The 288,358-nt window shown below is 40.6% G+C and overlaps 1 protein-coding gene across 1 annotated transcript; it reads left to right on the top strand.

Annotated features, from left to right (window-relative positions):
• The first annotated feature begins 68,615 nt into the window (after positions 1-68,615).
• On the top strand, positions 68,616-281,404 carry LOC136863775 (uncharacterized). The gene is made up of 4 exons (XM_067140128.2): positions 68,616-68,638; positions 68,950-69,076; positions 176,446-176,640; positions 280,100-281,404. The coding sequence occupies exons 1-4, from the start codon at positions 68,616-68,618 to the stop codon at positions 281,402-281,404; spliced, it is 1,650 nt and encodes a 549-aa protein (XP_066996229.2).
• Positions 281,405-288,358: the final 6,954 nt, after the last annotated feature.

The following is a 288,358-nucleotide window of genomic DNA, read 5'->3' as shown; positions in this document are numbered from 1 at the left end:
CAGGATAATCGCATCGGGATTCTACGGACCTAGCAACCATTCTTACAGGGTTCAGTTTAGCGACTTCACGAGCCCAGATGCGGTGATTGTCCATTGTCGAAGTGGTAAACAGAAACCTAGGTTACCGAGCTAGTTGGCTACACTGTTTGGATCACGTAGCTGAGAGTTTGCATTCGGGAGATGGTGGGTTCGAACGCCACGGTCGCTAGCCCTCAAGACGATGATATCTAGCTTCCCATTTGCGCACCATGCCACAGTCGCTTCTTTCTCAGTTGTATCCCATCCTCGCAGTAAGACCTGTCTGCTTCGGTGCGACGTAAATCCAATAGCAGTAGAAAGGAACTTTGATGAACTTTTGCCCCCATTTATCATGGACGGTAAACAAGAACGTATCGAGTTCCTGCAAATCCCTCGTTCATTCTGTATGCGTGAAATTTAAGCCAGTGGCACTTGCTTATAACCATGGAAAATTTAATAAGCATACACCACTTATCATGAATACTCCTCTATCCAAGGTGGGTGGTAATGTCTTGCCACAGCTGACAGGATGAATATTGCATGGAATGCCCCAACAGTTAAGTACCAGCACATGCCGTTCAAACACATCGACGTGCTTTGAGTAATCAAGTTGGTGTTCAACCTGGCTCTCGAAACTCCGTAACTTATTCTGATCTGAGCTTTTACAAATTATCAAGGGAAGGTTGCCTTATTTATCTTTCATACCAAAACACTATAACATTTTGCACAGAGCACGTTGATAGACTGATACTTCATTATCTGTATTTGAATGTGACACTTCTCATACATTTGATGAAAGTAAATCTCCTCGTTGAGAAATTCCTGCAGGTGCAAAAGCCATCAATACGTAATAAAATCCATCGTCGCCGTAAGGCCTATCTGTGTCGGTGCGACGTAAAGCCCCTAGCAAAAAAAAATATAAAAAATCCAAATACGCTAAACCAAACCAAACCCCATGGCGCAACAGCCCGGAAGGGCCATGGCCTACCAAGCGACCGCTGCTCAGCCCGAAGGCCTGCAGATTTTGAAAAGTCATGTGGTGGGCACAACGAATTTTCTCGGCCGTTATTCTTGTCTCTTTAGGCCGGCCAAATACGATAAGAAATGCCACAACAGTGTATTCAAGAACGCCTTGGTAGAAAACAGACCACACCGTTTTACATTTCAGCAAGTTTCCATGTAAATAGCAGCAGGTTGGAATAACGGAAAATGGTATCCAAAACCCCTTCAATAATTCACATAACCCACCCCTTCCGATCTAAAGCGTACATCAACAGCGCATGGTATCGGACTTAACATTATAAAAGTGCTGTTGGATTCCAATTTGCAAGTATAAAAGGTCTGATCTCGTACAAAGAGGGCCATTTAAACTCAATATTATATTAGCGATCAATACCCGCCCGTTTTATATTTTATGGCTTTTCTGTTTAATACAATCTAAAATACAGCAGGAACAGTTAGCTACCCATTTTACTAAAATAACGCATAATAACCAATAGCAATTCGGTTATCGAGACCACTATAAATTATGCATATCAATCAATCAATCAATCAATCAATCAATCAATCAATCAATCAATCAATCAATCAATCAATCAATCAATCAATCAATCAATCAATCAATCAATCAATCAATCAATCGTCATTTATCTGCATTTAGGGCTATCTTCAGGAGACAGATTCCCTATTCATTGTTAACCAAGCATTTTCTTAAATATTTTCGAAGAACTTGGAAATTTATTGAACATTTCCATTGATACATTATTCCTATCCCTTACTACCCGTCCTATAAATGAATATTTACCCCAATTAGTGCAACTTTATCTTCATAGTATGATGTTTCCTACCTTTAAAAATTCTACTCAAATTCTACTAATTTCACTCCACGCCTTCACTCCACTGACAGCACGGCACATGCCACTTAGTCGAGCATCTCGTCTCCTTGCTCCCAAGTCTCCCCAGCCCAATATTTCCAGCATATTCGTAACACTACCCACCAAGAACAAATCGCGCTGTTTTCATTTGGATATTTTCCCAGTTCTCGCCTCATGTAATCTTGGTGTGAGTCCCATACACTGGAATCATACTCGAATTGGGGTCTTACCAGATACGCATACGCCATCTCCTTTACGTCCTTACCACAACCCCCAAACATCCTCATATCCATGGATAGTGCTTCATTTAATATAATGCAGAGTGCTGTGTTGGTAATAATACACAATCAGTTGCCCTAGAAAAGAATACAACTTAACTCTAATAATATATTTTTAAACGTCTGCCTAGGTTTCAGTTATTTAGAAGATCACATTTCACAGTTTGGAAATGTACCTATAATAATATTTCCATCAATTTTCGATCTTATATCCATACGTATCAAATTTCATGTATGGATATTCAATTATGATATCGTTATAGTCGGGAAACCCGCGAGCGCACTCTGAAAAATTGTTTACTTACATAAGGGTATCCGGCCAAATCTGTTTATTTTCAGTCCTTTCTAGTGGTGGGAACGGAGCGAGTAGAAGAACTATAGAGTAATTCGATTCTTGTGATTGCGTTATGTCATAGCAGAGCTCCGAGCTCGATAGCTGCAGTCGCTTAAGTGCTGCCTGTATCCAGTAATCGGGAGATAGTGGGTTCGAGCCCCACTGTCGGCAGCCCTGAAGATGGTTTTCTGTGGTTTCCCATTTTCACACCAGGCAAATGCCGGGGCTATACCTTAATTAAGGCCACGGCCGCTTCCTTCATATTCCTAGACCTTTCCTAACCCATCGTCGCCATAAGACCTATCTGTGTCGGTGTGACGTAAAGCAGATAGCAAAAAAAAGCATAGCAGAGCACCGATTCAACTCGAGTACTTCCCTATAGTGCTGCGTATATTCAGTCAACTTCCAGCTAGGTTAGGCAACAGAACTGCTGCTGTTCCGACTTCAGACTGAGACGATTGTTCTATTTGTCTGTTTTCTTACAGATACTGTATATCTTTGTTTAAAGTTGTTATGCTGTATTTTCTATCGATATTTGTAAAAAGAAGGAAGCACTAATGCAACGAAAATCTTCCCAACCATGGCAGTATATTACTTTTGAGTCTCAAGCCCTGAAAGGGCAAATCATGAAGATAGTATCATGGACTCTGCACCCTTTGAAAAGTATGACTGTTACTCTGTCAGCAGCTCGGTTCGAAACTTCCTTCCAAGTCATTCCGTTAGCTCACGAACTATTTCTTGAGGTTCCGGTGAGTAAGTCACACACCGAAGTGGCGCTCGTTCCAAAGACAAAGACAAAGACAAATTTTGGATGTTATTTCTAAGAGGCTATTCCCATATGAAACCTGCTCGGTTCGAAGACCCACGCTACAAAGAAGTAGATTTACGAATTTGCTTAAAAGGCTGAGAAGCTCACGAATAGGTGGAGAACGAGTTAAGAAGTGTCCTGAAGCAGCGTGCGACAAAATCGTAAAACGACGGTGTAAGTACACCCACGCTGCCTTCAAATTTGGAAGGGGCTGCAGATAACCTCCTAGGGTTCATGACAGCAAATGTGGCACAAGTGAAGCAAAAGTCAGCGTTGCAATCAGATGCTGCAATCATAATGAGACAATTTCTGGCCGAGGCGGTAAAGGCGTGCTCGGTTCGCCCGGAAGGACGTGGGCTCGAATCCCCGTCAGGAAGTCGTAAAATTTAAGAATTGAGATTTCCACTTCCGGAGGTGCACATGGCCCTGATGTTCACTCAGCCTACACCAAAAATGAGTACCAGGTAAATTCCTGGGGGAAAAGGCATCCGGGAGTCGATCTAACCACTCTACCCCATCAAGTGCCGAGGTTACGGATAGTGGAACCCTTTACCTTCCACCCCTCCAAGGGCCTCCATGGCCTGTACGGAGATGACTTTGCTTCTTTGCTTTGCTTTCTTTCTAGAAATACATTCGTTGCCAGGTGCCGCGGATCTGGTTGGCCATTGGTCCAGCAATCACTTAGATGCCTTAAGTGAACTTTTCCTTGATTACCTCAGCATACTTGCTACATCTGCTCCCGCGGAGGAGGTGATTTCTTGTGCTGGACAAATTATTTCCGAACGAAGGTCGCCCCTTTCTGAAAGATGACCCGAAACTCTGATATTTCTGAAGAGAAATGCATCCTATGTAACAACTGCCCCATGCAATGCAGAGCAGAGCACCAACGGTACGTACTCTCCATACCATGTATATATCTTGTTCTAATGTTAATGTTTGTCACAAGATGAAGATACGAGTTCACGTTTATATACTTTATTTATTTCTGTTACTGATGTTATATTGAGAAAGTCGTGTCGCTTACTTACGTTTTACTGCTTAGTTATAAGTGAAATGTTTGACATTATGTGTCTCTAGAACGAAATTTCATTTTGTCAATTATCACATGCTTTATGAAATACTTTTCTCCACATTAATTAATATTTCATTTCTTTATTTGTTTATATACATATATTCAATATGCTTAATATCAAACACACAATTGTAAGTACAGTGTTTGATGTGTTACAGATGTATATTGTATTATAAGAATTATGTAAAAAACAATAACATAATGTACCGAGTATTGTACTACTGATAATAACTGATAATCTTCTTTATTTGGGTGCAACAGCTTCTAAGGTCATTTCAAAGTTTAAATTTACCGCTAGGTTCTGTTCTGGGTTTAATAATGTTATTTTTTACGTCCACTAACTACTTTTGCGGTTTTCGGAGACGCCGAGGTGCCGGAATTTAGTCCCGCAAGAGTTCTTTTACGTGCCAGTAAATCTACCGACACGAGGGTGACGTATTTGAGCACCTTCAAATACGACCGGATTGAGCCAGGATCGAACCTGCCAAGTTGGGGCCCGAAGGCCAGCGCCTCAACTGTCTGAGACACTCAGCCCGGCTGTGCTAGGTTTAACCGAGTAATGACGCCATAGTACTTGCTCCGAACTGAAACGCTCCGTCCCCATCACTAGTCCTTTCTGTCTATGTCAAATCAGCCCCTTGAGGTAATTAATAACTTTGTTCGTCTCATAATCGTACCACCACCATTAACAACAACAACAACAACAACAACAACAACACAGTCATACGATATGGTGTTTCTTCTGTTTGAATTCCCAATATGAGTAAGAAAGTAATTTTGCTACACACTAGTCATTCATTTATATAATTATTTTTATTAACACAGTGAGAAGACAAGAAGTGTATTACTGCAATCATTTAGAACAAGAAGAGATACCCCCGGTTACAACATCTGTCTTAGAGTAACGAATTAGGAATGGGAAGTTACATCCGACAAATTTGATATCATCACTTAAGACCAGTACCACGTAAGGACGTCCGCCTCTGTGGTGTAGTGGTTAGCGTGATTAGCTGCCACCCCCGGAGGCCCGGGTTCGATTCCCGGCTCTGCCACGAAATTTGAAAAGTGGTATGAGGGCTGGAACGGGGTCCACTCAGCCTCGGGAGGTCAACTGAGTAGAGGTGGGTTCGATTCCCACCTCAGCCATCCTGGAAGTGGTTTTCCGTGGTTTCCCACTTCTCCTCCAGGCGAATGCCGGGATGGTACCTAACATAAGGCCACGGCCGCTTCCTTCCCTCTTCCTTGCCTATCCCTTCCAATCTTCCCATCCCTCCACAAGGCCCCTGTTCAGCATAGCAGGTGAGGCCGCCTGGGCGAGGTACTGGTCATTCTCCCCAGTTGTATCCCGACCAAGAGTCTGAAGCTCCAGGACACTGCCCTTGAGGCGGTAGAGGTGGGATCCCTCGCTGTGTCCGAGGGAAAAGCCGACCCTGGAGGGTAAACAGATGATGATGATGATGACCACGTAAGGACAAGTTTTTAAATTTTATACCAGAAAGAGAAACATATCAAAGTGTAAAACAGCTCCAGAAATATTAAGAATTGATCACCTATAATGAAATAGTTGAACTAATTTCTACGTAAGAGAAAGGTCATAATTTCTATATTATTTGTACGCGTTAGTTAAGTACTGGGGAGGCAGAAATCACGAAGTATCAGAAAATGGTTAACCGAAGGAATAATAGAAAAGATAGAAAAGGAGGAGCCTCAAACTGGACATATCTGAAGGTGAAAGAACACATTACAAAGCACCTAGGGATGGGATTTATCGAGAATCAAACAGAGCCAGAAACAAATACCTAAATGATTAGTTTAAAGAAATAGATTACCTAATCAGGGAAGGGACATGGAAACAGCCTAAAAGGAAGTCAAGACGTTCTTCGGAAGTCGCAAAATGGAGTGCAATGGGATAGAGAACGAGGATGATATGGTACTGTATGAACAAAAGGATGTGCTAGAGAGGTGGATCAACTACTCTGAGGAACTGAATGGTAGAAGGTGGAACAGCAATCAAGTGTGGGAGTTGGAGAACGGGGAGGAGGTGGACGACGAAGAGAGAAGTGATTGCATACTTCGAGATGAATTAGAGATGGCTATGAGATTTTTAAGCAATGGAAAGGCTCCAGGCATTGATTAGTTTCCAGCAGAATTCAGAAAGTTCACTGTTGACGGTCCATGAAGAGTTGTTCAACCTAGTAAAGAATATGTATGAAACAGGACACCTTCCGTCGTAGTACACAAATGTGTTATTGTCCCACTTCTCAAAAATTCGACAGCAAAGAAATGTGATAAGTACAGGACAAAAATCCTTGTGATCCATGAATGCAAACTGTTCTACCACAGCACTTCTGAGAAGGGTTGAAAAGAAGATCGATGGGTACTTAGGGAAAATCGGTATGGATTCAGGAGAGGAAGGGTAACTCGGGAAGCAATTCTAGATCTAATAATGATTCTTGAAATGCGACTGAGGAAAGATCAAGATACGTACATTGCCTTTATTGATCTGGAAAAACCATGTGATAAATTTGACTTGAAGGAGTTGTGTGCGATGTTAAAGGAGGTGGGTGTGAAATAAAAGGACAGGAGAACAACACAGGAGCTGTAATGGAATGAGGTAGCTATGGTGATTTGTGGTATTAGGCAGAAGCCTTAATAAATCAAAGGGTGCACAAAGATGCTCGCTCTCCCCATTTTTATTCAATGCCTACATTCGAAAGGCCATGGATGATGTGAGGGAGAAACTAGGGGAAACGATTGTAAATATCCATGGAGAGAAAGTAACCTGGATGAGATTCGCAGATGACATCGCTGTGCTAGTTGAAAGTGAGCAGGAACAGATAGTAACCCTGGAGGAGTAGGAGACTTCTTTCAAAGTCTTTAGCATGAAAATAAACAACAGAAAGACCAAACTCCTAATAGGATGCAGACACGGCACACATACGCGTGCTGCACGCTGGACTTTAGGTGGCGGGAGAACGTTATCACGGAACCAGGATAACATCAGATGGAATGCCAAAGAGTGAGATTTTAAGACGAATAAACCAGGTTTAGAACGCCTTTAATGAGAGGTGTGACCTCTTCATCTCAAACAGCATAGACAAGCGCCTCAAAATAAAATCTGTTGAAAACCTCCGTATGAAGTGTGCTGTTGTATGCAAACGATTCCTGCAGACTCGGGAAGGATAAAAGGAAAAGCGTAATTAGTCGTTGAAATGCGGTGTTATCGGAGGATATTCAGAATTTGTAGGGTGGAAAAAATGACGCACGAAAGGGTTATGCGGAAGACTGAATAGCTAAAGCCGATCTTGTGGAACCTTATTTACAAGAGAAGGGATGTGTGAAGTGGGCATGTACTAAGGCACGAAAGAATGCAGAAGACAATTTTCTTGGAGGATCTGTGGAAGGAATTCCAGATTTAGATCGCTGTTGTAACAGTACATCGACCAGGTCATGACGGATACCAGTTGTCACTTCTATACAACTGTGAAGAGATTAGACCAAGACAGCGAGCAATGGAGAGATGTTTGCGCAGTCTCAAACCAACCTTAGGATTGATGACAGAAGAAGTTAAGTGATACTGAACTGCTGCATTTGGCTGTATTTTGTTAGCTACGCGGTGTTATTTCTTAAGCGATCATGTACTCGGGGCCAAGATCGGTCCGCTGTGAAATGTTTGGCCGAGTACAGCCGTCACACTGTTCGCTGACCGGTGGAAGCGGAACCGAGTCTAAACCAGTTTATGCAGGCCCCTACTCTGAAAGTCGCATCGTGGATTGGTGTCTCCGCTAGCGAGCATTTCGCTCAACGCCGCATCTTCAGCTGAAAGGGGTCAAACGAGTTTGACAGGTTTAGGGACTTTCGGCTGAGCTGCACATTTTCTGCTGTATAAATGTAGCGTAAATGTAATAATGTTTCTCCGTACAGAATTAGCAATAAGAAATCGATATACCGAGCTCGATAGCTGCAGTCGCTTAAGTGCGGCCAGCAGCCAGTACTCGGAAGATAGTGGGTTCGAACCCCACTGTCGGCAGCCCTGAAGATGGTTTTCCGTGGTTTCCCATTTTCACACAAGGCAAATGCTGGGGCTGTACTTTCATTAAGGCCACGACCGCTTCCTTCCCACTCCTAGGCCTTTCCTCTCCCACCGTCGCCGTAAGACCTATCTGTGTCGGAGCGACGTAAAACAACTTGTAAAAAATAACTCGACATAAGAATAAGCACGTTTAACCATAGCAAATATGGAAACAATAATTGATTAAAGTCGATTAAATTTGATTTGATTAAAATACTTTTATTGTTTTATCAACAGTGCCTGGATCCTATTTCTACTTAGGTTATATATAATCATATATCAATATTTTGCTTTTTTTTATTAGAGCTAATTGTGTTGCTCTATGATATGGAGAGTGCCTCTTTCCCTGTCTCCATTGTACGTGGAAAATTACAGAGAACGTTGTTTCACGGTATTATACTGTAAGTTACAACCTTTTATCGTACACTTACGCTCCTCCACAACAGATACGTGCGAAGGAAAATTTTAAGCCGCTTTTAGTGTTTGGGTAGGATGCGAATATCGCCGAGAGTATGTAACATACGATTATGTTTATTATCTCAATTGACAGATACAAGAGGAGACTACCTGTTGCAAACCAAATTGAAAACCTGAAACGTAGTTTTCATGAAATTACACTTCAAAATGAGGCAAAATTTGTGCTAAATATGTGACGTCACACGCATACTCTGTTACAAGATGGCGCTGTGTTGACTCGTGCGCTCAGTTGGAGGTTAGTTGTCTCTCGTAATATTACTCCTGAACTCTTAAATTATTTCTCTTATTTCTCATACCACATACCCATACTACACGGAGTTATTACGCACATTCCAAGTGTACCTCGTGCTATTGAATAAAATGTATTATCCACATAATATTTGCCTTTTATTTCTAATAAGAAAGTTTGCGAAAGCCTCAAAACCCTACGTTAGTTACAACAGTGAGCGCCTACCGCCAATCATTTTACTCATTTTTTGAGGTTCATTGATTGAGTTTAAATACCTTTCCTTTCCGTTCTACGATAAGAGCTTTCTTTGCGATAGTTTTCTTTCTTGCAATATCACATGTGCCACACAAACATGACCCCGTTTAAGATATCACGGAACACTGTGAAGACACGCCTAAACAAAAAGCAGAACGTGAACATCATGTTAGACCAACAAATTGATTGTAAAGGAGCTTCAATGTTCTGTTTCAACTATGAAATAAATTATTTACCCTGCTATGTGCAGGCTGCGAACAGCAATGTATAGCGCCCGTCGTAAACGTTATTCTTGTTCTTGCGAAATGTTTGGGAGAGAGAGAGAGTACACTGATTTGTTTAAAGGAAGAAATCTGCTATTTTTTTTTTTGCTATTTGCTTTACGTCGCACCGACACGGATAGGTCTTATGGCGACGATGGGTCACGGAAGGGCTGGGAGTGGGAAGGAAGCGGCCATGGCCTTAATTAAGGTACAGCCCCAGCATTTGCCTGGTGTGAAAATGGGAAACCACGGAAAACCATCTTCAGGGCTGCCGACAGTGGGGTTCGAACCTTCTATCTCCCGAATACTGGATACTGGCCGCACTTAAGCGACTGCAGCTATCAAGCTCGGTAAAATCGGTAAAAGTATTATGAAATTAAAGCTTATATTACTGTATTTAGACAGTTGAAGGAGATATTGTCATTCTTACAAGCTATGTTAGCCTCAATCGTTTCAGTAAGAACCTTGATGTGTTTGGCGATGGCATATTTTCATACGCTCGTAACCATTTCGTTCTTTTTCATGTTATAATTAAGGCCCGGAGGTTCGTGCCCTAAAGGTATCAAATATACATGCAAATAAACTTTTAAAACGTCAAAATATGCCCGTAAGAATGCACTGTTAAACTGGAAGAATTAATGTCCCTTAGGAGTAGAAAAGACTATTTAGTGATAAATTAATAAACTCACGTTATTCCTTAGAGTTTGAAGCGGAAGTGGTCGCGTTGCTTAATTACACTGATGAATACAGTTCACAACAATTACTTTACACAATTTTCCAACTGAAAAGCTTCGTCTGTTGTTCCAAAAAGCACCTTGTGCTCTTCTCTCTGCGTCACAGGAAGTTACTGGGATGTCAACTGCTACACGGAGAGAGGCGAGCCTCTTGGCGCGACAGAAGGTTCTCCTTCAAGAATATCTCGAATATCGCAGTTCTGCTTAAAACCAGGATTTTTGTAAATATTACGTTGTTCACTTTTCCTTTTTGTATTACACTATGAGAAACACAACTTAGATTGCATATTGCATATTGTTTCTTCCGAGACAGTTAGTAACTCATTTAAGTGGAATTTCAGTGACTTTATGGTTGTTGTATATTTGTAAAAATGATCTTTTTTTCTTTCTGAGCTGTTTCATCGTGTTAGAAATGCAGTGCTAAAGGTTATTTTGTGTACTGATAGACTGAAATGAACTGCGTAAACTTTGGCATAAAACACGAGAGCATTTATAGAAGTGAGTGTGTGGCTGAGAGGTTGTAGTGTAATTGTGTGGAAATAATATTGATACATTTCTTCTATTACGCCATCAACGGAATGTGTTCACATTCCGTTTCCGGAAGAGAAATTCAGTCCCAATCATTCATTTTATAATCACTGTTTGTAATGAGGTGTTTTATAGCTGGTAAATTGTGATGACCGTTTTATCATTACGAGCAATATATGTTGGTTTACCATAATGTGACCGGGATTGCTTTATTCAATCAGGAATTAATAGAACCCATTTACACTTTATTTACTTCGAAGTAGTGCCCTTATATTCAAATAGAGTCCTCTAATGTAAGTTTGGAGGAATATCTGGAAAACATTCTGGAAGCGTTCATAATCTGTTTGCTTTTAACACCGACTTCTTGGACGCGTCTTGCAGAGAGTAAACTGAAATTAAAGAGGATTGAAATGGAACGGAACTATAAAATATACGAAGACATAAAGGTTAACAGTGATAGTTACACTCCTAAAGTGACGGACTCACATTACTCGCTTTGGTTTCCAGGGTTCAGTTAAGTTTACCCCCGCTGCATAGTTGCACAGGAGAACCACCATATGACATTAACCAAAGATAGAAAGAGGCATGTATATGTTCTAACACTCGTAGACAAAAGGTATAAATAAGTAATATTATGCGCAGTGAAAGACAACGATGAAATACACTGACTGACAGAGCAAATGCAACACCAAGGAGGAGTGGTTCGAAAGGGATGAAAGTTGGGGAAAAAACAGAGTCGGCACGGAAGAATAATTGATGTTTATTTCAAACCGATATGCAGGTTACACAATGCGCACGGCATCGACTCAGTAGGATGTAGGACCACCGCGAGCGGCGATGCACGCAGAAACACGTCGAGGTACAGAGTCAATAAGAGTGCGGATGGTGTCCTGAGGGATGGTTCTCCATTCTCTGTCAACCATTTGCCACAGTTGGTCGTCCGTACGAGGCTGGGGCAGAGTTTGCAAACGGCGTCCAATGAGATCCCACACGTGTTCGATTGGTGAGAGATCCGGAGAGTACGCTGGCCACGGAAGCATCTGTACACCTCGTAGAGCCTGTTGGGAGATGCGAGCAGTGTGTGGGCGGGCATCATCCTGCTGAAACAGAGCATTGGGCAGCCCCTGAAGGTACGGGAGTGCCACCGGCCGCAGGACATGCTGCACGTAGCGGTGGGCATTCAACGTGCCTTGAATACGCACTAGAGGTGACGTGGAATCATACGCAATAGCGCCCCAAACCATGATGCCGCGTTGTCTAGCGGTAGGGCGCTCCACAGTTACTGCCGGATTTGACCTTTCTCCACGCCGACGCCACACTCGTCTGCGGTGACTATCACTGACAGAACAGAAGCGTGACGCATCGGAGAACACGACGTTCCGCCATTCCCTCATCCAAGTCGCTCTAGCCCGGCACCATGCCAGGCGTGCACGTCTATGCTGTGGAGTCAATGGTAGTCTTCTGAGCGGACGACGGGAGTGCAGGCCTCCTTCAACCAATCGACGGGAAATTGTTCTGGTCGATATTGGAACAGCCAGGGTGTCTTGCACATGCTGAAGAATGGCGGTTGACGTGGCGTGCGGGGCTGCCAGCGCTTGGCGGCGGATGCGCCGATCCTCGCGTGCTGACGTCACTCGGGCTGCGCCTGGACCCCTCGCACGTGCCACATGTCCCTGCGCCAACCATCTTCGCCACAGGCGCTGCACCGTGGACACATCCCTATGGGTATCGGCTGCGATTTGACGAAGCGACCAACCTGCCCTTCTCAGCCCGATCACCATACCCCTCGTAAAGGCGTCTGTCTGCTGGAAATGCCTCCGTTGACGGCGGCCTGGCATTCTTAGCTATACACGTGTCCTGTGGCACACGACAACACGTTCTACAATGACTGTCGGCTGAGAAATCACGGTACGAAGTGGGCCATTCGCCAACGCCGTGTCCCATTTATCGTTCGCTACGTGCGCAGCACAGCGGCGCATTTCACATCATGAGCATACCTCAGTGACGTCAGTCTACCCTGCAATTGGCATAAAGTTCTGACCACTCCTTCTTGGTGTTGCATTTGCTCTGTCAGTCAGTGTATATTAATAAATCTAATAATGGGCTACAAAAGCAATGCTTATTTTCCTATAGGTTTTCTATTCTTGAAAAACAAAACCGTGAATATGTATTGCAAAATGTGGGCAACTCTTAAGGATCTGTGTTTAAAAAAACGGACCTTAAGCTACCTATATCGATTTTTTTGTGATTTTGAGAAAGTAAGTGGAATTACACAGAATATCCACAGTGTCGGATGACATGTTGAACGTTTCACCTGGGACAGTGTTGGATTAAACATATTCAAAGAAACAATACACTAACGAGTGAATATATCAGAGGTAATTACAAAGCTGGCGACTGGTTGAATAAGACAGTCTCCCTTCATTGCTAGCTAGTGAAGTTCCGGCTGCTTACGTAGCTATTATATGTAATGGACCACTTTTGATTGAAGCCATGATCTCCGTCGAATATACTTACGCTGTATAGTATATATTTCTTCCCACTGGTTTTATCCGGGAGATAGTGTCTTCGAACCCCACTGTCGGCAGCCCTGAAGATGATTTTCTGTGGTTTCCCATTTTCACACCAGGCAAATGCTGGGGCTATACCTCAATTAAAGCCACGGCCGCTTCCTTCCCACTCCTGGGCCTTTCGTATCCCATCATCACCATAAGACCTATCTGTGTCGGGGCGACGTAAAGCGAATTATAAGAAAAAGAAATAAGTTTCCCATTAGCGTTATGGGGTTTCGAACCATTGGGATTCCAGCTTAGAACTACCAGTGGAATTGTGTCTTAGCTTTAACAGCACAATGCCCAATTTGATTAACCACACCTACATGTACATCATTTACTCGATGCGCTGTTCCAAAAAAGTAGTAGATACTATGCTAAAAGTGAATTCCATTAAGAAATTTGCATTCAGTATTCAATCTAAAACATGCAGAATTGCTACTTCTGTCTCTCATGTTTCATATATAGATTTCAGAAGTGAAAAATGGACAGACTACAATACTTTGCAAATGTAAAACTTGAGGCACAGATTCCTAATTGTACTGCACAGGGACTGTCGGACATGTGTAAAACACATATACGAATATACTAGGATTTCATTTTGATTTTGCTAGCGTTCTTTATGTTTCGTGACTGTACCTTCAAGTCTGGAGAAAGGAGTTAACGGAGGGATGGAAACAAACACGTTAGCATGTGCACTTCAGGTTCTCCCCTGCCGCGTAAGTTAGTGTTCATCTTATGTGCGCTTAAACGTTTCACCTTCATTGAAACAACGCTTCGCTGATCCACTCGTTATAGTTTGTAGACCTCAATGGCGTTGTAAATTAGTCGCTGTCCACCAATTTTTATTTCGTTGGCCTCCGGTAGGTTAAAAAAACTCCTGTATAACCAAATTTTTGCACCAAGTCTATTGCCCTAGAAGAGACGTTAAGCAAATGATATTATTATTATTATTATTATTATTATTATTATTATTATTATTATTATTATTATTATTATTATTATTATTATTATTATTGTTGTTATTGTCGTAATCATCATCATTACACTACTGGAAATGGAAAGTTTTACACCATGAATACCTCAACATAATGAAGCGAAATTTATTGTATGTGATTCTTATGCCAAGTAGCTGATATGATTACAATTACATTTTCATGCAAGCATATTTACTGTAACACTACGGTGTTCGCACAAGCTAAAATGGTATAAATAAATTCCGCTGCTGCTGATGATGATAATGCTAATGATAATGATTATGATGATGATGCTGATGATGATGATGTGATGGCGATGATGATGATGATGATGATGATGATGATGATGATGATGATGATGATGATGATGATGATGATGATGATGATGATGTTTGTAGTATTACTGCGATGTTTCAAGTAGGCTGAAGATTATAGCATCCCCTGACGACGTGCAGAGCCAAATTATAGCCACCTCTCTGATTTTCAGAAGGGTCGCAAACAAACTGATAGCCCGGAGCGTTGGTTATATTGCAATGACTGCAGAAAGAAAGGTGAGGAGATGGACACGGGAGAATACCGCAGCAAGAAGACCAGGCACAAGTCCTTCCAGATAGACCACAACAAGTTGAGGTCGTAGGATTGTGCGAATGGTTGTAGCGAAGAGGCCAATGACAATAGCTGAAATGTGAGCAGCAATTGCTGGCACAGTATCACCGAAGCCATGGGAAACAGATCGCTTGAAGCTGGGCTGAGATCACGATTTCCCATGCGGTGTGTACCTTTTGCGCCACACTACAAATGTGACGTACCCACTTGGCCTACAGATGAATGACAAAATTATAACGTGGCGGGTCACTTTAATATTAAAATAAATAAATGATATGTCATTGTTTCTCCATAAACAGTATCCCAAGGGCGCCAGTCTTCAAGCTTATGGCTTGAAAACAAAAGTAGATAATTCATAATAATAATAATAATAATAATAATAATAATAATAATAATAATAATAATAATAATAATAATAATAATAATAATGCGTAATGAGACTCAAAAAACTCCCAGGGGTGAGGTGAACGGAACACAAATCATTAAGTACACTAACTTGGAATTTAAGGATCATTAATAATCATTTCATAAAATACAAATTAGAACAGCTATTTATTAAGATGAAAAACGTGACGTAACGGCGTTTTAACGACATCTGAACTTACGGAAGCAAAAGAAAAATTGAATGAAATTAATTTTAAAATGAACTGTTGCGCGAAGACTTGCAGTAACTTATGCCATAAACTCACCATATGTAGACTCTGTTGTCTTGAAGCTGATGATATGTGGATCTCGTACCGGCTGCCTTCTCTGTTGTTGGATTCCAGTCCTACTTCTACATTTCCTGTCCTTAACACTTCCTACAGTACTCCTTACATAAAGTCGTAATGAGTCCTAATTTTAAGTGCAAAACCACCATGGGTTATGTTCATGGAGAGAATACATTCGTATTCTTCCGTATTACGGAACAGTGGCGTAGCTAAATTCATAATAAGAGCTCTCCTGCCCTATACTAGTCAAAAGCGGTCTCCCGTTGACTACGTCTCGTCATTCAGATAACAAGTCCCAATGAGAGTAACTTTTGAGTAGAATATACTCAGATGCGAAGTGAACTAAGTTAAAATCTTCTCCGATGTGTAGACGTAGAATCGTAGTAAGAGTATGAATAAGAATATAAATGAGAAAGTCCGAATGTCTTCTCCAGCTCTTGTCGGTGGTATATATCGGTTCAAAAGTCTCCTTCCATCATCCATATCACATGGTCCAGTAAGATTAGAGGTCTCATCCCTTCTCCGATGTATAGCTGTGCATCCATCACGTTGCTTCATTACGTTCATTCACATAGGCTGAACTTTCCCGCTGAAATAAAGCGTCCCGAAGCTGAGTTTGAAAAGTGGGTGTTAATAATGTATCAACTGTCTCTTCATGAGGTGGAGAGGGTAATATCTTTCGTAACCTCGATGACGTACTTTTCCTGGAACTGGGCTGAAATTAGCCTGCTGACTCTGGTCACCTCACAACGGCTATTGGAAAATTTACTGCAAGTTATTAATATGCATGATGTTGAAATACTTTACCCAATAATTTGTTCGTTCAGAATACGTTATAGCCGCGATACAAAGAAATGAAATGATGATTGAAATGGATGATAAAAACCCTATATATATATATTAAAAATGACCTATCAGTGATTAAATATATACATCTTATCAATTAAATATATAGTTCAATAATTAAAAACATTCAGTGATGTCCCAAATATCACACAAACAGCAGAAATTATCATGGTGTAGAACTAAAGAAGACTGGGCTGATATGTGGCATTTTGTGGTGTTTAGTTTTCCTTTTTTTTTTTTTTTTGCTATTTGCTTTACGTCGCACCGACACAGATAGGTCTTATGGCGACGATGGGATAGGAAAGGCCTAGGAGTTGGAAGGAAGCGGCCGTGGCTTTAATTAAGGTACAGCCCGGGCATTTGCCTGATGTTAAAATGGGAAACCACGGAAAACCATCTTCAAACCATCTTCAGGGCTGCCGACAGTGGGATTCGAACCCACTATCTCCTGGATGCAAGCTCACAGCCGCACGCCTATAACCCCACGGCCAACTCGCCCAGTGTGATGTTTTGTAATGAGTCTCAATTCTGTCTTGGGTTATCAGATTGACGACAGAATTTCCGTAGAAACACCTATTCGAGGGCGAATTCATCTCTGATTGTTGAGAGGTATAATTATCTAACCCCTGGAATTACTGTGTGGTAAGCTATTGCATTCGACACCAGGACTGGTTTCTTTTGCTGTTCTGAGATATGATGATGACGTAAGAGCACACACTGTAAATCAGAACAGAGAAGCCTTACTGTAAATGATATACAAATCCCAGACTGGCCTGCTTGTTTCCCTGACTTGTCTCCCATAGAGCATGACTGGAACGTCACAGAAAGGCATTTGTTTCATACCAGCCCTCCCGCCACAGATCTTCAAGAACTGACACAACATGTGCTTCAGACATGGAGGGAATTTTTCTAAGATAACATTGTAAGAATTCTTAATTCAATGCCATTACGAGTACGAGAGTGTATTCGTGCTCGATGTGGTCACAACTTTTAATCTTTTTTTTTTCTTTACGTCTTTACGTCTTTACGTCTTATGGCGACGATGGGATGGGAAAGGCCTAGGAGTTAGAAGGAAGCGGCCGTGGCCTTAATTATGGTACAGCCCCGGCATTTGCCTGGTGTGAAAATGGGAAACCACGGAAAACCATCTTCAAGGCTGCCGACAGTGGGACTCGAACCCACTATCTCCCGATTACTGGATACTGGCCGCACATAAGCGACTGCAGCTATCGAGCTCGGTTTAATAAAATTAGTCGTTAACTTGGATGGATCAGTTCCGAAACGAGGGACTTTCAGTCGTTTAATACGTGTTACTTTAATACATTCTATTTTCGCTAGTGTATTAGTAAATGCAGGCAAGCTGAGAGTTTAACGTGACTGTTCATATTTTGAAAATGGTCATGGGACCTCTAGTTTTATGTTGGATTAGAATTCACTCGGTTATCATGCACCAGGCAATATTCTTATTCTTCTGTTGTTACTATTATTACTGCATTATTATTATTATTATTATTATTATTATTATTATTATTATTATTATTATTATTATTATTATTATTATTATTATTATTATTATTATTTTGCTAGTTGCTTTACATCGCACCGACACGGATAGGTCTTATGGCGACGATGGAACAGGAAATGGCTAGGAGTGGGAAGCAAGCGGCCGTGGCCTTAATTAAGGTACAGCCCCAGCATATTCCTGGTGTGAAAATGGGAAACCACGGAAAACCATTTTCAGGGCTGCCGACAGTGGGGTTCGAACCTACTATCTCCCGAATACTGGATACTGGCCGCACTTAAGCGACTGCAGCTATCGAGCTCGGTTATATTATTATTATTATTATTGTTATTATTATTATTATTATTATTATTATTATTATTATTATTATTATTATTATTATTATTATTATTATTATTATTATTATTATTATTATTATTATTATTATTATTATTTACGCTTTACAATATAGAAAAATCTTGCACTGAAACCTTCAAGTCTTCTCAAGCAATAAGCCGATGAAATTTTTTAAACTGAAAACAACCAAATGTGCATCCCCCATAATTTGATATAGTCATTATCGCTTAATCCTTCACTCATGCCATTGTTATAGACATCTGCAGAATTATATTTTGGAATAATATCTTAGTGTAATAATGTGTTCTTTACATGTATGGTATAATATAATATTTATATTGAAATGTTATGTACGGCAGACTGGAAAGCCTTTACTTTTACATTTAAACTGAGTCGAAACTGAAAAGTATGGCTTCCTTCTTAAATAATAACGATGCCATAACGTCAACAAGAACACCTCCCCTCGTGTACAACGCTTGAAACCCCATCCGGTAAGTCGTAGAAAGACGCATTTGCTTCTAGCATGAACCTGCAGTATTCGTCTTTAGAGTAGGCTGTCCCGCTAAACAGGTAAAGCAGGGAGGTTGCCGACAGATCGGGAGTTTGGATTCAGAATCTTCTTCTCTGAAGCAACTTACTTACGTACTTACTTACTTACGTACTTACTTACTTACTTACCTACTTACTTACTTACTTACTTACTTACTTACTTACTTACTTACTTACTTACTTACTTATATGCAGTGTTCGTGAGATAAGTACAATTAACCTTACGTTTGCACACTCGAAAGCCCTAAGTCGTGCATCACTAAACACTACCTGAGCTACAAATGTCAAATTTACTGGGTGAGTTGGCCGTGTGGTTAGGGTCGCGCAGCTGTGAGCTTGCACCCGGGAGATGGCGGGTTCGTGCCCCACTGTCGGCAGCCCTGAAGATATTTTCCGTGGTTTCCCATTTTCACACCAGGCATATGCTGGGCATGTACCTTAATTAAGGCCACGGCCCCTTCCTTCCCACTCCTAGCCCTTTTGTATCCCATCGTCGCCGTAAGACCTACCTGTATCGGTGTGACGTAAAGCAAATATACATATATATATATATATATATATATATGTATATATATATATATATATATATCTCAAATTTTCAACTCATTTTTTTAATGTTTGAAATGCGACATTTTTGACGTCATATGTATTCATGACCCTACCAATAACAAGCAGAGAATGTATTTGTACTTATCTCCAAACACGCTGTATATCTGAAGGGCGTGGGACTGGGAGTTAATCATTAGATCAATAGCGCTAACATATTTTTGTTCCCTGGGAAGTTCATGTAACCATTAGCCCCGTTCATTACCTCCACCCTGTCACTTTGAACAATGAGTAAGGTAAATCTGAGAATAATTGATTATGTAATGGGATATAGTTTTTGGTTGAATTATTAGAATCATGAATACTCTCTTGTGTATTAGTCCGTAAAAATACCGGGAGCTGTTCCAGTTTTCGTGCGGAAACCGTCAATAATGTCTTAACGTTTTTCAATCTGAACGAAAATTTTAAAGTGAAATATATGGATAGAGCCAGCTAGAATTATTATTATTAATAATAATGTTATTCATTTTACGTCCCACTAACTACTTCTACGGTTTTCGGAGACGCCGAGATGCCGGAATTTTGCCCCGCAGGAGCTTTTTTCACGTGCCAGTAAATCTACCAACACGAGGTTGACGTATTTGAGCACCTTCAAGTACCACCGGACTGAACGAGGATCGAAACTGCCAAGTTGGGCTCAGAAGGCCAGCGCGTAAGTCGATTGAGTCATTCAGCTCGGCAGAATTATTATTAATAATATTAAAAAAGAAATTATTAGAGGTGGAACAAGAATAATGATTTTCGATTAATAAATTCAATTTCAAGAAATTCCAGAGAGCCCTCTCTTGCATTTTCGTGCAGAAAATTAGATGTTTCAGCAACAAGATGAGATTGATGAAAGGGGGGCGTGGCTATCTGACATTAAACGCTCAACCAGCACATCAGTCAATATACCTTGAAAGCTGGCACCTACATTAAATATTCTGGTATTTTCGAAATTTTGTAGGCACTTCGGTTTAAGGCAGTTGCTTCCATTTCCACCACAGAATAAACACAGTTAATGTCACTAGTAATTCTGCTTACATTATCACTCTGCAGTAGTTTCATTTATGGTATCCTACAGCATACATTCAGTTTCCTAGTCCATGGTATAATGTTAATAATTATTTTTTCTAAAGTACATATCTAAGAACTAAAGCAACCATGAAGAAAGATTGCGTTTCTTCTAACAATGGAGTGAGCAACGATTGAAACCCTTTGTTGGCGCATTGTTCACTTTTAACGGTTATGATTTCTGTTCTAATAAAGTTAGAGACAATATTCTCCTTTCGTTTTACTCACAGATTCCAATTCAGGGCATCATATAAGGGAAATACAAATTTAATTGTATGAGCTATGAAAATTACTATTCATCCTCCGTTTATCTAAGAGAAGTTTGCATGTAAGGAATACAAAATATTTTATACACTTTTTCAGGAAAAATCTTCTCTTATTGTTAGATAATGCTTTGGCCAATGTAGTAACATACAATGCAACAAAAGAAGCATGGTAATATGTTGAAATGCAGCTAAGTTATCACTGTCCATAATTCTTGATATATACAATACTAGCAAGATACACGTGCTTCGTTACGGTATTATAATGAAATCTATAAATGAATGCTTAACGTTTTATATAGAACTCGCCAATATTCCTGATCTGACTCGTTTTCTGAGAGATTACGGCAAAGTTCCTGTCATTTTTTAATCTTTCTTTCCAGCAATCGATTTCGTACTTCCCGGGCTAAGTCCAGGTATTCCATTCGGTCAGTTGGATCCCTAAATCATTGCCATCTTTTCCTATAAGCATTTTTAATATGGATCAAATCCTTGAGGAGATCGGGCGTGGTGTCGTCTTGGGTGCCTTGGCGGTACTGAACCCGTAGCCGGACTGCAATCGTAGTCATTACCCGGTCAGGACCCGTTTCCAGCGCGGTCCGCACATTTTGACGACGGTCCAGAACATTATTATTATTAGGGTGGGTGATATTAGTTGAATTATTATTATTATTATTATTATTATTATTATTATTATTATTATTATTATTATTATTATTGATTTTCTGGACCCCACAGCAAGATGCAAGACCGCTACTTGGCAGTAAATTACATCTGCTGCCATTGTCATTGCGTAGGCAAGTGCGCGGGATTTCTGGCGATACGAATGATATACTTCCGTGCATTATTGACCTTATTATAGAGGTGAGCAATTGCACGGTCAAGTCATTCCTATCGTTCATTTCAAATATGTTTACATTTTTATTTATATGCCACAAGAATCTACTTAAATCTAAGTTCTACAAAGGAAAATATGGTTCTTGAAAACGAACCTAGGAAAGATTAAGATTGATCTGTTTATGATCAGAATAAGTACATTATAAACAGTAAAACCATTTGGTCTCAAATCTTTTTTCGCCCCACAGCCGTTAAGTTCATTTACTCCCTCACCCACCCACCCACCCACCCACCCACCCACCCACCCCCACCCCCAACAAATGAAAGCGTGTTCCTTTATGTTTAAAGGAGATTCCAAATACCAATGTTCACGTCTGTTATCTTCAGTTCTGAGATATAAGTATCCCCATAAAACTAATTCACATTTTTCACTTCCTTTCACACTCCCCCCCCCCCCCCCGTCTTAAGTGAATTTTCCGACAAAGAATGCCTGTTTCTTTAATAGTAAAAGATCCTTCTTCTAAATACCAATTATCACGACTCTTCAGTTTTCATCTTCAGTTTTTGAGACATGTGTCCTGATAAAATGAATTCAACTCCCTTTCTCCCCCGCCCCCCAAGATGATTCCCCCCAAAACGCGTTTTTCCTTGTTTTTTAAAGAAGATCAAAATGCCAATTTTCTCCTCTGTAACAACTATAGTTTTTATTAGATGTAATTACCCTCATACAATTAATTCAATTAATTTTTCAATTCTTCACCTTCCCCCCCCCTTTCATTGGATTTTCCGGGAATACGTGTTTCTTTACTTTTTAAAGCAGATTCCAAATACCAATTTACACGTGTGAAAAATCTTTCGTTTTTCAGATAATAGTATCTTCATACAAATAATTCAACCAATTTTTAATTCCCTCGCCCCCCTTTTTAAGTGGATTTCAGAAAGCAAAAAATACGTATTTATTTATTTTTAAACGAGATTCCAGACACCAAATTTCACGTCTGTAACATCTTCAGTTTTTGAGATATCAGTATGCTAATTAAAAGATTCAACCCCATTTTCATTCACTTTTACCCACCACCCAAGTGGTTCTTCAGAAAACAAAAAAATGCATGTCTCTTTATTTTCAATAGAGATAACAAATACTATTTTTCACTTCGGTAACATGTTAAGTTTTTGAGATATACTGTAGAAATGCTCTTTTTAAAATTTCGTCCCCTTTTTAGTTCCCCTTAATTGGAGTTCCCCAAAACAAATCACCTACGTTTCTTTACTTTTACAGGAGATTCCAAATACCATATTTTACGTCTGTAACATTTTACTATTCTGAGATATACTGTAGATATGGTCTTTCTAAAAATTCAACCCAACATGTCACTCCTGTTTAACCCCCATTAATTGGATTTTCCAAAAACAAAAAAGATACATTTCACTTAATTTTTAAAGGAGATCCCAAATACCAATTTTCAGGTCTGTAACATCTTCAGTTTCTGAGATATAAGTAACCTCATTAAAGGCATTCAACCCACTTTTCACCCTTTTTCACCCTCCCGATGGGATTTTCCGAAAAATACGTGTTTCTTTATTGTAAAAGGAGATTCTAAATACCAGTGTTTACATTTGTCAACTTTAAAAGTTTTGAGTTATAGATACACTCATTGTAAAAATTCATCCCCTTTTCACCCCTCATTAATTATATTTTCCTAAAACAAAGAAATAGGTGTTTCTTTAATTTTAAAGGAGAACCAAAAAAAAAATTTTCAGGTCTGTAATTTCTTCATTTGCTGAGATATAAATATCCTCATTAAAGGCATTCAACCTTTTTTCACCCCTTCTCACCCCTCCTATTGGGATTTTCTGAAAACAAAAAATACGTGTTTCTTTATTTTTAAAGGAGATTCTCAATACCAATTTTCACACCTGTAAACTTTTAAAGTTTTGAGATATAGATACACTCATTTTAAAAATTCACCCCCCTTTTTTCACCCTCTCATTATTTGTATTTTCCAAAAACAAAAAAGAGTGTTTCTTTATTTTTGAAGTAGATCCCAAATACCAATTTTCCGGTCCGTAATATCTTCAGTTTCTGAGATATAAGTATCCTCATTAAAGGCATTCAACCCGTTTTTCACCTTTTTTCACCCCTCCTCTTGGGATTTTCTGAAAACAAATAAATACGTGTTTCCTAATTTTTAAAGGAGATTCTAAATACCAATTTTTACACGTGTAAACTTTAAACCTCTTCAGATATAGATACTCTCATTTTGAAATTTCATCCCCCTTTTTACTCCCTTAGCGACGGAATATCCAAAAATCCTCCCTTAGCGAGCACCTACATTGTACTATAAATGTAACCTCAAAATTTCATTTCTTTATGTCCAGTAGTTTTGGCTGGGCGGTGATGAATCAGTCAGTCAGTCAGTCAGTCAGTCTGTACATGTTATTTTATATATATATATATATATATATATATATATATATATATATAGATAGATAGATAGATAGATAGATAGATAATTTCCAGAATATGCAAAGGAAAATACTCACTTAATTTCACCTCAGTAGCTTACTGCATTTTATGTTGTTCATTTTCCTCCAATACGTTTATATTTTTCTTTTTTCTACTTTTCTACTTTCTCCCAAGAAACGAGCAGAAATTGAACCGCAGTTCTTTCAAACTCCGGGAATGAGGTTCGGGCGAATTCCTTTCTTTTTAAAAATAATACTTACAATTCTACGTGACTAATTATCTAAGGCAGCGTGCAGTGACTTCAATGGTTGTTCTCTTAAAACAATAATCATCATCATTATCAGTCACAGGCCACAGGATTTTACGTAACGTCCAAAACGCCAGGTCGTGACTTTCCATTTCGAAAAATGTATTTCTATTGACCGGTATTCAAAACACCGAATTTCTTTTCGAAAAGCTCATGATGGAGGACATTAACCTCACGTTCTATTATAAAATAGAGAACCAATACGCAAGCAGTCTCAAAACTTAAAAGTGGGTTGCCAGTGTTTAGGAATCGGGATTAAAGCCTATTGTCATCTCTAAGTGTTTCTGGACAACCTTGTACAATAACTGTAAAAATATAAATAAATTATTCCCAACCTTGCTGTTATCTAAGAGTTCTTATTCCATTGTACGGATAGCGTAAGTACCAATTTTGTGGTGTTAAAATATTGTTTTGAAGAACTTCTTTGGGATGCCACACAATGATGAGCTGGCAAATCTTACAATACTTACACTTCCCTGGATGCATTAATAAAAATCCCCAAAACTGTTTAATTCTGCATTCTTTAGAGTTATAATAATACTAACTATCCAACATCAACGATGCTTTTTTTTTGGCAATTGATACTTTGGTTCGTATATTGGACAGTGGACTCAGCGGTCTTACACGAAATGGATAAAATTCCACACTCCAGTATAAGTAGATGATGTGACATTATTACGAACCATTGAAGAATGGTCCTTAGGAGCTATGGCTTTCTTCGATATGGATTTCCAAACTTCAGTACACAGACAAAACTTTCGAGGTCTTCGTTAATGAACATTTCTTCTACTTCTGCCTTAAACTATTCAAATAAGTTGTGAATAAAAATGATTTATAACTGGCAGCCAACCACCTACGAGTGAATCACTGAAACTATTCCTACGGCAAAAGAGCTGGAATACATGAATACATTACAAATGACATATTACAAACATGAGGTGATTAAACATTACATCGCAACATCGCAATGCCGAAATGATAAAAAGATGGATTCCAAATGCAGTCAGCACCATAACTCCCAATACAGTAAGCAATTAATACAGATATTGACTAAAATATTTTACCGTTAAACAAGAGAAAATAATTTGGAAGAGAGTTGGTGATGGTATTTAAGCTGGCCTGCTATCACTTGCCACGCACATTATTTAGCTCGATGTAGGTTTCACATATCTATTGCTGTGAACTAGGTTGACAATGTACTGATTGAGGTGAAAAGGTCACGAGTATATTACAGCTCGTGGGTGGTATATAGCTAGAAAGAATTATGCGATATGAATGACGCATTCAACACCAAGAAAACTGGAGATGAGAGAGACACATGGAAGGACTCAGCAATAACATGTTAGACAGCTAACCAACACGTCACAGGGATTACGCCGCAGCTCCTCGGGAATCAAACACACTCTCTCTCTCTCTCTCTCTCTCTCTCTCTCTCTCTCTCTAAATCTCAATCTCCCTCATATTTTACACCTCGTCACTGCTTTGAACATTTACCTCATATTATGAATCTTGATATCTCCGTGACGCAGGAAATGCTCTCACATTCCGCTTCTCAGATATGAATGAATGCGCATCGTGGATTACTGAATAATTGTCAGTGGATATTCTCCAGATTATAGAAATATATTTTAGATATGTTGTCATGGAAATCCTGTCGTTTTCTGTCAGATACATCCAAAGACAAACAATAAAAAGTCAAAGAGCACTGTGTCCTTCTCGTGCGCTGGCGTCGAAGCAGAACTGGTTGACCTACTCGTCCAGAGAGCAGCTAATTCGGGGTTGAATCGCTAAAGCGCTCATATTTTCAGTTATTTTTATCTTAGAATCACGATATTTTTATGAGAATATATCTTCTAAAGCTATGTCTAGGGTTTTAAAAACTTGATGGACTATGGCATTAGTCGTCACCGGGACTTTGGGTATGGTCGTGTTGTTTTAGAATAGTCCAGTCATTGCCCTTAGATATATCTAAACACAACTAAATCATAATTAAAGAATATTAATTATTAGGGCCCGGATGTTTATGCAGTAATAGGTTAGAATGCAAACTCACTGAAGAGAGTAATAAGTAGAGTCTACCCGCACGACGGTAATGCTATGAGGTTTGCATAAACATCAGGGTTTCAGCCCATTAGAACCCCTAGAATTTATGTTACTCCCATTACACTACGTTAGAGCGGGCTAGTCGACATTTCCTACTAAGTAATATTGTTACTAAATAATTTTGTTAGTAGGAAATGTCTTCTAGCCCGCTCTAACCTAATGTAGTGGGAGTAACATAAATTCTAGGGGTTCTAATGGGTCGAAACCCTAATATTTATGCAAACCTCATAGCATTACCGTCGTGTGGGTAGACTCTACTTATTACTCGCTTCAGTAAGTTTGGATTCTAACCTATTACTGCATAAACATCCGGGCCCTATTAATTATGTTACTAGTTTTACGTGGATAATTGGAAAAGAAGAAAAAATGAGGTTAATTTCTTTTGAACAATTGTGTTATAGAAGAATGCTAAAGATCAGCTGGACAGAAAATATAACGAATGCTGAAGTGTTTAAAAAGGTGGAGGAAAATTATACCTTATGCAAAAGTATAAAGTGGAGGAGGACTAGACTGATAGGACATCTTTTGTGACACGATAGCCTGTTGAAAACGGTACTGGAGGGAATGGTTGAAGGCAAAAGATGTCGAAGAAGACCACGCCTACAAGATGTACAACAAATCATGTCTGGTGTAGAATGCAGAAGCTATGAAGAGATGAAGAGGAAAGCTATGAATAGAGCTGACTGGAGAAGTGCCACAAACCAGTCCATGGATTGAACACTCAAGAAGAAAAAGACTAGTTTTACGCCCCCTCAACTACTTTCTCTGTTTTCGAAGACACCAAAGTGCCGGAGTTTTATCGCAGAAGTTACTTTACATGCCTATAAATCTACCGACACGAGGCAGATTTATTTGAGCACCTGCTAATACCGTTGGATTGACCTGGGATCAAACCACCAACTTGATCTCAGAAGGCCAGTTCTACCGCACGAGCTACTGAACCTAGCCAACATTGCGTTGGCTGTCCTAGTGGAACTGGTTAACTCTCTCGTCCGGAGAGCAGGGAACTGAAATGGGAATCCAGAAGGTGGTAATTTTAAATCTTTCGTCTTAGAAAACTGGTTTGAGTCAGCCTTCACAGAAAAGAAACAATAAATACAAATTATTTTACCTTTCACATTTTGTGTGTATATTTCTTTCTTCTTCTGGATGATTCAACACCACATAGATTGCCGTCATGCAGACCACCGGTATTTTCATTACAGGAATAACCCATAGGATATTCCTTCCATCATCCTCATCATAGGCATTGATTCACTGACAGGTGTAATGGTTGTCTTCCGAGTGCATTAATGTTGCTGATTATAGATTGTTGTTTGTACATGAAACCTAATCACTATGCAACAACCTTTTACTTTTTTAATATGATCTTCTCATTCTTCTTCTATTAACCATTGTGCATCAGCACGCTTTCAAATTTCTACATTAAGTCTACCTATAGGGACCACATTTTTGTTTCTACGGCTGAGAATATGAGATGTGTTAAGTCCTTTTGAATTATGCCGTTTCAGTTTAAAAATTCTATTATACGAGATTGATTTCAGTCACATAATGCCTGGAAGGCAACTTCTGAATATATATACTTCCTGAACATTTTAAAAATAATTGTTGATAGTTACCATTTGTTTTCTTTTATATTACATGCAAATTTTGTGGGACTTCGCAACAAAACTGAAAATCTAGACGGTCCGCAGAGAACCTGTATCGTCTTCGCAACGGATAAAAATGTTGATGCTATCCCAAATTTTTGTTCTGATCCTCTCTAGATGATTACAAAATGTGCAATCGAACGTTTAAGATATATCGAGAGAGAACTTCCAATTGTCACTTAAAATGTATAATATCTACCTGAGACTTGTTATTAATTATATGCCTCTCAGATCCCTATATGCCTTTATGGACTATATATTTAACCGAGCGGGTTGGCCGTGCGGTTAGGGGCGCGCAGCTGTGAGCTTGCATCGGCAGCCCTCAAGATGTTTTCCTGTGATTTCCCATTTTTACCCCAGGCAACTGCTGAGGCTATACGTTAATTAAGGCCACGGCCACTTCCTTTCCCCTCCTAGCTCGTTCCTATCCCATCGTCGTCATAAAACCTACCTGCGTCGGTACGACGTAAAGCAACTAATAATAAATAAATTATATATATATATATATATATATATATATATATATATATATATTCATGTTTGTGTATACAAACGGAGACTCTATTGCTTAATGTAAAATTATTTTATGATAGCAGCAAAAAATTTAAACCTAACTTACGTACGTATTAATGATAAAAAAGAATCATGTTTAAACACGATGTACTAGCCATAATTCAAACATGTTATTATGAGCACAACTGTGTAAATATTACCTGCATTGACGTATGGACTCTTGGTTTTTATTTTCCTCAGGAGAGTTGTCTGCACCAAAAAATAAGATAAAGAACAGTCTAATATATGTGGCCGATGATCGATATATTCGGTCCCTTGAAAGAACAATCAACACAATGATCTAATATATTTGGTTTGTCATGTTGCAGGCTTCACGGATATGGAGACGGTGGTCCTCGCCTGCATCACCACCTTGGTCACTCTCGTGTTCGCCCTCATCGCCGGCTTCTGTGTCAGGTAAGCACAGTACGTGTATGTTGGGTATTCAGCCCGACGGCTGGATGGATCCTCAACAGGTTCACCATTAGTTGTCACAGATGGCCTAGGTGTCACTGAAAAGGGGTACTAAGGAAATGAGGAGTGAGGTAGTTTCCCGTTGCTTTCCTCACTGATCCAGAAGTTGCTATTGCACATCAGTCTCTCAAGCCCACTGAAATGCATGCACCAACCGACCCTATGAGCGACATTTTTTCACCATTCATAGCAGGGACTGGCTGCATAAGGAATGGCATAACTAGCGTCACTCATACCTCAGCCACTTTCATATTGTCAAAGCCAAGTATAAGACTGAGACAGGTCAATGAAAGTAACAATTTTATTCTAGCCCATACCAGCAGACATGGTGCACTGTAAACACTACATCTTGCCAGCAAAGGCAAGCACAGTATCTCTCAATAACTGATCTAGTTGATCCCTATATTTGAAAAAATGCTTATAAGGAGCTCTTTCAATCTTATTACGAAGAAATTCACTGTATAAGTCAACCAGGTCACTTTAATGACATATGACCTGCTGTACCGCGTCCTTCTGGTAGACATTTCAGTGCAAAAACTGAGAAAAGCAGAGAGACTGTTTAAATAAGTCACGGTGGGCTAACAGTCGAAAACTTTGGATATCTTCTAACATTTGTCGTTGCGCGAGTCCTTGGTCCTTCCTAAGACAAATAGGTTAATACTAAATAGGATCATGTCTTTTTCTTTTCTGGTTGAACTTGTGCAGTTGTTCTAGCATTTCAATTAGGACCAAAATATCGCTGATATTTGAGCTCGAAAGAGTTCACTCAAACAGTAAAATAACAATACCACATACTGAACAAATTCCAGAAGAAAGTATTATCAATATGTACACGATGGGTGGAGAAACATCATCACCAAAACACTTCCGGCAGGGCACAACAACCACATACAACTTACTGAAGAAGATCTATTTGCGGTCTAATGTTTCATTACGTACTTAGTTATGCAGGCATTTCCACTTTTCGTCATTTGCCTATTCTCAGATGCCGCATATTCCTATCCTCCCAGTCTTCTTCGCATAGACTTCTCCTTTCCATGGCTTTAATTATCGCACTCCCCCCCTCCACGCTGCCATTGATCGCCCTCGACATCTTCTGCCTAATGGAGACCATTTCAACAAACAGTAAGGTCATCGCTACTCCTCCATCCTTCGGACATGTCCATACCAACTCAGCACTCGAACATCAATCCTATCCGTAACCGGTTCTTCCGCAGCCATCTCGATACTTACATATTCATTCTTGAGCCGATCCAAGCCGGTAGCTCTCATGCTCCGCCGTAACACGTCCGTTTTCACAGCATTTCCTTTCCCCTTGTCTGTCGTTCGGTGTCGAATACTTCGATCCATACGTCAGAATATTTTCAACCACAGCACGCAGCACCACTTTCTTTGTTCGTCTGGATATATGCCGATTTCAGAAGATCCCATTTAAAAATTTGATAGCTACTCTTGCGTCACTTATCCTGTGGAATATATCCACATCACATTGGCCAGTCTTACCCAATTACTTGAACAAATCCACATTTATCACCCGACCGAACTCAAAATTCAAATACTCTCCTCGCTCACTTTTGTACACACGGATTGCTAAGCTCCAGTATCTATATGCATCCATTAACTTTCTTATTTGATACATGGCATCGTCTCTAACGGAACCAGAAATACTTGATCTCACATCTTGAACTACAGCTCTTCTACCTTGCCTTATGACTACTAAACCAATAATTTACTTTAAATTCCTAGCCGGTTGGATCCATATATACTTATGTTGAAAACCCCTTCGTAATTTGACGTTGTGTCTGATCACATACTTCAATATAAATCAGCATCCGTTGTTGTTCAGTGTTCTTCACTAGATTTCTTAACCACATTATTAATCGATCGAGACCCAGCCTACTGCTCAAGTTCTTGTTGTGAAGAAGTTGCCACGATAATATCCCTAAGAAAGTCGAAATATTCCTTTTTATCATCCACTGCAGCGTCCTTACAAGGAGCATACTATCAAACATTTCAATCACCAATTTCAAGAACCTCTCATTAATCTCCTCCCAGTTCATTATTCTTCTCTTCCATCTATTCCTGACCAAAATGAACACTTTAGCCCGTGTACTCTTATCAGCACCAATCCATATATGCTGGTATTTGCCAAGATTTTTTCTTCCTCAACATTTTTTACTTCGTCTCTGCCAAAACTGGAATAAACATCTGCTCGCTGTTCCTCAACCTCTGATACCACTTCTTGGAATTTATTGCTCAGGTCCTGTTTGTTCCACATTGCAATTCCAATTGCCCTTTTTCGAAGCCATCGCCGTTTTTCATGAGATCCACCGGTTTCTTTCTTTCTGACATATGTAGCAGTTCCGTTTTACCTATACAGGGTGCTGGCATGTAGCAGAACCCCCAGCCTGGAGGAACAGGAGACTTCCTTCTTGGGCATAGATTCGCCCAAGAGGCACTCCCTTCACTGCGGCTGTGAGATCCAGGTTACTACTTGAGTAGGTTCTTAATCTGGTCCCTCACCGGCAACCTTTGCGCAAGCTATGGTACCGCCGGTAGAGTTTGGTGGGTCCATGAAACATGCAGGCCCCACCACCGCGTCAAGAACATGCAACTCCTAAGTGTGGAATTCTCAGATATGATCACCTGCTGTGAAAAATGTCATGGACAGAATCAAATAAACTTCAGTCAGCTAGTATACCATTACTACAGGTCATGAATTGAAAAGTAGGAAACATAGCCTTAACATTCAGAACCGTCAAACGAGTATTAGAAAGTAATGACTTACTAATGGGAAGGTGTCAGTCAAATGGAGATTTTAAAGGACCAGAAACACCTGGTAGCATGAAGTTTTAGGTGAAATGGAGCTTTCCTCATTTGCAAATTCTGCACACAAAAAAGGACATTAAATAATTTGAGTACTGTGTTAAGAACCCTCCATGGTTCAAATGGTTCAACGTCGCCTTTCTAACGTTACATCTTGGACTCAAATTGTGTTAAATAACTGATAAATGTATGCTGGATGAAGTAGACGAGTAACTGGTTTGTAACTACCTACATCATAGATTAAATCTGTCTCTTCAGTTTCATTAGTGAAGCACAGTCGTGGTTCCTGCCATCACTGCAGAAGTTTACAAAGAACCTCATCAGCTGACAAGGCCCTACAATAGACCTTAGTCGTAGGTGTAACAACATCACAGATAAATAAATGAAGATTGCTTCACTGTCGTTTTATTATTTCTTTGGCTATTTCTGAATCACAAATACCTTTCAGAAACGATTTTCATTCAGTATTTTTACATTTCCAAAGTGATGTATTTCAGTATTATTCATTTTGGAATGACAGACTTCTGAAGGCTTGGAAAGTTGTCATACAAATGATACTAACAAAATGAAACTATTATGTTTGAAGGTATTTTTACGTGAATTAAAAAGGGAGAGATTTGTGTCAGTCAGTGGATTTAGAAGATAATAGTTTCCTATCTTCAGAGTAAGGCGCACCGAATTTTGTTTTTAATAAAACTAGGCACTTTATGACGACTTGGAAATATCCAGATGTGGGTCAATTAGGAGATGATACCGCTTTAAACACCGGCCTCTTGCAGAGAGACGTGAATTTAAAGGTGTTTCAAAATTGCATAAAAGTGGGTACCAGACAGCTGGGAAATTTCGTTAACCAAGTTCTGCGGACATACTGTATCTCTTGATCCGCAAAATCGCGTCCGGAGCGAAAATTCTTCTAGAGCATATCAGCATTCACTGGCGATAGTGGCAAGAGGCGTCGGGCTGGAATTACCCGCGGTAAGAGCAAAACATTATATCCACATTTAGTACAGGAGGTGCCAAATACAAGTTCGGCAGTTTAGAGCACCGTTCCTTAGTTCCTTGGAAAATGGGAGTAAAAGGTCGCCCGAGTAATTATTAACACCACAAATTTGAAGTGAGCATCTCACCTGGTTTCGTGACGTCGCTAACTGAAGTGTAGACGACTGGTCTATAGCTTTGCCTGAATAGACATGACACCAGTCGTGGACTGATGGTTGTACCCAAGTCTGGCACGGAAATTGAAAGGTCATGGACCCGAGTTGTCAACAAGATATCGTAGTGATCGAGCGAGGTGACAAAGCGGGTCATGTAGCTGCGAGCTTGTATCCGGGACATAGTGTGTTCGAACCCCCTCAAGAATAATGAAGAAAGAACACTCACGTAAGTTTCAAAAGAACGATAACTCATGACATCGTTAAATTCACGTGAGAAGACATTGTAGTGCATCACATCATGACTCAGTTTATTTCGAATGCCTACGAACGGAATCCATAACTTCGCAAAGTGCTCCAATAAATTATGCGTGAGGGTAAATAACACACCGTCGAATATCTATAAATTATTCTGTATCAGGTAGCATTACCGTCAACTTCATCACGTTACAACATGACAGCACACTCCAAGTCGTCGACACGAAGAATGAAATATATCATAAATGACCTTAACCACAATAAAGCACAACACTTTTCAACTCCACACAGCAAAACAACGCGAAACGCAAACATTATAAATTCAGCACTCGTTTAATATTATTATGAGTATCATAAGTGATACATGGTTTATTATTATTATTATTAATGTTATTATTAATATTGTTATTGTTATTATTATTATTATTATTATTATCATCATCATTAGAAAATCTCCTCATACCAAAATAAGGGATGTTTAACTTAGGATGAGTCACTCATCTTCGATACCACGAGGTAACATGATTGTGATGAAATTATGCGATACAATTATATCATTACAATAAAAAATACAGTGCGCTATGTCTTCTGGTATGGGCCATAATAAATTTGTTACTTTCATTGACTTGTCTCAGTCTTGTCCCTGGCTTTGACAATACGAAAGTGGCCGAGCTATGAGCAATGCTAGTAATACCATTTCTTAGGAAATAGTGTTCGCTACTGAGTGTATGATTCGAAGCAGTGCAACGATTCATTCAAGAGTCCGAGTGAATCTGTTCACAGGAACGCCGAGCTCACGGCACACGACTCAGTTGACTCGCAGCAGACAGTGCTGAGTGGCTCACTCACGGATCATTGAGACAACACACACACGGTTCATTATCGGCATACTGGACATAGGCGGGGAGCCGAACCTTCGCTGCAGCGAGACGTACAGAGCCTGAAAGAATACACTGAAAGAATCGTATGCAATCATCTGCCTTAAAGAATGCAGAGTATGTGCCTCAGCAGCACCTTTCTGTCCTGTAAAGTTAGCGAAATGTCACTTACGATAGTTTACCTCCATCGTCCTGAATTGGACCCTGGAGGACTGGTGATATGCAGCTTGGTACTGTGAGTCACGGTTCCAGTTGTTTCGAGCTGATGAAGCCATGGAACCCAGAGTGGTGGTAGCTCTATAATGGTGTGATTCGGTAGGAAGAGTTGTTGTACAATGATCATAGTTCTTTTTTCTGTTAAGGCAATCCAATTTTATCGCTCGGTATTCCATTTTGTGGTGTGATAGAAAGTTGTAGGTAATGGGTAGCTATTTTGAAAAGAAATTTCACTACGAAGATGATCAGATCTCTGGAAGTATCGTCGTGTTACCCAAGAGAAGTTGGCACCAATTGCCGGTTTCGGATGATGCTGTCCAGGGGATGTGTCAATCGTTTAATTCTTTCGGAAGACTGTCTTTATGTGGTAGCACTGATTGGTCATTCCAGTGAAATATTTTAAATTTAGAATCTTCCACTGCCGAAGGTCGATGCCGAGGGCGAGGTATAAGGGTAGGACTGCTGTCGTTGAGCATAACAAGGTGGTGGCGGTCCATCATATCCTGAAGGGCTGCCCCAGCACGGTCGGTAAGAGCACATCCCCAAGCTTCACTATGCGGATTAAGATCTCTACATATCATGCAGGATGGTCGGAAACAACGTGAATCGGGTATATGAACGTTAGAGGGTTGGTCATGCTGATAAATAATTTGTAAGAAATAATTCACAGCTGCTCAAGTTAGCCAATCAGATCGCTTCGTGGGCGAATTCAAATGAGCTTTGCGCGGCGGTGTTGCTATACGTGTACGTGACTTAAGAATGGCACATGAACCATGTCGAGAAACCAGCATCAAACACAAACACACTGTTGGTTTCAGCATGTGTCACCATAGCGTGCTCGCTATGGCGCGATTCTGTCAGCTAGAAGGTCTGTATTCAAACCCCTCCCATGGCGAAGTCTCATTCTTCGACTAGTGCTCCCATGCTGGTTTTAGTCACGTACAGATTTTGCAACACCCACACGCAGAGCCCATTTAACACTCCAGTGGTCGCGCGGATCACATTAGTGATCCAGCAGTTTAGTTTTTTCCGCTCTTGCTTTTTGGTATGACTGTTGACCTTGAGCATCTGTGAACTTTCCTCGCGCCTCCTCCCCTTTCTGATAACGCAGTAGCCTGCTAACCTTGACTGATGGTTGTTGCGTTATAAAGCAATTTATTCTTGTGGATCACAACTGTGATCCGTGCGACCACTAGCGTGACTTCTTTTGACTTCGTTTGTTTTCTTATTACGATGTCTAATCTCAGTTCATGTGCATATATCTACTCTGTTTTATGAGTTTATATTAATTATTGGTATATAAGCACAAAATGGATGACTATGAGAATATAAATCGATGGCTGAATGAACCAGACAGTTGAGATACCTCAAAAACCTTATGTAGGGAGTAAGTGAGACAAATCACAATGTCCCGTAATTTTTCAGGTATTTCTTATAAATGCATGCATAATTATATTATATTATATTGTACAGAAAATAAAGTTCTTTTCACAATGCATAATCATATTCATTGAAGAAATATCATAGAATAGCCTTATATCACAAAGAAAGTACGGATCACAATTGTGATCCGCGCGACCACTAACGTGACATTTCTTCGCACGACCACTGGAGGGTTAAATTCACCATGCGAAGCAATCTGCTTGGAAAATTTCAACAGCTGATAAAATAACAATGGTGCGAGATATCGGAATTATTTCTTTCAAATTATTTATCAGCGTTACCAGCCCTCTTACACTCATGTACCCGGTTCACGTTATTTCCGACCATCCTGTACATGGTGGTCCCAATTGGTGAAATAAAATGTCACATTCAGCTGAGTGAGTTATAATACGTGATAACCAATAGATATATATTAATATAAATCCAATCACAGGGAAAAAAATCCGAGCAGTAACTACTTAAAATCAAACAACTCCAGGAAAATTAAGGAATATTTCGCTGTGGCGAATATTGTTGTGTGTTAGCGGACCACTGCTTCCATATCCATAATCTCTGTCCGATCGCGGGTGTTATCCTGGTAAGGGAGGAAAAGCCTGCTCATCTTGGAGAGATTTTTCATAACAGCTTCCTTAACTTTCTTAAAGAGCAAGTATTACATGGCTGAAATCTCGTTTATCTCTAATCATTTATTATAAGCTCACCGGACAAAAAATTAGACACCCCTGGTGAAATCAGTACAAGCATCATTTAACACCGTGCAACTCCGCCTCTGGACTTGAAAACCTCCTGGATACCGTTAGAAAGTGAGTCCACAAGGTTGTGCTGGTACGTCGCATCCATGTTAAGCCACTTGCTGAGGATTTGATCGTGCAGTTTCACCCAGTTGCGTGAATGCTGATGTCAGCGTTTTACCCACCGTTCTAACATGTACCACATATTTTCAATGATGTTCAACACAGGTGATTTTGCAGGGCAGTCGATATGTAAAAGGGTGGGGGAGTGTTCATAAAACCAGCCACACATGCGTCGAGCCCCGTGAACTTTGCTGTTGTCATCTTAAAAATTCGGGGTATCGATAACATACTCATCATGCAGATGTTGACTGTATGGCAACACCTGATCATCCAGAATGTCCAAATAAACATGTTAGTACATGTTAGTGGTGACCTCAGTGAGTGGACCAAATCCAAGATACAAAAAACGCACCCAAAACATCACAAACCCACCTCCTATTTGAAGCTGACCTTGTACACATCCAGGATGAAGTGCTTCATTTGGCTTTCGATGCAGTCGACGACGTGCGTCATTGGAATAGCAGGCTAAAACGTGATTCGTCAGACCACATTATGTTCCGCCAGTCAGCTACAGTACTCGTTAAATTATTTCTAGCCCATTGAAGAAGTGCAGTTCTATGTGCCTTTGTGATCAGTGGCCTCTTGCGAGGTGACCGACTCCAAAGGTTCATTGCATGCAGTTCCCGTCGCAATGTCCTCTCGCTAACAGGTTGGGGTGCACCTTCCTTCACTGACTGCTGCAATTCCTGTTGGGTTTGGAAGTGATTTTGATACACAAGCCGTGAAACCCGTCTCCGTTCCCTTTCTGTCAGGATCTCTATCCGACCACGATTCTGACGTCGTATTTCATGGCTATGTGTAGTACACCACTACCTGTAGACACGTTGGACAGTCCGCTGAAAACGACCAACAAATCCAGAAACATCACGCACCGTATGGCCATGGGCACGGCCAAAAATATTGCCCATTTTGCCACTCTGCCCCATCCTTACATCTACCCATATTGACGTACACTGTCCGTTTGAAACATCAATGTCTTACTGATCGCTACTGCCTTGTGCTCACGTAGAAGCCGTGCGCGTGCGGTTGAGCAGGGGACTTGTTCGCTGCGCCATCTGTACAGGCTTAACTAATTTTTGTCCGGTGATCTTACTCAGGGCACTGTTTACTTAGTGAGATACGTTGACCCTAACAGTTTACTTACGTAGGCTGCAGTTGAGAGCAAGGCTTTGGAACACGCAACACGCCACATTTTTTTGCATTTAGCCTGAAATCGGCAGTTTTTACTAATATGTCCGAAGCGTAAACAAGTATAGCAAATACGCACTGGCGCCACATAAGCCTGTGGAGAAAACTCACAACGTGCCCCGTTTACCGACACATTGTCTGGAAGAGTCTGGGAGTCAGAGGTGATCACACAGGTCCGTATTGGAACATTGTCCTTGAGTTTGCGCCTGTATGTACGTCATACTAGTCTAATTTGAACAGAGGTATCAATCACTTATAATAGTCCTTCTTCCTCGATAGCTGAGTGTACATCCCTAATGACACACTGTCGATTGATCTCGTGGGAAGAAACACAACTTTCAAGTTGATATAAACAAAGAAAAGAACTAACAAATCAGTATGCTGTTTGTGCAGAATGAAATTCCATTTTAATACGATTTTTTCCCTATAGAAGAAATATATTTGATATTTTGACCTTGGGATGGAAACTTTTGTTTAACCATTGTACCATGTACTGTAGTTTACCTGTGTTTATTTCCTTCTTTCCCTTCTACGTAGATGTTTTAAATGTTCTCTTTTTCTTTACGTCGCAACGACAGACGGCGGCGATGGGATAGGAAAGGGCTAGGAGTAGGAAGAAAACGACCGTGGCCTTCATTATGGTACACCGGCATTTGCCTGGTGAGAAAATGGGATACCGCAGAATAATCTTCTTCAGGGCTGCTGACAGTGGGGTTCAAACCCACCTTCTCCCGAATTCAAACTGATAGTGCGTAGTTGTAACAAGGTTCGTAAGAATCAAGGTGATACCGGGTAGCTTTATAATAATCGTACGCACTAAGCCGAAACGGTGCTCTGTTATTCATAGAAAGAAGCGAAGCTGGTACCTCAGTTCGAATAAGAAACACTATCACCTTGACTAGAAGATGGCATGGCATCACCGTGTGAATACGTTTGCTCTTATCAGTGTTACCTGAAGGATTATCTAAAACACGCTCGTTTGCCGGCAGTGTAGGCAAACAACTCGACCGCATATTACACAAATAGGTAGAAGGTGAATTTACGACTGACGTAGCACTAACAACACTATTATACACCTGTTGTATACTGTTCAGCGTAGGGAAATTATAAAGTAATATGAAGGGAGGACCACCCTCCCCAAATAAGCCACCGTCCATCATGCTAATTATGTAGCAAGATAAGTAATCAAACTACACTCTAAACAGTCTCGGCCACTGAAAGAATAGGAATCATGAACAATTTCAACTTACAAACACCAAGTCCGTACTGCTGTACACAAAGTGAGAGTGAGTCACACGGAGCGGACACACAGCAGGGCTGAGTAGCTCAGGCGGTAGGGCTCTGGTCATCAGAGCTCAACTTGGCAGGTTCGATTATTGTATTTGATGGTGCTCAAATACGCCTCGTGTCGGTAGGCTTACTGACACGTAAAATAATTACTGCGGAACCTAATTCCGGCACCTCGGCGTCTCCGAAAACCATAATGTACTTAGTGGGATGTAAAATAAATACAATTACTAAAAATCACTCAAGCAATGCGCATATAAAATGGTGTGGGGTGTGTTCACGTGGCATGTGCTGGATCAGTTGATCCACTTTAACAGTTCATTGACCAGTGACTGCTATATTGAACTGCTTGATGACCACTTGCAGCCATTTTTAACTACACGAACCCCAACAACGACGAGATATTCCAGCAGGATAATGCACCATGTCATAGGGTCCGAGTTGCCCAGAATTGGTTCGAGGAGCGTTCTGGAGAGTTTCGACTGCTGTAGCCACTTCGTTCTCCTGATATGAAACCTGTCGAGAATATATGAGACGTGGTGGCGAGGTTCATTCAAACCTAAGATGCTGCACACGGAAATAGCAGGAGACTGTGAGTAGGTATCTAAACGGGATGGATTAGAATCTCTTCACAGGTGTTTCTTCCAGTTGTGAAATCGATACCACGATGAGTTGCTGCTCGTGGCCGAGATAGAGAAGGGCCTGCACGATACTAGACCCTTATCCCATGACTTTCGGCAGACCAGTATATACACTGAGTGGCCAAAAGTCATAGGAAGACACTGAATGTAATGTTAATAACGAGTTGCTCCGCGACGAGCCCTAAAATCGCCAGCAATACGGCGAGGCATCGACTCTACAAGGTGTTGGAATCGTTCTGGATGGATATGGACCCACGAATCTTGCACTGCTACCCACAATTTGTCTTGTGTAGTTGCTGCGGGATTCATGGAGCGTACGCCAGCATCGACAGCATCCCATAAATGACCGATTGGATTAAGATCGGGGGATCTGGTGGCCCAATCTACGGTCGTAACTTCACTGGAGTGCTCCTCCAACCACCTGCGTGTCACCACAGGATGGCATTATCCTGTTGAAACATGGCATTTCGATCAGGGTATTCTAGGGCCACAAAGGGATGCAAATCGTATGAAATAATGTCCACATAACGTGCACCTGTCAGCGTTCCCTGAAGCCGGAAAATGGGGCCTAATATCGAACATGAGAACGCCTCCCAGACCAGAACTGAACCACCTCCCGCCTGGACACAACCTTGTTGACACGCAGGATACATAGCTTCATGGGGCATCTGTGCCACGAAGAATTGCTGCACTTTGCCGTGATAGAGCAGAGCCTGCACGATACTATCCTATGGCTTTTGGCATGCCAGTACATATAATATTTGTCTAGTGTACACTTACCACAGTTCCTAAGAGTCAACATGAGCGATAATTAATTTTATCTTAATCTTATGCTAAATAACCAATGTCTACTTCGATTACCAATGACTTGAAAACTAATGCTAACTCTGAAGGACGAAGTGACAGTTACATAATAATGAATCGAAACATTAGCGTAGCTTTCCTTGCTGCCGACAACAGAGTGCATTCGCCTCCAGGACAATCTTTCGTCGTCCTCACCACGCTGCCACAACACCGTAGGCGACTGATATACAGAGCTTCAGTTATCGTGTTTAAACAATTGTCTTTATTTATTCATTGCCAACACCCTTTTTCCGCAATCCCTAAAGGTTAGTATTAGCTCCTTATCTTCTGCCAAATTACCATTGCTGAATTTCATTGCTTCAGGAAAATAAAAATAAAAATCCGAATACTGAACGACGAAGTGGCAGTTTAATACGTTACTTAATATTGTTCTTGCAGAATGCAGTGGATCGTAACCAAGATTTTACGACACAGCTTACACATACCTCCTTCACTGCTGACTGAAGTAAATACGTGGTCACAGAACTTTAAACTGCCAAGCTATTCCAATGTGATCCTTCTACTTGGTTCGTGAATAGAATCTTCTAGTGGGCATCGAGTGCTCTAACTTCTACACCCTATGACGGTTCAGATCCCGACAAATGCATGTGAATTTCTTGAAATTGCAGGTCACATTCTAATGCTTCGTAAAACTAGTTGTCAACGGCTATGTAAAACTTCCTTGCTTTTCTATTCTATGGCCCAACACTTCGTCGTTGAAGCGAAGATTCTCTTAAGAAATGATACTTTCTGTTTAGCTTCTGATATAATGGAGAGAAAGAATTGCGCTGTATCTGACCTTCCAAGCAGATTTTCCCTAATTATTTACACGTCTTTCACATTATTATTATTATTATTATTATTATTATTATTATTATTATTATTATTATTATTATTATTATTATTATTATTATTATTATTATTGGCAAGATTTTGTCAAGGGGGTATCAGTTAGTTGGAAGTGAAGATGTATGACTCGTAGTGCTTGCAAATTTACTTGGTGAGACCATGAACATTCATTAGTCAACTTCTGTAGGTTTGAACAAAAGAATTTGTTTTAAATGTTCGATTTCACGCTGTTATTGCGCGTTTCGAATAGCTTTTGAATTGGTAGTTTAATTTCAACCAAACTCGGTATAGTACAAATAGTACCCTGCTTGTCAATAACACAGTATTACTGAATGTTGAACACTATTATTCGAAGTCTCGAAGATTTACTCGTATAATAATGTCAAGCCTAGCATGTTAACCCTTTCAGACCTGAAAGAAAACTGGAGGCGTGGATTTTTGTTTGTATGTCAAAAACTGACTAAAATGCTCCTCAATACACATATTGATAGTTTATTTTACAAAATAAAAATTAACATCCGAAAAAAAGGACCCACACAATTGTGCGTATCAAAATTCAAAACCTTGTTGTATCACATACGATGATGTATCTTCAAAATTTACGTTCACTAACCAATGTACACACTTCATTGAATATATTCCGGTATTCAGTAAAGCTTCTAGATTAATATAAACGCAATAAATAAATCCTTCTTTTGGCACTACTGCTTCTCGCCATCTCGCCGAGCAACTGTGCTTTTTAAACTCTTCTTCCTTCGCCCTGGCGGTCAAGCGCATACTAAAAACAATTGAAATAGACGCCACGTGTCCCGCACAATCACTGCAGTCCGGTCTAGGGCCGAAAAAACATCAAATACGGTCAGGGATAAACAAAATACGAACCCGCACAATTGTGCGTACTTGGTCTGAAAGGGCTAAAGGAGTAAATTATTATAAAACTAAAGATAGTTTATTGAAGGTCTCCATTTTAGTGCTCTTCTCTCCCAGTATATCCACATTTAGCATCATATAAAAGTAAAATTACTCATGTCTAACCACTAAATTCATTGCATGTAGTGAGAAACTTGAAGAGTTGTCAGTCTCTAAGTACTGTGTTTCACAGTGGCGACCCCAGACTCGTAACTTTGTCTGGCAATGTTTCCACATACTCGTGTTGAAGCTTCTTTGTTTGAAACTTCTTATCCGATTTTTCCATGTTTGTTCTTTATTTCTTTATTAAGTACTTTCGATTCTGCCAACTGACGGATATAATATGACATGAAAACTAATATCCTTCTTTTTAAATTTATCAAGGTACAAACTTTGAACGAACTTGGAAACTGGATTTCTGTGGTTCGCTCACAGGTCTCAGAGATCTTCGGTGAGTGAGAAATTGTCTCCACATTCACTCCAAGAATATGCTAAACAGTATATTTTATGAACTCATGAGACTAGGCCCAGTTCATCACACGTAATACATCAGTATAAACATCATTATTACACGTTAACTCACTCACCAACTATACTGGCCAAAACACTGTGACCCTATCCCCGCAAGTCTGATATTAAATAATAGCTGAATTATCAAATTGAAAAATGTCGACCATTAGTTCCTTCAACCGACGTTTCTTCTGAACACACGTACACATAACCACTGGCTGGGATTGGAGGCAGGTGGGCTCAGATTCCACTACTAGCCACCTTTAAACGTTTTTCCGTGGTTCCGATTTCAAAAGTTGGGACGAGCCCTTGTCATAGACATAGTAGACGGCCGCTATTGTTTCACTCTGTCTAAAATACCAAGATACCACAGAGACGTTACATAAAAATTCTCGGACTCACATGCAGGATTATCAACCACACTGTCCCAAGATTTTTAATGAAATATGAAATAGCGACAACCAACATGACGTAAAACTCGTGAATGAAGTCATTTATATTCATTCCAGTGTTTCCTGTGGACACTTACAAACAGAAATAACTGCTTACTACAGTGAACTTGCCCTCAAAATTAAGCCACAACAGTAATACGGTACCTATTTTAATAAATTGTCTTTTACTAATGCAGGTTTTCCCAACATTCTTAGTTTAAGACCACATTTTCAGGGCACCTGGCCGAGGTGGTAAAGGCGTGCTCGGTTCACCCGGAAAGTCGTGGGTTCGATTACCTGTCAGGAAGTCGAAAAATGTTTTCCACTTCCGGAGGTGCACATGGCCCTGAGGTTCACTCGGCCTACACCAACAATGAGTACCAGGCTAATTCCCGGGGGCAAAGGCGACCGGGTGTAGAGCTAACCTATTTACCCTACCAAGTGCCGATGTTACAGCTAGTGGAAGCCTTTACCTTCCACCACTCCCAGGTCCTTCATGGCCTGTATGGAGATGACTTTGCTTTAACCTGTGTACAGGCTGTTATATTGGGCCAATAATTCGCTACGATGGAATTTCGTTGCAAAGATTTTTATGAATTTCAGTTAGAATTTTTTTTTTTTTTTTGCTACTTGCTTTACGTCGCACCGACACAGATAGGTCTTATGGCGACGATGGGACAGGAAAGGTCTAGGAGTGGGAAGGAAGCGGCCGTCGCCTTAATTAAGATACAGCCCCTGCATTTGCCTGGTGTGAAAATGGGAAACCACGGAAAACCATCTTCAGGGCTGCCGACAGTGAGGTTCGAACCTACTATCTCCCGAATACTGGATACTGGCCGCACTTAAGCGACTGCAGCTATCGAGCTCGGTTCAGTTAGAATTAAAATAGTTAGTGCGCAGATTCAGTTAAAAGAAAATGCATTTATTACTTTATTACAAACATTCTTCATATTGCAAAAGCAAAGATATTTCAGGACCGAACGTGTGGCTGCGCGACTTGGATCGCACAGCTGTCAACTTACATTCGGCAGATAGTGGGTTCGAACTCCACTGTCAGCAACCCTAAAGATGGCTTTTCGTGGTTTCACATTTTCATGCCAGACAAATGCTGGGCCTGTACTTTAATTAAGGCCATGGCCTCTTCCTTCCCACTCCTAGCCGTTTCCTATCCCATCGTCGCCACAAGACCTGTCTGTGCCGGTGCGACGTAAAACAAATTGTAAGAAGAATCAGGAATCTGTCTTGTTCAAATAATTCTGATAATATGAGAAGAGGGGCAGAAACAGAAGGTGACTATCAAGAAATAAGTGGATTCCAAAACAAATTAAGTCAACATTTTACTTCTTCAGTAGAGAAAAACTGAAATAATTGCTTTGTAGTCGATAGTAACAATATTTGTTTTATTGCATTCACTATAACACCCATACTCACTTACAAAATTTTTATGCAGTTATACCTACATCCTCCGATGTTTAGGTTTGTGATGTTTTTCAAACTTGCACGAAGCAACATTGTGACGTACCCACTTGGCCCACAGATGTATGACAAAATTTATAACGTGGCGGGTCACTTTAATATTAAAATAAATAAATGATATGTCATTGTTTCTCCAGAAACAGTATCCCAAGGGCGCCAGTCTTCAAGCTTATAGCTTGAAAACAAAAGTAGATAATTAATAATAATAATAATAATAATAATAATAATAATAATAATAATAATAATGCGTAATGAGACTCAAAAAACTCCCAGCGGTGAGGTGAACGGAACACAAATCATTAAGTACACTAACTTGGAATCTAAGAATCATTAATATTCATTTCATAAAATACAAATTAGAACAGCTATTTATTAAGATGAAAAACGTGACGTAACGGCGTTTTAACGACATCTGAACTTACGGAAGCAAAAGAAAAATTGAATGAAATTAATTTTAAAAATGAACTGTTGCGCGAAGACTTGCAGTAACTTATGCCATAAGCTCACCATATGTAGACTCTGTTGTCTTGAAGCTGAAGATATGTGGATCTCGTACCGGCTGCCTTCTCTGTTGTTGGATTCCAGTCCTACTTCTACATTTCCTGTCCTTAACACTTCCTACTGTACTCCTTACATAAAATCGTAACGAGTCCTAATTTTAAGTGCAAAACCACCATGGGTTATGTTCATGGAGAGAATACATTCGTATTCTTCCGTATTACGGAACAGTAGCGTAGCTAAATTCATAATAAGAGCTCTCCTGCCCTATACTAGTCAAAGCCGGTCTCCCGTTGACTACGTCTCGTCATTGAGATAACAAGTCCCAATGAGAGTAACTTTTGAGTAGAATATACTCAGATGCGAAGTGAACTAAGTTAAAATCTTCTCCGATGTGTAGACGTAGAATCGTAGTAAGAGTATGAATAAGAATATAAATGAGAAAGTCCGAATGTCCTCTCCAGCCCTTGTCGGTGGTATTTATCGGTTCAAAAGTCTCCTTCCATCAGCCATATCACATGGTCCAGTAAGATTCGAGGTCTCATCCCTTCTCCGATGTATTGCTATGAATCCATCACGTTGCTTCATTACGTTCATTCACATAGGCTGAACTTTCCCGCTGAAATAAAGCGTCTCGAAGGCGAGTTTGAAAAGTGGGTGTTAATAATGTATCAACTGTCTCTTCATGAGGTGGAGAGGGTAATATCTCTCGTAACCTCGATGACGTACTTTTCCTGGAACTGGGCTGAAATTAGCCTGCTGACTCTGGTCACCTCACAACGGCTATTGGAAAATTTACTGCAAGTTATAAATATGCGTGATGTTGAAATACTTTACCCAATAATTTGTTCGTTCAGAATACGTTATAGCCGCGATACAAAGAAATGAAATGATGATTGAAATGGATGATAAAAACCCTATATATATACATATTAATTTAAAAATGACCTATCAGTGATTAAATATATACATCTTATCAATTAAATATATAGTTCAATAATTAAAAATATACAGTGATGTCCCAAACATCACAATATGATTTAGTTGGATCTGGTGAACATATTGAAATATCTCACAGTACTGGTTGACTGAAATATGCTGCATTAACTGAAAAAATAATTTATTTATTCATTGCTAAAATTGTTATATCTGATTTCTAACAAAAAAATTATGCATTTTCATGTACCAACAATATTATCGTTGTCCCCTTCAAGTTCCGTAAGTGTTCGTTTATAAAACTTTTAGGCTTTAATGTAGAACGGGAATAAAACGCACAAACACTACTAAGTCAGCTCTTTTCATAATTACTCTGCTACTAAGTTGGATTTGGAATATGACTGTTGACTTCGTTTGATTTTGAAAATTTCTCAGTTTTGATATTTAATCCCGAGACGACTAAACTGGATTTGAAGTACATTATCCTATTCAGGGTTGTGTATCATGTATACGTAGAGTGTAACACGCAGAAATGCATAACTAAAAACCGCCATAAATTAATGAAATCGTTACTGATTATTTGAGTATCACTCCTTTCAATCTGGATGGCGAAATTTAATGGCAAATCTCCAAAATTTCGTGGCGCACTGGTCGCATGTCTAATATGTTACAGTGAGCTCCTTTCTGCTTCGCGGCTCCGACTATTTTAGATTGAGGTTGTTCACTTCATACTTGTAAGTTGCAATATCCGCTACAAACCGCTCTGTTATGAGCCCTCAACGATGCGTTCTCCAGTATCCCTCATCACATGAACTCTCTGCCACTACCTAGGTCACAGAAGCTCCATGGTACTTGATAACGGGCGTCACCTCAGAAATACCTTGCTACTCAAGTTGGGCCACCCTTTTACTAAACAGTTAATCTATACCTCAGAGGTCAAGAGTCGTAACTCACAATTGTCATTTTGTTTTCAGGAGAGGAGTAAAGGATTTTATAGCACTCTTATTACCGGCGCATAGCTGGGACTGCTTACATTTAGCGATTCCTTTACTATTTTACTAACTTTATTCACTTTTAACCTTTTATAAGTTAGAAAACTGGCACTTTGTTTAAATAATCGAATTTTGTTATTGATTCTTCTCCGGGGCTGGGTGTTTGTTGTGCCGTCTTCAGTATTAGAATGTAACGTTTGTGATTTTACGACAAGAGACGGTATACAATTGCTGGGTGTTTTAAGGGGCCTAACATCGAAGGTCATCGGCCCAGGTATACAATTGAGCTTATGTTAGCCAAGTAATGTTACCCAAATTTGGCAGAGGATGTTCTGATATTTTAGGTTAGCTACAACTATCGTGTGACGTCATAGATTCTTCATGACACTAAGGCATACATTACCATCCTCACAGAAGCGCAGGTCGACTAATGGAGTCAACTATAAAGACCTGCACTAGGCCTCTTCGGATGCAATATGCCATTATTATTATTATTATTATTATTATTATTATTATTATTATTATTATTATTATTATTATTATTATTATTATCTTCCATTTCACAACTTTATAGTTTGTAATATAGCTCGTATGTCGCTACATTAAGTAAAAGAAATAGAACTTATCAGAATTTACAACATACGACTTCATTATTCTCTTCGCTAAATAAGTTGCAGCCTCTTTTATTTATGATCCGTATTGAACATTCAGGAATGTTCTGACGATGTTGAAAGTCTTTAAAATTGCAGCCTTTTATGCCACATTGTGAGTGTAGAGGAGTAGCTTTAGTATCTGTAAGTTTACCGGGCGAGTTGGCCGTGCGCGTAGAGGCGCGCGGCTGTGAGCTTGCATCCGGGAGATAGTAGGTTCGAATCCCACTATCGGCAGCCTTGAAAATGGTTTTCCGTGGTTTCCCATTTTCACACCAGGAAAATGCTGGGGCTGTACCTTAATTAAGGCCACGGCTGCTTCCTTCCAACTCCTAGGCCTTTCCTATCCCATCGTCGCCATAAGACCTATCTGTGTCGGTGCGACGTAAAACCCCTAGTATCTGTAAGTTTTCCGGAAATTATTTTGGTGTAAGGTGAATGGAAGGTAGGAGAAAAGGGAGAATTGTCACATTCTCCTTTTTTCAGATTCTTAAAACTTCCAAAGCCAGAGGAGTATTTTGTCAATCTTCTCCCTGTATTTCTGTTGTAAATTATGGTCATTCAGGATAGTGATGCCATTTGTATGTGTTTGGTGGCTCTGTATCTATTAATGTTATGACTGGTCTATTGTGCGGAGTTGTTTTGTTTGTTAGAATTATGCGATCACAGTAGAGTTTAAAATTGTCATTCTCCAGTACACTTTGTGGGGAGTATTTATAGTACGGTACCCTGTTGTGGAGCAAAGATAGGGCCAGGGCAATTTTTTGGTGTATAACTTCGGCTACATCATTATGTCTGTCAGTGTGTAATGTTGGCGCTAGGAATATGCAGTTGCTGATGATGTGCTCAATGGTTTCTGGGCTGCAGTTGCATTTCCTGCATTCTTCATTTTTAATAGTGGGTTATTTAATATGTTTCCTATAACTCTATGTTGAGATCACTTTACCTTGGTTCGCCTCGTTGATTCCCTCGGTTTCTGGTAATAATTCTCCCCTAGACAGCCATGAGTATGAACGGTTTTCGTCAATTACCTCATCATTGCTCTGGTTGGACATAAATTTCTTTACTAGTCCATCTCTCTATCTTCTCCCTGTGCAGGATGTTTGTGTCCTTTATATTTATATGGCCTGTATGTAAATTCGAAGGGGTATATTTTAGATCTGCTTAAACTATAGCTCTATGTAGAATGCTGTCGTCAGTCCGACAACTAAAGTATTTTCTCAGGTTTATTACTTGTTGACTGTATAGAGCTATAACATCAAGAATTCCTCTGCCCCCTTCTCTCCTCAGCATTGTAACTCTATTTCTCTCTCTATTTCTCTCTCTCTCTCTCTCCCTCTATGCATGAATTAGGATGCAACATTCTGTACTTAGTAAGCATTGTCTTTATTGTGCGATTGATGTTTTCTAGATCTGTTTGAAACCAATTTAGAATACCAAATGAATGTTTCAGTGCTGGTACAGCATAGATAATTCACTTATTACACTCATCAATATTGACACTTTTCAGAGTTCCTTCTATTACACTGGTCAACAGCATTTTTGTCACAAAGAATGTGATTGGTATTCTCAGCTAAACTATGGCTGCAATGGCCTCGAAAACAAAGAAAACTCTGCAATATCCTAATATGCGATCTGCTGTGAGGCCTTTATGTCACGGTGATGAATAACCGGTAGCAGTGACAGTGAGTGAAAACAGTGAAACAGTGTGACAATGAAAAACACGCAGAATGCAGAGAAGGAGATATGCATACGGACCCAACATTTCAAACCCCCTGAGAATCAAATGAGCCACTCTTTTTGTCTCAAGGGGATCTCAACGATCTTGTTCGTGATTCAAATTTGTCGAAGCAACAGGCTGAGATTTTGGCTTCGCGATTGAAAGGATGGAATCTTTTTTACGCGATACGCAAGTGAGTGTTATTCGCGACCGATATGCTGTTTTTTCGAATATTTCTCTAAGGAAGGTGACATGGCCTTTTGTAGTGATAGCGAATCCGTTATGGAGACTCTTGGCCCTGATTTCAGGGTATGTGAGTAAAGCTTGTTCATAGATTCTACCAAAGTTAGTCTGAAAGCAGTACTTCTCCACAATGGGAACAAATGTCCTTTCCCGATTGTTCATGCAATTAACCTGAAGAAGACGTATGAGAGCTATAAACTGCTACTCGCACTTATCGAATATGAGAAATACAAATGGTGTAACTTATATGCGGAGATCTCTCAAGGTAACTGCAATTCTGCTCGGCATGCAGCTCGGATACACAAAGCGCGACTGCTTTCTACGAGAGTGGAACAACAGTGACACAAAGAAACACTACTGTGGGGGAAATGGCCTACTTGGAATGATCAAGGTGGAAAACACTCCTCTTTTTACCCCAAAAATGTGTACCTACCATCGCTGCACATTAAATTGGGTCTTGTCAAAAACTTTGTGAAAGCCATTGACAAACTTCACATGGGTTCATGTATTTGAGAGAAGTTCCCAAGGATCAGTGAAGTAAAAATAAAGGAAGGAATATTTGCAGGACAGCAAATTAGGGAATTAATGGCTGATTAACATTTCCTTGATTTTTTTGAGTGGTGTTTATTAATGGCATGGCTGCCTTTCACAAGTGTGTGCAAGAACTTTCTAGGCAACCATCAGGCAGGAATCTATCACACTACTGTACATGAACTCCTGAGATCATCCCAGCATATGGGATATAACATGTCACTTAAACTACATTTCTTCAACGATCATTTGAACTTCTTCCCGGATAACCTTAGCGCCGTTAGTGACGAACATGGCGAAAGGTTCATCAGGACATGTCTCTAATGGAAAAGCATTATCAAGGCAATTCGAATGCCACAATGTTGTCCGATTACATATGAACCTAACGAGGAGACTTCCTAAGGCAAAGTATCGCAAAAAATCAGGAAGGACACTTTCTTACGTATGTTTCTTCACTGTTCTTTACTCTTATGTGTATATTTTTTGCTGTTTAGCCTACATTTAGAACTCTTGTTGGGAGAAAGTGTCATTTTGCCAGGTTCATATAATACATAGGCTTACGTGAGCATTTAATAACACGATTATCACATGAAAAGTGAAGCCGATACAGAAATTCTGAAATTAAATCTGGATATTCTACCTATTTTTCCCACACGTATCGGTCGCGGGTGCGACGTGTGTAGCACATGAGGATTTGGCCCTGTTTAACGACCGGATGCCCTTCCTGACGCAACCATATATTGGAGAGATGTAATCACTATTGCGTGTTTCTGTGTTGGATGGTGGTGTGGTATGATGTCTGAATATGAAGAGGGCAGTATTGGTACAAACACAAAGAAACAGTCCCGGAGCCAGAAGAATTTATCAGACGCGATTAAAATGCCCGACCCGGCCAGGAATCGAACCCGGGGCCCTCTGAACTGAAGGCCTCAATGCTGACCATTCAGCCAAGGAATCGGAATGTATAGACCAGAGCTGTCTGTTGTCTGTTAGGTCATCAGCCCAGAGGCTGGTTGGATCCTCAGGTAGCACCACCAAAGTCTATGCAGTTATAGGGAAAACGCAAAAACCAATAGCAGAGCCCAAATGAAGCGTACTACGCAAGATGAGGAGTGAGGTAGTTTGGCTTTGCTTTCCTCACTGGACCAGAAGGTTTTACTGCAGCAGAACTGATCCTATGAGCAATACCTTTCATAACACTCAGACACTAGTTGTGCTCCAAATGTCATTACTCAGCACTACCCATACCCCAGCAGCTTCAATTGTCACAGCCATGGATGAGACTGGGACTTCGGTGGAAGCTACGCTTTGCTCTGGCCTATGCCAAGAGACGAATGCAAAAGTACTGCATCCATCACGGAATGGCAACAGGCAGAAACCAGTGCTGTCTATCTAAAATTATAAAACACATTATCCATGCACCGTTAGAACTTTCGGGAATGAATTCCAGATAAACACTTTACGAATCATATTTCAGTAATACGGTGAAGATCGAAAACTACGGAAAACCGTGTTCAGGACTCCCGACAGTGAGGTTTGAACTCACTATCTCCCGAATGCAAGCTCACAGATGCGCGCCCATGACCGCACGGCCAACTCGCTCCGTTTTCAAGTACTGAGGATGTTTATTGTCCCATATGATAGTATGGTAATGAGACTGAATCAAGGAACAGCAAAGCGAATGCAGCGAGCTAGCCGTTGCGTTCAGCAGTATTCTGTAAGAAGGAAATTAGACGCTGGACGAAATTATCATTACATCGGTCTGTTTTTAGACCAACTTGGCTGTATGTGAGTGATGCTGGGTTGACCCAGGACATCTTATTCATAAGTCAGAAACAACAGAAATCAAAGTAGCGAGAGTGATCCCTGGTACAAACAGGTGGGAGCAACGGCAGGAGGATACTCGGAATGAGAAGATAAAGGCTAAGTTAGAAGTGAACTCGATGGATGAAGCGGTAGGCACCGGCCTCGGTGGTGGGGTCATGTGAAGCGAGTGGGGGACGATAGGTTACTCAAGAGAATAACAGACTCTGTCGTGGAGAGTAAGAGAAGTAGAGGGAGACCAGGTTGACGATGGTTATATCCAGTTTCTATGTAGTTATTTAAAGATAAGGGGTACGGAACTAAACGAGGCTACAGAGTTAGTTACAAATAAAGGATTGTGGAGGCGTTTACTAAATTTCACAGAGGCTTGAAGACTAAACACTGAAAAGGGTAACCGTCTATAATGAAGATGTATGTATGTATGTATGTATGTATGTATGTATGTATGTATGTATGTATGTATGTATGTATGTATGTTGGTATGTATGTATGTATGTATGCATGTATGTATTGTGGCTACTCTGACCACTACTCTTATACTTTCATCTCTTCCACACAATATAAATAACATTTGTTTGAGCGCCAGTTGCTTTTTTAAGAAAAACAACAAAATTCGGTAGAGCATACGTCTTATATCAATTATCTCAAGGCGTGAGGTGATAAACTCACATATTTGGCAATATACAGGGATATGGATCAGGAAAATATTAAGTTACTGTTGCATTTCCACAATTGAGGATTGTACATGGAACTGGAATCACTTATTATAATTAAAAATAAAACTGAGTTTATGACTAAATTTACGTCACAATGAACAATCATTGACGTCTTTTAATTTAACTAAAGAAATATATTGTGAGATTTGCGGTACTAAGAAAAGGAAAATTTAATCTAAACAAAAAAAGCTATTGGCATGAACTTGAAGTGAGATGTGATATCGCCGCTGATTACACTCTTCTTCATGTTATGAATGCATAACATGTCTGATGCTTTAATTACCTGTTGTCTGCATACACCGCTGTTGAACTTGAAAATTCTTGGGAAAACCTGTGAGCTGAAGTCGGGAGCCGTCTGCTGTAATCTTCTTATGTCACAAGGAGTTGGCCTACATACCATGTACGCGTGTAGGGAGCTCCAATGTAATTACGTCCACTCAATATCTTTTAAATAATTGGAAAATATTATTGGAACATCTTGTGAAGTCCATCCTCACAAGAAAATGATGTTTCTTTATCAGCATAGTACCCGTCTCTGCTCGGATACAAGCACCACTTGTAGACCTCCTCGATTATTACCGGACCTCTTGAAAACACAACTCTTAGCTCTGACCATCACTCGAAGACCACTTCTTCCATTTGATACATCTGACTGTTACATATGATCTCTACACGATATCAACTGCTTATGAACTGAGTAAGAACAGAATACCTCTCCCCACCGTCGCCTTGACTTTATATCACCTCGCGATGACGACTCATCTCCCCACTCACTGTTCATCCCTTCCACTTCCACATACAGTAGCTGGCGAATACTGACACATGGTCGCAATCACGTGTCCACGCACTGATGTCATCAGTCATGTGTCGTCTAAGCGTACCCAAGCGGTTCGGGAATGACTATGCCGAATGCGTCACCGGGAAATCTCCTTGCACAGCTAAACATAGCCTCGATTGCAACATACTATGCCAGCTCATCTAGCCAAAGTTACAAGCCACAGCATGACAATATGAAACCAACAAATCTCACTTACTACAATACAGCATACTTACAAACAAATTTCACTTAACCTATGATTAAATCCAATAATATACGTGATACCTAATTATTACAGTCTAAATGATGAAAAACAGAATATATAAAATCTAATGAATCGGGTTAATAATAATAATAATAATAATAATAATAATAATAATAATGATGATAATAATAATAATAATAATAATAATAATAATAATAATAAATACTGAATGGAATCTGTAACCCTGTTGTACGGTTACAGAACGCCTCCCTCATGAAATAATCGATTAAATGAATCGATTGATTCATGAAATATATACATAATCACTTGAAATCGAGTACACCATATATACATGTATAAAAATGCCCTTTACAAATTCGGTACATGTTATCATCCATCTGGATGTTCGTTGTTACACATATAAAACATTGATCAATTATCATTTTCACTTTGATTATACAGTATTATTTACATACAGAGATTACATTTCTTTCTCACTTCTGTCGTTTCAAACGTTCATTGAGTGTTCAATAGTAATTCTCGAAGACCTTTCATTATATACACTGTCTCCAAGCACTGGAGTTTATTGCACTGCCGTGCCTCACTTAATATCACAACACACGCTAATTTCACTGAAGTCCTGTTCGCAATGCCAGCTTCATAAAATATGGTGAATTAACATAATAATGAAAATTAATCAACAAACTCACATGATATATTTCTTAAGATTTCTTATATTGTATGTGCCTACGATATTTCCTTCCTTGTCTTCTAATGAATAAGCACATTTCCCAATCCGTTTCACTACGGTGAAGTATCCCTGATATAACAAGAAAAACTTAGAAAATTGACCAGCTTCTGCTGATGACGGGAGTGGCACTCTGAGTAAAACCTTGTCACCAAGCTCAAATTCATCCAATGTAGTCTTTTTCTGCTGGCGAATACGTTTATCTCCTGCTTTCTTTAAATTCTCCATAGCCAGCTGGATATAAAAATCCTTAGTTTTCTCCTCTCCCAAGTCCAAACCTAACATACTCGCAATTTCATCAGTAGGCTTCCTGCCGTGATGAATTTCATAGGGCGTAAATCCAGTGGACTCGTGCAACGTGATGTTACACCAACGTTCGACATTACCCAACTGTGAAAACCACGAGTTGTGTTTGTCATGCACATATGCCCTAAATATACGTCCTATTTCACGCATCGTTCTTTCAACCATATTGCTTTGCGGGCAACGTACCGATGAAAATATAGTTTTGATCCCCAGTTCATTTAGTTTGGTATTCCAGATCTTCGAAATAAACTGGCTGCCATGATCAGATAATATTCTGAGGGGACATACGAACTCAGGAATATATCTGTCCACGACCTGTTTGAGACAACCCCTCCCTGTAGCTTTCCTCAATGGGTACATCTTGACATATTTGCTGAAGGCATCAATCAAGACAAAAACAAATTGGTAACCATATCTGGATTTAACTAACGGTCCAAACAGATCAACACTAATAAGCTTCCCGGGTCTGTCAACAATAACAGCCTGCCTGGGCCCCTCTAGAAGTCTAGTCGGGTGCTTAGAGCGTTGGCAGAGATCACACGTAGCGAGTATTTTCCTCACGTGCCTTCCCATATTCCTCCACACAAAGTTACCCTGAATAGCATATAAGACCTTATTTGCTCCAAAATGACCCAGCTCATTATGATAAAACCAAATCATATCCTCTTGCAGGGCTTTAGGTACACATACATTGAACTTCCCAGAATAACATTTCCGAGTGAGAAAACCATTACATAACTTATACGTAAATTCACCGTTCACTAGAACAGTACCTGGTTCCTTATCTCTAAGCGAGGTCAACAGTCCCGCCAACTCTTCTTCTCTTTCCTGCTCGGACAACAGATAACGAAGTCTATCTCTTTCTGCAGTATTATCAGTCATCGAGCCAACACAAATCAAAATACCTTCTTTCACCTCTAAAGAGACAGTATTTTCCTCCTTAGGGAGATACCTGCTGAGAAAGTCAGCCATAACATTATCTTTCCCTTTAATATGACGTATCTTAAAATCATATTCACTTATGGCTAAAATCCAACGAGTCATACGATTACTAGTTAATTTATAAGTATTTAAGAATACCAAAGCCTGATGGTCAGTCCATATCTCGAATTTATTACCTAAAACATACATTCTAAACTTACTTAATGAATACATGATTGCAAGAAATTCAATCTCAGTGATCGTATATCTCTTTTCTGCCATACTGAGCCCACGACTTGCCAAGGAAACTATGCCTAAATTGCCGTTATCATCTCTCTGACATAAACATCCAGCAACTCCCTTCTCTGAACCATCAGTCATGAGAATAAATTCACGATCTGGCATAGGATATCTCAACATAACTGCTTCATTAAATCCATCCTTCAACTTCTGGAAAGCCTCATCATGTTCTTTCCTCCACTTCCACTTCGCACCTCCTTTCAATAGCTCACGAAACGGCTCTAACAGCGCAGAATATTTACCCACAAAACGTCGAAAGTAATTACACATTCCCAGAAAAGATTTCAATTGCTTAACATTACGTGGAGTAGGAGTGTTGTTTATCTTGTCTAATCTCGTCTGTTCCGGTTTAACCCCCTGTTCAGATACAGTGTGTCCCAAAAATGTGATCTGTTGTGAACACAATGTCGATTTACTCAGTTTTAATGTAAATCCCCCTTCCCTGATTTTATGTAGAACAATCTGTAAGTGTTTCATGTGTTCCTCAAACGTGTGGGATGCTATAACAATGTCATCGATGTACATGGTCACAAAACTATCCGTATCTCTCCCTAATACTTTATTCATGGCCCTAACTAATGCTGCAGAAGAAGTACGGGTCCCGAAGGGCACCCTGGCGAACTGATACAAGCAATTCTTGTATGCAAAGGCCGTAAGTGGACGGTCACTTTCTCTAAGTGGAATCTGCCAGAAAGATGACGACAAATCAAAAGTAGAAAACCATTTTCTACCTTCAAAACGTTGAATAAGTTCCTCTACCGTCTCCGCCCTTTGCTGATCGGCTTCTATCCTCATATTCATTAATCTGCCATCAATGCACAGTCTTACCGTGTTATCCTTCTTAGGTATAATAACAAGTGGATTTAAATTAGGACTACATGATGGTTCAATTATATTATAATCTAGCATAATGTCAATCTGCTCTTCAACCGCGCTAGCGTATTTTAACGGAATGGGATATTTCGGTCCTACAAAAGTTGAGTTATCAATAACATTAAATTTGTGTTCGTAAAGATGTGTTCTACCAGGCCGATCGCTAAAAACATCGCTATGTGATATCAATAATTCACACAATTCGTCCTTCTGACTTTCCGCTAAATTACATTTCTCCACTGTCTCATACAATTCATCTCTAGAATCTCTCTGTATAGACACATGGCAGACATCAATATTTTTCCTCATATTAGGAATTTCACAAGATCCTTCCGTACTAGAACACACTTTATTCGCACTAATTTCTGACAAAACATCATATGGTAAACTGACTTCCCTGCTACTCTTTCCCCAAATAAGATTGACATTACACAGATCAAAATTTAATTTAGCCTTGTGACACGTTAACCAGTCGGTACCTAAAATAACGGCATAAACTAAATTAGGCACAACTAAGCATGGTTGGAAAATACATTCTCCACTTATGCTAATGGGGACAGCTATTTGTTTATTCACTCTTTGAGACTTGTTTCCAACAGCTGTTACGATGAACGTATTCCTCACTGGAATTTCCGCTACCTCATACTTCTCTCTTAAAACTTCCTCATACAGCTTGGAATTTACACATGACTTCTCACTACCAGAGTCCAACAAAATCTTAACTTTTCTGCCCCATATCAGCAGTTCAATCGTCGGTGTAACAGTAACACTACTTAAATTATCCTCATTACATAATATAAGATCACTTAACAAATCTTGCCTTATATCTAAATTTAAATTACACTTATAAAATTTATTGTCTACGATTAAGTCGTCACTTAAAATATTTGAATTATTGCTACTTAGGTCACAATCATGTTCACTTACAACTATAGGCTGGTCGACATTAACATACTTATCTACCTTATACGTGAACTCACCATTTACGGACTGTCTCAGTGACCTGTTTATACAGTCCGTTGCGCGTTTAAAGTACTTGGTTCGGTTACGACTTGTTGGTTACACACCTCAGTCGGCCTCCCCTGTTGCCTATTTCCTCTAGCGTCATTATTATTATTATTATTATTATTATGGCCTGTATTCTCCCGCCTCCCAGCTTCTGGTTGATTACCATAATCACGCCTCCCAGTCCTGAAATTTTCCGAACTATTTTGATAATTTCTCTCCCTGTGGAAATTATTATTAGGTCTCTCCTGATATTCTCTTCTGTAGTTACGATTATTCATAGTCCTGTCCTGATTATTAGATTGGTTACCCCTTCCTTCTACATTCCTATTTAGTGTCCTACTATTATTCAAGCTACTACCTAAAGCATCAAAACTTTCCAACAAAATCTCCATTTCCTTAATAGTCTCCACTCTTTGCATACAAACAGCTTCTCTTATTCTATCGGGATAGTGCTTAGCCATAAGTCTAACTATATCAGCCTCAGGTCCAATACATTCTAAATTTCTCCACACCAACACATGAGCCAAAAAGTATTCAGTCATTCTAACACCCTCGTTAGAATTATACCTGCCAAACATTACTCTCTCTCTCTCTCTCTCTACTCTGAACACCTTCACTCCAAAATTTAGCCATGAATTTCTCCTTAAATTCAGTTAGACTAGACATCGAGCTTTTATATACTTGAAACCAAGACTTAGTCTCTCCTACGAAAGCATTAGATAAGATCTCCAATACAGTTTCCCAGCTAATAATATTGTCTCTTAATTGAACAGCAAATTTCTTCTCTACTACTCTCATAAATTCCATCGGGTTAAATTCTTTCCCAGAAAACTTAGGTAAATCATGATCTCTAGTGATTAAACCATTATTTACAATTATCTCACGTACATTCTTACTATCACGCACTTCTTGCTGGAGTACTCTCTGGCAACTCAGAAATTTTTCTTCCACTGTTTCCTCAGTCTTTTCTTGAATTTTTCTTAATTCCTCCAACTTTTTTTCCGATTCTCTCACCTTCTGTGATAATGATTTCTGCTCACTCCCTAGATCACCTACTTCTCCAAGTTTTCTTTCCACCAATTCTACCCTACTAATACATTTCCTAGTTTCTTGCCCCACTGTATTGGTTATCTTTTCAAACCTTTCTTCTACTAACTCATTGATTTCTCCTTTATTGGACTCGATCTTGGCGCCTAATTCATCAATCTGTTTGATGCATGTCTCACTAATTTGCTCTATTTCAGTATGGAGATTGCTCCGACCCAATTCCATCTCAGCTCTGATGTCACTACACTCCCTATTTACCTTACTTTCTAAATTATTAATTTGCTTACTTATTTCTAACACCTTATGATCTATCTTATTACTAACATCATCAATCTTCTTATTAATACTATTTATAACCTTAATCTGAGCTTCAATTTTCCCACTCATAATATTATTCTGAGATTCAATTTTCTCACTAATGACCGCTTCAATTTTCTCACTCATAATATTATTCTGAGATTCAATTTTCTCACTAATAACCGTTTCAATTTTCTCACTCATGGCATTATTCTGCTCAGTCATTTTGGACATCAGCAAATTAAATAAACCCAGGTCAATCACCCCTTTACTTTGATCTTGCGTGACAGCGTTTTCCTCAGTTTCTACTATTTTCTGACTTTCAGCAGGTCCCACCTTAGTCACCAACTTCCTATTTATGTTACCACCTTGGATTTCCTTGGACACAATAACCTCAGCCTCATCACCTGACTGCATATTGCTATCCTTGTCCATCTTCGGTTTCCTACTTATTTTTCGCGATCTCAAAGCTATTTCCCCTTGCAATTCCTCTGACATTACCCCTTAAATACAAACTTCAACAAAATGACCTTCCTAACATTACTCGGTGAATTTAACATGTGCGTACTCATTAAAAGAACTGATCCATGTATATTGCCATTCAGAAACACTTTTTCTGAACCTTTCGAGTCCCACGTTGCTGGCGACACGTTGTGGCTACTCTGACCACTACTCTTATACTTTCATCTCTTCCACACAATATAAATAACATTTGTTTGAGCGCCAGTTGCTTTTTTAAGAAAAACAACAAAATTCGGTAGAGCATACCTCTTATATCAATTATCTCAAGGCGTGAGGTGATAAACTCACATATTTGGCAATATACAGGGATATGGATCAGGAAAATATTAAGTTACTGTTGCATTTCCACAATTGAGGATTGTACATGGAACTGGAATCACTTATTATAATTAAAAATAAAACTGAGTTTATGACTAAATTTACGTCACAATGAACAATCATTGACGTCTTTTAATTTAACTAAAGAAATATATTGTGAGATTTGCGGTACTAAGAAAAGGAAAATTTAATCTAAACAAAAAAAGCTATTGGCATGAACTTGAAGTGAGATGTGATATCGCCGCTGATTACACTCTTCTTCATGTTATGAATGCATAACATGTCTGATGCTTTAATTACCTGTTGTCTGCATACACCGCTGTTGAACTTGAAAATTCTTGGGAAAACCTGTGAGCTGAAGTCGGGAGCCGTCTGCTGTAATCTTCTTATGTCACAAGGAGTTGGCCTACATACCATGTACGCGTGTAGGGAGCTCCAATGTAATTACGTCCACTCAATATCTTTTAAATAATTGGAAAATATTATTGGAACATCTTGTGAAGTCCATCCTCACAAGAAAATGATGTTTCTTTATCAGCATAGTACCCGTCTCTGCTCGGATACAAGCACCACTTGTAGACCTCCTCGATTATTACCGGACCTCTTGAAAACACAACTCTTAGCTCTGACCATCACTCGAAGACCACTTCTTCCATTTGATACATCTGACTGTTACATATGATCTCTACACGATATCAACTGCTTATGAACTGAGTAAGAACAGAATACCTCTCCCCACCGTCGCCTTGACTTTATATCACCTCGCGATGACGACTCATCTCCCCACTCACTGTTCATCCCTTCCACTTCCACATACAGTAGCTGGCGAATACTGACACATGGTCGCAATCACGTGTCCACGCACTGATGTCATCAGTCATGTGTCGTCTAAGCGTACCCAAGCGGTTCGGGAATGACTATGCCGAATGCGTCACCGGGAAATCTCCTTGCACAGCTAAACATAGCCTCGATTGCAACATACTATGCCAGCTCATCTAGCCAAAGTTACAAGCCACAGCATGACAATATGAAACCAACAAATCTCACTTACTACAATACAGCATACTTACAAACAAATTTCACTTAACCTATGATTAAATCCAATAATATACGTGATACCTAATTATTACAGTCTAAATGATGAAAAACAGAATATATAAAATCTAATGAATCGGGTTAATAATAATAATAATAATAATAATAATAATAATAATAATAATAATAATAAATACTGAATGGAATCTGTAACCCTGTTGTACGGTTACAGTATGTATGTATGATGTTATTATTTGCTAACGTAGACACTTCGTAAAATCACAGAAAATATAAGAAGAGTTATAGATGTTCTAAATATCGAGAAGTTTACAGTTTGCTTCATTAAATCCTGCTATTGATGCTCACTGATATCTACATGTCCAACAATATTGTATAGTGAATATATCATGCCTTAGGATTGAGCGTGTCTGAGTTATTCTGGAATAACATCAGGTTTGGGGTGTTTGTCATCGTTATAGTAATTCATCTTCGTCTTCATGAACAGCGTTCCCCTGCCCTTTCTCTCTTTCTCTCTCTCTCGTCACTGTTACCTTGAGATGTATGAATTACCTGCTTTCTTTCTTTCTTATGTAACACCCACAGACATATAGTAAATAGATTGGCAGCGCTGTATCTCGTAGCATTGGTGTTAGTGAAGCCAGAAACTTGCGGCCGCCGCCATCTTACGTCACGACAGATCCACCGTAAACATATACAGTATGTTACTGTGTTACGTGCAGTTTTGGTTCATGTTGTTTATGTGCACATTTCACTTTTATTTTCAGCAAACTACTGTGTGGTGGAATGTAGAATACCTGCGTAGCGCTTGGTATGGTTTTTTGTGTTCACGTAGAAGGAAGAACGAAGGAACAGGAGTTTCAATACACCGGCAAGTGGCTCACATGTGCTCATGTACACTTGTTGTCTAGTTATAATTGCTATTAAATTTACTGTTAAAGATGCTTAATTATGTAGGATACAGAGATAACTTCCTTCCTATGTATATTTGTTAGCGTTAGCCCCTTTGTGATGGAGTGCGGAATAATAATAATAATAATAATAATAATAATAATAATAATAATAATAATAATAATAATAATAATAATAATAATAATGTTACTGCAACACTTGATTATAGGTTGAGTTTTTGTTATGGTTATGTTAGTAATTAAATAATAGTGGTCTTATTCTCTTCTGTTATTTAACGATATGTTGTAAGGATGTCAAAATTACTGTTAAAATTAAAGTGGAAGGATTACTAAGCTTGCATAAATCGATAGGTATTAGGTTTATTATCACAGAATGAAAAATGAAAATAAAAATGAAAATCCAGAGCCTGTTTCCAGTCATTCGACCGGGTCAGGAAAAGAATGAATGAAGTCTCTATCTAGCGGCCAGGAAGGGAATTGTGCCGGCTGCCGAAGCCTGTCACACTCCTCTGGGGCAATGATTAATGAATGACAGATTAAATGAAATGATATTGGAGAGTGTTGCTGGAATGAAATATGACAGGGAAACCCGGAGTACCCGGAGAAAAACCTGTCCTGCCTCCGCTTTGTCCAGCACAAATCTCACATGGAGTGACCGGGATTTGAACCACGGAACCCAGTGGTGAGAGGCTGGACCACTGCCGCCTGAGCCACGGAGAATCACAGAATATTATTTAATATTTCTCACGACTTGTGGTAAAGATGTTAGTCAATCCTCTACAATGTGATAATTGTAAGGAAGCAGCTGTACAAAAAAGAAATTTCTTATCCATTCATTCCTTTGAAGAATGGGAGTAATACCTATGTTTCTTCTAAAGATGCTGTTCATGTGTGAAATCTTACTGAGATGTATTTTAGATATAATACATGTAATGGTTTAAGCTCAGTCATAAAAGGGAACATACCTAATGAAGCCACAGTTCATTTGTTGACCTAATGAAGCCACAGTTTATTTGTTGGAAAGAACTTTCTTTTCCAGGTTAAGCTCGCATGATTTAGATCTAAATCCAAAGGACACGCATGTGCATCGCCTCATTAATATAATTTCATCACTGTTCTTGAAAATACGTGTGAATCATGCTGTAAGAGAGTCGAATGGAAAAAAATCTGACCATAGATCGGTTTTAAGAGAATGGCGATTTTTAAGCATTTGTTAGCTGATATACCAATAATTCCTTTCTTTAACAGTAAAATGAAGGAGCTAATAGGTCTAATTAATCAGTATCATTGTTATTATTTTGATGTGCTTTTATTTCTTTTTTTGTTTCTCCTCTCCATTATTCCCGTTTCGGCTACTATTTTGCATTAATGAATCGGGATAGTGTAGTAACGTAAGATGGCGGCGGCCGCACGCTTCCGGCTTCAGAAACCTGCTACTCAGTGCCGGTCTAAATCAATATGTCTGTGGTAACACCTCAGAAACCGTCCGGCTCAGTGGCTAAATGGTGAGCGTGCTGGCCTTCGGTCATAGGGGTCTCGGGTTCGATTCCCGGCAGGGTAGGTAATTTTAACCTTAATTGGTTAATTAAGCTGGCACGGGACCTGTATGTGTCGTCTCCTTCATCATTTCCTCCTCATCACGACGCGCAGGTCGCCTACGGGGTCAAATCAAAAGACCTGCATCTGGCGAGCCGAACTTGTCCTCGGACAGTCCCGGCACTAAAAGCCATACGCCATTTCATTTCACCTCAGAAACCATACCCAAACAAATGTCTATACATTCATCGGTTTAGAAACGAGCCATACGAGTGGACTTAAATCGCCTCGGAGAAGATGCAGAATTCCGTTATTCCTGCAGGGTGCAAGAAAACCATAGGAATGAAGATTTTTGTTTCAAAAAGTTTCACGGTCCAACTTCTGCTCGTTATGGAAGTTCGAAGTGCCTTTAGGGGATAGCTTCTCATAAAACAATCGTTTGTAAACAAGAATGTCCAGTAAACGTTCCAGTTGCCTCCTGCATGAGTTAAGAAACTGAATTTAGAACAGTGGCCATTGTAGAAAAGTAAGCAGGAATGGGATGATGTAATGGCTTTCAACTTTTCCTAAACTCACCGTTAAGTCTGACGAGTAACACTATTTTGATCAGACATGCATATATACAATGTCCTTTCAGTCGAATAATGTTATGAGTATCCACAGGGGTAGACCGTTCGCAAGTCATAACTCATCCTGATGTTCAAGAGATAATGAAATCATTTAACTACGCAGATTAAAAATCACTGAATCAAAAATACAACTCATATCTCTGATTACATTAAACATTCTTACTTACTTACTTTTCCAACTCGTTGGCTGAATGGTCAGCGTACTGGCCTTCGGTTTAGAGGGCTCCGGGCTCGATTCCCGGCCGGATCGGTGATTTTAACATTCATTGGTTAATTCGAATGGCTCGGGGGCTGGGTGTTTGTGCTGTCCCCAACATCCCCGCAAATCACACACCACACATAACACTATCCTCCACCACAAAAACACGCAATTACCTACAAATGGCAGATGTCACCCACCCTCATCGGAGGGTCTGCCTTACAAGGGCTGCACAAGGGTAGAAATAGCCAGACGAAATTATTATTATTATTATTATTATTATTATTATTATTATTATTATTATTATTATTATACTTACTTGACTTATTTTCTGTTGTTCCCTCTGGACCGGGCGAGTTGGCCGTGCGGTTAGGGCCGCGTGGCTGTGAGCTTGCATCCGGGAGATAGTGGGTTTGAATCCCACTGTCGGCAGCCCTGAAGATAGTTTTCCGTGGTTTCCCATTTTCACACCAGGCGAATGCCGGGGCTGCATCTTAAATAAGGCCACGGCCGCTTTCTTCCACTCCTAGCTCTGTCCTGTCTCAATGTCGCCATAAGACCTATCTGTTTCAGAGCGACGTAAGATACTTTTAAAGGAAAACACACACACAATGGTTACATGTTACTTAAATAAATTACATTAAATGTTATTATTATTATTATTATTATTATTATTATTATTATTATTATTATTATTATTATTATTATTATTATTATTATTATTAATATTGGCCTCCCTTGTCCATATTATTAAGGGAAGGTATAATTTCGGATAACCTGGCCAATGGCAATTGACACGAGATAACCTGGCAATGATAATGAGAATTTCCATACTCAAGTCCACTCCTAGCTATTCTTAAATGTAAAAAATAACACTCAAAGTTTATTTAATTCCATTAATTTAAGCGGTTGCATTCACGATTGTTAAATTACTAATATAACCTTCCACGACGTAGCATATCAGAATAATGTCGGAGGATATAATTCACCTCAGCCATTACTACAAATCATTCAAGAAAGGAAGGAATATGACCTAAAAGATGTGAACATCAACTACTAAAGCAATTGGGTAATTCGAAAGGGTTAAACAGTGAAATAATGGCCAAAATCAACTCTACTAAACCTACTTTACACTACCAGATTATTCTAATTAGGAGGATCGTAACATTTAAGTTAAAAGTTTGAAAGTACAAGACTCCCAATCTAATTGAAAATTTTTATGTGAAATTTATACTCATTTTGTAGTGGTTTCCAATTAGAATGACTTCGTGGTGCATGTGGTTTTAACGGTGAGCTCCATCTTGAGATCAGGGCACTGCACCCATTTATTCTATAGGCTACTTACATATTAAGAGTAAGAAGACTCAGTCATGCATATCCTCACTCATACCCCTGTATACACACTCTTCAGAGCTCATAATCATTCATTACCACTCACACACCCGCACGTATACACATTCGCCCACATTCAACTGTACTTGAACACATCATTCTTGAAAATCTAATTTGTACAAACGATATACATCACGTGTGGATTTCTATTTACCTGTACAGTACATATAGACTACATTGGCATACTGAAGGGCATCCGGTCGTAAAACTGAACCAAATCTACATCTAGTGCCTACCCCTACAAAATGGAAAAGTCAGGAGGAAGAAGAAGAAGAATACTGCAATGGAAAATATAGGATATACACGAACACAATAAATGGGGAAAATTATTATTACTGCATTTTTCTGCAGGATCGAAGTGTAATTTAACGAAAAGAATATCTTGAATGGACGTACACACAACGCTCAAGAGAGAGGACTACTTTAAACTTAGAGATTTTGAGTGTTGGTCGAGTGGAGTTTTTACGTAATAGAGATCGGCAGTAAGACATGAACGTCCATCGTTCGCTGTCTGCCAAGCGCATCACAGCAAAAATCTTGGGCATGATTTTCCAGATTTACATTCCTTATGTCGTTCAGTGCAGTACATAGAGGTGGTAACATGTGGGTGATGATAATTTGAGTGATAAGATGTTCTTGTAAAAGGTCCGAGACCCATTGTCATTTGTGTTCTATGACAAATTATTATAGGCCTATTGTTTAAAATTGTCTTCTTTTCCTAGGTGTTGTGCAGCCCGCTGGTTCAAGGAATTTATTTTAGTTGAGACTTAAAAATGAAATTACTGAAATAAGTAGCGAAAAATGTAGGAGCTGCCTATTCCAGATGGTAAAGGCATGTTCCGTTTACTTGAACGAACGTGAGTGGGTTCTATTCCTAATCAAGAAGACGAAACATGTAAGAAACAAAATGTCCGCTTCAGGAAAGACATATCGCCCCGAGCCTACACCGAAAATGAATACCAGGTTAGAGCTAACCGCTCTATCCCTCTTAGTGCCGAGGTTACGGATGGTGAAAGCATTCATCTTCAAATCCATATGGTCCATGATTTATTTTAGCCAAACATTTAGGAAGATGAGGTGTATTCAATAACTGACGGTTGTTGATGATGACGATTATTATTATTATTATTATTATTATTATTATTATTATTATTATTATTATTATTATTATTATTATTATTATTATTATTATTATTATTAAACTGCCTTTCCTCGAACTTAGCCTTACACCCTTTTCTTTACATTCCCGCCAGAGGTTTTTCAACCTTATGGTTGGTTTCTGGAACGTGAGCTATCGATCCTATAGCGGTATCGAATGGTTGTTTTGCGTTGCACGATTATAAAATAGTTGTATCGTTCGACAAAGCGCTCCAGGTCCACTTTAACGAATGTGATTTGAAAGACTTGAAAACATTTTTTGTTGTGCGACAAAGAATGACGCTCCTTCGAAAAAAATTGCAATTCTGTTGGTAGATCTTACCACACCCCTACCTGAAAGTTTAAAAAAGTGGCGAGACACGATAGCCAAGTGTCACTCTTACTGACTTTTGACCCAGACGGTCTCAGTTCGAGATTTGGCCAATGCATGTGGGTTTTTTGAAAGGCAATATCACGTCCCTGTGGTCTGTATAGAACGTATAATTGGAGATCACGTGACTATGATCACGATGCCAACAGTCACGCAAAAGCTATAAGCATTCTATGCTTTTCTCCAACTTGAAAGTACGCTAATAGGGATGAGACAGACTAGTCTCTTACCTAATAAATACGGCTTAAATATGTACAGAAGAAAGAGGTGTGCACTGGGATACTGGTCAAGCCACTCAACCTCCAATTCGTATGTCGTAGGTCGAATCCCAGAGATTGCATGTGGGGATTTTCAACAGAACCTGTAGCGGTTTATCACTGCTCTTATTACATCTCTCTTTTTTCTACTAGTACATACTAATACAGTTTTTAATTTTCTTATGGTTTTCTGTTATCATTACTGTTATGATCCCATTGTCGCCATAAGATCTATCCCTGTCGGGGCGACATAAAGACTCCGATAAAGAACCCATATCGCCAAACATCCCTGAATTTTCCGTAAATTTCTGTAAGAATATTCATTATATAAAGCACAAGGCTTGCCTTTATTCGTCTCGATTATCTCAAAAACCCTTCAGGAGGGAGGTTGTGTGGAGCAGACCCTTTGCTGCATGGACAATGGGAAAAACTGATAGGCTGCTGATAATTTCACAGTGGTCGCAAATGGGACACGAACTGGTCTTTCTTCATATTCTTGTTTTCCATTTTAATGAGAGTGATCGCAAATGGGACACAACCTATGGAACAAGTAAGAATTTTATATTTTTAAGCGAAAAATTTTAAATCTTTCAAGATATGAAAATGTTACCAACATATTATGAAATATGAAATGTATTTTTGCCCTATTTGAATTACACACGCCCCAAATTTAGAAAGAAATATTGTTCTCACAACGCTAACAGTCATGATTCATAACATGAAATTTCGTATTGTGCTTGTCATTAGTTATAATATTTGTTGTGGTGTATCCTTATTTTTAAACATTTCGTATTTGAGGACATACAACAAAATTTTACTATATTTATGAAATCTGAGCGTCAATTGTCTTACTTGTTGCAGATTTCTCTGGCGCAAGCTACGAGAGCGAGCCTCGGAAGGCTACGAGGGTGTGCTTCAGCGGGAGGAGAGTTCTGATCCTTTGGCGGTGAAGTCACTCACGGCCAGCGGCAACCTTCTCACAGATGAGGTAAAGTCCGCTTGAATACCAACTAGTTACCACACAGATACGCTGCACCAAATTAATTAGAATTACACTACATTCAGAAACATATCTTACAAGAAAAATTAGAGATCATTCAACTGTGCACCCCGTGAGATTAATAAAGCATGCAATCATCAAAACAAATACTTGACAAATCCCGAGGTGGCTACATTTCTACTCTTGTTCCGTCAATTTTTAAAGCAGAGCAACTCGACTGACATATTTAAGAGATTTTGTTATAATGCACGCCATTTTTCTTCAGTTTCGACTCAGGGAATTCTTCAGTCTGTCGAATCCAATAAAGAAAACATTTACGTATTAACAGATTATACCTTAATAACTTATGATTAGTTAAAAACAGAATGATATGCTTCGTTCTTAAGAGAACACCATCAGGTTATATCAGATTACACGTTTCATTATTTTTTACGAAACTGAAGTTACGAAAAAACTAGCCAGCTGGCCTCACGTCACTGACAGAGCATTGTACCACCTTGCACTCTTTGGTGGACTAGCAAATAAGAGGAGAAGCCCTGCTGGAGCACTTCATTAAGATATGTTCTAACTTTCAATTATTAGAAGGGTATAAACAGAAATTAATGTTTTTATATTTATTAATAATATTCAATTCATAATATGTTAAAAAAATTTAAACTGTGATTTTATTGAATCTCGTTATATTCCTTCAAGAACGAAATATTTCATTCGTATTTCAATGAATGATACCTTTTTCGGGCATAATCTGTTAATAAATGTTTTCTTTTTTCAAGCATTTCTAAATTTATGTTAGATTGCATTACTTTCGGCAGACTAAAGAACTTTAATGTTATAAATATTGGAGAGAAGTCCATTATAACTCGCATTTGAGTGTAATCCTTACACTTCTGCCTGGGAAAATTATATTTACCACTTGCGTTTAATTAATATAATACAGTATATACATTTAGTGGCAGCTGCGCCGAAAGTGCCATTGCAAACCCTCAAGCAATATCATTTTATTTATCAGACTATCTATTGTAAAGCTACGAGGTTGTAGACAAACCGCTGCCTAACTCAGGAAGGTCAGTTCTGAACACAATTCAAGTAGGGAAATTCCATAAAAACCTTCATTCTTCACCTAGTATTTACAAATTTACACGCATTTTGAATTATTAAAAGTCCTTTGTTATTTAGGTAGAATATAATAAACAAGTCTTAACAACGCAATTCCTTTGTTCTTATCTATCAGAAGGATTAACAAATCATCTCCATCCAACCAACCAGGCCTATATACTTTACGGTTCGTTCACTTGTGTTGTGTTTGAATGGCCAGTCGTACAGATTTCACAAAGCATTTTCATACTGGCTTCCACTTCGATACATTTGTCCGCACGCTTATAAACCGAGAATGTCTGTGCAAAACTGTAGAGGAATTCACAACACACTGTGTCAGTTTAAGAAACGATTAATTCTTTCTAATTCCTACATACACTCTCCGATCAAAAGTATCCTGACACCACTACGTAATACGGAATTGAACCGTAGATGTCACGGACGTTGGCCACACCGGGATGCGGTAACTATTGTGTTGTCATTAGAGAAGTGGTAACAGCAGACTAGGTCGGTCAGGAAAGGTGACTTCGAACGTGGACTAGTCATTGGATGTCACCTGAGTAACAAATCCATCAGAGATATTTCAATCCTTCTAAATCTGCCCAAGTCGACTCTTGTCGATGTGATTGTGAAGTAGAAACGCGAAGGAACAGCCACAGCTAAACCAAGACCAGGCAGACCTCATTTAATGACGGACAGGGTGATTGCAAAAAAAAATCACAAGAAATCGGCGGAAGGACTCACTCATGAACTCAAAAGTACCTCCTGCAGTCCAGTCAGCACAATGCTTGTGCATTGGGAGTTAAAAAGAATGGGGTACATTGGTCGAGCTGCTGCTCATAAGCCCAACATTTCTATAGTCAATACAAAGCGACGCTTGAGGTGGTGTAAAGAGTGACGCCACTGAATAATGGATGACTGTTATGAAAATTTGGTTATGTTTATTTGCTCTTGGCCTCAAAAATAGTGGACACCCGCAGGATATCAATGTTTTACTTGGACTCTGTGGTGTGTGATGCCTGATGGGACAGTGGAGATAAAGGAGTGATGTATAATGGCGGTAGTCATGTGTATGTATGTTTGTGTCGTGTGCAATAAATAGTATTTCCTATCATTGTGGTTAATACTAGTTCGGTGAATTAGTCCCTTAACGAAACAATGTGCTGACCCCGACGTGATAATAACGCGTAAAGTAAGAAACGTTGCGATAGAATACGGTACGTAAGATTTCTTTTGTCAGTGAAAAATACCGGCACACGACTATGGAAAGGTTATTAAAACAACGTAAACCAATTCGAGCGTCGTTTACAAAGGTGTATAACGAAACGACTAATGGGAAGTTGAACTAGTGAAGTGGTTGAGCTGGAATCGGCACAGAAGATGCTGATGAAATTGGAGAGGTTAAGTGCTGACCTTTCCCCACTAGATGAAAAAATATTAGAACTATCATTGGAACAAGAGGACGATGTTTATAACCATGAGTACGAGGCAATTGAAACATATAGAGACAATTTGGACGAAGTTAAGTTAAAGATGACGAATTTATGTACTGAAAATATAGAAATATAGAATCACGGATGGGATATTTCATCTACAGCTAAAAAGAATTTAAAACTACCTAAGTTGGAACTAGCGAAGTTTGAGGGGGGGGGGGGGGAATAAAGGATTGGCTCGGATTCTCGAGCATGTTTAAAAGAATCCATGACGATTGTGATATAGAATCTGAAGATAAATTTCAGTATCTGATTCAGTGCACCAAACCTGACAGTCGAGCCAGAGAACTGGTAAATAGCTTCCCTGCCACTGCCGAAAACTATCCAAAGGTTATAGAGTGTATGAAGGAACGGTTTGTACGTGAAGATATTTTGACTGAGTATTACGTTAGGGAGCTTATTGGGTTAGTCATACAGAATGTGTCCCACAAGAAAGATAAATCAGGGATAGCCGCCTTGTATGATACATTAGAGAGCAAGTTAAGAGCTTTAGAATCCATAGGTGTAACCAGGGTTAATATGGGTCAATGTTGTTCCCCCTTCTGGAATCGTGCTTACCTGAAGATGTTTTAAGGGTATGGCTCAGAAATCGATCATCATGGAATGAAGATTTTATCAGTCCACATAAAGATAAACTGGAGACCCTTCTTAATTTCCTCCAAACGTGAAGTAGAGGGAGAAGAAAGGATTACCTGTGCGCAGGCAGGTTTCGGTTTAGCCGATAGGAAAAAACAAGAGAAGGGAAGACGAAAAATTTCTAAAGACACATCGCTACCAACTGCGAGTTCATTGTTCTCTGAAAAATTTGATAGCAAGAAGCGAAAGTGTGTGTTTTGCAGTAAACTACATGAGAGTAAGGAATGTCATCTTGCTCAACAAAAGAGCTTGGAAGAAAAGCATAACAAGCTAGCCAAAGAAAACTGTTGTTTTGCATGTCTAAAGTTAGGGCACAGAGCCAAGGATTGCAAGGCACACATTCGATGCCCCTTGTGCACTAACTCTCATGTTGTTATTATGTGCCATAAACTAAATGTGAAAGGGGCTGAAGAGAAACTTGTACCTAAAACTCGGGAAGGTGGGGAAAACCAGAGCAATATCACCATGAACATTCAGAGTGCCACAAAAGAGGTGTTTCTTCAAACATTGTGTATCAAGCTGACACATAAGGAGAAACAGAAGAAGGTCCGAGCATTGATAGACAGTGAATCCCTCACTGTTCATTCAATCTGCCTCGATAGCTGACTTATGGAACTTGGGTACCATAGGCATATGTGATCCAGTGGAAAACAAATCAAGAGAAGAAATGGAAGAAGCCGCACGTAACTACTTTCAAAATACAGTAAAATTTAATGGCGATGGCCGATATGAAGGTGCGTTACCCTGTCTGGAGAGCCGTCAGTATCTACGGAACAACAAGGAGATAGCGGAAAAGAGATTGATCTATGTTTCGAACAGGCTGATCAAGGAAGGAAAGATTGAGGAATTCGGTAAGGTGTTTCAGGAGTGGATAAATGAGGACATCATTGAAGAGATTCCAGAGGAAGGAAACAAAGATCGATGTTATTATTTACCATACCGAGGAATATTTAAAGACAACTCTACCACTAAGGTGAGACCAGGTTTTGATGGTTCCTGCAAGTCAAAGGATACGCCTTCATTGAATGAGTGCCTCGAGAAAGGAACTAATTTGCTACTACAAATCCCTACACTTCTTTTGATGTTTCGGAAGAATAGGATAGGGGTGATTTCGGATATTAGAAAGGCTTTTCTTCAGATATATGTCCAAGAAACTGACCGTGATTGGTTACGCTTCTCATGGTGGAAGGATTCAGAGAGAAGAGAATTAAAGGCATTTCGTCACTGCCGAGTAGTATTTGGACTGAACTGCAGCCTATTTCTGCAAGAAGCAGTATTAGATCTACACTTAAAACACAGTACAGACTACCGAGAGACAGCTGAAAAGTTGAGAAACTTCTTTTATGATGGTAATTGTATCGCTTCTGTGGACAATGAGGAAGAATTGTGTATGTTTATGGAATAATCTACTGTATTGTTGGGCAGAGCGCGGTTCGATCTTTGTAACTGGGAGTACACATGGCTAAATTCTTCTGAAAGAGATTCATCCACTTCTGAAGTAACTTAAGTGCTAGGTCTTCGATGGAATAAAGCGAGAGATGTTCTTTCTTGTGAACAAACTGACATATCGAAGATTGGGGAGAGGATCACTAGAATAAATGTACTGGCTGCTGTCCAGAGCATCTTTGACCCCATAGGTTTCACCTGTCCTGTCCCTCTCGTACCCAAGTTGCTGTTACAGGAAAGTTGGCGGAAGAAAATGAGCTGGAATGAAGAAATGGAGGACGAAATGAGGAAAAAGTTTGAAAATTGGCTTGAAGAACTGAACGTATTGTCTGAAAATAAATTTCCTAGACAAATAGCACCTTGTGAAACACAGGAATCTTGGAGCCTTCACAAATTTTGCGATGCGAGCGGCGTAGCATATGCCGCAGTTGTATTCGTTCGATCACAAGATGGTCAAAACTCAAATGTAAGACTCTTACAGGCAAAATGCCGTGTAACACCTCCGAAGGAAACTACCATTTATTGGTTGGAACTCTTAGCTTGTTCAATTGGAGCTCGTCTTGCTTCTTCTGTGAAGGCAAGTTTAGGAACTGGAGATCTTGGACGGATTCGACAACAGCGCTCTGCTGGATCAAGAGGAAAGGAGTATGGGGAACCTTCGGGGCCAACCGGGTGAAGGACATTAAACAGTTGTAGAGCCCTGATATTTGGAATCATGTGCGTGGAGTGAAAAATCCGGCTGACCTACCCTCCAGGGGCTGCTCCGCTGCCAAATTCCTGATGTCGAAATGGTTGGAGGGCCCTCAGTGGCTGAGATGCCCCAGTTCTGAGTGGCCTGTGAACGATGTCATGCCTGATGAAGAAAAGGTCAATGAAGAGAAAAAGAAAGGTATTTCTACTGTTTTAGTTTCGGCGAGGACAGAAGAAAAATGGTATCTTCAATATTTTTCGAAGTATACGACAGTTGTCAGGATGACAGCTTGGATTTTGCGATTCATCCACAACACAGCAGGAAAGACACACTTCCAAGGATCTTGAAGTGGAAAAATTGGAAATGGCTGAAAGGAGGCTACGGAAGATTGTGACGCAAGAGATGCTTGGAAAAAGGAGCAGATGTCCCTCAAATCTCTCAATGTGTTTGAAGATGAAAGTGGGTTACTTCGAGTCAAGACGAGGTTAATAAGGAGAGAGGATGAAGAATTATTCCTAACTCCCATTCTGATACCTGCAAATCATAAGCTAGTTCACATGATGATTATGGAGAAACATCTGGAATTATCTCATGCTGGAGTACAAGTTCTGCTCTCTACTTTGCGAGAACAGTTTTGGATCGTCATTGTTAGAAGAACCATAAGAAAGGTGATTTCTGGCTGTGTCAAGTGTAGAAGATACCAAGTGAAAGGAATTACCACAGAGGTCGCACCTTTGCCTGAGGATCGAATTCGAGATGCTTCTGTTTTTGAAATTGTAGGGGTGGATTTGGCTGGCCCATTACATCTCCAAGGGGTGAACAGGCGTGGATAGTGATATTCACGTGTGCTGTTTTCAGAGCTGTACACTTTGAGCTCATTAGGACTTTGTCTAATGCAGGGTTCCTTCAAACATTACGAAGATTCATTGCTCGGAGAGGGAGACCAAAAGTTATTTACACTGATAATGGAAGGAATTTTGTGGGAGCTAAAAATGCGTTCCGTGATCTTGACTGGACGAAAGTGACTGTAGAGGCTAGTTGTCTGAGCATCGCGTAGAAATTCAATCCTCCCACGGCTGCATGGTGGGGAGGCTTTTGGGAACGTATTGTTCAGATGTCAATGAAGTTCTTGCGATGAATCTTAGGTCGCTCCTCTTTGGATTACGAGGAACTGTTGACAGTACTATTGGACACTGAAGCAGTTATTACTTCCCGACCGTTGACTTACCTATCTGAAAACAGTGATGATTTACTAGCATTAACTCCAGCAATGTTTCTTCAGGATATTCCTAGTGTGAGAGTGCCTGATATTGATCACGTTGATCAGATAAGCCATGGAAAGAGATTCAGATATATGCAGCATCTGAGGACGGAATTACGCAAAAGATTCAGGATAGAGTTCTTAGGACAGCTTAAACCGGGGAAAGGTCAGGCGAGCCCTCATCGAGAGTTAAAGGTTGGGGAAGTAGTGATCCATGGAAGTGACGGAGCACGTAGAATGGACTGGCCTTTAGGAATAGTTGCTGTATATCCTGGGAAAGACAATGTCGTCAGGGTGGTCAAGGTGAAGACTGCTGGTGGCGAATTTGACCGGCCTGTGCAGAACATCTATCCACTGGAAGCAACTCCCATTACTGAGTGGCAGAATGTAGAGGAGGTTCAGGAGAAGAGCCCTGCTGTGTCTGACTCTAGCAGAACTGTTCCACGATTGGTTACTACAACATGTGGGAGGAAGATACGAATCCCCTCTCGTCTCAATTTGTAGATTTTTCTTTGCTTTCGTTTTGTTTGTAAATTTAGTGGTTTTAATCATAATATGATTGAAAGGTGGGAGGATGTTATGAAAATTTGGTTATATTTATTTGCTCTTGGCCTCAAAAATAGTGGACACCGGCAGGATATCAATGTTTTACTTGGACTCTGTGATGTGTGATGCCTGATGGGACAGTGGAGACAAAGGAGTGATGTATAATGGTGGTAGCCATGAGTATGTTTGTATCATGTGCAATAAATAGTATTTCCTATCTTTGTGGTTAATATTAGTTCGGTGAATTAGTCCCTTAACGAAACAGATGACTGTAAACGAGTGATTTTCAGTGATGAATTACGATTTACCCTGCGGCAATCCCATGGAAGGGTTTGGGTCTGGTGAATGCCTGGAGAACGTTACCTGCAGTCATGTGTAGTGCTAACAGTGAAGTACGGGTGAGGCGTTATGTTCTTCATGGTTAGAATGTAGTTCCCTTATTGCGCTTAAGAAAACTCTAAATGTGGAAAGATATGAACACATTTTAAAGCATTGTGTACTGTGTACAGTAGAGGACCATTTCGGAGACGGTGATTGTTTGCATCAGCATGACAATGCACCCTGTCATAAAGCTGCATCTGTGAGGCAATGGCTTGTGGACAACAACATTCCTGGAATGGGCGGGCCTGCCCAGAGTCCCAACCTGAACCCAATGGGGTACCTTTGGGAAGAGTTAGAACGCCGATTTCGCCCCAGACCCCATCATCCAACATCACTACCTTCTATAGTTTCGGCTCTTGAGTAAGAATGGACTCCCATCCCTCCACAGACATTCAGACACCTCATTAGAAATGTCCCCAGCATAGTTAAATCGTCATAAAGGCGGAGGGTGGACAACCCCATATTAATGTCCAATTATAGGGAACGTGCTACGGGTAAAGTCCAAGTCCAATTTCAGATAGGTGTCCAGATACTTTTAATCGCGAAGTGCCTGACTGACAATAAATTGTATAAACTCAAATATGACGGAAAGTTCAGCTGCAATAATACTTATTATATCAATTTTCGTCCCCTAGCGGTGATTTTACATGTTTCTGATTCTAGATAGATATTGATACTGTACCGTATCCTGTCCTAACTTCATCTCCTTCATCTTCTCCCGTGCTTCAACTTATATTTCTCGCATCTCACTCTCTATTTTCTCTTCCGTCTTCTGTTGAGTGCTAGCTATGCGGTAGCTTACATCGCTCGACATGGTATTTTTTTTGCTACTTGCTTTACGACACAGATAGGTCTTATGGCGACGATGGGACAGGAAGGGCTAGGAGTGGAAAGGAAGCGGCCGTGGCCTTAATTCAGGTACAGCCCCAGCATTTGCCTGGTGTGAAAATGGGAAACCAAGGAAAAACATTTTCAGGGCTGCCGACAGTGGGGTTCGAACCTACTATCTCCCGAATACTGGATTCTGGCCGCACTTAAGCGACTGCAGCTATCGAGCTCGGTGATAAATATGAATTAATCCAAGCCTAGATATTATACACATTGATAAATGTTATGAATATCTGGTCATTATACGTTTGTGTTCACGAGCCTAGACACAGTCAGTTCTAATATTCGTAGTAGAGCTGGGAATCGAATCTGAACCAACAAGGAAAATTACCGTGCTAAATCTTAGTTCACAGTGGCGTTAACATTTAACTGTAGAACCGTTACCTGACCATAAATCGACACTTGTGCACCTGTTTCATCCGCCGCTGTCGAGATAACGACATGTCTCATTCTCCGCTTGCACAGTATAACTGATAGAAAAAATGTACATGTGTTATCTGTGGCACAACTGAAGTTCGTAATTTGTCGTTGCTTTGAAATACAACGGCCAGTCTTTCGGAGCCACTGTATGAATATATTGACAGGAGACTCAGTGGCGAGTCTGATTCAGATGACAATTCAATTGTTTTGGTACGAGTGAAGACCTAACTTAAGTAGGCTTAGCTGACATAAACCTAAATTTTGACACTAATTGTGATTTTACATAGGTATTTTACGGTAAATTATGATAAAACACATAACCTAATCTCATCATTTCAGGTTAGAATTTTGTTTCAAGTTACGCTAAGGTGAATAGAACTTCACTACTGTAGGTTACAAAGAGCAAATCTACTAGCCCTGCTATTTTACCACTGTTTCGTGGAAAATAAATAAGTGTTGGCGGCATACACTGAAAATCTGCATTAAGCCTTAAATGCACAACTTATATCTTTTGTAAAACCTGTGTTTCGTTCCAAACGTAATACATAATCTTCAGAAAGATATATTTTTAAGTATTTGTCCATTCTGAGTTAAAATCAGGATGATTTTTGGATATTTTGCATATATGAATAGTTTTATTCAGAAAAAACATAAGAGTAACATTGCAGTAATTCCAAAAACTTCTTACAAGGATATTGTTATCATAAACATACCGACTACTTTGTTAGGAGTTCTGTGTCATATTTAAGACAGGTTTTGTCTTTTTGTTTAATAAAAAGAGAGTTCTAAATCACTCCTTTACATTTGCAAAAACCCTTGACTCATGTTGTTTCTGAAATAAACACATGGTTCAACTAAAACTTTATGAGTTTTAAAATGTTTTGGAATAAATATAACATAGAAAACCTACAAATTAGTAACTTAGATTAAAAATACAGTGCATACGAAACTAACATATTACACTCTAAAAATTGATTGTTCCAGTCCCAGGAAAGATGCTGAAAATTAAGTTACTTACTCACCGCTCAGTTGTTTAATATTTCGTCATATAGTGTTGTAGTTCCTTCTTCTTGAGGGTTATTCTTCATTAGCTAGAGAACATCATCTAGTATTTTCTCTTTTCTCCTCTTCAGGTAGGTAAAATGAATTGATCAATAATTCTTATATGGAACATATGCCACTGTAAGCCAGCTATAATAGGTACACCTCATTACTTACAACGTGGTTGAAATGTTCATACTGGCTGATTTTGAATTGGGAGTCGTCTTGCTGATGCTCGAGAGATATCACAGTTTCCTTATAATATCTTCGCCACCAGCACTTAAAGTTTATTATATCAGAATAATCGTTGATCAGCACGTCAAGTAAGTTTTTACTAGAGCAGCAGATCGATTAAAATTTTGATCGGTTAACCGAATGCCTTTAATCGGTCAATCGGTCGATTAATCGAATTTTAATCGAGTTCATACAATATCCTTGAAAGCGTTATTTAAACTTAATTGTAGAGTGTGGGCTGCACACCGAAAATTGTCGTACTTTGCTTTCTCAGCTCCTAGAACGATATTCTTGCATTGTCAGTGGAAACAGTGACAACTTTGTCTTGCAACTCCCATTCACGAACTACATCTTCAAACCCTTCTGTGCAGTTAGCGGCGTTGTGGTTTTCTCTGTGGTGTTTAACTTGTAATGTTGAATGATGATACTACACATTTGAATCAATCCAGTGAGCTGTGACCCCCAGGTAGCTATGGTTAGCAGTAGTATGAGCTGTGACAGAAACAATGGGAGCATCGTCAGCATTTTCCCACGAGGTCATTGACCCCGGCCAAAGTCAACGACTCCATGACGTCATGACCACGTGACCGTGACGTAATGACAACGTACTATTGTTTGTGAACAAAGCCACCTGTTTTTGACAGCTGTCATGGTGACGGATCCTATCCTCACTTTTTCGGACAAGTGAGCATTGTTAACCTCGCTGCTGCCATCTTAACAGACCCTAACCTCACTCCTGCCAACTTAACTACGTGGAGCGCGGAATTTAAAATCCACGTACGTTTGACAGCTGTCAACTTGACAGGTCCAAACGACGTGGGCGCGGATTTTGAACAAGTCAACGTTGCTAACCTCAATGCTACAATCTTCACAGCACCTAACCTCACTGTTGCCACCTTAAGCACGTAGGGGCGCGGAATTTAAAATCCACGTGCTTTTGACAGCTGCCATCTTGACAGGACCTCACCACCTGGGCGCGGAATTTCAAATCCACGTGCTTTTTGACAGTTGCCATCTTGACAGCTACCGCCTTGACAGGTCCCAACCACGTGGGCGCGGAATTTAAACAAGTGAACGTAGCTAACCTCACTGCTTTACGGCATGTTACCATTCCCGACGTGATTTTACATAAGTGGGCATGCCTAACCGCACAGTCGCTATCTTTGAGGGGTCTAACCTCAGTTTTACGGGCAGATGCCCCTTCCCGACGTACCTTGAAGGAGATAACCTCTCTCCTCCTCAACAGGCTGCCCTTCTCGAAGTGCTGCAGAATTTTTGAAAGATTGAACGGGACATAGCCAGGGGGGCCTAACTTTAGTTTTAAAGCCAGCTGCCCTTCTCGACATCGTCCCTTCTCGACACCATTTTGGAGAGAGGATTCTAGTTTTAAATCAAGATGCCCTTCTCGACATAGTTCTTTCCCAACACCGTTTTGGAGAGAGGATTATAGATTTAAAGCAAGATGCCCTTCTCGACATAGTCCCTTCGTGACACTATTTTTGGAGAAAGGATTATAGTTTTAAAGCAAGCTGCCCTTCTCGATATTAGAAATTATAATTTTGTTAATAATACAATTAAAGAGCTAACTCACAACGATCTCCTAGTCTAGTTTACAAAGAATAACGGATAAGAGTATTATTCAAATATTTATCGTTAATATTACCTTTTACCAGATATACTTACGTTATGGTATTAATCTAGAAAGCATGGTGTAGGTTTGTCCTCTTGTTCTTTTTTACCTCCTAATATGATGTGACGCATACATTTTACTTATCCCTTTTTTACCCTTTTCGACTGATAAAAAGAGAGGAGGGAGCAGTAGGAGGAGGTGGAAAACGAAGATGCGGTAAAGAGAATGTAATACATTTTTACCCTCTTCAATTTTTTTTATGTATTCATATTTTTCCTTTTCTATTGCAATCAGCACACACGCAAAAATATAGAATTGAATGTAGGACAAGCAAATGCTGTATGTATGTTCCATCCGACAAGACAAAACATGTTAACCATCTGTACAGGTTTAATACTGTTACAGAGGACATAGAACATACTGTTGTTATCTAACAGTAAAGAATGGGATTCGAACTCTGTTCCATTTCTATTCAGCATTAAAAAAACCTCTAATACATGCATTATGGGATTCTAACACGAATCGCTTTATTTAAAACAAGCTATACATGAAAACAAATGCACTTCTTTCATTTATATATGCAATCAGCACACACGCAAAAATATGGAAATGAATGAAGGACAAGCAAATGCTCTATGTCTCCATCTTACAAGTCAAAACACGATGACCATCTTTACAGGTCAATCATGTTACAGAAGACATAGAACATACTGTTGTTATCTTACAGTAAAGATATGAATAGAGAGAAAACATTTCCTATTGTGTTCTGAACAGAAACTTTCCTTGATTATAACGCAAACACAATAGTTACCGTAACAGAATAAAAAATCGTGGGATTCGAACTCTGTTCCCTTTCTATTTGTACCCCTGCGTAGGTTTACAAACATACCCACAGGGGAAGGAATGAAGGAAAAAGCGCACGGGCCTGGGCCTGTTTCAAACTAACATTCCTTTTAGCGAATAACCACATTTATTTTCAATACAAATCCCCTTAGTGGGTTTTCCTTTAAACTTGTTAATACGTACAATATCGTTTAAATCTCAAGACAGCCTCAGGCTGTGAACTAAGTACATAAATACTGGGCATTGAGCCAGAACATTAAAAACAAAATTCAACCATTCAAACTGCCCTCCGTTCAAAAGCACTCAGTACATACAATAGTAGAGACTCTATTATCCTTAACCAATGACGATGGAGGTGGCAGCTAATTTTCAAGGTGCCTGCCCATATACAATAACATTAAAAGGCACTGGGTTACACTCATGTCGTAGGACTGAATATTTCGGAATCCCAATAGTGGGATCCTCCCTTCGTTCTACTCCGCGCTAGTACATCAGTTTTATCTAGTAGAAGAGCTTACCTCCACACCGAGGACAAGACAGGGTTCTAAACCCAAAATGAATAGCCGCCGCAACTCAACGCACCGAGAACATCTGCCGCTGCTGGCTATCAGGCAAGTCAAGTCCCTCACCTCCGTCCGTAGCTCGACAAGCGAGCGGCGGACCGGAGGGAGGGGAGGAAGGCCAGCCCAATTGGCTGGAAGAGGCGGGAGGCATGTTGCCATAGTAGCGCGGCGGCAGGACGAAGGGAGAAAATCAACGCCGAAAGAAGGTGCTAGTTAGTGACTTTTTAAATCATAACCCGTAAAAGGCCGTACACAGCTAATAATAATAATTGTTACGGAGTTGTCCGTGGTAGGTAGAGGTGAAAAATGGTGCTGAGGGGAACAGGTCTCAAAATGCGAAATTAAAATTAAGATAAAATTTAACAAGGTTATATTTTCTTTTCAAGATCAATTTAAAAGGTAAACTCGTGTCCTCATCCTGAGGTAGTGCAGCTCTTTTCAGGCACACCCCCAATGGAGGTGAGCTGCATGTACCATTTCTACCACACACCAGCCCTCCTGCCATTCTTAAATTTCTGGCAGTACCGGGAATCGAACCCGGGCCCCCGAGGACGGCAGCTAATCACACTAACCGTTACGCTACAGAGGCGGACTTCAAGATCAATAAATAACTATTATAACAGGTACTCAGTAGCCTAGCAACAATTCGAGAATGTACAATTACAGTGTTACAGGATTTGGGCTCCGAGAGCCAGACACATAATTCTTGAGCAATAAGCCCAACTTTAGCCAGATACCAGGTTTGACAAAGGGGCAGAAACTCCAATCATGGTCAGGAGCTCTTGCTCCCTATTACTCAGTAAAGCCTGCTCGAGGCACACAGAAATCAAAATTTTAAGAAAGAGCAACCCGCTCTTAAATTTCAAGCCTATCAAAGGCCACACCAAACTCCACTTTCAAGTTGACCTCGAAACACAAACAACACAGGGGTAAAAATACCCAACCTACTGAGGCCTATTCAGTGAAGAAACAGGACAATTACATGGCCTCCAAAATACCAACTTGAGAGGAGGCGAAAATGCACTCCTAATATACTTTACTAAAACCTACTTGGCACTAGGCCGCTAATGCAAGGGCTAATCACATACTAAAGAGGTGACTTATATAAGAAAACGATTTACATTACATTAGAAGGTAAGAAACGGTTGTGAAAATAAGTTCACCTCAAAGCAATATGAGTGGGAGCTCGAGAGGGTTAAGCACTCTCTATCCCAATTTGTAGTTTAAAAAGATAGAATTGATACCAAGTGTCTTTACATTTTAGAGGAAAGTTACATGGTAAAAGGCTTCGGACCTGCCCCGAGAGTTAAACTGCTGAGCTAGCAAGAAAAGAAGTTATTAAAAGGCCATTACCTGGTGGTTGAACTGCTGCCCGAAGAAAGAGACGCTTCCCGCCCCCTGCTACATAATTTACACAATGATAGATGTTAGTGAAGTGGCCCGGAGACCCGAAAATCAGCAGTTTATATACCCTCGTGGAAAGTTCGAGGCGTTTCGTGAATGATAACACCCGCCCACAAGCATTTTATTGGATAATGGCAAAAACTACTACACTAGACGAAGAAGAAACACCTTATTGGTGGAAAATTAATTACAGAAATTCCTTATTGGTCAAATTCAAAACTGGCGGAAAGAAAGGGTTAATATTGCCAACTTAAACAATGACTGAAAGAAATTTAAGAAGGAACAAACTTATGAACCCAAAATTTCTCCAAAAACACAGTTCTTTCACTTCGCACTAGGGTGCATAATTGTAGTCCTTCAGTAGTGCCATCTAGAAGATAATGTTCACACTTCTTACTACAGGCAAAACAAAAATACATCGAAAACGACACAGTTCAGAAAACTTCAAAATTTACAAGTAGGGACATCTTCTGAGAAACTTGAGAATTAACACTGTAGTTAAAGTTCAGGCTTCCTCCGGTAGAGGAGTTTCAACTGGCGCAATGTTTGAATTAGCGGAGCGGAGGTGTACCGCCCGGTACAATAATAATAAATAATAAATGGAAAAAACAAACGTTAATGTTAAAGGCGCAACCAGGCAGCCAACAAAGCCCAAAGGGGGCAAAGGAATTGCCTAAAACATACGGCACAGATCTACCCTCCCAAGACCCTTACCAGGGGAGGGGGTGTAGTTTGGGAATCCCTTCTCAAGAAGGGGCATCTTTTTTCTTTTTATTTAAGAAACATGCAAGAGTTTTACAGAAATACACATCTTGATATACAATTTTCATCATTTGTTTTCGACGAGTTCTTCCTTGTAGAGACGAGAGATGAAATATGAAGAAATATGTCTTCCCGCGATGACACGATGACAAATGACAGAGCTGATGAGTCCCAAAACACACAATTGGACCAGACTGGCCAGCATTGGCAACAGGTCCGCAAGATGGTAAGGCCTAGGAGTAGGCGGCCCAGCACATCACCCAACAATGGTGATGGTTGAGAAGGTTCCAACCCCGTAAGTTAGGGCGAGGTGACACATGCTGCAGTTTGCAAGATTTTGCCGCTGACACACGGCCTCAGGAGAGTAAGATGCCCAGGGGCCAGCTCCAGCGGGGGGCCCTCCCTCGAAGCTTGGGGGCACAGGCGACGATCTTCCCGACACTGCAAACACAAATCAGAAAGCCAGCGGCACGTCGAAGCAAGTAGATAGTCAGGTGATGAGGCGGAACGTTAGTCGAGGCGCCGTGGCGGCACAACCAACGGTGTGGAGGTCAGGAAAAGGAACTCCAGGTGGATTTACAAACATGCTCAGATAAAACAACAATTAAGAAGGCAAAATTACCAAGATAATTAAATTACCCATTAAGAATAGGAAAACCCACCGAGGTGGAAGAAAATCAAAAGTAATAAACAAAGGAAACATGAAAAGCGCGAAGGCCAACTCTCAAGCGGGCTTAACCTGAGACAGGTGCACTCTCAAAACTCTCTCGGTCTCCGGGTCACTGACCAGCAAGGTGACGGCGGTGAGGAAATCGAGAATAGTACAGGGGCCTCTGAAACGTGGACCTAATTTCCCAGATGGCACAAAGTTTTTAATAAACACCTTGTCACCGACAACCAAATCGGTAGGTCGGCGGCCTTGATCCTAGCGGGCACGCTTCTGCTCGTACGACACCTTAAGGTTATGTTTCGCCTTCTTCCAAATTTCCCTAATGTTAGGAGGATCAATCTTCTCGGGAAGCAACTTATTAATATTCCATAAGTTGGAAATAGGAGAATTTGGCACGAAAGAAAACATCAGGGAAATTGGAGAAAATTTGTGAGCTTCATGGACAGCTGAGTTGAAGGCGAAGGCGAGCCAAGGAAGGGAGGTATCCCATCTCGACACATCCTGATGGTGGAAAGCAATGAGGGCCGAACGAAGGTTGCGATTGACCCTTTCAGCATACGAAGGCTGAGGGTAATACGGGGAAGTCGTGACATGGGAAATCGAAAGATTGAAACAAAATCTTCTAAACAAATTGGAAGTAAATGCCCTAGCATTGTCGGACACCAAAAATTGACACGGCCCAAAGGATGAAAAGATGGACTTAAGGCATCTAATAGTAGTTTCAGCGGTAGCAAGTATGGTGGGAAAAACCAAGAAAAACGGGTAAACCCGTCCACACAAACCAAAATAAACCTATTCCCATCGCCCTTTGACCGGGGAGGGGTCCCACGTAATCAATATACAGTACATCCGCTCCATGGGGCGAGTAGCTTGGTGGGACGACAAGAGACCCATTCTCGAGTTCACAGTAGGCTTGCTAAGGCCACAGACCTTACAGGCCTTACCCATCTCGCGAACTTCCCCATCTAGGCCTTTCCAGATGAAGTTCTCCCGAATCTTCTCCCTAGTTTTGAACACTCCTAGATGACCACTTAAAGGAGTTTCGTGATAATATTTAAAAATCACCGGAACCAGGACCGAGGGGATAACCACTTTCATTTTCTTATCGGCCTGGGAAGGGCAGCAGAGAACATTGTTTCTCAGGACGTAGGGGGCAATATTCTGCCCGGATTTAAGATCCTGAATAATAGGGCCCAACACCGGATCCTCACCCTGAATTTTAGCAATCTGGTGGAACAGCAAGGGGGTATCCAATAGGATACCACCAGAAAGAGGTAACGAGAGCACGGGTTTCGACCCTGTTGAATCAGAAGAACCAACGTAGTGGTCAGAGAACATTCGACTTAAGGAATCGACGACGACATTTTCCGTCCCTCGGATATGGTGGACATCGAACTGGAAAGCGGAAATGCGAATAGCCCATCTGGCTAAGCGACCGGTCCTTCTGGGCTTACCAAGGACCCAGCTAAGCGCCTGATTATCGGTTTCGAGCAGAAACTTAACATGCTCCAAATACATCCTAAACTTCTCTAGGGCGAACAAAACCGCTAAACCTTCAAGCTCATAAACCGAATACTTCGACTCGAGCGGGGATAGCGTCCTAGAGGCGTACGCGATGGGGCGCCTACCCAATTCCGAATCCTGTAACAAAACCGCCGCGACAGCGGACGAGGAGGCGTCGGTTTGAACTACAAAGGTTTTACTAAAATCTGGCATAGCCAGCACCGGGGCATTAGCTATAGCCATTTTCAAGTCCTCAAAGGCTGCCTGCTGCGAAGACCCCCATTCAAACTTAACCCCCTTACGACGAAGCGAGTTAAGCGGGGCAGCACGATTAGCGAAGTTTGGGATGAACTTGCGAAAGAAATTTATCATCCCCACAAACCGAGCGACGCCTTTAACATCCATCGGGGGCCGGAACTGGTGAATAGCCTGGGTGCGGGATTGGTCAACCGAGACCCCGCTAGGGGAAACGATATGACCAAGAAAGGACATCTGAGGCCTAGCTAAAGAGACCTTAGAGAGCTTAACCGTCAACCCGGCTTGACGCAACCGTGTCAAGACTTCCTTGAGATGCTGAAGATGATCTGCAAAGGTTTCTGAGTACACGACTACATCATCCAAATAATGGTACAAAAAGCTGAATTTGATGTCCGAAAACAAGTCAACACGGCAGCCCCCGTAGAAATGCCAAAAGGCACCCGGCAAAATTCGTATAGGTTCCAGTCAGTCGCGAATGCAGTTAAGTGACGAGATTCTTCGGCCAAGGGAATTTGATAGTAAGCTTGGTTCAAATCCAAGACAGTAAAATACTTGGCGCGTTTGAACCACGAAAAACACGAGTGCAGATCAGGGAGAGGAACCGATTGCAATACTATCTTCTTATTTAACACCCTGTAGTCAAGAACCGGGCGAAAGCCACCTTGCGGTTTGGGAACAAGAAAAATGGGAGAGGAGTATGACGAAGTAGAAGGACGTATGATACCGTCATCCAGCATTTTGTTAATAATTTGCTTCAACGCCTCCATTTTGGGAGGCGAAAGGCGATAAGGAGGAATCCTCACAGGGACGGAATCAGTGACTTCGATCTTATACTCGAGTATGTTAGTAACACCCAATTTTCCTGTAAAAACAACAGGAAACGCACTACATATCTCCCTAATGCACTGCGCCTTATCCTCCGACAAATGGCTAAGGTCGGAGACCATTTCGTTTTGAGGGGGCGCGACACATGAAGCTAAAACAAAATTACGCAAAGACAAACTTAGTTTTTCCCGTTCAGCAAACTTAAACCAGCAATGGCTATTTTGCATGTCTAACACAAGTCCAGCATAAGCAAAAAAATTAGCCCCAAGAACCACAGGACACGATAAATCCTTGGCCACATGAAAGCAATACTTCCACGTAAAATTGGAGATGCGAATCTTACATCTGATTAAACCAATTACTTCAAGAAACCAATTACTTCAAGTTTAGACAGGTTAGCCGAAATACACAAAAAGGATACAGGCTGAATATTAGAAATTTTACAAATGGCCTTGTGTGAAATAACCCAAGATTCACTCACAAGGGAAAGGACACTTCCCGAGTCCAAGAGTGCATGAGAAGGTTCATTATTTAACTCGATCGAAATAAAGGGAGCGAAACCCTTAACATCACCCGATATTTTCAAGCAGTCCGGTGGGCAATCAACCCCAGACTGAAAAGGAAAATGGGAATCACGTCTCTCAACAACAAGGGAAGAAGGGTCGGCTGGAATGGAAACCGACTCCCGGCCTAGTCAGAGCTCTGCGGAACGATTAGGACACCGCTTCGCCATGTGTCCCGCTAATCCACATCGAAAGCAGACGACTCCCGATAACCCCGTGTTATTCCTCTCACTACCACCGGCATTAGGCGAGGAATTGTTGGAAGTACGAGAAGGACATCGATCACGCAAATGATCTATTGCCCCACAGGCGTAACACTTCCTAACAAGAGCAGGTTTCCCAGACGAGGGCGGCTGAGTACGTTGGTCTGACAAAGGTACATTCGAATCGCGGAGAGAGTCGGCGTGCCGAACTCCCTCGGCAGATACCACCACAGCCTCGAGTTCGCTAAATGTATGAGTGCGAGTAGCAAAACACACGTAAGACCGACAATTAGGGGAGATGCCCTCCACGATCGTAGACACCATTTGCTCTTCAGAGTAACCAAGTGCGAACACCCAAGCATAAAATTTAATATCCGAAATAAAATCAGGCAAGCTCTCCTCTAAACGCTGCACTCTAAAATAATGTTTCTGAATTAAGGAATTAAGCGCACGTGCAGGAATAAAATAGGTCAACAAGTTCGCATGGAACTCGTGCAAGGAAGTTTGGGCCGCTATGGCATGAACGATTTTATCAGCTAACACACCGGTGGCATAGGGGTAAATAATATGGAGGACCTGTACGTTCGACATTCCAAAGACCAAGGCATGGTCCTGGAATTCGACCAAAAATCGAAGGAACGATACAACCTCACTTGCCGAACTGACCGAATAGCAAGAAGCCTTTTTAACACCAGACTCAAGGGGTGAGGAAGACTAGAAAACCCTGCGTTATAGAGCACCGAAGTAGACTGCTGATCCTTGCCTGAAAGGCCGTCACGATCTCTTAATGGTGGCATAGACAAAGGGGCCGACTGCCCATTTAACTCAACTCCGTCAACTGCCTTATTCGACTCACCTTCAGCCGCAGTAACGGAAAGGCATGTGTTCTTAGGTTTAGTTGACAACCTCATCAACCATGAATCAACCTTCTCTAATAATGTGGAGGTTTCCGATTGCAATACCTCAACCTGACCCTTAAGGTCATCTTTAAGTTCTAAGGAGAGCAAATCTTCGATCCTATGTAAATAGTGGCTCAGGCGACCTTGAACCCACTTTAACTGATGAACCGAAGCAATATCAGTTTCCAAAAAATCCATGACTGAGATGATCTCAGTTAAGTTTGCCCGGATTAAGGACGTCGCCTCACCGACCTCGCTATCAGTATAAACAGGCACAGTAATAGGTTTATCAAGGTTCGACCTTAACAAATTCTCATCGCTTTTCACCGTTCCTTTTGACTCCAAATTCCTAATGAGCAGTTCATACAATAACTCTTCCTTTCGCAAGGCCACCGGATAAGAGACATCTCGAGCCGCCATAATGCTCGAACACTATTGACCCACAGGTCGAAAGAATTCGAAGAGTACACTCACAACTAAACGGAATAATACTCGAATTGAAACCAGGCCCATTCAACCACGCTCTGCTACCAGTCTGTACCCCTGCGTAGGTTTACAAACATACCCACAGGGGAAGGAATGAAGGAAAAAGCGCACGGGCCTGGGCCTGTTTCAAACTAACATTCCTTTTAGCGAATAACCACACTTATTTTCAATACAAATCCCCTTAGTGGGTTTTCCTTTAAACTTGTTAACACGTACAATATCGTTTAAATCTCAAGACAACCTCAGGCTGTGAACTAAGTACATTAATACTGGGCATTGAGCCAGAACATTAAAAACAAAATTCAACCATTCAAACTGCCCTCCGTTCAAAAGCACTCAGTACATACAATAGTAGAGACTCTATTATCCTTAACCAATGACGATGGAGGTGACAGCTAATTTTCAAGGTGCCTGCCCATATACAATAACATTAAAAGGCTCTGGGTTACACTCATGTCGTAGGACTGAATATTTCGGAATCCCAATAGTGGGATCCTCCCTTCGTTCTACCCCGCGCTAGTACATCAGTTTTATCTAGTAGAAGAGCTTACCTCACACTGAGGACAAGACAGGGTTCGAAACCCAAACGGACTAGCCGCCGCAACTCAAGGCACCGAGAACATCTGCCGCTGCTGGCTATCAGGCAAGTCAAGTCCCTCACCTCCGTCCGTAGCTCGACAAGCGAGCGGCGGACCGGAGGGAGGGGAGGAAGGCCAGCCCAATAGGCTGGGAGAGGGGGGAGGCATGTTGCCATAGTAGCGCGGCGGCAGGACGAAGGGAGAAAATCAACGTCGAAAGAAGTTGCTAGTTAGTGAGTTTTATAAATCATAACCCGTAAAAGGCCGTACACAGCTAATAATAATAATAATAAATAATAAATGGAAAAAACAAACGTCAATGTTAAAGGCGCAACCAGGCAGCCAACAAAGCCCAAAGGGGCAAGGGAATTGCCTAAAACATACGGCACACTATTCATCATGAAAAAGATCTCTAATACATGCATTATGGGGTTGGAACACTAATCTCTTTTCTTAAAACAGGCTATACATGATAACAAACGCATGTCCTTAAGTTATATATGTCAAATTGACAGATGTCAAAACGCACGTGGCTTTGTTTACAAACAATAGCACGTGGTCGTGACGTCATGGGGTCAATGACCTTGGCCGGGGTCAAAGACCTCACGGGGAAGTGCTGACGCAGCTCCCATTGTTTCTGAACCGTCACAGCTCATACTACTGTTAGATATGGAAGATCGAATATCCCATGCGAGATTAACAAATTCTGCTTGTTTCAGTTCATGTAATAATTTGACCTTTCTACGTCATACAACTTGTCTGGTTTTGTTTTTTTGTTACCGTGTCTCTAGAAAGATAATATTAAGTGAGAATTGAGAGCTTCCCGCGAAATATTTTGTATAGTCTACTTCACTAGTTTATTCGTATTTTCAGTTTATACTGTGCATTAGAAGACACAGGTGCTGCAGCGTTGACTGAGAAGATGAACTGGTAGAGACATCGATAGATGCAGGTACACTTTGAAAGAGATGAATATTTTAAAGGTGATATTGAAGACTACTTGTACTACCCACATAACATTTTTCCGCATTTCTTACAAAACACTTTTTTTTCTTTTTTCTTTTTTCTTTTTTTGCTGTCTGTTACCTTACAACATTCGTTTAGTTTAAGTCCGGAAAATTCACCACGTTTTCCTCGCAACGGTTCATAAGCCGTATTTTCAACTGAACTTCACAACACTGAATGTGAATATACACTGTTTGCTGTATAACAACCGCACACGAACTGGGGTTTAAGTTGTTACACTTTCTACTGTGTCTTTCTAGCAATTGGTATCAGCCCTTTCCCACATTACTTGGAAATTCGTGGAAATTTCTTAATGACAGTCGCTTCAAGTACCTTCCCCATATCTTTCCATTATGCCGCCTGAATTTATTTTGTAAATGTCCGCAAATACACTACAATAATATAGGAGAAAGATATGAACATTAGCTTACTTTATGGACCAGCCCATCATACAATACCTGAGGCTAGCACACGAAATGGCAAATAACAATACAATACACAGGTTTTGTGCCACAAAAACAGTTATTTTTCCTTCGATATACTACAATTTTAATCGGTTCGATAAATAGATTGAAGCACATTGATCGGTTAATCGTATTTTTAGATTAATAGGTTAATCGGTTCGATCAATCGATTAAATCGACAGCTCTAGATTTTACATTTTTAAGTACAGGAACAATGACTTATGCGGTACCTGCATTAAAAGCCATTTTCCATGGCCATCTGAAACTCTCAATAATAACCTGACTTATGGTTTTTATGTTTAAAATTATAAATATACTGCACACTTTGTTAAAGATCTTCTCTCAGGACCTCGGCATCGTAAGTAAATATTTACGGATTCTTATTTACCTCAGGGGGGTGGTTTTGTCCTTTTTAGTCACTTCATTGAATGATCCATACGGTACGAAGGAATTCCTAACTACTTAAATAAAATAAAGGGGCTTGTATTCATTTAAAAAGGCATCGAAACTTCTAGGAAATTAAACAAAACACTTTAGAAAGTGAACTTCATGAAATTTATATTAAATGGAAACAGGAAAAATGGCAAGGGAACAAATTAATCATTACCTAAAATGACTTATTAAATACATTGGTGTCCGCCTCTGTGGTGTAGTGGTTAGCGTGATTAGCTGCCACCCGCGGAGGTCTGGGTTAGATTTCCGGGTCTGCAACGAAATTTGGAAAGTGGTACGAGGGCTGGAACGGGGTCCACTCAGCCTCGGGGGGTCAACTGAGTAGAAGTGGGTTCGATTCCCACCTCAGCCATCCTGGATGTGGTTTTCCGTGGTTTCCCACTTCTCCTCCAAGCAAATGCCGGGATGGTACCTAACTTAAGGCCACGGCCTCTTTCTTCCCTCTTCCTTGCCTGTCCCGTCCAATCTTCCCATCCCTCCACCAGGCCCCTGCTCAGCATAGCAGGTGAGGCCGCCTGGGCGAGGTACTGGTCATTCTCCCCAGTTGTATCTCCCGACCCAAAGTCTGAAGTTCCACAACACTGCCCTTGAGGCGGTAGAGGTGGGATCTCTCGCTGAGTGCGAGGGAAAAACCGGCCCTGGAGGGTAAACAGATTAAGAAGAAGAAGAAATACATTGGTTCCCTGGCACTTTTGCTTTCAAGGCTTTTCTAATGGTGATATCGTCTATAAAAATGACTACATGAAATATAACCTGAAAACGGAAGTCATGTTTCAAGCGAAAATGTAGGCCAAATTATTTTAAATCAGGAAAGCCTAATCTTTCACGAACGATTTCCAAACATTATTTTCCGTATAAGGTTGTTTACTGATTAAATATCACAGTATGGTACCGAACAAGCACCGAATGGACCCTTAATTTGAGACACAATGACCTTTAGTCCAACTTGAACAAGTCGTGAAACTATTAGCCATCATGTTATGAAGTCAAATGTGCTTCTTTACCAAACATAGCGCTCGAATTTCAGTCTAAAGAATTGAGACATAAAATGTGACTGCATCACATTAATCTCCGACTCCTTGGCTGAATAGTGAGCGTACTCCCTTTCAGTTCATAGGGCCCCGGGCTCGATTACCGGCCAGGTCGAATATTTTTAACCTTAAATGGTTATTTCCTCTGGCTCGGGGTCTGGGTGTTTGTATTGTCCCCAACATCTCTGCAACTCACACTCCACACAGAACACTATCCTCCACTACAATAACACGCAGTTTCCCATACACGGCAGATAGCGCCCACCTTCGCCGGAGGGTCTTCCTTACAAGGGCTGCACCAGGCTAGCAATAACCACACGAAAATAAATTATCACTTGAATGAAATTCTTCTTCTTCTTCCGCCTTTCCTACAACTGTGGGTTCGCAGGCGCGAACTGCGTAGCGCATGTGGATTTGCCTCTGTTTACGGCCGGATGCCCTTCTTGGCGCCAACCCTATATGGAAGAGAGAGCTGGGACAAACACAAGCACCCAGTCTCAGAGCCATGAGCATTAATCACACGTGATTAAAATCCCCTACACGGCCGGGTATCGAACCCAGGACCCTCTGAAACGGAGGCCTCAACGCTGACCATTCTGCCAAGGAGTGTCACAGGAAGTCGCCTTCATCTTATTTTCTCAGGCATAGGATCTAGAGGGTATTTTACGTGGGGAGATTCTTTCATAATTACCAAATCCCATCTTTACAATCCTTCCAGATTCCTACAAAAATAGTGTCTGATGAACGACAATTAACGAAAGATTTGACGTCGTCGTAGGCTTGGAGAATAAATTTCCAAAGCTGCCCATCCGTCCAAGAAGATGAGAATCACTCTGTCCGTCTCGCACAGAACAGCAGATACCCGAGAGTCAGAAAATTCTTGCTCGCCTACGGAAGAAGCACATAGAGAAAGTTATCACGACTACAAATTTTACAGTGGTGACGCAAATTGACGAGCTGACTTCAGCTACTAAAGGCAGTGGGTTCAATACATGTATAGATGGTAAATTAACTGTTAACTCCGAATGGCCAAATAAGTTATTTAAGTTGTTTCTGAAATTAATGATTCATATGCAAGGCTGTGCCATTAGCTACATAAGCTATTAAGCTACTACCAGTCTTCAGTCTTAAGTAATGTCCATGCTCATGAATGCTCTGGCCGGATGTAGAACTAATCACTAATCACTCCACCAAGTGCCGAGTTTACAGATAGTTGGCCGTCATGGCCTGTACGGAGATGACTGTGGGTATCCATTAGGTTTGCATCTACATGGGAGATGAATTATATTTTGAAATACCATGCGCACAAAATGAAAATATTCTGGGAAGATACAAATCACTTATCAAAAATGTAATTTCATTTTGAACCTTCTGGTGTATTTTATTCTACATGCATATCTCATGACTAGAGACATGACTTTTTCGCATTAACGATAAACGCGACAAAAAAAATTTGAAGCCGTTTTTGAGATGTCTTAACGGATCATAAGATTCTGGTTAAGAAAATAGTGATTTTGTTTGGGAAATCCGGCAAATTAAAGCGATAAGACCAGTTTAAAGCGTAATTTGCTTGTTTTGGATAAGTGCAAAACTGTAGCGAAATTCATGGAAAATGACGAGCTTGAAATTGTATTTCAGTATTACGTGTGTGAAAAGAAGCGGAAGACAGATTAAGGATTTCTCAATTCGACAATAAAACCTGTTAGTTTTAATTTTTACAATTCGCTTTACGACGCACCCACGCAAATAGCTCTTATGGCTACGATATGATAGGAAAGGGCTAAGAATGGGAAGAAAGGGGCTTCAGAATCTGCCATGTGTGAAAATAGGAAATCATGGAAATCCGTCTTCAGGGCTGGCGACAGTAGGGTTCGAACCCACTATCTCCCGAATGCAAGCTGATAGCAACGTAACCCAAACCGCACCCACTTGCTTGTTCGTTTTAATATTCTAGGAAATCCTTTAATGGTATAACCATATAGGATGGAAGTAATGGCCATGTAGGGTGAAAGGGTAATTTATTATGTAATCTTTATTAGTGCTAATAGTACAGTCCTAATCAAAATTACGCAAGGAATAATGAATGATTACTCTATCAATATTATTTCTATGTATGTATCTATACCCACATAAATAATTCACAATTCGCACGAATGAAACTTTTTATGAATAATTTTGGAAAATGATTAACGCGAAATTCAAGCGATGGTGGAAGTCCTGTTTCGCGAAATAACGCGAAAAATTGTTTCCTTTTCGCAGAATCGCACATAAAGTAATGCGAAAAAACAATATATCTACCCATGGCTAACATATTTGTCAGTGATATGTACAACAGATACTGCAAATGCATAATATCAAGTGGTTAAAGATTAAACCAACTACGAGCTCGAAAGTTAAGGAAATACTTCTGAATAAAAGGCAGATTACAGACAATACAGAGATGAAAATAAATGCTCGCTATGTTCTGATGAAATAGGGTTGGCAAACCTTATAAAATATTGTTTAGAGACAAGGGAAATAAGAGAGAAATGTATAGATGAGGAGGAAATGAGAAAAATTGATAAAGAAAATCAGCTGTAGGCCTATACGAATGTACAGTTATTGAACAGAGAGAGGATGCACCTGGAAAGAATTGCAAAATTATCATCATTATTAGGGGAATGTGGAGTAGTAAATTGGTGGAAGAAAAAGAAGTGATACATGTTACTTAGTGGCGGCCTAGATAATATAACTCCTTTTTAGGTTAGAACAATTTTGTTTTTCTTTCGGCAGTCAATATTAATATTAATTTCAGGAGTCGGACATGATATGGAGGGACTGAGGATGACTACTGTGGTGACCTTTTTAATGGGGGGGGGTCATATTTCCAGGGTATATGATGAACCTCGATAGCATGTCCAAGAAGTTTCATTTCTTACAATAATGTAACACTTTTCAGACCATTAGTTGTGTGTTCAAATCCTAAATCACTTAAAAATGTTAAACTTTGATTCACGATATATTCCGGAATATGGCGTCGTGGCTCAGGCGGCAGCGCGCCGGCCTCTCACCGCTGGGATCCGTGGTTCAAATCCCGGTCACTCCATGTGAGATTTGTGCTGGACAAAACGGAGGCGGGACAGGTTTTTCTCCGGGTACTCCGGTTTTCCCTGTCACATTTCATTCCAGCAACACTCTCCAATATCATTTCATTTCATATATCATTCATTAATCATTGCCCCAGAGGAGTGAGACAGGCTTCGGTAGCCGGCACAATTCCTATCCTCGCCGCTAGATGGGGCTTCATTCATTCCTTTCCTGACCCGGTCATTGACTAGAAAACAGGTTGTAGGTCTTCATTTTTTCATATATTCTTGACACCTTGTTCTTTATTTGTGTTTTACTGCACGTTTTTCATTTTTTGTTGTTGCTGCTGCTGTTTGAGTCATCGGCCCATATACTGGTTTGATGCAACTCTCCATGCCACCTTATCCTGTGCTAACATTTCCATTTCTACGTAACTACTACGTCCTGCATCTGCTCTAATCTGCTTCTCATATTCATACCTTGGTCTACTCCGACCGTTCTTACCACCTACACTTCCCTCAAAAACCAACTGAACAAGTCCTGGGTGTCGTAAGATGTGTCCTATCTTTCTTTCTTTCTTTCTTTCTTTCTTAATCTCTTTACCCTCCAGTATTGGATTTTCCCTCAGACCCTGCGAGAGAACCCACCCCTTCCGCCTCAAGGGCAGTTTCCTGGAGCGTGAGACATTGGGTCGGGGGATACAACTGGGGAGAATGACCAGTACCTCGCCCAGGCGGCCTCACCTGCTATGTTGAACAGGAGCCTTGTGGGAGGATGGGTGATTGGAAGGGGTAGACAAGGAAGCGGGAAGGATGCGGTCGTGGCCTTAACTTAGGTACCATCCCGGCATTTGCCTGGAGGAAAAGTTGGAAACCACAGAAAACCGCTTCCAGGATGGCTGAGGTGGGAATCGAACCCGCTTCTACTCGTTTGACCTCCCGACGCTGAGTGGACGCCGTTTTAGCCCTCTTACCACTTTTCAAGTTTCGTGGCAGAGCCGGGAACCGGGGTAGCAGCTAATCACGCTAACCACTACACCACAGAAGCGATCTCTATCGCTTCTTCTTATCAAATTTAGCCAAAATGATCTTCTCTCACAAATTCAATTCAGTATCTCTTCATTCGTGATTCGATCTAACCATCTCACCTTCAGCATTCTTCTGTAACACCACATTTCAAAAGCTTCTATTCTCTTTCTTTCTGAGCTAGTTATCGCGCATATTTCACTTCCATACAATGCCACGCTCCAGGAGAAAGTCTTCAGAAACATCCTTCCAATTCCTACACCAATGTTCGAAGTGAGCAAATTTCTTTTCTTAAGAAAGCTCTTCCTTGCTTGTGTTAGTCTGCATTTTATGTCCTCCTTACTTCTGCCATCGTTAGTAATTTTACTACCCAAGTAACAATATTCATCTACTTCCTTTAAGACTTCATTTCCTAATCTAATATTACCTGCATCACCTGCCTTCGTTCGATTGCACTCCATTAATTTTGTTTTGTACTTATTTATTTTCATGTTGTAGTCCTTACTTAAGACTCCTTCCATACCATTCAGCAACTTCTCGAGATCTTCTGCAATCTCAGATAAAATAACAATATAATTGCCAAATCTCAGGGTTATTCATTCCTCTCCTTGGATTGTGATTCCCGTTCCAAATTCCTCTTTGATTTCCTTTACTGTCTGTTCTTTATAAACAATGAAAAGGAGGGGGACAATATTATGCTATAGAATATTCAGTTGTTTAAAGTGCATGTATCGCCGAGCTGAGTGGCTCAGACGGTTAAGGCGCTGGCCTTCTAACCCCAACTTGGCAGGTTCGATCCTGGCTCAGTCCGGTGGTATTTGAAGGTGCTCAAATACGACAGCCCCGTGTCGGTAGATTTACTGGCACGTAAAAGAACTCCTGCGGGACTAAATTTCGGCACCTCGGCGTCTCAGAAGACCTTAAAAAGTAGTTAGTGGGACGTAAAGCAAATAACATTATTATTATTATTAAAGTGCATGTATCCAAAATTAAGATTACTATGGTTCCGAGATTATGGGAGATGTGTATTGCCGTATCATAAAAGGCAGATTTTCAATAAACAATAAACAGTAAACAAATCAATGGTCTGCTTTTGAAAATACAAGGTTTCTCATCTGATTAGATGACAAAATGCGTAAGCCGAGCTGAATGGACAGCGCGCGCTAATCGTGACCCGGGTGGACACACTCTACGTCCTTTTGCACGACACCGCCTCAAGTGAGCGAGGATTAAGGTGTGAGGTGGGTGGGTGTGCAAGGAGTGAGGTCAATGTGGCAACAGTGCGACGTCGATCGATTGTGCAGTGTGGCTGTGGAGCAGGATGGAGGCTGCAGAAACGGGCTCCCCTTTCATCCCCCGTCCCCCTCTTCGCAAGCCACATGTCCACTCTTGGGGAATATCACATCCCGTCATTTGTGAATGAGGAATTAGGGAACTTCTATGCACTTAACATCCTTGTAACAACTGTGCACGTCCTATCGACCTGAGATGGCGTGGCGCCTATGAGAAAGTTAGTAAAAGTCTTGTCTTTTATCTCTGTAATGCCCAGGCGGAATACATTGTATTATTAAAAGTGATTTTCATTAGAATTACGCCGTATAATCACAACCTACCGATTTGATTCAATCAATACTCGTACAGTTGTTTAAAACGTTTCATTTTATGTGAAAAATTACCTATTTGTAACAATGGGTAGTAAAAGGCAAAATAGTAGATTAGAAGCTACAGTGTGCCCAATGGATGACTTCTTTTATTATTCACTGAGATCTATTTGACACAATAGCATAAACGGCATCTTGTGGGGAATTTGCTTTGCTACACTAGGGTATTTCCTGAAAATTTCTTGTCTCTGTCGTTTACTATGGAAAATGTCAGTATACTCCCATCCCCTAGTTCCGCATCGCCTGAAAATGGAGAGAGAGCATTCTCTTATTGCATCTCATTGCATTGCATTTTCCTCGTACAGTTATTTGACTAATACTAAACTAAATATAATTTATTTTGCTCCAGACGTTAACAATATTTTATAGTCTAGGACAGCATGTATCTTCCTCTTCCTTAGCGTATTTAGTGCTTACTTTTTTGTCACATTATGGAAATGTTAATATTTCCGTTCCGAACTGAAAACTGAAGTTAATTCAGTATGTCATGCTCGAAGGCCAGCGTCGATAATAATTGAAACATCTTAACATAGACAATTGAACTTTAAGATCAACTGATAAAATACCTGATATAGTAAATCATTTTCAGTAGTTTTTTCATATATAGTACTTCGATATTTCTAACTTAAGTGCTTCTTGTTTAAATATACACCTTCAAAGTTTTCATTTACTACAGATCTGCATCTAGGGCTGTTGCTTATTCCCTGTCAGTTGTTAACCAAATTTTCCCTTAAATGATTTTAAAGAAGTCGGAAGTTTCTCGAACTTCCCCCTTGCTAAATTATTGCAGTCCCTAATTCCTCTTAATACAAACGAATATTTACCCCAGTTTGTTCTCTTAAATTTCAATAGACCTTCATATTACGATCTTTCATTTTCTTTTTCTTATTACGTCGCATCCACACAGATAGGTCTTACAGCGACGAAGGGACTGGAAAGGGCTAAGTGTGGGAAAGAAGCAGCCGTGGCCTTAATTAAGGTACATCCCCATCATTTGCCTGGTGTGAAAATGGGAAATCACGGAAAACCATCTTCAGGGCTGCCGACAGTGGGGTTCGAACCCGCTATCTCCCGAATACTGGATAATGGGCACACTTAAGAGACTGCAGGTATCGAGCTCGGTTTTTCCTATTTTTAAATACTCCCTTCCAGCTCTGCATAAGCTTTACCCTTTACATACTTGCATATTGTGCGTTTTCCAATCCACAGAGGCTGGGGGTGGCTAGAATCCTTCCTTGCATTACTGTAGTTGGGAGCGTTGATGATCTTCGAAATTTTGTTCTCGTTTTCTAAATTTTATCCGAACTTTGTGTCCCTTCCTTGAAATTTCACCTTCCAATCGGAGAGGGTTTGTGTAAGATCGATGCCTTTATTTTTTATTAATTACATATCCGGCCCCGGGTTCGATTTCCGGCCAGGTCAGGGGTTTTTAATTGTAAATGATTAATATCCCTGGCCTGAGGACTGGGTGTTTGTGTCGTCCTTAACGTTCCTTTCCTCACATTCAACAATCTACACTCCCAAAATTCCACTTACACGCAGGTTCCTCTCACTTGGTGAAAGTGCTAGTTGCTTTACGTCGCACCGACACAGATAGGTCTTATGCCGACGAAGGGATAGGAAAGGCCTAGGAGTTGGAAGGAAGCGGCCGTGGCCTTAATTAAGGTACAGCCCCAGCATTTGCCTGGTCTGAAAATGGGAAACCACGGAATACCATCTTCAGGGCTGCCGACAGTGGGGCTCGAACCCACGATCTCCCGGATGCAAGCTCACAGCCACATGGTGAAAGTAGTGGCAAAAGATCTACAGAGGTCGACGCCACAAACAAATATCATTTAAAAAATATATATATTAATTACATTTATTAATTAATTAACAACTAATTTGATAACTCGTAATTATTATTATACAGTTATATATTAATTGTAATCTGTAATTTCGAAAATGGTCTTACCATTCAACCATATGGTAAAACATTCGAAAAATACAATTTTGTAGATTTCATTTTATTGTAACAATAATCAAATGCTTAAGAGAAGTTGTGATAAGCAAATAAATTGTCCTTTGCACGTATGCAATACTGCGCACTTAAGAGTTAAAGTAGTAACAATGATAAGAAGAAGAAAAAGGATCTAAGCACATAAAATTATCCTTCTGTCTCAACATATTGAATTCTCGGTTAATTCTTTATTTTTGTCTTGGAAAAGGTCAAAGGTCAATTCCACGTTCTCCGAAAGTCGTAAAAGTAGCTAGTGGAACGTAAAGCAAACAGGTAGACAGAAAATAGAAAGTTGACGAGGAAAAGCATTTCACTATGTATTGACATATTCTTCCTGGTTCAACAATTTCTTGATAACGCCTAACAAGTTCAAATTTTTATAATTTTTTTATAACAATACGCTCCCTGCAAAACAAGAATCGTTGCTATAAGACATATCTGAGTCGGTGCGACGTAAAGCAAATAGCAAAAAAGAAACAAGAAAAACACGTCCACATGATGTCGGAAAGGTTTAATTTTGAAATGTTCGATCTCTTGAAGAAAACGAGAGAAAGGCCACACGCCTTCGAATTTCTACGTCTCATTTCTTATCGCTTAACTGAACGTTGTGAAGGCAAGTTGTAATTTCTTCCCTAAATGACGTAATATTCAAAGACACAATTCACAGTTTACTATGTCTTTTGTGGAACGAACAAAGCGTGTACTTCTCTTGAGAAGAAAGAGATTAAATGACTAAGTAATAGGGATAATTTTAGAGTGGAAATTATAAATTGTTTAAGTGCCTTAATTGAAAGGAAAGGTTTGGTCATCGTTCTGATTTGTGTGCCATGACCAATGATGCTGTAAATGCGCTTTGTGCGACAACAATATAAAGGATTTCTAACGGGTATACTGGTCGTGTTTTGATTCTCCAAAGTGATTAAGTGTGAGAGTGTGCTGTCGGCTAGTATATCTCCATTGCTGCTATGTATTCCTTTTCTCGTGTGTACAAGTTTATGAAGATGGACACAGCTTCTCAGTTTCAGCTTCATTACTGAAAAAGTGTTGATCTCAAAATGGTAAGTTCCTGATGATGTCCTCAGGTGCCGTAACCACAAAGAAACTAAGTATTTTAGATGTGGTATGGATGCGAATTCTTTTTATGGGTATACTTATGTACAAAGGGGTTGTATATCTCAAAAACTGAATATGTTACAGATGTGGGAATAGGTATTTGGAATTTCCTTTAAAAATATAGAAACATGTATTTCTTTTTTGACTTGAGAGAAGACTGTTTCTCGCATGTACAGTTCTATGTCGCATGGTCGTCTTAGCCCCAAAAGTTAATACCACAAACATGATTTACAAAGAATTAAACTCAATTTTTGGGTGAGTTTTTATACTTTAGGAATTTTCAGATTGTCTCTTAGTACAGTGCCGAGGAACGATTACTCTGATCAAATTACGAAATACACGCGAGCGAAGCCGCGGGTAATTGCTGGTATTGTATATCTCGAGGTCTGCCTGTGACGTTATTCTGAGTAATCTCGCTTTGGCATACACAGTACAATCTTCTTTGTTCTTGGTGATGATCGGTAGGTCATCTACGAAATCTAAACACCTCACCTTGATTTTGTATCCCGACTTCCCGATTTTTAAAACTTTGATGTCAATTTCTCATTCTCTGTTGACTTTGTCTAGAACTCAGTTAACGGAAGTTCGGAGAGGCAGTCTCCTTGGGAGTCGCCCGTGCGTGCTTCGAAAATCTCAGCGATTTCTCCTAGGAAGTTCACTTTAGATGTGTTCGGATCAGTTCTCCCGTCTTCCTATCCATTCTGAGTTCTTCTAGCGTGTCAAACAAGGTCTGTTTGTTCAGAGTCGTATGCATTCCCACAATCCAGGAAGGTGACGATCGTTTTGACGCATCTGTGGATCTTTAATATCTTCTCCAAGTTCCAACTCTCTTCGACACACTATTGACCTTTCCTGAAATCCGCTTGATACTCGCTGATCCAGTTGTTGGTCTTTTATTCTGTTAAGCTCAGAATGGATTTACAGAGATTTCTTTAAGTGACTGGTATTAGGGACAGGCCTCTGCAGTGGTTTGAATCTGCCTTGTCACCATCATGTGTGCGTCCGACTCCGTGGCTAAATGATTAGCGTGCTGGCCTTTGGTCACACGGGTCGTGGGTTTGATTCCCGGCAGGGTCGGGAATTTTAAACATAATTGGTTAATTCTTCTGGCACGGGGACTGGATGTATGTGTCGTCTTCATCATCATTTCATCCTCATCACGATGCGCAGGTCGCCTATGGATATCAAATCAAATGACCTGCACCTGGCGAGCCGAAGGCCTCGGACATATCCCTGCACTAAAAGCCATACGCTATTTCATTTACCTTCATATGTAGTGGATGTATCAATCCGCACTTCTAGACCAGTGGGATCGTTTCGGTTTCTCATACTTGTGTTGAGAGAGTGCGCATTCTTCTGGAGAGGGATGGCCATCTCTTTTGCTTATAACGCCCTCCCATTTACCTCCACGTCAATGCTTAACAGCAAACAGATCGTAGTTGACGTTTATCTCAGAGGAGCGCTAGTAGGATGTCACTCCTTACAGCGTTCTTAGTTCCACTAGGCAAGCATTTCTCTTGTTATTACACTAGTTTTTGGTGTTTAATGAAGTGTTTGTGATTGTGAATGGCTTATCATTAGCTACGACTGAGTACGTACCACGCTTTGAGAACCTACGTCTACTGTATGGGTTTCCAGAATCAAATGTGTTAACAGGATTTCAACTTTTTGACTACCAGTCTTCTTATTGTTCTGTCCGTACACATGTATGTACTGAACCCTATGGTCGTCATCTGTCATTTACTTCGGCGTCATCGTCAGCCTTCACTGTCGAATTGACGGCCCTTAAGGTCCTTTTTGCCTAACGGGTACAGAAAAGGTCACACGGGGTCAGGTCAGAGCTGTAAGGCGAATGATATACCGTGCAGGTACCTGTTCTTGTCAGGAACTTAGTAACTGCAGTAGCGACTTGAGGTTTGCCATTGTCCTGATGGATCTTCCACCCCCCAACAAGGTTTATCCTATTCAGAGGGACACGATCCTTCATCAGTTGGTGCAGGACTTTCTTGTAGTACACTGCGGTGACTGTAGTGTGTCTTGGAACAGTTTGAATGTACACCATTTCCTGGTATTCGAAGAAAGTGACTGACTTTGCTGACTACTGTACACGTGCTATTTTAGGGGCTGGTTGACCACGTTCGATACACACGCTGCTACCCCGCTTGTCACAGAATCGTAACAATACACTCACGATCCATCTGCAGTGATGATATCTGCCACCAAGCATCACCTTCTTTAACACATTGTTTCAACTAGAGGCTTGCATCACCACGAACCTGCTTCTGCACAGGAGTGAGCAGTCGCAGTATCCATCACGCACAAACACGTGACATGTGCAAATGCTGAGTTAGAAGTTTGTGAGCTCTCCCGACTGATATTCCAAGGATGTGTGCAAGCTGCCTAATAGTGAGACTACAGTCAGTATGAATAACGAAAGGCCCAGTGTTGATCGTTGCCTCTGTAAAGGCTGCGACAGGTGCTCCTTCCCCACCCAACAGTTCAGCACTTTCTCGGTCATCTTTGAATGCGCCTAGAGGTATGATTTTTTTCGCATTAACAATAAACGCGACAAAAATATTTTGAAGCGATTTTGCGATATCTTTACGAATCATATGTTTCTGGTTAAGAAAATATGAATATTATGTTCGCGAATTAAAGCGAATTAAAGCTATAAGGCCATTTTAAAGCGAAATTCAATTATTTCGCGATAAGCGCGATATTACAGCGAAATCTGTAGTGAACAACGAACTTAACATTTTGTTCCAAGATTAAGTATGAAAAGAATAGGAAGAGCGAACAAAGATTCATCAACATGAAAGAAATATGTTATCATTAAGAAAAGGGGTTGTCTCCCGACTTCTTGCCAAACGAAATGTTTAGAATGTTGCTCTTGTGGCTGGTAATCCCACCCCAGCCTTTTTCCTCACGGCATTGTGCAATTCTAGAATTCCTAATGACGTCTACAAGCAGCACAATTGACTGGTATCGGCTTCGTGGTCAGGTAAAATTAAGAAAGTGATCACAGACAGTAACGAAGATGGGTCGCTCGACAAGTGTTACGGTGCACAGCAGAGCTAAATAGGTTGCGAGTGAATGCTTATACGTTTCGGAAAGCAATATTTTAATGTGTAAATTCTGTAATGTTCGTATCGAGTGGGAGAAAAATGATACTGTCTCAAAACATTGTTTTAAAAATAAGGAATATTCAGAACGTAAATTTAGCACTCCAACAGTGAAACGGCAGGCAACAACAGAACTCTCATTAGATATGCAAAAGAAAGCTAAGAGTGACAAAATGGAATTTATTCACGAAACAACAGCGATGCTACTCAAAGCCAACATCCCGCTGGAGAAGGTAGACGACCCTGCAGTCCGGAAATGGCTTCAAAAGTATGTACCAGGTATGTACAGTCTATCAATTAAACCTCCACAATCAACGATCAGTGATAGTAAGACTAGGTTTTCTAAGACCTCATTCTGATAAAGTTTTTTCTTTTTTCTATTGGTTAGGATCTGGAGACCTTCCCACAGCCAACCAACTAAGGAAACAATACGTCTCCCGTTGCTCAATCGAAGTACTAGCAAGCATCAAACAGTCTTTGGAAGGGAAAACGGACTTAGCTCTTATCTGCGACGAAACTACCGACTTTTCAGGCCGCTGTGTGTTCGCAGTTTTGATCAAAACTCAAGATACAGTATCTGAACCGGAAATATTTTTGTTAGAATGTGCGTTTCCAGATGCTGCGAACAGCAGAACGTGTTCTCAAGCAATCCTGCATGTTTTTCATAATTTTGAAATTAACCATGAGAATGTAAAGTATGTGATAACTGATTCCGGCCCGTATATGTTAAAATGTTGTGAACTGCTTAAGGGAATTATGGGCGAACATTTAATTCACACCACTTGCTGGGCTCATAAATTCAGTTTGTTCGGTGATGTCCTGCAAAAGAATTTGAAAGAACTTAATTCCATTGTGTCAAAAACAAAGAACGGTTTTCATATGTCAAGGAAAATCAAACACATGTTTCGGTCATACCTAGACGAAAACTTCCCAGTGCCCCCTTTATTCCCGGTCGGTTCAGCCGGAGAGCGAGAGTCCCAGACGTGGACCGTTCGCTGTCAGTCTTTGCTAATTTTATAAGGGCAGGTAAGACTAAAGGACTGATGACAAATAAAAAAACATTTAAAACAATAGGTTTGACATTTATTACAACTAGCACTTCATATAACACAAAATAACAAAATTTAACAAATTAATCTTCTTCGAAATTTGTCTGATACACTACACCTTAATTCTCCAATCATACCGAAGCTTGAATTTTACTGTAATATAAAATAAATAACCATTAGCCCACATCTGGTTTGAATAAAAATGAAAATTATTGTAGGAGAACCTCCTCCTAACACTGGTCGGATTATCAGCAAATAAAAAAAATAACAACAGTAAGTTATTCTAGGTTTCATAAACTATCCTAGGCTATCGCGATAGCGTCTACCTTTACACAGAATATTTAAAATTTTTCATTTAATGAAGAAAATTAATTAACAATGGCGTCATTAAACTTTGCAAATATTATCATAAATATTGCATCATTATCATTCTTATCGTGGATAAATTCCATTAATAGTATTTCGTCTTTCTGGTGTGAATTCAACTGAACAATACTCTTGAAAATGTTTCCATTACGTAATTTTACCGAATCATGTCTCTTCAAGACCTTAACAAAATTAATTACATTCACAAGAATTATTATTTCCACGAAAATTCATTTAAACTGCTTTGAATAATACATAACATTAATTAATTCATGTTACTCGAGGCCTTGGAAATGAATTTTACAATATTTACAATTTTTATACTTTGCTCATACGATTTTGAAATAACACGCACTTATTCATTTTTGGCTGGTACCTTAACGTCAACTTTACGTAAAATTCAAATGAAATTTTCTAAAGGTGTTAATCATCTCAAAATAAGTCATCACAAACAACAATGAAATAACCTGGGCCCAACATGATGAACACGTGGCCAGGTCAGAACCACATTTCAATAAATCACAGAAAAATGTTACTAACTACTGCACTCATTTTGCAATCACACAAATGATACACGATTATTATTTACATATTTTACAATCGGATTCTAGAATTTGAATATTAAGTTTTCGATTTTTATTCTCCTATCCATGGAATATTCAGATGACGGTATCAGGTAAATAGTAACACACAACACTCATAGAAACGTGATTATATCTTGGCAATCTCTTGTAAAGAAAATAACAGAGTTAACACAACGTTGATCATCGAGAAAATCAGCGATTCAATATTCAGAAGAATTGGTCGACTAAGAACACGCACATAAACATTGCTTAAACATTAATATCATCGGACATGTGGTTCATGAGTCGCGATAAATTATTATTACTTCTAAATCTCATCCACATTATTTAACACGTGCTCCAAAATTCGAAAAGACATGGTTCGCTAGACACATACTTCCCAAAATACACTGACTGACAGAGCAAATGCAACACCAAGAAGGAGTGGTTCGAAAGGGATGAAAGTTGGGGAAAAAACAGAGACGGCACGGACGAATAATTGATGTTTATTTCAAACCGATATGCAGGTTACACAATGCGCACGGCATCGACTCAGTAGGATGTAGGACCACCGCGAGCGGCGATGCACGCAGAAACACGTCGAGGTACAGAGTCAATAAGAGTGCGGATGGTGTCCTGAGGGATGGATCTCCATTCTCTGTCAACCATTTGCCACAGTTGGTCGTCCGTACGAGGCTGGGGCAGAGTTTGCAAACGGCGTCCAATGAGATCCCACACGTGTTCGATTGGTGAGAGATCCGGAGAGTACGCTGGCCACGGAAGCATCTGTACACCTCGTAGAGCCTGTTGGGAGATGCGAGCAGTGTGTGGGCGGGCATTATCCTGCTGAAACAGAGCATTGGGCAGCCCCTGAAGGTACGGGAGTGCCACCGGCCGCAGCACATGCTGCACGTAGCGGTGGGCATTTAACGTGCCTTGAATACGCACTAGAGGTGACGTGGAATCATACGCAATAGCGCCCCAAACCATGATGCCGCGTTGTCTAGCGGTAGGGCGCTCCACAGTTACTGCCGGATTTGACCTTTCTCCACGCCGACGCCACACTCGTCTGCGGTGACTATCACTGACAGAACAGAAGCGTGACTCATCGGAGAACACGACGTTCCGCCATTCCCTCATCCAAGTCGCTCTAGCCCGGCACCATGCCAGGCGTGCACGTCTATGCTGTGGAGTCAATTGTAGTCTTCTGAGCGGACGCCGGGAATGCAGGCCTCCTTCAACCAATCGACGGGAAATTGTTCTGGTCGATATTGGAACAGCCAGGGTGTCTTGCACATGCTGAAGAATGGCGGTTGACGTGGCGTGCGGGGCTGCCACCGCTTGGCGGCGGATGCGCCGATCCTCGCGTGCTGACGTCACTCGGGCTGCGCCTGGACCCCTCGCACGTGCCATATGTCCCTGCGCCAACCATCTTCGCCACAGGCGCTGCACCGTGGACACATCCCTATGGGTATCGGCTGCGATTTGACGAAGCGACCAACCTGCCCTTCTCAGCCCGATCACCATACCCCTCGTAAAGTCGTCTGTCTGCTGGAAATGCCTCCGTTGACGGCGGCCTGGCATTCTTAGCTATACACGTGTCCTGTGGCACACGACAACACGTTCTACAATGACTGTCGGCTGAGAAATCACGGTACGAAGTGGGCCATTCGCCAACGCCGTGTCCCATTTATCGTTCGCTACGTGCGCAGCACAGCGGCGCATTTCACATCATGAGCATACCTCAGTGACGTCAGTCTACCCTGCAATTGGCATAAAGTTCTGACCACTCCTTCTTGGTGTTACATTTGCTCTGTCAGTCAGTGTAAAATTGCACAATTAATCCCTCAGGATCAGTCGTATTCCAGGCCCATAATCCATTACTAGAGCACACATCAAACACAACACAATAATAGCAAATAACATTTACCAGTCATGACCATTAAATTTCAGTTAACCCGACCTTCAACTTTATTATTATTATTATTATTATTATTATTATTATTATTATTATTATTATTATTATTATTATTATTATTATTAGTGCTGACTATTAACTTCACCAAGAATCTGAATTCGACACTGAGTCTGATGACACTACCTTGCATTATTCCAATGAAGTGCGTAAGAAAAAACACACTCTGAAATTTAACATGTCAGATACGACGTGATTTTGTCCCACACGAGTTCACACATTCGAAATTAATGTCACATAAAATTATCTTTTATCGGAGAGGTCTATGATTTTTAAATAGCATTCTAATCATTCGGAGGGACATTTAGAACAATATCAGAAGTCACTCACTGACTAACTACGCTAATAGAGTCCAACAAATCATTCACTCACAACGTAACAACACTACCATTACCCATAGGAAAGAAGAATGGAAATATTGTCAAAAAGCTCTAATCTAACAGAAATACTACCATCAAGGAATAAGCTAGTACTATTTCTACAAAGATGAACAGTAAAATTATTATGAAAATGTACTTCCATTTCTGATTAAATTGGATCTCGCCGTCGATGAATGAATCAGCTCACATGGTGATCTGCTTACTTGGCAATCTGCATCCAGTCGTTATCTCCCCTCATGTCAGACAATGCCTACATTTTAACACTGCATGTTGACAGCAAAGTCAATTTCCAGATTCTCGTAGATCGCTCTTTCAGAAGATGGGTGAGACATCCTGGTGAGGAGAATTGAGTATCTAAAGGTCCTCTCCTTTCTTGTCTTGATGAGAGCTGAAACTGACCCAAAAGTTTTAGAATGTGACCACACACACGACCACGTGGAAATTATCGTAGAATGATACGTAACCTGTCCTCGAAAATCTGCTGCACTCGAAGAACGTAGCAAAAGGAAAGAAGGGACATTTATTCCTGAAGCACAGGCATTTATGCATTTACACCGGGAGGTGTGTACTTATATCGCGTCGTAATTGGGCATCGTACCTTCACCTGATAGGTTTTCATAGTTCGAGAGATTACTATATCGAGAATATTCGCCACGCGCTATCAATTGGAGCGGCCTTGAGAAATTCCAAGTAGATCATATGACTACAGTTTGCCGGTCGATTGAAAATCAATACACTGTCCACTCTACCTGTTCAAACCGGTTCTCTGCACTAAAACACGACTGAGTTGAAATAAACGTGTAACATATCACCCTTAATGAAAGAATAATAACATCCCTTTGCCACATACAATAAATTTTCATTATAGGCCAAATTTGAAGGGGACACCAGATATATCAATTTCATTGTATCCTGAGCCTGTGTTGGGTAGATGGGGAAACTGGTTTAAAACTGCATCTTAGACACATGCAAATGTAGATATCCTCCAGTCATTTTTCAGACAGTTGTCACTGAAACCTGTACCAGTGGTAAACTGGTTGGCAGAAATGGAAGATGGCAGATTTTGCAACCTGATAAAATTCCAAGCAGCATTTGTTTTTGAAAATTGCAAGTTTATTGCAGACGTTGTTTTGGAATTAGAAGGGTCTAATTATCAATATTCTCACTTGCTTGTTTCGAAAATACCAGAACTGAAAGATAGAATGAATGTAATTGCTTCTGGCCATGTTGGTGAACTAGTCAGTAAGATAATTAAAGGGTTTAGTGAATCGTTAAAAAGTGAAGCGACTCTTCTCTTCCAAAATGGTAGTGTCGTAGTTGTACAGAAAATTGAAAAACACATGTCCCCAAGTGGTGCTAACATTTTTTTTTACTTTTGAATGATTTGTTTCATTCAACTAATGTAATTCAATAACTATACAAATGTTTTGTCACTGAGTGAAAAAGTACAAAAATTGTTTGGCTTTGAAATGTTGAAGCAGTCTGATATTATTGCTGGGTACCTTGCTTCTAAAGATATTCTGCGCAAACAAACTGCAGAAAATCCCGGTCAACAAGTTGAAATGATTCAGTCACTCCTAGCATTAAAATTAATGCACCTGATATTTGCAAATTCTGTTTTAAAGTCTATTTGGGTTCTCTGTTCATCCGTCGATGCACAGCGATTTTTTTCGAAGTACAATTTGATTGTCAATGACCGGAGACGACTAATGAAAGAGAGCTCCATTGTAACATGTGCTATGTTATATTATCACAAAGTAAGGAATGGGTAGAATGGCCCAATGATTTTGTAAAGTAAGTGCTATGTAATCATAATCAGGAATAAAATGAAATATATTGGATGCTTACTAGTAATTTATACATCTACCATGCATATAAATAATTCAGTACCACAATAATGAAACATTTAATGATTAATTTTATAATTTCATTAAAGCGAAATTAAAGCGATACGGCAATATCTATTTCGCGAAACAACGCGAAAATTAGTATCCTTCTCGCGAAATCGTTCAAAAATTAATGCGAAAAATCATGCCTCTACTTATGCCATTAGAAACAAGCTCGACGAGATATAACGGAGTCCCCATAAACTCTCTTTAACTCTCCGTAGGTTGCTGAAGCGGGTTTGTACGTCATGAACGTGGTTGTGCTGCCATTCATTCTCAGTATCCAAAGGGGTGTTTTACAACAGGATAACGCTCGTTCTCATACCGCTGATGTTACTAATGTGCTCTGCAGAGAGTAGTCCAGTTGCCGTGGCCTGCAAGATCACCAGACCTTTCGCCCATTGAGCAAGTACGGGACATTACGGGACGACAAATCCAGCGTCATCCAATACAAGCATTAACCGTTGCTGAGTTGACTGACCAAGTGCAACAGGCTTGGAACTCTAAAACACAAAATGACATACGGCACCTGTACGACATAATGCACGCATGCCTGCATGCTTGCATTCATAATTTTGGCGACTACACCGGTTATTAATGTACCACCTTGTCACATGCATTCTTGCGCATACTTGAACCTGTGACCTGGAAACTATAATCAGATAAATATATTACCTAGACAATTATGTGGCCTAAATGACATTCCTCTAAAATAACTTCTTCTTGGTGTTGGGATTTCATTTTCCGCCAGTGTATATTAATTATGTTCCGAGAATTCCGGTTATTGAAGATTGGATAATTACATAATTTTCACGAAATTATTCAGAGTCGTAATTCTCAAAGCGTCATACGAACTTACTCTCCCTTCTAGGCGACCTAAGGACGCCTATGGCGTCGTAGGGACACTAGATTTAATTACCCGGATAGTTTGTTCCTATCCACGTGACTTTTTCTCAGCTTTGGAAACTTCTACAGTAGTAGGCGTATACTCTTGGCTTCCTGTATTTCAAACTGGGGCTTAAAAGATGCTGAAATGGCTTTAATTTTTTTGAAAAGGTTTCCCGACTCATGAAGTATGACCATTATCAACTGGTTTGTCTTTAGGCTATGAGATCGATATTCTGGAAGGTGATTGATAAGCTATGACGTCTCTCATGCACTCCAGGGCAAGTGATATTTGGAAAAGGATTGGTCGCTTTCCAAGCCAGCAAAGAGCAAAATGTTCGGGGAGCAGTGACGCTCACACAGATTATGCTAGTGCCGCGCTATCTTCGAGCCCTGAGGATAATGGATTCACTGCCCAGGAAGAGTAATAGTGTTTAATTGTGGTAAGTGATGGTTAGCTACGATGGAATGCTTTTCTGTGCCATACTGCAGGATTAAGAGCCGGAAAATAAAGGGAATTTCCTTTCACGAATGTCCATGTCATTCTGAGCTCAGGCAGAAATGGCTCGATGCTATTTCTATGGATGCTTTTGTACCCAATTTCAAGTCAAAAAACTCATTCCGTATGTGGGAGGCATTTCCTTCGATCTGATTTCCGAACTGGGCTGGAAAATAAGAAAATTAAAAGATGATGTCTTCCCCATTGCGTTTGGAGATTACCTATCCAGCATATGAAAACTTAAAATAACCCTAGAAAAGAGAATAATTTCAAAACATAATGTGAACCATAGAAAATATTCGAAGTGAAATTATTAAGAAGAAGAAGAAGAAGAAGAATGGTGTGGCCTCAGCTATTGTGTGTAGGTCTTTTATGTTGACGCCATTTGACTGCCTACCTGTCGATCTCGACGTTCCATTTTACTCTAGGTCTAGGTCCTACTAGATGGCGGTGTAAACCTAATCTCTCAGCGTCTATGGCTGAGTTTTAATTAATGTTGCCAGGTAACCATCAGGTGTGTCACCAGATATCTTTTACATCGGAGGATATGGAGTGTCGAATGGACTTTCTTCCGCCCTCCAAATAATTCGTCTGCGTCTGCTGGGTTTGAACTCACTATCTTGGGATCCGAAGTCCGACAATCCATCACTAATCCACACAGGGACCTAACCTTATACTAAATATGAGGAAATTGTTTTCGAATGTGAAGAACTAAATCACATTAATATTTCCATCCATAAAGTCTAACCGAGCTCGATAGCTGCAGTCGCTTAAGTGTGGCCAGTATCCAGTAATCGGGAGATAGTGGGTTCGAGCCCCGCTATCGGCAGCCCTGAATATTTTCACACCAGGCAATTGCTGGGCCGCTTCCTTCCACTTCCTAGGCCTTTCCTATCCCATCGTCGCCATAAGAAGTATATGTGTCGGTGCGACGTAAAGCAAATAGCATAAAGTGTACATGTATTGCGTCTGACTGTGAGTATGGTTCTTTCCGAGGATTTTCAACCACTTCTGTAAAGTTGGAGGTGAAGAGCATATTAACTGGTGCGCGTTCGAGACCAAAAGGAAGACCGGTGTGAGCACCTTAAGGAAGAAAACAGAAAATATAGGGTATTGATGATGATGCTTGTTGTTTAAAGGGGCCTAACATCGAGGTCATCGGCCCCTAATGGTACGAGATGAAATGACAAAGTTAAAGTTCAAAATCATCACTGACCAAAATAAAAAATGTCATGAAGAATGAATGGATGGACATGAATTTAAAACAATCAGTGCATCCGACTCAAAAAACTATCATAAATAATAGTATTACTGACCAAGGACCACGTCTACAGCACAAATCTGAATCGAGGATGCTTGATGTCCAAAGGGGTCCAAAATCCAGGTCAAAGGCCCCTCAGAATGGTACGTATCGCTAGTAAAGTAGAACCATGGTATGTGTCATGTTGGGGTACTAATCAAAAGTAGCGTAGACTCGCGGTGTTCCACACATAATGGTACTACTCACAAGTATTTGACGCCGTACAGGTAACGCAGACCTATGGTGTTCCTCACATAATGGCGCCACACATAGGCAACGCAAACCGATGGTGTTCCTCACCTAGGTGTACTAATCAAGGGCGAGGGTAATCCCGTGGTTTTCCTCACATAGTGGGTACTAAACGCAGGCAACGCAGACCCACGGTGCCGCCCGTATAGTGGTACTAATCACAGGCAACGCCCAGACCCGTGGTGTTGCTCACAAGGGTACGACTCACCTGTATTGGAAACCCACAGTGACACACTCTCTGCTGCTACTAATCACAAACCTATTTCGTACCTAATATAATGGTACTACTCGCAAGTACAGGCAACCCATGCTGTTCCCCACGTGATGGTACTAATCGAAAGTAGTTTTATGGTTCTAATTCAATCATCCCTTGGTCGCCCCTTTTAGTCACCTCTTACGAGAGGCAGGAGACACCGTGGGTGTATTCTTCCTCTGCGTCCCCCACCCACAGGGGGGTAATATAGCGTATTGGTCGTAAGTCTGTTTGTTGGGGGTGAATAGATAGATAGATAGATAGATAGATAGATAGATAGATAGATAGATAGATAGATAGATAGATAGATAGATAAATGTCTTTATTGGCGTAGTTAAGACCGTTAGGCCTTCTCTTACCCTAATGGTACTGTCCAAAAATTCGGCAAGAATGTTTTCCAAGGTTATTAGTAGAGTAATTAATTAATTCAAGTCCGCCTCTATGGCGTAGTGGTTAGAGTGATTAGGTGTCACACCCGGAGGCCCAGGTTGGATTCCCGGATCTGCCTCTAAATTTGAAAAGTAGTACGAGGACAGGAACGGGGTCCACTCAGCCTTGGGTGGTCAACTGAATAGAGGGGTTCGACTCCCACCTCAGCCATCCTCGAAGTTGTTTCTGCGGTTTCCCACGTGGTAAATAAGGCCACGGCCGCTTCCTTCCCTCTTCCTTGTCTATCCCTTGCAATGTTGGCATCCCCCACAAGTCCCCTGTTCAGCATAGCAGGCGAGGCCTCCTGGGAGAGGTACTGGTTCTCTTCTCCGGTTCATTGATTCATTCCCCTACCAAATGTTTGATAATCAAGGACACTGTCCTTCAGCTGTAGAGGCGGGTTCCGTCATAGAGTCCGGTGGGGGAAACCAAACCTAGACGGTAAAATGACTAAATGAAACGTTGTCTACTCTACGTGCACATTTATAAATGTGGCGCCAACATTCTGAACGCTGAAAACATGGGGAGGATACATCAATATGAGGTAATACTCATCGTAACTCTTAATGGCGCCACATTTGAAAATGTGCACACTTCAGTACTCATAATAATAATAATGTTATTTACTTTACGTTCCACTGACTACTTTTACGGTTTTCGGAGACGCCGAGGTGCCGTAATTTAGTCCCCCGGGAGTTATTTTACATGCCAGTAAATCTACCGACACGAGGCTGACGTATGTGAGCACCTTCAAATACCATCGGCCTGAGCCAGGATCGAACCTTCCAAGCTGGGGTCAGAAGGCCAGCATTGAGCCACTCAGTCCGGTCTTCAGTGCTCATTGTTGTAGTGTCACTTTGTTACATCCCTGAACGTGGCAGCGTACGACCAACTATGAATGAGACAGAAATGGGTATAGTTTCATTAAAAAAACAACATGCTATTGTTACATCGGTGCTTCTTAAAACTCGGACGCACATTGCACATTCCTTCATATGCCCCTTATTGTTAAAATCGTATATCACTATCTTCAACAAATCAGAAGTTACATGAGGTGAAAAACATAGGTGAACCACGCTGTATTTATGAGGATGATCAGAATATACTACTAATTACGAGGTCTGGCTCCATGGCTAAATGGTTAGCGTGCTAGCCTTTGGCCACAGGGGTCCCGGGTTCGATTCCCGGCAGGGTCGGGAATTTCAACCATAATTGGTTAATTCCGTTGGCACTGGGCCTGGGTCTTCATGATCATTCCATCCTCATCATGACGCGTAGGTTGCCTACGGGAGTCAAATCAAAAGACCTGCATCTGGCGAGGCGAACTTTTCCTTAAGGACTCCCGGCACTAAAAGCCATACGCTATTTCATTTCACTAATTACGAGCTGCTAAGTAGAGCTTGAGCACAACGGAGGCTACCGGAAATCACCAAAGCCAGGAAACAAGCCTATCTAGATCATTGACAGAGGACACAATAGAAGGCTAGCGAAGAGGTGATAGGTCACATAGGCTTACATCGTGGCTCGAAAGCATGAAAGACTGGACCGGTATCCATTTTGCCGTACGACATTTTCGGTTGATCGAAGGGTGCCACGGATATGCCACAGACGAGCAGTTTCATATATTATGTGAATTGCCTCACACGCGAATGTAAGGTGCCTCAAAGTCATACGTGAATTACCACCAACAAATAATTCTAAGACACTTCGCGGAGACTTGGGACTGTGCAACCAGCATGGTTCGTGTCGTTGGAAAATTGACCTTAAATGTTAAAAATTGTACATCTTATGAGCAGGGAGACGGATGATAAATGCAGTCCTCAGAACATGATTTAAATATTAAATACTTGTTTATATCTTGCTTCTGTGTGACACTTTCTTAATACATTGAAACCTCGTGATTTGCCTACTGAAATACTCGTATTATTATCTTTCATTGAATGAGCAGTCCGACTCGTTGGCTGAATGGTCAGCGTACTGGCCTTCGGTTCAGCGGGTCCCGGGTTCGATTCCCGGCCGGGTCAGGGATTTTAACCTTTATTGGTTAATTCCAATGGCCCGGGGGCTGGGTGTTTGTGCTGTCCCCAACATTCCTGCAACTCACACACCACACACAACACTATCCTCCACCACAATAACACGCAGTTACCTACACATGGCAGATGCCGTCCACCCTCATCGGAGGGTCTGCCTTACAAGGGCTGCACTCGGCTAGAAATAGCCACACGAAATTATTTGTTTATTGAATGAGCGTTCTTCGTTAATGTATTGTGTTGCGTAGCACTTCGTATTTTGTTTTCCTATGTGTTCGTTTGAAATGTTTTTAACCCCTCTAGAAAGTTCAGGCTTACTATAGAAATTTGCGTTGAAATCTGAATGGAAAAGCTTGCAGGCATAGTGAGTATGCAGGAAATGAAATGACAAGCATGGTGAGTGTGGGCTCGAACACCACCGTTGGCAGCCCTGAAGATGGCATTCCGTGGTTTCACATTTTCACACCAGGCAAATGCTGCGGCTGTACTTTACTGTACTTTTCAGGCAGGTATCCCTCCATGTATGCTTTTGTGGTGTTTCACATATGTCCATTTAAAAAATACGCCTGAATTTTGCGGCAATTTAGCGCTTCCGGGCCGAAGAAAGGGGTGATCGTCAAAGTCAGGGTGTTGGGGGTGGTTGGGGGGGGGGGCACGACACTTGAAGAGGAAACTTTTATTTTGCAGTACCTGGATGGGCGACCACCCAGGACGCCCACATACCGAAAAGCCGTGTTCGCTGTGCCAGCCTGGTCACGAGCGATGCTCCGTTGCCATGGTGAACACTTCCTAGAAATGTTTTGTCACACATAACGTTAAAACCGGGCGAGTTGGCCGTGCGCGTAGAGGCGCGCGGCTGTGAGCTTGCATCCGGGAGATAGTAGGTTCGAATCCCACTATCGGCAGCCCTGAAAATGGTTTTCCGTGGTTTCCCATTTTCACACCAGGCAAATGCTGGGGCTGTACCTTAATTAAGGCCACGGCCGCTTCCTTCCAACTCCTAGGCCTTTCCTATCCCATCGTCGCCATAAGACCTATCTGTGTCGGTGCGACGTAAAGCCCTAGCATAACGTTAAAAACATCAGACTGTAAAACGCACATTATAAGTTTGGAAACAAAACACTTAATTGTTTAAAAATCACATAAGTATAAACTATATACAGTGCGACTGAAGAGCGCAATTAAACACACCGGTATCGGTACGTTAATTACCACCTATCTCTCCGGAGATAAGTGGCTCATACGGATCTCCATGCCTGAAACATGTTATAATATCAAGATATTGACTGATGTTGTGTAATACAAATTGTTTTAAAATATTGCCTTTTTAGTGAGTAGGGCCTAATCATATTAATAAGACATGTGTCTGGTGCTGCTTCTAGGCTACTTGAAAGGCGATGGTCAGAAGTGTTGAATAAGGTGATGAACTGATGAATAGTGCCTCTTACTTTGGTACCACTGATTCAAAGGAGGTTTAGGGTTTATACGGTTTAAGAGCACATACATACAATATTTAAGATATACTGACTATCCATATTGCTATTAAGGGTTTTTCGAAGGAATCAAATATTACCGAACAACTGGCAGATGACAGTAACTGCTATTTCGAAATATGTTGAGAGAGGGCGGTGTTACGTCGCTTATGTTAGTTCTCATTATCTGGTGATATTGGAAACGCAATACTATCCACGTATAACAACATAAAATTACCGTGGCTTTTCACAGTTAGGTATTAATCAGTTCCTCCTTTTCAGTAGACTTAACTAACTTCTTCCTCTTTATCTGTTTACCATCCATGGTCGGATTTTCCCTCGGACTCAGCGAGGGATCCCACCTCAACCGCCTCAAGGGCAGTGTCCTGGAGCTTCAGACTCTGGGTCGGGGATACAACTGGGGAGGATGACCAGTACCTCGCCCGCTATGCTGAACAGGGGCCTTGCGGGGGGGTGGGAAGATTGGAAGTGATAGACAAGGAAGAGGGAAGGAAGCGGCCGTGACCTTAAGTTAGTTACCATCCCGGCATTTGCCTGGAGGAGAAGTGGGAAACCACACGGAAAACCACTTCCAGGATGGCTGAGGTGGGAATCGATCCCCCTCTACTCAGTTGACCTCCCGAGGCTAAGTGGACCCGTGCCAGCCCTCGTACCACTTTTCAAATTTCGTAGCAGAGCCGGATATCGAACATGGGCCTCCGGGGATGGCAGCTAATCACACTAACCACTACACCACAGAGGTGAAACTTAACTAACTTAGAAGGTAAAAATTGCATTATCATTTGGTAATCATATAGTGTCTGTCTGTTAAGTGAACAGGCCGGATGGTTGGATCCTCGCACAGCACAACCAAAGATTATGCTGTTATAGAAAAGCACAAAAACGGACGGCGGCACCATAATGAAATGAAATGGCGTATGTCTTTTAGTGCCGGGAGTGTCCGAGGACATATTTGGCTCGCCAGATGGAGGTCTTTTGATGTGACTCCCGTAGGCGACCTGCGCGTTATGATGAGGATGAAATGATGATGAAGATGACACAAGCACCCAGCCCCCGTGCCAGTGAAATTAACCAATTATGGTTAAAATTCCCGAGACTGCCTGGAATCGAACCCGGGACTCCTGTGACCAAACGCCAGCCATGGAGCTGTACAGTACCATAATGAAGCATAGTAATGAGGAGCGCCGTCTTCACTCAGACTTCAAGTGCTTTGTAGTTCAACTGACCGTTTGAGTGTATGTCTACCCATTAGTCCCGTTTCTCGATACGGGGTCGGGGTTGAGGTGAGATGAAATTATATGGTTAGTTTCTACAGCCGGGTGTTCTTCCTCATGCCAACCTTAGTTAAGGTGCTGATGAAGATGAAATGAATGATTGTGAGTAAAATTGGGTAAGGAGGTGGAAGGAATCGGCTGTGGCCTATGAGGAGGAACTCTCCTGGCATTTGCCTGGTAGTGGAAACAGCAAACCACAGCAAACCATTCTCAGGGCAGCCGACGGTGGAGTTTGAACCCACGCGTCTCCCAAATGTAGAGCATGGCTCTATAGACGTAGCGTGTTAACATGCGTGACCACTCCACTTGGTCCAACTGACCCTATGAGTAACACCTTTCTCATCATCCATACATTGGCCTACTGAGGTCGTCTGATGAGAAGTCGCGTGGATGTCATTAAGAGGTGCGAGGGGCAAGGATGGCTGCCGCGCATGCGCATATCTCAAGTCTCAAGGCCTGACAATAAACATCTGTTCCGTCTGTGATGACACTGTCGTGAAGTTTCAAAGTGGTAGTACAATTGTACCTTAGTTACACATTTACTGTAAGTAATGCGCATAAACAGTTTGACAAGGAATGTGCATTGATTCAGAGAGCTCGCTTTGTCTTTCACGACTGATGTTTGTAGCTAAGAGTGTAGTATCTGTTACTCCTGCCGTACCTACAAGCTGCCGCGACTTCTCGTCAGACGCAGATTGTACCAGTCGTGTCCGGCTTCTTGGCTGCATGATCAGCCTTCAAGTCATAGAGCCCGGGATCGGATTCCTGGCCGGGCCGGAGATTTTAATCGTTAGGTTGATTCTTCTTGCTCGAGGACTGGGTAGTTGTGAACTTCTTAATACACATGTTCATTTACATACTTACAATATATCACTCTACCAACCACCAGAGAAACATACAGTTACGAATGCATACATCTGCAGTGGCTTGGCATCAGGAAGGAGATCCGGCCGTAAAGTTGGGCTTAGTGTCCATTCCCCCTATTCATTCACACCAAGTGTTGAATGTCACAAAAATTTGCGTAGTTGTACACTGTTTCACTTACTTATCAAGAAACTTTAAGATCCCTTTGCCTGGGGAATTTGTTGTAGGCCTATATAATAATTCCACTACGGACCAATATGAAGTTCATTACCTGTAATAACCTCCATCACCCAACAGATAACCATCAGCTATTTCTCTCGTCTCGAGAATCGCGCTCAGCCGAAAGGTCTAAATATCTAAAGAGTCTTTGATTTTCTCATTGTCGCTATTTGACATCTCTGATGTGAAAAATGCGTTATGCGTAAATACCACTCGGAAGATACGTGAAATATAGTGCTATCGTGAGTCGAACTTGGGGATCTTGTTACTATATCCCTTATCATGAGGTTCTAATCTCTCACAGTTTGCACGTTTAGAGTGAAATAAACTTTTCTGTTTCTAAATACCTCCCAATTTTCACCTCCGGGAGAACGTATTCTCACATAAGTGCAGTCCTGCGCACTAAATACACCAAGGAACCCAGTTATTCTGTGAAAGCCTTCCATAACCCCTCTTTGTTCCCGTTGCGTAAGTGGGAGTGGCGGTAACGAGAAACCTTATGTAGTATGCCGCAGGCTGTAGTTCTGTCAACATCACAGACTTAATCGATCACTCCTTCGAATGTTCCAGTTGCATAGAACCGCAGTGCTACTAGAAGGAGATTTCTAGGCGATATCGGATAGTTTCTCCCAATAGGGAATACCTATTGTATCTAAAATATAACTCGCCATTTCCTTTCGTAATCGAAATCTTCTCCCGAACGAAGCATCGCTTAGTTCTTCAAATAAATCCCGTCTATTGTATAACTCTCTCTTCGTTACTTTCAAATTGGTCAAGATACTGGAGATATAACCTGTAGTTGTTAAGATCCATTTTGGAATCCTTACCACGGAATACAAATAAATAAAACTTTATCAAGGTTTTCCTAGATAACCGCTCCTTCACGGGCGGCAAAACATTACACCACGGTATATAATATAATTTCGTGTGACTATGTCTAGCCGCGTGCAGCCCTTGTAAAGCAGACTCGATGAGAGTGGGCGGTATCTGCCATGTGTAGGTAACTGCGTGTTATTGTGGTGGAGGATAGTGTTATGTGTGGTGTGTGAGTTGCAGGGATGTTCGGGAGAGTACAAACACACAGCCACCGAGCCATTGGAATTAACCAATGAAGGTTAAAATCCCCGACCCGGCCGGGAATCGAACCCGGGACCCTCTGAACCGAAGGCCAGTACGCTGACCATTCAGCCAACAAGTCGGACACAACACGGTAAAACGTCATTAAACTCGAAACCGAACTTGGTGCAACAGAAATACGACCTTTTCCCCCATGGCACTACAGCCCTTGAAGGGCCCTGGCCTCCCAAGCGACCGCTGCTCAGCCCGAAGGCCTGCAGATTGCGAGGTGTCATGTGGTCAGCACGACGAATCCTCTCGGCCGTTATTCATGGCTTTCGAGACCGGGGCTGCTATCTCACCGTCAGGTAGCTCCTCAATTCTAATCACGTAGGCTGAGTGGACCTCGGACCAACCGTCAAGTCCAGGTAAAAATCCATGACCTGGCCGGGAATCGAACCCGGGGCCTCCGGGTAAGAGGCAGGCACGCTACCCCTACACCACGGGGCCGGCGAAATACGACTTTACCCTGATAAAATATGAAGTTTACCGCGGTATTCTATTTACCGAGTTTGGTGCACTCGGGCATCGGACTGCTCGACATGCCGCAACGAGCGCCTGCGAGTGTCCAATTGCTGTCCGTGGCTGCTTTTACTCGCGAATCTTCTATATATAATTCGCGAACTTGCAGTTGTAAGCAGCGGGTGATTGTCTGCATACTGCCTTTCTATACAGTGTGACTTCTCTAGGCGTAATTTAGGTTAGTTGTGAAATGAGTTCACTTTAGCACCGTTCATACGATAGGGACACATTTACCGTCATTCAAAGGTAATTGTTACATAAATGTTCTTAATCTCATCGCTGAAATTGGCACCAATATTCCATTAGATATTCAGCTACTAAATCGCCGTGCAATAGCCTGATTATTGTTTTAACCGTTAAAAATAAGCATGCACCCTTTTTAAATTTGAAAAAGTTATTGCAAATATGTGACATACAAAATTTTGACGTATAGTAACGTTGAAATTCTCTGTCTTATTATTTAGTTATTAATTAACTTCCCAGAATACTAACATTGTGCATACACCGAGAACGCAATACTCTAAATTGTTGGACCAATGACACGAGTGGACTACGTGTCGCAAACGAAAGGGAAAGAAAAACAGAAAGAGTAATCTTCATTAAACATATGAATGTGCATTGGAATACCATAGATAAGAGGAATGGGCTACCCATGAAGCAATCAGGGGGATGGAGCAGAAACAAATTAGGAAACAAATACACATAAGAAACAAGGAATGTAATCTAGTACACAAGAACATGATCATCTCTCAAGCAAGGCAAATGTGTTATCAAGACTTAACAGCATATGAACATACGTTGCCGGAGAAGGGAAGGAAACAACATTTTGAGAACAACTTACATAACAATCTTACCCATAAAGTGAAGCTGAAAAGTAAATCTTTTGATATTTGATACATCTACTCTACATACATCAATCTTTCTCAATCCCCTCTTTTCACATTAAAGTATTATAAATACAATTGAGATTACAATTTGAAATGTCCTATTTCAATCTGTCAGCGGTTTGGGCACAGACATGCAGTTATAAAAGTAGGAATTATATTCCCTTTTAGAATTCAAAGCAACTACCGACGTCCATTACCTAAGTGCAAAAGACAAAATTATCGACTAGACTTGCAAAATTATAAGAACCTGAGGACCTACATTAATATGAATTGCGCCATACTTATTTGCGTTCCGATCTTTCTAATTTGTAAGCAAACATGGTACTTAATAATGCGAAGGGCAAAAAATCAAATTTAAAATTAGGTTTTACCAAACCACAAATCTTAGAACAATAACAGTTAACAGAAGCTTCAAATTCATGTCTACTAAGACAGTAAAAGCACTAATCGTAAGAGTTTGATTTTCAATTTCATGACCATTCCAAGAAAACAGTATTGTTCTTATGACAACATTGTTGCCATATGGAATGGCTTTGCTCAACAGCATCACGGGAAAATGGTGGCATGTAAATTTGTGAAATTTAGTATTTAAGTTCAAAATAAACAAGGGGGAGAAGACACTAAGCTGAAAATTACTTATATGAACTCAGGTGGAGTGGAGGATTAGAGGGAGCTTATTTATTTTGGTTTTTACAGCATAATGGATAAACAGCGTACATAAATTGGTGAAACTCAGTGTTTTAAGTTCAACATAAAAGGGAGAAGAAAATACGCTGCAAATTAAGCACAGGTTACTTCTGTTTCTTCCTCAGCCTCATCCATAAAGTAAATAAATCATTGTATTAATGTTAAAGAAAGAAATCGCACACGTCTACTAATTAATCACACCCACTTATCACAAGACAAGTACGCACTGATATAAAGACTAAAGAACATACACAACACATAAGTAGAAGACTTATCTACTACAATAATAAGCTGCTAGGTTTCGAGTTACATGTACCAGAGCGACAGAAAGAAAATTAAGTAAGGCAAGCGATAACTTGTGTCCGCCATTGTGCTTCCTCCCTGCGAATGTATTCATGAAATAGAAAAGATTCAGTAGTTATTTCAATAACGCACGAGCAAAAATGCCTCATCTTTTTTCTTTCTTTATAACACAATATAAAGTACATTATAATATTCCTTACTCTCAAGGAATTATCGAGCTCGATAGCTGCAGTCGCTTAAGTGCGGCCAGTATCCAATAATCGGGAGATAGTGGGTTCGAGCCCCACTGTCGACAGCCCTGAAGATGGTTTTCCGTGGTTTCCCATTTTCTCACCAGGCAAATGCCGGGGCTGTACCTTAGTTAAGGCCACGGCCGCTTCCTTCCAATTCCTAGGTCTTTCCTATCCCACCGTCGCCGTAAGACATATCTGTGTCGGCGCGACGTAAAGCAAAATAGCAAAAAAAACTCTCAAGGAATTACGGATGTCTTGGAGGGGTGTATTCGCTCCTTGTAGGTCCTTAAGAGCAATACTGTTCTCTAAACATCGAAGACAGCAACGTCACCAATCGTAAGAGTTTACCCTGGAACTCCAGTGCTCCACTGAAAATGAAATGGCGGTTTTTTTTTTTTTTTTTTTTTTTTTTGCGCCGGGAGAGTCCAAGGAAACGTTCGGTTCGCCAGATGCAGGTCTTTTGATTTGACTCCCGTAGGCGACGTGCGCGTCGTGTGAGGATGAAATGATGATGAGGACGACACATACACCCAGTCTCCGTGCCAGCGACATTAACCAATTATGGTTAAAACTCCCGACCCTGCCAGGAATCGAACCCGGAACCCCTGTGACCAAGGGCCAGCACGCTAACCAATTAGCCATGGAGCCGGGAAGTGCTCCATTAAGCATTCCAAACGGAGCCAATTCAATTTTAATCACGAGATGGAGGATTAACAAAAGTGTCCATCACGTAAAATTCAGTTTCTAATATTTGCTAAGTGAGTTTACTCCGATTAACCTTTAGCTTTTGTTAATAATACTCTTCAATTCAAAGTTACTATATTGCATTCGGGAGATAGTGGGTTCGAATCCCGCTGACGGGAGCCCTGAAAATGGTTTTTCGTGGTATCCCATTTTCATACTAGGCAATTTCTGGGGCGTGCCTTAATTAATACGTTGGGCGCCAATTTGTTTTGAAATTTTGCTCTTTAGACCGAAACTGTTTTTAACCCTCTGCAAACGGCCTGGCGGGAAATCCAAAAATAATCACCAGTACCCCCTGTGACGTTCAACGTGTTAAGGCCACGGCTGCTTCCTTACCACGCCTAACCCTTTACTATCCCATCGTCGCCATAAGACCTATCTGTGTCGACGCAATGTAATTGAAAAAACATGTTATCGTACTGACTTCTGTTTAAAGAAAAACTAATACGACAAGGGGAAACATGTTTTCTTCAAGAATTTTGTAATTCTCTGTGTCCGAAGCCCTCTCTTACCTTAGTTATTAATAGGGCTCGGAAGTTGAGGAAAAATCTGTTTTTCCTCGAGTGTCCGAAGATGAGGCCCAACATAATATAAATGTTCATTCTGGGTCATTCTAGGCCAGAGAGTGGTGGGTTTTTTATTTGTTCTTTTATGCCTTTTTGACATTTTTTTGGCTTATTGGTCCTTTTTAGCCGTTTGAGGTCTTAACGATATTTTCTGCAACTTCATCTTCCTTCGACTACATTTTTACTACTCATTCTCATCTGGGTTGCCGGCTCGAACCCAGCGTCCTCTGAATGCAAGCATACATGTACACAGCTCGTATTGTGTAATCATCTCGCTCGGTATTATTATTATTATTATTATTCTCTAGTAAACACATGCATTTGAACCATATCTGAAAAAGTGGGAATGGAATGAAAACTGAAACTAGTGCTAAAAACAGATGCATCAAATTATGTGCAAGATACGTGAAATATTGAAAGGAGAAAATTTCTATGTGTGTGTTTTTGCTTCACGTATGAAGCCTTAACATCCGTTGGTGTGGAGATAAGTTTCTCGATATTTCGCAACTTGCTGTCTGAAACCCGGCGATACTTTACACCTAAGAACCTGCAAATGATCATTGTGATATACTGCAAAGCCAACTGAGGTAAGGTTTCCGAATTCCGATTTCTGTAACCCTACTGTGGTTAAGCCAAACGTGATTCCTGTTATACTAATTTCCTTCTCCAGGATGTCCACTGCGGGTACGCTGAATTCATTCTAGGTGGAAAAAATATTTCATTCTAAATTCGGCAAGTGCCTTTTAACAAACACGAAATTATATTTTAAATTATGTTAATCTAAAAATGTATAATGTCTGAAAGAAGCAGTATTTCACTCATATGCCATATTTTTGCATTGCATGTTGCATATCACCAGAATTTTGCATTTTTACAGATTATAAATTCCTTCATTAAATATATTATTAAAATTGAAATTATGAATGAATCTGGGTCGCATTTTTAAGTCCTTTTTGGCGGTTTTAGGTCCTATTTTATATTTTTAAGTCTAATTATATGTCTTTTTTGGCAATTTACAGGTCCTCAACTTTCAAGTCCTAGTTATTAACATAGGGCTGAAAATCACCTCCAGATGTATTTTCAAGCTGTATATAACAGCCGGTATAACATACCGCTTCCCTTTCGAATGCCGAACTCACAACGCGAACTCGCAGGCGCTTGTTAAGACAACCTGTTATATTCTAACTTGGCAATGACGAAACACATCCCAATTTACGCGGAACAACGGAGAGAGAGAACAGACTCGATATTTCCGGAGCACGGCCGGGCGCACATTGGGACGCAGGCGAAGCAGCTAAGGCAGCGGAGCGCGGAGCAGAGTTTTGCAATCCACGCAGTTCATTGCATCATGGCACGTTGAGAGGCAGGACAGGACACTTCAGCACTTACTTCCGCCTTCTCCACGCAGTGTTCGGAACACAGTTTCCTGTGTCCGTGTCATGCAGTTTGTTGGGAAATTGAGGAGAAAATTACCACAGCCGTTCGGTCTCACCATGTTTTGTACTATGTGAGCCATGTGGACTACAATGCTCATTTTCATTTTCCGTTATGTATGTATGTATGTATGTATGTATGTATGTATGTATGTATGTATGTGCACGCATCGCGAGAAAATGGCTGAACAGAATGTAATGAAAATCGGTATGGAAATTCGGGGAATAGGGCACTACAGTCTAGGCTCTAAAGAATGTTGTTCACAATGGGTAAAATGTTAGTTTAGGGGAAGGTCTAAAATGTGATTATCAAATACAGTATCTATGTATCAATTGTGGCCCAAGTTCTCGCAACATTGGGTATTTCACGTCAAGATCCAATGTTGATTATGGAGAGCATCATCGCCGACTCCGTGGCCGGCAACCACCATCATGTTTATCTGAAGAAATAAGTAGGGAAAGTAATTTACTATTTCGTATGAAATATAAATGAAAATGTGTTCACAACAGGTGTCAGTGTTGACTTATTTTAGTTTACCGTGTCTTGTGGCAACTAGATGAAAATCTAGCTGTAGATTTGTAAACAAATGTTTTCTCCCTGTCCCTACCTCTGATTCTATGAATGAATATTACGCAACAAATTTAGAGAATACAATTCCCGATCATTTATGACATCACGAACGCTTGCAGAATAAGTCATTAAAGGAGCCCCTTTACAATGGATGATCCAGTATCACAGAATCTGAAGAAACCATGTTCTTTCTTTCTGAAAACTGACGAGGCACTGCGTGGTAATGTGCGCTCACATGTATTTCGCAGTTTCGTCAGCCCTACGCTGCCCTGCTTTACTCTGCTCTGCAGTGCGTCCAACTGCTTCTCAATGTGCGCTCGGCCTTAAATATCAGCCGAGTCAAAATCGGTTTCAAGAAATTGCCAAAAATAATGTTAATAGTTATTTTTTCTTTCTTGCCATATTGCAGATACGAAATGTAGGATAAACATTATCAAAAAACAAGGTTGTACACTTTTTAAATAAACAATTTTACTAAAATAGAAGTTCACTCCTACAAACAAATGGAACATCCAAAGTAAACTCTGAATAAGTTTTTTACTCGACTTATTCATCATAAATTTGAACTATTAAAGTAACTTTGTTTAGTAAAAACATAATTTTACGCCACAAAATGTATCTGTGTCTCTGTCATGTAAAGCAACTTGTAAAAAGAAGAAAAGAACGGAATCCATTACAGACTTGGACATTTGGGGTCTTCGTTATCAGAATAGCTACCGTCGTTATCAACGATTGAGACGTACGTTGGCTCTTCTCTGAAGAAACCGTTCGTCGTCTCTACTTTTGATCTCTTTGATATCTTTTGATATCACCTTAGATATTTTTCGCTTTTGTTTGCATTTACTTTCTTTTAGTTCAATGACTCTACAAGGGTATCTTTGAAGAGAGATCAACTAAACAGCGAGCCCGATCCACACCTTCTACTTATTGCTTTAGGAAGAAGTTTCGGTATTGGTATGATGTATTTTGGTGATATAGGAACAGTAGGCAAAGCTTCTGAGCTTGTCGATATCGACGGTTGCTATCTGTCATTGCAAAATGTTTACTTGTCAATGATGATGTTTGCTGACAACATACTTTGTTGATGACTGTTGCTGGCTCGTCGACGCGGAAGATTGTTGAGACAATACTTCCCTTTCTTCGGAGATCAAAAGTTGTTGGTGTTGAAAAAGGTCAGCATCAGTAACTGTGGTTCGAAGTGCAGAATTTCTGCTGCTGTAAAACCTTGTGTTGTTATATTCATATTGGCTACCCTTACATAAGTTTTACGAATAATTTGGCCCACTTGAAAAGCTGTAAGAGTTTGATAGGGATGTGGCGAGTTTTCAATTTCTTCAGCCTAATACTTATTGAAGGGTTTCATAAATGTTTTATTTAAGAGCTGCATGAGGTTTGAGAAGTGCGGTGGCAAACACACGAGAGTGTGCCCTCCAAAATCAAACCAATGGGATCATCTTCCGTTGCTCTAACGAACTTAAAGAAATGAGACTTCCAATGGGTTTGCGGACATTGGGAACATTAAATCAATTTGTATCCAGCCCGAGATTTGGAAACCTGCTATGCTCTCCAGTGGCGTGCCATCTAACCAGATCACTTGCTTCATTCTCTCCCGTGCTAAAACTCCCTGCACACTACATGGTGCAGACGTGCAAGTTATCACCGTCATAAGCCACCCGCTCTTCACTGATGAAAGATTGTGTATCTCTTTCAAACCTTTCAGGACTACAACCTAAACACCTGTCTCGTCAACATTAAACACTCTAGCCGCTGAATATTGTACTTTTCCCAGGTCTGGTTTGACTATATTAAAGAACTTGCCTATAATGCCTTTTGAAAAACATTGAATTCTTCCTAGAGATAATAATATATTTGCGGATTTTTAAAGCTAAAATTAGGGTGTCTTTTTTATCTTTCGAAAATGGATTGGTTCTATTATTTCTGACTGTCAGCTGGAAAGCCATTCGTTTCACACCCCTTGAAGTAAGTGCGTAGTAAGAACGCTCAATAATCACACAGTATCCTATAACTCGTCCCCCAATTCAAGAGACAGAATTGGCTTGCGTTCTTGGGGATATGTCCTGTAGATTTTGAATGTCTTGAAAAGGTTTCTTGACACAGTCTTTTAACATCGATCCCAGAACATTGTATGCTTTGGATGTTTTCGAAATTCCCTTCTCTTTGTTTTTTCTTTTTTACAGCTTCTTCCTTTTTTACTTTATTTCATTGATTACGCTGTGACATCTGTGAAAATAAAAATCCTGTTTCAAATCAATGTTCCAAATATCGCATAGTAGGCGATATTAGGAACAACTAGTGGGAGGTATTTGGAACATTCTCTTGCAATATGGTGTACACTACGGACGGAATCGGCTACACAAACGTTGGTATCAAAAGAATGCTTATTTCTTACACTACTAGCCGTGTTAAGGCGATCCCGATCTATCTCGAATCTATCATGATACATAAATACGATCTATGTTAATATGACTTTGAGTAGTTTAATAACCCAGCAGGCCGACGCTTTTTTTGAAAATTCACAAAATAACAATGAAACGAAACAACCTCCTGAAGCGTGCACAGTCAACTACCTTGATGAAGAGTTGCATAGTGCGCGCACAGGCTGCGCGCCTGCAGCACCAACCAAAGCTAGGCTTCGATAGGTCATATTAGGAATATCGGCGATATTTGTGCCACCTGCCTTACCTCAGCAGCTTACATACTATCACAGCAGAGAGCAAAACCAAGAGACAGATGCAAACATTTTACAGCCATCAAGACATAGCTACAGAACAGAGGTGCTCACGCTGGGCATTTCGTCCCGCGGGCACACATTGTAAGCGGGCGGGCAGGCAGGCGATGAGCGTAAACTTATCAGTGACGTGGTTAGGTCGCAGGCCGCGAAGGTTGGGAGAAGTCTCCCAGTCCCCCTCGATCACTGCGGCGATACCCGAGTTTGAAATGGAGGCCGAAAATGACGGAAGAAAGAGGGCAGAAATCCACGTCATTTTCAATTAACGTTGTAAGAAATAAGTTATTTATGTTCATTGAAGTTTATGTATTTTGACCGGATACAATAAAGTGTAATGTACGTAATGAATTACAATGATCACTATTATATTTTTAGAGGTGCTTTAGGAACATTTCTAATATAATATGGAATTAAAGTGGATAAGTTGTGGCTTATGGTGGCTTGGGTTTAAATTATCTGATAAAATCACCAACAATCCAACCATGCTTACCAAGAATAACGTCAGTTAGGTTATTTATTTGAAGACATTTTGTATATCTATTTGGCAGATGCATTTACATTGTTGAATTATGTAAATATATTAAGTTTTGCTGAATGAATAACAAGAATTTTACTTTTTAAATGGAAATACTGTCGTTCCCATTCAAGAAATTGTAAATCGTAGCTTGTACGCTTTACCCGGTACCTTTGTAAATTGTAACACAACAATTGTAACGTCTAAGTTTTCCTTGAATCTATTAATATAAGTAAATAAAACTGACTGTTTATATCGAGCGCAGTATAAATCAGACAAGACTATCTTAAAAAGATCGGTTTTCTTGCGATTACTGTATAGCGGGAATTTTCAAATACTGTACCCCAATCAGCATTTCTCTGAGTAGTGGAGGAGAGCTTCATAATCACAATCGATCGTCACTGCCCGCTTCCCTCCAAAGTGTGTTCCCTCTCTCGCTTCACTGTGACGTATGCTTGCTACGTAAGCTGCCCGCATTTACGTCAGGTTAGCCCGACCGCACTGGGCTAGCTTCAACGGATGCCTAGATGAGAACCTCTACTATAGAATTATGTGGCTTAGCAAGTAAATTATTTTTCTTCTAAAATGTCCTGATGTTGCATTTGTTTCTTAGTTTCAAGTGTATGAGTCCACACAGTACCTAGTGAGAAATATATTCCTTTATGTGAATCTATTGCACCACCAATTTTTCCGCCAACCAAAAATATGTGTGCGTCCTGGAAGTTCGGCGTGCCTCTTTAGTGAGGTGAGGAGCTGGTTGGGTGTTTATTAATTGAAATTCCTGGCAGAGCATCGTCTTCAAACACATCACAAGAGCTGCCTGGGGCAGTTTGCATGACTTGGTTGGGGTCAGACGTCTTCTTACCCTTCTCATGCAAGAAGGGATGAATATTGTTTCGGGTCGCTAGACCACACCCACGTTAATTTCATAAATTTAAAGATAAATTATTACAATGAAACATATTCGCTGGCATATTTGTGTGATTATATCGGTGGTTTCCAGCCACCTTTCTTGGCCAGCTGAGTAGCGCATTTGATATTCGCTGTCTACGCTGAAGTTTCCGAGTTTGAATCCCGACACAATCGCCTAATATTTATAATTTCTTAAATACGAGAAGCCCTTCTCAGCTGATTTACTTCCACATTAAGGAAGACCTTTTCAAGTCACAGTTAGGACACTCCAGCGTATTTAACATCTAAATCAACTGAAGGAACGGTTAATATATTTTAAAAAACATATTGTTAACAATTCAACGTTACACGAACATGCATTTGTTTGGGACATCACTACAGGAGACTGGAAGGATTCGGAAGGTAGCTTCGAAGGCCTTCGTTAAGGCACTTTTCTGTTGTGAACATCGAAAACCACGGAATGACATATAGACGGCTACCAGCACAAACCCACCACCTCCCAAATGCAAGCTTACAGTTACACTGCCCGCACCGCATAGACAGCCCTGATGGTCGTTATTTATTTATTTATTTATTTATTTATTTATTTATTTATTTATTTATTTATTTATTTATTTATTTATTTATTTATTTATTTTACTAGTTGTGACCCCGTGATGGGTAGGGCTAGGATTGGGAAGATGACTTGGGAGGCTTTTATTAAGGTACAGCATGATGTGGAAAGGGAAAGCTACGAAAAGCGATCTTCTGGGCTGCCGTCTCTAACCCAACATCCTCTGAATGCAAGCATAAATGTATACAACACGTACTGCGTAACCAGCTCGCTCGGTATTATTATTATTATTATTATTATTATTATTATTATTATTATTATTATTATTATTATTATTATTATTATTATTATTATTATTATTATTATTATTATTATTATTATTATTATTATTATTATTATTATTCATCCCTGCGGTGCAGTGGATAGTGTGATTCAAGGTAACTAGAATATAAGGTAGGCTACTCCGGCGGTTGAAGCTTTCATTGGCTGGAGCGCTCTGACGTCACGCGGTATGAACGATAGCGAGTAAGGAACACAGTCGCAGTACAGCAAGCCTGTGAATTCTCGTGCCTGTGAAACATCTTCTCAATCTTTCATCAAATAATAGTCTGGTTTAGTCCGATTCGATAAGTAACGGCACTTCCAATAGATTTAAAAACGTGAAAATGCGTTAAATTTCGTCACATGCTGAGCAGGTAGAACATCAACTATCAAATACATGACATATAATACGATAAGAAATAAAATATTGCCATGCAACTCAGAATAATTAATTTATTTCCTGATGAAGTAAATATTTCGATTAAATGGTATAGGAAAATATGCATCATATCGACATCATTATGGAATTATATTAAATTATTAAAACGTACGTGTCAGGAGACTTAATTACTTGATGAACCAGCCCAAAGCTTAGCCTTCTTATTGGCATATTTTCTCAGTGCTAGCTCCTTACTCTTTGCATTAAAATGCCATATCCTAATAAATGTCCTGGTCCTTACGTAGAGACAAATTATTTTGTCATGGAATACTGGAAATTTTGACTTAATAATAGAAGTAAGAGTTTTCAATTTTTTGCATCTGGATACAGTCTTACCGTGAAACACACCAAATGAAATTTCGAACTGGGCTATATTTTTAACCACTCATGACTGGGATGTGTGAGGCCCCCTTTTGAAATAACCTAGATCAAGTAACAGGTCCTTTCTCGCACGACATTTTTGTCTCTTTCTTCGTATTTACTGTATATCGGATCACGGATACTGTATTATTTCACGAGCTTCGAAATATATTCAGAAATATAAGTTATTAGCACATAATAATGTTAATGTTATTGGATTTTACGTCCCACTAACTATGTTTTTGAGCACCTTCACCACCGGACTGAGACAGGATCGAACCTGCCAAGTTGGGCTAAGAACGCCAGCCATCTACCATTTGAGTTGTTACTCAGCCCGGCTATTAGCACATAACAATAATTATAGAAAATATGATTTTCATTCAGTCATTTATATCTGACACCTTTTTACCGTACGAGCTGTAATAATGGAGATATTAAAGAGTTTATTACAAAGTGTTTCAATAACCAAGCATTGCTGACGAGGAAGTATTCTTATGCCATCACAGTAGCAAACTAACTGGCTATGATGGTTGTTGTCGTTATTGTCTTTATAATATGCGAAATAATAATAATGCTATTTGTGTTACGTCTCACTAACATTTACGGTTTTCTGAGACTCGAGGTGCCGTAATTTTGTCCCACGGAGTTCTTTTACGTGCCTACAATTTATAGCGCTACACACGTTTCCATAATATGTTGACTGCATTTTAATCAGTACAGTGGTTCTACTTCAGATACTGAAAACACGAACACTGTTCACGTAGTGAACCACTATAAAATTACTATATATCCGTGATCCGATATACAGTAAATACGTAGAAAGAGATAAAAATGTCGGTCGGTCGGTCGGTCGGTCACTTGCTTTCTTGGCTTACGCTGCGTGAACCATCAACGATAGACCCCAAGTGTAAGCGTACGAAATGTAGAGCATAGAATCCTCTACAAAAATGTCCGCGATGGCACATACCTATTTACAACCGGCTGCCCTCTAGAAGCGATTTTATGCTACAGTCCGCGGTAAAAAATGTAACTCCTTAAAATTAAATAAATATTTCGATATTATCCTCGAGTTCCTCATCAAAATAAATTGTTTGACCTCCTCCAGTATTTTATAAGGATTACAATAACCTTGTCAGGACATTTTTTGCATGAATGGTTCAGAAGTTATGACCATTTTAGACTGTAGTGGTAATAAGTGTCAGCAGGACGGGCGACCGCTGTTTCATACCACATGACGTCACGCAGAAGGCGGACAGATAGAGAAACAAGTGAGCGCGATGCGGGAAGAGACCCCTGTGAGTGTGATTAGCTGCCACCCCCGGAGGCCCGGGTTCGATTGAGGGCTCTGCCACGAAATTAGAAAACTTGTACGAGATCTAGAATGGGATCCACTCAGCCTCAGGAGGTCAAGTGTATAGAGAGGATTCGATTCCCATCTCAGCCATCCTCGGAGCGGTTTTCCGTGGTTTCCCACTTCTCCTTCAGAAAAATGCTGGGATGGTACCTAACTTTAGGCCACGGCCGCTTCCTTCTGTCTTCCTTCCAATCTTCCCATCCACCACCAAGACCCTGTTTAGCATAGTAGGTGAGGCCACCTGGGCGAGGTACTGGCCCTGCACCCCATTGGTATTTGTATTCTCATGCTCCATGACAGTACCCATGAGGCGGTAAAGATGAGATCCCTCGCTGAGTCCGAGGGAAAAACCAACTCTGGAGAATAAACGGATTAAGAAAGAAGGAAAGAATTATTATTATTATTCTTATTATTATTTGCTTCTGCTAGTGGTTTTACGTCGCACCGACACAGATAGGTCTTATGGCGACGATAGGATAGGAAAGGCCTAGGAGTGGGAAGGAAGCGGCCGTGGCCTTAATTAAGGTACAGCCCAAGCATTTGCCTGGTGTGAAAATGGGAAACCACGGGAAACCATCTTCAGGGCTGCCGACAGAGGGATTCGAACCCACTATCTCCCGGATACAAGCTCACAGCCGCGCTACTAACCGCACAGCCAACTCGCCAGGTTGTTATTTGCTAGTGGTTTAACGTAGCACTAACACATTGAAGGTATTCGGCGACGCAAAGGTGGCGAAAGGTTAGGATTTTTTTTTTTGCTAGGGGCTTTACGTCGCACCGACACAAGGTTAGGATTGAGAAAGAAACGAACGTGGTCTTAATTAAGGTACAGCCTGGTGAGAAAATTGTAAAATACAAAAACACCATCTTCAGGGCTGCCGACGGTGGAATTCGAACCATCACCTCCCGAAGCAAACTCACAGATACATGACCCTAACCGCACGGCCAAATCTCTCAGTATTATTATTATTATTATTCCGCCTCTGTGGTGTAGTGGTTAATGTGATTAGCTGCCACCCCCGGAGGCCCGGTTTCGATTCCCAACTCTGCCAAGAAATTTGAAAAGTGACACGAGGGCTGAAAACGGGTCCACTCAGCCTTGGGAGGTCATCTGAGTCCAGGTGGGTTGGACTCCTACCTCAGCCATCCTCGAAGTGGTTTTCCGTGGTTTCCCACTTCTCCTTCAGGCAAATGCCGGGATGGTACCTAACTTAAGGCCAAGGCCGATTCCTTCCCTCTTCCTTGTCTATCCCTTCCAATCTTCCAGTCCCCCACCTCCTGTTCAGCATAGCAAGTGAGGCCGTCTGGGCGAGGTACTGGTCCTCATCCCGAGATGTTTCCCCGACCCAAGGTCTCTCGCTCCAGGACACTGCCCTTGAGGCCGTAGAGGTGGGATCCCTCGCTGAGTCCGAGTGAAAAATCAACCCTGGAGGGTAAACAGATTGAGAAAGATAGAAAGGGATTATTATTATTATTATTATTGTAAAATATCTACTAGCGAAATTGGCTTGAAAACATTTCACTGAGACTCTGCCACCGTCTATACATGGTAATGAGCTTTTGGCCGCCGTCCAACATCACCGGAACGTTAAATTTACCGGATATCATAATGTGATTTGAGAAGGACCGTGCTCCTTGACCTCTCTCTCCCATCCCCCCCCCCCCATCCCTCCTCTAACCTCCACAGTCTACCGACCTCCTCCTTCTACCTCGCTATCTAAGACAATTCAATTGCCGCCCTTAGTATTTCGGTCAGGTTTCATTCGCAACTGCTGAATACAAAGTTAAGCTCGGACTTGATTCCACGTCATCACAGTTCCTCTACGTATTATGCGAGAAATTGAGCGATGGTGTTCTGAAATGAATGTTAAAACGTTTTGCTTCTTTATACACCCCACTCAACCTTACTCTGAGAAATTACATTTACAGGGTGACTCAACTAAAATGTTCATCTATTGTAACACATGAAACGTTAAAGATATCGAAACCGGGCAAGTTGGCCGTGCGCGTAGAGGCGCACGGCTGTGAGCTTGCATCCGGGAGATAGGGGGTTCGAATCCCACTGTCGGTAGCCCTGAAGATGGTTTTCCGTGGTTTCCCATTTTCACACCAGGCAAATGCTGGGGCTGTACCTTAATTAAGGCCACGGCCGCTTCCTTCCAACTCCTAGGCCTATCTTATCCCATCGTCGCCATAAGACCTATCTGTGTCGGTGCGACGTAAAGCCCCTAGCAAAAAAAAAAAAGATATCGAAAATCTGTTTGAAGCCCCGGGTTATTATATTTTAAACACATTAAATGTTGGTTCAGTCTGGTGTATTTGATGGTGCTCAAATACGTCAACCTCGTGTCGGAAGATTTACTGGCACGTAAAGGAACTCCTGCGGGACAAAATTCCGGCACCTCGGCGTCTCCGGAAACCGTGAAAGTAGTTACTATGAAGGTTGGAACTACAGCAACGCTACTGTAGAACCTAATAATGTCGCTGATAGCACACGTTAGTTCCATACCTGCCTTCATTCCTCCGCTAAGTATTGAACGGATCAGTACGATGATAAGCAGCTAATTGACGGTGAATCAAGAACGAACGCACTGCAAGCAAAACGCATTTACCAAGAGAGATTTCCACGCAGACGTCAACCGGCCGCAGTTTTGCTTTTACGTCGCACCGACACAGATAGGTCTTATGGCGACGATGGGATAGGAAAGGCCTAGGAATGGGAAGGAAGCGGCCGTGGCCTTAATTAAGGTATAGCCCCAGCATGTGCCTGGTGTGAAAATGGGTAACTATGGAAAACTATCTTCAGGGCTGCCGACAGTGGGATTCGAACCCACTATCTCCCGGGTGCAAGCTCACAGCTGCGCGCTCCGTTTACGTACAACAGCGTCATTCTCCCGACTGCCTCCAGTCAGCGAGGTGCCCACGACTTCAGTGCAGAGGTTGTTTTGAACGCTATCACGGATTCCCGCACGCGAGTACACCGCCAGTGGCTCACCAGTCTAATATCAGCCAGTCATCTGTAGTACGTATCTTGCATGTCAGTCGCTTTCACCCCTGTCACCTGCAACTACACGGCAGATTTGGAAGCTCGGGTCAACTTTCGTGAGTGGATACTGAGGCAAGTGGCAAGTGATGGGACGTTAGTTTCGAAAATCTTGTTTTCAGTCGAATCATGGTTTCACAATAATGGTACCGTGAATCGCCACAATGTGCATTATTGGAGTGCTGACAATCCCCACTCGATAACAGAGGCCGCATTTCAGTTACGATGGGGGTAAATGTTCGGTCTTGTAATCTTGGTAACTACGTAATTGGTCCACATTTCTTTGAGGACCATTTGACAGGAGCCCGCTACCTATATTTTCTCCACCATTAATTACCACCGACGGTAGAGGATGAAATGAAATGGCGTATGGCTTTCAGTGCCGGGACTGTCCGAGGACAAGTTCGGCTCGCCAGATGCAGGTCTTTCGATTTGACTCCCGTAGGCGACTGCTTGTCGTGATGAGGATGAAATGATGATGAAGACGGCACATACACCCAGCCCCCGGGCCAGCGAAATTCACCGAACATGGTTAAAATTCCCGACCCTGCCTGGAATCGAACCCGGGACCCCTGTGACCAAAGGCCAGCACGGTAACCATTTAGGTATGAAGCCGGACACGGTAGAGGATGTCTCTATAGGACAGTGTATTACCATGAGGTTTCAGTATGACGGAGCTCCACCGAAGAATTCAGCATTCGTCCGCAACCACTTGAATGCTGCACACCTCGGTCAATGGATAGGTGGAGGAGGACCTATCCCTTGGCCCGATAGATCACCAGATTTAAAACTATTGGACTTCTTGCTGATGGACCATTTAAAATAAGTAGTCTACGCATAACAGCCGGAAGATCTTGGGGGTCTTCGAAATCTAATTATGGAGGCCTGGAGATCAGTTACATCTATCATTCTCCAACAAGTCAGAGTATCAGTTGAACGGGGTACACAACTACTCATTAATCAAGGTCACCATTTCGAGCACACACTGCGTTAGCGCACATCACGTACCTCAAGTCCCTTCCACCAGCCACACTGTTCCCGTCCAGACGTGACCATCAAACGGCCCTTTTCAATAACACATAACCATCCAGTCGATGGAAATATTTATGCGAAGCAATGAATTTTAAAAAGCAGCACCTCCTAGGATTCGAACTAGCTCGCACTTAACCCCGCCGGTCAAGAATTCACTGCCGGTTCCAGCTGAGCTAACGACGTACGCTCGGAGTTGATCTAATGCAGTCTTCCGCGTGTATAAACGCTTCATCCTCTGTTGAAAAGCGCTATTGGGCCGATGACCTTCGATGTTAGGCCCCTTTAAACAACAAGCAAGCAAAGCGCTACTACTCCCAAATCCATGGCATAAGGCCGTCAGAGCTACAGGGACTGTATTCAATAACAGCCGTAGTATGTGCACAGCGGCATGGCCCGATGTTTGATGGTAGTCTATGAAATGCGTGTGTGAGAAGTGTACCCTAAAACTACGTGAAAATGATCAGAAGACTGGGAATGTACAATCAATCAGTCGCGCAATCTTTAGTTCAAAGAGAGCATTCGCTTGTGTGGCGCATGGCTGGTAGTATTGTTCATGTCACACTACAGTGGACAACAGTACGACGCATCTTATGCCTTTCTTTTTTTTTCTAGTTGCTTTACGTCGCACCGACACAGATAGGTCTTATGGCGACGATGGGACAGGGAAGGGCTAGGAGTGGGAAGGAAGCGGCCGTGGCCTTAATTAAGGTACAGCCCCAGCATTTGCCTGGTGTGAAAATGGGAAACCACGGAAAACCATTTTCAGGGCTGCCGACAGTGGGGTTCGAACCTACTATCTCCCGAATACTGGATACTGGCCGCACTTAAGCGACTGCAGCTATCGAGCTCGGTTATGACAAATTGCTTGCATTCTATGATATGTACTGTACATTCAAGTCAGTGATAATTATATTCAGATGTCAGTATCTCTGCAATCCAAAAATTCCATTATCTGAGCAATTCCCTGACGCAAGAAGTAGAAAATGTCATTAGGGCTTTAAAAATTTCAGCAATGAATTACGAAGCGGCCTGGAAGCTGTTCGAATGACGTTATCAGAGCTGTTCAACTGTTACACCCTCATGATCATCATCATCATCATCATCATCATCATCATCATCATCATCTGTTTACCCTCCAGGTTCGGTTTTTCCCTCGGACTTAGCGAGGGATCCCACCTCTACCGCCTCAAGGGCAGTGTCCTGGAGCTTCAGACTCTTGGTCGGGGATACAACTGGGGAGTATGACCAGTACCTCGCCCAGGGGGCCTCACCTGCTATGCTGAACAGGGGCCTTGTGGAGGGATGGGAAGAGTGGAAGGGATAGGCAAGGAAGAGGGAAGGAAGCGGCCGTGGCCTTGAGTTAGGTACCATCCCGGCATTCGCCTGGAGGAGAAGTGGGAAACCACGGAAAAACCACTTCCAGGATAGCTGAGGTGGGAATCGAACCCACCTCTACTCAGTTGACCTCCCGAGGCTGAGTGGACCCCGTTCCAGCCCTCGTACCACTTTTCAAATTTCGTGGCAGAGCCGGGAATCGAACCCGGGCCTCCGGGGGTGGCAGCTAATCACGCTAACCACTACACCACAGAGGCGGACCACCCTCATGATATTAAGTTAAGAGGCACGTAAACGAACTCCTGTAAGACTAAATATCTGTATCCCGACGTGTCTAAAATCTCTAAAAGTAGTAAATGAAATGGCGTATGGCTTTTAGTGCCGGGAGTGTCCGAAGACATGTTCGGCTCGCCAGGTGCAGGTCTTTCGAGTTGACACCCGTAGGCGACCTGCGCGTCGTGATGGGGATGAAATGATGATGAAGACAACACATACACCCAGCCCCCGTGCCATTGGAATTAACCAATTAAGGTTAAAATCCCCGACCAGGCCGGGAATCGAACCCGGGACCCTCTGAACCGAAGGCCAGTACGCTGACCGTTCAGCCAACGAGTCGGACTCTAAAAGTAGTTCAAGACCGTGTTGTAACATTATTTTATTACCATCCGTGTTTCTCGTTCCAACTGTCTTACAAATTGTGGCTTGCAGAAAGAGACCAATTACTGACAACGTATATCTATACTCGGGGAAATTTTTCCACTTGTAGTCCAGTCAAACCTCAAAACGTGCTGCTCGTAAACGAGGAAATTGTAAGAACTATACCTGGAGATGATATAGCTGAGGCCTTGGGGGCTTAAATTATCATCAGTATTATGACAGGAAAGGAATCCTTTAGACGCCGGAGTAGGAACGGTAATAGTTCAAAGAAACGCCCAGTGCTAGTAATCTATTTTCCTTTCTCCGCATAGTTTAGTACCTATGTGTTGTAGGATATCCAAGCCCCGTAACTGGAACAACACGCAAGAGGCTTCTTTACTGTTTCGATGTGATCGAGTGGGAACATTGAGTTCACCAACATAGAATCGCAATGGGATGTCCAAAAGGCGCAGAAGTAAATAAACAACTGACAGAATAGATCATATGTGCAGATACGATGTAAAAGTAATAGCAAGAAGAAACGGGATCATAGAAGACATCCAAGTGGTACAAGTAACGTGAAAGTCACAATGGTAGGAACAAATACGCCCGCGGGTACTTACCGCCCGACCTGAGTGTAAAAAAAGAAGTGGCGATATTTTCGTGCATCCCAAGTAAATAAGGGACTAGGTTACTGTTCATATGATAAATAATGGAGAGTAGCCTATTATCTTCCAAATTTAATCTTAAATCCGGCAGTTCTCGAAAGGATATCTGCATTTATTGTGAAAAGATGAGCTAGCAGAAGCTAGAGCAAAAGACGTGACCAAAAACTGCAGATATCCTTACTTAAATACACAGCCACAAAATGTAGAAAAAAGTGCATTTTATGTATAACTGCGATTGGATTCACCTGAAACTGCAACTATCTGCATGGATTGTCAACAAAATAGACCTTTAACTTAATTGAACATAATGGAGGTGCTCTATTCACGACGAGTATGGCTACTCAAAGTGGGACATTGCCCCCATCACGGAGGGAGAGAAGGAGATAATCCAGGAAAAGGTGAAAAATCTTGAAATTCCAGTTGGCCTGAGACATAACCAGCAACGATCATCTAATGAGAGAGTGTCCTTATTGCAGCACTATCTAGATGGGCTACTGCAAGAGCTACCTTCCAATCTTCATACGCTATAACTTTTCACTGACAATGCATCACAAAATAACAAAAGATCATGGTGGTCTTCCTTGCATCTTTCGAGCTCTTCAATTTGATATTAGTACAATAAGGAAGAGATATTTTATTGCATGTGCTATTGATCGAAGCTGTGTGATGCACATAGCGTGAAACTTAACATTAGACATAAAAATCTCCTTATCTACAAGTTACTTCTACACGTCTTGATTTGAAGAGACTGTTCTACATTTCTTATTAGCAAATCCGTTAATGGTGTCCTCGGAAAATATTTTCCTTAAAATTTCACTTTTTTAAGCTCCTAGTAGCTACACAGTTGCGTCAATTCAGGATGTTTCTAAGCCTCATTCTTTTTTCGCATGCCATAAATGTAGCTAACCCTAGGTACTCCCGTCGGGATCGGCGGATACGAAGGGACTACTCCTTTATTTGGTGTACCAAATTCGGAGCTGTGTTTCTGTTCCTCAGAAGTCTTTTGCGGGATCTCCTCCACGTGACGTTTAGTCTTCCTCGGTGTGTAGATGGTTGTTAAACGCTTACGGCTCCCTGAACAAGATGATTTTCGTCTCTGCATTCAACATGTCCAAACCATATCAACTGTTCTCCTCCCATTTTATCAGTTAACGCAGAGACTCCCATCCAGTCACGAATTCGATCATTTTTTATATGATCTCGTTTCATACCCACTGACCAACGAAGCATTCTCATATCGGCAACATGCAGTTTATGATCATGCTTGTCCTGCCTGGCCCATGTCTTTGCACTGTATGCCATTGCTGGTCTGATCACAGTGCTATAAACCTTGCCTTTCATTTTCGCAGGCATTCTTTTATCACACACATCACGCCGTTCACCGATCGTCACTTTAGCCAACCGGCATTTATTTGGTGTCGAACATCAGCATTCGCTGTTCCCTCGCTGTTGATGATGGATTCAATGTACCTGAATTCGTCTACCAAATTTAAGGATTCATCATTCTGGAAGGCTGAACGTTGCGGTCCAATGTGTTGTGGATTGGGAAAGTTGATATACACATACTCAGTCTTCGCCGTACCCACTCTCAGTCCGTGGCTCTCAAGTACTAGCCTCCATCTCTGACGAACCTCTTCAACCCACCCTCTTGTTTCAGCAGTCAAGACTAGGTCGTCCACATACAAAATGTTCCGTAGTAGTTCCTGCATGAGGTGTTTGATCAGATAGTTTATGACCATATTAAATAACAATGCAATAAGCACTATACCCTGGTGAAGTCCAAGTTTCAGAGGGATGCTATCAGAATCCCCAGCTCTGCTCATGGCCACGTTGAGTGGCAATTCGTAGGTCATTTTCACAGCATTTGCCAGCCGCTCGGGCACATTTTGGCTTCGTAAGGCGTTAAAAGCAATTCTCTGGGACCTCGATCATATTCTTTTTCTAGATCAGCAATCACTTCTTTCAGTTCCCTCTCCTTTTCCGTTATGATTCTAACTACTTGGATAGCATATGCAGTTGACCTTCCTCCAGAAAATCCACACTGACCATCGTGAATTTCTACTATTTTTATCCAGTTTGCGGCACGCATCTGTGAGCTTGCACTCGAGGGATAGTGGGTTGGAACCCAGCCATCCGTAGTTTCCCATTTTCACACCAGGCAAATTCTGGGGCTGTACCTTAATTATGGCCACGGCCGCATCCTTTGTATTCCGAGCCCTTTCCTGTTTCATCTGTACCTTAATTATGGCCACGGCCGCTTCCTTCGCATTCCGAGCCCTTTCCTGTTTCATCGTCACCATAAAACCTATCTGTGTCGGTGCGACGTAAAACCAATTGTATCAAGTTTGCCAATATACATTTCCAGTTCTTAAGCGTGTGAGACATTACTTAATTCCTCGATTGTTCCCACATTACCTGGAATCACTGTTATTCTAGAAAAACGGTACCAGGAAACTTTCACGGAACCGAGTTGGAACGGAGTCATCAGCTAGCAGCTTGCTGAACAGTCATTGCAGCCACAAATATCCATCTTCACCACACTCTTTACACAATTGAAGAGCCCCGGCGCAAGAACCAGACAATTCCAATTTTTGGTCAATTTCGTTTCTTTTTTTATGTAAGTTATCGTTAAAAAGTCTCTATCTGTCGGTGCAAGAACTGTACTGCTCCACTGATTTGGTGCGTAGTAGGAGTGTAAAAGGAGCTGTCGGGATTGTTTTAACTGTTTCTGCCGGAACATCAATCCTAGAGCTGTCTGTTTCTTGCAGCGGCTATAGTTCCATGTTCGAGTGGAGACATATTTTATAAAAGGCAGTTTTGATTGTATAACTTTTGTATACACTCTGGAAAGACACGCAAACCATTCTGTTATATGTACGATGAAACTATTGGTAGAAAGGGTCAAAAAGAGGTGATTGGCATGCTCAATAATTTCTTAGAAAGCGAGATAAGTGATGACATCACAGTCTTGTATCTGTTCTCGGCACAGAATAAGAACCTCAGTATTTTTCAATTTCTGTATACACTTGTCAAAGGATTTGTGAGATTTGAGAAAATAATAGACCAGTATCCAGAGCGCGAACACAGCTTCCTCCCGTGCGAGCGGAACTTTGGTGTAATCGAAAAGGAGAAACGAAAGAGAGGGAGAATACATTTTCCACAAGATTATCGTGTCCTGGTACAGAAGGCGAGTCGCAAGTTCATTGTTCATGATGTAACACGAAAAACGTTTTGGGACTACACAACGCACTTCAAAACATTCGTCAAAACTTCCTGTGAACCTCATGTCCTTGGTGTATATAAATCTTGTTGCATTGTGACGATATTTACTCTCACAGTAAGTCTGCTGTATAATAAAGTATCGTTCATTGATAACTCAGTTAAATAGTGCTGATTATTGTATTCTTCGGGGCATGAAACAAGATAGCTCCAGCGGTTGTGTGAATAAACTGAGGGGAGTCCAGCAACACAACCCGCATCATTTCCATTTCAATGTGTATGTTAGGCCTACTACTTTTTCTAGCTAAAGTACGTAGGTAACCCTCAGATTTTCAACGCATAATTTATTTTATGAACTTTTTTGTGTCTCCTGAAATGTTTTATTTTTTGGAGCTGTCTGGTTCTTGCGCCGGGCTCGTCAATTCTCCGAGATGGCGTCAGGGCCAACTGCACGTCTCTATTTCAACATCTTCCAACATTGTTTTAGTTACCCGATGAACTGGTCCTTCTGTGGGGTCAGATTCCTCTGCTTCTTGATGGGGAAATTCCTTATTCAAAATCACCTCAAATTATTCTTTCCTTCGGTTGTTAATGTCCGCGACTTCTTTTAATAATGTATCTTGTTTGCTGTTAATGTACATCAGGAAGTCCATATCTTGCGACTGTTTACTCCACTAGCACGCCAGCTCGTACACATTCCTTGCACTATCCAACTATTCCAGCATTCAAAGCATGGTGGAAAGACCTCGTATTTCGCTACTGCCGCCGCATTTATTTTATCTTCGCTCTTTGACGCATTGGACTCAGACTGTGACTCCGTCTGGGTTATTTCGGTTTTCCACCATGCCTTGATTACTGCTTTCTTCTCCTTCAGCTTTGACTGAATAGCTTATTTACACTAACAGGTTTCTATTTCTCTCTATAATTTTCCTCTTGTAACCCTTAGATACTCCTTAGCCTTACCAACGTAGAACCTTTAGAATGACATCCACATTTCTTGCGCACTAAAATCAGAATTAAATAGTGTCTTAAAAAGGATTGAATTTCTTCAGTAAACGCGTGATATCTCGCCTCATCTTTTAGTACAATCAATTTGAACTTTTCCACTGTTACAACTCGCTCCTTATGAATGGATTTCTGCAGCCTCATTTCAGCTAATAAAAGGTGATGTTTTGATGTGAGAGGCTCACCTGGAATCACTTTACAATCCACAAAGAATCGACGTAACTCCTAGCAGCACAACATATAGTCTATCCGTGTCTCTCCGACACCATTTCGGGATTGTGACTCGTTACAAGATGTTGATCAGTTTCCTGGAAGATTGCATTGACAATGGCCAAATCAAATTCCACTGTACATATTGTACAGTTACTACCCTTGATAATTTTTAACCATCGAGCTCGATAGCTGCAGTCGCTTAAGTGCGGCCAGTATCCAGTATTCGGGAGATAGTAGGTTCGAACCCCACTGTCGGCAGCCCTGAAAATGGTTTTCCGTGGTTTCCCATTTTCACACCAGGCAAATGCTGGGGCTGTACCTTAATTAAGGCCACGGCCGCTTCCCTCCCACTCCTAGCCCTTTCCTGTCGCACCGTCGCCATAAGACCTATCTGTGTCGGTGCGACGTAAAACAACTAGCAAAAAAATTTACCATAGCCAAAGCCACCGTGACACTCTTTGTAATCTAGCGCAATTCTGTCAACATCTCCATTGAAGTCTGCACTGACGACAATCGACTTGGATGGTGGGATCTCTTGAAACAGTTTCCTAAGCTCCTCCCAAAAGTTCTGATTTGTCATTGCATACTGCTCAGACTGCGGTGTATATGCACATATTACGTTCATACACCGTCCTTCTTCCACCACCAATGTTATTGACATCAATCGACCATTCACTCTTTTTTGTCTACAGAGATGATGATTCGAAGCCTATTTTTAATTTTAATTTAGAAAAATAACCTTCAGTCCTGCTGTCAGTCACCATCATGGTTTAATGAATTCGTAGGACTATTTCTATGTTTGGAAAGCAGACCTTGGCTTTCTTTTCAATAAAAATTGTATACACCATCGCTCTTGGCTTAGAGCCTTCTTAATCAAAATGCTATTTTTTGCGTCCCACTAACTACTTTTTGGCGAATTTCGGAGACGCCGAGACCGGAATTTTGTTCTTTTACGTGCCAGTAAATCCACCGACACGAGGCTGACGTATTTGAGCACCTTCAAATACCACCGGACTGAGCCAGGATCGAACCTGCCAAGTTGGAGTCAGAAGGCCAGCGCCTAAACCGTCTGAACCACTCAGCCCGACACTTCTTAAGAGAATTCTATTATCTTTATGCACTATTTTTGTATTTTTCTCAGTGTAGGATAATCTTGAGGGGCTGTTAGGTGAGAACATTTAATATAACAACTACATAATTTATGTATTCAAGAGTATTATTAACAATTAATGTTGTTAACTTTGACAGATCTGGTCCTGCTGTGTGTGTGTGTGTGTGTGTGTGTGTGTGTGTGTGTGTGTGTGTGTGTGTGTGTGTGTGTGTGAAATTACTTATGTCTAGAACTGGAATAGCTGGAGCGTACTATCTCGACTTGTACACGCCATGGACTCAGAAAACTCTCGTTCAGAATTAACACTACCAGCGTCGGGGTCGGGACTCAAAACACTGACGACTGAAGGGTAATGCTTCCCACTGTTGATGTGCAGTGGAATTAAACGCTTAATTATGAAGGAATATGATCCGTTTAGTAACAAAAAAACTTCTTTCTGCTGAAGGGCAGCGCACAAACATTGCAATACGGACAACTGCGACTGAACGTTTTGTCAAAAGACATTATTTTGAAAATGTAGAGCTGTGATGTTGGTATGTATACCTTATATATCTAGTACATTTCTATCTTGGAAACTTGGAACCAGAACTTTTGAAGTCTGTTTGACTGAGAGTTGTTTCCTTTCTTTATTTTATTTTGAGGTTCTGCACTGCTATTAGCTGGAACGTAATTCAGTGTTCTGAATAATGCATGCTCTGGCCAGGTAACTTAATGTAATACTCGCTATTCTCCTGTGTTAGAGAATGTAAGCTGATATGAGCGTTCGCTAGACTGAGGAAAAAGTAATCTCGATATCTAGACTCCGAGGAGGGGGGTGAGAGGGGGGAGGGAAAGGATCTGGTGATCCTACCTTACGTATTCTCTAGCTCATTCATTTTCTAGAAGTAAGCAAAAATATCTTGTAAAAGAGTGAATACATCATCATATGTGCAACCAACTGATGAAGGGTGAAGCACTAGGCACCTGTTTTGGTTCCTCTTAAAACAGTAATCACCACCACCACATCAATGTGCGGGCATTTATTATTCTTATTCTTATTAACAAATTCATCGCAATTAGGAAATATCCCGGTGGCAATGGACACTTACAGTAGTGTGATAATAAATGAAAGATAAAACGTAATTAGCCAACAACAACTACTACTATTATTACTATTATTATTATTATTATTATTATTATTATTATTAATACTAGTGCCTCCGTGGCTCAGGCGGCAGTGCGTCGGGCTCTCACCACTGGGTTCCGTGCTTCAAATCTCGGTCACACCATGTGAGATTTGTGCTGAACACAGCGGAGGATGGACGGGTTTTTCTCCGGGTACTCCGGTTTTCCCTGTCATCGAATGGTGATGCTGTTTCCAAAGACGAAACGTTTTATAAGCGTAGTCACTGGAAGCCGAAGATCAGCCTCTACATTAGCTCTCTTTCGGTACTTAGTTCTCATCAGCGTGAGAGCGGGAAAGGTACACTCACAGAGGTATGTTGTCATGAAAGGCATTAAAAGCAGTATTTCCTTTCTATAAATTGTAGGGTATAGGGGATGTCATTGACCCAAAAATCAATCATAGGCGTGAAGTTGTGATACTTTCATGGAACTTCATGGAGCTAAACATGCCACTCCACCTGATTCAGCACCCATATCATACTTCAATTTATTTTTCACTCTCTCTGCCAAGATACTTCGACAAGTTGGTCTTCCTCAAGGGAGGTCAGTTGATGTTCAGTTTCAAAGAAGAGATTCCTGATCCACGAGATTGTTTCAACCAGAGGCCGAACTATGGTCTGATTGTGGATACTAGCAGTTCCGGTTTAGTGCCATTTCGTCCAGCAACAAATTTACTTGAAAAACGTGCCATTTCGTCCAGCTCGGTTTTACAAATTATTACACAAGTTAATGAGTGCCATCTCGTCCAGACGAAATGTTGACAAGGGTTAAGGCAGTGCAGGTTAATGCTTACGTCCCCAGCCCTGCTGTGAAATTCCATTCCTCTCCTCTCCGCCTTTGTTTATGAACAGAGACTTCATTCTTTCGAATGATCTCTGTGAATTAACATCGTTGTTAATTATGGAGATTTCAACCACCACAAGGGGCCAACCTAGTTTATTACTTAACGGGTATCCGTATAAGGTTAAGAATGAGAAGAAGTGCGGTAAAAATGTGTGGCGTTGTGCTAGCCGTTCTTGTAGTGGAAAAGTGTTTACTGTAAACCGTGAAATTATTAAAGAAGAAATCCATAATACGTGTGTTCCTGATGTGGCTGCATAAGAAGTCCACAAGGCAATGGTACAGGGAAAGAAGAGAGCTCGCGAAGAAACCGATAAATCGATTTCACAGATAGGTTTATATTTTTATTAGTGACAATATTTACGCCCTAGACTCTAGGACTCCGCCCCACTGGCTTTTAAATGGGCATATATTTATTTAAATTGAGTCGAACTCCTTGCAAATCCTGAGGCTGAAGGCCGAAGGAAGTAAACTAGCGCAGCGAGTTTACATTCTGCGAGCGACGTCTTGCTCGACAGACAGACAGACATAAATTGAGATAAAGTTCGATTCGGCTCCTACGATGTATAATACATGAAATTATGCCAAAATGGCACTATTCCAGGTAATGTACAGACAGAACTATTATTTTATTCATGTAGATAGTATAGTTAGTTCCTTTTGGTTTCGGATTTTTGACGACGAATTCAAACCTCTTCTACAATCCGGATTTGAACTAGTTACCAGAATTCCTCAATTATATAACTGCAAGTCTACTCTGCATAGACAGCGAAGGGATGCTCAGGGAATTCAGGCTGAACCCAATCATCGAGATGAAGTTGGATTCAGAAAGTTTGAAGATGGCAGATGGAAATAATTTTTTACTGGCTGACGACTGTGGTGGTGAGCGGATACTTATATTTGCCAGTTCCACAGGAAAAACTGAATTAAAAGAAAATAAGAATTTTTTCATGGATGGCACCTTTAAGAGTGTTAGCAAACAATGTTATCAGTTGTACACCGTCCATGTAGATTTAATAAGTACTGTGGAAGAAACAAACGTAACCCCCGTAGTTTTCGCATTACTTCCTGACAAAAGAAAGTCAACTTACATTCGCCTGTTTAACGCCATTCTTCGGGTTTTTCCGGACTGGTCCTCTGAGACAGTAAACGCAGATTTCGAAGCTGGAGTGATCGAGGTAATCAACACTGTATTTCCTGCTGCAGAATTTCATGGGTGATTTTTTCATTTTTCACAACGTCTATAGAGGAATGTACAAAACCTTGGGCTTGCCAAAGATTACAACACACGCCAGGAAATACGAGACTCCGTGAAACTGTGCGCTGTTCTGGCCTTTTTAAAGACGACAGATGTGGAGGAAGGCTGGCTACACATCCACAGTGTTGCTGTAGCACATGAGAAACTCAGTGAGTTTTTTGACTATTTCATCATAGACCAGTGGTTAGAAAACCCTCATTTCCCAATTGATCCATGGAATTGTACCGGCAGGTGACATCGTACCAACAACGCTGTGGAAGGATGGAACCATCGCTTGAATGCAATCGTAGGAAAACCACACCCTCGAATAAAACACCTCATTATGGCACTATAGAAAGAAGCATATTATTCTGACACGAAAATCATCAGGATTGACCTAAATTTAGAAGGTCTAAAGAAGAGAAACAAGTACATTGTAATGGACAACAGAATAGAAAGAGCAATTGAAAAATTGGAGAAGTCACGAGATATTGAAAACTTTTTGAGGAATGTCTCTTACATAATTAAAATGGATTAAGAGGAACAAAAGCTTGCTGATTTGCATCATCGGACAACGCATTAGCTGCTGCATACATTGTACACACTGTATATATTTTTAAATAGGCATAAAACTTGACAAGGCTGAAAGGTCGCTTCTTCCATTGCCAGATTTGTTTTGTGTTTTTAATCAAACCTTTGTAGTGATAATGATGATGCTTGTTGTTTTAAGGGGCCTAATATCGAAGGTCATCGGCCTCTAATGGAACGAGATGGACGACATGATCTATGATAGTTAAAATTTTATAACATATCCACTGAAATGAAATGTCGTATGGCTTTTAGTGACCGTTCAGTCAGCGAGTCGGACAATGTATCCACTGACTAGACTTAAAAGAATGGTGATGACAGAAATGAGTATGAGATTAAAACAATCAGTGGATCTAATTCACAATGCCTTATTTTCTATTAAAATAAGAGAAAATACAGGAAAAACGGACTAAGGCATTGCCTGAACCTTTGTAGTAATGTGAAAATTGGCTGAACGTGACTTCATAGCAGTCTTGAGGAACGCAGTTAATAGTGAGTATATTATCTTATATTTAATTCTGTTAGGAATTTTTTGTACAGTGAACTACTTTTTTATTATAAGTTTGATTTTGATGTTTTAGGTGTCAAAATAAAGGGAACTTTCCCTAGATGTTTCGAAAGCACATGATTTCCCTAAATTCCCTTAGGGGTCCCTCCTAAAAGCCCTTCAAAGTCCCTATGTAATTTTAATGAAATAAACAAGTATTCCTGCTTGATATAAGATATTTAAACTGATGTTTTAGTAATGCAACTTTAGATATATTTTAATTATCACCTGATTTTTGAAAATATTTGTTTTTATTTTCACTATGTTGTTTACATTATAAGCATTTCATTGTAAAATATAGTTGACTGGTGGCAAACGAGCGGAGCGAGTAACGTCCATTATTACAAACATCAAAAAATTACCTATTTCTAACAAGGAACGCAATGAAATGAAACAGTTATTGTAGACCTGTCAAACTGTCAATCATAGGTGTTTGGACGAAATAGCACTAGTGGGCCGATAGAGAGTTAACTGCCTGCCTCTGTTCGTGGAATTTTGATGAAATGGCACCTGGACGAAATGGCACGACACGGCAGTTCCAAGTGTCTCACAATTACATCACATACACTGCCGTGCAGTATTTTTTTCTTTTTTCCGCTGCTAACTTGTAGACCTACCATCCATCGGCCAAATTAAGAGTTACATATACTGTATGTAAATTTTAGAACACTGAATGCATAGTGCCTACATTTTGTATAATGGTCTATGAATTGCGTGTACAATAAAATTACATTCTTCAAATACTTAAATTATTATTGCGGACCCCTTGGATTATCGTCGCGGCCCCCAGGAGCCCGCGGACCACAGTTTGTGTTACATGATAAGTATGGCATATATGATCCGAGTATTTCTACTAAGATTCGCTAAACGAGATCCACTTTAGTTATTCATTTACTGAATTACTCTGGCTTTGACAACATTTGGAAAATATTCAATATCGACCAATTACCGTATCAGATAATCAAATTAGGCCCTATATTTATCATGTCGGATTAATGACTACATAATTTGAACAATATACCTCTAAATTTCAATTTGATGGTCCACCCAGCTTAACTCACCCCAACCATCGAACGTATCTATATATTTAACAGCCTGTCCAAAACAAACATTACGAAATAATATCGATTAATTTCAATAAATAATTATACACGCACATGTAAGTAACCCTCCATAAACCAAGAGGACGCACGGGGTAATTCATTATTAATGATGAGGAATGAAAGGAAACATTACAACCATTGTGGTATATATGGGTGCATAAAAATGTGCAATGAATGAGATGCTCGAAATAATACGAAACAACCATTTAAGCCTAGAATAATAAACGTCTGATGTTTCCAAAGCATATCGTGTCATAGAGCATAGGAGAGATACAGTGCATGTTACTGTATAGGGTGGTTGTATCTTAGTGAGCATCGCGTTAAGAATAAAATCCTTGTTGAATTCTACGCCATTTAAGAGTTCTGCTGAAGCAGACCAATTAAACTATAATAAACAGCATGATGACCATAATGACAGTAATTCTAAGACTTGGGATAGCAGTAGTGAATCTTGGTACATAAAAACGTGACGTAAGGACAAGTGAGGTTTATCATCGACAAGGAGTTCTGTGACATTCCACACGCAATCCTGAAATGTTGAGCTATTTGTAGCTCTCGTCGTAAAGGAAGGAAGTTTCCCTCAGCAGGTAAGTGACTTCTATCCGGTTGCAATGCTACGTAGTTATTTCATCACACGGACCAATCACTTATTGCATGAAGACCGTTCTGATAGCTAGAATTGGTGATGATTAGTGCTTGAATAATCATGAATGGACTCCTCTGCATGAATTCCATCTGATAGCTGATTCTCATTTAAATGGTATAATACTATTTACTGTAATCATATTTTGGTCATCAGCAGAGAGTAGGGAAAAGTTCTACAGAAGTGCAGTTAGGTACCTACAGACTTAGTTTCTTTACAACGTGGGAATGACTGGCTTAGGCAAGGCAAAAACAGAGGGCAGATTGGAGATGCATAGTGCTTTGAAACTTTGAGTCTGTGCTTCCTGGCAACTGGAACACCGAAATACGACATGCTTTTATTTATTATTGTTTATAACCTGTTTAGCAGTCGTAATTAAGGGAAATTTAACACATGCGATTTCAAATTTTCAGCACATGTACTTACACTTATTTTTGTACGATTTCTACTTCTCTTGAAATGAAGAAAAAATAGGACATCCACAGAAATTGATACAATTGCAACGCAGACCAATTTACTTGTGATAGTTGTGAAAAGGGAGGTTTTCTCGTTTACCAAAGCAATGTTTATATTGCGATAAACTTCTTTCGACGTCGCATGAAGTGGTGGACGCATATTTCAACTAAAGCACATCACTAATATTTGTATATTGTCCACTTCGACACTCAAAATTTCTTATGGAACATAATTCAGAATAACTACATTTTTATAATCACTTTTCTTTGAAGAACATTGTTAAATTTCTCCTTCATTTGTTCAATAGCCGGCCCAGGTTCTGCCCGATCACAGGTGTGTGACAGATTTTACACAATTTCTAGAACTTTCGGCATTTCAAAATTACATGTTTCCAGACGTTTAATGTTTTTATTAAATTTTGGAAATTAATTTTGATGAAATTTAAATTTGGTAATAACTTTCCAGATATTGCAATCGTAATTGCATGAACTTCCTCATCACTAACATTGTCGATAATTGTTACAATTGTCTTTTAATATACAAAATAATATATCGCCACTTCCAAACGGCTCCTCCACTGAGGAACTGGAAGGTTTGGTTCTCTTTCTTTGCATTTCTTGATTCTGTAAGAAGCTTTTTAGAGATATTTTCTTTTTGACATTGGCTGTTAAATTGAAACGTTGATAAAGGAAAGACAAATCAGTTTAGCTACTCTATGAAGGCCGTCAGACGGACAATTCATATTGGACGATTTTGAAAAATGAACTTGTATTTGCTTAGCTGACTTTACTATGTATGAGGCAGTATTCGTGGCAAGATCAAAAACGTTTTCATATTTAATGGTTTTGTATCATAAAAGTGGTATTCCATTTTTGTTACCTCTCAATTTTTGCATGGTTTACTTTTTCAGTATTTAAGATGTCAATTAAAAACATCCCCGTGATAATTAGATAACATTAAACCCAGGATCATATTTGCCACATTTTCTACACTTTAATGTCCGTTTCATCAACTAATACCCAAATCTTATTGTCCCCAGCCTTACATCTTACCCCTTGTACTACTTCATTGCAACATGAACGTAATATTTGTCTTCGAATCACTGTTTCACTACGTAAGCCTATCCGATTATTTGTGTATCTCTGTAGAAACCCTTTGAATTTTCCGAAATTTTAAATGGTGCATGAATACGGATCTGTCATTTTTACATATATCTGTGTGACACTCAGATATCGTACATACTATGGAATTCACATCTGAAGCCATATTTGCTTGTGTCGTACGTTCAATGTTTTTAATAGGCCTGTGTACCTTTGTTCGACAATGTTGCTGTATACACTGTTCCTTTGCGCTCGCAAACTCTGACATTCATAAACAACGCGTAATTTTATCATTTCCCTTACTGAAATATTCAGCATCGAATTGCTGTACTTGTACTATATAGTATTGTTTAATATTTTTGGTCTTAGGCATTGCGATCAATTGTACAACACGAAACAACTGTGTTAACTCACCTGCCGCTCAACACTCACTGGAATGAGCACGTGCATTGGTTATGTGAACTATATACAGAGTGAAGCGAAATTCGCGCACTCGGGCGTCGCAGCGTGTCTCCTCACATGCCAGCAATAAAAAATGTCTCTCACAAAAATTCGTCCTGCGAATATATCCGGGCGAAAAAGGTCGTTGAAAAGTGACAATCTGGCAACACTGTAACCACATGTAGGGTAACTACGTCTGTCAGCACTTATTAATTGTGCTGTACACTTGGAACAGTGGATAGAGTTTTGGGTTAACATGCAGGAGGTCGAGGGGTCGATCCTAGGTTGAGGCGTATGTTTCCTATTTCGTAAATGTAGTCCAGGTGGTATGTTATCTGACATTTTAATCGTCAACAGCGATTGCAGCGGGTTCTCTAGAAACAATTTGCATTTACATACTATGATCCTAGAAATGGACAAACATTCGTTTTCATTGGTCAGGTTTGAAAGACGCCCTTCCCACACCGTGGGCGTGAATTTCTTCGCACCACTTAATCTACTAGATGCGTTACAACGTGTTCAGCGTTACTAAATTTTGTGAATGTAGGGTACATGTGACCTAAGAAACGGTATCTTACTGTGTTACAGTATGTAATGTCCGATGGAAATTAGCAAATAAAAAACGCGCCTCAACCCAGGATCGAACCCCCGACCACCTGCATGCTAACCCAAAACTCTATCCACTGCGGCAACTGTACAGCACGACTAAGACGTGCTGACAGAGGTAGTTACCCTACATGTGGTTACAGTGTTGCCAGATTGCCACTCATCAACGACCTTTAGCTCCCGGATATACTCGCAGGACGAACTTTTGTTAGAGACATTTTTTTATTGCTGGCATGTAAAGAGTCGCGCTGCGACGCCCGAGTGCGCGAATTTCGCTTCACCCTGTACATATTAAAAACTAACATCACTGCTGTCCGTAACGTATCTGCCTGTCTCGTAACGCAGAGGTCTACACCTAAGACTCACAGAACTTGAACACGTGTGAACGAACTATTTTGGTACTATTTCCCCACCTTTAGTTATCAGTAACTTTAAGTTAACTTGAAACGTTACAAGAACTGTTGTAGTTTTACGTGACTGGTGATGTCTTGGTAACAGCCAAGGGTGAAGCATTATGCTCTCTGATGTTACAGCAGGCGCATATCCATTGGGAGGGGAGAGTATGGGGGAAATTCCCTTCCCCTCCCCCCGCTCAACAGTCTGATGAAAATAGAAAAATTATAGATTTTTTAAAAAGAAAGCATCAGTGTTTCAGGTGATATAATAATACAGTATACAAGTACTCGCTGTGAATGGTAATGAATGTACATTAACTAAGCAACAGGATACACAATTGTGGCGTTACAAAATGAAATGTCAAAAGGTAGGCCTGTCGCCGGTTCAGCATAAATGGCAAGAGTTATCCCCTCCGACAACTTGGCCTTGAGTAGAGGGGAAGGGAGTGAGAGAGAGAAGGCAAATGTTCAAAGGCCCACAGCCCGATGACAATTAAATATTTTGATCATGAATATAGACTTGAGTTTTTGAAAATATCTGTTGTGAGGCCCACTTATTACCTAAACAGATTTTTAAACTGCCGCCTCTATCATAACATAATAGGTCCTAGCTTGTAGCATCTCCCTGCTCGCCCTTCCTTTGCTACCCAGGGTGCGAAATCGCGGGGGTGAAGGGAGGGATTTCCGCCCCCCCCCCCGACGATTTTATCTCAAAGGTCCCCCCCCCCACTAAAATTGCCCGGGGGGATTCTCTCATTATAAAATAATGAGGAAAATTTAGAACACGTATAGTTTATTACTGTCCGCCTCTGTGGTGTAGTGGTTAGCGTGATTAGCTGCCACCCCCGGAGGTCCGGGTTCGATTCCCGGCTCTGCCACGAAATTTGAAAAGTTGTACGAGGGCTGGAACGGGGTCCACTCAGCCTCGGGAGGTCAACTGAGTAGAGGTGGGTTCGATTCCCTCCTCAGCCATCCTCGAAGTGGTTTTCCGTGGTTTCCCACTTCTCCTCCAGGCGAATGCCGGGATGGCACCTAACTTAAGGCCACGGCCGCTTCCTTCCCTCTTCCTTGCCTATCCCATCCGACCTTCCCATCCCTCCACAAGGCCCCTGTTCAGCATAGCAGGTGAGGCCGCCTGGGCGACGTACTGGTCATTCTCCCCAGTTGTATCCCCCGACCAAGAGTCTGAAGCTCCAGGACACTGCCCTTGAGGCGGTAGAGGTGGGATCCCTCGCTGAGTCCGAGGGAAAAACCGAACCTGGAGGGTAAACAGATGATGATGATGATGATAGTTTATTACTGAAATTAATGATTTTTACTGTGCATATTTTCATAGAAACATCAGCAATAAATCAAATGACTGCAAGAAAACAACGCAGCAGTGGCAATCCGCACCTGCAGCCTATTGTTCACGTTTCACTCTGGCAAGTCCGTCTGAAACGAGTGCGAAAATGTAAATGACTTGAAGCTCTGCTCCCTTGCCAATGCTCTAAGTAGCTCGAGCTTACACCATTCCTGTACTTCTTGGAGAGGGTGTGTTTCCGATAGGTATCAACAGAACAATATACACTTAAAGTGTGTACAAACCAACAAATGTGTTCCGTCAGCACTTAGCCCTGGTAGACGAAAGTTCCGCTAATAAAGCAATAAGTCAGGACAAATCGCGCTTCGTTTGGCCTTTCGTAAGAAAGGGACAGTCTATCATAAACTTCTCAGCTGGTTGGAATAACTTTCTAATGTTTATCATTCTTGTTACACAACAAATTTCAAACAAAAAGATCTACAAATTACATTTTTCTGGGGGAGGAGATATTTTATTTACAGGGGAATTTTATACCCCCTTCCCCGCCGGATACTACCTGAAATAAACACCCGTATCTAAGCCCTATGTTCCTTCTCCCCCCCCCCCCCCCCACCATTTCTTTCTGATTTCGCACCCTGGCGACAACCCTGTGGTGTTCTTTGTTGCTAGGGAGGGACGGATTATTCCTAGTGTGCTGACCTCTTACCAAAGTGACCATGGATTGCAGTGCATCCAAGATAATTTGTGCTACGTCTTTAAACTTCGCACTAACAATTAAGGTACGCCGTTTGAAAATGGAAAATCAAGGAGAACCATTTTAGGAGTGCCGAGAGTGAGCCTCGAATCCACCTTCTTCCGAAATTGAAGCATGTGAGGTACAAAATTATTGGTCCAGTGTTTTATAATCACATGATAAAGAATCGTGTAAAACTGCAAATTCGCCTGCTTTTATTAGGTACTTGTTTCCATTATATTTTATTCTTATTTTCTGATGCTCGAAACACTGCATGGCTAATATGACTCAAGATTTAGAATATAATGTAGATTAATATTAAAATTACTCTGTTTTCTGTAAATGAAAATGTTTTAACTTGCCGTCAAAATTTGTTAAAATATGTTGAATGAATCCGAAATATTTTCGTAGGTTTTCATACTAGGAGGAAATTCTTATTAACATTTGAATATATTATTACTTTTAAAGTTTAAATTTTAAGACTCACTCAGAGAAACAATCCCTCTTAATAATGCTGAATAAGATCAAACTACTGTAGGCCTATTATGTATAGGCTACGTAAGGTGTTAATTTTATGATTGTTCAGATTTCACTATTTATTTTCATTACACTCTGGCAGCCCCTTCGCGTAAGGAACAGTAAGATATCGTACTTTGACGCTGGCCCTGGGTTCAGGCATGGTGACAACATGAAACGTTTGTGCTGGATAAGGCGGAGATAGGACGGCTTTCACTGGGATGTCCTGTTTCCACATATTGCTTTCATTCTAGTGATGCTCCATTTATTCATTAATCATCCCCTCGGAGGTGTATCACATGCTTCCCCAGCCGGTACGTTCCTCTTCCTCAAGGTTAGCTGAGACTCCCTTACCCAACCAGTATTTCACTGGATTCATCAAGAATAGAGTTGAGTAGACTGTCCACCACTGGATGATAAGATCGTGAGTTCTAAACCGGCAGAAGTGGTCGATTTCTCTTCTTCTTCTTCTTCTTCTTCTTCTTCTTCTTCGCCGTATTACTGGTATTCTTCCCATCTTAGGTGAGGTCTGCCTTTTTGCAATTCGCCCTCAATTTTGCCCGGTCTTCAGCGTCCGTAAGACCCCATACCACCTCATTTTTGCCTCTCGCATTTTGTCTCGAATAGGGGCAACTATAAAAGTGTTCCTAACCTCCTGGTTCTTAGTGTGATCTAGCCGCGTGACTCCCAGCATACATCTAAGTATGTACATCGCCGTTACATGGAGGATCAGCTCGTATTTCTTTGTCACCGGCGAACATTCCACTCCATACACTACCGCTTGGGGAACGACTGTGCGATAGACCTTCGATTCAAACTACAGGGTAATCTTGTGTCACAAAGGACACCGTCCATGACCTGGCGTTACTTCAACCAGGCAGCTTTAACTCGAGCTCGAACGTCTGCAAGTATGTCACAGTCAGCTGCCATGCTGGAGCCAAGATCACGGAACGCAGATGTCTTCGGTAGTGGAATATTGTCGACCAATATTGTTCCAATTGTCGGTGTGCCGCTCTCAGGTACTCTGTTCTTGCGAGGTTTAGCCGCAATCCAAACGTACAAGCCTTGTTTTCCACTGGGTGAACAATTCACTCAGCCTCTTTAGCGAGTTGCTAACCAGCACAACGTCATATGTTTAGGAAGGATCCATGCATAGGGCGTTTGGAAGTTCGCGGTTACTGTGTCCATGCACAGGATGAACAGGAGTTGTGACAGGCAGGATACTTGATGAACACCCACTCGAACATCACATAGTGAAATAATGCTGTGACGCCAGCTGCACAGCGGACAAAGCTTCTAGAATAGTGTCAGAGGAGCTGAACCCAACGGACATGTTTCTCTAGGACACGACACCATGCGATCCGAGCGAACAAAAGATGAGTTCATGACGAACCCAGTCAAATGTCTTTTTTTTTTACTTTAAAGGCCATATGGGCCACTCTCCTCTTCTCTCTGTGCCTCTCTGCCAGCAATCGAATAGCATGGATAGCATCTATTGTTCTGCGGCCTTCAGCGAAGCCACGTTGGTTTTATGAGACAGTACTGCTGCTTTTAGGCATGCGTCAATCACCCGCTTGGAAAGTTCCATGGTGTGGCAAAGGAGAGGAGACGAATTGGGCGGTAATTCGCGAAGATAGTTACATCACCCTTACCTTTCCAGATACTCGTCTTCCGGGTAGACGGTACGTTGTCTTCAATGCATTTCTTCAAGAATTTTGCAAGATATTCAGTTCCACATTCCCCATCCCCTTCCAAACTTCAACAGGGAAGTCATCAGATCCAATTGTTTTGCTATTTTTCATTGCGCAGATGGCAGCTGAACCTTGGCAGGTACGGCGGATGAAACTGCACTCTACTGTGCATTGGATTACCTGTGGGAATAGTTGGATGTGGGAACTCCTCATTACGAATGACAGTGAAGTGTTTACCAGAGTGTCTACAGTAAGTAGCGTTTTTCAATGAGCTGTCCATGTACGTGCCTAATATGGATGACATTACCAATATCTTCAGTGGCACGATAACGAAATCTGGTGATCCTATAGATAGTATTGAATCCTCCGAGTTAATCCAATTATTCTTAGAAATCACGAAAGTAATTGTCCTTGGTGGTTGCCACTGTTCGTTTCGCGACCGATTTGAGTTGCCGATAGCCGACCAGATCGGTGTCAGTTCTTGTTGGTGATCTTCTTGGACTGCACTGCGCCCTGGACATCGTCATTCTACCACCAGACCTGTTTGTCCACGAAACGCTTTCCTGATTTTTGTCATTGTCTTTGGCACTCGATCGAATTCGTGTAGCGATCTCACCCCATCTATCCTTCACAAGGCGGTCAGTATTCAGGAGGAACAAGATGGCGTACATTAACACTGTTGGTATGACGTCAAACTTCCACCATTTGATGCATCCTGTGGTGGTGGCAGGTCAGAGAGGTGGGCGAAGGTGAAGCTGAAATTCAAGAAGCAGGAGTATATGCTGAGGAGTGTTGTTAATGGTATCATTTTACAGTTCATTACTAGCCTCAGATCCTTCCTATTCACCGTCCAGTAATTGATTTGCGACTTGCGACAACCACTGCTATATGTGATAACGTTGTTTCTTTAAAAATGCATTTACTTTTGCGAAGTTGAATTCCGAGGTGTGTTCACCAGCTTCGTTATACACACCAAACCCGAATCCATAATGCACTCATTCGAAACCATCCCTTGAGTAACCATTATGGGTAATGAGATCTCCACCGATTAACAAAGGTTCGCTGACGTCACGTCAATAGTTTGGATGTATGACTCCAGTTCTGTCCAAAATCCATCTTCTAATGGGCATCCTATATGTGGGGCCTCATAAGAGACGATGCGTACTATTCTTGACCCGGTGACAACTCGGATGTCAATCAACCGAACTTATATACGGTCTACGTAAGTGATTTTGTTCACAATCTTTCGGGGACAGCAATTGCCACGCCAATTCGGCAGGATGTTGTGCTATAGTACATGAGCTTGTGTCCTTCACCAACGTCACAGGTTTTGGCACCTTTCCACTTTGTCTACTGGTTATAGGCATTGTCTACCCGTCGTAGCTTCAGTGATTCGGCCAACTCGCGGCTGCATCCGGTCGTTGTCTCCCTTGGTCAACTCTTGTTCTTTTCCGACCCCTAAGGTACTAGAGCACTCAAGGCCAAGGGAATCTTTCATTCTCACGCCCTTCGTGGCCCCTGTCTTTCTTTCACCGATACCTTCATTCTTCGAAATGTCGGATCCCTTCCATGTTTTCCCTCTGATTAGTGTTAATAGAGGATGGTTGCCTAGTCGTACTGCTACTTAAAACAATAATCACCACCAACACCAATCAATGTCCCGTTGTTGATCGTCGCAAATTGGATAAATTTGCCTCGCTTATTTAACTACTCCAGCTTTGGGCAGGTAGCTCTCGCACATTTTTCACGCCGATCGATCGACGATCGGTGACGCTGAAGCCTACAAAAAAATGTAAAACACTCGCCATTCCATGTGGTAGATGTCGGTATGTTAAATATCGCTGGTGGTACATTTGCTGTCTACCCGAAAAATTCATTAAAAACTTGCGATCTGTCGAAGTAAAATGGAACATCGCAATTGACACGTTGGCTGTCTAGACGGCGTCACTTCAATATTCCGGCTTCTGGTGGCTGTGGCCTTTCAATTATTATTTTAATTGACATTTGCCAAAAAGGCTTGTACCTCTATTTGGAAATAATGTATATTGATTGACTAATTCATTGATTTAATTTCTGGGGTCTAGAAGCACTTTCAAACACTTTCAAAGTGTGAGATTAATTATACACTGACTGACAGAGCAAATGCAACACCAAGAAGGAGTGGTTCGAAAGGGATGAAAGTTGGGGAAAAAACAGAGACGGCACGGACGAATAATTGATGTTTATTTCAAACCGATATGCAGGTTACACAATGCGCACGGCATCGACTCAGTAGGATGTAGGACCACCGCGAGCGGCGATGCACGCAGAAACACGTCGAGGTACAGAGTCAATAAGAGTGCGGATGGTGTCCTGAGGGATGGTTCTCCATTCTCTGTCAACCATTTGCCACAGTTGGTCGTCCGTACGAGGCTGGGGCAGAGTTTGCAAACGGCGTCCAATGAGATCCCACACGTGTTCGATTGGTGAGAGATCCGGAGAGTACGCTGGCCACGGAAGCATCTGTACACCTAGTAGAGCCTGTTGGGAGATGCGAGCAGTGTGTGGGCGGGCATTAAACTGCTGAAACAGAGCATTGGGCAGCCCCTGAAGGTACGGGAGTGCCACCGGCCGCAGCACATGCTGCACGTAGCGGTGGGCATTTAACGTGCCTTGAATACGCACTAGAGGTGACGTGGAATCATACGCAATAGCGCCCCAAACCATGATGCCACGTTGTCTAGCGGTAGGGCGCTCCACAGTTACTGCCGGATTTGACCTTTCTCCACGCTGACGCCACACTCGTCTGCGGTGACTATCACTGACAGAACAGAAGCGTGACTCATCGGAGAACACGACGTTCCGCCATTCCCTCATCCAAGTCGCTCTAGCCCGGCACCATGCCAGGCGTGCACGTCTATGCTGTGGAGTCAATGGTAGTCTTCTGAGCGAACGCCGGGAGTGCAGGCCTCCTTCAACCAATCGATGGAAAATTGTTCTGGTCGATATTGGAACAGCCAGGGTGTCTTGCACATGCTGAAGAATGGCGGTTGACGTGGCGTGCTGGGCTGCCACCGCTTGGCGGTGGATGCGCCGATCCTCGCGTGCTGACGTCACTCGGGCTGCGCCTGGACCCCTCGCACGTGCCACATGTCCCTGCGCCAACCATCTTCGCCACAGGCGCTGCACCGTGGACACATCCCTATGGGTATCGGCTGCGATTTGACGAAGCGACCAACCTGCCCTTCTCAGCCCGATCACCATACCCCTCGTAAAGTCGTCTGTCTGCTGGAAATGCCTCCGTTGACGGCGGCCTGGCATTCTTAGCTATACACGTGTCCTGTGGCACACGACAACACGTTCTACAATGACTGTCGGCTGAGAAATCACGGTACGAAGTGGGCCATTCGCCAACGCCGTGTCCCATTTATCGTTCGCTACGTGCGCAGCACAGCGGCGCATTTCACATCATGAGCATATCTCAGTGACGTCAGTCTACCCTGCAATTGGCATAAAGTTCTGACCACTCCTTCTTGGTGTTGCATTTGCTCTGTCAGTCAGTGTATTTTGGGATCACTCCGAACCCCTCCCCCTGCCGAATGTTCAAACGCACTAGGGCTGATGGTCGAAGTTTCCCCCCCTAAAAACACTCCCTTGATCCGTCCCTGTGTTACAGTCGGTAATATTAGAATGATTAGCTATAGTTCCACATCAGAAATGCATACTGACACCCGTCTGCCCATCTGTCCGTCTGTCTGTCATTCTGTCTGTCCGTCTGTCCGTCTTTCTTTCTTTCTTTCTTTCTTTCTTTCTTTCTTTCTTTCTTTCTTTCTTTCTTTCTTCATTTCCTCCTTTAAAAGTATTAGTTCTATGCAGATTTGTCTATGATAATTTTGTTAAAATAATGAATGTATTAATCTGCAAAATTGAGGAGCAGCTACATGGACACTACTGTCAACAGGCATATCGTAGATGCACCTATTCCTGTCGTTGGTATAAGTTAGAGTGTCTCCGCTTACGATACCTTATAGGTATACGAACTTGACTAGCAATTTTAGCAAATGTTGAGGATGTACAGTTTAATATTTGCTAGGGGAACCAGAATATTCCATTAACAAATCAGGATACGTTACTGATGGTCTGTGTGCTTTTCATTTCAGTAGGATCAAATTATATCAATGAGAAATTATTCACTCGAAGTTCTTGATATTATAAGTACTGTATTGATCGTGTTTTGAACATATTGTTGGCAATCGCTCTGAACGTCGCAACCACTCGGGTAAGCCACAAAACTGGTTCTTTGTAAAATTTTGCAATTAACGGAAAATGTGATTGTAGGTTATGTATTTATTTATTTATTTATTTATTTATTTATTTATTTATTTATTTATTTATTTATTTATTTATTTATTTATTTATTTATTTATTTATTTATTTATTTATTTATTTTTATGATTCATGGTGTGAGTTGCTGTAGTCACGTCCTAGTTCGAGTGGTCCTGAGAGTCGGGATACCACTTGCTACGGAATGGGAGTGGGCATCTCGGACATATTTCTGAGTCATGGTCCTTCATGTGCTCAGGCGGCTAGGACTATAAAATCCACCGACGGTCCCGTCCCTAACACGTTAGAGGAGATATCCACACTTGGACTATGTGTAAGTAGGGTAGCACTCTGCTTCATGAATTTACCGAGCTCAGAACATTTAAGCAAGCCTCGGACCTTTGGGAGTAACGGAGTCCCACTCCCATTTGACAGGCGAGGGACTCCCTGGAAACAACTTGGCGAATGAAATGGAATTCGGTGGGGAGCTATCAGTATTAATGGGACTTATCGGAGAAAGAAAGTAGAACTGGCTGAGTCAGCAAAGAGGACGCATATGGATGTGCTAGGAGTAAGTGATATTTGGGTAAGGTGAGATAACGAGGAAGAGATAGGAGATTATAAAGTGTACTTGACGGGTGTTAAAAAAGTAAGGGCAGAGTATGGGGTAGGATTGTTCATCAGCAATACTATTGCTCGCTACATAGTTTCTGTTAGGCACGTAAATGCGGGTAGATTTGGCAGTTGGAGGAATAAGGACGAGAATTTTCTCTATGTATTCACCATGTGAGGGTGCAGATGAGGATGAAGTTAACAAGTATTATGAAGCTCTGTGTGACATCGTAGTCAGGATGAACAGCAGGGATAGGATAGTGCTAATGGGCGATTTCAATGCGAGTGCTGGAAATAGAACTGAAGGATACGAAAGGGTGATTGGTAAATGTGGGGAAGATATGGAAGCTAATGGGAATGGGAAGAGTTTGCTGGACTTCTGTGGTAGTATGGGTTTAGCAGTTACGAATACATTATTCAAGCATAAGGCCATTCACCGCTACACATGGGAGGTTAGGAGTACCAGATCCATAATAGACTATATCTTAACTGACTTCCAATTCAGGAAATCTGTTAAGAATATACGGGTTTTTCGAGGATTTTCCGATGATACAGACCACTATCTGATCTGTAGTGAACTAAATATCTCTAGGCCTAAGATAAAGTGAAATCTGTCTGCAAACGAATAAGGGTAGAAATTCTCCAGGACGAGGAAATTAAACAGGAGTACACGGATATGATTAGCTGTTTTTTGTTTTGTTTTTTGCTATTTGCTTTACGTCGCACCGACACAGATATGTCTTATGGCGACGATGGGATAGGAAAGGCCTAGGAAGTGGAAGGAAGTGGCCGTGGCCTTTATTAAGGTACAGCCCTGGCATTTGCCTGGTGTGAAAATGGGAAACCACGCAAAACCATCTTCAGGGCTGCCAACAGTGGGGCTCGAACCCACTATCTCCCGATTACTGGACACTGGCCACACTTAAGCGACTGCAGCTATCGAGCTCGGTGATATGATTAGTGAGAAGTTCCAAACAGTGGACAGTAAGCAGGTTCATGATAAAGAAAGAGAATGGTTGGCATACAGGGATGCTGTAGTGGAAACAGCAAGGGAATGCCTAGGGATAACATTGTGTAAAGATGCGGAAAAGCGAACATCTTGGTGGAACGATGAAGTGAGAGCAGCTTGAAAACGTAAAAAGAAGGCTTATTAGAAATGGCTTCAAACAAGGGCTGATGCAGACATGGAATGGTACGTAGATAAAAGAAACAGAGCGAAACAAATGTTCTTGAATCCAAAAGGAAATCGTGGGAAGATTTTGGTAAAAACCTGGAAAGGCTATCTCAAGCAGTAATAAAGAATCTTAGGAAGGGAGGGAAAAAAGAAATGAACAGTCTTTTGGGTAATTTAGGTAAACTCATCCCAGGGAATCACTGGACAGGTGGAGGGAATATTTTGAAAATCTTCTCAACGTAAAAGGAAATCTTCATGGTGGTGTCGCGAACAACCGAGGTCATGGGGAGGAGGAACGTGATGTTGATGAAATTACACTTGAGGACGTGGAAAAAATGGTAAATAAACTCCACTGTCATAAATCGGCAGGAAATTAGAAGTGAAATGGTGAAGTATAGTGGGGAGGCAGGGATTAAATGGCTTCATTGAGTAGTAAGATTAGCATGGAGTGTTGGTAAGGTACCTTCAGATTGGACAAAAGCAGTAATTGCACCTATCTATAAGCAAGGGAACAGGAGGGATTGCAACAACTATCGAGGTATCTCATTGATTAGTATACCAGGCAAAATATTCACTGGAATCTTGGAAGGGAGGGTGCGGTCAGTCGTTGAGAGGAAATTGGATGAAAACCAGTGTGGTTTCAGACCACAGAGGTGTTGTCAGGATCAGATATTCAGTATGCGCCAGGTAATTGAAAAACGCTGCGAGAGGAATAGACAGTTGTGTTTGTGTTTCGTAGATCTAGAGAAAGCATATGACAGGGTACCGAGGGAAAAGCTGTTCATCATACTGGGGATCTATGGGATTAAGGGTAGATTATTAAAATCAATCAAAGGCATTTATGTTGACAATTGGGCTGCAGTGAGAATTGATGGTAGAATGAGTTCTTGGTTCAGGGTACTTACAGGGGTTGGACAAGGCTGTAATCTTTCAACTTTGTTGTTCGTAGTTTTCATGGATCATCTGCTGAAAGGTATAAAGTGGCAGGGAGGTATTCAGTTATGTGGAAATGTAATAAGCAGTCCGGCCTATGCTGACGACTTGGTCTTATTGGCAGATTGTGCGCGAAAGCCTGCAGTCTAATATCTTGGAACTTGAAAATAGGTGCAACGAGTATGGTATGAAAATTAGCCTTTCGAAGACAAAATTGATGTCAGTAGGTAAGCAATTCAGCAGAAGTGAATGTCAGATTGGTGATACAAAACTGGAACAGGTAGATATTTTCAAGTATTTGGGTTATGTGTTCTCCCAGCATGGCAATATAGTGAGATTGAATCAAGGTGCAGTAAAGCTGACGCAGTGAGCTCGCAGTTGCAATCAACATTATTCTGCAAGAAGGAAGTCAGCTCCCGGACGAAACTATCTTTACATCGGTCTGTTTTCTGTTATTTATGAGAGCGAAAGCTGTGTTGACTCAGAATATCTTATACATAAATTAGAAGTAACAGACTTGAAAGTAGCGAGAATGATTGCTGGTAAAAACAGGTGGGAACAATGGCAAGAGGGTACTCGGAATGAGGAGATAAAGACTAAGTTAGGAATGAACTCGATGGATGAAGCTGTACGCATGTGCCGGCTTCGGTGATGGGGTAATGTGAGGCGAATGGAGGAAGAAAGGTTACCTATGATAATAATGGACTCTGTTATGGAAGGTAAGAGAAGTAGAGGGAGACCAAGACGACGGTGGTAGTGCTTAGTTTCTAACGATTTAAAGATTAGAGGTATAGATGTAAATGAGGTCTCAGCACTAGTTGCAAATCGAGGATTGTGACTACGTTTAGTAAATTCACAGGAGCTTTCAGACTGAACACTTAAAGGCATAACGGTCTATAATGATGATTTATTTATTTATTTATTTATTTATTTATTTATTTATTTATTTATTTATTTATTTATTTATTTATTTATTTATTTATTTATTTATTTATTTATTTATTTATTTATTTATTTATTTATAGGCTACTGTGTACGACATATTAGCAGTCAATATTCCTCATACTATCTAGGCGTCACAATGTGGTCCTGCTGGAAGCATCATTTGCTTGCTAACCGGCTCTCGAGTAAGAAATGTTCCCTTGGCGTTGATATACAATGGATCCAGCGGTTTATACTTTAACAACATGCATACCATTCACTCCCACTTGAAAACTGTGTGATCTCATGCCTCCGGGGATAGATTGTGATGGAAAGTAAATTCAATTATCAGAGACGATCATCCACAGAAACAAAATAAATAACCAATTGTACGGATGTCTGTACTTGTCTTCCTTGATGTTTTTAATGCTATTTATTCGGGGCGTTCCTTGATGGTTAGTGTTTAATTTAGGCTACACTTACAAGGGACCCTCACGAGTGTGAAGTCACAAGCGAGCATTTGAAAGTGCTGTAGTAACAATTGGATCAGGAAACAATATTAGCTGCTGATCACTCACCATGCTCATTGGAGGCCGACAGCAAATGAGTGCCCAGGCGATGCAGAGATCAACCTTGTATGGAATGCATGCGTTACACTTCCCAAAATGGACTTCATCGAAGTTACAAACCGTTTAGGGAAAAGGGTTAGGATATCCACTCCTACAGAATGCATAGATCATCATATTTATATAACGCGATGACGAAAACTAATGGAAATTAATGTCATACAACCGAATGCGAACCAGTTTGTCGTGCAGTTTATTGTGAAACTGGCTATCCTTTAAAGCTTAGCTGCAGATGGTGGGATGGTATGTTTTGTAAGCACGGGAAAATGTAGACATCCAGAGTATGAATTTGTCCCGTGGTTCAGGTGGTATGAACTACAATATCACACACTTACCAGCAGGGATGATTTTCTCTAATGAAACATGATTTTTATAGGCAGACCAAGAAGTCAAGCAACAGCAACCAGCTATGTGCCAAAGACAGTGTTCATACCGTAGCTGTAGTTTTGGTAAGCCCATTTTCCTGCGCGTGCATGCCGCCCTTGCTAGGTCCAAGACTCGCGACAGAATCGTTGGAGGCAGAAAACCTCCAGCTTCTCGCAGTACTGTAAAATAAATAACTTCCCAGCCAATTTACCTTCCAGGTTAACATTAGGCATAATTGTATAAAAATGAGTTAGGGCATTGATGTTCTTTACACCTGCTCTGTTACCTCTCACTGCCGGGGTGCCATTCCTATGGATTTCCTCTTCAAATCTCGATTGATTAGTGCCATTCTTATGCATTTCCTCTCCAAATCTCGATTGATCGGTGAAAAGTAATTCCTTACTGGACGATGGGATAAGGTTGTTTACCTCATAGAGTAACCGAGTAATCGAGCCGATTCTTCAGTTTGCTGTGCATTGTCAAGTTGCCGCTTTCTTTGGAATCTCGTTATTTTACGTCGTCCAATACTGTAGCTCCATTTGAACTCCCTTGAAATACCATAGATTTTCTTATGCGCCACATAGTCATATTGTTGCGGACTTAATCGAAATCTGTTAATATTTTTTATTTTAGTATGTTGTGGATGGTCATTCATGGACGTAAATTATGACTTGCACCCGCTTGATAGAAAATTATCTTTCTTTGCCACGTATCACTGGAGACAGGAGTTATGGCTCCGTCATGGGTGTTGAACTGCATGGCTGGACATGGTTAATATCACTTTCATCCGTGCCAGTGCACTCCGCATATGCAGCGTCCACACATTCGAAAGTACACAACACTACATATTCCACTGACTCATCTTGAAAAAACGCTAATATGTTATCTGCCACTTATTTCTCACTCTGTGAAATGTGTTGCATTCCCTTCTGACGGAATGACAAGGTCCGCAACTGTTGCTGTTGATATAATTATGGTTGAGGGTATCAGTTTCTAAATAATGAGCACGAGAGAAGAATGTTGTTCTCGAAGCTAGCGAGCAGGTGCCCAGGCAGGTTAGCGGAGTTACCCCGAGTTTAAGCCAATGAGGCCCAGCCCTTGCTGGAGTGACTGCAAATCTTCTGTGACTGCTGGGGAATTTTTACTTTGTTTGTGCTTGTCATTGCACTGGTTGATATCAAGCCTACAAGCAGTATAGCACTTGTGATGAACGTGTTGACTACGTCATTTAACTGCGTCTCACATTCTTACACTCTGTTTATCTTTGGGCACCTACAGTTCCACCCCCTCTTGCCAATAGCAGCCAATATTGCGCATGCAGTGGTATTCTCGATATCGTTTTACCGGTAACAGGTGGTGGTGACGGGACTACACGCTACCGTAAATTACCCCAAATTTGGAGATTCTGTATCTATCCCCGATGAACTACAATTTACTTGCAATTTGAAACTAAATATTCCTGACAATTTCACGGAACTTTCTTTGAATTAATGTTTTCGAATGACTTAAATTTTTTAAGAAAATTAAGCTCCTGATATGTCTGTATTTGTTATTTATGTGCGTGAGTTTTTAGAACACTGTGGGGAAAGCAATGTGGTTTGACTAAGGCAGTGAAAGAGTTAAAGAAACATTTCGAGAATGCGATATGAAGTGTAGATGAATTGGTTGACGGATAGTTGCGGTCAAGGAGATTTGCGGTCACTGAGATATACTTGTGTCCATTCACTGAAATTCCCCAGCAGTCACAGGAGATTTGCGGTCACTCCTGCAAGGGCTGGGCCTCATTGGCTTAAACTCGGGGTAACTCCACTAACCTGCCTGGGCACCTGCTCGCTAGCTTCGAGAACAACATTCTTCTCTCGTGCTCATTATTTAGAAACTGATACCCTCAACCACAAACGCCGGTCTATATCGGAACTTCCTGGTGTAAGTAGTTATTCTTGTGTGCTGTAATGGAGTTGACAGGTACAAATAAGGCAAATCTTTGTGCACATAACAATTGTTATATGTACTTGAAGTATAGGTAAAGTAAACATGGCATCGTCACCTGGGTGTGTCAGAAGGAGAAGAATAAGTGTAAAGGACGGGTGAGGACAAGAGCCGAAAAAATTCTTCCAAACTTCGATCATCAGTGTGGACCACCTGAAGAAGCAATCTTCACAGTGAAGAAGCAGGCTCAAGATGCAAAGAAGAGAGCAAGAGAAGAAGCGACTCCACTATCACAGATTTACGTGTATAACACGTCGGTCTGCATAACAGGGGCTACGACTTTGTCTCTGATATGCCAGCTCAAGAAACTTAAAAAAAGAGCAATTCGTCAGCAACAAAATCATGCACGCAGACTTCGAGTAGAGTCAAAAACATGTAGTCAGACAATTCTTAACAAAGAGGCGTTAAGAATAAACAATGGCTGCCAGTTTATTTTACCTGACGACGGCAGGGAAGAAAAAAATATCGACTTTAGTGACAAAAAGTAGAGAAATTCTTAGTCATTTTGCGCAATTTTTTATGGTTGGCACGTTCAAGAATTGCAGCAAACAGTTCTCCCAGATGTACACCATTCACGCAGACTTTGGAGGCCGGAGTGATGAAACCAACTTTTATTCAGTCGTCTTTGCGTTCCTGCCTAACAAAAAGAGAAACTTATATACCTGTTAGTTTCTTACACCTTGTCTTAGAAGAGGTTCCTGAATGGAAGCCTAACAAAATCACTACTGACTTCGAAGCAGCTACGATATCAGCCTTACGAGAAGCACTTCTGTTAGCGGAGTTAAGTGGCGGTTTCTTTCACATGAAGCGATGTCTCTGTTGGAAAGTACAGGAATTTGGCCTGACGAGGCACTACAAAGAGAACGAATATATACGTCTCCTCATCAGCAGGTGCGCTGCTCTGGCATTTGTGAAGCCAGATAACGACAGTGAGGGATGGCTGGTGATCCATTCTCAGGCTCCTTCTACAGAATATCTTCGACTGTTTTCTAGACGAGTGGCTTGAAAACACCGCGATACCAATCACTATATGGAGCTGTTACAAAAAGTGATATTGAACAACAGATTCTGTAGAGGGATGGTATCACAAGATCAACTCTTTAGTTGGAAATCCACATCCTCGATTTGACGATTGGTGGATTGTTTAAAGAAAGAAGCAGCAGCGACGAACTGCATGTACCGGTACCTGAAACTGGAGCTCAATTTTGAAGGTAAGAAGACGAAGACGAAATATGTGAAGAAAGGCTACAGGGTTGAAAGAACCCTTAAGAAATATGAAGAAACCAGTGACATCAGGTCCTGCTAAAGGCAATTTCTTACATCGAAAAGTAGCCTATCTTCTTGCGGCATCAGGGGTTTCTAATGTAAGTAGGTATGTACAACGTACATAGACAATAAAAACGATGCTTACCTTAAACCGACAATAGTAATTGACGAAGTTTAGTTACAGCTGATTTTAAACGCGAAAAAATGAACGTATACAACCATTATGCCAGTGCGAAGCCTGGATAAACTGTGACGAGAATCATTATTTTAAAACATATAATTTACTTTCAACTAAAATATTCTGTGTACTCAAGTTTGGAGGTTGTTTATTAAATAACAAGTAGGCCGACATAAACTCCAATAACGTCATCGTTTACCCCGTTTCATTTTACATTGAGTCATATAGGTTTGGAATTTGTATTTTAGTATTTTCTAACGCAGGTGGAACGCAAATAATGTCCGTCTTTGGACGTGTTTCGACCATGCGTCAATTTCAAGATATTGTTTCTCAAGAACTCTTCACCTGATCGAATCCATTTTTAATACAATATACTGAAACAGGAACGCCCGTACTTCAGTTTATCGGAGAGCATGAGAAACGACAAGGCGTGTACAGCCCATGCTAAGAGAGTGAGAGAGAAGGGTAGTGAAAAAAAATGTTTATGATTAAGTGGATCCTTCAGTTTATTCAATAGATATGCAAAGAATTATGTCACCTTTTACAGCTGAATCGTGGGGTTGTCCTTGAAGGCGTGGAGGGGACGTCGTCCTGCGGCGCCTGCGTCGTCTTGCGGTCGGCGTCGGCGTTGTCTTCCGTCGTTGGTGTTTTCTCTGTATTAGTGTTGATGGCGACTCGAACCTGAGGCAGGAATGGGGAAATGTGGAGCTTCCGCATCGGACGTCATGGGACTCTGGTGTGACACCTCTCTAAGGCGAAGCACACCGAAATAGTTCCCACAGTCAATGATGTTGAACGTACTTTAGCAGCAAGGATAAAGTCAGAGTCACAGTTCCATGAGAATAAGATGGAAGGAATTATCGTATTTGGAATAATAAACAAACGAAAACAATCTAGGACCTTCCGAGGTGCAGTGATTAAGCACTTCACAAAGAAAATTAAATTCACCGGGTACAGTCTTTGCACTGTACACCATGAGCACAATATTCACACACTTGTAGAAATAAACGACAGTCCAAGTTCTGTTACGTCGTAATTTTCAGAAGATTATCACTGACACTTAAGATCATACGTGATTCAGAACAGGTTATGATGGGAATTGGCATGGTCCCTCGGAAAGAAATTACGATACCGTATTCCACAAGTTAATACTGTCTTTAAGAGGGAATGTTGGCACAGTTTATTACGAACACAGTTCAATGGATAGACACAGTCTTTAAATGAAATGAAGGCTGGCACAGTTTTATTACGAACACAGTTCAATGGATAGACACAGTCTTTAAATGAAATGAAGGTCGGCACAGTTTTATTACGAACACAGTTCCGAAAAATGGATAAACACAGTCTTTAAATGAAATGAAGGTCGGCACAGTTTTATTACGAACACAGTTCAATGGATAGACACAGTCTTTAAATGAAATGAAGGCTGGCACAGTTTATGTTAGAAACGTTATCGCTGTTTTCACACAGTCTTTAAATGAAATCAAGGTTGGCACAGTTTATGCTAGAAACACAGTCTTTAAATGAAATCAAGGTTGGTACAGTTTATGCTAGAAACATTCATAGTCCACAAACGAAATATAATCGCCCAGTCGTACAGACTGATAAAAACGAAATTACGTTTTTGTTCATGCACAAAGTTCAAGCCCACGGAGAAAGCTTCCAACACTAACGTTTCCGAACTCAAGTACACAGCCGGACCGAGTGACGAATTATATCGCGACGTGCTTACTTGCACACACACTGAGCTCACGGCTTACTGCCGACTCCTCTCACTCTCCCTGCCTATGGCACACTGCAGCTGCACACTGCCCACACTGCACACTCTCTGCTTTACCCCAGGCTGGCGATTCGCTTATATTGCCGAAGGTCGGTGGGCGTGGCTACACCTGTGGGCCCCAAGAAAATTTTGTATCTTGGCCATCTTTACACTGATTGACATGAAATTTCGGCTAGCATCGTTCAATATTCCTGCCTGCAAGGTGACGTTATTGAAATATTGATATCACATTTCGTTAATGCTGCAATGCTATGGAACACGAAAGAACCTTCTGCGTGACGTCGCTTGACTTTGGCCGGTGTTCTGGAACAGCGCGAGCTTGCTTGCAGTTCCCACAATGCCTGTGCGCTCGGTGCAAGTTTTAAATGCTTACGGTCGGGTGTTAGCGAGTTCCTCTTAATAAATGAATGAAACGTGAATGCTCGTAGGGCATTCCCGTTTCAATACATTGAGTTCTTTTATACATTGTTTAGAAATTTCATAAATGTTATGTTACGTTGTAACTTCGACTGTCGGAATAATTGCATCCTCATATGTGGCTGCTTATGGACAACTATTTATGTGACAGAAATGGCTATAGTTCTATTTATTTAAAAACTTGATATCGCTTTCTCGGTGCTTATTATCGCACTGGACACGCGTTTCACATTCTTTGGTGTGCCTCTTGTTATTATTCACTTTGTTAAAAATCACCTATCACTATTTTAAACTAATCATAAGATGTTTAAGGTGAAAAAATTAAGTAGGTTACCTTGCATATCGAATGCCTGTCCCCATTGTGCATTCAGAAGTTGGGGTTCGATTGAACGTAAGCACGATGAGATAGTAATTCTTGAATTTTACTAATATTTTCTGTTTCAAGTCGATTAGTTTATTTTGTTTCATGTTATCCTACTGCATATCACTGGACAGAGTTGATAGTAAACTCAAGAAGTTTAAAATATTATGAGAACTATCACCATAAATAAATACCTCGTGATCCACCGCTGTACTGATTAATCAGTGGATTGCTATAAAAAACCAGTTGGAAAGTTGTATCTAATAACACATATACACTTAAAATTATAATGTTCTAACTCACTTGTAACATTAAAACAGTTATTCTTGATTCTTTCCTAGAAGTACTTAATTTCCAAACATTTAACGAGTACATATAAATACTACATTAACTTTGCTAAATATAGTTCAACACTGATTCTGTTTCATGTGACGATTCTAATTATTATAAGAGTACTAATATAATTTACTAATAGTCCGTTATAATAGTTTATATATCCTACTAAATGTTTGATGTGAAGGTTTCTTTCTTAAATCTAAGTTTTCTTGGATTTTGTTGGTGTAAACAGTTGAAGACGAGTGAGTCCCAGTTTTCGGTAACGCCGGCAGAGGAGCTGGAAGGAATGACGTCACAATCACCACTGCTGAGCTATGGCGCCTCTTCAGGAAGTATACAGAACCACACATCGAAAAGTGCAAACGGAAGTATTATTACGATGACCTTGAAAAACAACCATCTAATAGTTGAAACGGAGGAAAGAGGGGTGGGTATGCTTTCGATCAGTAGTTGTGATGCCGGAGTCTCTACGCTGAATAAATTACAGGTCACGCGTTACTAAGATTCTAAAGTTGATAGAGAAAAGTGGGCAGTACTGGTAAAGCATATTGCATTATCAGGGACATTCAATTATCTGTCACTCAATATCAGATACATCATATTGTCAAAAGTAATTTTCATAAGAGTTTGCCTAAAAGCAATATTTCTATTCAAAATTAACGTTGAAATCACAAAATATTTCTCCTTAGGTCTGTAATTAATCGTGAAAACTCCGACTTGAATTCGGACAGAGGCTCCGGTATCACAATTCACCGATTGCTCATTGTTAGCTTTACAGAGGGGACGGTTAATGCATATTAACTCTGTCTCATCACTTTCCTTTCATATCCCTTCTTAGTATTATATTTTCTCTTGTGTTGTTAGTTCGTTGTCTTCGTGTGTTTGTGTTTATGTGTTTTTATGTTCTTTATTCTCCAGTAGATACTACAGTAATTCATCCCTCCACACTGAGATCATAAAATATACTGTGAACACACATGCGGAGTGCAAGTCTCTTACGACTAAATAATCAACCTTATTTGTTAATTATTATGATGAATTCTTTCCATTATCAAAAATGCCAATATTCTCTTCTACGCTATACTTAAAAATCGAGCGCAAATTTCTATCAAATAAAATCTTGTGGCGTTTAAAACGTGTAGTTCGAGCTCTCCTGTAAATTTACATATACGCGCCCCTTATCTGACACTACAAAGGTAGAACTTGCAACATACTATGTACAGCCAAATGAGATCTCTGTTCACTTCGAGAACGCCCGCCTCCGTAGCTGCCGTCCTCGGGGGCCCGGGTTCGATTCCCGGTAGTGCGAGAACATTCAGAATAGCAGGAGGGCTGCTATTCGGTTGAAATGGTACCGGTACACGCAGCTCACCTCCATTGGGAGTGTGCCTACAAAGAGCTGCACCACCTCAGGATAAGGACAAACCTTACTTTAGTCCAGCTCCATGGCTAAATCGTTAGCGTGCTGGACTTTGGTCCGGGTTTGATTCCCGTTCGGGACTGGGTGTGTGTGACGTCCTCATCATTAGAATCATCATAGGTAGAGCCCCATTCTTATAGACGCACAGGTCGCCTAATCGGCATCAAATCGAAAGATCTGCACCAGGCCTCTTCGGAGGTCACGCGAAAAGAAAAAATCATCGAGAACTTAACAAGTTAACCTCACTATTAACACTTCAGTTATATTGATATGTAAACGGCATTCACATTCATTACGTCAGACGCAATGAATATTAACGTCATTGAGATTCGAGGAAAACGTAAAAGAGGATATATATTCGATCCAATAGACACATGCGACACAGAGAGTAGAACTCGACGGAGAGAAAAATTATCTGGTCGATTAGATTAGCAGTTTGCCTTGTTTACCTCTACGAGTGCTATGTGAGCCAATGCAGAGTTTCACTTAAGCCCTTATAACTACATTCAGTGTTGACATTTTTCGAAAAATCAAAAAAAACGTGAGGATATTAAACTTTTTTGCTAGGGGCTTTACGTCGCACCGACACAGATAGGTCTTATGGCGACGATGGGATAGGAAAGGCCTAGGAGTTGGAAGGAAGCGGCCGTGGCCTTCATTAAGGTACAGCCCAGCATTTGCCTGGTGTGAAAATGGGAAACCACGGAAAACCATCTTCAGGGCTGCCGATAGTGGGATTCGAACCTACTATCTCCCGGATGCGAGCTCACAGCCGCGCGCCTCTACGCGCACGGCCAACTCGCCCGGTGGGATATTAAACTAAGGAACACAATACAGACAGAATTATATAAATAAGTTAATTAGGCTAGGATTTGAATCAAAATGAAAACGAGTAAAGAATCAAGCGATTTTGGGCAGTTTTTCTGAATCTACATTTAGACCGGAAGTGATTTTCGAAATTTGTTTTTTATTCCGACAGAGCTATCCAAGACTTACAATTTGAAAACTTTCGGCACAACTGAGGAAATTGTTTAATTTCACGTTTTTCATAGTATGAGGACCCCTATTTTGTCTCCTAAGAAATGTGTTCAATATTAAAATAATAGATAGGCCTACCATCCGTGTATCCCTTCCTATCAGCTCATCAACCTTGAATTCATTGGGTTGGACTTATGGCTGGAGCCAGAGGCACACGATTATGCCTTTCCTTGTCGACCTCGACAACAGACTCGGACTCAGCAAAAATGTTTAACCAAGTCTTTGCCCTCATGACACTAAAGGAGTCCATCAGAACACTGACACACCATGGCAGAAAATGAAATCCCAACAACAAGAATACATTAGTCCAGGGGAATGCGTTTACGCTAAGCAGTTTTCTAGGTAACATTTATATGATTAAAATTTCCAGGTCACAGGTTCAAGTATGCGTGAGAATACATGTGGCATGGTGGTACATTAATAACCACTGCAGGCGCCACGATTTTGAATACAAGCATTTAAACGTGCATGCATTGTGTCGTACAGGTTCCGTATGTCATTTTATAGGATGGTGTTCCACGCTTGTTGCAGTTGGTCAGTCAAATCAGGAACTGTTAATGCTGGTATTGGATGACGCTGGATTTTCCGTCCCAAATGTCCCAAACGTGCTTAATGGGCGAAAGGTCTGGTGATCTTGTAGGCCACGGAAAATGGTCGATTCTCCATAGAGCATGTCAGGTGAGAGCAGCGGTATGAGGACGGGCGTTATTCTTGCTTGAATACTGCGAATGAATGGCAGCACAACCGGTTCAATCACCAGTCTAAATCCGCTGTCAAGGTTCTTCGAATAACGACGAGAGCGCTCCTGCTCTAAAAATAATCGCTACCCAGATCATAATTCCTGGTGTACGTCCAGTGCGTCGACACCGCAGACAGCTTGGTTTCAAGCGCTCACCTGGCCTCCTTCTTACCAACATACGGCGATCACTGGCACCAATAGAGAAACAGATGTCACCTGAGAAAGCAACAAATCTTCACTCCGCCTCCCAATGAACTCTAGCTTGATACCACTGGTCGTAGATAGCAGTGATTCGGAGTTAGAGGCATGAACACTACAGGACGTCTGGCTCGGAGCTGTCCCTCAAGTAATCGATTTGTTAGAGTTCGCTGTCACTCTGGTCACTCTGGAACGAACTGAGGCTGTAATGGTTGCTGCAGATGCAGTACGATCCACCACAGCCATGCGGCGAATACGGCGCTCTTCCCTCCCCGTAGTGTTCAGTGTGCGGCCGGAGCCCGGTCTTCTTGCGGCAGTGATCATTGTTGCCAACACCGATACACTGTAGATATATCCCTGCCAAGTCTTTCTGCAATATCAAGGAAATAACATCCACCTTCCCGTAGCCTTCGTACACGGCCTTGTTCGAACTCAGTAAGCTGCTGATACTGCCTTCAACACCAGAATGTGACTGTGGCGCTCCCGCGGCAATCCGTTCTCCTTATTGTGAGTGGGGGGCAAGTTGCGGTGTTATCCAGGTAGTTGAAGTGACTTTCTGCAACCAACATCTGAAGTTGAACAGAGGATCAAGGATTTGGACATACAAATTTGATACGATGCCCCAAGATTCATGTTTCTTGTTTATGTAAATACGTATGTAATTTGAGATATATATGTGTAGCTTATCGCCAAACGCTAAATAATAATAATAATAATAATAATAATAATAATAATAATAATAATAATAATAATAATAATAATAAAGACCCCGAATATTGTTAACGCTTCTGTGTCAGTTCCGAGTACCAAACGAAAGTGAATATCAGCTTCACTGCTGCAGTATACATCTACTTTACAACTGATGGAGCTAAGAGATGGCCCATGACAGGATTTCGAAGCTTATGATAAGTTTACAACAATTCAACCCTTTTCCAAACACATATTTGGTAGTTTAGTTTTTGTAGTGTTTATGTTCATGCCAAATATTGACTACCTTACGTTATGACAGTTTCATTGTAACTTGCTCGCAAGTGGAGAATATATTCAGTAATATATATACCAAACTTTTAGCCTTGTCCATAATATTCCTGAAGTTCTACAAGTCCAATTCTCCCAAGGGGACGAAATATGGGCCCCCTACCTTACCCTACTTAATGCCGAGGTTATGGAAAATTTAAGCCTTTACCTTCCTCTCTGCCAAGAACTTTCATGGCCTGTACAGATATGGCTTTACTTCGCTATTTTCACATGTTAACCCATTCAGGACGTTGTAAATCACGAATTTCTTTCATCGCTATTCATATTACATTTCCTGCGTACAAAAGTACTGTAGGCTATTAATTCAGAAATTCAATGTAGTACTGTGGATCTTTTTTTTTTGTTAGAGGCTTTACGTCGCACCTACACATATAGGTCTTATGGCGACGATGGGACAGCAAAGGGCTAGGAATTGGAAGGAAGAGGCCGATGCCTTAATTAAGGTACAGCCCCAGCATTTGCCTGGTGAGAAAATGGAAAACCACAGAAAACCATCTTCAAGGCTTCCGACAGTGTGATTCGAACCCACTCTCTCCCGGATGCAAGTTCACAGCTGCGCGCCCCTAACCGCACGGCCAACTCGCCTGGTATTCTGGATCCTTGTGATCACCTGTACTTCCAGACAGTTATCAAAACACTGGAACTGTACTTCAAATCTGATATCTGCTCATTGGCACAGGAATTTAAAAAGTATGTTTATATCACCTGTCAGCAGAGATTTGTGTTAACTTGCTGAGCTCAACAACGCCTTTCTCAGGTTAATCTCACTAAGAACACGTCAGTTAAATATGTTTGGGAATAATATTTACATTACATAATCAATGTAAAAGAAGAGGCGCCGATTTAGTAACTTTAAAAGGGAGGGAAAAACACCAAACCCCACGACACTTACGCCCTTGAAAGGGCGACCGCTGCTCAGACCGAAGACCTGCAGATTACGAGGGGCCGTGTGGTCAGCACGACGCATCCTCACGGCCGTTATTCCGTTATTCTAGGCTTTCGAGACCGGGGCCGCCATCTCACCGTCAGATAACTCCTCAATTCTAATCACGTAGACTGAGTGGACCTCGAACCAGCCCTCAGGTCGAGAAAAAATCCCTGAGCTGGCCAGGAATCGAACCCGGGGCCTCCGGGCGAGAGGCAGGCACGCTACCTCTACACCACGGGGCCAGCTTTAAAAGGGAAGAAACACAAACAAATCACTCTGGCTTACTAGGAGAAGAGACAAATTAACGAATCTGCAGTTCTGAAGTTAAGGTCTAGATTTCACTTTAAATATTGGATGTAACCTCTGGCAAATTTTCGCACCTGAAGCTCGTTCTGTATGGGTCATTCATACAACTAACCATAAAAATACATACAAAAACTGATTTTACGCGAGAAATCACAACTTGTATCAGATTTCTTAATTTATTGACAATTTGCACTTTTGTTAGTTTGCCAGAGCGTTTTGTTTGTGTTTCCTCCCTTTTAAAGTTACTAAATCGGCGCCCCTTCTTTTACCTTGATTAAGTAATGTAAATATTGTTCCCAAACGAATTTAACTGACATGTTCTTGGTGAGATTAGCCTGAGAAAAGTACTGTTCAGCTCAGTAAGTTAACACAAATCTCTGCTGACAGCTGATATAAACATGTACTGATCATTTATCTCCCGTTTTTGAATAATTGTTTTTATTTATTTATTTAGGATCAGCAATAGCATAACACCAAATTACAAAGCTCCGCAACATGAACAATAGTTATTAATCTAAAATAAAAATGTATAAAGAATTACAATGGACACAAATATACACAATATGAACTGTACAATCGCATATTTTACATAGTTACGTAAATAACGACATAAATAAAGAAAAATTCACTTAAATACATGAGAGGAGGCAGGAAAGAACCAGAAGGAAAATTAAGGTGAGTTATGTTAGAAATATCATGACAGAAGGAAGAATACGATCGGAACATATCTAAGCTCCTGTTGAGAAATAAGGTATTACATACGGATGGATTACGTATAGAGCTGGACCTTTCGATAACAGAAAGCCGGAAGTAAGGAATGTGGAAGAGGGTCTTCATTCTGGTACTACAGAAAATGACGTGAAGGGAGAGTAAGAAGACTAATTATGGTGACCTAAATTTACCATTAGCTGCTTTGTATAGCTACTTTAAGTCGGCTACTTTCCTCCGAGAAGAAAGAGTTATAGGGTTTAGTTTCCCAAGCAATCGGTTAGTGCTGAAATTGCGACAGATTTGGACCCTGGCTCTGACGATTGCATAGAAGAAAGATTGTACACGGTCAAAGGACCACAATGGGGACAACAGATTTGTGATAGCTGACGACTGTGTTCAGGGGAATTTGTTGTTTTTCTTTCTCTTTTTTAGTAACTTTTATGTTCACTTGCCTTATTTAATCACACCATACAATATTAAATCATTATAGTACTTATGAAAACTGTATTTCATGCTTAGTAATTTTGTCCCGATAGAATCGCATTCTGGCCCACTGTGCATCGTCAGTCTCAACATTTTTGTAGTACTCTGTATTATTAGTATTGTCGTTGTTGTTGTTGCTGTGGTTGTCGGGTCATCATAGACACCTGCCTAAAATACTTATCTGCGTGGTATCAGCCTGATAACTTGCGTTATTTTGCTGTGTGTCTGTAATAGAACTACAGTAAAATGGGCCTAAATAACTGAGTCTAAAACTGAGAGGTATCGTACAACATGAAAAAGGGGCACTATTCTACATTTTTCTAGAGAGAATGGCGAAATTCTTGGAGGAAAACTTACTGTACATTTCAGGTAATCACCAAAAGTATTTTTTTACGTCGCACCGACACAGGCAGCTCTTAAGAAGACGATTGGGTAGGAAAGGGCTAAGAGTGGGAAGAAAGCGACCGTCGCCTTAGTTAAGATACAGCCCAGCATTTCCCTGGTGTGAAAATGGGAAACCACAGATAATCATCTTCAGGGCTGCCACCGACAGTGAGGTTCGAAACCACTACCTCCGGAATACAAATTGAGAGCTACGTGACACAAACCGCATAGCCACTCCCTAGGTACGCCGAGGCCTGGGATCAAACCATTGGACTCTTCTCTTGTTTCCTATTCTCTTACACGTCCGGCGTCCTGTTCGCTTAGGTTACGCAAAATGTACGAACGGTGATCCTGACATTTTACAACTACGGTAGTACTCCACCAGAGCCCGAGGGGCTTTTAAACTGGAGGCGTGGTAGGCGACCACGAGACACTTAACTGAGTCCTAGCATTGCTTCAACTTACTAGGGCCAGGTCCGACACTTTCATTATCTCGTACCACCTCCCTTGGTCAACACTTATTCTCTTCCGAACCCGACGGTATTAGGTTTACGTCGCCTGCGGAGTCTGATTTTCACGCCCTCAGTGGTCCTTCTCTTTCTTTGGCCGATGCCTTCATTCTTCGAAGTGTCGGACCCCTTCCATATTTCCCTCTGATTACCGCTGATAGAGAATGGTTGCCCGGTTGTACTTCATGTTAATACAATCATCAACACCACCACTATGAACGCCTAAGTGTGTGTCGATGAGTGCATTATAGCTGCTGGGGTGACTACCTAACAGCAGTCGTATTCGTACGGCAGCCCTCAAGATGGTTTTCAGTGATTTCCCGTTTTCACACAAGGCAAATGCTGGAGATGGGCCTTAATTAAGACCACAGTTGTTTCCTTCCCTCTCCTAGCCCTGTCCTAGCTCATTATCGCCTTAAGATCTTCCTGCGTCGGTGTGACGTAAAACAAGTGGCAAAACGCATAAAATAATATAAATGGAAATACGTTCTCTCTCATTACTGTTAAAAGAGGATGGTTGCCCAGTCTTACTTCCTCTTAAAACAATATTCACTACCACCACCACCACTATGAACCCAGAAGTGTAAGTGCCAATGAGTGCATTATAGCTGTTAGAAGATCTATTTTAACTACGTACTTCCGACTGCATCCGACACAAAATATGAGTTATATCCGAAATTATTATTTAGTATAGAATACTGAATATTTGTACTTTATTCATAAGATCGACACGATTGGTATTGTTTGAACTGCCACACATCATTCTATGCTTCCTGTATATATATATATATACTCTCATATAGTTTTCGTGTGTCACTAGGTTCAAAAGCGGAAGCATACAAGTCCGTGATCAATCAATCACTATCAATCAGTCACTATTGATCTGCATTTCGGGCAGTCGCCCAGGTGGCAGATTAACTGTCTGTTGTTTTCGTAGTCTTTTCTTAAATGATTACAAAGAAATCGGAAATTTATTCAACATCTCCCTTGCTAAGTTATTCCAATCCCTAACTCCCCTTCTTACAAACGAATAATTGCCCCAATTTGTCCTCTTGCATTCCAACTTTATCTTCATATCTTCATATTGCGATCTTTCCAACTTTTAAAGACACCACTCAAACTTATTCGTCTACTGCTGTCATTCCACGCCATCTCTCCACTGACATCTCGGAACATACCACTTAGTCGAGCAACTCGTCTGCTTTCTCGCAAGTCTTCCCAGCCCAAACTTTGCAACATTTCTGTAACGCTACTCTTTTTTCGGAATCACCCAGAACAAATCGAGCTGCTTTTCTTTGAATTTTTTCTAGTTCTTGAATCAAGTAACCCTGGTGAGGGTCCCATACACTGGAACCAGTGACTTACATGCCATCTCGTTTACATCCTTGCTACAACCCCTAAATACCTTCATAACCATGTGCAGAGATCTGTACCCTTTATTTACAATCATATTTACGTGATTACCCCAATGCAGATCTTTTCTTATATTAAGACCTAGGTACTTGCAATGATCCCCAAAGGGAACTTTCACACCATCAACGCAGTAATTATAACTGAAAGGACTTTTCCTATTTGTGAAACTCACAACCCGACTTTTAACCCCGTTTATCATCATACCATTGCCTACTGTCCATCTCACAATATTATCGTGGTCAATCGAGGTGATCACGTACATGCTATTTTAAAATTTTTAAACTGATAAAAAGAACGGCAAAAACTGTGTATAAATGAGTGCTGGATCCGAAAGTGTTAATAGGCTGTTGTCATACGGATTTATTTTTGTCTGATATTGTATTAATGAAAAGTTCAAATCTTATCAAATAAGGTTTTTTTTTTTACTAGTAGTTGGTCTGACATATACTGTAAGTAGCCTCTGTCTGCATACACAACGTCTCCCAGTAGCACACGTAGTGCGTTAAAGGCCAGTAATGAAAGACGGTATCCAAAGTGCCCATTCTGATGTTTATGCTAATATACTCCAGCTTTAATGGAAACGCCGATAGTATGATCTGAAAACCACAATCATAAAGTCAAAAATCTATAATGAAAACACCTAAGAATGTTGGACTCGAAGCAGAAGATAAAAAATTATATTAGACAGACGATTTCAAGAGCTCAGGTTGTAAATTCTCCCTGGAACGACGTTGTAGTGAGAAAAATTAAACTAAAACGTAGCATAACTAATATAATGATTGGGACGATGACCTTCGATGTTAGGCCCCTTAAAACAACAAGCATCATCATCATTAATATACAGATTCCCCGGCAATGATCGACTGTATTTTAGAGCTATGTAGAAATATTAGGATAGCGATTGTCGCAAACTCCGTTGGGAAATTCTACTAAAAATGACCAAGTGTATTTCTTCCTTTGAAACCAAAATGTTGTTCGGTTATATGTTTAAAATTATAGTATGCATATAGGTCAGTGAGTTCCGAAGTTCAAGTAATCACTGCTTTAGTACATATATTTAACACCCATGAGTTTTAAACAGTATATTACAGCATAGCCAGTTTTAAATTCCTTTTATAAGGTATGTCTAATCGATACAATGATTTGTGTGGTTGCCTCCATATCTAATTTACTCATATTGTCCAATCCTGCAGTATGTCAGAGATCAGTTCATTAATTATGTTCACTGTTTCAGATTCATTAATTTACGGTAATGAAAGACTTTGTTTGCATGACATATTACAGTTATGAGCTGTTATTACACTTCTTTAAAGGTTCATTAGCATTGACAGGTGAATTACGGCTTCGTTAACGTGTTATGTTTTCAGTCTGCTATTAAACAGATACATTTTCATATTAATTTTGTATAAATGTATATATCTTTGAGCTTTTTTATAATATCAGTGTTTATTCTTGATTAAAAAGTTAGTATAGGTAAGTTTGTTTATTTACTTGTTTGCTCGTTTGTATGATATAATTTTGCACCTAGTTGTATTAACTTTATATTTCTTATTCTTGCAAGTATTAGTATAGAATATATATACTGTTAATTATGCTTTCAGTTCATCCGTAACCAGTGCTTCTTTTATTGTAGTTGAATTTGGTGTGTTAATTTGCCTTATATTAAATATCCTCATATGTAGTTTTTGTCTTGTTATAGAAGTCTTAGTGTTGTATGTATTGACGGAATCACTTCAAGTTAGCTTTTGTCAAGCATGTGTGTATGTTAAACTGTCATTGAGTTAGTCTTGCTAAGCCGGGTACCATTCAGTTTTCATACCTCACAATATAGTGATCCGATTTCTGGAATGAATGACGACTCATTAGTATGAATTTTATTTGTTGAAGTAGACGTAGTCAATTGCAGAACCAGAATCTCTAGTTGTATAATATTATGTGTATTGGTAAGTGGCAGAAAATCCTTTGTTGCTATAACGATCTAATATTTAATTTCTATTAATTTTATGCCATTCATTACAAATATCTCCCAGGTTGGGGGACATCACATTCCTGACATTTTTTGTTTAGATCGTATCCGATAAAACGTGCTTTCCAATGTTGAATTTTTCAAAATTGTAAAGACTGTTACTGATCAGGCGTATATACATTTCGATTCAGTTTACGATATGTCATGTTTCGTCAACTTTTTGTTAAGACTGGCTTTGAAATGTACAGTAATTAACGTATATTTAAATACAAATATAACATTCATGTACATTTGTACAAACTAATCAGGAAGGGTTACTTGTTTAGAGGGAGATTTGTTCCCCAATATTCTTAGTGATCCCTTCTTATTTTGTTCAGTCAGCTATGGAATTCGAGATTTGGATATCCAAAGCATGAAGTTTCTTAAGTAGGATGGCTCTGCCATATGAGCTACGCCAGACGGAGTTAATTTAGTCGACTTTATTTCCGGTGATACCTTTGCTAATAATTACTTGTGGCAAACTCCTCTCTCTTTTATTTTACCTATCCGATATCCCATGATCACCTCTTATTCTCTTCCAACTGCAACGATATTAGGTCTGTTGGGCATAGTGAATCATTAATATTTCCTCCTTTCATCGGCCTTCCCTTCTTTGCCCAATTCCTTCATGCTTAGAATGGTCAGATCCTCGTGACTTTGTTCTTCAGCTCCTTCTCCCACACGTTGATGCTGTGTTTTACTTTCTACTCGTCGGTGCCTATGACGATTAGATCATCACCTAACGCCAGTTCAGTTAGTAGCACTGGTAACTTGCAGTATACATAGTTACAAATACAATTTTAAATGGCAGATTTTATAGAACCGAATAATAGAAGTTAAAAACTGTGATATGGCATTTAGGCAAGATTTTAGTAAGTAAGTAAGTAAGTAAGTAAGTAAGTAAGTAATACCTTTATTTTCCCCCAGATCTATACAGACTTGCTTCTAATAGATCTTATTAGAAGAACATAGAACAAAATTTAAAAATAAAAGGTATAAATGCAGAATGTCTTCTTGATGCTGAAATGAGTTCCTCTCCATGTTTACTTCTTATTTATACCAAACAAGAAAAATAAAACAAAAATGATCACACTAACATCCTTTACACTCTAGCTATTGCCTATAAATTCAGCTTCCTTTAATTCTTTACACATCGTTTCCTGACTACGCCTAAAACTTACTTATATTCCCAGTGCTTTTCCGTTCTTTGACTATCAATCCTATGATTTTCTCATCGTTACCTGGCTGATTCATAACTTCCAACTGTTTTTCACTCATGTATTTTAATCTCTCCATTCGAGTTTCCTTACCCAATTTTAACAAATAAAAATCTTCTCTTGTTTCTCCACACAATATACATATCGTAGTGTCTTTCATTCTTATCCATCCGTTATGCTTACATATACCTATCAACCATCAAATCAGTTCCTTTATCTCAATCATATTCACATTTCCTACCCTTATATTAACTACTTGACTTCTTCTAATAAACATGGTTAGGGTTGGTCTGTTCCTACACTCAGCCACCAGCTCCTGAATGTGAACAGCTTTCACCCTTTTTATAGTATTCTTAAGTCAATCTTTCACAAGTAAACATTTTAAGTAATATACTCTGCATATCTTCAGTGAATAAATGCTGAAGCAGAGTTAAATGCAGTATTATACGTAAAATTCCTGTCAAAGGCATTCATAGGGCACTTCTAAAGGACAGATTAAAAGCATGAAAAGAACAAATTAATGATTACTTGTTATAAAGATTTTAGTTTAAGTGTTTAGAAAGAATAAGAAGTAATAGACTGACGAAGATAAATATGTGAAATAATTTACTGGCCCCGCTTTGCATAAAATAGAGCTAAGACAAATTTAGAAATTCAAACAGCTGATATTTGCATCTTTTATAATCCTCTGCGAACCATGTGACCTTGCCGCGGTGGGGAGGCTTGCGTGTCCCAATGATGCAGATAGCCGAGCCGCAGGTGCAACCATATCGGATGGGTATCTGTTGAGAGACCAGACTAACGAATGGTTCATCGAAATGGGGGGTAGCAGCCTTTCGATAGTTGCAAGGGCGGCAGTCTAGATGATTGACTGATACGGCCTTGTAATAATACTCAACATGGCTTAGCTGTGTTGATACTGCTACATGGCTGAAAGCAACGGGAAACTACAGCCGTAACTAACTCCCGAGGACATGCAGCTCTCTCTGTATGAATGATGTACTGATGATGGCTTCCTCCCGGGTAAAATATTCCGGAGGTAAACTAGTCCCCCATTCGGATCTCCGGGTGGGGACTACACGAGAGGGGGCGATCATCAGGAAGATGGATACTGGCATTCTGCGAGTCGGAGCATGGAATGTTAGAAGTTTGAATTGTTGTGGTAGGTTAGAGAACCTGAAAATGGAGATGGATAGGCTAAAGTTAGATGTAGTTGGTATAAGTGAAGTACGTTGGCAGGAAGAACAAGATTTTTGGTCAGGCGACTACCGAATTATCAACACAAAATCAAACAGGGGAAATGCAGGAGTTGGTTTAATAATGAATAAGAAAATAGGGCAGCGGGTAAGCTACTACGACCAGCATAGTGAAAGAATTATTGTCGTCAAGATAGACACCAAACCAATGCCCACCACAATAGTGCAGGTCTATATGCCTACTAGTTCAGCGGATGATGAAGAAATCGAAAGAATATATGAGGAGATAGAAGATTTATTACAATATGTAAAAGGTGACGAGAATCTAATTGTGATGGGAGACTGGAATGCAGTGGTAGGCCAAGGAAGAGAAGGTAATACAGTAGGAGAATTTGGATTGGGACAAAGGAACGAAAGAGGAAGTCGGCTGGTTGAATTCTGCACTGATCATAATATAGTCCTTGCCAATACTTGGTTCAAACACCACAAACGACGGCTGTATACGTGGACGAGACCTGGAGACACCGGGAGGTATCAAATAGACTTCATTATGATTAGGCAGAGATTCAGAAACCAGGTGTTGGATTGCAAAACTTTCCCAGGAGCAGACGTGGACTCTGACCATAGCTTGTTGGTCATGAAATGCCACCTGAAGTTGAAGAAATTGAAGAAAGGAAAGAATGCAAAAAGATGGGATCTAGACAAGTTGAAAGAAAAGAGTGTGAGGGATTGTTTCAAGGAACATGTTGCACAAGGCCTAATGAAAAGGCTGAAGGAAACACTATAGAGGAAGAGTGGAGAGTCATGAAGAATGCAGTCAGTAGGGCTGCTGAAGAAATGTTAGGAAGGAAGAAAAGATCAACTAAGAATCAGTGGATAACTCAGGAGATACTAGACCTGATTGATGAACGACGAAAATACAAGAATGCTAGAAATGAAGAGGGCAGAAAAGAATACAGGCGATTAAAGAATCAAGTGGATAGAAAGTGCAAGGTAGCTAAGGAAGAATGGCTGAAGGAGAAGTGCAAGGATGTCGAAGGCTGTATGGTCCTGGGTAAGGTAGATGCTGCATACAGGAAAATCAAGGAAACCTTTGGAGAAAGGAAATCTAGGTGTATGAATATTAAGAGCTCAGATGGAAAGCCACTTCTAGGGAAAGAAGACAAAGCAGAAAGATGGCAGGAGCATATCCAACAGTTGTATCAAGGTAAAGATGAAAATAATTTGGTTCTGGAACATGAAAAGGCTGTTGATGCTGATGAAATGGGAGACCCAATTTTGAGGTCAGAGTTGGACAGAGCTGTGAGTTACCTCAATAGGAACAAGGCACCTGGAATTGATGACATTCCCTCTGAATTACTGACTGCCTTAGGAGAAACCAGCATGGCAAGGTTATTTCATTTAGTGTGCAAGATGTATGAGACAGGAGAAGTCCCATCCGATTTTCGGAAGAATGTTGTTATGCCTATTCCCAAGAAAGCCGGTGCTGACAGGTGTGAAAACTACCGCACCATTAGTTTAGTATCTCATGCCTGCAAAATTTTAACACGTATTATTTACAGAAGAATGGAAAAACAAGTAGAAGCTGAGTTGGGAGAAGATCAATTTGGCTTCAGAAGAAATGTAGGCACACGTGAAGCAATCCTGACTTTACGTCTGATCTTAGAGGATCGAATCAACAAGGACAAGCCCACGTACATGGCATTCGTAGATCTAGAAAAGGCATTCGATAATGTTGATTGGACCAAGCTATTTATGATTCTGAAGATGATAGGGATCAGATACCGAGAACGAAGAATTATCTACAATCTGTATAAAAATCAGTCTGCAGTGATAAGAATCGATAGCTTTGAAAAAGAAGCAGCAATCCAGAAGGGAGTGAGGCAAGGCTGCAGTTTGTCCCCTCTCCTTTTCAATGTTTACATAGAACAGGCAGTAAAGGAAATCAAAGAGAAATTTGGAAATGGAATCACAGTCCAAGGAGAGGAAATCAAAACCTTGAGATTTGCCGATGATATTGTTATTTTATCTGAGACTGCAGAAGATCTCGAGAAGTTGCTGAATGGTATGGATGAAGTCTTGGGTAAGGAGTACAAGATGAAAATAAATAAGTCCAAAACAAAAGTAATGGAGTGCAGTCGAACGAAGGCAGGTGATGTAGGAAATATTAGATTAGGAAATGAAATCCTAAAGGAAGTAGATGAATATTGTTACTTGGGTAGTAAAATAACTAACGATGGCAGAATTAAGGAGGACATAAAATGCAGACTAGCACAAGCAAGGAAGAGCTTTCTTAAGAAAAGAAATTTGCTCACTTCAAACATTGATATCGGAATTAGAAAGATGTTTTTGAAGACTTTCGTGTGGAGCGTGGCATTGTATGGAAGTGAAACATGGACGATAACTAGCTCAGAAAGAAAGAGAATAGAAGCTTTTGAAATGTGGTGTTACAGAAGAATGCTGAAGGTGAGATGGATAGATCGAATCACGAATGAAGAGATACTGAATCGAATTGGTGAGAGGAGATCGATTTGGCTAAATTTGACGAAAAGAAGAGATAGAATGATAGGACACATCTTAAGACACCCAGGACTTGCTCATTTGGTTTTTGAAGGAAGTGTAGGTGGTAAGAACGGTAGGGGTAGATCAAGGTATGAATATGACAAGCAGATTAGAGCAGATGTAGGATGCAATAGTTACGTAGAAATGAAAAGTTTAGCGCAGGATAGAGTGGCATGGAGAGCTGCATCAAACCAGTCTATGGACTGATGACTCAAACAACATGATAAATAAAGCCAAAAGTGCAAGAAGTTTATAAATGGAATATAAATTTCTAAGATAATAAAAGGCTACGTTATGGCGCATTTTTTCAATAATGTCAAAGTCCTGCCATTCACATCGCAGGAATAACTATTCTTTACATTTGAGCATAAATCAATTTACAGAAACAATTAAACACGGTACACATACTATATATATGCGCAATCGAATCTGTCACACGCTACGATAACAACACGTCGAAATTCTCGAAGCCTGCATTACAGTCAAGCACGATTTTCCAACTCAGATTCAAATGGAGAAATGAGCAACTTTGAAACTTGATAGTTGATAACAGCAGAAGGATACTGGGAACTTATCTCCAGTGAAACCCAAAATTCTAAATATTTCATGCTTTGCTTTCTTTCTCGGTACGACTAACAGTTTACCTATCATTTAGGATTCTATCGGCTAAAGTATGCATCAAAACACGGAAAGGTATTTTTCCTACAAAACTCCTAGAGTTAGGAAGAAAATATATATGAATACGAGTATTTTGTAGATAAATAGGGTAAGTGGTAAGTGGACCTGATGGACTACATTTCATGTAGCATATTTACTTTAAAGGGGGCTGCCTGGCCGAGGCGATAAATCCGTGCTCGGTTCGCCCGGAAGGACGTGGGTTCGAATCCCCGTCAGGAAGTCGTAAAATTTACGAAACGAGATTTCCACTTCCGGAGGTGCATATGGCCCTGAGGTTCACTCAGCCTACACCAAAAATGAGTACCAGGTTAATTCCTGGGGGCAAAGGCGACCGAGTGTAGAGCTAACCACTCAACCCCACCACGTGCCGCGGTTAACAATGGTGGAAGTCTTTACCTTCCACTCCTCCAAGAGCCTTCATGGCCTGTATGGAAGTGACTTTGCTTTGCTTTGCTTTATATTTACTTTAAAGGTCCCATACGCACTGTTTTTTCCGATTTGCTCTACTTTTTTAAGCTACCAGCTCCGCTAATAAGCTATCATAATTATATACGATACTAGCAAGATACCCGTGCTTCGCTACGGTATTATACTGAAATTTATGATTGAATGCTTATTGTTTTAGATATATAATCCTCCGAAATTCGCTATCTGACTCGTTTTCTGCGAGAATCCACCAAAATTCCCGATCTGACTCGTTTTCTATTATTTTACGGCACGTTTCCTCCCATTTTTCAATTTTTTTTCAGCAATCGATTTCGTACTTCCCGGGTTAGGCTCAGGTATTCCTCCCGGTCAGTTGGGTCCGTAAATCTGTGCCATCTTTTTCTATAATCATTTTTAATATGGATAAAATCTTTCAGGAGATCCGGCGTGGTGTCATATTGGGTGCCTTGGCGGCACTGAACCCGCGGCCGTGCTGCATTCTTAGTCATTACCCGTCCAGGAGCCCTTTCCAGCGCGGTCCGCACATTTGACGACGGTCGGGAACATTATTATTATTATTATTATTATGTGTTGCTGGAATGGCTGATGACAGGGAAAACTGGAGTATCCGGAGGAAAACCTGTCCCGCCTCCGTTTTGTCCAGCACGAATGACACATGGAGTGACCGGGATTTGAACCACGGAACCCAGCTGTGAGAGGCCGGCGCCCTGCCGCCTGAGCAACGGAGGATCCTTATAAGTACATTAATAACAGTAAAATCAATTGGTCTCACCTCCTTCTACACCCCACCGCCGTTAAGTTCATTTACCACCACCTCCCCCCCCCCCCTCCAAGAGAAATTAAACGAAGGCTTGTTTCTTTATGTTTAAGGGAGATTCCAAACACCAATGTTCACGTCTATTACCTTCAGCTTTGAGATATAAGTATCCCCATCAAAATAATTTACTTTTTGCACTTCATTTCACACTACTCCCCCCCTCCCCAAGTGAATTTTCCCGCAAAAAATACTTCTTTCTTTAATAGTAAAGGATCTTCTAAATATCAATTATCACGACTCAAAATTCTTCAGTTTTTGATTTATGTGTCTTCATGAAAGGAATTCAACTCCTTTACACCCCCGCCCTCCAAGATGGCTTCCCCCCCCAAAAAACGCATTTTTCTTTGTTTTTAAAGGAGATCCAAATACGAATTATCACGTCTGTAACAACTTTAGTTTTATTAGATATATGTAGTCTCATACAATTAAGTCAATTAATTTTTCAATTCTTTCACCCCCCCCCCTTTCATTGGATTTTCCGACAATACGTGTTTCTTTACTTTTAAAGCAGATTCCAAATATCAAATTTCACGTCTGTAACATCTTCATTTTTGAGATATCAGTAGCCTAATTAAAAGAATTCAACACCATTATCAGTCACTTTTAACCCCCACCCGGCTCCACCCAAGTGGTATTTCCGAAAACTAAAAATACACGTTTTTTATGTTTAATAGAGATAAAAAAAATACCATTTTTCACATCTGTAACATGTTAAGTTTTTTGAGATATACTGTAAAAATTCTCATTTTAAAATTTCACCCCTTTTGAGTTCCCCTTAAGTGGAGTTTCCCAAAACATATCACCTTTCTTTACATTTACAGGAGATTCCATACACCCACCTTTTACGTCTGTAACACTTTACGTTTCCAAGATATTCTGTATATATAGTCTTTCAAAAAATTCACCCCATTTTGTCACTCCTGTTTAACCGCCATTAATTGGATTTTCCACAAACTAAAAAATACGTGTTCCTTTATTTTTAGAGGAGATTCTAAGTACCAATTTTACATCTGTAAATTTTAAAGTTTTAAGATGTAGACACACTCATTTTAAAAAATTCACCCCCCTTTCCACCCCCCAATATTTGGATTTTCCAAGAAACGAAAAAATACGTGTTTCTTTACTTTTAAAGTAGATCCCAAATACCAATTTTCAGGTCTGTAATATCTTCAGGTTCTGAAATATAAGTAGCCTCATTAAAGGCATTCAACCCATTACTCACCCTTTTACACCCTTCCTATTGGGATTTTCGGAAAACAAAAGAATACGTGTTTCTTAATTTTTAAAGGAGATTCTAAATACCAATTTTTACGACTATAAACTATAAAGTTTTGAGATAGAGATACACTCTTCTTAAAAAATCACCCCTTTTCACCCCCCATTAATTGTATTTTCCAAAAACAAAAAATACGTGTTTCTTTATTTTTAAAAGAGATCCCATACACCAATTTTCAGGTCTGTAATATCTTCAGGTTTTGAAATATAAGTAGACTCATGAAAGGCATTCGACACCTTTTTCAACCTTTTCCACCCTTCCTATTAGGATTTTCTGAAAACAAAATATATGTGTTTCTTTATTTTTAAAGGATACTCTAAATACCAATTTTCACATCTATAACCTTTAAATGTTTTGAGATATGGATACACTCATTTTAAAATGTTACCCACTTTTCACCCCCTCTTAATTGGATTTTCCAGAAACAAAAAATACGTGTTTCTTTACTTTTAAATGAGATCCCAAACACCAATTTTCAGGTCTGTAATATCTTCAGTTTCTGAGATATAAGTAGCCTCATTAAAGGCATTCAACCGCTTTTTCACCCCTTTTCACTCCTCCTATTGCGATTTTCCGAAAACAAAAAAATACGTGTTTCTTTATTTTTAATGAAGATTCTAAATACCAATTTTTACATCTGCAAACTTTAAAAGTTTGGAGATATAGATACACTCATTTTAAAAATTCACCCCCTTTTTACCCTCCGATTAATTGGATTTTCCAAAAACAAAAAATACGTCTTTCTTTATTTTTCAAGGAAATTCTAAATACCAATGTTTACATCTATAAACTTTAAAAGTTTTGAGGTATAGATACACTCATATTAAAAAATCATCCCCCTTTTACCCCCACCATTAATTGGATTTTCTAAAAACAAAAAAATACGCGTTTCTTTATTTTTAAAGGAGATCCCAAACACCAATTTTCAGGTCTGTAATATCATCAGTTTCTAAGATATAAGTATTCTCTTTAAAGGCATTCTACCCCTTTTTCACCCCTTTTCTCCCCTCTTATTGGGATTCTCCGAAAACAAAAAATTACGTGTTCCTTTATTATTAATGAAGATTCTAAATACCAATTTTTACATCTCTAAAGTTTAAAATTTTTGAGATATAGATGCACTCATTTTAAAAATTCACCCCCCTTTTCACCCTCGCATTAATAGGATTTTCCAAAAACAAAAAAAATATGTGTTTCTTTATTTTTAAAAGAGATCAAAAGTACCAATTTTGAGGTCTGTAATATCTTCAGTTTCTGAGATATATGTACCGGTATCCTGATTAAAGGCATTCAACCCTTTTTTCACCCTTTGTCACCCCTCCTATTTGGATTTTCTGAAAACAAAAAAATACGTGTTTCCTTATTTTTAAAGAAGATTCTAAATACCAATTTTCACATGTGTAAACTTTTAAAGCTTTGAGATATAGACACACTCATTTTAAAATTTAACCCCCCTTTTCACCACCTTAGCGACGGAATATCCAAAAATCCTGTCTTAGCGAGCACCTACATCTTAATATGAATATATCCCCAAAATTTCATTTCTTTATGTCCAGTAGTTTTGGCTCGGCGATGATGAATCAGTCAGTTAGTCAGTCAGTCAGTCAGGACAAGCTACTTTATATATATAGATTATAACCTTTAATAATCTGGAAGAAATATGTTTTCTAATGGTGAAAGAATAACTGAAATCGATTGAGTTATTTCCGAGATTACCCTCCACATTCAAACAACCTACCTCACAAGCGTTCTCTCCTTTGTCAGTCCTCACTCCCTGCCACCACGCCTTGAGTGCCTGCTGTATCTCGCTAGGACTGGGGAATAAGTTTCACACTCCCTGTGCTAATTGCTTGTAGAATATCATGTGTGCCGTTACTGCTGAGTCACATGTTTCTCCCAGCGTATGCAATTTTCGTCGTTCAAAAATACGCATTATTCACAGATGACATAACAAAATTGCCCTGTACAATTTTAGTTACATTTCAATATACTCCGATCATTGCTGTCATCTGTATATTTATAAAACTACACTGGTATTTGTGACTGCGACTTTGAGAGAATGGCTGAACCGATTGACATCGTAAAGCATTCTGACAATAGACCTTCGCCTGTGGATTTGCAGAGTGTCTTTAAAAACATTACAATAACCTGCCGTATATGTTTAAATTATAAAAGAAAAATGTAGCACTCTGACTGGCCAAATCGCTCACCAGTACTTCAAGGCCGCCTGAACCGTAAGAGCCCTGAGGAGGTGGCACGATAGGAGAGGTGGAAGGGAGCAGGCACGCATGCGCAGTCAGACGCCTTCCGGATCAGCTGTACTTCGCGGACAGGAATAGCCGCTGTTTTGCTGCCCAGCAGTTGAACGGTGCACATTACATTAAAAATTCCTCTAAATTTAAATGAGAGTTCCGTGTCTCCATTAAAATTAAATTCCAATGCATCTGATGATATTCGATTAGCACGGCTCAATATGGGGATAAAACTCCTATGGCAAATAGTCATTCATTAATGTGTGTAAATCGTCTTCTACATCAAAGGTAACGACATTCCATTCGTTCTGGTGGAAAAAATATTGTTCTTGGAGGAGATTTCATAAAGGTTCTGCCATTTTTACCACATGCTTATCGCCAAACAATGACATTTATAATTATATTAAATACTCTCTTCTTTGACCCCTTCTTCAAAATATGCCGCTTACATAAAAAAACATGCGGGCAAAACCAAAAGAATGGAATTCGCTGATTTTTTTTTTTTTTTTTTTTTTTTTGCAAGAAATCGTTAACGGCGACTAACTCTGTAGATGGTGGCAGATCAAATGTTATTGAACTACCAGCCAAAATTTTAGCACATGATGATATCGTGATTGAAATTAGTAGTAAAGCGTTCCGTTTTGCGAAAGATGTTATCATTTTCTCGAAAGTTGCCATTATTAATGAATGAATGAATGAATTATTAATTAATTAAATAATTAATTTGAAAAATCATTGAGCTTTTACCCGGTAGTTCAAAACCATACACTAGCGTCAAAAGATTAATACAAAGATGAAAGCTAGTTAATTCAATTTCCTACATAGTTCTTGAATTCCTTGAAATTAATGGGTTGCCTCCACATATTATTATTCTAAACATTGGAGCAATAGTTATGCTCCTTAGAAATCTGAATATTTCCCAACGGTTCCTGAGCGGAACCAAATTAGGGCCTAATTCTAAGAAGTATACTAATGTCCAAAAGTTACGCATAAGTTACAAGTAAGCAGGGCAACAGGAAATAGACCGCAAATCGCACGACAAATGCACCTACCAAACTTACGTGTTCACTCTGTATAGGGAAAGCGTATTCCCTGCTTTGACTAGCGGCGTAACCGCAAGGTAAACACAGCCAGTGCCTGCGCCCCATATTCCCTCAGTCGTATTTGGCCTGTTATAGTCACTGCCTTCGTAATGATCAGGCCGTACTGTAACTCCGGTGACGTCACGCAAAGAGGCGGTCGGCTAGTTTCGTCCGACCCGCGCAATGCATGCACATGTCGTTGTAATGCGATATAATTTGTCTTTTAGTTACGAAATATTAACGATTGGTTGCATTAATATAACAGATGAAAACAATAACACTGTGATCTTTCGAAATATAGTAAATAAGGCCGACATAATTTTAGGAAAATTTGGTTTAGAACGTGATAAAAACAGTCAAAGCATAACGATTGTCTTACTTGTCAACGCCCTCAACAAATAATATTTTTCATTGATAAAAGCATGGAGACAACGAACGTACAAAAATAAAATGTATAACAATAAAAGGCATTACCTCCATAAATTTAGATGTCTATAAATACGGCAGCTTTCCTGGTTTTCTTCTTGAAACTTCCGGCACTATCCTTCCAAAATCGTTTAGAGGCACTTTCTTCCACAAAAACATTTGTTTGAATTTTACTGTAGTTATTTAGCAATACATTCCCCCAAATGGTAACATACCGGCCAGCAAGATAAACTCATGTTTTCCCACATTCACATACAATTGTAGAGGAACTAAGTTGCATTGCTTCTAGTACCAGATGATTAAGCACAGATTTTGGATCCTCAGACTACAAAAATAACATTTTGTAACTATCAGAATCAAGAACTTCAAAAATTGTATACACCTGAATTCCAATTTCAAGTGAGAAACTGGATGGATACTTTAACCCTCCACGATTTAAATGGTTTAAAGAAGTCACTTCAGGGGGTAAATCACAAATTAAGTCTGAAGCTGTAATTAGAGTTGTCTTACACAACAAGCAATCACATCTGAGAGAGACTTTAAAGCTAACATAGCCAGCAAGAAATATTATTGTTTCTAAAGTAGAGGATTCCATCTCAATTTCCTCACTTTCATTTATGACGTGGTCATATTCAGCAGGATGTCCTGATCTGAACCTGCATTAATATCTTTGATCATCTCAGAAACATTGAAAATTGCTTGCCTAGACTTTAACTTCAGTAAATTTGTAACTTTCATTTTTCTCGCAGATTCTATTATCTGCTGAACTGAAACATTGTAGTTGCACCCACTCATCTGCCTATACTTTCCAAATCTTTGCTCCAAGTCATCAGTTTGAAAAGTGCCTAACATGACATACTGTAATGCAACTTCAGATCATTCAGAAGGTTTTACATAGTTCGAGCAAGGTCTCAGTGGAATGTAACAAAACTGAAAATGTCTCCTTACTGAGCTTTCCACAACTTTTGGGAGAGTCAATGATAACAATATCATTCCAGCTTTTGAGCCAGGAGCAAAAGGAATACAAATACTTAACACTTTCCTGATCCATGTTTCTAATAGGCTCAGCATACCTCTCTCAAAGGAATCCCCTTCTCGGGATGCTTCACATTAACAATCATCCACCACTTCCTGATAATTTGCAACCACTCTTTCGTACCCTCTGTATCCTGGATAGTATACATTGCAGCAATTGTTTTATCGTCAAAAAGCGCTACGGCATAATTAACATTTTGTCGTTCAAAACTGTTTGGATAGCACACTCGAAAGGAAAGTCCTGGGGCATGCTTTACGAGATGAAGTTTCTGGTCCTGATAAATTCTTCTGACATCCTGAAATTTACACAACTGAATTGTGTTGACATCGTTCATTGATGGGTAGATGGAAGTACTGTCCCTCTCGTTTAACCAATTGTTGCTTAAATTCTTCAACAGATGAACTGTATCAAATAGTAAAAAGCACTTCTTCTGACTGTCACAGGGATTAAAGATAAAAGGGTGGATCACACTATCATTACTTAACAGTTTGCAACATTTCACATTAACCTTAGCATTGTCTGCAATAACAGCAACAACCTCATAGCCTGCTTCATGAAGTGTGCGTAAGACATTCATTACTGACTGATAGGGAAAATCAGCATCCATATTTTTACTGGCAGTAAAGCTACTACATCTTTCTGTTTTGACAAAATAGATTTAATCATGAAAGTCTGAACAGTAGTTGCTGATGTAAGATCCAATGAATTCCTTACCATGCCAACAATTGTGTTGCCTTCGTATGTAATTTTTGGTTTAACATATATCTCATCTAATAACAGACATACCAGTTTTTCATGAGCTTCCAGGGCTTCACATTTTACTTTCAGATACTTCTTAAGTAAATCATTAACATCAGAACTAATGCTAGATAAAGTGAATGTTTTGAGATAAGAAATAGAAATAGAAATATATTTATTTAAGGTTAATTACAAGTAGGACCAGAGGTCCCTTTGGCTGTAACTAACTGCCACTTTAACTTAAATGTATCATCTAACATACAAAATCTAATAAAAGAATACATAAAAAGCGTAAGATACATTTTCCTACTGAGGATATAAGAATAAGATTAAAAACTAAACATCTAGGAGGTTACAATAATACTTTTAACATTTCATAAACATACACTATACTAACAAGGAACAGAAGACGAAAGAGAAACCTAAGAATTTAAAGCCGAGGATGAATTAAGACTAAAACTGAGCATCTAAAATGTATCTAGGGGATTATGATATTTCGTACTATTTAATTAATTAGGTGAAAATTCATTTACATGGCTTAATAAGTGGAAAGGTAGCGGTATTTAAGAGATTTTTTCTGAGTTCCAACACTACTTTGCTGAATTTCATATAGTTTCAGATCGTTGTATAATTGATAGGCAGTGACAATGAACGACTTACTGCACTTTACCGTACGATGCTGTGGAACCTGAAGGGTGTTAGCTGTAAACCTATTGTCCCGGTCGTGCACTTGACTCATCTGAACAAAGGACTTGGTCAAATATGAGGGAGCATTAGATTTTAAAATTCTCAGAAGTAAACAAGCAGCTGAGTATGATCGTCTATCCCTGAGTTTCAACCACTCTGCGGCTTTGTAGTAAGATGTTACGTGACAGTCTTTACGAATATTGAAGACGAATCGAACACAGGCATTCTGAATACGTTGGAGTTTGCTATTATATTTCTCAGAGATATCGCTGTAAATTGCAGCGCCGTAATCTAAAATAGGAAATACCATAGTTTGGATCAACATCTTTCTCACCGAGAAAGGAAGATACGGCAAGTTTCGTCGAAACTGGTGCAATATGCCAGACACTTTCTTGACCAAGTGCTTGGCATGAAAGGTCCAGGACAGAGTGTTATCCATTAGAATACCTAAATTCTTAACACATTCCTCATACTTGACTACAGAACCGTTTACAATTACTGGAGGAATGTCCCTGTTGAAAAGATTTGATAAGTTTCTTCGATATCCTAGAAAAATAGCTAAAGTTTTGTTTTCATTTAATAGTAAATTATGACTTAGTGTATATTGATGTAGTCTTTCTATATCTAGATTTATTTTACTAATACTTTCGACAACACGATTCACAGGAAAATGGTAATAGATCTGTAAATCATCGGCATACATATGATGTCTCGTGTGGCGTAAAACTCCAGGCAGATCGTTTATATACAGCGAAAACAGAACGGGACCCAACACGGAACCCTGAGTGACGCCGGACTGCACACTAGACCACTTAGAAAAATGTTGTTTGTCAAATACTACACGCTGAGATCTCCCTTTCAAGAACGATTCAAACCAAGAGAGAGCTGATAGAGATATGCCCATTGTACGTAATTTATTCAGAAGGAGGTCATGATGAACTCTATCAAATGCCTTGCTTAAATCGAATAATACCAGAAGCGTTAGTTCCTTTCTGTCCATTGCAAACTTGATATCATCGGCCGTCGTAGTGCTATGGCCTGTTCGAAAACCAGACTGTAATGTGTTAAGAATAGAATGAGTATTTAAATACGAAGTGAGTTGTTGGTAAACAATCCTTTCAAATCCTTTACCTAATATTGACAAAATACTGATTGGCCTGAAATCATCAAATTTTTGAGGAGAAGGAACTTTAGGAACAGGTCTTATATTGGCCATTTTCCATACAGCTGGAAATACTCCTGATTGTAAACAGAAATTATACAGGTGAGCTATAACCGGAGTGATTATATGCAAACAGTTCATTAGGAGGGGATGTGAGATACCATCTGGTCCAACAGCCTTGGTATTCATGCTCTTAAATACCTTGACTTCATCCTCTGGGTAAATGTACGAAAAGTGAAAGAGATCATGTTGAGGTTCATTTGTGTTCATGTAACCATGAATAATTTCGGATATTCTGTGAGAATTGTTCACTGGTGAGATCTTTAAGAAATAATCATTTTGCAATTCTGCAGATATGAATGAGGAAGTATGTTGCGAATTTTTCTTAGCAATACCTAGTGATTTTATAGTTCACCAGAGAGCAGACGGAGTTGATCTCTTACTGAACAAAGAATGCATGTGTTTGACTTTAGCATCACGGATCGCGAGTTTGGCTTTATTACGCAAGATGCGAAAGGTTTCAAAGTCTTCAGGTTTCCTGGTTTTGATGTGCTTTCTTTTTGCCTTGTCTCGCGCAAAGATTAATTTCTTTATTGTAGACGTTATCCACGGGTTAGGGGGGTGTTTGGCTGGAATTAGTTTTAATGGGGCATGCTTGTCGTACAACGCGGAAATTAAACTATTAAATTTGATTACTTTATCATCGATATTACGCTAAGAAAATACTTCATATCAGGGAGCGGAAATTACGTCTTTTCGAAAATCTTCAGGATTAAAACTGCGCAAATCCCTAAATGTGATCCATTTTCTTTCATATTTGGTTGTCGATATAGAGAAGACAGCATATAGCATATCATGTCCAGAAAATCCATTCGCTGGGGTCTGCCCAAATTTAAGAAGGGCATCATTACAATTTGAAGCTATGGTATCGAGATTAGAATGACAATATGCAGTATGGTATGTGTCATCAAATGGTATTCTAGTTAAATTGCATGAGTCAAGTCCATCATCGATTACTACAGTTTCCGAGGACCCTGATCCAAAATGCCCATTCATATTACCTGCAAGTATAACATATTTATAATGAAAAACGTAATTATACATCGCCTCTACAAACGAATCCATGAAACCAATTTTGGGAGGACGGTAGATGCATGAAAATAATACTTTACCTATAGGTAATTCAAGTTCTAGGAAAATATACTCTGGCTTACGACAATATTCTGCAGGGGAGGTGTGAACTATTTTACATTTTATATTGCTCCTCACGTACACAGCCACCCCTCCTCATCTCTTGCCCAATCTATCGTTTCTATATAGATTAAAGCCAGGAATGTTAATCTCTGAGTCCGGAATGGACCCCTTGAAAAATGTCTCACTTACAGCAATAACGTTAATATTTGAATCAACAAAGCAGTCAAAAAACTCATCGAAATGTACCTTATCAACTAATGACTGTGCATTTAAGTGAATTATTTTCAAATCAGAGGGATAGGTTTCTGATAGATCTTCAATGATTTTGTGAATTTCAGAACACTTAAGTTTAGAAGACATGCTTGAATTTGGCTGGTTGCAAAATTCCAGAAAATTAATATTCAGTTATAGGTCCTAATAAAATTGCATACAGTTTTAGATTACCTGAAGCAAAGTAGAGAAGAGAATACTGAATAGAACATACTAATTTAACTTCAGCGAGGAGAGATCTTTTTAAGTTCAACAGTATTTCTTACACGGTCTTTAACACCCCCTTGTAGTACGATAATTGTGCCATCAGAAGTCCACACCTGCTTTTCGCCAAAGATGGAAATTGCCTGTTTCAACAGATGATGTCTGGTAGAGGTAAGGGATGTGGCAACACAAGAATTTCCAAATTCCTAAGAAATCTGTAAGCAGCAGGAAATGAATAAAAAAGCTACAGGCAAAAACCAAAGTATCAACAGAATACCTCATCTGACTGGAAAATAAAAGTGCAAGCTGTTCACTAATGAAATCCAGAGCAGCTTTTATTCTGCTTTCCTCACAAACATCATTACACTCTTTAAGAACAACCTGGATATGTCTAATTTTATCCTTAATTGTAACATCTTTACCTTCAAGGTTGTTTACTGCCGTTAACAAATTAACCAGTTTAGAGTAAGAATTGCATAATAGCTCTGGGGCTAAAATATATGAAAACTGCCCTACCTCAACATTTATACTATCAACAACAATGTTTACTTTTAACTCTTTATCAATGGTCACAGTTCTTTTAATGGATGCACATTCACTGAAATCTACATTCATAAAATACAATTTCTCATTTTTACCTTTGACTATCCAATCTAAATGATTATACTTTGATTCATTATTTACAACCTGATCTAAATTTGAAATTTCATCTTCTGACAACCACTGAGTATAGTTCCTGTTTTCATTCTCGATATAAGTTGTTCTTCTTTCCTGTGGATCTTTACGATAAACGCGATTGTCTGAAGTAAGATACTTTGGTAAATTTGAAAATATTGATGGTACGGCATCACTTGTCAGTTCCAGTTTCTTGCGTGGTACCACCAAATCAGTACCTAAGCAAAAAAATTGACCCATTTGTTGTTGTCTACAAGATAAACATCATTCATACTAGCAATAGTTTAATTTTTCAGTGTTATAATAATGCTAAAATCATTTAACAAAGATTAGGATTTATGAACTGCATTCATTTCTACATTTTAAGCTGTGTTTTAATCTTACTTAGCATAATAGGGAAAAAGGCAGCTAATTCTCAATATTCCCTACCCAAGAAACATCACAAATTCAGGCTCAGTTATTGCCCATATAATTACTTGTAGGCTTATTCTGCAAAACTCACTACTATAAATCTGTACCACAAGAAGAAAGACAAAAGCAGGATTCACCATCAGTACGGGTTGCTCTGATTTCTCTCTCAACCTGGTCTTCAGGAAAATGAATGATGCATACTCCCGTATTCTTTGTAATTGTTCAATTTTCCCTCGGTATTTTCCTCTTCCAGAAATGAATTCTTTCCTCATCCGAAGGAAATGAAAATACTGGTGTATATTCAGCTGTGTAGTTGGATTTGCATCCTGGCACACAACAACTTCTTGGCATAGTGGCAATCGCTTTTCACACACACATTAACTCACAACACATTATATTTACACAGAACAGAAAATATTCAATTAATGTATTTAACAAGGAGCAATATATCCTCTGAATTAACTCAACTCCCCACGAGGAGATAGCATACCTAACCTAAACAACATTGTCTCACTATTTCAATTACAGCTACCTATGTGAATCTTGATTTGATGAATTACGATAGTTCAGAAGAAAAGGCATTTAAAGTACTTAAAAATCAATAATTGACTTTCAATAACCCCTATTATTCACAGAAAGCTTTCAATCGCTTCCTATTACACTCAGAGATGCAACTCGTAACATTCACCCTAATCGATCAGCTGATTGCTTTCGCACGCTTCCTACAGTATGGCCTGTTACATTACGAAGGCAGTGGTTATAGTGTACGGAGTGTAGCCTCGTGGTGAATGTGACAACATAATGGCACAACGAAGCCATTTTGACCCAGTTTTGCAGGGTAGAATACTCGGCCGCCTGGAAGCAGGCCAGACACAGACCAAAGTCGCCGTATCCTTGATTGTGCCATAAAGTGTCATTTCCAGGCTTTGGAGACGATTTCGAGACACAGGAGATGTTAGTCGTAGACCAGTACCAGGTCGACCAAGGGTAACCATTCCACAGCAGGACCGATATCTGGCCTTAACCGCCCTACGAAATCGGAGTGCACCTGCAAGACAATTGTCGGCGGAGCTTGCAGCCGTCTCAGGGGTTGCCGTTTCCCGGCAAACTGTGTACCGGAGGCTCAGAACAGCAGGGCTGTTGGCCCGACGTCAAGCGTTGTGCGTCCCGCTCACTGCGGCACAGATACGGGCCCGTTTACTGTGGAGCTGTCAACATCGAAACTGGACCATGAATGAATGGAGGCATGTGCTCTTCACAGATGAATCCCGCTTCAGTATGCAGAACGATTCCCATCGCACATTAATCTGGAGAGTACCGGGTAGCTGATACAACCACAGGAACATCGTGAAATGGTACCAGTATGGTGGTGGTGGTGGCGTCATGATGTGGGGCGGCATCATGTTGAATGGCCGTACGGACCTGCACATCTTCATGGGTGGTCCGAGGAACACTGTTAACGCTCACAGATACAGGGATGAGGTACTGAGACCACATGTTCGACTCTTCAGAGGTGCGGTTGGTCCAGACTTCCTATTAATGGACGATAATGCCCGACCGCACCGTGCTGCTCTGGTGGATGAATTTCTGGCTGGGGAAGACATTCATCGCATGGTCTGGCCAGTGAGGTCTGTGGATCTGAATCCTATGGAACAAGCCTGGGATGCATTGGAGAGGCGAATTACATCCCGTCAGCCTCCACCAAGGACCCTCCAAAACCTTCGCATTGCCCTTTCGGAGGAATGGGATCGACTGCCACAAGAGCTCTTGGACGATCTGATAGAGAGCATGCCACGTCACTGCGAAGCATGTGTGGCTGTTAGGGATATCCATACACCCTATTAACAGCATATTTTGTTTTGGAAGACGTTGCCAAGTTTAGTTAGTTGTTGTCAAACCTCTCTGACACTGCTTTTTTTTGATAAGTTGTGTGACATATGGTGTGTCATTCAGCTTCCTTTTGTTTAGCAATCCGTCTGACATTCCTATCAGGCGGTATGGCCTCGCTTAGTGATTATGCTTAACTTTTGGACACTAGTGTATGTACGAAAATTGTTCAGATTTAAAAATAGTAAGTGGGGATAAAGGTAGACAGAGTGCTCTAACCCTTCGAATTTACTTAACGACATCTGATAAATACATCCATTTTCTTATAAGAGGCATTGATTTCCAATTCACTTGGCATTTTTTTTATCACGATCAATAAACCTCAAGGAACGTGAAGGTCTCCATTTAACTCAACCAGTTTTCAGCCATGACCAGTTGAATGTTGCAATGTCAAGAGAGCGATATTTTAAAGTTGCAATAGTGCCAAAAGGTAATTGTACAAGGAATGCACCGACCAAGTAGCTGCGTGGTTTGTGTCACGCAGCTATCAGCTTGCATTCGCGAGATAGTGGGTTCGAACTCCACTGTCGGCAGCCCTGAAGATGGTTCTCTGTGGTTTCCCATTTCCTATCCTATTGTCGTCGTAAGATCTGTCGGTGCGACGTAAAGAAAATTCGAAAAAATAAAGTACAAGAAGTGCCGTTTATAAGGAAATCCTTCAATAAATATTTACCGCATTGACTGTCATGTCTTGATGGGTTTCAGCTAGTTATCAGTAATTACATACCCATACATGCAGTTGATTTAATCTGAACAGAGGGGCCGATGACCTTCGATGTTAGGCCCTTTAAAACAACAAGCATCATCATAATCTGAACAAAAATAGCCACTTACAATAGCATTTACACACAAATGTTAGTCAGCTGTGACTTGGTTCTCATAAACTGAAGGAATGTAACATGGCAAATGTTCCTAAGTACATGGAGAAAAAGGTGACGATGGTTAGACTCAGTTTTCAATGATTTAGTGATAAAAGGTGTAAAACTACACGAGGCTACAAAGCTAATCGCGAATAGAGGATTGTGGCGAGATGTAACTAATTCACAGGGACTCGCAGAGTGAAAACTGAAAGGCATGATACTATAATGAAGATGTATAATGTGCGTATATAATATATAGTCGAAACCGTTTATTGCGACCTCGCTTTTAACGGCGTATTAGATATTACAGCGAAATGTAGTGGCCTCCTCTAAATCCTATATAAACACTGTATTTAAAATGATGATGATGATGATGATGATGCTTGTTGTTTAAAGGGGCCTAACATCGAAGGTCATCGGCCCTGTATTTAAAATATCGCTTAGTACGACATCGCTTATTAGGACATATCTTATAAAACGGCGTATTTTTAAAACATTTTCGGAGAAAGGTATCGACTATAACGACCAATGTTGGTTTTCGTTTCTTACGCGTTTGAGCGTTGCTGACAACAATGTAAAGCTCATTTTCAAACTCTTGTTCTCAGTAGATTATAGATTTTAAATCAGTCTGTCTGTTCATTAGTCGAGGCAAGCATCACTGTGAAGATGTTGGGAAAGAAAGGGAAAGAAAAGTCACACACAATATGGCTATTACAAAATGGGGAAACAAAAGTAAGCGTCGCGAAGGAATTGGGAGCATCATACTCAACGATTTCTTCAATTTGGAAGCATAGAGAGAACATTTCATTTAATAGCCAAGATCGTGTGTGATATTATTGATCAATTATCATTGTTGCTACTTCCTTCCTCACTTATTTTATAGTTCGCTGATATGTTATTGCAGTACGTACTGTGTAAGCATTAGAAGAAACATTTCTCTCACTCCCAGTCCACACATACTGTATTGCAAATACAATGCTTATTCCACTTATGTTTTCTGAAGTTTTAACACTATTCTGTTAATTAACCATGTGTGTGTGCAGCCTGAAACTTACAGATAGGTGTGACATTTTTAGCAACAACAAAAAAGCGCTTTGTGCGACTTTCGCCTATGACGACCATAAATTGGCACTCCCTACGGAGCCGTTATAAGCGGTTTCGACTCTAATATTTTACTGAATGTAAAAATAGGTTAACTAAGCTTGAAGAAGGTGATACCGACGAGTTCCAAAATATTGTATATTACAGTTTTTATGTTAGGGACGATGTTATTATTGCGTCGTGTATAATCTTCCATGAAGAGTACCCCCGAAATGCCTCGACAAGTCTGTAGAATTTCGTGTAATGACTGATCATCTACTCCTCCTTGAATAATAACAGATGGTCTCTGTGCAGTCTATACTATTATTATAAAGACAGAACGTTTATGAGGTAGATTGTTTGCATATGGAGGGTAATCGCAGGAATAACAAAATCAATTTCAATAATTTTTTCACCATTATAAAGAGTATGTCTTCCAGATTACACTGATCAATAAAAAATGACCTTCGATGGATATATTGGTGTCCAACACGCGTTTTAAGACAACTGAAACATGTTCATTCAAAACATGCAAACCGTTTGCCTCAATGACCCACTGTTCTTGTGATATACATCAACAATTTACGTATATTTAACATTGTATCAAGGAAACCAACTCACAGACAGAAGTTTCGCTAGAGCGTTGATTGCTACATGAAGTGCTAATGACTGCAAATGCACCACATTGCACATATTGGACTTGACTCTTACACAGCCTCACACGTAACAAAACAGTTCTGGTGAATATATGGCAACCGCTGGACCTCTGGAGCAGATAAAGTCACTGTCACTGATAATAAAGAAGAAGCAAATGAAAATATTCGGATTTGCATGAAAAATAACGAAAAAGTCTGAAAACAATTCTCGATGAACTCTGTTCCACGAAAAATAAAACTTTTTCAGCATCTTCCAAATCTGACGTGATTGAGCAAAACGGTTTTCAGATTTGAAATCAGCATGAAGAACTGGATTAGAAACAATAAACATCATGTAAAACATCTACCGCTTGTAAATCATTGGTATTAAAGATATAATTATGCTAGCTTATCAGTGGAGCAGGTAGTTTTTTAAAAAGTAGAGAAAGTCGGAAAAAGTTAGGCCTAATACGCTGCCTGAAATGGAGTCCACCAGGTCCACTAATTCATTTTTCTGCAAAATATTCCTAACTCTAACAGTTTTCGACGGAAAAAAACTTTCTTTATTTTGGTGCATGCTTTAACCGATAGAAACCTAAAATAATGAATAAACTGTTAGTCGTATCGAAAAGGGAGTATGAAGGGTTTAGAATTAAATTACTACAAAAATATCACTATACATTTTCTTCCTATCTCAAACAGTTTATCAGGAAAAATGTTTTTGACGCTTTCTTTTTTCCTATAAAACACAAAGTTACGAGTAAACTGTTAGTCTTCTAAAAACAATGTTGGTGGGGAGGGGGGTATACAGGTAGGATTTAGAACTAAATTTCCTACAAAATATCCGCATAGGGTTTCTCAGTTTGCTACATAATTGCGCTTTTATTTGTTAAAGGAACATTCTCGGCCTGGAGGGTTCTCATATTGGTGGATTAGAGTGAGATTCGTTATTAATGTCCATCAGCGGTGCAAGTCCAACAGTCGTTGTACTAATAAATAAGGTTTGGATGTTAAGTCAAAGTCATAATTCATTCCTGAAGTCATTTTATACGAAGCCTAAAAAATAACTGTGAAAATCTCCGTTACACCGTAGCAACTTTATGCTGTATATAAATGCATATTTCGGCCAATTTTATTGTTTTGGTCACATTTTGCTCATTGTATTGATGTAAGGCAATATTTTGTTATATTATTAGCATTTTTGTTTAAACTGAAGCGTCGTTTTTAACAAGGTACATGTTGTCTGAGTAGATTTTTCAAACATAGGATTTCAAAAGAATGTAGTAGATGTATTTTTCTTTCTTTTCCGAAAGAGATATGTAGCAGGTTTTGAAGACATGATTCCGACAAAGAGATGTACGAACTTATGCCGGCAGATACTAAAAAGCATGCTAATACTTAATTTTTAGTTTTTTAGGAAAATATAATGAGAACTGCGCCTAAGAGCTATGATAATGAATGTATAAAGTTTTAATTCACTTACTGCAGCTTGTCAGTGTGCATGATCAAATATGTGTGCCGTATTATCACTATTTACCTTTTTTAACACGTTTAACGTTAGTAATGTGCTCTAATACTTGTTTCCTATCCCTAAAATAAGTTATATTTTACCTTTTTAGGTCATATTTAGCTAGTTTTTAGGGCAATTTGCTTGCATATTTTGTACTTCATTATGTCATAAACATCCGAACCCCCCTAATAATGTCATTGGCTTTACATCTCACTATGTTTACGGTTTTCTTCTCTGCTGCTATTCGCTCCACGTCGCACCGAAACAGATAGGTCTTATGGCGACGATGGGATAAGCGAGGCCTAGGGGTGGGGAGGAAGCGGCCGTGTCCTTAATTAAAGTGTAGTCCAGGCATTTGCTTGGTGTGAAAATGGGAAACCACGGAAAACTATCTTCAGGGCTGCCAACAGTGGGATTCGAACCCACTTTCTCTCGGATGCAAGCTCACAGCTGCGCGACTCTAACCGCACGGCCAACTCGCCCGGTTTTACGGTTTCCAGAGACGCTGATGTGCCAGAGTTATTTATCTACCAACACGAGGCTGACGTATTTGAGAACCTTCAAATACCACAGGACTGGTCCAGGAATGAGCCTACCATGCTGGGGTCAGAAAGCCAGTGCCTCAACCGTCTGAGCCACTCAGCTCGGGAGTCGTTATACTCTTTCACTCTGTGAGAGAAATTTTGTTAATATGATAAGCGGATGGCGATGAAAGTACCTGTCGAGCAAGCCAAAAGAAATGAACGTCAGGGATCCTTAAAAGAGAATAGGCTGCCTAATCTTCTACAAGTACAAGTACAGGGTTTCTCTTACAAATCCTGACCGTCCAGCGTCGTTTTTACTCTCGGAGACCTAAGCAGCTGTACGTACGGGAGGCGCGCGCATAGTTCTTGACCTTGTAAGGAGCGTGCACTAGTTCGACCTAGCATCAGTAGCCAGTCTGAATCTCAGCTGTAAACATGGTGATAATGTTATCATTGCAACACCGTATTTTCGTATGTGAACGTTATTTTAGGTACAAGTCGACTCGACGAGGACGCGGTGCATTTGTTCAGTAATTTTCTAGTGAAGTGCCACCTTCACGAGCATAGATTCACGTAATTGTAAATACATTTGAGACTACTGGCTCAATGGTCAACAAGAAACATGCGCGTACATGAACAGTTTTAACAGAGGAATAGCTGGATGACATCGGTGCGAATCTCGGGCGGTCACCGAATAAACCACTCACAAAATTAGCACAACATGTAGGGATTTCGGTTTCTTCTACACACAGAGCTACAAGCTGTTACACATCAAACCGTACAGGTTTACATGGGCCCATTGTTTAAAACCTGCTGATCCAGCCACAAGAGTGACAAATTTTGAGTGGTATCATGCATCACTGAATGATCGTTTATTGGACCCACAGCTTCTGTTTTTTTCGGATGAGGCCTGGTTTCATCTAAACAGTCGTGTGAACAGTCATAACTCTCGCTATTGGTGTGCAGAAAATCCTAATGGTGTTAATTAAATCTCTCATTATGAAGGATGACACTTCCAGCATCTTTTACAAGGTAAGAGTTCATATACGTTTGTATACACGCTTAAAGCAGGGTGGCCACGCGCGGCATAAGTTGGGCTGAGGCAGCTGCTCTAGCGCAGAGTACAAACATCGTGCGCTCGGTCTGGGTTTATAAAGTGATCCTGTAACGTTCCCCTGACACGCTAATTTATGTAAAGGCTGAGGAGAGAGATTGATCGGTGGTAAGGTATTATTCGATTGTCCACTCTCGTTACCAGCAGAGTTCAAATCCGATTTTTATTTCCGACTGTGTGTAATGCTAGTGGGTTGTAAACAGTCAGTGTCGCAATAGTTTAGTCGTTGTTCTTTGAAATTTCGACCCTGGTTGAATTCGGTGCTAATTGAGGGCCTTTGAAGCGTCTTTGAAAATCTACAGCAGCTTTGTCCATAGAAATCAACTCGCACGTGGGCCTGCTTACAAGGCGGGAGTAGGGTAGAGGGCATACTCTGAAGATAGATTTGAAGAAAAGTATTTCTCTCAACAAATGGGTGAAAAGTTGAGATGTTTTTCATGTGGTAGCCAAAAAAGAAATAATGTTGAGTGGCAATATAAAAATATAAAAAAACCGCTATACATGATTCAATAGAAAGAGAGGATTGTTATAAATATGGTTAAGAAGTATATGACCTAAAGAAGTACAAAATATACAAGCAAATATACCCTAAAAACTAGCTCAATATAACCTAAAAAAGGTCAAATATGACTTAAGCATTTTAGGGATAGGAAGCAAGTATTACTAACATTAAACGTGTCAAAAAGTGATAAGCGATAATACAGCAGACACATTTAATAATGCAAACTGACAGAACTGCAGTAAGTAAATTAAAACTCTATACTGCACCCTACGGGTCAGGGTAACCACAGTATTTTCCCAACTAGTCAGTTACATATCTCAGGGTATACATGCCTCCAGAAAAATGGTTAATTTTTCTATGTTTTGGTTTAACGTGTGTTCAAAGAGAAAGTAACGGTATCATACGCGGTTCAGAATTACGTAATTCAACGCTCAGTAGTAGATTTTGTGAACGTAAACTTCAGTCAACCTTTCGAAAAAAACATATCCGCATAACGAGAACCTTACTCACTAAGTACAACTACTGACTACCATTATAAATGAAAACTCATTCCATTATATAAAAATTAATCAAGAAACACATTTATTAAACTATCAAGATTCGCGAAAGAAATGGTTAATGTCAAATATTGCTCATAATCTTCCAATTATCAACCTAATAAATAAATATTTTAATTACTGAATCAAATATTCTAGGTCAGCGCTGCCTTACTCCTAAACTAAGTTTACATATCTTAACATTCTGGGTCGCGTATTCCTGAAATGAATTGTTGCTTTGTTTCATCTTCCCATTAAAATTTACATCTGGTCACTTAAGTATATATTACATCAAAGTCTTCAGACCACGGTCAAAATTCGGTATACCAATAAGTTATTCCATCACTCACGGTGTTAATTATACACCCTCATCAAAAATACAACCATTACATTGTTCAAGTTATCGCTGAAATGAACTGAATTTGAATAAAGTGTCCTGAATACAAATATCAGTGACCTAAGTTACATTGAAAATTATCTGAGTTCGTTGGTGCAGACTACAGTGAAGTAAATGAAATACTGAATGACGCACTAAGTTTCTCGGTCCGATTGCCACTTAAATTACGGCTCCTAACTAAACATTCGCTCTAATAATATTTCAGATTAACAAAACATCGATGATATCTTACGTAAATCTCAAATAATTTCCCTACTTTAGCTAGATAATTTCTTATGTAACGTATTCCAGTTCAATATACACATAGCCAATAAGCATTTTTCATACATAGATGTGCAAATGCCTACATAAAGATATTTCAACACTACATTATCATACTAGTTGCATACAAGTTTGATCTTCCACGCAATTACCATTCATTCAGAATATGATACAATCATGTATTCATTTACCCATCACCGGTTGTTATTATTGTCAAACCACTTTCACACTTCATTAAAATATGCGTAATTTTATTGTCCATACCTTGCTATAGTTCCTCCCTGGGGCATACTTATATTCCGTAGACGCTTTACATGTGCTCCTACATCGCACATTAGATATATCATATACGTTTTACTCCCTGTTAATCTGCGCAATATATCATTTAAAATACCATATATACTTCCATTATTTCATTATTAACTTTCAATTCAACCCATATTTAATTCATTTAACATCTATAATTACCGCGTTTAACCTCCAATATTAATTAAACATAACGATACGTATCTCTTCAATAGCGCAGAATTCGTTCCTCAAAACGCATTTTTGTCATACAATCCAACATATAACCCCAAATTCAGTATCTATTCTTTCAATATATTCACACAGCAAAGAGTATGGTAATTTAACTTAACCAATTCAAACATGCATCCCTCTGTGACGTAACTGGGTTTGACTGGTATTACATCACTCATGGATCTTTCTAACTAACCGGGATTCTTTGAAAACAGCTGTTACACTATGTCGCATTTTAAATCGTATTCCTTCATCCTTGGATAAAATAATGTAGTAAACACGTTACCATTCTGTAACAAGATATCGTCTTAAATATTTCACACTGCACTTTCTTATATTCACTGCACACTTAATTATCTCACGCTTAGGCTATTCAGATCTATTGCATATACTGGTAATACTCTACATAAGAAATTATACTACTTAATACTATTACTTAGCTCGCCATTCAATATCTCGGGCCTTAGTTGCTCTTCGGTCTGGTCGCAGGCCTTGGATTGGAAACTGGGCAGGATCTCCACCACTGGTATCTCAGGTAGAGTGACCTCCTCCACACGGGTCGGGCGGTTTTAACAGCCAAGACGACATCTCCCTCCAGGTTGGTCTATGCCGGTTTAGCAAGCCATCATCTGTTCAGGAACACAGTAGTCAATATGCGTCGATCCTGGAAAATATGAATTCATCATGGTTCTGCGTAGTATATATATATTTTTTATATTGATTGCTTCTATATTTAGGCTGTCCTTGCTATTATTTCCACTAAATATAGCTCAACCTCGAGCTCTCACGTCTCAATCAACTTCTTGTTTCCAAACGACTTTGCGTCTAAGTATTTGGACGGACTTTTCAAAGCTTCTGGATTTTATTCCCTCTTTACGGTATTTCAACGTTTATCTCTTCGTTTCGTTCAATATTCCCGTCCTCTCAGCTTAAAATTTCACGTTAGATATTGCAAATCTTGCTTATTTTTGAGAGCGATGTTCGGGATATCTTGTCCTTACCACGTCAATTTTTAAGTCAGTTTTTTTATAATAATCTGTTTGATCCTTCTTATTTTTTTAAAAAACAATTCTATCGATTCTACACCATTGTACACCGCCTTCATAGTGGTAGGATTAAGTTAGTCATGGCCTTCTAGCATACATCAATATCGATACCCTATTACACATTTCTTTGCCTTGGCTGGCCTCTACCTTCCGTAGGCGCCATTTTTAATACGTCCAGTAAATGCATCGGGTACAATACATTCATTCATTCAGCATCATAGTCTTGAGTCACAGTTCTCATTCTGTTTTTTTTTTAAGAAAAATGAAGTATTAGCATTATTTTTTGGTATCGCTCGGCGTACATCCATAGAGCATCTCTCCCGGGGAACCATGTCTTCTAAATATGCTACCTATCCTTTCGGGAAAACAAAGAAAAATACATCCAATACAGTATTTTGAAATTCTGTGTTTGAAAATCGACACAGATAGTATGTACCTTGTAAAAACGGCGCCTCAATTTAAACAAAAATTCTCAAATATATAAATTTGCTTTAAATGGGCTCAGGGACCCATAATTCACAGTTATTTCTTAGATTTCGGATAGAATGACCTCAGGAATGAAATATGACTTCTCGTTGATTATAAAATGGTCGATGACCTACGAAAACATTCTTAAGAGAGTTAATTCGTCTGCATTCCAATAGGTCCAGATATTTCACGCCTCAGAGTACAGAAACAAATACTACATATATCAGTATAGATAACGGTGTATCATTTTAATAAAAATGCCTCTCTTATTTAAAACTGAAAGATGGCATTACACTAAATGTTATGAAGACAAGTGACACATTTTTATTTATGTAATTATATCTTCGAAATATATTATTGTGAAGAGTAACTTTTCATGAAATTCTTGAAAGAATTTATTAACACACTTTGCAAAGTGATATAATGAATCCATCACTGCATACAGTCATGCCACGCCCTCTCTTTGCGTCCATGCCCCGAGCCAAGCTTTTTAACTAAGATTCGGATGTTAAGGAAAAGTCATACAGTATTTCATTCCTGAGGTCATTCTATCCGAAATCTGAAAAATAACTGTGCCCCTGAGCCCGTTTAAAGCAAATTTATATTTTGAGAATTTTTGTTTAAATTAAGGTGCCCTTTTACAAGGTACATACTATCTGTGTCGATTTTCAAACACAGGATTTCAAAATACTGTAGTAGATGTTATTTTCTTTCTTTTCCCGGAAACGATAGGTAGCAGATTTAGAAGACATGGCTCTGCGGAAGAGATGCCGTACGGATGTACGCCGAGAGATACTGAAATAATGCTAATACTTCACTTTTTGTTTCTTTAGGAAAACATAATGAGAACTGAGACTAATGGCTATGATGCTGAATGAATGAATTTATAAAGTATTAATTTACATACCTGTCAGTTTGCATGATTAAATGTGTCTGCTGTATTATTGCTTATCATTTTTTGACACGTAGTAATACTCTAATGCTTGCTCCCTATCCCTAAAATGTTTAAGTCAGATTTTACCATTGCTTCACCTTAATTAAACAAATAACAATATATTATAAATCTAAATCATAAAATGTGTTTCGCATTTGAGCTAAGTAAACTTCAAAATAGAGAGAACTGCGAATCATATCAGAGATTCTGTTAGTTACTGGGATCTTTGAACCCGCTACATGGGTCATATTATCTCGTGTGCGAGAGAGGACCAAACTACATGCTTTTCTAAAAAAAATGAAGTATTAGCGTTATTTTTTGGTATCACTCGGCGTGCGTCCATAGAGCATCTCTCCCAGGGACCTATGCCTTCTAAATCCTTTCGGGAAAAGAAAGAAAAATACGCCTAATGCAGTATTTTGAAATTCTGTGTTTGACTACGCTCAGTTCGGAAAGTATCGTGCAGGAGTGTGGTCAGGCGTACGGTGCGTTGGTTATTATGAACACTCGGACTATGTTTTCCGTTTGGCCAGTACCACGCTCTCACCATAGTACGAAGTATGTTGAGTGGTCGTCAACAGTTGTTTATCTTTCCACGATGCCAAACAACTAGCAGTACTGTCAATTCTCGGCATGGATTTTGCCCATCGTTTCCAGTCCTATACACACACAATTAACCAACATTACTACAGGCATCTCAACCATACAGATCTTCAAAATTTTCACATGTGTTCAAGAGAACGCTGACATGTGATGTCTCAGGATGCTAAAACGATGCTTCCATTTCTGGGGAGGCACATGGTCCTGAGATTAATTCAGGGTACCCCAAAGTTGCCATGTTAATTCCTTGGGTAGGGAGCTAATAAATCTATCCTACTTACAAAGAAAGTACATGAAATTCCCACTAAGGATCATGATGAGACTATCATATACACCATGAAAGAAAATCATTAAGGTGAACACGTTTGAGAAATTTATTAGGGTCGTCACATGAACACTCGGGCTATGTTTTCCGTTCAGCCAGTACCACGCTCTCACCATAGTACGTGGAGTTGTCGTCACCAGTTGTTTATCTTTCCGCGATGCCAAACAATTAACAGAAAATTCCCAGCGTATATTTTGCCCATCATTTCCAGTCCTATATACATAGTCACTGGTAATGCAACTCCACTATTCCATTGACATGTCCTGTTAAAATAAAATGCGTTACAATTCCTTCTGCGTTATTCTTCTTCTTGCCTTTCGCCTTTTTCTCAATTTATTTGGGTCGGTATTTGTTGTGGATTTGACCCATTTTTACGGGTGGATGCCTTTCCAGACGCTAACCCTATGTGGAGGGATGCATTCGCTATTGCGTATTTCTGTTATGGCTGGTAGTGTGGTATGTTATATGTAGATGATGAGAAAACATACACATAAACATCAAGTTCCGGAGCCAGAGCAATTTACCATACGCAGTTTTTCGGCCGGAATCCCTTCCTGACGTCAACCTTGCGTGGAGGGATGTGTTCACTATTACATGTTTCTGTGGCAGTTGGCAGAGTGGTGTGTTATATGTAGACGAAGAGAAGTGTATTAAGACGAACGCAAATACCCAGTCCCCGAGCAGGCAGAATTAACCATACACAGATAAAATCTTCGGCCCAACTGGGAATCTAACCAAGTGACCTCTGAACCGAAGGCCAGTACGTTGACCATTCAGTCAGGGAGCAGGACAATTTGAACATCGCTCCGCGAGGGAAATTATTCCTTTATTTAAAATGGATAGAATAAAAAACTCTTGAATGTTCAAGATGGAAACATGAACTTGGTCACTGCTTTTCTGTCACCGTCCACTATTTACATGTTTGTTAATTAGGTGTTGTTTCAGAGCCTAGAGGAAATATTATTAAGAATGAAGAGCCGCGTTCTAGTAGTACTATGTATTAATGGTTCAGTACATCCAAAGTTATTTTCTACAATATTTCGAAAATGTAGATCTGTATAAATGTTCAGTATCTTACGTGCAGTAGCCATCTCGTGGCGGCTTTGAGGAGAATTACCCCTCTGACCAAAGAGAGGATAAACGCAAAAAACTCCCTTAGCTTCGAAACTCTCAGGCCGATCCCAGGTCAACAAGTTTACTTCTAAATACTGTATGTATTTGAACATAGCCCTCGGAGCGTGAAATCCGGATCTCACGCTTGAGTGTCCCAATAACTAGCAAGTATTTCGCTACGTCTTCCTATGCCTTTACTAGCGTTATCTCATGAGACCTGAAGAATGCATTGTCCTCTTGTGATCGTCAGAACAGAATATTTTTCATTTACGTGATCATTTCAAATTATGTTGTAACTAATATGATGGTAGTTCCTGAGAGTTACATACAGTATCTGTAAGCAATCTCATAAATACATACATACTGTACCCTACGAACATGGTGTAAATGGTGCAATACATACTTACACAGGTCATAGAAATTAGTATGTATAGCGTATCGTAACAAACATGCTCCTGTATTAATCTTAAATTAGAAAACACAGTCAAGATGGTAATTAGCGCTATGCAACGTAAGACAAATAAGTCTTTGGCAATGCAACTCCAGTATTCCACTGAAATGTTCCATTAAAATAAGATACGTTACAATTCCTTCTGTGTTCTTCTTCTTCATCCTTCTCGCCTTTTTCTCAATTTATTTGGGTCGGTATTTGATGTGGATTAGCCACTTTTACGGCTGGAAACCTTTCCTGACGCCAACCCTATTGCGTGTTTCTGTTGTGGCCGGTAATGTGGTATGTTGTATGTAGGTGCAGAGAAAACATAAACATATACACCCACTTCCGGAGCCAGTGAAATTCACCATACGCAGTTATGACTCCCGGTCTAAGAATGGCCTTGGGAGTAATCTAAATTGGGAGCATCTGCACTCCAAAGGCAATATGTACAATTGTCAACCGATCGGCCTACCGAGAAGAAAACGCTACACAAGTTAAAGGAGCACGAATTGGGGTTTGAATTTGCGCATCCAAGAGAAAACATTTCTGGGATGAGGAATTATTTACCCTTCTTCGTCTTCTTCTTCCTCCCTTCCTTCCTTCCTTCCTTCCTTCCTTCCTTCCTTCCTTCCTTCCTTCCTTGTCTTTTACCAGTTACCTGGGGTCGATAATTTCAATGGATTTAGCTCAGTTTTATGGTCGGATGCCTTTCCTGTCGTCAATTCCCTGTGGAGCGATGTATTCACTACTGCGTGTTTCTGTGGTGATTTTGTACTGTGATAAGTTGTATTACAACGGAGATGTGTATTAAGATGGAAATAAATGCTCAGTCCCCGAGCTAGAGGAATTAACCAAAGTTAATATCCTCTACTCGGCCAGGAAAAGAACCCGGTACTCTCTGAATCGGAGGCTACAACACTCGTCGATGAAATTCCGTTTATTTATTTTTTTCAAAATGATGGTAGGGTATGTTCTATACGAGACCGAATACAGAATTAGACCTTAACCCATTAAGTGTCACGATCCTCATTTCGGAATTTTTCTTTCTTGCTGCGGAAATGTTGAAGCAATCCTTAGGTTGGAAGTGATAATTTGTATTTTCCGTTGTTGTCCAAAACGTGTTCAAGCTTGTGCATGAAGTCCTTATTGAATAAAGCACCACGGTTATGAAACAAAATTTTGCATTCGGGAGACGAATGGCTACGAACCCGACCGTCGACTGTCCTCAGAATGGTTTTCTGTAATTTCCCATTTTCACTTCCAAGCAAATGCCGGGATAGTTCTTATTCATAGGTCACAGCCGATTCCTTCCACGTCTTTACCCAAGATAATTCTCCCGCAATCATTTCTTCTTCATTAGAACCTCAACTGAGGTTAGCGTCAGGAAAGGTATGCGGCCGTAAAATATGCCATAAAATTTTAATCTCACCTCATCCGCGGCCCCGTATCAGGAAACGGGACTAAGAGGTAGACATAACCAAACTAAACCCCATGGCATTACAGCCCTTGAAGGGCCTTGGCCTACAAGCGACCGCTGCTCAACCCGAAGGCCTGCAGATTACGAGGTGTCGTGTGGTCAGCGCGACGGATCCTCTCGGCCGTTATTCTTGGCTTTCGAGACCGGGGCCGCTACCTCACCGTAAGATAGCTCCTCAATTCTAATCACGTAGGCTGAGTAGACCTCGAACCAGCCCTCAGGTCCAGGTAAAAATCCATGACCTGGCCGGGGATCGAACCCGGGGCCTCCGGGTAAGAGACAGGCACACTACTCCTACACCACGGGGCAGGCTTAAGGGGTAGACATATAGACATGCAATTAATAATAATAATAATAATAATAATAATAATAATAATAATAATAATAATAATAATAATAATAATAATAATAATAATAATAATCCAGGGCTGAGTTGCTCAAACGGTTGAGGCGCTGGACTTCTGAACCCAACTTGGCCGGTTCGATCCTGGCTCAGTCCGGTGGTATTTGAAGGAGCTGAAATACGTCAGCCACATGTCGGTAGATTTACTGGCTCGTAAACGAACTACTGCGGGACAAAATTCCGGCACGTTGGCGTCTCTGAAAACCTTCAGAAGCAGTTACTGGACTTAAAAATTATAACATGATGTTAATAATAATAATAATAATAATAATAATAATAATAATAATAATAATAATAATAATAATAATATACCCTCACAGTTCAGCAACGCATTACGGCAAGTAATACTGCATGATCGTGAGTAAATATGCGCAAGTGTAAAACTAGAACTTGTATATTCGTAAAATGTGAACAGGTACGTCAGCAACTACGAGTCTGGCTCCATGCCTAAAGAGCTAGATTGCTCGCCTTTTCCAATGGGCCTCGGGTTCGATTCCCAGCCAGGTTGGGACTATCATTTTCATTAGTCATTCCGATGTTTCCGGAACAGGGTGTGTGTGCCGTCTTCAGCGTTATAATGCACCATAGGTAGGACCTGATTCTCACAGACGCTCAAGTTGCCTATCACGCCTCAGTTCGAAAGACCTGCACCAGGACTTTCCGGAGACCATGTATTATTATTATTATTATTATTATTATTATTATTATTATTATTATTATTATTATTATTATTATTATTATTATTATAAATAATATTATTATGGCTCGGATAATTATGCGCTAAACTTTTCAGAAGTATGTAATTATTTGCGTGCTTAAAAAATGGAAAATATATTGTGAAGTTTCCAACATATGTTCTTAAATTTGTCAGTTACAATTCCGCCCCCCCCCCCCAGTTAGTCGGAAATATAGTTGAAACGTTCAGCTGCTTGTATAAACCAGCGCACAGTAGAAATGTTCCATCAAACGCAGGCCTACTTTCCGCGTAATAGGCTGGCGCTTTCCGCTGTTTCCGAATCCTACAAAACCTAGTGCGGATGAGCGATAAGAAAACAAGTACGTGCTGCCTTCGAACTGTATTGTAAAGAGTGGAAAGGAAGGTCACTTCCGAACATTTTATAGCATTGATTGTTTTGTCTTATACTGCTACTAGAGTACCTTAATATGATCGATTGAAGTAAAAATAAATAAAATTTCGCCCTCAGCACACCTACACAAACACGCACAGTTAGACAGTTAAACACAGCAACACCTTTATCCGTGACGTCGGCGGATGCAGAGTGGGTACCGGCCCACAACAGGCTACGGCTTCTCCGTGGTCCGACAGCTCTGCACTCCGACCGGTCAACCGAGCAAAGGAGGAGTGGCCACGGCTCTACCGTGGCTCTAGGCCTCCGTATTCGGGAGTCGGAGAGGGATTGGTCCCCACCGTCGGTTGATCTTAGAGAGGTATTCCGTGGTTCTCCATTCTCCTGCACTTAGGCAAATGCTGGGACCGTTCCTAGTATAGGCCACGGTCTCCAACGCCGCACATCTCCTTCTCCGATACAAATCTCCTGGCCTGAGAGACGGAGGCCGTCCTCCACCTTCAGAGGAGGAATGAAAACATTTAGTAGTAGTAGTTGCAGTAGTAGTAGTAGTAGTAGTAATAGTAGTACACTACAGTATTACAGGAAAAATACTACAACAGTATTTTCACGTGCAAACCACGTAGAATATCTGCACACAAAAATACACTGAATATCACAATTTCCAGCGGGTAACAATAACACAGTCCGCCTCTGTGGTGTAGTGGTTAGCGTGATTAGCTGCCACCCCCGGAGGTCCGGGTTCGATTCCCGGCTCTGCCACGAAATTTGAAAAGTGGTACGAGGGCTGGAACGGGGTCCACTCAGCCTCGGGAGGTCAACTGAGTAGAGGTGGGTTCGATTCCCACCTCAGCCATCCTCGAAGTGGTTTTCCGTGGTTTCCCACTTCTCCTCCAGGCGAATGCCGGAATGGTACCTAACTTAAGGCCACGGCCGCTTCCTTCCCTCTTCCTTGCCTATCCCATACGATCTTCCCATCCCTCCACAAGGCCCCTGTTCAGCATAGCAGGTGAGGCCGCCTGGGCGAGGTACTGGTCATTCTCCCCAGTTGTATCCCCCGACCAAGAGTCTGAAGCTCCAGGACACTGCCCTTGAGGCGGTAGAGGTTGGATCCCTCGCTGAGTCCGAGGGAAAAACCGAACCTGGAGGGTAAACAGATGATGTTGATGATGATGAACAATAAATCCACCAGCTGGCTGTCAACGTCTAGAACATAATAACGCGAAAGAGAAAACTCTACTTATGTCACTCGGTGCTTACACTGGAGCAGTTTGCTAGTGTCTAACGTACACATGCACGTACACACAGAAAGAACAAACTGCTTGTATTTCATGAATGAAGTCATACTTAACGTATAAAAGTACACCCTCCTTGAAATGGCGTATGGCTTTTAGTGCTCGGATGTGTCCGGGGACTTCGGCTCACCAGGTTCAGGTCTTTTGATTTGACACCCGTAGGCGACCTGCGCGTCGTGATGAGGATGAAATAATGATGAAGACGACACATACACCCAGCCCCCGTGTCAGCGAAATTAACCATTGATGGTAAAAATTCCCGACCCTGTCGGGAATCGAACCCGGGACCCCTGTGGCCAAAGTCCAGCACTCTAACCATCAGCCATTGAGCCTGACAATTATTCGTAAATAGTACCAAATACATAGTGGACACTTCTGTATTCTCCCGTACTAAACCGAGAGACATGTGGACAGTGGCGTACCTGGCGGCCGACCTTAAACAAGATTGAAACTACAAAAGTTTCATGTTAAAATTGATAGAAATGATTAAACTAAATAATGATTTTTGCTTTGTTCAACTATGAAAGTTGAATGCTAATTCCGATAGAAATAATGAAACTCAATAATGATTTCATTTTGTCCGAATCCTTGGCTGAATGGTCAGAGTTGACGTCTTCGATTCAGAAGGTCAAGGATTCGATTCCCGGCCGGATCGGGGATTTTAACCGCGTCTAATTAATTCTTCTGGCTTCGGGGCTGGGTGTTTGTGTTTGTTCCAACACGTTTCTCTTCATATTCACACAACATACTACACTTCCAACCACCGTAGAAACACACAATAGTGATTACTAGACCTCGGATATTTAGGTGCTTTTAAGTAGTAAGAAACGCTTGACATTTTTTTTTTAAATTGGCAGTTTGCTGCAGCAGGTCCCACATCTTTAATTTTTGGAAGTAAACGTGCCTGCTTCCTTAACTGTGCTAATTTTATATGTTTTACTGCCACAATATTTGCCTAAACTGAGAAAACGTGTCCTGCACTTACGGGTTTCTCTCAAATGTTGCAAAAATAATACAATTACATCAGTTTTAAAAAGGTCTTCAACGTCACGCACAAAACGATCCAAAGTAGGCTGATACTCTTCACGGTTTTAGGACATATCTTATTGGTTGAAACGAGAACTTCACACTGTCAATATGTATCTTACAAGTTTGGAAGACTGCTGTAATTTCAGTAAAATTTACTGTTAAAGCACGGACTAGTGGAGAGGCAAAAGAGGCTTAATGAGACTGCCCGTAATTACCACGAAATTCATCTTGAAACAGAATACAGAGACAAGTGTACACTGACGAAACAGAGGCCAATTGCTAGAATTGCCAAGGATCAAAAATGTTGGCAGGAAATATCAAAGAAGTAGAACACTTCGCCGAATATAGGACGTACGTACTCGTGAATAAAAACACCATAATGGCCCGGTTTATTCAATCTCAGTTAAGAGAACACTAACACACTGTTTGTTAACATAGCGTTAAAAATTTAACACCATGTTAAGATTCTTGCGTTCATCCAAACATTTCCTAGAAACTGTTTTTTTGTTTTTTGTTTTTTTGCTAGTTGTTTTACGTCGCACCGACACAGATAGGTCTTATGGCGACGATGGGATAGGAAAGGGCTAGGAATGGGAAGGAAGCGGCCGTGGCCTTAATTAAGGTATAGACCCAGCATTTGCCTGGTGTGAAAATGGGAAACCACGGAAAACCATTTTCAGGGCTGCCGACAGTGGGGTTCGAACCTACTATCTCCCGAATACTGGATACTGGCCGCACTTAAGCAACTGCAGCTATCGAGCTCGGTCTAGAAACTGTTAGCTAACATGGTGTTAACTCTCACAAGAGCCACGATCAGTGAGAATCTAGAAGGTGCAGAACCATAGAGTTTGTGAGCGCGCTTCGGTGCGTTTTTGTTTAAATACAGCTGTAAACCAAGGCGCGTGAAGTCATTTATTCGATTATTTTGTCTTATAGACCAATACAAAAAACCCGAGAAGAGAATGCGTGGTTTAGATTTATATTACTTTGGAAATTATGTCCAAGTATATACCAAGTGTTCTCTGTAGGACCGTTTTAATAGCCGCACCGCCCTGCCCTTTTTACTGACCGCCCGGCTAATATAACCTAGATATGTATTAGATTCATAACATTAATACATATTTGAGTCAAAGGGTGTTGCAAATTAAAATGTAAATACTGCAAAACTGTTTATTTAAACGTTACATCACCACTATTGTCGGCATAATTGCTTCAGTTACATCCGAGTTCAAATGTTCAGCTTGAATATCATGTAGTATCGTGCACGAGCAGTGTCCGGACCAGCACGCGAGCACGAGATTCCGCATGGCACTCTACAGCAAGTGTTAAACGATGATGAACCAGCAGCAGAACACGAGAAATTCAAAATACCGCACTTTTATGTCTTGTTCGTGATTACACCAAAATAGTTCAATTCTGCAGGGCAGTTGATGTTTACCTGTCTGATATTATTGTTAATGCTCTGAGGGGAATAAACTGAAATTGGATCATATTCATTTTTTACGTAGTATTTCCCGCCCAGCGGCTAATTCCTCCCACCCAGCTGGCGAAAATTTCTGGGGAGAACGGTGAATTACCTGTTGAATGAAATGTCGTATCGCTTTTAGTGACGGAATATCCCAGGACGGGTACGGCTCGCCAGGTACAGGTATTTCTATTTGACTCCCGTAGGCGACCTGCGCGTCGTGATTAGCTGTTATAGAAAGCAAACTAATGGATCCGTGTTCAAAGCTAAAAGTGACGCTTGGCAGAAAATTAGTAGTGAATTCAATCTACATACTGATGTTAGTCAACGTACGATCAAGCAACTGAAACAACTGTATGAAAATCATCTCTTCCGTTTGTAACTCTTTCTGGGAAAGGCCTGTCATATTCCAAATATTCAAGATGCAGAAGTTCTGCATCTAATGCACCTGCCATATTTTGAGCTAACTAAGAATTTAACTGCTTGAACCTGGGCGGTGTCCGCCTCTGTGGTGTAGTGGTTAGTGTGAATAGCTGCCACCCCAAGAGGCCCGGGTTCGATTCGCGACTCTGCCACGAAATTTGAAAAGTGGTACGAGGGCTGGAACGGGGTCCACTCAGCCTTGGGAGGTCAGCTGAGTAGAGGTGGGTTCGATTCACACCTCAGCCATTCTAGAAGTGGTTTTCCGTGGTTTCCCACTTCTTCTCCAGGCAAATGCTGGGAGAGTACCTAACTTAAGGCCACGGCCGCTTCCTTCCCTCTTCCTTGTCTATCCCTTCCAATTTACCCATCCCCCACAAGGCCCCTGTTCAGCATAGCAGGTGAGGCCGCCTGGGCGAGTACTGGTCATCCTCCCCAGTTGTATCCCCGACCCAGAGTCTGAAGCTCCAGGACACTGCCCTTGAGGCGGTAAAGGTGGGATCCCTGGCTGAGTCAGAGGGAAAAACCGACCCTGGAGGGTAAACAGATAAAGAAGAAGAAGAATAACCTGGGCGATTAAGTTAACTGAGAGTTTAGCACACTGTTAGTCTTAACCAATATTGATTAAATGCTAATGTGGTTAAATTCACTGTTAAATTATTTTAACGCGCAGTGAAATGTTAACTGAAGTTGAATAAACCGGGGCCAATATGTATTTAATTATTTATAAAAGGGGCAAAAATATGTGAATAAATAAAACAAATTTAGTTAAATAAACAATATTTAAGCACATAATTATCCGAGCCTTAATTATTTTTAGGTGTAGTGACAACCAAATAGAATCGCAACTGGCTGTTCACCAAGGTGGTTTGAATCCCGGTCAAAGTATGTGAGACTTTTGAAAATTTGAAGTTACTTCCCTGCGGTTCAAATTTTACATGCAACTGGAGGTCTCCTGGCTATGATCTCGATGTCAAACTACAGTACAAACTTGCTTGATATTACCAGTGTTATTCGTAATACTGACTCTGTGGCTCAGGAGGTATCGCGCGGGCCTCTCACCGCTGGGTTCCGTAGTTCAAATTCCGGTCACCCCACGTGAGATTTGTGTTGGACAAAGCGGAGGCGGGACACGTTTTACTCGGGGTACTCCGGTTTTCCCCGTCATCTTTCATTCCAGCAACACACTCCAATATCATTTCACTTCACTTATCAGTCATTAATCAGTGCCCCAGGGAAGTGCGACAGACTTCGACAGCCGGCACAGTTACTATCCTACCGAGCAAGCGGCTGTGTGGTATTGGTCACGTAATTATCAGCTTGTATTCGGGAGATAGTGGGTTAGAACCCCACCGTCGGTAATCCTGAAGATGGTTTTCCGTGTTCTCCCACTTTTACACCAGGCAAATGATGGGGCTGTAACGTAATTAAGGCCACGGTCGCTTCCTTCCCGCTTCTAGCCCTTCCCTATCCCATCGTCGCCATAAGATTATCTGTGTCGGTGCTACATGAAGCAGATTGTAAAAAGAAAGTTCCCGTACTCGCCGCTAGATGGGGGCTTCATTCATTCTATTCATGACCCGTTTGAAAATGGAAACAGGCTGTGGGTGAATTTATATCACTCAACTGTCCGAATGTTACACGTTCGATCGGCAAAATAACGATCAGCACTCAACATTCGACATCCCCACGCGTCAAACTCAACCGCACCAGTAGACACTATTGTTTACATAGTGTCTTCCATGCTACAGAAGGTCGTTCGGGATCTCTGGGGACGATGTTTGAAGGTTAGTGAGCTTTTGAAAAGCTATGTCTCCACCAACTATCATGCTCAATTGGAAATCCAGCATTTCTAGCTATAGCCCGGCAACGTAATTTCAATTGCAACAGTATTTTTCGCAGACCTAGCATGTCTATCTTATCCCACTTCTCCTGACAGGCTTTCCAGAGGCCATTGATAATGTTTGGACATCTATTTCCTAGGGCCCTTTTTAGGAGTCCAAATGCACAGAAGTCCATGGATGACCCATCGGCTGCCTTGACCGGAATGTCAGTAAAAGGAATTGCATGGAATAGAGTTTCCAATTCCATTCTCTCTAACAATGAAGTGTACCCAACTATTGTCGCACATATTTTGAATCTATATAGTGTGTTGAATAGTCAATATCGAAATATGCATACCATGCAAATTACAGCTGCTATGGGCAAGAAATATAGGAGTTACGAGCTGCTAAATATAGACTATGAGTACACGTGAAGATAGGAATCCTCGTGCAGATTCGTCCATACGCGGCTGAATATTGTAGATTGGCGAGCAAATGCATTCGGTAACGTTTGAATACTGCAAAAAAAATACATTACACACCCATGGCGGTTCGAGGGCAGTAGATACGAAGGTTGATAAGTAATCCGTGGTCTAGATATAAACATCTTTCTCAGTGAACACTCGAATGAAGGCAAGCTGAAAACAGTCATCTTTGAAACATTCTTCTTTCAAACCACTCTCGAAACAGTATTCGGAATGTGTTTGAAATGATCCAGGATGTTCATCGGTGTAACCACATTTGAAGAAAGCAACTCGGATCAAATGTTTAAATCTATTTGGCGAAATTTGGAAGTGCACAGACGATGAATGCCAAGAATTGTTCTGTTTGCCACACTTTAACTGTGGACGATAACACAATCGTATCTGTGAGGAATCGCATCATACTTTTGAATGGACGGAAAACTAAAACGTCCGCTGGTTGTACCAATCCAGTACATTTTTCAGGGTTCAGTTTCTTATGAAATTCAACATCTTCTGGAACTGTCTCATTGTATGGAACATCATCTTTATTTGCTGCCCAAAAATCAACCAAAAGAAGAATTCGATCTCTGCCGTGCAAATCCGGCTATAGCACCTGTTCCAGGAACACATTCAAATCCCGTAGTTGTTTTTTTTTTCTAGGGGCTCTACGTCGCACCGACACAGATAGGTCTTATGACGACGATGGGATAGGAAAGGACAAGGAGTTGGAAGGAAGCGGCCGTGGCTGGTGTGAAAATGGTAAACCACGGAAAACCATTTTCAGGGCTGCCGATAGTGGGATTCGAACCTGCTATCTCCCGGATGCAAGCTCACAGCCGCGCGCCTCTACGCGCACGGCCAACTCACCCGGTAATCCCGTTTTGTCATGTTTGGCGATTTGCTAGCATATTCTTTCACAATGGGTAATTCAAGTGTCATGCTTGCTGGAAATTTCCTACTGGGTTCCGAGACAAGAACATACATGGGTGGAAGAAGGGAGTCATCCATTAATATAACAGGCATTATCATGTATGAATGGGTGATTGCTACCACTGAATCCACGGTACCATAAGTCGTTGCTCCCTTAAATACAAGAGTTCCCCCAGAATGTAACTCTGTACAAAATCTTAACATATCTGCATTAATTATCTACTCTGGCGTAAAATTATACTCTCCAATGAAACGCCTTATTTCCGTAACAAACTCATCAGCTTTCGACCCTAGATGGATTTTCCTCCGACACACCGAAGAAATCCACTAACAACTTAACGACCATATCTGGTTTAATTGTTTAACAACCTATGCACAGAACAAATCATATTCATCTCAATACGTAATTTGCAGACCGATACCATGTCTACACCTTTCTTTGCGCTCCATACTCCGCTCCCCCTCCTTCCAAATTCAACGGTCCATAGCACGTCAGATTGCGGCAAATTTCGTTTCTGATGTTCTGAAACATAAATAAACTGGTCTCGTTCAAACGTCAGCGACAACAGTTGGGTACCTTTCCATGTAAGAACAGACGAGCCGAACGAGATGTGTGGCTGGATGCTTCATCTTAGTGTACCCATACCTATTTTTTCGTCCTCTCATACGGTGCTGGAATATCTGTGTTGTAAATGAGTGTTAAAACCTCTTTCTGATAGTATGTAGATTTCACCTTCACTTTATTTGTGATACGGCGAATGGTCAACTTGCGATTGTAGCAGTATCCAGCAATGATCATGAAACATATTTGGATAACTTTCCTGGCATTCTTTATACATAGTCTGATCTTTTTGTCTCTACGGCGGTAGTAAATCGAGCGGGGTTTGTTACAGTTACTAAGGTCTAATGCCACCACATTTTCCATCCGTCCCCTGGCAGATAATCCTCATACAACTTTCTTGCACTCGTGCGACGTTCCGAAATATGAAGGGGCAACAGCTTGTGAGCTCTGTGCTTATGCCGCTTTTCTAATTGAAGGTCCTTGTTTATTATGGTGTTGACTGTTGAAACAGACATCCCCAACTTATGTGCGATAGTCCTTTGGGAGGCAGGGTTACCACCTGTGACAAGGGCCTTCACTTTTCTCATCACTTGTGGTGTACGGCTGGTGGCCGGTCGTAGATTTGCCTGCTTTTTCCCCTCTGGAATTAATATCAGCCGGACTTTGCCTTCATTGTTCAATACAGCATTGATTCGGTTCGTTGATATCAAGAAACCATTCCTCTTGCACATACTTGGATTTCACAATAGCTATATTTAGCATCCGAAAGGGCTATTATGTAGTCCTCCCAGTAAGGGTCAGTCCGCTTCGGCATCGTTGCAACTAATTTCACGAATCTGTACACACACGTACTCAGATCTGATGTGAGTCATCTCTCCCCATTTCTACGTCCTCAAGTTGATAATAACGCCCCCAGCGGCCTTCAAACTCCTCACCAGAGATCCCGAATGACCTTCTATATTCCTAAACTGGCAATTACCCGCGGCTTCGCTCGCGTGGATTTCGTAATTTGATCAGAGTAATCGTTGCTCGGCATTGTACCAAGAGACTATCTGAAAATTCCTAAAGTATAAAAACTCACCCAAAAATTGAGTTTCATTTAACCCAGAAATTATTTGTAAACTATGTTTGTGGTATTACATTCTGGGATTAGGACGACCATGCGACATAGAACTGTACATGCGAGAAACAGTCTTCTCTCAAGTCAAAAAATAAATACATCTATATATATAAAAAATAACTTGTCCTGACTGATTCATCATCGCCGAGCCAAAACTACTGGACATAAAGTAATTAAATTTTGGGGATATATTCATATTAAGATGTAGGTGCTCGCTAACAGAGGATTTTTGGATATTCCGTCGCTAAGGGGGTGAAAAGGGGGTGAAATTTTAAAATGAGTGTATCTATATCTCAAAACTTTAAAAGTTTACAGATGTAAAAATTGGTATTTAGAATCTTCTTTAGAAATAAGAAAACTCGTATTTTTTGTTTTCAGAAAATCCCAATAGGAGGGGTGAAAAAGGGTGAAAATGGGGGAAAATTGGTTGAATGCCTTTAATCAGGATACCGGTACTTATATATCATAAACTGAAGGTATTACAGACCTGAAAATTGGTACTTTGATCTCTTTTAAAAATAAAGAAACACGTATTTTTTTGTTTTGGGAAAATCCAATTAATGGGAGGGTGAAAAGGGGGTAAATTTTTAAAATGAGTCAATCTATATCTCCAAACTTTTAAAGTTTGGAGATGTAAAAATTGGTATTTAGAATCTTCATTAAAAATAAAGAAACACGTATTTTTTTGTTTTCGGAAAATCGCAATAGGAGGAGTGAAAAGGGGTGAAAAAGGAGTTGAATGCCTTTAATGAGACTACTTATATCTCAGAAACTGAAGATATTACAGACCTGAAAATTGGTGTTTGGGATCTCCTTTAAAAATAAAGAAACACGTATTTTTTTTTTGTTTCTGAAAAACCCAATTAAGGGGGTGAAAAGGGGGTAATATTTTAAAATGAGTGTATCTATATCTCAAAACTTTTAAATGTTATAGATGTAAAAATTGGTATTTAGAATCTCCTTTAAAAATAAAGAATGCCTTTAATGAGGCTACTTATATTTCAGAACCTGAAGATATTACAGACCTGAAAATTGGTATTTTGGATCTATTTTAAAAGTAAAGAAACACGTATGTTTTCGTTTTTGGAAAATCCAAATATTGGGGGGTGAAAAGGGGGGTTAATTTTTTAAAATGAGTGTGTCTACATCTTAAAACTTTGAAATTTACAGATGTAAAAATTGGTAGTTAGAATCTCCTCTAAAAATAAAGGAACACGTATTTTTTTGTTTCCTGTAAATCCTAATAGGAGGGGTGTAAAAGGGTGAAAAATGGGTTGAATTTAATGAGGATACATATATCTCAGAACTGAAAATTTGTATATGGGATCTCCTCTAAAAATAAAGAAACACGTATTTTTTAGTTTTTGGAAAATCCAATTAATGGCGGTTAAACAGGAGTGACAAATTGGGGTGAATTTTTTGAAAGACTATATCTACAGAATATCTTGGAAACGTAAAATGTTACAGACGAAAAAAGTGGGTATTTGGAATCTCCTGTAAATGTAAAGAAACATAGGTGATTTGTTTTTGGAAACTCCACTTAAGGGAACTCAAAAGGGGTGAAATTTCAAAATGAGAATTTTTACAGTATATCTAAAAAAACTTAACATGTTACAGAAGTGAAAAATGGTATTTTTTATATCTATTAAACATAAAGAAACGTGTATTTTTAGTTTGCGGAAATACCACTTGGGCGGAGGGGGGGGAAGTGATTGAAAATGGTGTTGAATTCTTATAATTAGGCTACTGATATCTCAAAAATGAAGACGTTACTGACGTGAAATTTGATATTTGCAATCTGCTTTAAAAGTAAAGAAACACGTATTCTCGGAAAATCCAATGAAGTGGGGAGGGGGGTGAAAGAATTGAAAAATTAATTGACTTAATTGTATGAGAATACATACATCTAATAAAAACTACAGTTGTTACTGACGTCAATATTAGTTTTTGAATCTCCTTTAAAAACAAAGAAAAACGCGTTTTGGTGGGGAAAATATCTTAGAGGGCGGGAGGGTAAAGGAGTTGAATTCCTTTCATGAGGACACATAAATCAAAAACTGAAGAAGTTAGAGTCGTGATAATTGGTATTTAGAAGATCCTTTACTATTAAAGAAACAAGTATGTTTTGCGGGAAAATTCACTTAGGGGGGCGGGGGGAGTATTGTGAAATGAAGTGAAAAAAGTAAATTATTTTTATGGGGATACTTATATCTCAAAACTGAAGGTAATAGACATGAACATTGGTGTTTGAAATCTCCCTTAAACATAAAGAAAGAAGCATTCTTTTAATTTGGGGGGGGGGGGGCGGTAAATAAACTTAACGGCGTTGGGGTGTAGAAGTAGGTGAGACAATTGATTTTACTGTCATTAATGTACTTATAAGGATCCTCCGTTGCTCAAGCGGCAGCGCGCCGGCCTCTCACAGCTGGGTTCCGTGGTTCAAATCCCGGTCACTCCATGTGACATTCGTGCTGGACAAAACGGAGGCGGGACAGGTTTTCTCCGGATACTCCGATTTTCCCTGTCATCAGCCATTCCAGCAACACATAATAGTAATAATAATAATAATATTACTAATAATAATAATAATAATAATAATAATAATAATAATAATAATAATAATAATAATAATAATAATCCGGACCGTCGTCAAATGTGCGGACCGCGCTGGAAACGGCTCCTGGACGGGTAATAACTAAGAATGCAGTCCGGCCGCGGGTTCAGTGCCGCCAAGGCACCCAATATGACACCACGCCGGATCTCCTGACGGATTTTATCCATATTAAAAATGATTATAGGAAAAGATGGCAAAGATTTACGGACCCAACTGACCGGGAGGAATACCTGAGCCTAGACCGGGAAGTACGAAATCGATTGCTGGAAAGGAAGATTGAAAAATGGGAGGAAACGTGCCGTAATCTAATAGAAAACGAGTCAGCTCGGGAATTTTGGTGGATTCTCGCAGAAAACGAATCAGATCGCGAATTTCGGCGGATTATATATCTAAAACAATAAGCATTCAATTATAAATTTCAGTATAATACCGTAGCGAAGCACGGGTATCTTGCTAGTGTTTCTATATTTGTAAAGGAGATTCCAAATACCTATTCCCACATTTGTAACATTTTCAGTTTTTGAGATATACCGTACGTAAGTATCCCCATAAAAGGAATTCAACCCCTTGATCAGCCCTTCCCCCACCCTCACTCCCACCTAAGTGTATTTTTCGAAAACAAAAATACATGTTTCCTTATTTTTAAAGGAGATTCCAAATATCAATTTTCCCGTCTGTAACATTTTCAGTCTTTAAGATATGAGTATCCTCAGAAAAAATAATTCAACTATTTTTCACTACTTTTCACCCACTGTTAAGTGCCCTCTCCGAAAACAAAAAGGTACAGGTTCCTGTATTTTTAAAGGGCTTTCCAAATACCAAGTTTCTTGTCTCTAGCATGTTAAGTTTTTGACATGGCTTTTAGTGCCTGGAGATCCCAGGACGGGTTCGGCTCGCCAGGTGCAGCTCTTTAGATTTGACACCCGTAGGCGACCTGCGCGTCGTTATGAGGCTGAAATGATGATGAAGACAACACATACACCCAGCCCCCGTGCCAGGGAAATTAACCAATGATGGTTAAAATTCCCGACCCTGCCGGGAAACGAACCCGGGACCCCTGTGACCAAAGGTCAGCACGCTAACCATTTAGCCATGGAGCGGGACAACATTTTTAATTTTTTGAGACATAAGTATCCTCACACAAAGATTCAAATAATATTTCAAATCATTCACCCCCTTAAGTGGATTTTCCATAGACAAAAGAACGCGTGTTTCTTTACTTTGAAAGAAGATTCCAAATATAAATGTCCATGCCTCTAACATCATCAAAGGAATTCAACTCCTTTTTCACCCCAGCCCGTTAAGTTGATTCAACCCTCCCACCCCCCACCCCACCTCCCGAAAAATGCGTGTTTATTTATTTTTAAAGGAGATTCCAAATACTAATGTTCACGTCTGTAACATCTTTAGTTTATGAGATATAAGTATCCTCATACAAAGTATTCAACTATTTTTTCAATTAATTCACACACACACCCCCCCCCCCCCAAGTGGATTATCCAAAGACAAAAGGTAACGTGTTTCTTTAGTTTGAAAGAAAATTCCAAATGCAAATGTTCATGTATGTAATATCTTCAATTTTTGAGATATACACTGACTGACAGAGCAAATGCAACACCAAGAAGGAGTGGTTCGAAAGGGATGAAAGTTGGGGAAAAAACAGAGACGGCACGGACGAATAATTGATGTTTATTTCAAAACCGATATGCAGGTTACACAATGCGCACGGCATCGACTCAGTAGGATGTAGGACCACCGCGAGCGGCGATGCACGCAGAAACACGTCGAGATACAGAGTCAATAAGAGTGCGGATGGTGTCCTGAGGGATGGTTCTCCATTCTCTGTCAACCATTTGCCACAGTTGGTCGTCCGTACGAGGCTGGGGCAGAGTTTGCAAACGGCGTCCAATGAGATCCCACACGTGTTCGATTGGTGAGAGATCCGGAGAGTACGCTGGCCACGGAAGCATCTGTACACCTCGTAGAGCCTGTTGGGAGATGCGAGCAGTGTGTGGGCGGGCATTATCCTGCTGAAACAGAGCATTGGGCAGCCCCTGAAGGTACGGGAGTGCCACCGGCCGCAGCACATGCTGCACGTAGCGGTGGGCATTTAACGTGCCATGAATACGCACTAGAGGTGACGTGGAATCATACGCAATAGCGCCCCAAACCATGATGCCGCGTTGTCTAGCGGTAGGGCGCTCCACAGTTACTGCCGGATTTGACCTTTCTCCACGCCGACGCCACACTCGTCTGCGGTGACTATCACTGACAGAACAGAAGCGTGACTCATCGGAGAACACGACGTTCCGCCATTCCCTCATCCTAGCCCGGCACCATGCCAGGCGTGCACGCCTATGCTGTGGAGTCAATGGTAGTCTTCTGAGCGGACGCCGGCAGTGCAGGCCTCCTTCAACCAATCGACGGGAAATTGTTCTGGTCGATATTGGAACAGCCAGGGTGTCTTGCACATGCTGAAGAATGGCGGTTGACGTGGCGTGCGGGGCTGCCACCGCTTGGCGGCGGATGCGCCGATCCTCGCGTGCTGACGTCACTCGGGCTGCGCCTGGACCCCTCGCACGTGCCACATGTCCCTGCGCCAACCATCTTTGCCACAGGCGCTGCACCGTGGACACATCCCTATGGGTATCGGCTGCGATTTGACGAAGCGACCAACCTGCCCTTCTCAGCCCGATCACCATACCCCTCGTAAAGTCGTCTGTCTGCTGGAAATGCCTCCGTTGACGGCGGCCTGGCATTCTTAGCTATACACGTGTCCTGTGGCACACGACAACACGTTCTACAATGACTGTCGGCTGAGAAATCACGGTACGAAGTGGGCCATTCGCCAACGCCGTGTCCCATTTATCGTTCGCTACGTGCGCAGCACAGCGGCGCATTTCACATCATGAGCATACCTTAGTGACTTCAGTCTACCCTGCAATTGGCATAAAGTTCTGACCACTCCTTCTTGGTGTTGCATTTGCTCTATCAGTCAGTGTAAGTATCCACATGAAAATAATTCAACTCGTTTATCACTCCACCCCCGCCCGTTAACCTGGTCTCCCCCCCCACCCAAAAAAACGTGTATCTTTATTTTTAAGTGAGATTCCAAATGCCTATTTCCACGTCTGTAACCTTCAGTTTTGAGATATGAGATTCTTCAGAAAAACTATTCAATTTTTTACTTCCTTTCATCTCCCCCCTTCGGTGATTTTTTCCGAAAACCAAAAAATTGTTTCTTTATTTATAAATTAGCTTCCAAATGCCAGTTTTCACGACTGTAACATCTTCAGTTTTGAGATACATGCATCCTCATAAAAAAGAATTAAACTCGTTTTTCACTGCCCCCGGCCCCCCAAGTTGATTCCGCTCCCCCTCCCCTCCCCCGCCAAATGCGTGTTTATTTATTTTTAAGGAGATTCCAAATACTAATTTTCACGTCTATAACATCTTGATTTTCTGAGATATAAGTATCCTCATACAAAGTATTCAACTAATTTTTCAATTAATTCACCCCCTTAAGTGGATTTTCCATAGACAAAAGAACGCGTGTTTCTTTACTTTGAAAGAAGATTCCAAATATAAATGTCCATGCCTCTAACATCATCAAAGGAATTCAACTCCTTTTTCACCCCAGCCCGTTAAGTTGATTCAACCCTCCCACCCCCCACCCCACCTCCCGAAAAATGCGTGCCATGGAGCGGGACAACGTTTTTAATTTTTTGAGACATAAGTATCCTCACACAAAGATTCAAATAATATTTCAAATCATTCACCCCCTTAAGTGGATTTTCCATAGACAAAAGAACGCGTGTTTCTTTACTTTGAAAGAAGATTCCAAATATAAATGTCCATGCCTCTAACATCATCAAAGGAATTCAACTCCTTTTTCACCCCAGCCCGTTAAGTTGATTCAACCCTCCCACCCCCCACCCCACCTCCCGAAAAATGCGTGTTTATTTATTTTTAAAGGAGATTCCAAATACTAATGTTCACGTCTGTAACATCTTTAGTTTCTGAGATATAAGTATCCTCATACAAAGTATTCAACTATTTTTTTCAATTAATTCACACACACACCCCCCCCCCCCAAGTGGATTATCCAAAGACAAAAGATAACGTGTTTCTTTAGTTTGAAAGAAAATTCCAAATGTAAATGTTCGTGTCTGTAACATCTTCAGGTTTTGAGATATAAGTATCCACATGAAAATAATTCAACTCCTTTATCACTCCACCCTCGCCCGTTAAGTTTGTTTCCCCCACCCAAAAATTCGTGTACCTTTTTTTTTAAAGTGAGATTCCAAATACCTATTCCCACGTCTGTAACCTTCAGTTTTGAGATATAAGATTCTCCAGAAAAAGTATTCCATTGTTTTACTTCCTTTCACACTCCCCACTCAAGCGAATTTTCCAAAAACAAACAGTACCGTACTCATTTCTTTAAAACAGCTTCCAAATACCAATTATCACTTCTGTAACATCTTCAGTTTTTGAGATATATGTATCCTCGTAAAAGGAATTCATCTCCGTTTTCATCCCCCTCTACCAAGTTGATTACCCCCCCGCCCCGCAAATGCGTGTTTGCGTGTTTATTTTTAAAGCAGATTCCACATACCAGTTTTCATGTTTTTAACATCTTTAGATTTTTTGCTATGTATATATTCTCATACAAATAATTCAACTAATATTTCAATCCTTTCACCCACAAGCCCCCACCCCTCCACCCCGTTAAGGGTCTTTTCTGAAAACCAAAGGATGCGTGTTTCCTTATTTTTAAAGGAGATTCCAAATACTAATTTTCACGTCTCCAACATGTTAAGTTTTTGAGATATACTGTAGATATGCTAATTTTAAAAAATCACCCCTTTTTCAGTTCCCTGTAAGTGTATTTTCCGAAAAAATATTTATCTTTACTTTGCAGGAAATTCCAAATACCAGTTTTCACATCTGTAATATGTTACCTGTCTTAGGTAATTTTCAAATGAGCTCTTTTTAAAAATCCCCCTTTTGTCATTCCTCTTCACCCTCTATTCATCGGATTAGCCAAAAACACAAAAATCATCTTTCTTTATTTTCAAAGGAGATTCCAAATTTCAATTTTCATGTCTGTAACATCGTCAATTTTTGAGATATAAGTCTCCTCATAACAGACGTTCAACCTCTTTTCCCCATTTTTCACCCCTTAAATGGGATTTTATGAAAACAAAAAATACGTGTTTCTTTATTTTCAAAGAAGATTCCAAATACCAATTTTTACATATGTAAACTTTTAAGTTTTTGAGAGATAGATACATATCCATTTTAAATATTCAACCCCCTTTTCACCCTCTTAGCAACGGAATATCAAAAAATCCTCCCTTAGCGAGCACCTACTGTTAATATAAATGTACCCCCTTAATTTCATTTCTTTATGTCCAGTAGTTTTGGCTCGGCGATGATGAATCAGTCAGTCAGTCAGTCAGTCAGTCAGTCAGGACAAGTTATTTTATATATATAGACTAGCAAGATACACGTGGTTCGCTACGGTATTATACTGAAATTTATAATTGAATGCTTATTGTTTTAGATATATAATCCGCCGAAATTCGCGATCTGACTCGCTTTTTGCGAGATTCCGCCAAAATTCGTGATCTGAATTTTTTTTTTTTTTTTTTTGACAGATTACGGCAACGTTCTTCCCATTTTTCAATCTTTCTTTCCAGAAATCGATTTCGTACTTCAAGGGCTAGGTCCAGGTATTCTACCCTCTCAGTTAGGTCTCTAAATCTTTTTTTTTGCTAGGGGCTTTACGTCGCACCGACACAGATAGGTCTTATGGCGACGATGGGATAGGAAAGGTCTAGGAGTTGGAAGGAAGCGGCCGTGGCCTTAATTAAGGTACAGCCCCAGCATTTGCCTGGTGTGAAAATGGGAAACCACGGAAAACCATTTCCAGGGCTGCCGATAGTGGGATTCGAACCTACTATCTCCCGGATGCAAGCTCACAGCCGCGCGCCTCTACGCGCACGGCCAACTCGCTCTCTAAATCTTTGCCATCTTTTCCTATAGGCATTGTAAATATGGATCAAATCCTTCAGGAGATCCGGCGTGGTGTCGTCTTTGGTGCCTTGGCGGTACTGAACCCGCGGCCGGACTGCATTCTTAGTCATTACCCGTCCAGGACCAGTTTCCAGCGCGGCCCGCACTTTTAACGACGGTCCAGAATATTATTATTATTATTATTATTATTATTATTATTATTATTATTATTATTATTATTATTATTATTATTATTATTATTATTATTATTAGATATTCTGGACCCCACAGCAAGATGCAATACCGCTACTTGGCGGTAAATTATATCTGCTGCCATTGTCATTTTTGACAATGTGACCAGCACCATTGTCGCGTGTAGGCAAGTGTGCGGGATTTCTGGCAATACGAATGACATACTTCCGTGCATCATTTACCTTATTATTGAGGTCAACAATTTGACGGTCAATCTCATTCCTATCGTTTATTTCGAATGTGTTTACATTTTTATTTATATGACAGGAGAATCTACTGTAATCTAAGAACGTTCTCCGAAGGAAAATATGGCTGTTGAAAACGAACCCCAGGAAAGATTAAAAATGATCGGTTTATGATCAGAATAAGTACATCGGAAATCTACAGCCTGTTTCCAGTCATTCGACAGGGTCAGGAATGGAATGAATAAAACCCCATCTACCGGCGACAATAGGAATTATGCCGGCTGCCGAAGGATTCCTCTGGGGCAATGATCGATGAATGACAAATGAAATGAAATATTGAACAGTGTTGCTGGAATGAATGATGACAGGGAAAACCGGAGAATCCGGAGAAAAGCCTGTCTCGCCTCCGTTTTGTCCAGCACGAATGTCACATGGAGTGACCGGGATTTGAAGCACGGAACCCAGCTGTGAGTGGCCGGCGCGCTGCCGCTGAGCAACGGAGGCTCCTTATAAGTACATTATGAAAAGTAAAATCAATTGGTACTGGGCGAGTTGGCCGTGTGTGTAGAGGCGCTCGGCTGTGAGCTTGCATCCGGGAGATAGTAGGTTCGAATCCCACTATCGGCAGCCCTGAAGATGGTTTTCCGTGGTTTCCCATTTTCACACCAGACAAATGCTGGGGCTGTGCCATAATTAAGGCCACGGCCGCTCCCTTCCAACTCCTAGGCCTTTCCTATCCCATCGTCGCCATAAGACCTATCTGTGTCGGTGCGACGTAAAAGCCCTAGCAAAAAAAATCAATTGGTCTCACCCCCTTTTACACCCCACCACCGTTAAGTTTATTTACCCCCCCCCCCCAAAAAAATTAAAAGAAGGCGTGTACTTTTATGTTTAAAGGAGATTCCAAACACCAATGTTCACGTCTGTTACCTTCAGTTTTGGGATATAAGTATCCCCATAAAAATAATTCACTTTTTTCACTTCTTTTCACACTCCTTCCCCCTATGTGAATTTTCCGGCAGAAAATACTTGTTTCTTTAATAGTAAATACCAATTATCACGATTATCACGATTCTAACTTCTTCAGTTTTTGATTTATGTGTCCTCATGAAAGGAATTCAACTCCTTTTCACTCCCGCCCCCAAGATGCCCCCCCCCCCTCAAAACGCGTTTTTCTTTGTTTTTAAAGGAGATGCAAATACCAATTTTCACGTCTGTAACAACTTTGATTTTTATTATATGTATGTATTCTCATTCAATTAAGTCAATTACTTTTTCAATTATTTCACTCCCCATCCCCCCCCCCAATCACTGGATTTTCCGAGAATACGTCTTTCCTTACTTTTAAAGCAGATTCCAAATATCAAATTTCACGTCTGTAACGTCTTCATTTTTGAGATATCAGTAGCCTAATTAAAAGAATTCAACACCTATTTCAGTCACTTTTACCGCCCCCCCCCCCCCTTCCACCCAAGTGGTAATTCCGAAAACTAAAAATACACGTTACTTTATTTTTAATAGAGATAAAAAGTACCATTTTTCACTTCTGTAACTTGTTAAGTTTTTTGAGATATACTGTAGAATTCTCATTTTGAAATTTCAGCCCTTTATAGTTCCCATTAAGGGGAGTTTGCAAAAACAAATCACCTATGTTTCTTTACATTTATAGGAGATTCCAAATACCCATTTTTTACGTCTGTAATATTTTATGTTTCTCAGATATTCTGTAGATATAGTCTTTCAAAAAATTCACCCCACCTTGTCACTCCTGTTTAACCGCCATTAATTGGATTTTCCAAAAACTAAAATACGTGTTTCTCTATTTTTGAAGGAGATCCCATATACAAATTTTCAGTTCTGTAATATCTTCAGTTTCTGAAATATATGTATCCTCATTAAAAGCATTCAACCCATTTTTCAACCTTTTACACCCCTCCTATTGGGATTTACAGAAAACAAACAATACGTGTTCGTTCATTTTTAAAGGAAATTCTAACTACCAATTTTTACATCTGTAAACTTTTAAAGTTTTGAGTTATAGAAACACTCATTTAAAAATTTCACCCCCCTTTTCACCCCCTTTAGCGACGGAATATCCAAAAATCCTCTTTTAGCGATCACCTACATGTTAATGTGAATCTATCCCCAAAATTTCATTTCTTTATGTCCAGTAGTTTTGGCTCGGCGATGATGAATCAGTCAGTCAGTCAGTCAGTCAGTCAGTCAGTCAGTCAGTCAGGACAAGTTCTTTTATATATATATATATAGAGAGAGAGAGAGAGAGAGAGAGAGAGAGAGAGAGAGAGAGAGAGAGAGATTTCATATAAGGACACACATAATTAAATGAGTTCAACACGGCGTTTACATAACATGTGTGAAACAAAATGCTTTGTAATCACTGTGTAGCAGTGAAAAAACCTACAACCTGTTTTCCAGTCATTGACCGGGTCAGGGATGTAATGAATGAAACATATATAGGCTGTTATTACAATGGGGTCGCCACTCCCAAGGTGAATTTTATTAATGAGTGATAAATGGGATGAAATGATAATGGAGAGTGTTGCTGGAATGAAATATGACAGGGAAAACCGGAGTACCCGGAGAAAAACCTGTCCCACCTCCGCTTTGTCCAGCACAAATCTCACATGGTGTCACCGGGATTTGAACCACGATAACCAGCGGTGAGAGGCCGACGCGCTGCCGTTTGAGCCACGGAGGCTCTACTGTGTAGCAGTAAAATAGATATTTTAAAGTTATAACCTTTGCTGGCGGGACCTAGTGTTTACAGTGCTCTATGTCTCCTGGTAGAGGCTAGGGCAATTTTGTTACTTTCATTGATCTGGCTCATCGTTATCCTTGGCCTTTGTTCCGAGGTTTGGTGGATCAGCAGAGGTGAAAAGAATGTGTGGGCTTGAACGTTTCTAACTACAAATCCAAAATAGATTTTAAAACTTTAACAAGGTTATATTTTCTTTCCAAAATCAAGAAGTAACGGAGTAACAGGTACCAAGTAGCAGAGAAACAAGTAAAAGACGCACAATATTAGTACAGTTTACAGTTCTTGGGCTTTGAACCCATCTCTTTACATATGGTGAGCTCTTGGCTCAAATTTAGAAGTTATAACTTTACATAAGGGCAGAAATCCCCTAGTACATGGAGCGCTTGCTCCCACGGCCTCCTAGAGGCACACATCAAAATACAAGAAAGAGCAGACCCGCTCTCAATTTTACAAGCCTATCATAGGCCACAATAAACTTTACTTCTAACTGCCCTCAAGGCACACTTACAAAGAAACAGGGGTACCTTGTACCCAACCTACAGGGCCTTCGCATGAAGGAAAAACAACAGGTTAAGTTACTGGCCCAAAGTACAGTGAGGACTGGAGGCGTGAACTTGCACTCATAAATACACATTTTAAAACCTAAGTGGCGCTCGGCCGATTACACAGGGGCTAATCCCAAGCTAGGGAGGTGACTCGTATGAGAAAACTTTAACATATTAAGGAAGAGAAGAAACGGTTATGAAAACGTAGTCACCTCAACTTCAAAATGAAAGGGAGCCCGAGAGGGTAATGCACTCTCTATCCCCGCTTTACAGTTAAAGGGATTTGTAGTTTTTACATATACAGAAATGAGATTTACATTTTAAAAAGGTTGGTTACATATTAAAGGTTTCGAACCTTCCCCGCGTGTTAAACTGCTGAGCTAGCAAGAAAAGATGTTAAATGGCCATTACTTTTTTAAGAGCTGCTTCCAGAAGAAAGAGGCGCTTCCCGCCTCCTGCTACATATCCACACACTAAGCTAGATGTTGTACGAGTGGCCAGGAGACCAGAAAATCAGCAGTTTTTAAACCCTCGTGGAAGATTCGAGACCTTTCCTGAATGAAACAGCCACACCCACAACCTTTTATTGGTCGGTTAAAATTTACACGTCAAAAATGAAGAAAATACCTGTGATAGGTGGGAAATTAAATACAGAAATTATTGATTGGCTAGCTTCAAAATAGGCGGAAAGAAAGGGTTAATATTGCCAACCCACAAATGAAAGAACGAAATTTAGTAAAGAACAAGCTTATGAAAACAAAAATTCTTCCAAAAGTTCCTTCACTTCGCACCAGGGTGCATGATCATAGTTTTTTTTTAAGCAGTGACATCTATAAGAGAATGTCCACACTTGCTGATCAATGAGAAACAAAAACAAATCGAAATACACACAGTGACATCTTCTGATAAACAGTTGAGTTGATTCCGTTTTTAAAGTTCAGTGTTTCTCCTGTAGAGGAGTTTCAATTGGCTCAAGATTTGAACTTGCGTCGTAGAGGTGTACCGCCCGGTACAGCTTTGACAAAATGAAAGTGACTGAGGTATGAGTGATGCTAGTAATGCCAATTCCTTCTGCAGCCAGTCCCTGCTATGAATGTTGTGAAAATTTTGCTCATGTGGTCAGTTGGTGCATGCATTTCAGTGAGCTTGGCAGACTAATATGTAATAGCAACTTCTGGCTCGGTGAGGAAAGCAACGGGAAACTACCTCACTCATAATTTCCCTAGTCCGCCTCTTCAGTGATGCCTAGGCCATCTATGACAGCAGATGACTGAGCTGCTGCGGATCCAACCAGCCTTCGGGCTGAGGACTAAACACACACACAAGCAATAAATAACAAAATAAAAGGCAGTTTCTGAAGGACTTAACGTACTCAACTCTTCTGTAAACAACAATTATGAAGCGATATAATACATAATACCATGCCGCTACGCTTCCGTAGCATAACAATATTATTAAAAAAAGATAAGCAAAAGGTAAACGGTAAACGTAGCATCTCTTCAAGCAACCGTGATGACACAGATGTACACAGATACAAAAACACACTAACCAATTACTATGTCAATCCTTATGTCACAGACTATGTAGTTGTATGAGTTCACATATCACACAATCTGTATAACTTAAAACTTCTTTTTAGCAATTATTTGCGCACTGCTCGGTTGGACACTCTTTGTGCAGGCAAGTTTCGTAACTGATTGTAGGTGAGACCCTGGTAATCGGGATCGGAACCTAGTCTTGTTCAAGTTCATTTGTAAAAAAGTACCTGTCTCACAGCTGTAAGTACTTCCGAGCATCGCTATTATTTTCCCTGCGAATATTCTCTCTTTCGGGAAACGAAATGGGTACAATAGTTGATAAAACGCAAAAAGCCCCTGTTCTTTGTATTGCTCTTCGAGCCTTACGTCGCACTGAAGATTTATGAGCTAGGTGTAAGCTGTGTGGTGCATCCTCTGGCTATACTTGAAATGGTACACTGAACAGTTACACCTTCTGTCAAATACCGTCAAGGTCTTAATGAAACTCATCTTGAAGCTCATCAAGAGGACGAATTTATTTCCTCGGTTCAGTATCGAAGTTCAGATATTCTATACACTGAAAATGGTAGAAATCTGCTCTACTAATTTGGTTCTTCCATAAGGTTAGTTTCAATTTAAATCTATGGCAGCGAACATATCGGTTAATAGACTGTAATTCTCTTGCAGGTGTAGATTTAATTCGTTTAGGTGTGTTAAAATATCTGCCAGAAACGCCAAGTCAGTAATTCACATTGGATCACGAATCTGAAGAAATGTCCTTGCCTTTTTCAACCAAGAAATCTGAGATATTCTGCCGCAACTCAAAAACTCCTCGCACGGTTTTCTCCTCCTTAACCACTGTACTTTGGAATAATGTGGTACATCGCAGTGCTCGCTGTCGATCAAGTCCGTATGGTCTTTAAATTGGCGATTAATCTGTGAGTCGAAATATAATTCACAGTTTTCGTAACAGTGTTCATTACACGGCTCATTTTGAGTGATTTTGCTCGAAGTGCTTCCTGATGAATCAAACAGTGAACGGCCATAAATGAACGAGTGTAGTCCGACTGTAATTTTGACCTTAGTCGACCAATTAATCCAGATTTGGTACCCGTCGTAGATGGACAACCATCTGTCGCCACAGACACGAGTTTATCCCAACACACACCCATCCTTTCGGCAGACTGAAAAACAGCACTATACCTAGCCCGGTTGTAGTTGTCTTCAGAGAAATTTAGTCAAAGATCTCTTCGGTAACTTGGAGTGAACTGTCTACTCCACGAACTAAAATAACCAGCTGTACAACGTCCGCAGTATCTGCACTTTCATCGATTGTATTTGAAAAACTGTAAAATTCTTACAGATATTCTCTAGCTGCACCCCAGTGTCTTCTGCAAGCTCGTCGATTCTTGCAGCTACTATATTTCTTGACGGACTTATTTCTTTCAGTAGGAGACAAAATCCGCACTGTGCAATTCTGCGGGCAATTTCATAGCCAGCCTTCAGGATGTTGTTGTCTCAAGCATTCTCGGAATTTTTGCCCTGTTGTACGTTGTGTAGTAAATTCAGGTATCAGTTATATGCAAGCTATATGCAGTATTCCGCACTTTAACTTGGAATAACTCCAAATACTATATTTCCCATCAGAAAGGAATATTTATATACTTACTGATTAAACACCATTTGATAATTCGGCCGTTAAGGCTTTCCTGTTTTCTCCTGTGATGACCATGTATGTGCCGACCCCGCGCTGTAGGGGTAGCGTGCCTGCCTCTTACCTGGAGGCCCCGCGTTCGATTCCCGGCCAGGTCAGGGATTTTTACCTGTATCTGAGGGCTGCCTCCAGGTCCGCTCAGCCTAGGTGATTACAATTGAGTAGCTATCTGACTGTGAGATGGAGGCCCCGGTCTAGAAAACCAAGAATAACTGCCGAGAGGATTCGTCGTGCTGACCACACGACACCTCATAATCTGCAGGCCTTAGGGCTGAGCAGCGGTCTCTTGGTAGGCCAAAGACCTTCGGGGCTGTTGCGACATGTTGCTTTTTTTTGTTTTTATGCCCTTGTAGTCACAAGAATAATACACTTCATAAGGTCTCCGAACATTTTTTTTTGCTAGGGGCTTTACGTCGCACCGACACAGATAGGTCTTATGGCGACGATGGGATAGGAAAGGCCTAGGAGTTGGAAGGAAGCGGCCGTGGCCTTAATTAAGGTACAGCCCCAGCATTTGCCTGGTGTGAAAATGGGAAACCACGGAAAACCATTTTCAGGGCTGCCGATAGTGGGATTCGAACCTACTATCTCCCGGATGCAAGCTCACAGCCGCGCGCCTCTACGCGCACGGCCAACTCGCCCGGTTCTCCGAACATTAAACTTTTTTATATATGTTTCTTACGTACAAGGCACTGTACTTCTCCGTCACGATCACGGTTTAAATAAAGGGGATACCTATTACTCTTTGTACTTTGTAGATGTCTTCTTCAGTTTACAAGCTAAGCTTCAACTCGACATGTTTTAACCATTACATGTAGATCAGAACAGGTAAGTGGAACAAGTCGGAAAACGTGCGAAATGCACAGCGCTGAGTCAGCAACGTGGCAGAAGTTCAAGCCGAGCGTCGGGAAGAGACCTGCGCTCATGTGCACGGTGGGCAGGGTTTGACAGCCGTGTGTTAGAGCAACGTGAAACCACTATAATAATAATAATAATAATAATAATAATAATAATAATAATAATAATAATAATAATAATCATCATCATCATCATCATCATCATCATCATCATCATCATTCAACTCCTTCCACAAGTTTTGCAGACTTTCATAAGTTTCCTCATTACAGAATACTCTCTATCGACCTCTACCAACATTGGCAGCTGACCCCTAAATTAAAAGCACTTGAAGTTCCGTGTTAATTGCCAACATAGCTGTTAGGAAGACATTTTTCTAGGATTTGGTGGTATAGTGCATGGGTTTTGTATTGTGTATGTGTTCGTCGGGAATGTTGGTGCTTTGAGATATAATGTGTGCGTTTTGCTTGTGATGCTTTTCCATACTCGCGTTTTTCTAGACTTAAGGCTATGTTTTTCAGAGTTGATGTGGAGAATTTCCATGTTTGTGTTGATGTCCATGTGTTCTTGTCCTGTATCTAATCTAATAACCAATTGGCAAAGCCAGAGTCTGTATCTTGCTTGAGTGCTGTGACATGTTCTGTGTACCGGTTTTTGAAATACGACCTAATTTTTCCAGCGTGGAATTCTTTTCCTAAATTGCTGGTAAGCTGTACATGGCAATGCATGGCGTTGCTGTTGTTTTTAGGTTGAATATTGCAAAGGTTCCTATTCTTTGAATGCTGTTAGAATTTATTTTTCTGAAATTTCTTGCAAGGTTTTGCGTGTGTCCATTGGTTATGCCGTGCCTTCTACTGTTTCATATAAATTAATTTTTAGTTTATGATAAGATTTTTAGGTAACTGAGACTTATTCTGAAATATTCCTAATTTACTCGAATACATAAAATAATACTTTTATTGGGAGCCAGTCGCTACGGAACTTGACAACTAGTAAAGCCTTACTTTTCTTATTTTCGGGTAATTATTTACTCTACAACATACCATAATATATTGAACCCTTAAACTTAACCGTTCTATCGTTGGTCGTAAAAATCGGCTGCTTCAGTAGAGCAATAAAGTACTCTCGGATCTTGCGACCGTTACGAGTTTCTTTCTGTCACTTCATCGACCAAACGATAGGGTTCAGAGGAGAGCATAACTACTTCAAATGAGGAGCAAAAATTAGCTTACTAGCATATTTATTCAGTGTAAATCACGATAATTTGTTTACTAAATGGGCAAGAAAGTTAGTTAAAACTTTCTCAACATATTATAACGCAGTCACAACGCATCGCGTGAGTGCTAAATATCTTTTTGAAATGTTATTATTTCTTCCAAAGACTGAAAAAGCAATATCAGATTCGTGGACAGCAAAAGCAGAAACAAGAATAGGAAAACCTGAAAATTGGGCACCGTTGATCCAAACGATAACTGAGAGTTAACCCACAAGATCCGTGGAAAATTTGTTCTTCAACAAGTAGAATTTCAGATTTGCATTTAATTAAGGTTATCCATCACTCCAATATCCTATCGGATAACAGAACATCCCCCGAATGCATCCTTAATCGAACCAAATCGACTATCAGTTGCTTTGGATAGGTTGCGAAATGTTACTTGAAAGCATGGTGTTTATTACAAGTTAACAACAATTGTCACAATCAAAAATAAAATTCCATCATGTATTGTCATCTCGTGACACCCTTAAGTTACAGAGGAATCCCGATGCTGAAACTTGCATCACCCCAAACAGATGCTCAGAAGGAACCAACAACTCTTGATCCAATGGGATCTTACGTTACATAGTTCTGCGAAATGCAGCAAAACCTTAATTCATTGTACGTTTAGAAGAAACGCCGAACACTGAAGTTAAAGAAAAGTGATAAATCACTTGAAAATGTTCTTACTAAACCAATTTTCAGGTTATGAAAACAGTTACGTCGTTAAATTCGTTAAAATACAAGTCCACAATATAAAACAAATAATAGGAAATCTTTCCAATTCTCTGTAACTACGACTACAATTGCAAATATTTCTACCTACACTTGTCCCATTAAACCACACTACAAGTGATCGGTAAATCAAAGTCTCACATAAATAATGTGAATAACGAAAAATGAAAATAAAATACATTAACAGCTGACGAATAGAATAGTGTAAATCCTACATAAATGAACTAAGTGTGAACACACGGCACTATCATAATATACCGGACACCCGAACAATAAATCTTAGAGTAAAGAAAAGAAACAAATAGAAACGAAAGTTATCGAACTTGAACACACGCGGCTAAGTAGTAGGGATCAGTCTCCATTAGCCAGATTTCCACGTGGGACAACCCTTACATTCATGCCGCTACTGATGCAACTCTATTACGGGAGCACCCTACGGCTAGTAAGAAATATGCAGAAACATGGCCTAAATAGCACCTGCTAATATCTCTCACACACGTGTCCACTACTGCAAACACTAACATCGCTCAAGTCGATTCGCAAATATACCTAAACCTATGAATAGGCTATGTACAGGCGGCGTCCTAATCCTGTCGTTGAGTCAACAACGTTACAGTGCCTACTCATCCTACGAAAATTATAATACATGCGGCATCCTAAATCTATCGTTGAGCCAATGTTATGGTATTTACACATCACTCATACTGCCAGCCGAAATCGAAACTTTAACACAATGTCCGAATATTTAAATCTGACCCTCGTTGAAACGCCACATGACAGACGCTACAGAAATGAACTCGAATCTGGAAATATTACTGTGTCTATTTCCTGCGATAAAGCGTGAAATCGAAATTAAACAACGTGTTCCAATAGTTTAATCTGTTCCTCAGTACAATCTAAACACATGTGGTGAAATTCGCTAAATAAAAATAAACTCAACTCTCGCTTTATATTACATAATAATATCACTGAAAACAATAATAACTACCATCACGATATTCATGGCATAACTCGAGTGTGAGGCTCCAACTGACCCGCACGTCAGCACTCGAAACATGAATCATTGTAAACTGTCCAGTGAAGTAACTTCTTATGAACCAACACAAGCTAAACTCTCATTCTAATAAAATACATTTTCGCACTCGCAATGTTTCCAGTCAGCGATGTTTCGTCTCGTAAAGATGCAAAATAGAATTCAATTTACAATAATTATTATCTTGACCGTGTGTCAGAATGTATTCTGTTCGCGAGATTCTCCAAGACTATTTCGCACACTTTAAGTCCTCTTCTTAATGTCACGCGACATAGGTTCACCTTCTTGGACAATTCAATGTTGACTGACTCTCTTGATTGAGGAGGGGTTATTTGTGGATTTTCTAGGGACGCACTGCGTGGCGTTATCTACTGTTGTGCAATCATTCCATTTGATGACCTCTGGACCGAATTCCTTGGGACTCACCCCGGAGATTCCACCTTACTTAACTATGCACACTTCACATATAAAATGCGATGTTATGGTTTATTAATTAATTAATTAATTTAAAAGGACAAGCATTTACATCTCTAACTACAAAAATAATGTTTGAATTAGACAGACCCGTTATTGTGCCGCTTGGCGTGGCATTATCTTGAAATCATTTTGCTCCAGCCCCCTCTGAACTTAGCCCCTCATAATTGCAGGAGACATTCTTCCCTTACATACTACCGAAAAAATACACTGATTCTGCACTCGTCTTGAAGCAACACACATTGATTTCCTTTATGAAACTTATCAATAAATTTTATTCTGTACACATATACGACAATTAAACCGCCCAGCCTCGTGTTGAAAATTCAACTAATGCAGTTCGTGAAAATTCCCAACTACTTTACTTCCAGGTGTTTTACAGATGTGAATGACCGTGAGACCAAAAGCTTATCTCTGCCTGACTTCAACAGTCCTCCCTTACCGATTACCAAAATAACCTTGTCCGCAATAATTCACAAGAGCTATCTATGAATCTGCTGTCTCCCTACGCTGAAGTTCAGAAATCCTACAATTATTTAACTTATGATATTTCCCCCGACCGGGATGGATGTCGCAGATACAATGTTTCAATATCTAAGTTGCCTTCGCTCACCATTACCACTTGGTAAAATATTTATCCCTCGAGTCAACTGGCCTTAGAGATTCTCCAAGTCAATTTTGCACACTTTAAGTCCTCTTCTTAATGTCACGCGACATAGGTTCACCCTCTCGGACAATTAAATGATGACTGACTCTCTTGCCTGAGGAGGGAGTATTTATGCATTTTCTAGGGATGCACTGCGTGGCGTTATCTACTATTGTGCAATCATTCCATTTTATAACCTCTGGACCGAATTCGTTGAGACTCACGCGAGAGATTCTACCTATTTTTACAGTCGTGACGGTGTCGTTCGCTGATTTTCCCTGTTTTTTTAACGGGAGTAATGAATTAATTTCGTGTACGAAGGTTCCCGCGCACTTTGACCGTATGTCCTTGACACATGTGTTCCACTCAGCCAGCATAGATGTTACCTTCTCTCCGAGCCTAATTAAATACATTTCCACCCTGTGGATTTAGCTTCATCAAATATTTCCCAAAAGTCTTAATTACTTATTTCTTTGTTAATGAGAGTGCCGAAATCTCTCACAATGACGGTTATTAGCCAGAATTGTATTATTAATTACCCGAGGTCTTCCGAAATGTTCCGACCTCGTTCGTTGTTTTGGTGGGTCGCCTCCCGCTGTGAGCTGGCATGCCACGGAACACGAGGTAAGCTTGCAATAAAAATGTGGATGCACTCTCATCTTGTTGTTGACATTTCAGCAATGTAGAATTATGGGCTTAATATGTTTGAAGAAGGATAAAGTTGTTACGTTTACACACTTATTCGGGATTAGGTTAAAATATTCTTCTTGAAATAATTAAATAAATGCATTTTCAGAAAAAATATTTATTTTAATTTAAATAAACAATAGTAAGATTCGTCGTTACTATATTTGAGACTAAAACCATGAAATAAAATGAAACAGAGCTATTGGCATTCGCTTGAATTTAAAAGGTCCTTGGAATTTATCTCTAAATCTTCAGAATATGGTATCGCCCCACTTGCTTGAATTACCTTAGATAGCATTTGGATTTCTGCCAAGACTTCCCCCATGGACTGTGACACCAAATAACGCCTCCTGGCTCACTCGTATGTCTGTCTGCTTATATTAGCATATGATGAACCAGTCCTGACGCTCTATTCTAGTGTTAGTAACATAATATCACCAAACCACCAGACTACAAATTTTGCTTTACGTCACACCGACACAGATAGGTCTTATGGCGGCGATGAGATAGGAAAGGGCCACGAGTGGAAAGGAAGCGGCCGTGGCCTTATTTAAGGTACAGCCTGGTGTGAAAATGGGAAACCGCGTAAAACCACCTTCAGACACCACTTGACTGAGGTTTTTTCAATGAAGAGAGTAACCTTGCACAGAACTTGTTGTATTTATACATACTGTCCGACTCGTTGGCTGAACGGTCAGCGTACTGGCCTTCGGTTCAGAGTGTCCCGGGTTCGATTCCCGGTCGGGTCGGGGATTTTAACCTTAATTGGTTAATTCCAGTGCCACGGGGGCTGGGTGTATGTGTTGTCTTCATCATAATTTCATCCTCATCACGACAAGCAGGTTGCCTACGGGTGTCAGATAGAAAGACCTGCACCTGGCGAGCCGAACCCTTCCTGGGATATCCCGGCACTGAAAGCCATACGACATTACATTTATACATACTGATTTATCTAAGGATTTCACTCGCCCTGCTTGTTTTAATTGAGGAGTGTCTGTTCAAATGGTGCTATTTCCACTTTTAAAAATGGTTTAGTATTTCGTCCATATGCATTGCAGTAGTTGAATAATATCGAATGTCATCAGCAATCCAGATCGGAAAGATGTAGTTACTTAAACCACACCCAATCATGGATACCTTCCAGGTGCCTTTTATTATACGTTTCCTCGCGTTTATCCACAACTTTCTCAGGGGAGAAATAGCGCCTTTTGAGCGTACACTTCTCAATTATTGCTGAACGGCCTTGTATATGCATAGTGGTGGTAGAGCCCACAGCGTCCACTCTAACAACCTGCTTTATATTTTGGTCCTAAGACCATCACAAGGTATAGTGTCTACCAATCACTCAGCTACGGTCTAACTTGCAATATCAGGATCAGAATGAAAATCAGAATGAATCTCGGATTGAATATTATAACTCCTTCGTTGGTCACGTGGTTACTCCTGCTACAAGTCACTCTGGAACATATCGATCAGCAAAGTAATTACATTGCCGATTATCACTCATACTACGTGGTGACGCTTCCTTCGAAATATTCATATTATGACGGGATGAGTGGCTCAGACGGTTGAGGAACTGGCCTTCTGACCCCAACTTGGCAGGTTCGATCATGGCTCAGTCCGATGGTATTTGAAAGTGCTCAAATACGTCAGCCTTGTGTCGGTAGATTTACTGGCAAGTAAATGAACTGCGGGACTAAATTCCGGCACCTCGGCGTCTCCGAAAACCGTAAAAGTAGTTAGTGGAACGTAAAGCAAATAATATTATTATTATTATTTATTCTTCGAAATATTCGCCCCAGATATTAGCGTCTCCACGCTAAAATGGCTGTTGGCCTGGTTAGGTCATGGGCGACCTTATCCTCCGGCATCGGAGAGTCTGTCGTGTTTCATAACTTCCTCCTAATAGTAACCACCTTGCCAAAACATACTATGCCAACTTGCGAATTACTTTAGCATGAAAGATAAAATTATTCGTACTCGACATATCCCATACTCGTGCTACAAGTCTCTCTGGAACATATCGATCAGCGAGGTAATTACATTGCCGATTATCACTCATACTACGTGGTGACGCTTTCTTAATTTAATAAACAAATACGACCAGTTCTGATATCCTATAGTACATATCCATCGTTGAAAGAGATCTTAAGTGGAGATTCGTCCAGTTAATTAAAGTTTCCGCTAGATGTATTGGATAAATTATCAGTAAGTTATGAGCGTCGGAAACATGGAGGAGCCTTTCTAGAAATCAATAAACTTATCTTCATATTGATTTCTTCATATATTCCAGATAGCTACTAGCGCATTTATGACTGCTACGTATGGACCCACTTAAAATTTCCTGCCCGTGTTTATACCTCCATCTGAAAACGTTAAGACTACTGCTGCGTTGTTTCGTTCACTCATACGACTCTTAGCCGTCCTATCAAGTGACATTTCATAATTTTCAAAACTATTTCTTTTCTCAGTTATTAAATATAATTAAGGACTTTTATAACTTAATGTGTAAGCCTAAACTTGTGCATTACTGTAAATCTGACCTCTGCAGTTCATTTTTGGCTTATTATTTCCAATCTAAAAGAAAGATGCAATTTTAAGAGTGAACATATCTGCGTTATGTCCATGCGAGGAGTACACTACAAAAATCTCTCTTGTTTGGAGTCATTTTTGGTACCGGTATGCTTTCCTTTCACGTTTGCGAGGTGCTCTGATTTAAACATTCCAACAAGAAGTTCACTTCTTCCCATCTTTACACATGAATTTTCCTAAGAATTCCATTGCCATTTCTACTGCAGAATCCCCGTATTCTTTATATATCATGAATCTGGTGAATTACTATTCGTCGGAACTTTTCACTAATCATATAAGCCTACAAGAACTTCCAATTTCCTTATCCTGAAAATTCTTTACCCTTATTTGTCCGCAAACAGACTTCACTTTCTCTATCCAAAGCTTAGTAATATTTAGTTCAGTGCATATCAGATAGTGCTCTATATCACCGAGAAATCTCCGGAATATCCGTATATTTCTAATAGATTTTTTGAATTCGAAGACAGTTAAGATATAGTATATTAAGGGTTCGGTACCCCTGCCTCCCATGTATAGAGCTAGATAGGTTTTCGCCCTCATAATCAATCAGTCACTACTGATTCTAATTTAGGGCAGTCGCCCAGGTGGTAGATTCCCTATCTGTTGTTTTACTAGCCTTTTCTTAAAAGATTTCAAAGAAATTGGAAATTTATTAAATATCTCCCTTGGTAAGTTATTCCAATCCCTAACTCCCCTTCCTGTAAACGAATATTTGCCCCAATTTGTCCTCTTAAATTCCAACTTTATCTTCATATTGTGTATCCTACTTTTAAAGACACCACTCAAACTTTTTCGTCTATTAATATCATTTCACGCCATCTCTGTACTGACAGCTCGGAACATACCACTCAGTCGAGCAGCTCGTCACCTTTCTCCCAAGTCTTCCCAGACCAAACTTTGCAACATTTTCGTAACGCTACTCTTTTGTCGGAAATCATCCAGAACAAATAGAGCTGCTTTTCTTTGGATTCTTTCCAGTTCTCGAATCAATTACTCCTGCTGAGGGTCCCATACACTGGAACCATACTCTAGTTGGGACCTTACCAGAGACTTGCATGCCCTCTAATTTACATCCTTACTACAAACCCATAAACACCCTCATAACCATGTGCAGAGATCTGTACCTTTTATTTACAATCACATTTATGTGATTACCCCAATGAAGATCTTTTTTATATTAACACCTAGATACGTACAGTGATCGCCATAAGGAACATTCACCCCATCAAGGCAGTAATTAAAACTGAGAGGACATTTCCTATGTTTGAAAAAGTGCGACCAGTATCCAGTAATCGGGAGATAGTGGGTTGGAGCCCCACTGTCGGCAGCCCTGAAGATGTTTTTCCGTGGTTTCCCATTTTCACACCAGGCGAATGCTGGGGCTGTACCTTAATTAAGGCCACGGACACTTCCTTCCACTTCCTAGGCCTTTCCTATCCCATCGTCGCCATAAGACATATCTGTGTCGGTGCGACGTAAAGCAAATAGCGAAAAAAAACTATGTTTGAAACTCACAACCTGACTTTTAACTCTGTTTATCATCATACCATTGCCTACTGTCCATCTCACAACATTATCGAGGTCATTTTGCAGTTGCTCACAATCTTGTATCTTAGTTATTTATTACTCTACACCAGGGGTTTCCAATTTGTAAGGGCTCGAGGGCCATATTGGAAACCTTAGACATGTTCGCGGGCCGCACTTGAATAATAGGCCACTTTTTGTAAAGTTCTGCATATAGTAGGTCTACAGAAGTACCATTATGGAAACATAATACGCATAATTCAATTGAGATAAAGGTTTGATAATTTTAATTACTTAGGTAAAGCATTATTTTACAAATGCATAAAAGAGTGAAATTTGGAGCCGGGCTGAGTGGCTCAGATGGTTGAGGCGCTGGCTTTCTGAAGTTGGTAGGTTCGATGTTAGATCATTCGGAAGGTGCTCAAATACGTCAGCCTCGTGCCGATTGATTTACAGGCACGTAAAAGAACTCCTGCGCGACAAAATTTCGGCACCTCGGCGTCTCCCAAAAACATCAGAAGTAGTTAGTGGGACGTAAAAATCAATAATTATTATGTGAATTTTAGATTTGAAAAATTTTTTAAATGAAAAATAATCCATTCAGATCAACTAAATTTTTAAAAAGAGGAAATAATATTAAAGAATGAGCTAGTTCGGACTTGGGTCTATAAAGAATATAAAAATTCATACATTTTTGAACGACTTATAAAATATTATTTTGTGACTATCATTCACATTATTTATTAAAACGCTCTCGCGGGCCACATGCGGCCCGCGGGCCGCCATTTGAAAACCACTGCTCTACACAGAATAATATCATCCGCAAAAAGCCTTACCTCTGGTACCAGTTCTTTACTCATATCATTTATATACACAAGAAAACATAAAGGTCCAATAATACTGCCTTGAGGAATTCCCCTCTTAATAATTACAGATTCAGATAAAGCTTCGCCTACTCTAATTCTCTGAATTCTATTTTCTAGAAATACAGCCACCCATCCAATCACTCTTTTGTCTAGTTCAACTGAACTCATTTTTGCCAGTAGTCTTCCATGATCTACCATCTACCCTATCAAATTCCTTGGACAGGTCAACCGCGATACTGTCCATTTGACCACCTGAATCCAAGATATCTGCTATACCTTGCTGATTTCCTACAAGTTGAGCTTCAGTGGAATAACCTTTCCTAAACCTGAACTGCCTTCTATCGAACCATTTATTAATTTCGCAAGCATATAGGCCTACACATAATCAGAATGAATGCTTTCCCAAAGCTTACACACAGTGCATGTCAAACTGACTGGCCTGTAATTTTCAGCTTTATGTCTATCGTCCTTTCCCTTATGCACAGGGGCTACTATAGCAACTCTCCATTCATTTGGTATAGCTCCTTCATGCAAACATCTTTTTCTTCTTTATCTGTTTACCCTCTAGGGTCGGTTTTTCCCTCGGACTCAGCGAAGGGTCCCACTTCTACCGCCTCAAGGGCAGTGTCCTGGAGCTTGAGACTCTGGGTCACGGGTACAACTGGGGAGGATGACCAGTACCTCACCCAGGCGGCCTCACCTGCTATGCTGAACAGGGGCCTTGTGGGGGGATGGGAAGATTGGGAGGGAGAGACAAGGAAGAGGGAAGGAAGTGGCCGTCGCCTTAAGTTATGTACCATCCCAGCATTGGCCTGGAGGAGAAGGGGAAACCACAGAAAACCACTTCGAGGATGGCTGAGGAGGGAATAGAACCCACCTCTACTCAGTTGACCTCCCGAGGCTGAGTGGACCCCGTTCCAGCCCTCGTACCGCTTTTCAAATTTCGTGGCAGAGCCGGGAATCGAAGCCGGGCCTTCGGGGGTGGCAGCTAGTCACACTAACCACTACACCACAGAGGCAGGCTTCATGCAAACAATAATCAAATAAGTACTTCAGATATGGTATTATATCTCAACCTATCCTAAGAAATGTCCGGCTCTATGGCTAAATCGTTAGCGTGCTGGCCTTTGCACCATAGGGACCCGGCTTCGATTCCCGGCCGGATCGGGGATTTTAACTTCATTGGAAAATTTTAATGGCTCGTGGACTGGGTGTTTGTGCTGTATCCAACATCCCTGCAACTCACACACCACACATAACACTCATCGGAAGCTACAAATAGCCACACGAAATTATTATTATTATTATCCACAGAAATCATATCAATTCCAGCCACTTTTCTAGTTTTCAACTTTTTTATCTTATTGTAAATGTCATTGTTATCGTAGGTGAATTTTAATACCTTTTTAGCATTAGTCACCTCCTCTATCTGGACATCATCCTTGTAACCAGCAATCTTTACACGCTGCTAACTGAATACTTCTGCCTTTTGAAGATCCTCACATACACACTCCCATTGTTCATTAATGATTCCTGGAATGTCCTTCTTGGAATCCGTTTCTGCCTTAAAGTACACTCATGTTCATAAAAACAGGACACCTTGAAAGACTAGAGATATTAAGTTCATATTCGCAGGACATGTTCATTAGTATGTTCTGCAGAAACGATTAGCATTTCAGTCACCTAGGTTCAGCATGTGTCCTGTTGCCTAGTGGGCACTGGGTCCTCCATGGGCACTGATAATTTGTTCCATGCGTGATGGCATCGACGCGTATTAGGCTGGAATGGCGTCCTTGGGTATAGCCATCCACGCTGCATTCACCTGGTTCCACGCTCACCTTTGGTGGTTGGAATTGAATCACAGCGCCGCACCCGCCGTTTCACTATATCCCACACATTTTCGATTGGCGACAAGTCCGGTGATCGGGTGGGCCAGCGCAACCGTCTGACATCCTGTGACAAGAAAAAGTCACGTGTTCTTGCAGCAACATGTGGTCGGGCATTGTCCTGCTGAAATATGGCGTCTGGGATGTCGTGCAAAAAGGGTATTGCTACGGGTCACAGGGTGTCATTCATGTAGGTCATACTGGTCACAGTACCCTGGACACGCACCAACTGTGATTTGTAGTTGTAACCAGTAGCACCCGACACCATAAGGCCATGAGTTGGCGCTGTGTATCTTATGCGAATGCAATCAATGTGATACTTCTCCCCCTGTCTGCGGCGAACCAAAATGTAACCATCATTTTCAAACAAACAGAACCTGAATTCGTCGCAAAACACTCTCTGCTGCCATTCCTGTTCCCAGTAACGTCGTCCCATACACCATTGCAGTCTAGCATGTGTATGCACATTAGTCAAAGGTAGGCGCGGAAGTGGACGAAGAGCCGGTAACCCACACCGTAATAAATGGCGACTTACTGTCACTCCTGATAGTGTACGATGTGTCTCACTGTTTCACTGTTGCGCCCGAGCCGCGGAGGACGCAGATCTGTCCTGCATTGCCATTCGGATGAGATGTCGACCTTCTCGGACGGGGGGGGGGGTTGTCTGGGTGGTGCGACCAGACCCACCTCGTCGTATTCTACGTTCTTCTGTGAACACATCCGATGCACTGAAGACACACTTCGTCCCACACCAGCAGCAATTTCCCGGATGGATGCATCACGTTCCCTCATGCCAATAACGCGCTCTCTTTCAAACTCACTCATTTGACGGCGCGGTTCTCGCATACGTCTGCGAGGCATAGTGCACGTCTGCTCAAGTCACACTGATCCATCACCTTCGGTTTATAGCGATAACGAGAGCCACAGGCACATTTTACCAGTCGGTGGTGGTGCGCCGAGATACCGATGTGGACCTTGAACCTGAGGGGCGATGTGGTTCAAATGCTAATCATTTCTTCAGAGCATAGTAGTGCACATGTTCTGTGAATATAAACTTCCTATCTTTAGTCTTTCAAGGTGTTCTGGTTTTATGAACATGAGAGTACCTATAGATAGCCTTCCATTTTGTGTTTAAGGAACGAATTCGTAACTCGAAATAGACTTTCAATGCATAAGGTCGTGTTCAGTACATCTAGTACATATCGAAGAGTTGTTAAATACAGAACTAAAATGGCCAACCTGACACCAATGTGAAGTCTCTTCGCTCGAAGATGATGTTGAAAAAAATAATTCATATTAAAGTATCGAAGGACCTCGTCTAGGAGAATGTCACCATCTAAACTTCCAACTGAAAAGAGGTTCTGAACATTTTTGCCAGTAGCTTAGAATGAAAACTTTTCTTCTACCGCTTTTCAAAACAATTAAAGAAACACCCTTTCGAACGTCTGGTATGTTCTTATCATTGCAACACAATGGGAACCAGTGGTCACATCTAAACCTTGCTTAAGTAGAAAGAAAACATACTGATCCAAATTGCATCAATTATCAAAACGGTACAGTAGAGATCCGGGGACCCCTCAAAATACACATATTACCGTAAACTTCCAGCAGCTGGAATTTTGTAGAGTGTATTCTATGTAGTAGGGGCTGCCTGGTTGAGGCGGTAAAGGCGTGCTCAGTTCACCTGGAAGGACGTGGGTTCGATTCCCCATCAGTAAGCCTGGAAACGAGAGTTTACCTTTCAGAGGTTCACTCAGCCTACATCAAAAATGAGTATCAGATTAATTCCTGGGTTCAAAGACGCCCGGACTTAGAACCAACCACTCTACCCCACCAAGTGCCGAGGTTACGAATAGTGGAAAGCTTTACTTTCCACTTCTCCCAGTGGTGGTGGTGGTGGTGATTTTTGTTTTAAGAGGAAGTACAACGAGGTAATCATCCTCCTTCTCCCAGTGCCTGTATGGAGATGACTTTGCTTTGCCTTTTTTGTATTCTGCGTAATATAGTCGCTCAAAGAAGAATGACCCGGTGGCACAGTGTATGTTCGTCGGACTTAACATTTTCTCAGACTTAAGTTTAATTATTATCAAAATATATCATTTCTCACGTACCGAGCGGCTTGGCCGTGCGGTTAGTGCCGCTTAGCTTTGAGCTAAAATTCGGGAGATTGTGGATTCAAATCCCACCGTCGGCAGTCCTGAAAATGGTTTTCCGTGTTTCCCCATTTTTACACCAGGTAAATGCTGGGGCTGTACTTTAATTAAGGCCACGGCCGCTTCCTTCCCACTCCTAGCCCAGTCCCATCCTTGCGTCGATGAAAACCTTCGATAGTTAGTGCGACCTTAAACCACTAGCAAAAGAAAACTTCGCACGTAGACACAAACCGTGTGGATGCCCCCAACAAACATCACATCATTCACTTCATTCATTTACTCATCCAGTACAAGAGGCTCTCTCCACAGTTGGTGGTTATCCGTGACGGGGAGAGAGCCCTCTTTGCATGTATGCATGAACCCATTTTCATTCATTCATTCATTCATGCAGCCCACCAATATAATCCAATCAGACCATTCATTCATTCATTCATTCATTCATTCATTCATTCATTCATTCATTCATTCATTCATTCAGTTCATTCATAATGTGCATTGTAAGCTAAGGATAGCAGTGTTCAGACTGGTGAAACAAATACTTGCACTAACCCGAATTAACAGAGGTAAGATACATGATATCTATACAACAATGTTAACGTCTACGACAAAGATAATTAAAAGTAAAAAATCTTAGAAACTAAAATTTAGAGATCGGGGGCAATTAGTGAGTAACATACATAAGTTAGTAACAGAAAAATTGTCCGCCTCTGTGGTGTAGTGGTTACTGTGATTAGCTACCACCCCCAGAGGCCTGGGTTCGATTCCCGGCTCTGCCACGAAATTTGAAATGTGGTACGAGGGCTGGAACGGGGTCCACTCAGCCTCGGAATGTCAACTGAGTGGAGGTGGGTTCGATTTCCACCTCACCATCCTGGAAGTGCTTTTCCGTGGTTTCCCACTTCTTCTCCAGGCAAATGCCGGGATGGTACCTAACTTAAGGCAACGGACGCTTCCTTCCCTCTTCCTTTTCTATCCCTTGCAATCATCCCATCCCCCCGCAAGGCCCCTGTTCAGCATAGCAGGTTAGGTCACCTTGGCGAGGTACTGATAATTCTCCCCAGTTGTATCCCCCAACCCAGAATCTGAAGCTCCAGGACACTGCCCTTGAGGCGGTAAAGGAGGGATCCCTCGCTGAGTCCGGGGCATAAACCGAACCTGGAGGGTAAACAGATTAATAAGAAGAAGAAGAATAGAAAAATTAAGATTAGCAAACCCATGCATATCAAATAATTTGGATTGCAATAAATGATTACTCCCCCCTCAGTTCCAGATGGGAGTATTATATTCTGTATGTTCACTTGTTTCTGAGGAAAGTGTACCTGCACCAAGCGCTCGTTCGTGTTTGAATTGCTCTACAAGGGTACAAGGGTTATTCCGCCCGAAGGCAGGTCCGAACCTCCGCAGAGGTGTTCCTGAGCCGGAGTTTACGTGCGGTAGGGTGGCCAGTTCCTTTCCGCTCCTCCATTCCCTTACCCCCCCCCCCCCAACAACGCGTGGAAACCCATCCAACTCCTGACCACGCCCAATGTTGCTTAACTTCGGAGATCTCACGGGATCCGGTGTTTTTCAATACGGCTACGGCCGTTGGCCTACACTGAGACAACTTATCGAAAGACATATTGTGCGATCCAAAGTGGGACTCTCCGTCGTGTCGCCGAGCACCTCAATGTCTCCTCATGTGCTATGGTATCATTATAGCGATACAGATCAGTCCTAGCGACTGCCTCGCTCGTGTCACTCCTGAGGACTTGACGGCGGAATATATTTTCTTGTTCCCTAGTGGTTTAACATCGCGCTAACGCATAGAATGTTTCTGGCAACGCATGGTTGGGAAAGTGATTTTACTGGGAAGGTAGTGGCCATGACCTTAAATAAGATACAGCCCCGGCATTTGCCTGGTGTGCAAAAGAGAAACCACGGAATACCATGTTCAGGCTGCCGGCGGTGGAATTCGTACCCACCATCTATCGAATGCAAGTTCATAGCTACGCGACCATTCCTGACTCCAACCCTATGTGGAGGGACATTATTATTATTATTATTATTATTATTATTATTATTATTATTATTATTATTATTATTTATTTTCCTTAAATTGTACATGTACAATTTAGGGGTGGTAGATGGAGAAAGGGCAAGCCCCACATACACGAAAGTGCCTCCATCTCCACATGTGTACATAAACTCTATTGAATGTTTACATATAAACTTATGTAGACAATTTTAAATTTACATATTTACACTGCAAACACTGTACCCTTAGAATAATAATTATCTTGATTTATCCTGAAAATATTAGAGTAAGAACACCCAGCCATTTATACTCTCGCATACTCTACTACAACATGTTTCTGTGGTGTTTAGTACTGCGTCTTGTTGTGTGTAAATGAAGAGGTGTGTATTAAGGCAAACAAAGACGTTCGGACCCCGACCTAATCGAAGCAATCATAAACGGCTGAAATTCCCGACTCAGCCAGGAATCGAACACAGGACACTATAAACCGAAGACCATTACACTGACCATCCGGGCCAATACTACACACACAATTTTCCATATTATTAATTGCACTGATGGGCATAGAAATGATTTTTTTTTTTGCTATTTGTTTTACGTCGCACCGACACAGATAGATCTTATGGCGACGACGAGATAGGAAAGGCCTAGGAATAGGAAGGAATCGGCCCTGGCCTTAATTAAGGTACAGCCCCAGCATTTGCTTGGTGTGAAAATGGGAAACCACGGGAAACCATCTTCAGGGCTGCCGACAGTGGGGTTCGAACCCACTATCTTCCGAATACTGGATACTGGCCGCGCTTAAACGACTGCAGCTATCGAGCTCGGTATAGAATGAAAGAGACGGTATCATTATACGAAATATTATTGCTGTGAGCACCAGTGTGCATGTGAGAACTTCCTCCCAATATGAAAGCAATGCTTATGAGTAGGGCTCCGAGGCTGAAGCTGTGTGAATTGCCTAAAAATGACCTGTAGAAAAACCTAAAAATATCAAAAAACGGCCTAAAACTGGCTAAAAGGCGTAAAAATGTGATCAAAATTAATTCATAATTTTAATTACATATTTAATGAAGGAATATAATGTTTTAAAATGTAAAATTCTGGTGGTATGCAACATACAGTGCAAAGAACATGAGTGAAATACTTCTTCTTTCAGACATAAGATATTCTTAGATTAAATAAAATTTATAAAGGGAATTCGGTGTTTTTAAAAGAAGCACTTGCAAAATTTAGAGCGAAATGATTTTTTCACCTAGAAGGAATTCAGCGAACCCGCAATGGACATCCTGGAGAAAGAAATTGAAATAAGTATAACTGGAATCATATTTGGCGTAATTATACTAGGATTACAGAAATCGGAATTAGGAAAGCTTACTTCAGTTGGCCTTGCAGCAAATCACAATACTCAACTCCAGGTTCTTAAGTGTAAAGAATCGTCGGTTTTCAGGCAGCACGTTGCGAAATATCGAGAAATTTTCTCCACATCAACATATGTTAAGGGTCCATACTTGAAGCAAGTGAGACCTTCCTCTTCAAAAACACTCGCATCAAAATTATCTCCTTTCAATATTTCACTTATCTTGTACATAATTTTATACACATTTCAATTTTTGCATTTCATTTTCTCTCATACTAAGAGAAGGTGTTTAAGAGGTGATAGACTTCGGGGTCACCAATTATCGCGTATTCAGTCTCATTATAATTTATTTTCACTACTATTTACCCAAGAAAAAGATCTCGCTTCATTCATTTTCTAGGAGAAACTAGATAATATATTATTTTACTGAAACAAAAATATTGTTCTGCCAAGGCCAACTCATACCTCTACAGATGATTCTACTTGAAAATGGACAGTACAAATGTAGTCGAAAGATGGTGAAGATGTACAAAAGCCGTTTAAGACCTCAAAAGGCTAAAATATCACCTATAAGCCAACACCGCCGTGAAAGGCAAAATGGACAAATAAAACCCACCATTTTCTGGCATACAATGACCCAGAATGAACAAATATTATGTTAGACCTGGTCTTCGGACACTCGAGAGAGAAAAAGAACTTTTCCTCAACTTCCGACCCCTACTTATAACGTGAGAAGCTTCTTTCAACGTACCTGAGTCCTAGCTACGTATTTAAAATAAAACACACTGTTTATATTTAATTCCTGTCCAAGCTGTTGAGGTCCTTGTGGAGTACTGTTGAGTAACAATGATATTTTTGGAAGACAATATTCTTTTTTTTATTTTGGAAGTTTTCAGCAGCTGGTCTGGGTACAACCTGATCAATAATATGTAGCATTTCGTCTAGTGAACAAATAGCAGTCATTTTACTGCACACGTTCCACAACGGCGTGCATTTGTAAATACGCCAAAGATGCAGAAAAGGAAATTGAATAACTTTTTAATTTACACACGTGCAGACATTCCACTCTATAAAAAAGTTGTTTGTATGAAACAAAAACTAATACTGTTCCGCTAAATACGTGTGTAAAAGGCAGACGTCTGTTTGGAGCTTCGACTGCACTCCGACCAGATTCTCCATAGATTATAATTATGTCTGTGTATTCGTTGTTGCTGAACACACTAAACATTGCCGATATGCAGACATCAAATATAGTGCTGCTAGTACAGTACTATGCGGTCGAAAACGAGGTTTACTATTGCAATACGGGTAGCACTGAGGAACATACAGCGAGCGACCGTCCGGTTGTTATCTCTTCATATTCGGACCTAACCTGCCTGCTGGCAGTAGTTCCCCTGTGAAAATCAGTTAGTAGATACCCCATTCATCATTTGAGGGACATTTATATGTAGAAAGTACGGCGCTCGAGAGCCACCTGGTTTATATAATATACTTACATTTATTTCTACTACTAGCTGATGTACCCGTGCTTCGCTACGGAAGTCTACACTGTATACAGAATTGTAGGTTAGACAGAGTAAACGTTGTGAGCAAGACTGTATTAAATTGCATAGTTCTTAACGTTACCCTAGAAACGCGACGGAGAAATCACCAAACGTCTTTTCTCGTATGAAGACTGCGTTAGGGAATTGTCATTGTAATGGTAGGCCCGCTTGCCTACCATCAGCCACAATCAGGTTGGGGAATTGCATTATAATGGCAGACACTCACTCTCCACCTGCCTTTTTTACATCCTCAGAAAGACTGTCTTAGTGGTTTTCCCAACTGAAATGAACATAGGTCATTACAATGACGTTAGTAGGAATGGCGCGAGTAAAAGCAATGATTTCACATGAAATACGCGATCAAATGAAAAACCACACATTTTCTCACTTTTAACGAACAGTACTATGCTGCCGATGTAACAGTCCAAAGTGCCAGAGCTGGAATGACCAGGCCGCAGACAGCCGTGATCTGTGAATACGTTTAGTCTTTTTACAGGGGGGAGCGTCGAATAATGGAGAGTCCCAGGGCAAAAATTATGCCCTTTTACTAATCTGTTTCCTAGGAGTACCCGATGAGTCGGAAAAATCTCAATTCACTACACTGGAGGCGGAAAATCTGACTTGGACGCAATTTTTTCTTCACTTCACTGCTAATTTTGAATAAAATGAATGTAGAATTGAATAAAAGTGAAGAAGAAGAAGAAGAAGAAGAAGAAGAAGAAGCTCGTTTAAGAAACGGCTCTTTACAGGCTTGAATTTTAAGTTATTTTGTGAATTGTGGTGCTATAATTTGGAATATGCCTAAATTGTAATTCTAGACCAGGTCATAGTACTACTACTACTACTATACTAAGTATGCCTCTGCCTTAAGAGTGCAAATTGCTCATTCAAAACAGCGCGTCAGAGTAGGGATCGAATAGCTGGAATACTATGATGAACCAGTGTGTTACGTACCAGCAGTACGGTATCAAAAAATGTATGAACCAGAGGAATGACATGCTAAAGAAGAAAGTTTTCTAACTCCCCAGCTATTTCCCGCCAATATTCAGTCAGACTGTTGTATTCGGTACGCAACAGTAATCCCATCTATCGGAGTTGAGCGGCAGCGTAAGAGACAAAGAACATCACAACAAACAATGGTCAATGCAATGTTATTGTTGATCAATGTTGTGCGCTTTCAATATTATAGGCCTTCACATTTAGTTTTCTTCCGACTCTGAAATACCACACTTATCATGGTCGGTACGGTAAAATTGAATAAATGATTGGAAATTGTATTCTCTATAACTTTTGTTATGTAGTACTTTTCGATAGGACCAATAACATAGGCATTTAAAAATTAAATTTTAGGCGCCTTCCCCTAAATTACAATTTCATACAGGGCAAATAAAATTGTATATAACTCAGACTGTAGTTTCTTATTCCCCGACACTATGTACCGACTTTCATTAAATTCTGTTAACCCATTTTCTCGTGGCTCGGCGTTGATATGGACTTGGCAACAAAAATACAAATTCATGAATATATGTGTTATCATACCCGGTACGGTAACAATGTATGACATAAATGATCGGAAATTTAATTCTATATAACTTCAGTAATGTGGTATTTATCGATAGGACCACTAATAATATAAATATTTGAGAATTAAATTTTAGGCCTTCCCCTGAACTACAATTTCACTCAGTGTGAGTAAAATGATTTATAGCCTAGATTGTAGTGGCTCATCCCCCGACTTCACATACCGATTTTCATTAAATTCTCTTCAGCCGTTTTCTCGTGATGCGTGTACGTACAAACAGACAGACAGAGAGACAGACAGACAGACAGAAATTACGGTAAAGGAAAAAATGCATATACTTGTTACTATCGACATGACCGATACGGAAATACTACCTATTCCTTTCAAATTCTGAGCAGCGTACAGACAAAACTCTTCTTTTATATATATAGATGTACAAAAATATAATTGCTTAATATTAACTGATCGTCTATTCATCAGCGTTCTCGCAATCATTGGGGTGAAACTTATCATATTATATACATAAAACATGTTTTAGACGATCTTTTGATGTACAGCATTGAAAATACGATTTATCCGTCTTCAACAGACTGCGACCTCGATTTTTTTAAACTAGGGAGTGTCTTGCAAAACGCCGAAGCACGTGTCTATTTATTTTCAATATAGAACGTCCCTGCAAAAATTTTATCAAAATCCGTGAGGTGCATGTCAGACACTCCCCTTGCAAATTGATAAGCAAAATAATGTTCAATTTATCGTACGATGAAAGATTAAATAAATAGTTTTAAACACCAACGTTTACTCAGTTCATGTTCGTGAAGCACAGCTCTCTCTCTCTCTCTCTCTCTCTCTCCCTCTCTCGTTTTATTATACATAGTCTATAACTTGAATAGAGATAATTTCCATTACAATAATGATGGTGCAGACCCTCCGATGAGGGTGGTCACATCTGCCGAAATTAAACTCTTGTCCTCTTCCCGATGTGGTGGAACTCTTTTTTAGACACACCCTTAATGGAGATGAACTACATGTACCATTTTAACCACCGAGCTCGATAGCTGCAGTCGCTTAAGTGCGGCCAGTATCCAGTAATCGGGAGATAGTGGGTTCGAGCCCTACTGTCGGCAGCCCTGAAGATGGTTTTCCGTGGTTTCCTATTTTCACACCAGGCAAATGCCGGGGCTGTACCTTAATTAAGGCCACAGCCGCTTCCTTCCAATTCCTAGGCCTTTCCTATCCCATCGTCGCCATAATACATATCTGTGTCGGTGCGACGTAAAGAAAATTAGCAAAAAAACAGTTTAAGCATCTATTCTGCATTTCTTAAATCTCTGGCAATACCGGGAATCAAACCCGTGACTCCGAGGATGACAGTCAATAGCACCAGTCGTTACGCTACGGAGGCGGGTATTACAACTGAAATATAAACTTTGAACTTACATCCATTTTGCAATTCTTAAATCTCTGGCAATTAATAGTTGATAGCACTAGGAGGTGGACATTTCAATGATGACAAAATTAGAGAAATGTATATCATTGCAATTTAGAAGAAGAGGAGGATAACTGAAATATAATATTTGAACTTCCAACTTTAGAAATTCGTTATATAGTCTTTAGATATTCTTGACGTTTTTTACTCTAAAATTAGAATTGCAGTATATTAAACCGCGAAGTTCCAAGAATTGTCTTACAGTATGAGTTAGATTCATGAACTGCATTTATTGTACAAATGCATCAACACTTGTTCATTTCATAATGTTCAAAAATATGATTTAATGGACTCTTCAGTAAAAAGCACAGGGTGCACCAAACACTGCACTGAGAGTACCCCACGAAAAATCTACACTTCAAAATAGCCAACTTTAACTAGATTATGGTATATCTTGTGTGCCTTTACCGTAAGACTCAGAGTCAGAGTGAATTTAATCTTCATACGTTTCAGAAAAGTGTTAGACATGTCGTTATGTGAGATTTTCTTTCAATAAATGGCAGGGGTTGGATAAATAGCCTATAAATCATGTAAAGGAGAACATCTTCATTTAATATGAAAATAGATCATGTTGGCGTTGGGTTCGAGTGGACGTGGAAATATAAATTTCCCAAAATCGAGCATTATGACATCGATAATAATTTATTCAGGTTGATTTGAAGTTCTGGAGATAGATTTTTTTTACTCACACTGTTTACCAAAAGTAAAATTGTAGGACTCAATTTTATTTAGGTCCAGCAACTATTGCAGTCAGAAAAGATGTTTCAGGTATATTGGTCAAGTGTTTGAATATGAGACTGCTGTTCTTGATTTTAGTATGCATGTGGATAGTTCGATAGTGGTTGATCATCTGTTTTCTGAGACATTAAATGCAGTCTGTTAAGACAAGAACTGAAATTTCCAAATGAAGTTCTTGCCGCGGATCTCTTACCAAGGGTGATTCAAAAGTTCGGAAACATAGGACACATGTGCCATTAGGGTAAATAGCAACAAAAAAGGAAAGAAGGGAAATTTGTTGGAAATGTGTGGTTATTTATTATATACTAGCAAGATACCCGTGCTTCGCTACGGTAACATACTGAAATTTATAATTGGATGCTTTACGTTTTATATATAATCCGCCGAAATTCGCGATCTGACTCGTTTTCTGAGAGAATCCGCCAAAATTTGCGATCTGACTCGTTTTCTGAGATATTACGGCAAAGTTCCTCCTATTTTATTATTATTATTATTATTATTATTATTATTATTATTATTATTATTATTATTATTATTATTATTATTATTATTGTTGTTCTTGTTCTTGTTCTGAACCCCACAGCAAGATGCAAGACGGCTACTTGGCGGTAAATTACGTCTGCTGCCATTGTCATTGCTGAAATATGACCAGCACCATTGTCGCGGTCAGGCAAGTGCGCGGGATTTTTGGCGATGCGAATGACATACTTCCGTGCAATACTGACGTTACTATAAAGGTGAACAATTGCACGGTCAATCGCATTCCTATCGTTTATTTCAAATGTGTTTAAATATTTATTTATATGCCAGGAGAATCTACTGTAATCTATGAACATTCTCCAAAGGAAAAGATGGGTCTTGAAAGCGAACCCAGGAAAGATTAAAAATGATCGGTTTATGATCAGAATAAGTACATTGAAAATCCACAGCCTGTTTCCAGTAATTCGACCGGGTCAGGAAAGGAATGAATAAAGCCCCCAGCTAGCGGCGAGGATAGGAATTGTGCCGGCTGCCGAGGCCTGTCACACTCCTCTGGGGCAATGATTAATGAATGACAAATGAAGTGAAATGATATTGGAGAGTGTTGCCGGAATGAATGATGACAGGGAAAAGCGGAGTACCCGGAGAAAAACCTGTCCCGCCTCCACTTTGTCCAGCACAAATCTCACAAGGAGTGACCGGGATTTGAACCACGGAACCCAGCTGTGAGAGCCGGCGCGCTGCCGCGTGAGCCACGGAGGCTCTTTATAAGTACATTATGAATGGTAAAATCAATTGGTCTCACCACTTTTTTCATCCCACCGCCGTTGATTTACACTACCCGCCCCCTCCCAAAAAAAAGGAGGCGCGTTCCTTTTTGTTTAAAGGAGATTCCAAATACCAATGTTCACGTCTGTTACATTCAGTTTTGAGATATAAAGAATCCCCATAAACATAATTACCTATTTTTCACTTCCATTCACAATCCAACTTAAGTGAATTTTTCGGCAAAAATACTTGTTTCTAAATATTCTAAATACCAATGATCCCGACTCTAACATCTTCAGTTTTTGAGATATGTGTCCTCATGAAAGGAGTTTAACTCCTTTTCACTCCCGCCCTCCAAGATGATTTCCCACCGAACCTCCCCCCCCCCCCCAAAAAAACGCGTTTTTCTTTGCTTTTAAAGGAGATCCAAATACCAGTTTTCACGTCTGTAACAACTTTAGTTTTTATTAGATGTAAGTATCCTCATATAATTAATTCATTTTTCAATTCTCTCACCTCCTCCCCCCCTCCCCTTCATTGGATTTTCCCAGAATACGTGTTTCTTTACTTTTAAAGCAAATTCCAAATATCATTGTTTACGTCTGTAACATTTAACGTTTAGATATAATCTTTCTAAAAATTAGCCCCAATTTGTCACTCCTGTTAAACCCCCATTAATTGGATTTTCCTAAAACAAAAAATACGTGTTTCTTTATTTTTAAAGGTGATCCCATATACCAATTTTCAGGTCTGTAATATCTTCAGTTTCTGAGATATAAGTATCCATATTAAAAGCATTCAACCCCTTATTCAACCTTTTTCACCACTCCTATTGGCATTTTCAGAAAACAAAAAAATGCATGCTTCTTTATTTTTAAGGGAGATTCTAATTATCAATTTTTACATCTCTAAACTTTTAAATTTTTGAGATATAGATACACTCATTTTAAAATTTTACCCCCTTTTTCACGCCCCCACTATTAGGATTTTCCAAAAACAAATAGTAGGGCTACATGTTTCTTTACTTTTAAAGGAGACCCCAAATACCAATTTTCAGGTCTGTAATTCTTCAGTTTCTGAGATCTAAGTATACTCATTAAAGGCATTCAGCAATTTTTCACCCCTTTTCACCCCTCCTATTAGGATTTTCCGAAAACCAAAAAATACATGTTTCTTTATTCTTAAAGGAGATTCCAAATACACTACCAATTTTTACATCTGTAAATTTTTAAAGTTATGAGATATAGATACGCTCGTTTTCAAAATTCACCCCCTTTACACCCCCCATCATTTGGATTTTCCAAAAACAAAAAATACGTGTTTCTTTATTTTTAAATGAGATCCCAAATACCGATTTTCAGGTCTGTAATACTTTCAGTTTCTGAAATATAAGTAGCCTCATTAAAGGCATTCAACCCCTTTTTCACCCTTTTCCACCCCTCCTATTGAGATTTCCGAAAACAAAAAATACGCAATTCTTCATTTTTAAAGGATATTCTAAATGCCAATTTTTTACATCTGTAAACCTTTAAAGTATTGAGATATAGATACACTAATTTTAAAAATTAACCCCCCCCCCTTTTAACTCCCTTAGCGACGAAATATCCAAAAATCCTCCCTTAGCGAGCACCCACATGTTAATATGAATGTATCCCCAAAATTTCATTTCTTTATGTCCAGTAGTTTTGGCTCGACGATGATGGATCAGTCAGTCAGTCAGGACAAGTTCTTTTATATACACTGACTGACAGAGCAAATGCAACACCAAGGAGGAGTGGTTCGAAAGGGATGAAAGTTGGGGAAAAACAGAGTCGGCACGGAAGAATAATTGATGTTTATTTCAAACCGATATGCAGGTTACACAATGCGCACGGCATCGACTCAGTAGGATGTAGGACCACCGCGAGCGGCGATGCACGCGGAAACACGTCGAGGTACAGAGTCAATAAGAGTGCGGATGGTGTCCTGAGGGATGGTTCTCCATTCTCTGTCAACCATTTGCCACAGTTGGTCGTCCGTACGAGGCTGGGGCAGAGTTTGCAAACGGCGTCCAATGAGATCCCACACGTGTTCGATTGGTGAGAGATCCGGAGAGTACGCTGGCCACGGAAGCATCTGTACACCTCGTAGAGCCTGTTGGGAGATGCGAGCAGTGTGTGGGCGGGCATTATCCTGCTGAAACAGAGCATTGGGCAGCCCCTGAAGGTACGGGAGTGCCACCGGCCGCAGCACATGCTGCACGTAGCGGTGGGCATTTAACGTGCCTTGAATACGCACTAGAGGTGACGTGGAATCATACGCAATAGCGCCCCAAACCATGATGCCGCGTTGTCTAGCGGTAGGGCGCTCCGCAGTTACTGCCGGATTTGACCTTTCTCCACGCCGACGCCACACTCGTCTGCGGTGACTATCACTGACAGAACAGAAGCGTGACTCATCGGAGAACACGACGTTCCGCCATTCCCTCATCCAAGTCGCTCTAGCCCGGCACCATGCCAGGCGTGCACGTCTATGCTGTGGAGTCAATGGTAGTCTTCTGAGCGGACGCCGGGAGTGCAGGCCTCCTTCAACCAATCGACGGGAAATTGTTCTGGTCGATATTGGAACAGCCAGGGTGTCTTGCACATGCTGAAGAATGGCGGTTGACGTGGCGTGCGGGGCTGCCACCGCTTGGCGGCGGATGCGCCGATCCTCGCGTGCTGACGTCACTCGGGCTGCGCCTAGACCCCTCGCACGTGCCACGTGGATGATTTACAGCTGTTACGAGGACGCGCGGTTTACCTTCAATACGATGGACCACCTCTGCACCTCGGATGGAGAGTCTGCCAGTGGCTGGATAAGGTTATATCTGGGAGCTATATTGATCGACGTGGTCAAATGGAATAGCCACATAGATCGCACCTCTCTGACGCCTGTAGACCACTTTCTCTGAGGACACCTCAAGTCTGCTGCGTACATCAACAGGCCACGTACAGTAATCACACTGCAAGACATCAGTATATCTTGTGGATAAATAACACCAGTAATGTTAAAGAATGTGTGTTGCAGTTTTCCTCTGTGTTCGAATGTTCTGGGCGGAAGCCAATTTGAACATCTTTCCAATTAGTATGCATTCAGAACAGGTGCAGTGGTAAATGTGGATCAGTTCATCATTGTACGCATGCCGGTAGTTTCAATTGGCACTGTTAAATGGCAGCATTTGCCTTTTACTGCGATGGATATCAGGGACCGCGGCGTAGAGTGAGTCTTATTTCAGCGTGTTGTCGAGCACATTAGTGTAGAACAAATAACAACATTGTTCCAACAACTTCCCCTCTTTCTATTTTTCTGTATCTGCACAGTAGCGGAATTGTCCTAATGTGCCGGACTTGTAAACAATCAAGTAAGCAGTCAAGGACAGTCTTGCAAGAGTGGCCAATATCATTTAAAAGTAAATTCAAAAATTTTGTATAAAGTGACACAGAGAGTTTTCACTTCTAACCGATCTCAGGCAAGGATGAAAATCTCAGAATATTAGTCACAAGTAACTCCTGAGTATCAACTTATCATAGAATTTCATGTCGTGTGGTCAGCGTTATCGTTGTTTAATTTAGGCTTATATCTCATCATATTTATCAGCACTGTGTACTTAATACGCATGTGGAACATGTATGTTAACATACACTGCTGTAAAAAAACATGCAACATCCTCAAGGACTGTACTCAATGGCACCAGAGTATAATGTGTGCATACAGAGGGGTTGTTGTGTTAGTGATTCATTTGTCACGGACATCGGCTCATATGGCGCTCTGGAGGCCTGTCATTGCGCACTCTGGTTTGACTCTGCAGGCATTAACTGTGCTGAGGTTAGAGGTGAAAAGTTTTTGCAACATTCATTCTAGGTTCGACGAGTGCGTGCTCCTGTTGAACAACCGCAGCCATTTGAACGGGGTCGCATTCTATGCCTGCGGGAAGCTGGATGGACGTACCGACGGATTGCTGCACATGTTGGACACAATGTATCTGAGGTGCGTCGCTGCTTTCAGTAGTGGTCTGTGGAACATTCCCACACCCATACAGCAGGCTCCGGAAGTCCGCGTAGTACAGACGCACGTCAAGATCGACGCATTGTGCGAGCAGCGATGGCCGACCGAACATAATCCAGGAACCAAATACGGTCACACGTTGCACCTGCTGTGTTACCAACGAGCAATGGGAACCGTCTGCTTGCAACAGGATTACGATCACGTGTGCCTCTGGCCAGGCTACCACTGATACCACGACACCGCCAAGCGCGGTTATTCTGGTGTCGTGAAAGAGACGATTGGAGGTGTGAATGTTGCTCTGTTGACTTCAGTTACGAGAGTAGGTTACGTCTGTATGCAGGTGATGGACGCACGCGTGTATGGCGTAGACCTGGTGAGCATCCTACTACCGAGTGCATTCAAAATAAATAATATAATGTTATTTGCTTACTCCCACTAACTGCTTTTACGGTTTTCGAATACGCCAAGGTGCCGGATGTTTGTCCCGCAGGAGCTCTTTTACGTGCCAATAAACCTACCGACACGAGGCCGATGTATTTGAGCACCTTCAAATTCCACCTGACTGAATCAGGATCGAATCTGCCAAGATAGGGTCAGAAGGCCAGCGCCTCAACCGCCTGAGCCACTCAACCCAGCAGAGTGCATTCACCCACGACACCCAGGTCACATCCCAAGCTTCATGTTGTGGCGGCCATCAGTTACAACTCGCACTCACAGTTGGTGTTTCTGCAGGATTGCGTTACCTGTGCCCGGTACATTGCACAGGTTGTTGACCCGTGCTACTGCCATTTCTTCGACAGGAAGGTGGTGTGCTTTTCCAGGAGGACAATGCACGTCCATATACAGCTGCTGCGATGCAACGTGCTCTACGTGGCGTACAACAACTGCCCTGGCCAGTAATTTCACCGGATCTCTCACCAGTTGAACACGTATGGGACATGATGAAGCGGGAACTTACGCTTTCTCCAGAGCCTGCAAGAACCATTGCCGAATTTCATCGAAAGGTGCAAGATGCTTGGAACAATATATCGCGCAGGATGCCACTCAGCACCTTTATGGTCGTTTGCATGCGCGAATACACGCCTGCATTACCGCCAGATAGGGGGTACACTGTGTATGTTGCAACTGTTTGGGCACCCTTTACTGTGAAATGTGTGTTTCATTTGGTCTAAATTTGTAATCATATACTCTTGCAATGATAAACTACCTGTCACATCGCTTGTGAATAAAGTGACCTTGTCCTTGAAGATGTTGCACGTTTTTTTTCGACAGTGTAGATACATCGTGAGCTTTGCGCCTTTGTACAAGCGGTGCCGTCGCCTTAATTAGTACCAAATAACCGGGACACACCTTACACCACGTATCAAACGCAATGTCTGGTCTAGAGCTATGAACTTGGATGGTGTTACCTCATAAAATGCAGTACTTCACTCGTATGTGTTATAGGAGTTGTTCCAAATGTTGTCCTTCCACCTGGACGAAATACCGTATTTTTTGCCACATTGAGTTCCTAATTGGTTGGAACATGTCTGGTATATTGCGGAATTGTTGACAAATATTGACAGTTCTCTGCTCCTTGTTTTCAACTATGTCAACAGGCATCATGTACACCAAGCTTTTCAGATGTCCTCGAACAAAAATTCCAAAGAATTGAAATAGTTCACCGTATAATGTACCATATGACATGGTCCTTGATCAAAGCTCTTGACCAGGCATTGTGTTTAACACAGGCTCTTGTAAACGAGGTGTAAGGTGTGTCTTCATTATTTGGAACTATCTACTACAATTGCGTAAATCACACGACGTGTACAAGCAATTACATCAGTGGCAGAGCATCAACATACGTCCGCCATTAACTCGCGAACGGTTCGTTGTCAACCATTGTTCACTGAGGCGATTTTGTTTGTCCCATCCTGTACGTTCCATCGTTTCGGTTTATGCTATCACTTCTGATACACTCCATATTTGACCAACTTCATTACACCATTTAAAATTATTAAATGATATACAGTATGGTGATATTCTTTGACGTGTTTTGCTTAATGCTGAAGTGGGTATGCGTGTTTACTTTAAATTAATTTATTCTCTCACATATTCGTCTTTTTCAGAAGAAGTAATTACAGTACATTTTAATGACTTTGTTGTACTCTAAATTTGTTTTGGATGCACACAGAAGAGCATAATTAACAATGAAATGGAAATTACGCTGTACTTTCGGATATAATATATACAGGGTGTACCAAAACTCGACGACAAAAATTTAGAAATGGATTCCTCACATAGAGAGAAGAAAAAAAGTTTATGACAACATGGGTCCGGAGACGTATACTTACAGATTTATTCAAACTTTTGTACATTTATACCGTACGTCTGTAAAGGCAGCTGAAACACTTTGAGCATCTATCAGAGGAAATGTTCAAAGTGACGACCATCAGCTCGAATACAAGCCTCCGCTCGTCGTCGCATGGAGTTACGCACGCGATCAAAAATGCCTGGTGTAGTGCGCACTTCCTGAAAGGTTGTCACAATGCGCTCACATACAGTTGCTTCATCAGGAATAGGAGTCGCATACACGAGAGACTTAACGTATCCCCACAGGTATCCCCCAATGAGTTCAAGTCAGGAGAGCGTGATGGTAGCCAAGCAATCGGTCCTCCTCTACCTATCCAGCGCTCAGGAAAATGGGTATTCAGGTACTTGTGGGCAGCAGACTGAAATGTGCGGGAACACCATCATGCATGAAAAACATTTGTCGGCGGGATGCAAGTGGCATGTCTTCCAAGTAATCAGGTAATGCAGTACGCAAGAACTTCGTGTAGTTCTGTCCAGTAAGCCTATTCGGAAGAACGTAGGGTGCCAAAAGGGAATCACCAACAATGCCTGCCCAGATGTTAATGGCGAACCTCTGTTGATGAGACGATTGGATGACTGCATGAGGACATGTAAATTATTGCTAAAATTAATTTGTGTCACAAAGTTTGAATAAATCTGTAAGTATACGTTTCCGGACCCATGTTGTCATGGACTTTTTTCTTCTCTCTATGTGAGGAATCCATTCCTAAATTTTTGCCGTCGGTATTTTTGTTCTTGTTTGTTGTAACTGTTATGATAGTAAAGTGTGGATATTTAAGAATAAACGAGATCCCATGATTCATTCTCGTCCTTCATTAGCAATATTTACTTAATTGAATATATTGAAATGATTGTCTCGAAAATTATACACTTTGTTGTCATTATTTGACGTTCTACCATAAGAACTTTATCTTATAAGTTATGTGGTGTTGCAGGTACGCCTAGAAGACAGCACAGCAAAGACAACCACCAAGTTCAGCTCATCATCTTCACCGCACCAGAACAGTGTCTTTGTGGTGGAAGTGCAGCACGGCAGTGGGACCGATCCCTCAGCATCACACTACCGCAGTGGCACTTCTTCGTCACTTTACCCCAAGCTATCTTCAAATGTCAGTTCACAAGAAGATATTGATGAAGTTGACGAAGACAACGATATCAACGGACGACGTTCATCGAGTCAAAAAGCGCAAGTACATCAGCCTCCTGATATAGAAGTGGATGAAGAGGATGGTAGCGGGGATGACGACCTGGGGGAAGTTGATGATGAGGATGATACGGACGATGTAGGACATTCAGGTAAAGTTATCGGGCAGAAAAAGTTTGGAAGTACTAACACGGGACTCTCCCAATCTGACTTGAGTATGTCATCAGCGGGATCTAACAATCCAAGCTATCGATATGGCAACCAATTAGGCTATGAAAGTGGGCACTTTGGATATCCACAATATGTTGGCTACACCACTAGTGACGATCAGGCAACCTATTCCGTTACGAGGTTGTCGACTCCTTTAAATCAAGCACCACCATTTGTGATAAAGAAAGATGGACCTTTGACCATCAACAACATTAACGCCAAGATGAGAAACAGCATCGACATTATGCCTGATGGTCCACTTCTCTCCGACGTGCAACTCCAAGATGCAGAAGACGACGTGCATCAGGAAGAGCAGAGAAAACTTGGAAATGGAACAACTGGAATATCTGCAAACCTTGTACAACATGGTGGAAAAACGGCTGCAGTTACTGTCAATGGAGAGGCTAAAGGTGTATCTGCCCTGCAGCGTACAGGTAGTCTACCTGTGCGAGTAAACAAAGACATAAACGTCAAAAACAGTTCAGAACCAAGTGATAGCAACAACGCAAAAACTGCTCCTGAAGAGAAACACGAAGGTATGCATCTCAACACTGTTGCAGAAGTTCCAAATGAAAAGAAAGATGGAACAGTTGGTAGCAATGTATCTGCAGCTAAGAAACGTGGTTCTTTGCCTATCATTACCCCAGACCTGTACAAGCAAACAAAAAACCTACTTTTAGATAAAACGTCAATTCAGAGACCAAGTCTATCACCAAAATTTGAAAGATTACGCAATGAAGTTTCGCCACTTGAAGAAGTAGAAAAATGTCCTCAAAATGATGAAAATGGGGATGGTGAAACCGATATCAGCTGCTCCGAAATAACAAATATTAAAACTGAGTACGAAAATGAGGCTTTCGTGGCGTCAGATCAACCCACAAGTTAATGTACCCCAAGTAAAATGTTCTAGCAAACACTTGCACTTCTCAAAGTTAATGATATATAAAAAGAAATTTTTGAGTCTTCGTTCAGTATTAATGTCACAAAACTGTGAATAAGAACCTTGACATTGTATGTTAACAATAAAAATAAAAAGACCAAGGTATTCGCAGTAATAATAGTACGGGTATATAAATATGATTTTTACTTCCATTTAAAGGAATTAAATTTAAATTGTACAACAGAAACACACTGTTGTTGATCACAATGTTATTTTTCTGAGAGATAAATACAACACAATATCAGAAGTGGTCTCTAGGAACAATATAGACTCGATACTGAAGCCTTGCCTCGTAGTAAATATAACGGAGCTATGGAAAATATCTAGTGAGTACTGAACCTGTGTGAGTACTGGGATAAAACTAACTAGTTACAACTTCGACACTTCTTCTTCAAATACTTCTGAAAATGGGAAGTGACTCTAAGCTGTCTCTCTAATTCATCAGGCTGAGAAGAATTAGAAAGCAACAATGTTACCTTTAATGGCTATTGAAGTAACATTTTACTTTCCAAATAGTAATATACTTTATTCCTTGTTCAAACAATGAATGGTGCTAGTTTACTTTAAAATAAAAATGTAAAACTCCAGGACAAGGTATGAAATCTTTAAATAAAGGGATCGAAAGGAGGTCTGAATATTAGAGTCTGTTTAAAGTAAAGAACGCAATAGTAAAGACAAAACATGTTTTTTAGTTTGAAAACATACAAAAATTAACACATTGAATAGCAATGGCTGTATTACTATCTAAACTTTATGGATAATTAGACTGTCCTAACAGATGAATCAACAAAGTGGGTTTTGGTGACAACTGTTCGTAATGTGAAGTGAATGCAGTTAGGTCGACATCAATGTGTGTTATCAGTATTACAAGTAACTAAATTGTTTCAGTGTCCTGGGTACAGTAAATTAACAATAACAGCATTCCTCTTCATCGATGTTTGTTATCAAAACAGGGAGTTTAAATTTCAGTGAAATAGTAAATACAATGTAATGCAACAATCACTGTTACACTATCGCTGCTTGGTGTGTCCTAATTTGTACAAGCCAGCATTTATTGCCCCCTATGATCAGTCCTTGAGTACGTACCTCATTTCCACGTGCAGAGAAGAATACCTCGAATGGTTTATCAGAAAATAAACAATGATGATATAGAGATAAACAAATCAGAAATACCATCATGTTCCGTCTTACAGTCATGACGTTAAGATATGCAGTATGTGACAGCACCCTTCAGCTCAGAAGAAATCACAGCCAGTACAAATCGTTTGTAGCATAAGCCTTTCAATGCTCCTGCTCCCAAAATATTTTAATCTAATTGTGATGTTGGCCAGTGTTCGGTGAAAACAGTTTCAGATACCCTACGCAGAATAGTGTTGCTTCTTGATCTCTGCGTTAATTCCCTGTTTGGTCCCGTTCGGAACCTGTGTTATGCAGTCGTGATGGAAAATAAATTCAATTTTAAACTAAAATTTGTGACATACCAGATTAAAATGAGCGTTGTTGATTTACATTTGCGTAGTGCAGTGTGTATATTGACGCCAAAGATATATTTTATGGCGAGTTTTAAAAGAAAACTCTGATTTATTTTTGACCTTCATTTCTTGTAAATAATTGCTATATATACATATATGTTAACTAAGGTATTAAGAGGGAGTTATCCCTATCATTAGACGTGTAACTTAACTCTGGATGGTCTATTGTCAGTGGAGCCGAAGCAGATATTGTAAAGTATTTGAATATCGCTCTTTTAATTTGTAATACCCCCAGATGGAAATTAACTTAATGATCACGTTGATATGACTATGGAACATTAATATGTAAAAAGAAAGAAACAAAAGTAAATGAAGCTTCAATGTGGGAAAAGAAGATATTTTAAATTTACTGCCGGTAGCAATGTTTAAAATATTTTATTAAGGTAAAGTTATTCAGATTTTCGTGTCAGGTTTGATTAAAGGAAAGATTTTACGGAATTTGATTATATCTCCAAATTTGCACTAAAAAGTATGATCCTCCTGCTGCTACTATGTTAAATCAGTTTGATTAGGAAAGTAGTTCTCTGTGTCCATGCTTATATTTTGACCCTTGGTCCTAGCAATTATGGAATTAGAACATGTAAAATATCCTCATGAGATATAAAAGAGGACCAAATTACCCTTCCGAATGTAACATTCCTATTGATAAGAGCTGTTTTAGAACGGGAGATCACTGATGTATTACTTGTAAACGTTCGGAGAAAATAGCAAACAAGTTACGAACAGTTCTAGCAAACAAGAAACTATGAGACAATTATTTTCATTCCTTACATGCGTTACATTTGTCTCAATATTTTTTAACCTAATGAAATTAACAGTTGTTATTGTTTCTAAGCCATGCCACGTTAACAAACATCCACGTAAACAGGAAGAAGTTAAACACTGCGCTCTGAACGAAGAACGATGTATCTAAGACAATAGGCCCATCTTAGAATACGAAATACAAAGAAGAGTTATCGTATTTTATGTAAATAGTTTAGTAACTCTAGTCATCTGGTTACCATTAGTAAATGTTTCACAAATAAAATGGTGATCTGTCAAAAGCAAGTTCTCTAATACAGCAGTCGGACTGAGTGGCTCAGACGATTGAGGCGCTGGCTCACTGACCCCAACTTGGCAGGTTCGATCCTGGCTCAGTCCGGTGGTATTTGAAGGTGCTCACGTACGTCTGACTCGTGTCGGTAGACTTAGTGGCACGTAAAATAACTCCTGCGGGACTAAATTCTGGCACCCCGGCGTCTCGGAAAACAATCAAAAATAGATATTTGGACGTAAAAACAACAACATTGCTATTATTATGTAATACAGCAAAGCCTTTTCTATCGACAATTGAAATTTGGATATGAAAGCGCTGTGCAATAGCCGCAAAATGGGGAAAGTGGAAACTTTTAATTATTAACAGAAGCTTGTACAATGCATGATGAAAAATCACTCACCAAATGAAGATCCCGAAGTCAATTGTAAAAATAAACTGTAAAAAATAAAATGCGGCTGGAGGTAAATAGGACTAGCGACCTTCTCAATAGTAAACTGGTTCATCCATTACCAACCCAATAGTACGTTGTTTACTTTCATGACAACACTGATATTAAAACCTCTAAAATAACAAATTACATACTTCTTGAGACCAAATAATTTATAATATAGCCAGAAATAAGAATTCAAGTAGGTTATATATAATGTTTAAAAGAATGGATTTTGTTTTACTTGGTGTTGATAGTCCCGCATGAGGAACTAGGTTTCTTTCATACGTGGAGTAGTCACTTTGACAGTGCATGAAAGACCATTTGTATTGGTTTGTGGCGTTGGAAGAAATCTCAGGGAAAGGTGTGACTACAAAGGGTCATATCAGCCCGGGTTATGAAGTGCGCCCATAGCTCGGAAGCTTAACTTGAAATCTTGACATAGTGACACTAAAAAAAGTGCCGGGTATATAACTAAGCAGGAGCCGTCTTTGCAGGCCCAGGACCTTTAATGAATTGTATCTGGTCACAGGTTCAATTAGCTCCCTTCCACATGACATCTCTTAAACTACACCATGTCTAGGTACTATTTACATCCATCCCTGTCAACTTATTCCTTTCAGACCAACCCAGCTAAAAGAAAGAGACTCCAGTTGATGGCTTGAAATGAGGTATATTACCCATTATTAAAAAGTAACTAAAATTAATATTAAGGCCATTATATGTTTCTAAATATATTGATCAAATGTTTAACTCAGCAACTCGTACATCCTTTATCCACAGGGAGCAAGGACACAGTGGACCAGCGTTCTTCGATACCTCTCAGTATTCATTAATAAGTTCAACTAAACCCCATGGCACTACAGCTCTGACGGGCCTTGCCCTACCAAGCGAGTGTTGCTCAACTCGAAGACCTACAGATTATGAAGTGACGCACGGTCAGTATGACGAATCCTCTCGGCCAATATTCTTGGCCGAGGCCGCCATCTCACCGTCATTTGGCTCCTCAATTGTAATCACGTAGGCTGAGTGAGCATCGAACCACACCTCAGGTCCAGATAAAAATCCCTGACGTGGCCGAGAATCGAACCCGGAGCCTCCGGGTGAGAGGCAGTCACGTTTACCCTATACCGTGGAGCCAGAAATAAGCTCAACAGGAAAGTCAATGCTATGCAAATGTTCTGTGGAGAAGTAGGTTACCCTGTGAGTAAATTGAATTTGTTCTAGTATTAAGGTGAAGAATAAAAGAATCGAGAAAATAGATGTCAAATTGCACAGATGGTATTTAAAGGCCGTAGAAATGTCCAAAGTACGTCCGGGTCATGGTGTAAAAGGGAGGGGTGTTTAGGTGGTCTTAGCAAGATCTGTTCTGTATTATTCTTCGTATTCTTGTGTTAGCGAATATCGCTGGGTGATCAGGTGTATCCATTTGTTTCCACACTAAATAATAAAACATCAGCCATTAAAATAAATTAGGTGAAGCTGAAATAAAGAACTGCTGTAATAAAAATATCTAAAGTTAAGTAGGAGGAAGGAGCTGATATGATGGCCTCAATTTCGAGAACAGTGGTTTAAGAATAGTAAGAGAAATAATGATGATTTTACTATCTCCTAGATGTTTCGTAAATACGACTTTACGCGTTATATGCACAGGAATATTATTTCACACTTAATATTTGGTTATTTAATAGATAATATTGGAAAAAGTATTCGTCCGTTCAGTATTTTACTAAACTTAATAAAGGACTGGGTTTATCATATTTTTGAAAGACAGGAACCAACTTGAGTATTCATAAAGTGGCCAAGTTCGTGTTTCTGAAGCTTTTATGATTCTGAATTACCATGTTGCAAATTATTCTTCCTTACCACTAAGTAATTAAGCCTTCATAACGGGTAGAGGGGATAAGATATTTGGACCCCCTTGTATCAAATATTTAAGGGAAATTGTATATCCTTAGTAATACTGCTAGACGCCACTGTCTTTCATACTTAGGTACCTCTTTGCCCGCGGTATAGTAGTAGCGTGCGTGCATCTTACATGGAGACTCCGGGTTCGATTCCCAGCCAGGTCAGGGTTTTTACCTGGATCTGAGAGCTGTTGTGAGGTCCACCCAGCCTACGTTATTACATTTGAGGAGCTATCTGACGGCAAAATAACGGCCCCTGTCTAGAAAGCCAACAATAACGGCCGAGATGATCGTCGTCCCATCACACAACACCTCGTAATCTGCAGGCCTTCGAACTGAGCAGCAGTCGCTTGGTGGGCATGGCCCTTCGGGGTCGTTGCACCGTGGGGTTTGGTTTCTACATCTTTGCCATTAGCAATTGATCCACATGAGGTCCTCTCCCTGAAAATATTTTTTATTTATCCCTGTAACGCAAGGATCTTACTTTCATTCATACAATTCTGTAATCTCTCTCTTTACATAACCATTAGGTTAGCTTAAGACCAGCCAGTGACAGTATTAACGTGAAGACGGCTCTGAACAACGTGTTTGAACATTCTTGTAATTTTAAAAAGTGCTCACTTTAAGTGAATATTGAGTGAACTCACTGCCTACAACAGCTCTTTAAAACTGTAAATTCTATCCCACGAATAAATCCCGTCCTCAATACAATTAAAAGGCAAAGAACACTAATTGTATTCCTCGCTTGAGTAATCAGACATCAGATATTGATCAAGTAATATACTTTGTAGCTTTGGTACATAAAACAAGAATTAAAATTCTATTAAACAACTAATATTCTAAAGTTCTAGAACGTCATTAATATTACCAATATAGAAGTAATAATCCATAATAAATTGTTCTAGAGAAATGTGATATTTGGATTTTCTATTTTCTCACTGGAAATCACTGACAAGTGCAATCAATATACTATAAATATTTCCTAACGCATGTTGTGATTGTTTTGTTAATACATTTTACTGATCGAATAACTTTAAGAACAAATATTTTATTAAAATGTATACTTATATTGCATAACTTATAAGTGCGGAGACACAAAAATATATGTTAATAATATGTGATACCTACAATAATAGGAGTTTAATAATGACGTAATCTTTAAAAATACGGTTCTCTGGCTGTTAATTACTACAGTAATTAAAGCAAAGATATTTCGATTTCGTAAGGCTACTCTTAATTAAAAATTACATAAAATGTAAATTAACCAGCTACAAAATATCACAAGAACGAGTAAATATCTGATGTTTTTGATGTACTTGTCTCAGCTGTGTGTAAAACAGACCAGTGTAGCACAATAACGCACCACCTTACGTACAGTACCTACTGTTAGTCAATGTATCCTTGGATTCTACAAATATTTACAAAACTTATCGAGGAGGATATAATTTTCAGTATAGCATATATATGTATGTATATATGTCATTTCATCTGTAAAGATCTTTGTAATTTGAAGTTGAATGGAATCTAGAGAAGTGTGGCGTCATACTATGCAACAGCAAGAAACCTTTGAGGATAGGTATTATTTTCTTATGCACTTGTAAGTTATATTTGTACTGTATATAAGTATCACACGTTCTCTTAATATACTGTATGGTAGTATAAGAGTTAAATGAAGAAAGCAATGCTCTGTGATTTTGGACAATTGTTGATGTTCATGTTATTATTATTATTATTATTATTATTATTATTATTATTATTATTATTATTATTATTATTATTATTATTATTATTATTATTATTATTGAATCAATGTCAAAGCAATACACAACTTTATATGAAGAACTAGTTTTGAAGTATATTTTGGTTAAAATTCAACTTTCTCTCTTCCATCATTACTTTTTGTAATGATGACTTGAAAATTAAATCTGGAATTAGTACCAAATAAAGTAGGTACAACGTTATATTTATAATGATGTGAAATATATTTATTAAACATTG

Source organism: Anabrus simplex, chromosome 2 (assembly GCF_040414725.1).
Source record: "Anabrus simplex isolate iqAnaSimp1 chromosome 2, ASM4041472v1, whole genome shotgun sequence".
NCBI classification, from domain to species: Eukaryota; Metazoa; Arthropoda; class Insecta; order Orthoptera; family Tettigoniidae; genus Anabrus; species Anabrus simplex.
This window is presented reverse-complemented; position numbering and strand designations above follow the sequence as displayed.

What these genes read in the sequence shown, in the direction of transcription:
- LOC136863775 (XM_067140128.2), top strand. Translation starts at nt 68,616, where the DNA reads ATGGGACACAACCTATGGAACAA. An exon ending in GGACACAACCTATGGAACAA is followed by an intron (nt 68,639 to 68,949) that starts GTAAGAATTTTA and finishes TACTTGTTGCAG; the next exon opens with ATTTCTCTGGCGCAAGCTAC. An exon ending in GCAACCTTCTCACAGATGAG is followed by an intron (nt 69,077 to 176,445) that starts GTAAAGTCCGCT and finishes TGGTGTAAACAG; the next exon opens with TTGAAGACGAGTGAGTCCCA.